The sequence below is a fragment of the Bombina bombina genome, chromosome 12, assembly GCF_027579735.1.
Source record: "Bombina bombina isolate aBomBom1 chromosome 12, aBomBom1.pri, whole genome shotgun sequence".
Classification (NCBI taxonomy): Eukaryota; Metazoa; Chordata; class Amphibia; order Anura; family Bombinatoridae; genus Bombina; species Bombina bombina.
The window spans coordinates 67,770,528-68,054,390 of record NC_069510.1 but is presented as its reverse complement, the minus strand read 5'-3'; the positions used below and the strand labels follow the sequence as shown (position 1 = coordinate 68,054,390).

At 41.3% G+C, this 283,863-nt stretch overlaps 1 protein-coding gene across 1 annotated transcript; it reads right to left on the bottom strand.

The window, feature by feature from the left end:
* Window positions 1-68,793: 68,793 nt before the first annotated feature.
* Window positions 68,794-238,667, bottom strand: LOC128642671 (amiloride-sensitive sodium channel subunit gamma-like). Its single transcript, XM_053695453.1, has 11 exons — window positions 238,332-238,667; window positions 231,710-231,924; window positions 228,203-228,333; window positions 216,514-216,677; window positions 202,024-202,128; window positions 199,870-199,990; window positions 196,569-196,641; window positions 133,127-133,184; window positions 88,561-88,634; window positions 78,298-78,373; window positions 68,794-69,416 (listed from the first exon to the last, which is right to left on the bottom strand). The coding sequence occupies exons 1-11, from the start codon at window positions 238,665-238,667 to the stop codon at window positions 69,207-69,209; spliced, it is 1,563 nt and encodes a 520-aa protein (XP_053551428.1). The 3' UTR covers window positions 68,794-69,206.
* Window positions 238,668-283,863: the final 45,196 nt, after the last annotated feature.

The following is a 283,863-nucleotide window of genomic DNA, read 5'->3' as shown; positions in this document are numbered from 1 at the left end:
TAATAAAATCTATTTAGGAAGAGCAAAGAAGAAAATAAAGACTAGATTTTGGGAACACACATATAATATTAGCAAAGGGCTGTCAAACATAGTGTAGTTGACCATTTTAAGGACTATCATAATAGTGCCCCCTTAGGACTTAAAATCAAAGTTATTGACTGGATCTCCCTTGTAGCAGGAGGTATCAATAGGTTGATGACATAATGGATAAAAGAATCATTCTGGATTACCAAACTCAATAGTTTGCAACCTAGGGGGCTTCATGCTGCTTTAGACTTGCTGACTTTCTCTTAGAACGTTCTCTTAGAATTTCATTTCAATTAAAATATTTGGAAGTCGGGGGACTTCCGGGCAGCGGCCATGATAGGTCGCAATATTGAGTGCTTCTCCAGTGATCCAGACTTATCTCTATAATATCACCTGTCACGGGCAACAGGCTGCAAGGGTTAAACCCCTACCCCCCTACTACCTCACCTCTGTTGTTTCTCAGCGGACATGGGCTCCTCAGAGCCACCACAATCTCTAGGAATCTTTGTGTGCTTGTTTTTGGGTTCCTACTTTGTCAGAGAAGAGCTGGGCCCCCATTTATCATTGTGCGGACGGACATGATCCGCTATAGCAAACCATGTCCGCTGCACATCGATAAATGCCAACAGCATACGCTGTCGGCATTTATCATTGCACCAGCAGTTCTGGTGAACTGCTGGTGCAATACCGCCCCCTGCAGATTAGCGGCCAATCGGCCGCTAACATGGGGTGTCAATCAACTTGATCGTATTTGATCGGGTTGATTTCTGTCCACCGCCTCAGAGCAGGCAGACAGGTTATGGAGCAGCGGTCCTTAGACCGCTGGTTCATAACTTGTGTTTCTGGCGAGCCTGAAGGCTCACCAGAAACACGGGTCATCTAGCTCCGTTCGGAGCTTGATAAATAAACCCCATTGTCTCTGACCAGAAAAACCCTCCTAGGCTGGCAGGCTCCTGGAACTCCCGGTTGACCGCCTCACAACGGACACCTGCCTAACCCCTCTCTGGCTGCCCGGGCTCCTGGAACTCCCGGTCGGCCACAGAACAGCAGGACACCCGCTAACTTTGCCCCTCGTCGCCCCAGTGGCCCTTTGCCCCAGAGCTCCACTCTTTTGGGGATGGGTAGCCCCTAGGGAGGACAAGGAGTGGTGAAATTGCCAGAGGGGATCTACTTGGGGAACTGGGGGTTTCGGACACCCCTACCCCCCAATCTCTTCCAGGCTGTAACTGCGGTCCCCAGTAACGGATCACACCGCTTTTTGGACTGTGGCATCTGGGGACAGAGAGATATAAAATGACACCTGGAAGTGCCACCACTTCACTGGGATCACCCCAAAACTGCCTCCCCTGGGTACTGGGACTCTGTGGTACTGTGGCTGCTATTGAGGCGCCAGCCTGTCTGGAGGGGTGGGAATGGTGGGAAAATTGTGGGATTGTTCTTTGTGTTATCAAGATGAGTTCCTGTATAAATGTTGTGTGTTTGTCCCAATAAAGTGTTCTTCTTTGTTCCAGCTAAATGCTAGTTGTCTAGTTATTTGGGTGGGAATTGCTGAAATCACTCACTCTCTCCGCTATGTAGCGGCTGGTTCCAGGTGTTGGAAGATCATTTTGGTGGAGCTACCCAGTCGGGGTAGCAGGGGATCCATCACAGTGGTGCCAGCGGTGGGATTCTTCCATATACCTGGAACGTTCAAACCACCACCTGAAGACTTCTGTGGATGGAGTGCTATGATCGGCTCCGGAAAGAAGCACTGAAATCCTTGCTGCGTACTAGAGGGATAGCTATCAGCAGCAAGACAAGAGAAGCCATCATAGCCGAGCTGATGGTAGATGACCAGGCTAGGGCCCCCGATATGGAAGCAGGTGGTAGCCAAGACAGCGACTCCATGGACACCTCCTCCCAGGGGACTATGACATCCAGTCAGGATGATTAAATCTGATGTAGAATATCCCTCCTGGGACCCAACCCATCCCCAGAAGCTACCGCTAGGACTATATCCGAGGCCAGCCAGATTTGCATGCTGGAGCTCCAGAAAGATCTGTGGGGAGTCATGTTAGCCCCCTGAGAACCCAAATCAAGACCCAGAAAGCTACCTTATGAGGCTTTCCGGGAATTTAAGGATGATGGGCCGAAGAGGTCAACTGCTACCTCCAGTACTTCGAGACCCAGTGCAGGTTGCATGTTATTGCCACCTCAGACCGAGTCCCAATCTTGGCTGAAAAACTGGACGGCAAGGTGGCAGAAGCTTTCCAGACTGTTCCTCCCAAGGAGGAGAAGGACTATGACCGGGTGAAGGAACGCATCCTTACCCGGTACAAGCTCACCCCAGAGGCCCATCGTGAAAAGTTCAGGGATCTACACAGACAAAACGGGCAACCGTATACCGAGTGGACCCAACGATTAGCACACTCCTTGAACTCCTGGATTACAGGTTGCCACGTAACCACACTGGAGAAGGCACTGCAGCTCATCCTCCTGGAGCAATTTTACTCCCACATCTCGGCTGAGATCCAGGACTGGATTAAGGATAGGAAACCAAGGACTGCTGATCAGTCCGACCAATATGTGGATGACTGGTGCCAGACCCGCGCCACCCTGACTCCAGGCCGGCTTCAGTACCTACCCGGCAACTGCAACCCCGTCCGATCACTGCTTCACAGGTCGAATGCACGGACACCCGCAAGTGTTTTGAATGCAGTCAGGTGGGACACCTCTGATACCACTGCCCGCACAAGACAACCGCAGCCTATCCACACCTGCAACCAAGGCACCCCCCAACCCTGCAGTGGGCTCGAGCTACAGCCCCAGAATACCAAGCGGCCACCCACTACACTTATGAGGACCACCCACCCCTCTGTCGAATGGGACAGTGAGGAGATTGGGGTCCTGCAGGAGGTGGAAACAACATCTGCAGACAATCGCCAGCATCATTGCCAGGAAGTTCTGGTCAACGGACAGGCTGTCCAGGGATTAAGGGACACTGGTGCTACTCTCACCTTGATCCAGCCTCACCTGGCTCCCAACTCCAGCCGCTCATGGAAAATCCATCAGTATCTAAGTGGCTGGTGGTGCTGTTGTCCAGGCTCCCGTAGCACAAGTCTATTGAACTGGAGTCCAGGTGCCGTGCTGTGCAGGTGGGCATTATGAGGACGTTGCCAGCTGAGGTGCTTTTAGGCAATGACCTTGGCCACGTTGTCTCCGCCTTTGTGGGAGATACTCTCCCGGACGTGGCTGCAGTTGTAACCCTCTAGCAGACCTGACAGCAAGGCATTTCTCCAGGAATGGGACCACAGGTAAGACCAGTTTCCCTGACTACCTCTCGACCCCGTTCCCCCATTCCGACCTCTTTCCCAGTCTCTACCCATCCCCAACGAACCGTCCCAACTGCCCCCTTGCCTCAGCCTCCAACCCCAGACCTACTGCCTGACCAGCCTATTATTCCCCCTGACCAACTTCCCTGGGTGTCCCCATCCGACTTCGGCCAAGCCACCCTGAGTGACCTGACCCTAGCCCCATACAGAGACCGAGTAGGGTCCGACCCCCAAGGACCCTGTGAGGAGAGCTTCCAGTGGGTGGGAGGGCAGGAGCTCCAGATCTCCAAGAGACAGAAGGGTCAGGTGCCTAAACGACAGCTAGTTATACCGGAAAAATTCCAGTCCGATCTGCTACGAATAGGACATGACATTCCCCTAGCCGGGCACTTAGGGAAGACCCGAACCCATCACCGCCTAGATCAGATCTATTACTGGCCCGGAATTGGAGCAGAAATTAAGGAATATTGTAGAATGTGCAAAGTATGCCAGAAGGTAGGGAAAACCGGCAACCACAAGAAAGCTCCCCTGCACCCCCTCCCCATTATTGACGAACCCTTCAGCAGAGTTGCTGTGGATATAGTAGGTCCATTAACCCGACCCAGTCCCTCCGAAAAGAAATATATTCTCACCGTGGTGAACTATGCCACCCGGTACCCGGAAGCAATCCCTCTGGCCAATATCCAGGCAGAAACTGTGGTAGATGCCCTGCTCCGGATATTCACCAGGGTAGGCTTCCTGCCGGGAAATGATCTCCAATCAGGGAACACAATTCATTGCGGACATTACTAGGCAGCTATGGAAGCTGTGCAGCATTAAACCCCTGCACAGCGTGCCATATCACCCCCAAACTAATGGGTTATGCAAAAGGTTTAATGGAACCTTAAAGCAGATGCTGAGGACCTTCTCCACCACCCACAAAGATTGAGAAAAATTCTTGCCGCACCTCCTCTTTGCCTACAGAGAGGTGCCCCAGGAATCCACAGGGTTTTCCCCTTTTGAGTTAGTTTACGGTAGGCAAGTACGGGGACCCTTGGACCTTGTTAGACGACACTGGGAAGGGGGCTTCGAGGAGGAAGGACACTCCATTGTGGAGTACATCCTCCGCCTCCGGGATAGACTGAAGGATCTCACCGACCAAGTTCGGGGGAACCTCCAGAGTGCTCAGAGTAAGCAGAAGCGGTTGTACAACAGAAATGCTCATACCTACACACTGATAGTGGGGCAGAAGGTGCTTGCCCTGAAGCCTATCAAAACAGACAAGTTACAGGCTGCCTGGCAAGGCCCTTACCAGGTAGTAGAGCAGATTAATCACACAACCTACCTAGTAGCCAAATGCTCAGATGGCAGGATACAGAGAACCTTCCATGTGAACATGCTGAAGGCATACTCCAGATGTGGCCACGATATGTGCCCCGGCTGTGGAGGACTCAGAGAGTCTCCCCATGCCGAAGCTTCCCCTTCCAAATGAAACCCCCAGTGAATAGCCGATATCGCCCTAGATGAGAGGTTAGTGGCTGCCCAGAGGCAGCTCCGGGGAATGTTGGACCTCAGTGTTGTTGAACCGTCCAACAGTCCCTAGGCCTCCCCAGTGGTACTGGTACCCAAGAAAGATGGCACTACCCAGTTCTGCATTGACTACCGAAAGCTCAATGACAGAACCACCACCGACGCCTACCCCATGCCCCGAGTTGATGACCTCCTGGACAGAATTGCTCAAGGTCATTTCCTGACCACTCTTCACCTCTGCAAGGGATACTGGCAGATTCCTCTAGACCCAGAGTCAGCCCCCAAGTCTGCCTTCATTACCCCTTTCGGCCTCAACCAGTTCACGGTAATGCCATTTATAATGAAGAATGCTCCAGCCACAACATCGCCATCATTTGCTCCACCTAGGCGTCGTCCTAGATTGCTTCAGAGCCACCGGGCTCACTCTGAAGCCCGAAAAAATGCACTATAGGGCGCATGGAGGTCCAGTACCTGGGCCACAGAGTGGGCTGTGGGAAGCAGCGGCCAGAGCCGGCCAAAGTTGAGGCAGTGGCAAACTGGTCCACCCCTCGAACCAAGATCCAAGTCTTAGCATTCCTAGGAACCGCCGTTTATTATCGACGGTTCGTCCCTAATTATAGTACCCTGGCAAAACCCCTGACCGACCTGACCTGTAAAAGACTGCCCCAACAGGTCCTGTGGTCCCCAGAATGCGAGACTGCCTTCCAGAGCCTCAAGGCTGCTTTGGTCTCTGCCCCTGTCTTGGCCGCTCCTAACCCCAACAAACATTTTTGTGTTCAAACAGGTGCCTCCATGTTCGGGTTGGGAGCAGTCCTAAGCCAAGTGGATGAAGGAGGACAAGAACACCCCATAGCCTACATCATTAGGAAGCTGTTACCCCGAGAGGTAGGCTACACTGCAGTAAAAAAGGAATGCCTGGCCCTGGTATGGGCCCTCAAGAAACTGCAACCGTGCCTATATGGAAGGCCTTTCACTGTCCTCACAGACCACAACCCTCTGGTGTGGCTGAACCGAGTATCGGGAGATAATGGACACTTGCTAAGGTGGAGATTAGCTCTGCAGCCCTTCAACCTTAACGTTCAGTACAGACCGGGAGAAAGCAATGGGAATGCTGATGGACTTTCCCAGCAGACTGAACTAGAGTGCTCCTCGGACAGCCCCAAGTAGACTTGTGTAGATCTAGCTGGGTCTGCCAAACTGGAAGGGGGGAGTTGTCACGGGCAACGGGCTGCAAGGGTTAAATCCCTAACCCCCTACTACCTCACCCTTGTTGTTTCTCAGAGGACTTGGGCTCCTCAGAGCCACCCTAATTTCTAGGAATCTTTGGGTACTTGTTTTTGGGTTCCTACTTTTTAGAGAAGACTGGTCTCTGACCGGAAAAACCCTCCTAGGCTGGCCGGGCTCCTAGAACTCCCAGTCGGCCGCCTCACAATGGACACCCGCCTAACCCCTCTCCTGCTGGCCGGGCTCCTGGAACTCCCGATCGGCCACAGAACAGCAGGACACCCGCTATCTGTGCCCCTGGTCGCCCCAGAGCTCCGCTCTTTTGGAGATGGGTAGCCCCTAGGGAGGACAAGGGTGGTGGAATTGCCGGAGGGGAGCTACTTGGAGAAGGGGGGGTTTGGACACCCCTGCCCCCCAATCTTTACCGGGCTGTAACTCCGGTCCCCAGTAGCGAATCATGACGCTTTTTGGATTGTGCCATCTGGGAGCTTTAAAATGACACCCTGGAAGTGCCACTGCTCCACCAGGATCACCCCAAAACTGCCTTCCCTGTGTACTGGGACTCTGTGGTATTGTGGCTGCTATGGAGGCACCAGCCTGTCTGGAGGGGTGGGAATGGCGGGAAAATTGTGGGATTGTCCTTTGTCTTATCAAGATGAGTTCCTGTATAAATGTTGTGTGTTTGTTCCAATAAAGTGTTCTTCTTTGTTCCACCTAAATGCTAGTTGTCTAGTTATTTGGGTGGGGATTGCTGAAATCACTCTCTCTCCGCTACATAGCAGCTGGTTCCAGGTGTTGGGAGATCGTTTTGGCGGAGCTACCCAGTTGGGGTAGCAGGGGATCTGTCACATCACCAACTTATGCTGACATCTAAACTACTCTTTTAAAATATACCAAGATTTCTGGGATTGCTGCTAGCCCAATATTCTGGAACTCATTTAGAGGTTGCGGCCTCTCCTAAACCCCCCCATCAGTGCGCCTACGGGCCTCAGTCGTTTCACAGTGCCATTCGTGCCCTGCTACTGTGCTATAAAGTGCTGTGAGAGCACCTTGTTTCTACTATATGTACCTGCCTTCAACATCCACTTACAGTGTACAGGAAGATGATGCACTTTATCTTACAAGAAAACATAATTTATGTAAGAATTTACCTGATAAATTCATTTCTTTCATATTAGCAAGAGTCCATGAGCTAGTGACGTATGGGATATACATTCCTACCAGGAGGGGCAAAGTTTCCCAAACCTCAAAATGCCTATAAATACACCCCTCACCACACCCACAAATCAGTTTAACGAATAGCCAAGAAGTGGGGTGATAAGAAAAAAGTGCGAAAGCATATAAAATAAGGAATTGGAATAATTGTGCTTTATACAAAAAAATCATAACCACCTCAAAAAAGGGTGGGCCTCATGGACTCTTGCTAATATGAAAGAAATGAATTTATCAGGTAAGTTCTTACATAAATTATGTTTTCTTTCATGTAATTAGCAAGAGTCCATGACCTAGTGACGTATGGGATAATGAATACCCAAAATGTGGATCTTCCACGCAAGAGTCACTAGAGAGGGAGGGATAAAATAAAGACAGCCAATTCCGCTGAAAAATAATCCACACCCCAAAATAAAGTTTAAATCTTATAATGAAAAAAACTGAAATTATAAGCAGAAGAATCAAACTGAAACAGCTGCCTGAAGTACTTTTCTACCAAAAACAGCTTCAGAAGAAGAAAACACATCAAAATGGTAGAATTTAGTAAAAGTATGCAAAGAAGACCAAGTTGCTGCTTTGCAAATTTGATCAACCGAAGCTTCATTCCTAAATGCCCAGGAAGTAGAGACTGACCTAGTCGAATGAGCTGTAATCCTTTGAGGCGGAGTTCTACCCGACTCGACATAAGCATGATGAATCAAGGAATTTAACCAAGATGCCAAAGAAATGGCAGAAGCCTTTTGACCTTTCCTAGAACCAGAAAAGATAACAAATAGACTAGAAGTCTTTCGGAAATCTTTAGTAGCTTCAACATAATATTTCAAAGCTCTAACTACATCCAAAGAATGCAACAATCTTTCCTTAGAGTTCTTAGGATTAGGACACAACGAAGGAACCACAATTTCTCTACTATTGTTGTTAGAATTCACAACCTTAGGTAAAAATTTAAATGAAGTTCGCAAAACCGCCTTATCCTGATGAAAAATCAGAAAAGGAGACTCACAAGAAAGAGCAGATAATTCAGAAACTCTTCTAGCAGAAGAGATGGCCAAAAGAAACAAAACTTTCCAAGAAAGTAATTTAATATCCAGCGAATGCATAGGTTCAAACGGAGGAGCTTGAAGAGCCCCCAGAACCAAATTCAAACTCCAAGGAGGAGAAATTGACTTAATGACAGGTTTTATACGAACCAAAGCCTGTATAAAACAATGAATATCAGGAAGATTAGCAATCTTTCTGTGAAAAAGAACAGAAAGAGCAGAGATTTGTCCTTTCAAGGAACTTGCAGACAAACCTTTATCCAAACCATCCTGAAGAAACTGTAAAATTCTAGGAATTCTAAAAGAATGCCAAGAAAAATGATGAGAAGAACACCAAGAAATGTAAGTCTTCCAGACTCGATAATATATCTTCCTAGACACAGATTTACGAGCCTGTAACATAGTATTAATGACGGAGTCAAAAGGAACAATACTTTTCCAAGAAAGTAATTTAATGTACAGAAAATGCATAGTTTCAAACGGAGGAGCCTGTAAAGCCCTCAGCACCAAATTGAGACTCCAAAGAGGAGAGATTGAATTAATGACAGGCTTGATATGGACCAAAGCCTGTACAACACAATGAATATCAGGATGATTAGCAATCTTTCTGTGAAAAAAGAACAGAAAGAGTAGAGATTTGTCCTAACAAAGAACTGAAGACAAAACCTTATCCAAACCAACCTGAAAAAATAATAAAATTCTATGAATTTTAAAAGAATGCCAAGAAAAGTTGGTCTTCCAGACTCAATATAAATCTTTCTAGAGACAGATTTATGAGCCGGAAACATAGTATTAATCAATGAGTCAGAAAAACCTCTATGACTAAAAACCAAGCGTTCAATCTCCATCCCTTCAAATTTAATGATTTGAGATCCTGATGGAAAAAATGGCCTTGAGAAAGAAAAGGTCTGGTTTAAACGGAGGTGTCCAACGTTGGCAACTGGCCATCCGAATGAGATTCATATACCAAAACCTGAGAGGCCATGCTGGAGCTACCAGCATAACAAACAAATACTCCATAAGAATTTTGGAAGAAGAACTAGAGGCGGAAAAAAATAGGCAAAAAGATAATTCCAAAGAAATGTCAATGCATACACTACTTCCGCCTGAAGATTCCCGGACCTTAATAGGCCCATGGGAAGTTCTCTATTCAGATGAGATGAAAAACATATCTGGGTAAGAGAGACCATTCTCCCGGAAGAAAAGCTTGATTAACAGAGATAATCCGCTTCCCAAATATCTATACCTGGGATAAAAACCACAGAATTTAGATAGGAGCTGGATTTAGCCCAAGCTAATATCCGAGACACTTCTGTCACAACCTAAGGACTGATAGTCCTACTCTGATGATTGACATAAACCATAGTAGTGATATTGTTTGAAAAACATTAAACGTCTCTTCTTCTAAAAGAAACAAACTGAAAAAACTCTGAGAAAGCACGGAGTTCTAAAATATCAAATGGTAATCTCGCCCTCCTGAGATTTCCAAACCCCTTGTGCTGACAGAGATCCTCAGACAGCCTCCCAACCAAAAAGACTCGCATCTGTAGAGATCATGGTCCAGGTTGAAAGAAACAAAGAGACCTGTAGAACTAAATGATGGTGATCTTAACCACCAAATCAAGAGAGATAAATATTAGGATTCGAAGATTTAAAATGCGAAATCCTAGAATCCCTGCACCATAATTCAGCATAAAAGACTGAAAAGGTTCTTTCTATTGAAAATGAGCAAAGGGAATTAAATCCAATGCTGTGGCCATAAGACCTAAAACTTCTATGCATATATAGCAACTGAAAGAAATAATAGAGACTAAAGGTACCGACAAACGGAACACAATAAAATTGTCCCTTGTCTGATAGAGACAAAGACAGAGACACAAATATCTGGAAACCTGAAAAAGGTGACCCTTGTGTGAGGAATCAAGAGCTTTTGAAAAAAAGATCCTCTAACTATGTCCTGAAGAGCAAAGTGAATCATATGAGATTCCGTATCCTCAGAAAATAATCTGAATGAAAACAGAAACATGAAAATATGCATTTATTGTATCTAATGAAAACAAATAATGCTATCACTGACCTAAAGGCAGAATAGTTTGAATAAAACTCCAAAACCTAGTTCCCAAAAAATGGAACTAGAAGAAATACCCCAGAAGATTCCATGTCTGAGCAGCGCTTGAACCCCATGGGTGCCTAGCCATGCTTCAACAGTACCCAAAATATATAGGACCAAAACACACTTAAAGAAAGTGTTAGTCTAACTGGAATAAAATCAAAGAAATTTGGACTTTCAAAAAAGTCTTAACCTGCCCCTTGCCAACCAAGCTGGAATACGGCACGTACATCGCAATATTAGGGAGCTGATTTCGAACTGAAAAATTTCCAATTAAAAACATGTTACTTGGGAAAGAATTCAGGAATTCGTTCCTTAATAAGAACAACCAAACTAGTATAAGCTTAAAGTTTTAGTCTTAGAACTCAATCTTGAAGCCCAGAGTAACAGTTAAGAATTGAATCCAAATATAAAACACATAATTGATTATCTTAGAACAAAAGAAATATGGATTTTATAAAAATCACAAAATTCTTCTAGCTAAAATAGCTAAAGACATAGATTAACCCTCATTTGCGAAAATATTCAATAAAATGAAGACACAAATGAAATTATTAGCATGATAGTACAGTTTAAAGGAACAGTCAATACAGTGGACTTGCATAATCAATAAATGCAAAATAACAAGACAAATGCAACAGCACCTAGTCTAGTAAATGTTGTCCCTTAAGAATGCTAAAATAAATCATAATCTGATACTTGATCTTAAAGTAAACAGAACAAAAATGAAGCAATTGCAAAATCCAAATAAATCACAGGACCAAGAAAAGTACCTGAAACTAAATAATTTTCCATAAATAAGATACAACCATCTAAAGGAAAATAAATACTATTTTGCTATAGAAACAATAGCATAATTAGTAGGAGTAGAGATAGCCCCAAAAAATTGGAGAACCCTCCAAATTGAATTTAACTGCTGGCAGAGAATATAGTTTAAAACCTTTGAAGAAGGAATAAAAGAAAATTCTCAGCCTATTCCATTCCCTAGTATGGGGAATTGGAAAGAAAACCTCTGAAAACACAGAAGAATAAATAGGCAGAAATAGTGTCAGCTAGTCTTAAAGAACTAGTTACGTTAATATCCAAAATAATCAACACCTTTTCAACAAAGAACAAATGTACTTTAATAAAAAAATAATAAAAAAGTAGATTTGTTAGTGTCAATATCTGATGAAGAAAATTCGGAAAGAGAAAAAACATCATCAGAGAAGGATAAATCAGTATGTTGTTGGTCATTTGAAACTTCAATAATTAAAAAAGAAGTGAAAAAGACCTAAAAAATTTTTATTAGAAGGCACGAAGTCAGACAAAGCCTTTAAAATAGAATCAGAAAAATATTTCTAAATATTTCTTGTACATAAGATGTAAGAATGGCAATATATAAAGCATAAATACTAATGGATTCTGCATGTAAAAGTATATCATAATAACTTATTACAAACCATAGCTAAAGATAAACATTTATAACATTTAAAATAAATGAACTTAGCTTTGGTAGAACTGAAACTCAGTTAAGCGTTTTTCCAGAAGTGGCTTCTGATTCAGGGTCAATCTGAGACATCTTGCAATATGTAATAGAAAAAACAACATATAAAGCAAAATTGATCAAATTCCTTAAATGACAGTTTCAGGAATGGGAAAAAATGCCAATGAACAAGCTTATAGCAACCAGAAGCAATAAACAATGAGACTTAAATATTGTGGAGACAACAATGACGCTCAAATTTTTTAGCGCCAAAAAAGCCGCCCACATTATTTGGCGCCTAAATGCTTTTGGCGCCAAAAATGACGCCACATCCGGTAACGCCGACATTTTTTGGCGCAAAAACGTCAAAAAAATGCCGCAACTTCCGGCGACACGTATGACGCCGGAAATGACAAGAAAATTTTTGCGCCAAGAAAGTCCGCGCCAAGAATGACGCAATAAAATGAAGCATTTTCAGCCCCCGCGAGCTTAACAGCCCACAGGAAAAAAGTCAAATTTTAGGGTAAAAAAAAAATGGATTTATTCATATGCATTATCCCAAATATGAAACTGACTGTCTGAAATAAAGAACGTTGAACATCCTGAATCAAGGCAAATAAATGTTTAAACACAAATATTTAGAACTTTATATAAAAGTGCCCAACCATAGCTTAGAGTGTCACAAAAATAAGACTTACTTACCCCAGGACACTCATCTACATGCAGTAGAAAGCCAAACCAGTACTGAAACGAGAATCAGTAGAGGAAATGGTATATATAAGAGTATATCGTCGATCTGAAAAGGGAGGTAAGAGATGAATCTCTACGACCGATAACAAAGAACCTATGAAATAGACCCCGTAGAAGGAGATCATTGAATTCAAATAGGCAATACTCTCTTCACATCCCTCTGACATTCACTGCACGCTGAGAGGAAAACCGGGCTCCAGCCTGCTGCGGAGCGCATATCAACGAAGAATCTAGCACAAACTTACTTCACCACCTCCATGGGAGGCAAAGTTTGTAAAACTGATTTGTGGGTGTGGTGAGGGGTGTATTTATAGGCATTTTTCAGGTTTGGGAAACTTTGCCCCTCCTGGTAGGAATGTATATCCCATACGTCACTAGCTCATGGACTCTTGCTAATTACATGAAAGAAATTAGCGACCTGCTGCTTTCCTATCAGAGGGCATTTGAAGATTATCTGCATGTGACCTTCCATCCCAAGCTACTCGGCGAAGAAATAACCCCTACAACGTTAGATTCCGAAGGTGGCGATGCTCAGGGGCCCCAGCATTTGCCGCATTCATTCGTACCTGATTCTGCAGGGTTAGAGGTTACATGCGAAACCCACCATGTGACTGAGGAGTCCTCTCCGTAAATTCTTGGAAGCAGTAAGGGAGTTAGTATGTATGTCACCGAAACATCCCAAACAAGAGATCCAGAGATGAACACAGAGAATTTTGAAGGGACAGTATCAATAACAAGTATCCCAGAATGTATGGTGAAATGCGCTCCACAACTGCCATCCACGCTACTTACCTATCTACCAGTGCTTGAAATAGAGAGGTCACTTACAGAAAGCATTTTGCAGAAGGATTGCTGTCACACTCGCTGTGTTTTGCCAGTGGAAAAAAAATATCAAAGCCCAGTATTCGTGGTACTACACGAGTCACTTCTGCTTGGAGATATCGGCTACTAAGAGTCTTGGCATTTTGCCACTGGTGGCTTACTATGCTACCTATGGGATTCCATATGACATTTTAAGAGGGATCGACATCACCGCAATCAACTGGATATACCCTTTATTATTCACTGTTAACATGATGATTATAACACCGGAGATCAGAGGAACACTTAAACTTTATTGTAAATGGGGGATAATACCTATTTCTGTTTGTTATAATCTTAATGCCAGTTTAAAAGTTTGAATATCTCTCCTTTTTTAGATATGTGTAATACTACTATCTGACTACTTGTGACATAACCAGGAAGGTCATTTTTGTTTTTTATTTTTGTAAACCACCATTCATGTGATGTCTAATAGCAACACATGCTGTCGGTCCTATTATTACATGAATAAGTTAAATGTTTGAAGATAATAATATATGAGATGACACTCATAGCAGATGCAGCGACAAAATAGCTCTACTCTTTCAAGCTCTTTCCATATATACCCTGGCAATGTAGCAATAGGTGATTTACCTTTAATGCACTGAAAACTGGGATGATGCAGATTTCCCTATATATGTTATAGTGTAGCCCTCTAGCTTGCATTCATGTCAATTATATTGGTAGGTGCTAGATAAACCCTGATTTTTCAATGTTGGTTACTGTCTACATATAACTGACGCCTGTAATACCTAATGCTCTATACTAAATGGCAGGAACTTAAAAAACAAAAAAAACAAGGTTTACTAAAATTAACACATGAGCGGTTACCTATTTATTATGATACCCTCCCTTAGACTAATTATCTTTCCTTTCATACGAGGTCCAAAAGTGGCCTCTTGTGTTTTTGAGGGTTTACAGTATATTCGGCCCAATAATTATAAATTAGCTACTTTAAAGGGACATGAAACCCAAAATTTTTCTTTCATGATTCAGATAGAGAATACAATTTCAAACAACTTTCCAATTTACTTCTATTATTTAATTTGCTTCTTTCTCTTGTTATCCTTTGCTGAAATGTTTATCTAGGAAAGTTCATGTGCAGCAGAGAACCTAGGTTCTAGCTGTTGATTAGTGGCTGCATATATAAACTGATTCTCATTGGCTCACCCATGTGTTCAGTTAGAAACCAGTAGTGCACGTCTGCTCCTTCGACAAATTATACCAAGAGAATAAAACAGATTAGATAATAGAAGTAAATTAGAAAGTTGTTTAAACTTGTATTCTCTATCTGAATCATGAAAGAAATGTTTTGGGTTTCATGTCCCTTTAAAGGGACAGTAAAGTCAAAACTAAACTTCCATGATTCAGATAGGGCATGCATTTTTAAACAACTTTCCAATTTACTTTTATCGTCAAATTTGCTTTGTTCCCTTGGTGGTATTTTTGAAAAGCTAAACCTAGCTAGGCTCAAACTGATTTCTAAACAGTTGAAAACCGCCTCCTAGCTCAGAGCATTTTGAAAGTTTTTCACAGTTAGACTGTGCTAGTTCACATGTGTCATATAGATAACATTGTGCTCACTCCCGTGAAGTTATTTAGGAGTCTTCACTGATTGACTACACTGCATGTCTGTCAAAGGCACTTAGATAAGGAGGCTGTCTGCAAAGACTTAGATACAAGGTAATCACAGAGGTAAAAAGTATATTAATATAACTGTGTTGGTTATGCAAAAACGGGGAATGGGTAATAAAGGGATTATCTATCTTTTTAAATAAGAAAAAATTTGGTGTAGACTGTCCCTTTAAGCTCTATTCTTTGCCTCACTTCTGTTTTGATGTAATTAATAAACCTGTATTATGCATATATCTACTTGAAATGGAAGATATTAAGTATACAAAACTGTCATGTAACTGCATTTTTTTGCTATATGTTGTATTTGTGCATTACTTAAACCTCAATAAAAATGATAAAATAAAAAATAAAATATATATATATATATATACAGAGCTAAAACTGATTAGGGACATACCTTTTGAGGTACTAACCCCTAAAGAAGTCTGCACGTCATTTGCAGACAAAACGCGTAGGGTTTCAAGTTGAAGCTTTGTGATATTCCATTTGGCATTTTCACAAACACTTTTGAATGGACAGCAGACTTTAGCCATTAAAGTGAATCAGCAGACACCAAAAACAATTGGATTTCTGTACCGAACTTACCTGATTGACTGGCAGTGAGAGTTGGAGCAGGATCCCAGGCCGTAAGCTGTTCGTATCATCTGTTGTTATCGTGATGTGCCTTCACTTGTTTTATCTTCTGTAAGTGTAGTTTTAGCAGGGCTATCCTTACCCACTACCTTGAATCGTGCTGCGTTGTATGTCTTTTTGTATTTTCAGTTCTTCTTCATTGATCCTGGACTAAGATACCAGGGTTTCTCACACAGCAGCAAATGAGGGGGTTCAAAAAGGGATAGGAAAATTGTACCTTTGGAGTTGCTTTTTGGAAAAAAACTTTTGGGACATACGCAAGTACCAATATTTTATTGACTCCTCGGGACTGATATGTATATGAATTGTAATTTGTCAATCTAATTTTAATGAATATTGTTATGCATTGATTTTTAATACACATTTTTAGCATTTTCTATTTATCTATATTAAGGAGCATATTTAAGAAGGTGCGAGCGAACATGATCCAATATTGCGGATCATGTCCGCTGCACATCGATAAATGCTGACAGCATACGCTCTCGGCATTTATCATTGCACCAGCAGTTCTTGTGAACTGCTGGTGCAATGCCGCCCCCTGCAGATTCGGGGCCAATCGGCTGCTAGCAGGGGGTGTCAATCAAACCAATTGTATTCGATCGGGTTGATTTCCGGTGATGTCTGTCCGCCTCCTCAGAGCAGGCGGACAGGTAATGGAGCAGCGGTCTTTAGACCACTGCTTCATAATTTGTGTTTCCGGCGAGTCTGAAGGCTCGGCAGAAACACAGGACATTAAGCTTCAATCGGAGCTTGATAATTCGGCCCCTAAGTGCACTGATATATTTTATATTGTTTGCTTGTTAACCTCATATTGACAAGGTGAAGAATATAAAAAAAAGAGATTTCGTCTCTATTAATGAAATCTGTCTTTCCACTCAGAACCCTGGCTTGGATTTTTGAATTACTATTATCTCTAATCCAAGGCATTTTCCATGCTCCTTTACAGGGCTTAAACATTCAACACATTCACAATGGCTTGTCCTACTCCTTCAACATTTCTTTATCTACAGAGACAAGGGAAGAATTCCATTGGCGGTTGTTCAACATAGAAGACAGCAAAGCAATTGTTGAGATTATCTCATTATCAAATCAGATGCCAGCATATCAGACAAGTCAAGAGAAATATTTACATATAAATTGTCTTAAACATCTGCAATATCTTTTGCTGTAAGATGTTGCTTCAAAAACAAGAGGCCTGATAAAACGGCATATAGATGCTGAGAAACGCGTAGTATTTGTGCACACTTTTTAGAGCCATATCTAAGATATTGTTTCTTTTTAACCATTTTATGTTTTATATTAAAAACATATTGGCTGGTAAATTAATTTTTGGAGTCGTGATTTTCAAGTATATGTCAGCACATCTGTGAGGTGACTACTGGAGTGCAGTGAGCTGGGAAAATGTGAGATCTCAGCACGCTATCAAAACACATGGTGTGCTAACATCTCTGTGAGTATAATTAACCCTTTTATACCACAGGAGTGATAATCTACTGTCGGCTGCACTAGGAGGCGCCCTTTTTTCTGCTCAATTCAAAAACAAGTCACTCTTAGCATAGTCATATGGTAAACATTCCGCGGGTCCATTATTTAAACTTATTTGTAGAGCAGAAATTCAAACTATTGTTCAACTTAAGAAAGAAATGTATTAATCACTGTTTAGAACAAAACTTTTCTATACATCCAGACATTCCAGCACAACTGCATATTGGGATCTCATTATCTGCAGGATTCAAGTGGTTTGGATATGAAAATAGACCTTATTCCTTTGGCTTCTTGAACTCAGAGGGCCACTAACAACAGACCTCTTGTTTAAACTTATAGATTCAGCCTTACTACAGTTGGTACCCATACTTGGAGGCTTTAGCAACAGATGTCTTTCTTCAGACATTTTGATCTTTTATAAAGATGATATATTCCCCCGATTCTTCTTCCTCAAATTCACAATATACTATCAGATCCAGAGGGCAACTCTCATATTCTGAGCCAAAGTTTCCAAAGTTGGAAATTTTCTGGGGGTTCCTAGTTGCTCAAGCTTCTTTCTAGAAGAGCTTAACACATTATACAGGATTCTTAGGCCCCGGGCACTTAAAAACATCCTGGATCAGATGGGATTGCTGATGCTCACAGAGGGATATGGATCCATTTTAATTTCCTTTAGCCCAGATCATTAATTTGCTTTATCAACATTTTAAATGAATGAATATCTTTCATGTTCAGCTATTTTGGCACAACATTATCCTTTGTTGATGCCTTATTGGTCATTTGACTAAAAGACCTCCACAACCTTGTCACTCACACTTCTGGGATGTTAATTTTATTTTCTCTCTTTTCAAAAACAAATTGTCTGATGATCATCTTCTTTCTGTAAAAAACGCTCCGTCAAGTTATTATTATTATTATTGTTATCATTTATTTGTAAAGCGCCACCAAATTCCGTAGCGCTGGGTACAATGATAGGGGTATACAATGACAAGGATTTGTGATAAAATACAAAACATAACAAAACTAAACAAATCTAGTACAGGAGGAAGAGGGCCCTGCTCCAGAGAGCTCAACGTCTATAGGTTAAGGGTGCAGAGACATAAGGTTGGGGTAGCTTGTTACATCGGTTGTAGTTGCAGCAGTGAGTCAGGCAGTTCATATATTAGTTTGGTTCGGATGAGGGATGGAGGAGAGATGGTAAGCCTCTCTGAATAGGTGAGTGTTCAAGGAGCATCTGAAGCTATAAGTTAGCCATCTTTGTTTGTTTATTTTCTTGTAGACATGTTTATGATTTTCATACTAGTGACTATCATGATAAAATGTTTTCTCCTCAAATTCTTATTTTTATGAGATATAGAGCAGGTGTATGTAATGTTTGGAAGCCTCTGTCCCTTTGAGGGTATCCCAATTGTGCCAGCTGTAAGTCAGTGAACACATCAATGGGAAGCTTGTGTAAGTGGGTCACATATGGAAGTAAGAACTATCTTCCTAGTCCGATCTCTGTGTCAATCAAAACCTCAGGGAAATGCTGTTGTAGTGTGAAACACTTAGGATAATATGCACTCATGTATGGACACCATTGATGCTTAGGGGCTGAATTATCAAAGTGCGGGCGGACAAGATCCGCTGTAGCAGATCATGTCTGCCGCACATCGATAAATGCCAACAGCATACGCTGTCTGTATTTATCATTGCACAAGCATTTCTAGTGAAATGCTTGTGCAATGCTGCCCCCTGCAGATTTACGGCCAATTTCCCGCTTGCAGGGGGTGTCAATCAACCCGATCGTATACGGTCGGGCTGATTGCTGTCCGCTGCCTCAGAGGTGGCGGTCGAGTTAAGGAGCAGCGGTCTTAAGACCGCTGCTTCTTAACTCCTGTTTCTGGCGAGCCTGAAAGTTAAAGTTTTGGGGTTTTTTTTAAATAAAGGAACAAATACTGATACAATATTTGCCTCCTCTTTTGCACTTCAGGAATTCTTTTGTTTCCAAAAGGACTATGACAAAAGCTGGTGTGGGTAATTTGCAGATCACTACAACAGAGATACAGTGACTTCCAAACCTTTGATACATTTGTGTCTCTTCAGGACATAGGTGGTATATAAAAAACAATTACAGGGATCAAATGGGTGAAGGGTCCTGCCGAGAGTTGCACTGTTGTAGTCGGCTCTTATGAAGGTGAACTACAAACAGCTGGGCTCATAGGCTTACATGCTATGGGGTTTTAGGGGATAGCAGTGGATATAGGAAAGTTAGTGTAGGTTGTAAGCGTACCCTGAATAGTAGAGTCTTTAGGGAGCACTTGAAGCTTTTAAAACTAGGGGAGATTCTTGTGGAGCGAGGCAGAGAGTTCCATAAGATGGGAGCCAGTCTGGAGAAGTCTTGTAGACGGGAATGTGAGGAGGTAACAAGAGAGGAGGAGAGTAGGAGTTCATGAGCGGAGCGAAGGGGACGGGAGGGAGAGTATCTGGAGACAAGGTCTGAGATGTAGGGGCGAGCTGTGCAATTGAGGGCTTTGTATGTCAGAGTGAGAATCGATCGGGTTGATTTCCGGCGATGTCTGTCCGCCTGCTCAGAGCAGGCGGATAGAGTTATGGAGCAGCCTGAAGACTCGCCAGAAACACGGCCGTCAAGCTCCTTTTGGAGCTTGATAGATAGGCCCCATTGGCTGCACACTTTAGTGACTTATTTATAACTGTCCCTAACTGGCCACAGCAAAGAAGGTAACCTAAGTTACAACATGGCAGCTCCCATTGTTTTATAGACACATTGGGGTATGCAGTCTGCATTTAGCGATGTCGGGCGGAAATGATTCGCTACAGCGAATCATGTCTGCTTGGCACTTGTTAAATCTACCCCTAAAACTATACACTTATTTTGTCAATATTTAAACAGATAATTAAACTTTAAAAAATACATCTACATGTTATTCTGAGACTAATCTTTTCTTTGAATGCATCATTCTATCTAGCATTTATTTAGTGTTTAATGTCCCTTTAATATCTTCCCATATTAACAATTTTTGGGAACCCAGATTTCCTGGCAGGTTTAAGTTCAGGGTTTTTTCAAGTATGGAGCAATAACTGATTAAAATTTGTTAATCAAATGTTTAACGTATCTTCTAAATTAGTTGAAATTTTTGAAACTCAAATTTAGGTTTTTATGTTCAGATAAGCATTTTGTTTGGCAAATTTGCAATTAAGAAGTTAGTTATTGTAATGAAATAACACATAACTTGGAAGAGATATCAAATTGGGAGGCAGTTGTAAAATTGTTGAAACAATACATGGTTAGCAAACATTGAATATCATTGTTGTATAATGATGTGACACTAAATTATGCCGCAATATTGTTAGAACTTATATACAGGTGGAATAGAAATTAGGAGTAGGACATAAATTCTTCTGAAAGGAGAACTGTTTTATCTGCCTATTGTAGAGCGTCACATATGCGATTAATCAATTTAGCATATTATAACCCCAAAAGTGATGTTAAAATGGAAGAATAATGAAGATTTTTCTGTAAAAGCTGTAGCTTAGTAGGAGATGATATTATCCAATGCATTTTGACTGCCCCAAAAATTAAAGGATTCTGGTGTCAAGTGATTTATTGGGTATCCAAAATATTGAGTGAAAAAATAGAATTGACAGCTTTTGACTGTATTTTTTTTATTTAAAAGAAAGGGATATAGTAATAAAACAACATTTTTTAATATATTTGCAATAGTAGGAAAGGATTAAATTATGAGAACATGGAAATATCCAAAATGTAAGCTGCATAACCAAATAATTATGGAGGAATTTGATATACAAATGGATTCAGAAAATCAGATAAAGAATATTTTTCAGAAATGGGGTTTGTACATTAAAAAACAGACTATAGATATTAAACAACATATTATTGCTCCCTTTGTCAAATTAGAACATATCATAAAGTTAGGAGCAAAGGTGAATGGATATTATAGGCTGGGAGGGAAGGATGTATGTATAATTATTATTATTTTATTTTTTGTCCTCCTCCATAAAATGCTTTGTAGGAGGATAATATTTGTTTAGTGTATAGACACCAGGTTAAACTAATGATAATGGTTAAATGAATGTGTTAGATAGAGGAACCAATGTTTTCCTTTTTTATTGCATGTTAAGTTCGATTTGTAAAAAACATTATGGATTGAAATTGTTAAAATAATATTCATTTGGTTGTCTATCTAATTTGTCTTTTGTATTATACATTTAAAATAAAGAAATTTAAAAAGAGATAAGGAGCCCATCTGCAGGGGCTTAAATACAAGTAATCATAGAAGTAAAAAGTGTATTAAAGGGATAGTAAACCCCAAAATTTTCTTTTATGATTCAGATAGAACATACAATTTTTAACAACTTTCCAAAGTAATTCTATTATCAAATTGTCTTCATTCTCTTGTTATCCATTGCTGAACGGACAGCATTGCACTACTGACAGGAAGCTGAAAATATCTATTCAGCCAATCACAAGAGACAAATGTGTGCAGGCACCAATTAGCAGCTGCTCCCACTAGTGTATGATATGTGCGTATTCATTTTTTAACAAGGGATACTAAGAGAACGAAGCACATTTGAAAATAGAAGTGAATTTAAAAGTGTCTTAAAATTACCTGCTCTATCTGAATCATGCAAGTTTAATTGTGACTTTCCTATCCCTTTAATAAAACAGTGTTGACAAAATAATGTAAACACCATTATTATAGGGGTTAATACTATTTGTGTAGGCTACAGTGAAAAACAAACAAACAAATATTGTGATTATCTTTTGTTTGTCTATATTCTCTAGGTTGTATGCCAGTGTAGTGCAAGTTATGTTTAACAGCGGCTAGAGTTGGTGAAATGGGTGACTCTATAGATGTCTATAAATATGTGCACTATATATATATATATATATATATATATATATATATATATATATATATATATATATATATAATCAATTCATGATTATCTGTAGTTTCTGTATTTCTTCAGCCATTCAAATATTTCCCTTTTTTGTGTAAAAGAGAAGTGAATTTTTTTATTTAAAGGGACATTAAACACTTTGAGATGGTAATATAACATGATAAATTGTATATATAAAACAACTCTGCAATATATTTTCATTATTTATTTTGTCCTCTTTGCCTGTAATTCCATTCTGAAATTGTGAGCTTTTCAGTTCCTGTTAGAAATGTAAGTGCAGAACACTGTTAAATCCAGCACAACCATTGGCTGCACACTCTAGTGACCTATTTATAACGGTCCCTAATTGGCCACAGCAGAGAAGGTAACACAAGTTACAACATGGCAGCTCCCAGTGTTTTATAGACACTAAAACTTTACACTTATTTTGTCACTTTTTAAACAACTAATGAAACTTTAAAAAATACATCTACATGTTAGTCATGGACTAATCTTTTCTTTGAATGCATCATTCTATCTAGCATGTATTTAGTGTTTAATGTCCCTTTAAAGGCTTAAAAAGTAAATATCTACCCTGCAGGATGCATTTTTTTGCTTGTAAGCATAACATTTTAATAGTATGTGATCTGTATACTGAATGTTCCGAAGATAGAGGGGCATATTTATCAAGCGCCGTATGGCCTGAAGACTCGCCGGAAACAGAAGTTATGAAGTAGCGGTCTAAAGGTGCTCCATGACCTGTCAACCTGCTCTGAGGCCACGGACAGAAATCAACCCGATCAAATACGATCGGGCTGATTGACACCCCCTGCTAGTTGCCGATTGGCCGTGAATCTGCAGGGGGCGGCATTGCACCAGCAGTCTACAAGAACTGCTGGTGCAATGATAAATGCTGTCGGCATTTATCGATGTGCGGCGGACATGATACGCTACTTCATATCATGTCCACTCGCACATTGATAAATATGCCTCAGAATATTAGTTTAAAAAATCCTGACAAAACCAACTTTTACCCAAACTAGGTCAATTATTATTGTACATAAAATAACTCAAAGCTGGATCCAAAAAGTACACAGGTATGCACATTTAAAGGGACATGAATCCCAACTTTTTTGTCTTTCATGATTGAGCATTCAATCTTAAACAACTTTCCAATTTATTTGTATTATCAAATTAGCTTCATTATCTGGTTATACGTTATTGAAAAAGCAGCTACTGAACACATCTGATAAGCCTATAAGAGGCACATATGTGTAGCCACCAATCAGCAGCCAGCTCCCAGTAGAGCATTGCTGCTCTTGTGCCTACCTAGGTATGCTTTTCAACAAATGATACCAAGCGAACAAAGCAAATGAGATAATAGAAGTAAATTGAAAAATTGACTAAAATTGCATGCTCTCTCTGAAACATGGAAATGTATTTACAGTCCCTTTAACCCTTTAAATGCTAACGACGGCTCTGAGTCAGGTGCTGACGACAACTCAGATCCGTCGCTAGCACTCACCCACCTTGAGGGCAATCTGGGGGCTCCCATCGATTCCTACTCCAGCGATCGGGCCTGTATAGTAACAGGCATCACCGGGGCTTCACGTTTTGCGCTGTGACGTCAAGCGCAATGATGTGATGAGGTCACTGCGCAACTTTATTTAAAAAATACAATAGACAGTATAGGGACATGGAACATGCTGCTTAGAGGCCTGTATCTCAGGCATCTAAGCAGCTACAGACCCCCAAGACCTACCATTGGAAAGGTAATCGCCTAACCTTTCTAACGGTATAAGACTTGGGGATCTGAAAAAAAGGTTAAACCGATATAAAAAAAACAAAACCCTCAAATCCAGCTTAGCACCCAGGTGGGAAAGTGCTTAGCACTCAAAGGGTTAAATAAAGAAATTAATGGACATGTTCAAATTTTAAAGCCCAACTGGTGTAGCTTTATTTAAAAAAAAAATAAAAAAAAAAATATATATATATATATATATATTTTTTTTAAAAAACAGCAAAACAATCAAAAAACATAAATTATGCTTACCTGATAATTCAATTTTCATCTGTGGGAGGAGTGTCCACGGCTTCATTCATTACTTGTGGGAATTAAGAACCTGGCCACCAGGAGGAGACAAAGACACCCCAGCCAAAGGCTTAAATACCTCCCCCACTCCCCTCATCCCCCAGTCATTCTGCCAAGGGAACAAGGAACAGTAGGAGAAATATCAGGGTATAAATGGTGCCAGAAGAAAAAAAAAAATTTTTAGGTCCGTCCACTGGAGAAACGGGCGGGGGCCGTGGACTCTCCTCTCCTCCCACAGATGGAAATGAAATTATCAGGTAAGCATAATTTATGTTTTCCATCTTAATGGGAGGAGAGTCCACGGCTTCATTCATTACTTGTGGGAAACAAATACCCAAGCTCTAGAGGACACTGAATGAAAAAAACGGGAGGGCAAAAGGAGGTGGACCCTAATCTGAGGGCACCACAGCCTGCAAAACCTTTCTCCCAAAAGCTGCATCCGCCAAAGCAAAGACATCAAATTTGTAAAATTTTGCAAAAGTATGTAAGGAGGACCAAATAGCCACCTTACAAATCTGCTCCACAAAGGCCTCATTCTTAAAGGCCCATGAAGAGGCCACAGCCCTAGTTGAGTGAGCTGTAATCCTCTGAGGAGGCTTATGTCCCGCTGTCTCATAGGCCAAGCGAATAATGATCCTCAACCAAAAAAGAAAGGATAGTGGAAGAGGCCCTCTGCCCCTTGCGCTTCCCACTATATGCCACAAATAACGATGAAGTCTGTCTGAATTCCTTTGTGGCCTAAAGATAGAACTTCAAGGCTCGAGTCACATCCAAATTATGAAGTAACCCCTCCTTTGAAGAAGAAGGGTTAGGACACAAGGAAGGAACTACTATCTCCTGAATGATGTTACGATTCGACATAACCTTGGGAATAAATCCCAACCAAGTGCGAAGAACAGCCTTATCGGCGTGAAAAACAGGTAAGGAGTCTCACATTGCAAGGCCACCAACTCAGGGACTCTGCGTGCCGATGCAATAGTCAATAGGAATAGAATCTTCCAGGAAAGAATTTTAATGTCAAGCGAATGCATAGGGGGGTAGTTATCAACGTGTCAACTTTCCTGCCTTCGATGGCCCTATACGCCCGCCTAAGCTTGCCTACCATCGCCGCCGCGGACCTGAAAAAATTCTAAGTTATCAATGAATCTGTCAAAAAGCCGCGCACCAAGTACGGGGCGATGAGCAGCGGACTGTGAGAGTTATCACTCATCCGATCTCGCTGCTCTTCGGCTTTTTTAAAACTTTATTGCTAGCCTATCACTAAGCACCCACACTAAACTACACTGTTCTACCCACTATACCGGCGCCCCCGGAGCCTCCCGCAACTAAATAAAGTTATTAACCCCTAAACCGCTGCTCCTAGACCCCGCCGCAACTCTTATAAATGTATTAACCCCTAAACCGCCGCTCCTAGATCCCGCCGCAACTCTTATAAATGTATTAACCCCTAAACCGCCGCTCCCGGACACCGCCGCAACCTATATTATACCTAGTAACCCCTATCCTGCCCCCCCTATACCGCCGCCCTCTATAATAAAGTTATTAACCCCTATCCTGCTGATCCCGTACCTCGCCGCAACTAAATAGTTTAACCCCTAAACCGCCGCTCCCGGATCCTGCCACAACCTATATTAAACTTATTAACCCCTAATCTGACCCCCCTACATCGTCGCCACCTATAATACATTTATTAACCCCTATCCTGCCCCCCCTACACCGCTGCCACTGTAATAAATTTATTAACCCCTAAACCTAAGTCTAACACTAACACTAACCCAAACACCCCCCCTAACTTAAATATTAATTAAATAAATCTAAATAATATTTCTATTATTAACTAAATTAATCCTATTTAAAACTAAATACTTACCTTTAAAATAAACCCTAATATAGCTACAATATAAATAATAATTATATTGTAGCTATCTTAGGATTTATTTTTATTTTATAGGTAACTTTCAATTTATTTTAACTAGGTACAATAGCTATTAAATAGTTATTAACTATTTAATAGCTACCTAGCTAAAATAAAGAGAAATTTACCTGTAAAATAAAAACTAACCTAAGTTACAATTACACCTAACACTACACTATAATTAAATAAATTATTCCTATTTAAAACTAAATACTTACCTGTAAAATAAACCCTAAGATAGCTACAATGTAATTAATAATTACATTGTAGCTATTTTAGGATTTATATTTATTTTACAGGTAACTTTGTATTTATTTTAGCTAGTTAGAATAGTTATTAAATAGTTATTAACTATTTAATAACTACCTAGCTAAAAGAAATACAAAATTACCTGTAAAATAAATCCTAACCTAAGTTACAATTAAACCTAACACTACACTATCATTACATTAATTAAATAAATTAACTACAAATAACTACAATTAAATACAATTACATAAACTAACTAAAGTACAAAAAATAAAAAAAGCTAAGTTACAAAAAATAAAAAAAATAAGTTACAAACATTTAATAAATATTACAACAATTTTAAGCTAATTACACCTAATCTAAGCCCCCTAATAAAATAACAAAGCCCCCCAAAATAAAAAAAATTCCCTACCCTATTCTACATTTAAAAAGTTCAAAGCTCTTTTACCTTACCAGCCCTTAAAAAGAGTTCAGCTCTTTTGCCTGTAAAAGAAAAATACAACCCCCCCCAACATTAAAACACACCACCCACATACCCCTAATCTAACCCAAACCCCCCTTAAAATAACCTAACACTAATCCCCTGAAGATCATCCTACCTTTAGTCGTCTTCACTCAGTCGAGCCACCGATGTAACTGAAGAGGACATCCGGACCGGCAGAAGTGATCATCCAAGGGGCGCTGAAGAAATCTTCCATCCGATGAAGTGATCCTCCAAGCGGCGCTGAAGAAATCTTCCATCCGGGCGAGGTCATCTTCCAAGAGGCGCTGAAGAAGTCTTCTATCCGGGCGAGGTCATCTTCGAAGCCGGGTCTTGAATCTTCATCCCGCCGACGCGGAACATCCTTCTTTCCCGACGGACTACCGACGAATGAAGGCTCCTTTAAGGGACATCATCCAAGATGGCGTCCCTTCAATTCCGATTGGCTGATAGGATTCTATCAGCCAATCGGAATTAAGGTAGGAAAAATCTGATTGGCTGATGGAATCAGCCAATCAGATTCAAGTTCAATCCAATTGGCTGATCCAATCAGCCAATCAGATTGAGCTCGCATTCTATTGGCTGATCGGAACAGCCAATAGAATGCGAACTCAATCTGATTGGATCAGACAATCGGATTGAACTTGAATCTGATTGGCTGATTCCATCAGCCAATCAGAATTTTCCTACCTTAATTCCGATTGGCTGATAGAATCCTATCAGCCAATCGGAATTGAACGGATGCCATCTTGGATGACGTCCCTTAAAGGAGCCTTCATTCGTCGGTAGTCCGTCGGGAAAGAAGGATGTTCCGCGTCGGCGGGATGAAGATTCAAGACCCGGCTTCGAAGATGACCTCGCCCGGATAGAAGACTTCTTCAGCGCCTCTTGGAAGATGACCTCGCCCGGATGGAAGATTTCTTCAGCGCCGCTTGGAGGATCACTTCATCGGATGGAAGATTTCTTCAGCGCCCCTTGGATGATCACTTCTGCCGGTCCGGATGACCTCTTCAGTTCTATCGCTGCTCGGCTGAGTGAAGTAAAGGTAGGATGATCTTCAGGGGATTAGTGTTAGGTTATTTTAAGGGGGGTTTGGGTTAGATTAGGGGTATGTGGGTGGTGTGTTTTAATGTTGGGGGGGGGGTTGTATTTTTCTTTTACAGGCAAAAGAGCTGAACTCTTTGGGGCATGCCCCCACAAAAGGCCCTTTTAAGGGCTGGTAAGGTAAAAGAGCTTTGAACTTTTTTAATGTAGAATAGGGCATTTTTTTATTTTGGGGGGGGGTTGTTATTTTATTAGGGGGCTTAGATTAGGTGTAAGTAGCTTAAAATTGTTGTAATATTTTTTTAAATGTTTGTAACTTATTTTTTTTATTTTTTGTACTTTAGTTAGTTTATGTAATTGTATTTAATTGTAGTTATTTGTAGGTAGTTTAATTTATTTAATGATAGTGTAGTGTTAGGTTTAATTGTAACTTAGGTTAGGATTTATTTTACAGGTAATTTTGTATTTCTTTTAGCTAGGTAGTTATTAAATAGTTAATAACTATTTAATAACTATTCTAACTAGCTAAAATAAATACAAAGTTACCTGTAAAATAAATATAAATCCTAAAATAGCTACAATGTAATTATTAATTACATTGTAGCTATCTTAGGGTTTATTTTACAGGTAAGTATTTAGTTTTAAATAGGAATAATTTATTAAAGTATAGTGTAGTGTTAGGTGTAATTGTAACTTAGGTTAGTTTCTAGTTTACAGGTAAATTTCTCTTTATTTTAGCTAGGTAAGCTATTAAATAGTTAATAACTATTTAATAGCTATTGTACCTAGTTAAAATAAATTGAAAGGTGCCTGTAAAATAAAAATAAATCCTAAGATAGCTACAATATAATTATTTATATTGTAGCTATATTAGGGTTTATTTTATAGGTAAGTATTTAGTTTTAAATAGGATTAACTTAGTTAATAATAGAAATATTATTTAGATTTATTTAATTAATATTTAAGTTAGGGGGGTGTTAGGGTTAGTGTTAGACTTAGGTTTAGGGGTTAATAATTTTATTACAGTGGCGGCGGTGTAGTGGGGGGCAGGATAGGGGTTAATAAATTTATTATAGGTGGCGACGGTGTAGGGGGGGCAGGATAGGGGTTAATACATTTATTATAGGTGGCGACGGTGTAGGGGGGGCAGGATAGGGGTTAATACATTTAATATAGGTTGCGGCGGGTTCAGGGAGCGGCGGTTTAGGGGTTAAACTATTTATTTGCTGCGAGGTGCGGGATCAGCAGGATAGGGGTTAATAACTTTATTATAGAGGGCGACGGTATAGGGGGGGCAGGATAGGGGTTACTAGGTATAATGTAGGTGGCAGCGGTGTCCGGGAGCGGCGGTTTAGGGGTTAATACATTTCTAAGACTTGCGGCGGGGTCTAGGAGCGGTGGTTTAGGGGTTAATACATTTATAAGACTTGCGGCAGGGTCTAGGAGCGCCGGTTTAGGGGTTAGTAACTTTATTTAGTTGCGGGGGGCTCCGGGGGCGCCGGTATAGGGGGTAGAACAGTGTAGTTTAGTGTGAGTGCTTAGTGACAGGCTAGCAAGAAAGCTGTCAAACAGCCGAAGAGCAGCGAGATCGGATGAGTGATAACTCTCACAGTCCGCTGCTCATCGCCCCGCGGCTTTTTGACAGCTTTATTTGATAACTTAGGCGTATTTTTTCAGGTCCGCAGCGGCGAAGGTAGGCGAGCTTAGGCAGGCGTATTGGGCCGGCGAAGGCAGGAAAGTTGACACGTTGATAACTACCCCCCATAGTCTGGTAATTCAGATAGAGCATGCAATTTTAAGCATTTTTCTAATTTACTCTAATTATCAATTTTTCTTCGTTCTCTTGGTATCTTTATTTAAAATAGCTAGAAAGTAAGGTTAGGAGACAGGCGGTTTTTCGGTTCAGCACCTGGGTAGCTCTTGCTGATTGGATGGCTACATTAACCCACCAATCAGCAAGCGCTACCCAGGTGCTGAACCAAAAATGGGCCACCTTCTAAGCTTACATTCCAGCTTTTTTAAATAAAAATACCAAGAGAACGAAAGAAAAATTGATAATAGGAGTAAATTAGAAAGTTGCTCAAAATTGCCTGCTCTATCTGAATCATAAAAGTTTAATTTTGACCAGACTATCCCTTTAATATGTTAATAAATTAGTGTTAAAGGGACACTGAACCCACATTTTTTCTTTTGTGATTCAGAAAGAGCATGCAATTTTAAGCAACTTTCTTATTTACTCCTATTATGATATAATAGTTAATAACTATTTAATAGTTACCTAGTTAAAATAATAACAAAATTACCTGTAAAATAAATCCTAACCTAAGTTACAATTAAACCTAACACTACACTATCATTACATTAATTAAATAAATTAACTACAAATAACTACAATTAAATACAATTACATAAACTAACTAAAGTACAAAAATAAAAAAAGCTAAGTTACAAAAAATAAAAAAAATAAGTTACAAACATTTAATAAATATTACAACAATTTTAAGCTAATTACACCTAATCTAAGCCCCCTAATAAAATAACAAAGCCCCCCAAAATAAAAAAAATTCCCTACCCTATTCTACATTTAAAAAGTTCAAAGCTCTTTTACCTTACCAGCCCTTAAAAGGGCCTTTTGTGGGGCATGCCCCACAGAAAACTGCTCTTTTGCCTGTAAAAGAAAAATACAACCCCCCCAACATTAAAACCCCCCACCCACATACCCCTAATCTAAACCAAACCCCCCTTAAAATAACCTAACACTAATCCCCTGAAGATCATCCTACCTTGAGTCGTCTTCACTCAGCCGAGCCACCGATGTAACTGAAGAGGAGATCCGGAGCGGCAGTGATCCTCCAAGGGGCGCTGAAGAAGTCTTCCATCCGATGAAGTGATCCTCCAGGCGGCGCTGAAGAAGTCTTCCATCCGGGCGATGTCATCTTCCAAGCGGCGCTGAAGAAGTCTTCCATCCGGGCGATGTCATCTTCCAAGCGGCGCTGAAGAAGTCTTCCATCCGGGGCGATGTCATCTTCCAGGCGGCGCTGAAGAGGTCTTCCATCCGGGTGATGTCATCTTCCAAGCGGGGTCTTCAATCTTCTTTCTTCAGGATCCATCTTCATCCCGCCGACGCGGAACATCCTTCTTTCCCGACGGACTACCAACGAATGAAGGCTCCTTTAAGGGACGTCATCCAAGATGGCGTCCCTTCAATTCTGATTGGCTGATAGGATTCTATCAGCCAATTGGAATTAAGGTAGGAAAAATCTGATTGGCTGATTGAATTTAAATAGAAATAATTTACTAAAGTATAGTGTAGTGTTAGGTGTAATTGTAACTTAGGGTAGGATTTATTTTACAGGTAAATTTCAGTTTATTTTAGCTAGGTAAGCTATTAAATAGTTAATAACTATTTAATAGCTATTGTACCTAGTTAAAATAAATTGAAAGTTACCTGTAAAATAAAAATAAATCCTAAGATAGCTACAATATAATTATTATTTATATTGTAGCTATATTAGGGTTTATTTTAAAGGTAAGTATTTAGTTTTAATTAGGATTAATTTAGTTAATAATAGAAATATTATTTAGATTTATTTAATTAATATTTAAGTTAGGGGGGTGTTAGGGTTAGTGTTAGACTTAGGTTTAGGGGTTAATAAATTTATTACAGTGGCGGCGGTGTAGGGGGGGCAGGATAGGGGTTAATAAATGTGTTATAGGTGGCGACGGTGTAGGGCGGGCAGATTAGGGGTTAATAAGTTTAATATAGGTTGAGGCGGAGTCCGGGAGCGGCGGTTTAGGGGTTAAACTATTTATTTAGTTGCGGCGAGGTGCGGGATCGGCAGGATAGGGTTAATAACTTTATTATAGAGGGCGGCGGTATAGGGGGGGCAGGATAGGGGTTACTAGGTATCATGTAGGTTGGTGCGGTGTCTGGGAGCGGAGGTTTAAGGGTTAATACATTTATTATAGTTGCAGTGGGGTCAGGGAGCGGCGGTTTAGGAGTTAATATGTATAGAGTAGCTTGCGGTGGGCTCCGGGAGCAGCGGTTTAGGGGTTAATCAGTTTATTATAGCTTGCGGTGGGCTCCGGGAGCGGCGGTTTAGGGGTTAATAACTTTATTTAGTTGCGGCGGTGTAGGGGGGACAGATTAGGGGTTTTTAGACTCGGGGTACATGTTAGGGTGTTAGGTGTAGACAGCTCCCATAGAAATCAATGGGATGTCTGGCAGCAGCGAACTTGTACTTTCGTTATGGTCAGACTCCCATTGATTCCTATGGGATCCGCCGCCTCCAGGGCGGCGGATTGAAAACCAGGTACGCTGGGCCGGAAAAGTGCCGAGCGTACCTGCTAGTTTTTTGATAACTAGCAAAAGTAGTCAGATTGTGCCGCACTTGTGTGCGGAACATCTGGAGTGACTTAAGAATCGATCTGTGTCGGACTGAGTCCGGCGCATCGAAGCTTACGTCACAAAATTCTACTTTTGCCGGTCTCTAGCCTTTGATAACTAAGGCGAATCAGCCTCGCCACAAATACGCTGCGGAATTCCAGCATATTTGAGGTTGACGGCTTGTTAACTACCCCCCATAGTCTCAAACGGAGCCCTCTGCAAAAAGTACCAAGTTTAAGCTTCAAGGGGGAGCGGAATTTCTTAAGACAGGACTCATCCTAGACAGAGCCTGAACAAAGGACTGAATATCAGGAAGCTACGCAAGCTTCTTGTATAACAGTACAGATAAAGCCGAAATCTGTCCCTTTAAGGAACTGGCAGCAAGTCCCTTCTCCAACCCATCCTGGTGGAAGGACAGGATCCTGGATACCTGAACCTTATGCCAGGGATATCCACATTCCTCACACCAGGACAAGTAGGTCCTCCACACCTTATGATAGATGTGCCGAGTGACCGGTTTCCTGGCTTGAATGAGAGTATCAATCACTCTCTCAGAAAAACCTCTCTTGGCTAGGACTAAGCGTTCAATCTCCACGCAGTCAGCCTCAGAGAATCAAGATTTTGATGTAGAAAGGGACCCTGAACTAGCAGATCTCTGCGACAAGGTAATCTCCACTGAGGAGACAATGACATCCCCAACAGATCCAATTAGAATAGCCGAAGCTTGTTCCTGCTTGATGCGGGCCACTACTCGAGGTAGAAGTGGCAACAGTGGAAATATGTAGACTAGTTTAAACTCCCAAGGCACGGCTAAGGCATCTACCACCTCTGCCTGGGGATCCCTGGACCGCGACCCATATCTAGGTAGCTTGAAGTTGAGCCTGGACACCATGAGATCTATCTCTGGTGTCCCCATCTGTTGCAGATCTCCGTAAACACCTCGGGATGGAGAGACCATTCCCCTGGATGAAACGATAGTCTGCTGAGAAAATCCCTTTCCCAGTTGTCCACACCTGGAATGTGGATCGCTGATAGCGAACAGTTGAACAGTTGTGAGTCTCTGCCCACTTCATGATGTCGTCCAGATAAGGTGCCACTGCAATACCTCTGGCTCTCGCCACCGCAAGCAACGCTCCCAGAACCTTCGTAAAGAATCTTGGGGCAGTCGCCAAACCGAACTGTAGGGCCTCAAACTGGAAGTTTTGGTCCAGAAATGGAAATCTTAGGAACCTAAAGTGATCCTTGTGGATTGGCATGTGAAGGTAAGCATCCTTCAAATCTATTGTATTCATAAACTGTCCCTCTTGAACAAGGGGCAGAATAGACCTGATCGTCTCCATCTTGAACGATGGGACCGACAGAAACTTGTTTAGGCATTTTAGGTCCAGAATCTGACTAAACGTGCCCTCCTTCTTTGGGACCACGAAAAGGTTTTAATAATACCCCAGACCTCTTTCTGTCAGAGGTACTGGTACGATTACCCCAAGAGAGGAGAGATCCCTCACGCACTCTAGAAAGGCGACTCTCATCTCTGGCCTTGATGATAGGTTTGACAGGAGGAATCTGCCCCTGGGCAGATGAGTCTTGAATCCTTTCCTGTAACCCTGGGCGATGACCTCCAAAACCCAAGGGTCCTGAACGTCTCTCATCCAAGCCTCCGCAAAAAGAGATAGTCTGCCCCTACGTGATCTGGAGACGGATCGGGGGCCGCCCCTTCATGACGATTTTGTCTCAGTGGGCTTCTTGCTTGTTCCAAGATTGAGCTGGTTTTCAAGATCCTTTGAACTGCTCGGATTTTGCGGCAGGCTGCTGGCATTGGGACTTGTCCGAATGAAGGGACAAAAAGTAGACCCCTTAGGCTTATTCTTCTTATCCTGCAGTAGGAAAGCACCCTTGCCTCCCGTGACCGTGGATATACTAGAGTCCAGGCCTGGACCAAAAACAACTTTCCCCTGAAACGGGAGGGATAGTAATCTAGACTAGACTTGGAAGTCATGTCAGCAGACCACGACTTTAACCACAGAGCCCTATGGGCTAGAACAGAAAAACCTGATGTCTTGGCATTCAGGCGAATAATCTGCATATTTGCATCGCAGATTAATGAATTAGCTACCCTTAAGGCCTTAATTCGTTCCTGTATCTCCTCGAGGGAGATACCGCGACCGCTGCTGCCAGTTGTAAAATGAACCCCCAGTGAACTGAAACATCTTTCTTAACATGGATTCCAAATTTTTATCCATGGGCTCCTTGAACGAAGAGCTATCTTCGAGGGGAATAGTTGTGCACTTAGCGAGCGTGGAGATAGCACCATCCACCTTAGGGATGGCCCCCCACAGCTCAAGCTGAGAGTCCGGAATGGGGAACAGTTTTTTAGGACTACCTGTGCAGCTGTTGCTGGCATTTTATTTCTCCTTGGATTGTTGACTGGCTGCTGAGTGCCCTCTGTGACTTCAAGTGGAAATCTCTGGACTCCCTTCACAGTGAGACGAGGATTATCCCTGGTTCAGTTGTGCCTGAGAGTCTGCCGGACGACTTTTTGGATCCGGCTTGCCTATATAGCACATATGTGGCTATCATCACGTGAGTAGGATTGACTCCTTTTTCTACACTACTGTTTGGTGAGACCAGCTGATTTGCACTATGTGGCGCCCTCTATCTTTTGTATTCTAGTTTTTTAAAAGAAGTAGAGGGAGAAAAGGAAGAACCAAGTTTCTCCCATTCATTCTTAATAATATTAGCCATCTTAACGGGGACCGGGAAAGTCTGAGGCACCACCCTGTCCTGGTAAACCCTATCTAGCTTAGGGTTCGAAGGTTCCTCCAGTAGTCTCGCTTCCGGAACCTCTAACATAGCAAGCACCTCTTTCAACAGAAAGCACAAATTCTCCATCTTAAAATTAAAGTCTGGCTCCTCCACAGCCGAAGGTCTAGATGTCGCCAATTCTGACCCAGAAAGAGCGTCCTCCGATGAGTCAGAGTCGTCTTCATCAGCGGATAATCTATCATAGACATCCAACGGAGTAGATGACCCCTAGGACGGATAGCTATGTTTCACCTTTCGCTTGCGCTTAGCAGAGCGTGGTAAGACATTGAAGGCAGCAGAGACCACCGTCTGTAACTGCTCAGCAAAATTTGGTGGCCAAAGGGCCCCTCCCGCGGGAGGATTAGTAGTGCCCTGGGGAGCTGCATGTGTAATCGGAGATGAATGTAGGGAACGCACCTTGGGGGACGGAGGATCCTCAAAGGTGGACGGCTCAGTTGTACTAAATATCTTATTCTTTTTAGATATTGCAATTTTATCAAAGCATGTGGAACATGGTTGAGCAGGTGGATACACCAGAACCTTGTCACAATAAACACAGGTATTAGATTTGGTTAAAGAGGGAGTACCCTCTAACATATCAGACTCCTTCATAGCTTACACTTTTATTACGGACTAGATATAAATTAAATGGCACCTTTATACCCCAATGGCCGGGGCACTCACCACCTATGACCCGGACCACAGAGAAAACACTTTGTCTCCTGCAACTGCCGGTCAAGAAAGAGGAAATGAAAGAGGACACACCCGGTCACATTGAGTGCCATGCAGGACTGCCCCTGCACTAAAGAGAAAACGCACCAAAAAAGGCCTTGTCGATTTCTCTCTAAGGGACTTGACTGTTCACACATTGACAGAGCCTCATCTCACACATGTCGCAGCATTAAACATAATAAAGAAAATTATTCATAAATCCCCCCCTGTTCAATAAGCCCCTTTCTGAGGATAATAACCCTTGATTCTATACAGATAAAAGGAGACACACTGTGACCCTGTCTTCTTGCGCTATAAAATGTGTATAAATGAAACGATCTTACAAGAATCTATGCAGTGGAACAGGAACACGGCCTTCCAAGTGTGACAGTGTAGTAGCATCGCTCCTGACATGGACTTGAGTGCAGAAAGCGGGCTGCGAAACTCGTCAATGCTGATTGCTTATGGAGCTGTTAATCTGAGTCGGGATGGTTCTGCAGAAAGACTCTCCCTGCATCTCCGGACTCTAACTTTCATCCATGCTCTCACTGAGAGGCTGACAGGATTACTTAAAACTCCAGTCCCATTCCGATGAGTACTACCCTCCATAAGAGACTATTCAGAATTTTCCGACACTTCTCTGCCAACCTCCTATGACGAAAGGTAAAGAATGACTGGGGGATGAGGGAAGTGGGGGAGGTATTTAAGCCTTTGGCTGGGGTGTCTTTGCCTCCTCTTGGTGGCCAGGTTCTTAATTCCCACAAGTAATGAATGAAGCCGTGGACTCTCCTCCCATTAAGATGGAAAACACTTTGTTATATGGGGTATATGTGGAACAGCATCAGCTGAAAAGCAGATGTACTGTATATGCTATGTCAAGGACATTGTTATAACACTGTACATTTATACACATGAATAGTACCTGAAAATCTGAATTTTCTGTTTTTTAAATTATTTAAAATTTTTACAAGTATATTTTTTTATTTACAACCAGGATGGGAAATCAGTTCTAGTGCCAGTTGCATTTCTTATGAAAAACATACAATAGTGTTAATATTTATAAAATAATGTGAAGCTACACTTGGAACTTAAAGTGAAGGTCAATTTTCACCAATGAGTGCCCGGTTTTTAAAAATACTTTTAAAAACAGGGGCACTTTCATTGATGAAAATTAACATAGCACTGTATTTGAAGAAATACTTACCTTTTACTTCTGCAAAGCCGGATCGACGATCCCCCTCCTTCTTCTTCCTGCTGTAGACCACAGCAATGACGAAACTGGCTTCCTCCAATCACAGCCAGGCATCACGAGCTGGACGCTCTGGGGTGCAAGCCATTATTGGAGGAAGCCGGTTTTCGTCATTTCTGACGTCACTACAGAGGAACTGAGGCTGAGATCGGTGATCCGGTTTTGCAGGAGTAAAAGGTACGTATTTCTTAAAATCCAGTGCAATGTTAATTTTCATCAATGAAAGTGCCCCTGTTTTTAAAAGTATTTTTAAAAACCGGGCACTCATTGATGAAAATTGACCTTCACTTTAAAGTGAAGGTCAATTTTCATCAATGAGTGCACGGTTTTTAAAAATACTTTTAAAAACAGGGGCACTTTCATTGATGAAAATTAACATTGCACCGGATTTGAAGAAATACTTACCTTTTACTTCTGCAAAACCGGATTGCCGATCTCAGCCTCAGTTCCTCTGTACTGACGTCAGAAATGACGAAAACCGGCTTCCTCCAATCATGGCTTGCACCCCAGAGCGTCCAGCTCGTGATGCCTGGCTGTGATTGGAGGAAGCCAGTTTCGTCATTGCTGTGGTCTACAGCAGGAAGAAGAAGGAGGGGGATCGTCGATCCGGCTTTGCAGAAGTAAAAGGTAAGTATTTCTTCAAATCCGGTGCAATGTTAATTTTCATCAATGAAAGTGCCCCTGTTTTTAAAAGTATTTTTAAAAACCGGGCACTCATTGATGAAAATTGACCTTCACTTTAAGAATCAAGTGTATTAACAAAACATCAAGTTTGCTTCTTTTGTATTATTGTAGATTGAGTCTGCTTGTACACACACAGAAACAGACACAAACACAACACATACACACACAAACACAACACACACACACACACAACACACCTACACCATTACCAAAACACACCAACACAATCATAACACATACACACACAACACACAAACACTACAAAACACACACACAAAACACCTACACCATTACCACAACACACACACAACACAATCACAACACATACACACAACACACAAACACTACAACACGCACAACACACACAAACACCACAACACACTCACACAACACACTGACACAATCACAACACACATCAAATACATGCAACACATATACACAACACACAGACACAAACACCACAACACACAAACAACAAACAGATGCAAACACTGCAACACATGCACAAACACACAAAAACATGCACACTCAAATACAATACACACACCACACACAAAAACACAAAAATAGCACACATACAGACAACACAAACAACACTCACGCATACTATATGTCTCCGGACCTGAACACTGGCCATCCAAAACATGTGACGAAGGATGTGCCAAAGTAAATACATTTTAGAACATAAGGCTATTTATTCTTCTAGGTAAACCAATGTGTGCTTAAGGGGAGGGAGATATATTAATTCAATACGTGTTACCTTTCAGAAAAACATTGCATATTTTGGTTTTAGACATTCTACAGAGCTTATAGTAGATGAGGGCACTCAGGGCACTCCGTAAAAAAACATGTTTATTTTACAAATACCATGCTCATTTCTTAACCCCTTAGTGACCAGGCCGTTTTTTTCCAATTTTCTTCCCGTTAAGGACCAGGGCTATTTTTACATTTCTGCGGTGTTTGTGTTTAGCTGTAATTTTCCTCTTACTCATTTACTGTACCTGCACATATTATATACAGTTTTTCTTGCCATTAAATGGACTTTCTAAAGATACCATTATTTTCATCATATCTTATAATTTACTTTAAATTTTTTTATAAAATATGATGAAAAAAATTAAAAAAACTATTTTTTTCTAATTTTGACCCCTAAAATCTGTGACACATCTACAACCACCAAAAAACACCCATGCTAAATGGTTTCCAATTTTTAGTGTTAAATCTTTTTATTGAGGTCAATATAAAACAGTACAACTTATGCATTTACTTAGTACAGTCCATGCAAACAGAGCAAATGATAGGTAGAGTACAGAGGTACCAAATAAAGTTTGTTTGCTACCTCGTTTTTACAGAGGTTTCATCAGAATCTAATTACAATCGTAAATTCAACAATCTTACATATAGTAACACACCTTTGGGAAGTCTCTTCTATTGAGAAAAAAACCCTAAAAACTAAAGGTAAAAAGAGAGAGAAATAAAGAAAACACATTACATTAGGCCCTATAGTCATCCTTTTCCTTGCGTCGACTGTTCCTTAACCACTTCAATGTAGGGGAGCGTATAGGAGAGAAGGTAAAAGTGGTGGAAAAGGAGACCTAGTGAACATGAGGGTCTCCCAAGGTTCCCATATGAGACAGTAGTCATTGGTCTGTCGCCTATCCCTGTAGACATAGTCTTCCATGCTCTTGATGTAGTTTATGTAGTCAGTTACTCCCTGCCACTTGGGAGGTTGGTCTTTTTTCCAATTTCATGCAATTAGTAATTTGGCTGACATGAGGATGTACAGCAGTAGGAATTGCTTGCTCTAGGGGAGTCTCTCTGTCCCTATATGAAGTAGTGCTAAAGCTGGTTGTAAGTCCTCCAGAATCTCCAGCTCCCTACAGACCGCCCCAACCTTTGCCCAGTATTTATTCAGCTTGGGGCAGGCCCACCAAATGTGGAGAGAGGTTCCTACCTCCCCACACCCCCTCCAACACTCAGGAGAGTACTCGGGATAGAGCTTTTGTAATTTAGCCGGTACCAGGTGCCACCTGGTTATCAATTTAAAATATAAGTCGTACAATGTGACACAATGAATTGCCCTTTTAGTTTGGGTGATAGCCCCAGACCACTCCTCGGAGTGGTAGGTGTACCGCAATTCTTTCTCCCACGCCTCCATATGTACTGTTTTAATTGGGATATGGTCTTCCAATAAGCATCTATAGTGCGCTGATAGCGGCCTGCGGAGCTGGAGATTGGTCATCCACCTAGACTCCAAAAGGGTAAGTTTTCTTAACTTGTCTGCTAGGAAGCCCCAAGAGCGCATTAACGATCTTAACCTCAATAAATCAAACCTAAGCTTGGGGGCTAACGTTTGGGAGGATATCATGTCTGTGAGCAGGCGTAGCTTATTGTCAATATAAAAGTCTTGCAGGCAATTAATTTCCGTCTGTGCCCAAGTAGCAGTGTGTATGTCCAGGAGCCCTCGCAGTAACCCAGTGACTGAGTGCATAGGGGAGGGATGGGGAGCAATCAGCCTATTATGGCATAACTTGAACCAGGTCAGTTGACATCCCTTTACTATATAATTGGCGATAGGTATCTTCCCCTGTTGGTGGGGGGGGGGGGGGGAAGCCAGAGGAAATCCGATAGGTCAGTGTAAGCTGGCAGAGAGGCCTGCTCCAGTTCCCTCAATCTCGTGGGTGAGAGGCCAGGGCCCCACGAAGATGCATGGGATATCATTGCAGCCTCATGGTATAATTTAACACTTGGGAGTCCAATACCCTCTCTCTCTACTGTGGATTGGAGTATGTGCGCTGCCACTTGGGGACTCTTGTTGTTCCAAACATATTTATTGAAAGCGGCTTGTGATTTGTGTATAAGAGACACCGGGACTGGAATCGGGATGCACCCAAAATTTACGTGAGCTTGGGAAGGATCATCATTTTAAGGGAAGCTACTCTTCCCATCCAGGACACCTCATTATATCTCTTGGAGACTAGCATAGATTTAATATCTCTCAGCAGAGTTTCGTAATTTTCCCTTAGGACTATGGACTTGATATGCGAGAGATAAATGCCCAAGTGCCGCACCCCTTTTGTGGACCACTTGAAGGAATAAAGTTTTTGGATATCAGATTGCTCTTCTACTGACAAGTTGATAGAGTATGCTTCCGTCTTTTCTATATTTAATTTATAATAGGAGATATCTCCAAAAAATCGCAGGAGGGAGCTTAATGCTGGGAGGGATGTCAAGGGATCAGTAAGGAATATTGTAAGGTCATCTGCAAACAGCGCCAGCTTCTGGACTGTGTCATGTATCTGTAGGCCGTGAATGTCTGTGGTGGCCCTAATTGCGGCACCCAGAGGTTCAATCTCCAAAGCAAACAGGAGTGGGAACAAGGGAAACCCCTGTCTCGTGCCGTTCGTTATTGGGATCCTGGGGGAGCAGAATCCCGCACCTCTTATCACAGCAAATGGGGTAGTAATGGTTTCTAATTTTTGTCATGAGTTTAGAAATACCCAATGTTTACCTCCTTAACGGACCGGGCATTTCAGACTAAAACTGCCCCAAAAGAGTATTTTTAGCATTTTTGCCATCACTACATTTAATTTAAACAGAAATAGAGCCTTTTTTTTATATTTACCTATCAAAACTATATATATTTTTTTTAGTAGACAACCCAAAGTAATGATCTAGGCATATTTTGGTATATTTCATGCCACCATCTCACCGCTCAAACAGCTCTCTTCTCTCCCCCACCCCCCAAAGGTCACCCCCATCTTAAGTACTGACAGAAAGTCTGCCAGTATGAAAATATAAGGCTTTTTTTAAAATATTGTTTTAATATATTTTCTGCAGTGTAGAATCCACCCTTACCTCCAACCTCCCTGACCCCCCCCCAAACAGCTCTATAACATTTTTTTTCTCTAGTTTAGCTGCCCCCTACCTCCCCCTTCCCTCATTTACCCCCTCTGAAATTATATCCCTACCCTCTAATCTCCCCTTTACATCTAGGATCCCCCTCTCCCTCCTCCCACCTCCCTTTTTCCCTTCCGCTCTTAGAGAATATATTTTCTGTAGTGTAGAGGTCCCATCCGGCCCCACCCCTCTCCCTTCTAACCCTCCAACACCACCAACGACCGGCATCATGACTGCCCGATGCAGAGAGGGACTCTGGCAGGTATTGCACAATGCCTCAATATCGAGGCATTGTGGCAATACACTAAGAGTGGCGGAATCGATCACTGATCGCTTCCAGCGCTCGTTAAACCGGATGACGTGCCAGGTACGTGCATGGTCACTAACTGACAGTTTTTGCATGATGTACCTGGTACGTCATCGGTCATTATGGGGTTAAACACTCAATGCAATTTAGAGACATGCAAGAAGGGCTAGCATTAGGCATTTACAGATTTTGAATGTGTTTATTTTATATATATATATATATATATATATACATACAATATACACACCGGTATATATATATATATATATATATATATATATATTGTTACGGTACCAACAGGATACCAAGGGTTAATACCAGATGAACAATGTCCTGCATAGGGAATCAGCAACTCACAACCCAGCCAGTTTTCAGGTTTAAAACAGAATGTACTTTATTAAGGGCCATATGCCCAGTATATATGCAGGTCTAACCCCAGATGGGGGGTTGAAAGAATGTTGTAAATTAGATGGAGGGAAAACGCCCTTTGACATGATACAATAGAATACCTTGCTCAAGCTGATAACAACTTAAACACAAGACACACACTTGGCTTTTCTTATCACTGAGGCGTCTGCTCTCTAGATGTGATTAAACAATGGAAGGTTTATTACTTAAACATAATTATAGCACACAATAGCTGAGGCCAGCAAACCTTTCTTTTAGAAAACAGCTTCTCAAAGCTACACAAGGTCAATTCTTTTAGTTCTGACCACAGGGTCTGTCACATAGCTCCCCCCTTGTGGAACACTCCGGCAGACCCGGCTTGACTCTTTGGCGGGTCAACTTGGGGATGACCGGACTAGGAGGTGGTAGGCATGTCAGTTTGCCGGGACAATCCATCTGTATTTCCGTTATGAGAGAGAATTCCTGTCCATACAAACAAGGGTTCAACTTCCTCAGTGCCCAGACTAGGGCTAAACAGTCCTTCAAAATCCCATCAGCTTCTTTACGAGTTTTCGGTACCTGCTCTTTATAGGTATCCACAATCCCTTCATACTGACATAGGGTGCCCTTGAGTTGCTGCACCTCACTATGAGCCAGCGTCAGCTTCTCCTCAAGTGTCGCTAAGTTTGTCTTTAATGTTTCATGTCCCACTCTCAAGCTGGTGTTTTCTGCAGTCTGTCGGTGCAGCTTGTCTAGCAGAGATTCACATTCTAAACGTGTTTTTTCCTCTGCGCTCCTCTTCCCCTTCATCAGCGCATTGTAACGGGACTTCCACGTATCAATAGCGGATAGAGATTTACTGAGCTCAGCGTCCTGGGGCTTAGCAGCAGGTGGGTCAGTCTCTGCTGCACGGATCTGGGCACGGGTAGTCACAGGGTTAACATCAGCGGGACCCATAGGAGCGTAGGCAGAAACAAGGGGGGCCAAGTTATTTCCAAGGAGAACATCAGCGGGTAAATCCTTCATGACCCCCACATTCACAGGTCTAGCGCCCACTCCCCAATCCAAATGTACCCTGGCAACAGGTAGGCGGAACACAGCGCCCCCTGCTACCCTCACAGTCACAGTGTCTCCAGTGTGCTGTTTCTCAGACACCAAGTTCTTTTGAAGCAAGGTCGTGGTAGCACCAGTATCCCGTAGACCACTGACCTCCTTCCCATTCACTTTAACCAGTTGCCGGTTATTCCGGCGGGCAGCTTGCACAAGGTCTGCTTCATGTAGGATGCCCCAGCATTCTTGCGCCTCTACGTAGCGGGCCGCAGGCTGAGGATTACGTGGGATTCCGCCGGCGGGTCTTCTCCAGGACTGTGCTTGGTTCGCTGCGTTTAGGGGACACTCTGGTCTTTTGTGCCCTAGTTGCTTACATCCAAAGCACCGAATAGGTTGTGAGTAGCCCCGCGAATTGAACCGGGCTCTCTGAGGGTAGTTTGTGGTGAAGGCCGTGTGGTATAGCGGTGCGCCGGGGGTTGGTAACTGGCAGCTGCTGGGGTGACTGGGGGTCTGTACTCCACTCTAGCAGGGGGCTTAGTGGTAGCAGTGTCCGGTTTACGGCATCCGTATACTCATCTGCCAGGCGAGCAGCTTCATGCAGGGTGGAGGGTTTGCGGTCCCGAACCCACTCTCTAACTCCTGCTGATAACTTGTCAAAGCAATGTTCCAACAGGAATAGCTGCAGCACCTCTTCCCCAGATACGGCTTGGCACCCCGCTATCCAGTGAGCTGCTGTGCGGTGCACCTTACATGCCCACTCAACTTAGGAATCACCAGCTAATTTAACAGTGTCTCTGAACCGCCTCCGGTATGCCTCCGGTGTAACTGCATACCTGGAGAGCAGAGCCTCTTTCACAGTATTATAATCCCCAACTTCCTCATCTGGAATGGCTCGAAAAACCTCACTGGCCCGGCCGGATAATTTTCCGGATAATATCGTGACCCAGTCCTCTGCGGGTACCTTGTGTAGTGCACATTGCCTCTCAAAATCCGCAAGGTACCCATCAATCTCTCCTTCTGTTTCCAGGAAGTTTTTAAAAGCTGCAACATTTACTTTTCTCTTTTCCACTGGGTTTGCTGCAGCGCCGCTTTGGCGAAGTAGGTTGGCTTCCACAGCTGCTATGACCCGGTCGATAATTTCCGCAGATGGGTTGGGGCCATAATGTGCCAGTCTTATTTTGACAGCCTGGTCAAAACTTGCTTCTTCGGGGGTTCTGTCTGATATGCTGAGCCCATTGGTTCCTACGGTCCCTGGTACTCTTTCCATCTTTGTCAGTATTGTAATAATCCCCCTCTTCCTGAGGTTACTGGCTTGTGTAGTTGCTCTTCTGGGCGATAAGGTTCATTCCGTCGCTTGCCACCAATTGTTACGGTACCAACAGGATACCAAGGGTTAATACCAGATGAACAATGTTCTGCATAGGGAATCAGCAACTCACAACCCAGCCAGTTTTCAGGTTTAAAACAGAATGTACTTTATTAAGGGCCATATGCCCAGTATATATGCAGGTCTAACCCCAGATGGGGGGTTGAAAGAATGTTGTACATTAGATGGAGGGAACACGCCGTTTGACATGATACAATAGAATACCTTGCTCAAGCTGATAACAACTTAAACACAAGACACACACTTGGCTTTTCTTATCACTGAGGCGTCTGCTCTCTAGATGTGATTAAACAATGGAATGTTTATTACTTAAACATAATTATAGCACACAATAGCTGAGGCCAGCAAACCTGTCTTTTAGAAAACAGCTTCTCAAAGCTACACAAGGTCAATTCTTTTAGTTCTGACCACAGGGTCTGTCACATATATATATATATATATATATATATATACACAGTATATATATATATACACACACCGGTATATATATATAATTATACTTTATTTATGAAGCGCCAACATATTCCGCAGCGCTGTCCATGGATACAATTCATTTAAATAATACAATGTTAGATAAGAAATATTATTGAGTTTGGTGGCTTCTCTGAACAGAAAAGTCTTCAGGGAACATTTAAAGGAAGAAATATTAGGGCAAAGCCTGACAGCACGAAGGGGAGTGTTCCAGAGGGTAGGTGCTGCACTACAGAAGTCCTGCAGTCTAGCATTAGAAGAGGTGATAGTCGCGGATGCAAGGAGAAGTTCATTGTTGGATCTTAGTGGGCGGGCTGGAGTATACTTGTTTATTAGAGAGGATAGGTAGAGGGGAGAGGCGTTGGTGAGAGCTTTGTATGTAAGGGTGAGAATTTTGAATTTAATTCTGCTGTGAATGGGGAGCCAATGAAGGGACTCGCAGAGAGGTGCAGCAGATACAGAGCGACTGGAAAGGTGGATCAGCCTGGCAGAGGCATTTAGGATGGATTGAAGGGGGGAGAGGCAGGAAAGAGGAAAGCCAGTAAGTAGGTTATTGCAGTAGTCAAGTCAGGAAATAACAAGGGAGTGGATTATTTGCTTTGTGGTGCTAGCGCTCAGAAAAGGGTGAATCTTGGAAATATTGCATAGATGGTTGCGGCAGGATGTAGAAAGCGATTGGATATGGGGGAAGAAAGATAGATTTGAGGCAAGTGTAACTCCGAGGCAGCGGACTTGGGGCGATAGGGAAACGGTGATGCCGTCAAAAGGGGTAGAGAAGTCACATGTCGGCGTAGAGCTTGAAGGGGAGATAAGAAGGAGCTCAGTCTTGGACATGTTAATCTTTAGGTGGTGAGAGGCCATCCAGGAAGAAATACCAGATAAGCAGTCGCTGACATGAAAAAGGACAGAGGGAGAGAGAGCAGGGGTGGAGAGGTAGATCTGGGTTGTTACGGTACCAACAGTGTACCAAGGGTTAATACCAGATGAACAATGTCCTGCATAGGGAATCAGCAATTCACAACCCAGCCAGTTTCAGGTTTAAAACAGAATGACATTTATTAAAGGCTAGATGCCTAGTATTTATACAGGTTTGACCCCAGATGGGGGGGTTGAAAGACTCTTGTACATTTAGATAAAAAGGGGAAGACGCCCTTTTATGAAACAGTAGAATTACATTACTTAAATACTTTACTTAGGCAGATAACAACTTAAACACATTTGGCTTGTCTTATCACCTAGCGTCTGCTCTCTGAGGGTGATTAAACAATGGCCTGTTTATTACTTAAATGTAATTATAGCACACAATAGCTGAGGCCAGAAAACCTGTCTTTAGAAATTAGATTCTTAGCTAAACACAATTAACTCCTTCAGTCCTGACAGAAATGTCTGTCACATATCTCCCCCCTTGTGGAACACTCCGGCAGACCCGGCTTGACCCTTTGGCGGGTCAACCTGGGGATGACCGGACTAGGAGGTGGTAGGCATGTCAGTTTGCCAGGACAATCCATCTGTATTCCCGTTATGAGAGAGAATTCCTGTCCATACAAAGAAGGGTTCAACTTCCTCAGTGCCCAGACTAGGGCTAAACAGTCCTTCAAAATCCCATCAGCTTCTTTACGAGTTTTCTGTACCTGCTCTTTATAGGTATCCACAATCCCTTCATACTGACATAGGGTGCCCTTGAGTTGCTGCACCTCACTATGAGCCAGCGTCAGCTTCTCCTCAAGTGTCGCTAAGTTTGTCTTTAATGTTTCATGTCCCACTCTCAAGCTGGTGTTTTCTGCAGTCTGTCGGTGCAGCTTGTCTAGCAGAGATTCACGTTCTAAACGTGCTTTTTCCTCTGTGCTCCTCTTCTCCTTCATCAGCGCATTGTAACGGGACTTCCACGTATCAATAGCGGATAGAGATTTACTGAGCTCAGCGTCCTGGGGCTTAGCAGCAGGGGGGTCAGTCTCTGCTGCACGGATCTGAGCACGGGTAGTCACAGGGTTAACATCAGCGGGACCCATGGGAGCATAGGCAGAAACAAGGGGAGCCAAGTCATTTTCAAGAAGAACATCAGCAGGTAAGTCCTTCTTGACCCCCACATTCACAGGTCTAGCGCCCACTCCCCAATCCAAATGTACCCTGGCAACAGGTAGGCTGAACACATCGCCCCCTGCTACCCTCACAGCCACAGTGTCTCCAGTGTACTGTTTCTCAGACACCAAGTTCTTTTGAAGCAAGGTCATGGTAGCACCAGTATCCCGTAGACCACTGACCTTCTTCCCATTCACTTTAACCAGTTGCCGGTTATTCCGGTGGGCAGCTTGCACAAGGTCTGCCTCATGTAGTATGCTCCAGCATTCTTGCGCCTCTACGTAGCGGGCCGCAGGCTGAGGGTTACGTGTGATTCCGCCGGCAGGTCTTCTCCAGGACTGTGCTTGGTTCGCTGCATTTAGGGGACACTCTGGTCTTTTGTGCCCTAGTTGCTTACATCCAAAGCATCGAATCGGTTGTGAGTAGCCCCGCAAATTGAACCGGGCTCTCTGAGGGTAGTTCGTGGCCAGATGCCGTGTGGTATAGCGGTGCGCCGGGGGTTGGTAACTGGCAGCTGCTGGGGTGACTGGGGGTCTGTACTCCACTCTAGCAGGGGGCTTAGTGGTAGCAGTGTCCAGTTTGCGGGCATCCGTATACTCATCTGCCAAGCGAGCCGCTTCATGCAGGGTGGAGGGTTTACGGTCCCGAACCCACTCTCGAACTCCTGCGGGTAACTTGTCGAAGCAATGTTCCAACAGGAATAGCTGCAGCACCTCTTCCCCAGATACGGCTTGGCACCCCGCTATCCAGTGAGCTGCTGTGCGGTGCACCTTACATGCCCACTCAAGGTAGGAATCTCCAGCTAATTTAACAGTGTCTCTGAACCGCCTCCGGTATGCCTCCGGTGTAACCACATACCTGGAGAGCAGAGCCTCTTTTACAGTATTATAATCCCCGACTTCCTCATCTGGAATGGCCCGAAAAGCCTCACTGGCCCGGCCGGATAATTTTCCGGATAATATCGTGACCCAGTCCTCTGCGGGTACCTTGTGTAGTGCACATTGCCTCTCAAAATCCGCAAGGTAACCATCAATCTCTCCTTCTGTTTCCAGGAAGTTTTTAAAAGCTGCAAAATTTACTTTTCTCTTTTCCACTGGGTTTGCTGCAGCGCCGCTTTGGCGAAGTAGGTTGGCCTCCACAGCTGCTATGACCCGGTCGATAATTTCCGCAGATGGGTTGGGGCCATAATATGCCAGTCTTATTTTAACCGCCCGATCAAAGCTTGCTTCTTCAGGGGTTCTGTCTGCTATGCTGGGCCCATTGGTTCCTTCTGTTCCTGGTACTCTTTCCATCTTAGTCAGTATTGTAATAATCCCCCTCTTCCTGAGGTTACTGGCTTGTGTAGTTGCTCTTCTGGGCGATAAGGTTCATCCCACCGCTGCCACCAATGTTACGGTACCAACAGTGTACCAAGGGTTAATACCAGATGAACAATGTCCTGCATAGGGAATCAGCAATTCACAACCCAGCCAGTTTCAGGTTTAAAACAGAATGACATTTATTAAAGGCTAGATGCCTAGTATTTATACAGGTTTGACCCCAGATGGGGGGGTTGAAAGACTCTTGTACATTTAGATAAAAAGGGGAAGACGCCCTTTTATGAAACAGTAGAATTACATTACTTAAATACTTTACTTAGGCAGATAACAACTTAAACACATTTGGCTTGTCTTATCACCTAGCGTCTGCTCTCTGAGGGTGATTAAACAATGGCCTGTTTATTACTTAAATGAAATTATAGCACACAATAGCTGAGGCCAGAAAACCTGTCTTTAGAAATTAGATTCTTAGCTAAACACAATTAACTCCTTCAGTCCTGACAGAAGGGTCTGTCACATGGGTGTCATCAGCATAGAGGTGATATATATATATGTAAGTTCCAAATAGGTGCACTCTCACAAACACAATAGTTCATATGCTAGGGTGCTGAATAAATAGCTTTCTATGGCCTAGATTTAGAGTTCGGCGGTAGCCGTGAAAACCAGCGTTAGAGGCTCCTAACGCTGGTTTTAGGCTACCGCCGGTATTTGTAGTCAGTGATTAAAGGGTCTAACGCTCACTTTTCAGCCGCGACTTTTCCATACCGCAGATCCCCTTACGTCAATTGCGTATCCTATCTTTTCAATGGGATCTTTCTAACGCTGGTATTTAGAGTCGTTTCTGAAGTGAGCGTTAGAGCTCTAACGACAAAACTCCAGCCGCAGGAAAATAGCAGGAGTTAAGAGCTTTCTGGGCTAACGCCGGTTCATAAAGCTCTTAACTACTGTGCTCTAAAGTACACTAACACCCATAAACTACCTATGTACCCCTAAACCGAGGTCCCCCCACATCGCCGCCACTCGATTAATTTTTTTTAACCCCTAATCTGCCGACCGCCAACTACGTTATACTTATGTACCCCTAATCTGCTGCCCCTAACCCCGCCGACCCCTGTATTATATTTATTAACCCCTAACCTGCCCCCCACAACGTCGCCGCCAGCTACTTACAATAATTAACCCCTAATCTGCCGACCGCAAAGCGCCGCCACCTACGTTATCCTTATGTACCCCTAATCTGCTGCCCCTAACACCGCCGACCCCTATATTATATTTATTAACCCCTAATCTGCCCCCCTCAACGTCGCCGACACCTGCCTACACTTATTAACCCCTAATCTGCCGAGCGGACCTGAGCGCTACTATAATAAAGTTATTAACCCCTAATCCGCCTCACTAACCCTATAATAAATAGTATTAACCCCTAATCTGCCCTCCCTAACATCGCCGACACCTACCTTCAATTATTAACCCCTAATCTGACGACCGGAGCTCATCGCTACTATAATAAATGGATTAACCCCTAAAGCTAAGTCTAACCCTAACACTAACACCCCCCTAACTTAAATATAATTTAAATCTAACGAAATTAATTAACTCTTATTAAATAAATTATTCCTATTTAAAGCTAAATACTTACCTGTAAAATACATCCTAATATAGCTACAATATAAATTATAATTACATTGTAGCTATTTTAGGATTAATATTTATTTTACAGGCAACTTTGTAATTATTTTAACCAGGTACAATAGCTATTAAATAGTTAAGAACTATTTAATAGTTACCTAGTTAAAATAATAACAAATTTACCTGTAAAATAAATCCTAACCTAAGTTATAATTAAACCTAACACTACCCTATCAATAAATTAATTAAATAAACTACCTACAATTACCTACAATTAACCTAACACTACACTATCAATAAATAAATTAAATACAATTGCTACAAATAACTACAATTACATAAACTAACTAAAGTACAAAAAATAAAAAAGAACTAAGTTACAAAAAATAAAAAAATATTTACCAACATTTGAAAAATATTACAACAATTTTAAACTAATTACACCTACTCTAAGCCCCCTAATAAAATAACAAAGACCCCCAAAATAAAAAATTCCCTACCCTATTCTAAATTAATAAATGTAAAAGCTCTTTTACCTTACCAGCCCTGAACAGGGCCCTTTGCGGGGCATGCCCCAAGAAAATCAGCTCTTTTGCCTGTAAAAAAAAACATACAATACCCCCCCCCCAACATTACAACCCACCACCCACATACCCCTAATCTAACCCAAACCCCCCTTAAATAAACCTAACACTAAGCCCCTGAAGATCTTCCTACCTTGTCTTCACCATCCAGGTATCACCGATCCGTCCTGGCATCCGGTGCTGAAGAGGTCCAGAAGAGGCTCCAAAGTCTTCCTCCTATCCGGCAAGAAGAGGACATCCGGACCGGCAAACATCTTCTCCAAGCGGCATCTTCGATCTTCTTCCATCCGGTGCGGAGCGGGTCCATCTTGAAGCAGCCGACGCGGATCCATCCTCTTCTTCCGTTGTCTCCCGACGAATGACGGTTCCTTTAAGGGACGTCATCCAAGATGGCGTCCCTCGAATTCCGATTGGCTGATAGGATTCTATCAGCCAATCGGAATTAAGGTAGGAATATTCTGATTGGCTGATGGAATCAGCCAATCAGAATCAAGTTCAATCCTATTGGCTGATCCAATCAGCCAATCAGATTGAGCTTGCATTCTATTGGCTGTTCCGATCAGCCAATAGAATGCGAGCTCAATCTGATTGGCTGATTGGTCAGCCAATCGGATTGAACTTGATTCTGATTGGCTGATTCCATCAGCCAATCAGAATATTCCTACCTTAATTCCGATTGGCTGATAGAATCCTATCAGCCAATCGGAATTCGAGGGACGCCATCTTGGATGACGTCCCTTAAAGGAACCGTCATTCGTCGGGAGACAACGGAAGAAGAGGATGGATCCGCGTCGGCTGCTTCAAGATGGACCCGCTCCGCACCGGATGGAAGAAGATCGAAGATGCCGCTTGGAGAAGATGTTTGCCGGTCCGGATGTCCTCTTCTTGCCGGATAGGAGGAAGACTTTGGAGCCTCTTCTGGACCTCTTCAGCACCGGATGCCAGGACGGATCGGTGATACCTGGATGGTGAAGACAAGGTAGGAAGATCTTCAGGGGCTTAGTGTTAGGTTTATTTAAGGGGGGTTTGGGTTAGATTAGGGGTATGTGGGTGGTGGGTTGTAATGTTGGGGGGGGGTATTGTATGTTTTTTTTTACAGGCAAAAGAGCTGATTTTCTTGGGGCATGCCCCGCAAAGGGCCCTGTTCAGGGCTGGTAAGGTAAAAGAGCTTTTACATTTATTAATTTAGAATAGGGTAGGGAATTTTTTATTTTGGGGGTCTTTGTTATTTTATTAGGGGGCTTAGAGTAGGTGTAATTAGTTTAAAATTGTTGTAATATTTTTCAAATGTTGGTAAATATTTTTTTATTTTTTGTAACTTAGTTCTTTTTTATTTTTTGTACTTTAGTTAGTTTATGTAATTGTAGTTATTTGTAGCAATTGTATTTAATTTATTTATTGATAGTGTAGTGTTAGGTTAATTGTAGGTAATTGTAGGTAGTTTATTTAATTAATTTATTGATAGTATAGTGTTAGGTTTAATTATAACTTAGGTTAGGATTTATTTTACAGGTAAATTTGTTATTATTTTAACTAGGTAACTATTAAATAGTTCTTAACTATTTAATAGCTATTGTACCTGGTTAAAATAATTACAAAGTTACCTGTAAAATAAATATTAATCCTAAAATAGCTATAATATAATTATAATTTATATTGTAGCTATATTAGGATGTATTTTACAGGTAAGTATTTAGCTTTAAATAGGAATAATTTATTTAATAAGAGTTAATTAATTTTGTTAGATTTAAATTATATTTAAGTTAGGGGGGTGTTAGTGTTAGGGTTAGATTTAGCTTTAGGGGTTAATCCATTTATTATAGTAGCGATGAGCTCCGGTCGTCAGATTAGGGGTTAATAATTGAAGTTAGGTGTCGGCGATGTTAGGGAGGGCAGATTAGGGGTTAATACTATTTATGATAGGGTTAGTGAGGCGGGTTAGGGGTTAATACATTTATTATAGTAGCGGTGCGGTCCGCTCGGCAGATTAGGGGTTAATAAGTGTAGGCAGGTGGAGGCGACGTTGAGGGGGGCAGATTAGGGGTTAATAAATATAATATAGGGGTCGGCGGTGTTAGGGGCAGCAGATTAGGGGTACATAGGGATAATGTAAATTGCGGCGGTTTACGGAGCGGCAGATTAGGGGTTAATAATATAATGCAAGTGTCAGCGATAGCGGGGGCGGCAGATTAGGGGTTAATAAGTGTAAGGTTAGGGGTGTTTAGACTTGGGGTACATGTTAGGGTGTTAGGTGCAGACGTAGGAAGTGTTTCCCCATAGGAAACAATGGGGCTGCGTTAGGAGCTGAACGCTGCTTTTTTGCAGGTGTTAGGTTTTTTTTCAGCTCAAACAGCCCCATTGTTTCCTATGTGAGAATCGTGCACGAGCACGTTTTTGAGGCTGGCCGCGTCCGTAAGCAACTCTGGTATCGAGAGTTGCATTTGCGGTAAAAATGCTCTACGCTCCTTTTTTGGAGCCTAACGCAGCATTTTTTTGAACTCTCGATACCAGAGTTAATTTTATGGTGCGGCCAGAAAAAAGCCCGCAGAGCGTTAACAGCCCATCTACCGCCAAACTCCAAATCTAGGCCTAAGGATTTTATATATATGTATGTGTGTGGCTTTTCCCTTAAAGGGACACTAGAGCCAAATTAAACTAATAATATATACAATAATGTTTGGATAAAGGGACACCAGTATCCCATTGTTAAAATTAGCAGTAATAAAAACTAGTGGAAAAAAAATCAAAACTTGCTTTAATGGATGTAGTAGTAAACATTAACAATAAGTAATCTACACTGATATTTGACCCCTTGATTTAGATAGATCATGTCATTAAAAAAACTTTCTAATTTACTTCCATTATCAAACTATGCAGTCTATTTATATGCACACTTTCTAAGGCACCAGTTACTACTGAGCATGTGCAAGAGTTCACAGTGTATATGTATATGAGTCTGTGATTGGCTGATGGATGTCACATGATAGAGAGGGAAGGTTTATGGAAGAAAGTTTTTTTTTTTTATATTATGCATTTATTGGTTATGCAGTTCTACTTTATTTATTTATTTTTTCAGTTCAGTTTATGAGAATGCTACTCACGTGTGGGATATTCACCCAGTTTATTCCGGTGTGTGCTGCCCAGGATATGTGATATGCTAATAGTATTTATTATCAGCTAGATTTAGAGTTTTGTCGGTAACGACCCGAAAAGCTAACGCCGGCTTTTTTCTGGCCGCACCATAAAAATAACTCTGGTATTGAGAGTCCACATAAAGGCTGCGTTAGGCTCCAAAAAAGGAGTGTAGAGCATATTTAACGCAGCTTCAACTCTTGATACCAGAGTTGCTTACGCAAGCGGCCAGCCTCAAAAACGTGCTCGTGCACGATTCCCCCATAGAAAACAATGGGGCTGTTTGAGCTGAAAAAAACCCAAACACCTGCAAAAAAGCCGCGTTCAGCTCCTAACGCAGCCCCATTGTTTGCTATGCGGAAACACTTCCTACGTCTGCACCTAACACCCTAACATGTACCCCGAGTCTAAACACCCCTAGCCTTACACTTATTAACCCCTAATCTGCCGCCCCCGCTATCGCTGACACCTGCATATTATTATTAACCCCTAATCTGCCGCTCCGTAAACCGCTGCTACTTACATTATCCCTATGTACCCCTAATCTGCTGCCCTAACATCGCCGACCCCTATATTATATTTATTAACCCCTAATCTGCCCCCCACAATGTCGCCTCCACCTGCCTACACTTATTAACCCCAAATCTGCCGAGCGGACCTGAGCGCTACTATAATAAAGTTATTAACCCCTAATCCGCCTCACTAACCCTATAATAAATAGTATTAACCCCTAATCTGCCCTCCCTAACATCGCCGACACCTAACTTCAATTATTAACCCCTAATCTGCTGACTGGAGCTCACCGCTATTCTAATAAATGTATTAACCCCTAAAGCTAAGTCTAACCCTTACACTAACACCCCCCTAAATTAAATATAATTTACATCTAACTAAATTAATTATCTCTTATTAAATAAATTATTCCTATTTAAAGCTAAATACTTACCTGTAAAATAAATCCTAATATAGCTACACTATAAATTATAATTATATTATAGCTATTTTAGGATTAATATTTATTTTACAGGTAACTTTGTAATTATTTTAACCAGGTACAATAGCTATTAAATAGTTAAGAACTATTTAATAGTTACCTAGTTAAAATAATAACAAAATTACCTGTCAAATAAATCCTAACCTAAGTTACAATTAAACCTAACACTACACTATCATTAAATTAATTAAATAAAATATCTACAATTACCTACAATTAAACCTAACACTACACTATCAATACATTAATTAAATACAATATCTACAAATAACTACAATGAAATAAACTAACTAAAGTACAAAAAATAAAAAAGAACTAAGTTACAAAAAATAAAAAAATATTTACAAACATAAGAAAAATATTACAACAATTTTAAACTAATTACACCTACTCTAAGCCCCCTAATAAAATAACAAAGCCCCCCAAAATAAAAAAAATACCCTACCCTATTCTAAATTACTAAAGTTCAAAGCTCTTTTACCTTACCAGCCCTGAACAGGGCCCTTTGCGGGGCATGCCCCAAGAAGTTCAGCTCTTTTGCCTGTAAAAAAAAGCATACAATACCCCCCCCCCCCAACATTACAACCCACCACCCACATACCCCTAATCTAACCCAAACCCCCCTTAAATAAACCTAACACTAAGCCCCTGAAGATCATCCTACCTTGTCTTCACCTCACCGGGTATCACACCGATCCGTCCTGGCTCCGATATCTTCATCCAACCCAAGCGGGGGCTAGACATCCACTGAAGAAGTCCAGAAGAGGGTCCAAAGTCTTCATCCTATCCGGGAAGAAGAGTAGATCCGGACCGGCAACCATCATCTTCCAAGCGGCATCTTCTATCTTCATCCAATGAGGACCGGCTCCATCCTGAAGACCTCTACCGCGGACCCATCTTCATCCGGCGACGTCCAACTGAAGAATGACGGCTCCTTTAAGGGACGTCATCCAAGATGGATCAGCCAATCGGATTGATCTTGATTCTGATTGGCTGATTCCATCAGCCAATCAGAATATTCCTACCTTAATTCCGATTGGCTGATAGAATCCTATCAGCCAATCGGAATTCGAGGGACGCCATCTTGGATGATGTCCCTTAAAGGAGCCGTCATTCTTCAGTTGGACGTCGCCGGATGAAGATGGGTCCGCGGTGGAGGTCTTCAGGATGGAGCCGGTCCTCATCGGATGAAGATAGAAGATGCCGCTTGGAAGATGATGGGTGCCGGTCCGGATCTACTCTTCTTCCCGGATAGGATGAAGACTTTGGACCCTCTTCTGGACTTCTTCAGTGGATGTCTAGCCCCCGCTTGGGTTGGATGAAGATATCGGAGCCAGGACGGATCGGTGTAATACCCGGTGAGGTGAAGACAAGGTAGGATGATCTTCAGGGGCTTAGTGTTAGGTTTATTTAAGGGGGGTTTGGGTTAGATTAGGGGTATGTGGGTGGTGGGTTGTAATGTTGGGGGGGGTATTGTATGTTTTTTTTTACAGGCAAAAGAGCTGAACTTCTTGGGGCATGCCCCGCAAAGGGCCCTGTTCAGGGCTGGTAAGGTAAAAGAGCTTTGAGTAATTTAGAATAGGGTAGGGCATTTTTTTTATTTTGGGGGGCTTTGTTATTTTATTAGGGGGCTTAGAGTAGGTGTAATTAGTTTAAAATTGTTGTAATATTTTTCTTATGTTTGTAAATATTTTTTTATTTTTTGTAACTTAGTTCTTTTTTATTTTTTGTACTTTAGTTAGTTTATTTCATTGTAGTTATTTGTAGGTATTGTATTTAATTTATTTATTGATAGTGTAGTGTTAGGTTTAATTGTAGGTAATTGTAGGTATTTTATTTCATTAATTTATTGATAGTGTAGTGTTAGGTTTTATTGTAACTTAGGTTAGGATTTATTTTACAGGTAAATTTGTAATTATTTTAACTATTTTAGCTATTAAATAGTTCTTAACTATTTAATAGCTATTGTACCTGGTTAAAATAAATACAAAGTTACCTGTAAAATAAATATTAATCCTAAAATAGCTATAATATAATTATAATTTATATTGTAGCTATATAAGGATTTATTTTACAGGTAAGTATTTAGCTTTAAATAGGAATAATTTATTTAATAAGAGATAATTAATTTCGTTAGATGTAAATTATATTTAACTTAGGGGGGTGTTAGTGTTAGGGTTAGACTTAGCTTTAGGGGCTAATACATTTATTAGAATAGCGGTGAGCTCCAGTCGGCAGATTAGGGGTTAATAATTGAAGTTAGGTGTCGGCGATGTTAGGGAGGGCAGATTAGGGGTTAATACTATTTATTATAGGGTTAGTGAGGCGGATTAGGGGTTAATAACTTTATAATAATAGCGGCGCGGTCCGCTCGGCAGATTAGGGGTTAATAAGTGTAGGCAGGTGGAGGCGACGTTGAGGGGGGCAGATTAGGGGTTAATAAATATAATATAGGGGTCGGCGGTGTTAGGGGCAGCAGATTAGGGGTACATAGCTATAATGTAGCTGGCGGCTCTTTGCGGTCGGCAGATTAGGGGTTAATTATTGTAGGTAGCTGGCGCCGACGTTGTGGGGGGCAGATTAGGGGTTAATAAATATAATATAGGGGTCGGCGGTGTTAGGGGCAGCAGATTAGGGGTACATAAGGATAACGTAGTTGGCGGTCGGCAGATTAGGGGTTAAAAAAATTTAATCGAGTGGCGATGTGGGGGGACCTCGGTTTAGGGGTACATAGGTAGTTTATGGGTGTTAGTGTACTTTAGGGCACAGTAGTTAAGAGCTTTATAAACCGGCGTTAGCCCAGAAAGCTCTTAACTACTGACTTTTTTCCTGCGGCTGGAGTTTTGTCGTTAGATTTCTAACGCTCACTTCAGACACGACTCTAAATACCGGAGTTAGAAAAATCCCATTGAAAAGATAGGATACGCAATTTACGTAAGGGGATCTGCGGTATGGAAAAGTCGCGGCTGAAAAGTGAGCGTTAGACCATTTTTTGAGTGACTCCAAATACCGGAGGTAGCCTAAAACCAGCGTTAGGAGCCTCTAATGCTGGTTTTCATGGCTAACGCCAAACTCTAAATCTAGGCCTATGTGAATACTATGTAGAAACCTATTTTTAAGGGAACAAGCATTTCATATGTGGAGACCACCATGGGTGATATATCATTTTTATATTATTTAATGTGTATAGTTGTGCTGCCAAAGGTTTCTATTTAAAGGGTTATATCAGTATTATATGTTAGATATTATTATATATGCTACCAAAAATGTCATCTGGTTCTACGTACCTCTAATAACTGTGGCTGGTTCTTATGCTTGAAGAAAAGCAGTAGTATTACCCATAAACATTTTCTATAATTACATAGCTATTTGAGAAAGTGAAGTGGTGTGCTGTAATTGGACAATTATACATTTGGATTCAGCTCATATGAAACTTATGGACAACCAGTGTAACATCGATGGACCACTAAGCAAATTCTTCAGACTTGTATCTCTGTCGCCATAACAACATATAGCACAAATACAAAAGAAGAACACAATTCCCTTCCATTGGTGGAGATTAGAAGAACACACAGAACTACTATCTTTATTTGTTTATTTCAGAAAGCATCTAAATAAGTTATTATATATCACAATACAGGCAAATAAATCATTCACATCAAGACAAATGTAACTCAACTTTTATCATGAAGAGAAAGTGGAGTGTTCCTGAGAAAGTTTATGAGTTAATTGCCAGCTGTGAGAAAGGGTGTACACTAGATTATAGCATTAGGTTTCTGTGGTTTCGTAGTTTTTTTATAGGAACATGAAACTCAAAACTTTTCTTTTGTGAGTCAGATAGAACATACAATTTTAAACAACTTTCAAATTAACTTAGATTTTATCTAATTTGCTTTGTTTTCTTGGTATTCTTTGTTGAAAAGCTAGCTGCTGATTGGTGGCTGCACATATATGCCTCTTGTGATTGGCTTACCAATGTGTTCAGCTAGTTCCTGGTAGTGCATTGCGGCTCCTTCAAGAAAGGATACCAAAAGAATAAAGCAAAATTGATAATAGAAGTAAATTGAAAAGTTGTTTACAAATGTATGCTCTATCCGAATCATGAAAGACATTTTTTGGGTTTCATGTCCCTTTAAGGGATAGAGAATACAATTTTAAACAATTTTCCAATTTACTTTTATTATAGAATTTGCTTAACTCTCTTGGTATCCTTTGTTGAAGGTGCAGCAATGCACTACTGGGAGCTAGCTGAACAGATTGGGGCCTATTCATCAAGCTCAGAATGGAGCTTGATGCAGCTGTTTCTGTGCGGGCCTTCAGGCTCCCTAGAAACAGGAGTTAAGAAGCAGCGGTCTTAAGAATCTGAGGTCTCTGAAGCGGCGGATATAAATCCGCCCGATCGTATACAATCGGGTTGATTGACACCCCTCCTGCTAGCGGCCGCAAATCTGCAGGGGGCGGTATTGCTCAAGCAGTTCACCAGAACTGCTTGTGCAAAGTTAAATGACGACAGCGTATGCTTCGGCATTTAGCAAAGCAGGGCGGACATTATTAGTTTCATGTCCCTTTAATGATTTATTATGTGCCAATTATTGTGATGTATCCCTATACAATGTATTTTAGAACAATTATACAATACAATGTTTGTAAAAACAAATGTTGTGTTTTCTATAATTTTAACAGCAGGTACCAAGTGTCATTTTCTGCCATTTTGAAACCAGAAGACTCATAAACTTCACAAAAAGTAAAAATAAATAAACAGTTTCATATGTGTCAAGGCAATAATGGTGCAATTGATATATAAAGCTAACATATACCATTAAGGGCTCGGTTACAAGTAGTGCGCTATTTAGTGCTTTCACTCAAGCGTTAACATCGCCAGAATCAATATTTTTGCTCGCGGATTATAGGTTGAAAGTAAAATGTTTGTGTGCCTTAGGATAATTAAATCTTCATGTACACTAACCCAACACTGCGTTAGATCTTCATTGCCAAACCCGCATATGCATATTTTACATTTCTATGTTCTTCACATAGAATTTATTTTTGTTTTTATTATTAAATATATATGATAATGTTAATGTAAAATATACATCTATACATATATAGCTATAGGGATAGATATACAGGTGTATATATATATATATATATATATATATATGTATTTGAAATAAAAAACAAAATTTATGCTAACCTGATAAATTATTTTCTTTCCTGGCATGGAGAGTTCACAAATCCATTCTAATTACTAATGGGAATTCAACTCCTGGCCACCAGGAGGAGGCAAAGAACACCCCAGCAGAGCTGTTAAGTATCACTCCTACTTCCTATAAGGCCCCAGTCATTCAGCCGAAGGAATATGGAAAGAGAAGATGACACAAGGGTATAGAGGTGCCTGAGGTCTATACAAAAAAAGCTCTCTTAACTCAAATTAAGGGTGGGTGAGGGACTCTCCATGCCAGGAAAGAAAATAATTTATCAGGTAAGCATACATTTTCCATTCTAATTACCAGTGGGAACCAATACCCAAGCTAGAGGACACAGAATGGAAGGGAGGGAGAATAAGACAGGCGGACCTAAACAGAAGGCACCACCGCTTGAAGAAGCTGCACATCGCTGCACATCGATAAATGCCGACAGCATATGCCGCCCCCTGCAGATTCATGGCCAATCGGCCGCTAGCAGGGGGTGTCAATCAACCCGATCATATTCGATCTAGTTGATTTCTGTCCGCCACCTCAGAGCAGGCGGACAAGTTATGCACCGCTGCTCCTTAACTCGTACGCCACCTCTGAGGCGGCGTTCAGCAATCAGCCCGATCACATATGATTGGGTTGATTGACACCCACTGCTAGCAGGCGATTGGCCGCAAATCTGCAGGGGGCGGCATTGCACAAGCAGTTCACTAGAACTGCTTGTGCAATGTAAAATACCGACAGCGTATGCTGTCGGCATTAAGTGATGTCGGGCGGACATGATCGCTTTTAATAAATCGGCCCCATAAACTGACCCTCCTGAACCAAGGGTAGAATGGAACGTATAGTCTGCATTTTGAAGGACAGAACCTTGAACAATTTGTTGAGACATTTGTGGTCCAATATTGGTCGGAAAGGTCCCCTTACTCCAAGGTTGACGGGACCTCCAAGGTTGACTGGACCTACAAGAAGTCCTGGACTGCTCCGGCTTGGAATAAGAGGAGGGAGACTTTTGTCCCTTGAAGTTGCGAAAGAAAAGAAAATTAGAATTCTGGTGACCCTTAGGTCTAGCCTTCTTGTCTTGAGGTAGGAAAGATCCCTTTCCACCAGAAACTTCGGAAATAATCTTGGCCAGACCAGGACCAAATAAAGTCAATGTAATGCTTGTGGGATACTCCTCTATCAGACCGAACTCGACCAGTAGTCTTGTTATCCCGGCATCGAGACGAAATGATAGGGAATATCCCAGAGCAGAGTAGGTTTGCAAGATGAGATAAATGGCACACCACAGGCATGACAGTCCTTGGCGGCAACAGGCAGGAAACCAGAGACAAACCACTAGGGTGGTTAGGCAGGCAGGGTTCGGCAACAGTAATGCAGTCTAGGGATAAACCACTAGGATGGTCAGGCAGACAGGGTTCGGCAACAGTGAGGCAATCCAGGGCAGATAGAGGTTAACAGGTAGAGTGGTCAGACTGGCAGAGTTCAGCAACAATATCAATCAAGCAGTTAAGGGTTAAAGAGGCAGAGTGGTCAGACAAGCAGAGTTCAGTAGCAGTATCAATCCAGCAGTTAAGGGTTAAAGAGGCAGAGTGGTCAGACAAGCTGGGGTCAGCAACAAAATAACAATCCAGCATATGAATCAATAACACCCAGGAGAACAGTAAGTAACACTTATACTTGGGCAGTGATAGGTAGAACTGAAGTTACTTACATAGGTGCAGGATTCGCGCCACAGGAGATCCATACCGGCTTCTGCAGGAGGAAGCGTGCGGTGATGACGTCACCGCAGCACGAGCAGACAGCAGGCACTGCGTCCCTAGCAACAGCTAGAGCAGCGCGGAACAACAGTCTTGCCCTTAAAAGGTAAAGACAGAAGTGTACTTGGATGTAACATCGGCAGACCAAGATTTTAGCCACAGAGTTCTGTGAGCTAGAACCGTTAAGCTAGAAATCTTGGTTTCCAGCCTAACAACTTGCATGCTGGCATTACAGATAAAAGTATTAGCCAGCTTTAGAGCTTTGATCCTATCCTGGATCTCATCTATGGTAGTCTCCTCTGAAATTAGATCAGACAAGGAGTCGCACAATTAAGAAGCTGCACCTGCAACCGTAGCAATACTTGCAACTGGTTGCCATTATAAACCCTGATGAATATAAATCTTTCTTAAGTAAGCTTCCAGTTTCTTATCCATAGGGTCCTTGAAAGAGGAACTATCCTCAAGGGGGATAGTTGTTCTCTTGGCTAGAGTGGATATAGCGCCCTCTTCCTTAGGTACGGTGCCCCATGAGTCATGCACAGAGTCAGCAACAGGAAATATTTTCTTAAAAACAGGGGACGGGGAAAAAGGGATCCCCAGCTTCTCTCATTCCTGAGCTATAATGTCCGACATACGGTCTGGGACCAGGAATACCTCTACAGATGTAAATGGAGGTGCTCCAGCTTAAATCTAAAATTAACCTCCTCTTGATCTGCTGTTCTAGCATCAGCAGTCTCAGAGTCTGAAATCTCGCCCTCAGAAGCCACTGAGGAATGATCCTCCTCAGATAACTGAGAGAGGCTAACGCAGACTTAGCGGTGTCAGAACTCTTTGTATGAGATATATTCTTAGATTCCTCTTTCTCTTACCAGCTATAGGAAAGGCTGATAAGGCTGCAGAAACTGCAGAAGTTAAATGCTAAAGCTTGGGACGTTTGAGGGGAAAGCTGCGGCATGGCACGGACAACATTATCCTGAGAGACAGATGGCTCTGAGAGGGAATTTTTTATTTTTAGACAAAAGCATATTGTTTAAACATGAGGAGCAAAACTGCACAGGAGGAATAATGTGAGCCTCCAAGCAATATAAACACTTGTCAAATGACACACTTAAGTTTGCATCAGAGTCCATAATGTTAGGAAGTTGGTCACCACAATAAAAACTAAGTTTCAACTAATTCAATATTCTCTTAACAAAAAAACCCAAATTTTTTTATATACACACAAACAAAATATCGTTAGGATCCCAGAGGAATATTACAAAAATAACTTGCACCTCTAACCTTCAGCTCTGCTGAGGACTCACCACTCCAGTGACCAGCAGAGAATGTCCCACTAGTTGAAATCTCCAAGACTCGATCACCAGCTAAGATACACAGACCTGGATCGGCTAAACAAGACAGCTGCTATATTATACAGCTCGCCAAACACTCAGCTCAACGGTCAGCTAATAGAGAACGCCAAGGAGCAGAAGCACAGAGGCCGGTCACGTGACTGCAACAGAATAAAGAAACTGTGCCACAGATAAAAACGGTGCGAACTAACTAGGCTATTGTAATGATGCGGATGTTCTTACTGCTATCACTACGCTGCAGAAGGATTTCTCAGGGAGAAGATCAAACAGAGAGCAGTGTGAATCCCTCAAAATGGCGGCCGCCATGCTTCCCAACTACTACAATGTTTGTGGGCGTGATCGTAAGGTCAGCACAATATAACGTGACCATGCCCCTTCAGTAAAACACTCCCTGTCAACTGTAAGTCTGCATATTTAATAAGGGAGAAGTATATGCACACACCTCCTGCCAGCTGTCAGTCATTATTATCCCCCTATAAAGCACTGCCTTACACACTACTCAGTACTCAGTTATTGAGTGAGTTTCCTTGTAAACAGTACTCTGCTTTTGGTTGCTCTGCATCCTGATTTTGACCCCTTGTCTGATTAACCACTTGTGAACCTTTACTGCATTCCTTGAACCTTTGCCTGATTAACCACTTGTGAACCTTTGCTGCCTGCCCTGACCTTTTGCCTGTGTAACCGATTAAGAACCTTGCTGCCTGCACCGACCTTGGCTTGTATACTGGTCTCTGATTGTGGATTACCCCTATTCTGCTGTGAATTGTGTATGCCTATCCTGTTATAGAATCAAGCTCACTTATCACTATTATTGTGTGAACTATTATCATTGCTGAAGCTGGACTTACCGTTACTACAATCATCCTGTAATTGGAGGCAAGTACCTTCTATGTTATTTTTGTGATACTTATACCACTTCCCAAGCTATTGGGGTCCTATCTGGTTTCTGATCCTGATAAAATAACTGAGTAATAAAATGGACCCCGCTTGGATATCTGCAGCACTCACGGCCATAACCCAGCCATTAGAAGCTCTCACCCAATCAGTTCAAGAGATACAGACCGCACAAGTTTCCCTACAAAGTAATCAATCTCAGCTTGACCAGATGCTACAGGCTTCTAAGTCACCTCTGTCTGCTTCAGCTCCTGTTGCGGTACCAAGTCCCCTTGGAGGCGCTGCAGCTGTATCTGAAATAACTTTCTTCATACTATGGACTCACTATATGATGACCAATATAAAGAATCCACTGCTACTGCCTCTTTCCTAACTCTTAAACAAGGGAAAAGATGTGTTTAGGAGTATGTAACAGACTTCCGTTGTCTGGCCTTGGATTCAAAGTGGAACAAGCCAGCACTTTTTTGTGGAAAGTCAGGACACCAGGTCCGAGAATGCAAGGTTAAACCTAAATCTTTGGGAGGTAAGGAACGTTCCCCTCTTCTCAGCAGTAAAACCATGTTTAATAGTTCTGCCTCTCATCTGTCTATCTCCCTCTCTATACAGCTGAATAATAAACCGATGATTCTTGCTGCCATGGTGGATTCTGGAGCCAGTGAATGCTATATGGACACCACTCTATCCAGAACTTTATCTATTCCTACAACACAAAAATCCATACCCACTTATATCCAACTCATCGATGGCTTCTCACCTAGTAATAGAAAGTAATAATATTAATATTATACCATATTAATTGGAGACAAACGTGAAGAAAATATGATTTGGTACACTCCCCTATATTTCCTCTAGTATTGGGGTTAAACTGGCTAAAGAGACATAATCCTACCATAGACTGGGAGACTGGCAAATAACGTTTTATTTCCTCCTTTTGTTTGTCAGACTGCTTCCCTGATTCATTTATCCATTCTGCCTTAAAAAAAAACCCCAGACAACAAATGCTCATTCCTCCATCATATAAAGATTTCTATGATGTATTCCAGAAAAAAGGAGCAGATGTATTGCCCCCTCATAGAGAATATGACTATTCTATTGATGTATTACCTGGATCTACAGTACCTTTTGGGCGCATATATCCCTTATCAGAACCAGTATCTAAAATATTAAAGGAATATATAGAAAAAACTCTAGCTAAAGGTTTTATCCGTCCATCAACCTCTCCTGCTGGAGCAGGAATCTTCTTTCTTGGAAAAAAAGGTGGGGTCTGCGTCCCTGTGTTGATTATAGAGCATTAAATGATATCACTATAAAAAACAGATACCCATTACATCTGATCCCTGAGTTATTGGTAAGGCTACGCGAAGAAACTGTATATAGCAAACTAGATCTACGTGGGGCATATAACCTAGTCAGAGTCTGGACAGGTGATTAGTGGAAGACAGCCTTTTGTTCTATGTATGGACATGTTGAATACCTTGTAAAGCCCTATGGGTTATGCAATGCCCCTGCCACCTTCCAAAGATTTGTTAATGACATCCTATGAGACATTCTGGACATTTTTGTTGTTGTTTATTTAGATGACATTTTAATTTATTCCACATCATCAGACAAACATGAAGAACATGTATGTACAGTATTGTCACTCCTCCGAAAACATCGCCTGTATGTAAAGCTAGAAAAATGCGCTTTTCATGTTACAACTGTCAAGTTCTTGGGTTATGTATGTGCTTTCTAGGCTTCTGTAATTTTTACCAGAAATTCATACGAGATTTTTCAAAATTAGCTCAGCCCATTACAGTATTAAACAAAAAAGACACCAAATTATTCTGGTCACCAGAGGCACAAAGTGCATTTGAAGAATTAAATAAGTTATTCACCTCTGCCCCTATACTAATATTACCCATGGTCAATCAACCCTATTTCCTGGAGGTTGATGCTTCAGAAACAGCTGTTGGAGCAATATTATCACAACGTGCTGTTCCAAAGAATTGAATACATCCTGTGGCATATTTCTCTCGCTCCTTATCTTCAGCAGAAAGAAATTATGATGTTGGAGATAGTTATTGGCAATAAAATTGGCGCTAGAAGAATGGAGACATTTATTGGAAGGTACCAGTCATCAAGTAACCATTTATACTGATCATAGGACTCTGGAATATTTACGGTCTGCACGAAGATTAAAACCCAGGCAAGCGAGGTGGGCTCTGTTCTTTAGTTTTTCTCTAATCATAACTTACAGACCTGGTTCACACAATGGTAAGGCCGATGCACTATCCCGTATGATTGATAATAGTCCCAAGAACACAGAAATCTCTTAACCTATCTTTCAGAAAGAATGGTTTTTAGCAACCTCTACTAATTTATGGGAAAAAATCAAGTGCTATAATGATAACCACGATATACCAAAAACTATTCCTCCTCTACGACTGCAACATGGTCTTTACTATTATAAGGATAAGATATACGTTCCTCCAAAAGCTATCCCAGAAGTTCTACAATACCATCACAACACCCCTTTAGGTGGTCACAGTGGGGTCAAGAAGACCAAAGACCTTTTTAGTCGAAAGTTCTGGTGGCCTACACTTCCTAAGGATATAATCTCCTATGTATCTGCCTGCCCTTTATGTGCCAGAGCTAAGAGTCCCTGCAAAAAACCTTCAGGACTTCTAAGACCATTGCCTGTTCCTAGTAAACCCTGGGACGATATATCCATGGATTTTATCGTAGAACTTCCAACGGCATAAGGATACAATACCATTGTCGTCATCGTAGATCGGTTTAGCAAAATGGCACATTTAATTCCAACTAAAGGACTTTCTTCAGCTAGTCAAACTGCTACTTTATTCATCAATGAAATCTTCCAACTGCATGGGATACCAGAATCCATTGTTGATAGAGGTACGCAATTTACCTCCAGGTTTTGGACCTCATTCTGCCAAGGATTACATATTCAAAGATCTTTATCTACAGTCTTCCACCGTCAATCGGACGGACAAACAGAACGTAGAAATCAAACTTTAGAGCAGTATTTACAATGTTTTGTTTCACATATTCAAGATGACTGGAATCAGTTTTTAGCCCTAGCTGAGTTTGCCTACAACAATCAGATACACTCTTCCATTGCTACTTCTCCATTCTTTGCTAATTATGGATATCATCCTGTGATGTTCCCTGGATCCCCCATAATCACTCCTGTTCCTGAAGCTGATAAACAAATTGATTCTTTGATCACAAATTTCAAGGTTATTAGAAAAACTTTACTTAAATCTTAAGAGAGTTTCAAACATTATGCAGATTATCACCATAATCCTGCTCCTATATATAAAATAGGTGACAGGGTATGGTTATCAACTGTAAATCTAAAGATACAATGCCCTTCTAAGAAACTCGGCCCTCGATTCATTGGACCTTTTGAAATAATCAGAATCATCTCACCTAATGCTGTTAAGCTACATCTTCCAAATAGTTACAAAATACATCCAGTATTTCATACTTATTTATTGAAAACAGCAATACCAGATTCTCATAAAACCTTGCACTAGGCCATATATAAAAAATATTGAGCCTCCAAGTCACAGATATAAATAAGCTCCATTAACCCTCTCATTTCTAGCCTCTTAAAATTTAACTTGAATACAAGTTAATACACCCCTATATAGCAGATGCAGTTCCCATTTACATGCCCCTTCTTAATATATCTCCACATTTAGAGATAAGTTATGTCCCAGGAAAATTACAGAGGATTTAACCCCTAGAGTGCTGGTTCCTTCTAACCTAGGGAAAGTGAAAGCACTTACCAGTGGATCCAGCTGCAGGACAGATTTATCAACTTCTGACAGGGACCTGTAGAAAAAGAAAAACAGAGTAACCAACCCTGGTTTTCTGTAAAAGGGGTAGCATTTATGTTAGAAGTTAAGCAAAGACCACCACGCTGTCTTCTAACTGCTAAAAGCCACCATTATTCTTACTAAAGAGAATAATAGTACCCATTAAAGGATTAAATATATTCAGATACCATCTTTGCACATCCTCCGGATGATAAAGGCAAAGAATGACTGGGGGTTTATGGGAAGTAGGAGTGATACTTAACAGCTCTACTGGGTGTTCTTTGCCTCCTTCTGGTGGCCAGGAGTTGAATTCCCACTAGTAATTAGAATGGATTTGTGGACTCTCCATGCCATTGGAAGGAAATAACATTTTCCTGTATGTGAAGAACATTGGAATGTGAAATATTTAAAGTAAATACACAGTAAAACACACTATTACATATTATTATATTATTATTATTTAGACACAAAGATATATTATAGCCCTTATAATATCAAAATTCATTAAATTATGGTGGAGATAAAAGCATGAGATTAAAATCCTCCATATTGCAAAAGTAAATCAATAGAAATTATTGTATAGACAATTAGCACATCTAGGTAGGCAAGTATCCCCACTTTTTATACAAATACATGGCCATATACCATATACCTTATAAAGTTTTTTTTATTGATAATTATATAATTTTTATCAGATAGTGTTTATGTGAGTGTAACAGTATATTTTAGTGTAGTTATGCTTTTACGCAATGTCTTCAGTTACGCTAACCCAATGCACGTTAAATTCAGTTGCGTTTAAGCTAATGCATTTTCTTCCAACTTGTAATAAGTGCGCAAGTTAACAAGCCTGCGGTATTCTGACATTGCTTGTGTGCAAACATTAGAGCACCACTTGTAATCTAGCCCAAAATCCGTAGAATGTTCCTTTCAATGTTACAGAGCCCAGTCCTGACCCACTTTGCATGTGTATTCCTATCTTCAAGCTTTCTATAGCATTTTGGATGGCTCCATTCTTTTGATACACTATTGATCAATATAGCCTCAAGACAAGGTTCAACAAAGAAGGAGTTAACAGACCCACTTAATTCTGGGATGTATCTTTTTCTACCTTTTCATGCCTTGCTGTACTAACAAGCTATATGTCACAGAAAATGTCGTTCAGATTTTGGTGGTTTTCTGAAGGTATATGGGGCTCTGTTTCTGAACATATGGGTTTTTGTAACCTTCATGGTTTGTCGTCCTCAGACATCGTCGGATGAACAAGAGCAGGATATCCAGGAACAGCTCAAAGAATTCAGCCAGTGTGCAGACCGAGAAGCCCACCCAGAGGCCCACTAAACCGCCCATATTAGAGATTAAAGTAATTTCCTGGAGGGGAAGGAAATGACAAGAGTTAATGGCCTAGAACACTAAACCACTATCTGCTGGCTAAATTGTTAATGGTGATATGACTGCCAATAGAAACAAACAAGGAGATGCCGTCTCAAAGGTCCTTACAGGAACTTCCAGAGTAAGGCTGGGACTATAAATCTCTTACTGCTGTGGCGGAGCATCTAAGCGGTGAATCAAACTGCAATATAGTTCAAACATAAGAAAAAATAGTTGCACTCAAAATAGAGGCAAAATTGACATTACAAAACTTGATTAATTATATATTAAAAAATAATTACATGGAGGCTTGCTAAATGATCTTACGCGTTTCACGCCGAACAGTCTTAATCCTGTCTAGCACGCAAAATGCATACGATCGTTCAGCAAGCCTCCATGTAATTATTTATTTATTTATTTATTATTTTTTTTTTTGATTTTCAAACAAGCTTTATTGAAGAAAAAATAAGATGACATACAGACAACATGGTAGCTTCACGTTTGAATAACAATTGAAATTGTACATTCATGGTAAACAATACAACAGTAACAGTGAGATCAAGACTTCGTAAGAAGAAGTAAAAATGAGCATAATAAAGCGTTGGGCTCCTTTTAACACATAGGGAGCACAAGTAGCAAAGGAGCCAGAGGAGGTAGTGGGGTTAGTAGAATAGAAGGGAGAAAAAAAAAAAATAGATCTATTCCAGATAGCCAGGATCATCTCGTGGGTAGCTAGATTATGTGTTTGAAGATAATGAAATTTCTCAAGGGCAATGAGGTCTGAAACTTGAGCTTTCCAATCCAAGAAGGTGGGGATGTTTTGCGTTTTCCAATGTCTGGGGATTAATTTTTTAGCTGCGTTTATCATTATTAGCCAAAGGGCCTTGTGTGCCGTAGTGCTGGTTTTGGGAATTGATCTAAAGAGAAGAGACTCGACGTCTATCTGGATATGTGTGTTTAGCAATGTGGAGGCTTCATGAGAGATCTCCTTCCAAAAATCTTTTAGTTTCGGGCAGGAACACCATATGTGGTGTAGAGTGCCTTCATCACCGCAACCTCTCCAACAGAAGTTTTTGAGTTTGGGGTAGATCCTATGAAGCCTTACTGGAGTTAAATACCATCGGCAAAGAAATTTTAAGTGCATTTCTTGGATTTGAGCGGAAACCGATGAGCTTTTGGTAACAGCGAAGGCCTTTAGCCATGACTGTGCGTCGGTGTCTACATCTATATCTCTATGCCATGCCGCAGTATAAGAGGGGAGGGTGTCTGTTTCTGGGACTCCTAGGATTTTATAAAGTAAGGAGATGAGCCGTCTGGGGGCGGTGGCGGTGGAACAGAGTTTCTCGAATTGTGTCAACTTCCTAATGAAATGTTTTTTGTGTTTGTGATGGGAGATGTAGTGAAGAAGTTGGGAGTAATGGAGCCAAGAAGAGAATATTTCACCGTGTGTATCCTGTAAACGTGATAGGGATTTAAGCTTATCTTTGTCTATGAGGGAGTGAATTGAGTTTGATAGGAGGCTGTGGGGATTTTTAATTTTGGAACCTGTCCTATGGTATGGGATATCAGGGTTTTCCACAAAAGAAGTAAGAGGGCTGTGCCTTGACGAGATATGGGTGCTAGTGGCTATTATTTTGTCCCATTCTGAGAGTGTGGCAGAGGCAATTGGAAAATTGTGTAGATTTTTGGGTCTGTGATTTGGGGGGAACCATGCCAAAGACCCCACATTGTTAAGTTTAAATATATGTCTGTCTAGGTCAATCCAGGCCTTGCCTCTAGAGTTGTGAGACCATTCAACAATATGTTGGAGCAATATAGCTCTTCTGTAATTAACCAAGTTGGGAACTCCCAGACCGCCCCTGTCTCTTGGGAGGTACATAGTTTTTCTAGGGATTCTCGGCCTAACCCTCGCCCAAATGAATTGCTCGATTAACCCTTGGAGTTGTTCTAGATAACCTCTCTGGAGGGGGATAGGGAGCGTTTGGAGGATATACAGAATCCTGGGTAGGACATTCATTTTGACCACCCCTATTCTACCTAGCCAAGTGAGTGGTTTATTTTTCCAGGTAGATAAATCATTAGCGATTGTTTGTTTTAGGGTGAGATAATTGAGTTTAAATAAGTCTTGTGGGGAGGCTGAGAGGAAGACACCTAGGTATTTGATTTTCTGATGTGCTATTGTGATATTAAAGTTGTTTTTGAGGAATTGAATGTGGTGATGTGGGGTGTTTATATTAAGGAGTTCGGATTTGTTGAGGTTGAGACTGAAATTGGATACAGAGCCGTAAGCTTTAAGTTCTTTAAGCAAAGCGGGCACAGAACTCTCTGCCTCAGTCAGAGTGAAGAGAATATCATCAGCAAAGAGGGCCTGTTTGTGATGATTATTGCCTATCTGAAGCCCTTTGATGGCATGGTTTTCTCTAACTTTTTGTGCCAGGATCTCTATCGAAATATTGAACAGGAGAGGGGAGAGCGGGCAGCCCTGTCTTGTGCCGTTTTTGATGTCAAACGAGTCTGATAGGGTGTTATTGACCCTTATTCTGGCGTTGGGATTCGAATAAAGGGAGAGCGTCATATTTATAAAGGCCTCGGGAATATTCATCTCCTGCATCGCTCTTTTAAGGAAGGACCATCTGACCCTATCAAAGGCCTTTTCCGCGTCTGTTGCGAACAAGACCATCGGGGACCCCTCAGTTCTGGCATAAGAGATCAGATTTAGTACTTTGGTGGTGTTGTCTCTTGCCTCCCTCCCTGGGACGAACCCGACCTGGTCGTTGGATATTAAGTATGGGAGTACCTTGTTGAGCCTGTTGGCTAGGACCTTAGCTAGAATTTTCATATCGGTATTGATTAAAGAAATGGGTCTAAAGTGTTCGGGGTTTGTGTGGGGTTTACCCGGTTTGGGAATAACGGTAACATGAGCTTCTAAGAGGGATCTAGTTAGATGGGGGAATTCTCTTAATGCATTAAAAATATGGAGCATATGGGGGATCAATATATCTTTAAGGGTTTTATAATATCTGAGGGTAAAGCATTCGGGACCTGGGCTTTTACCCGAAGGAGAGTCCTTAATGGCCTGGGTTAATTCTTCTATGGAAATGGGGGATTCTAAGCTATGGGCTTGTTCTGTGGATAGTGAGGGTAAATTTAGTCCCTCAAAATACCGGTTGGTTGCTTCCAGTAGAGAGGAATCTGGGTTGTCGGGTTGTGGCTCTTTGCTTTGGGGGGCGTCTATGTTGTATAGATTGGAATAGAATGAGTGGAAAGCTGCTGCAATCTGGTCGCTGCTCCTAAGGGCAACGTTATCTTTTGTTAAGATAGAGTGGATGTGTGAGTTGAGTTGCTTTCTACGTAGACAGCGGGCTAGAATTTTTCCCGGTTTATTACCTCCATCAAAATAGTATTGCTTTAGGTAGAGAGCTTTTCTTTGGTGGGCTTCTGTGAGGTGTTTTTTAAGGGAGGATCTAGCTTCGAGTAAGCGAGTTTTAAGGGATACGTTGGAAAGGTCTTTTTTGTGTTCAGCTTCCAAGGAGCTGATTTGGGTTAGTAAAGAGGAGTATTTTTCTCTGTTCAATCTGTTGATTTTGGCTTTATGTTTGATGAAGCTACCGCGAATAACAGATTTGTGGGCTTCCCATTCTACCAGGTTCGAGCTAGAAGAGTTAGAATTGAGACGAAAATATTCTATCAGCTCAGTCTGGATGTCTTTTAAGATTAAAGGATCGTCAAGAAGAAAATCGTCAAGTCTCCAGGTTTTAGAGGTGATTGGGAGGTCGGGCCAAAGCACTGTGCATGAGATCGGGGCATGGTCCGACCAAGTGATTGAGCCGATATCACTTTGAGTGGTTATCGAAAGGCCGTTGGTGTCAGTATAAATGTGGTCAATGCGGGTATAACAGTTGTGGGGAGCTGAGAAAAAGGTGAAGTTTTTTTGAGTGGGGTGTAGAGTTCTCCATATGTCATGGAGAGTGAGGCTAGCTAGAATGGATTTGATTGTTTTCAAAGTTTTAGGAGGGGTACAGGAAACACCTTTCGATGAATCAAGAAGGGGGTCGAAGGAGAGATTGAAGTCGCCTGCTAAATATGTCACCCCTTTTGCATGTTCTAGAAGTTTGGAGGTAACCTTTCTGAAGAAGGGAATTTGTGTATGATTGGGCGCATAAATATTGGCGATAGTGATTAGGTGGTTGTAAAGTGTCCCTGTAAGGATCAGGTACCTGCCGTCAGTGTCTCTTTCTAAGTGGGAGACCTGTAGGGGAAGGGATTTGTGGATGAGAATTCCGACGCCGTTTTTCTTGCGTGGGCCAGACGCAAAGAAGGCAGTGGGGTAGTGAGGGTTGTGCCACCTAGGCTCTTTTCCTCTTTGGAAGTGTGTCTCTTGGATTAGGAGAATTTGACTGTTTAATTTATGTAGGTCTTTCAGGGCAATAGATCTCTTGCCGGGGCTATTAAGTCCCTTGGCGTTGATGGATGTTAGTTTGAGAGTATGATCCTGGAATCTGCTGTGTTTAGCCATTTAAGGGAGGGGGTGGGAGAGAGAGAAAAAAAAAAAAAAAAAAAAAAAAAAGGAACCTAGAAGGGTGTTAGAGAGAAGGGAGCAGAAGGTAGATATTAACAGAAAGAAGGCAGGGAAGGGAGAGAAAAGGAATGTATAAAAGCTAGGGAGGTTAAGTAGAAAGAGATAGGGCAGTCAAGGTTGTTAACAAGTTGAGAAGAGGAAAATAGGTTTGGGGGAAGTAATCCCAAGATCAGTTATACATATCTTAATGATTAAAAGTGATAATGGTCTACCTGACAAATTGGAGGACAGGGGAGGATAAATATAGAAGGGAGGAGTTTATGCTGAGGACTAAGGGAGTGAATGAAGGGGGAGGGGTGAGGAATGGGGGGAGGGAGGAAGGGAGGAGGATAGGGGATAGGTGGAGAGGGAAAAGAGGGGAAGGGTTAACTCTATGTGATTAAAGCTTATGAAGGTGATAGGGAAGGGAAAAATAAAAAAGAATCAGAGCCGGGGTGAACAGGATGGTAGGGTATTTAATACGTCCAATATGTTAGGTGGCCTGTTATGCAACCCCGCATGACCAGAGTTGGCAGATTGTGATACATAAGGAGTTATGCACTTGTGGAGGATCATAGACAGGGGAGTGGATTTTCTTCCGTGCCTTTGGTATTAAGGGGGTATTAGGCGGGGGTATATGGAGGGTAAGGTTTGGGGAGAAGTGGGGGCATATGGGAGGAGGAAAGAGGTCGACTCTCAGGCATCACAATAAACAATAAATGCAACAAATATGTACTAAATGCAAAAATATAAACATTTGAAGAGGAAAAAGGCAATTGCAATAATTAACACATCAACAGCCTAGACTCAGTAGAGAGCTAAAGGGAGGCCAAGAACTAAGTAATAGAGCATAACCTATTCATTAAAGTGTAAACTAACAGTATTTGTCAAAATATAATAAATGATGAGAGCAGTAAGCGTGGGCTAGGCTTAAAAATCTGAAGTCTGCGCTGGTGTGATCTAGGTCTAGTATTCCAATATGGGGCCTAGGGTGTATAAAGAAAAGGGGTATAGATGATCTAGTAGTACATACAGACTTAATTAAACCAGGATTTAACATTGTGGCACTGTAAAGTTCAAACCTAGTATTAATGAAGTAATTAGCATAGCAAAAAGAAAAGTGAATGCAAAAAACAACACAACATTATTGATAACTTTATACTGCACCAATATCAGAATTGCAATCGTCCTCAGTTCCTATAAGGGAAGGTGTTGACAGTTCTCTGAAGAAAAAAGTTGGGTCAGATCCAGGTCTATACATGATAATTTTGTTGTTGTAGTTCACAATTATGGAGACCGGGAAACCCCATCTGTAAAGGATCTTATGTTCTCTGAGCTTTGAGGTAATGGGGGAAAGTTCTCTTCTCTTCTGTAGCGTAGATTGGGCTAGATCAGAGTAGATGTGGATCTCTTCTCCGGCATGAAAAATATTCTTCTTGTTTCTAGCAAAACGGAGGATGTCTTCTTTGTCTTTGAAACTTGAGAACCTGTCAATAATGTCCCGAGGGGGGGCTTTTGGTGGAGGTTTCGCCCTTAGGGCTCTGTGGGCTCTATCTAGAGGTATGTATGGGGCCGTGGGGTTGTCCTTAATAATTTTGAAGAGGGCTTGCAAGTACCCCTCCAAGGCTGTAGGTGAAACCGTCTCAGAGACCCCTCTGAATCTTAAGTTGTTTCTACGGCATCTATTTTCTAGATCCTCTAGTTTTTCATTTAAGATAGAGAGTTTGTCTTCGTGGTCGCTGATAATAGCAGCATTATTTTGTATCCTGAGGTTGGTGGGATTTTGCTTTTCTTCTAAGGCCTGTACTCTGCGGTCCAGAGCGCCCAGGTCTTTTCTTAGGTCACCAAAGAGTGATCTCATCTCTTGGAGCACCACATTGATGTCCTCCTTGGAGGAGAGGTGTTTGATGTCATGTTTGGTGACATAGGAGGAACAGTCCTCTGATAGATTAGTGTCCTGATCATCATTCTGTGTATTGGACATAGTAGCGTTGATTGGCCCAGGGGGGGGTATCTCTTGGGGTGAGGTACTGCTTCAGAGTTTTGCCTGTGCTTTGTACGTTAGGCTTGTTGTGCTTCTTGCACGGCATTACCCAGATGGTGGGGGTGATTGTGTGGCCAAGTGAGAGAGAGTTCAAGAAGCTTACAAAAGTTAACTAGCTTAATGGTTAGTTACTGGTAGGCACCGGCTTGAAACTGTTATCGCAGCAGGGGTCTCTGGCCTGGAGCTGCCCAGGTGGAGGCTGATTGTTGTGAGCCAAGGAAAGAGCCCCAAGCCAAGGGCAGGGATGAAAAGGTGCCGCAGATAAAATTATGTCCTACTGGTTATATGGGGCCCAATAGGTTGTAAGGCTTCGGGAGCACAGAGAATAAAGTGGAAAAGGGTACCAACATACCGTATCTGGCTGGCCGGTGTTTGATTTCAGTTCCCGGGTGCAAATCGCACTGATCGCCTCCCAGCTAGAGGCTTGCTGTATTAGAGAGAGTCTTGAAATAGAGCTGAGGCCTGGGGTAAGGTGGTGCAAGGGCCCAGCTAAAAGTTGTGTTCTCAAGGCAAGTCGGAGGTTGTCGCTGAAGTCTGGAGTCGAAGGGGCCTTGATCCGTTGTGGACATACCAGGGTGAGATGCAGTCGTTGCGTGATTAGCAGGCTGGCTCCTGGTGCTGATGTCTGGGAGCGCTTCGCGGCGGACCCACGTGGTCCGGTGATGGCCGCTAGAAAGTGAGGTTTATATGGCTTAAATGCCGGTCACCGGGGGCTCCGTCTGAATCGGGTAGGCAAGGCGCCCTTAAGGCGGTAAGTAGATGCCTGATTGCTTCTGTTTGAGCGGATACCGCTATCACGGTGCTGAGGCGTCAACGGCCTTAGTTGGGCCCGAGGTGTGTCTGAGGTGTTGTGCGGCAGTTAGTCAGGCTTTCCTCCCCTGCCCGAGCTGTCGGGTTACATCGGATGCATAAGAGTGAGATGTAGGAAGGGAATGAGGGTAAAAAGGTCAGGTAGAAGGGATAAAACTGACTTGGGATTTGGGAGCCCTCTTAGAATGCGGCCATCTGCAAGCGTGGCCAGACTCCGCCCCCCATGTAATTATTTTTTAATGTACAATAAATAACATTTTGAAATTTTACTTTTGCCTCTTTTTTGAGTGCAACCATTTTTCGTTATGAACAGCCATGATAGATCTTTCTTTGGATAACCTCTTGTTTGATAAGATTGTAGAAGGCATATATTTTATTTTACAGACAGATATAAATGACCTCCTGTTCTGATCAAGCAATCACCAGTGCAGGTTTTATAGTAAGGCAGAGTAAGCATGTGTATGCAGGTGCTCTCCATAGAGGAGTGCCCGTCTTTGCCTATTATAAATACCAGTCACCCCGCAACCTTAACAAAGGCATCTTTGTTAAGGTGACTGCGAGCATTATACATGCACAACACACTGTCCCTGGTAACTACCCCAGGTATAACCCCCAAAACAATAGGTGACCAGCAGCGTCTCCCAGTGACTGCATCTTCATAGCAGCTGAAATGCCTTTGACCTTCCACACTGCTGCTTCATGCTGATGTCACGCCCTGGCCTCTCCAGTCTGGAGTGCGGCCTGCTTGCAGCCTCTCTCTCTCCCTGTGATGATCTGTCTTCCGGTTTAGGCCTCTGTGAATCTGTGGGTAGTGAAGTGGGATCATGGTGCTCATCAAGGAGTTATAAGTGAGCCCCAGGGTACTGAGTGGGCGGAGGGAGATGTGTGAGTTCCCAGCAGCGGTGACCAGGAGTGGTGGATAGCAACTCGGGGAAGGCGGTATCCTAATAGCTGGAGAGAGGCCTTAACTAACATGGACGCCAGCAATGAAAAAAAATGGATCTTTATTGGTTTATTTATATTTCTGTATATTTGTTTCAGTTAGTACATTTGTATTATTGCACATACATTGTTGAATTAAAATTTAATATAATTGTTTTATATATATATATATATATATATATATATATATATACTGTATATTATTATTATTATTTTTTTGCACTAGACATTAGATAAATGTAATAATTTTAATAAGCCACTTATTTACTTTTGTTTGTGTGATCAGGTGATCTTACATGCTTTAGCTATGATTGTAATTATATGCAACCTATACTTTTTCTAAACTTGTATTACTTTCTTTGCATCTTTCTAAGAGAAAAAACAGTGTTACAGATTCCAGAAATAATATTAAAACAAAAACAAAAAATACAACTTATAGGAATATTTAGTCCTATTAAACTGTCAACTGCCAATACAATTTGACGACCTGGTACAAGTTAGCGTTAATACTTCCATATTGCTCTTACCGTCATGGAGGGCTCCTCTTCAATTAATTCAAAATTGAGTTGTTTAAAATATACCACCACCTTCACAAAGTTGTCTCTGTTGGAACAAAAAGCTGAACAATTAAATTTTACTCTTGAAGATTGTAAGGTATTATGAGCAGAAATTAGAATTGATCTATGAAATATTGCAATGCTGTGTGATGCTATTGTATTGCGCTTTTAACAGTACTATAAATAAACCATTAAAGGGATAGTCTAGTCAAAATTATACTTTCATAATTCAGATAGTGCATGCAATTTGAAGCACGTTTCTAATTTACTCCTATTATCATTTTTCTTCATTCTTTTTGTATCTTTATTTGTAAAAGCAAGAATGTAAGCATAGGAGCCGTCCCATTTTTGGTTCAGCACCTGGGATGCACTTTCTGATTGGTGTCTAAATGTAGCCACCAATCAGCAAGCGCTACCCAGGTTCTGAATCCAAAATGGGACGGCTCCTAAGCTTATATTCGAATAAAGATACCAAGAGAACGAAGAAAAAATGATGAGGAATACATTTGAACATTGCTTAAAATTGCATGCTCTACCTGAATCATGAAAGTTTAATTTTGACTAGACTATCCCTTTAAGTACTAATGCATTTTCATCTAATTAAAATAAAAGGAAATGCCTGGTTTTATAACTATGGGCATCACTTTCCAGTATTTTGGACAATCCTGTTTATTTACTTTCTACATGACTCTCACCATTTTTATACCTCCCACTATGCAGTCCCTCTTTTGCCCAGGCTGAGTCTGGGGGTCCAGGAAACTGAGTCTTGGCTGTTTGAAGCAGGCTTGGTCAGTTCTTGGGCTGAGTCTGGGTGGTTTAGGGTTTGGCTGAAAATACTGGTTAGGGTTTAATGTGGTTGTTTTTTTAATAGGAAGAATCATGGCATAAATAGAAAAAATAAAACTGTGCGACGGACAGTTCTCCCCCCATGAATGTCCCTAAATATGTAGGATTAATAGGGGCTCAATTTTTTGGCTTCTATTCTATTTCTTTACAACTCTTTGGGGTAGATTTATTAAGTGTCGAGTGGACATGATTCGCTATAGCAAATAATGTCCGCTCAACATCGCTAAATGCAGACAGCATACGCATTTATCATTTACAAGCATTTCGACTGAAATGCTTGTGCAATGCCACCCCCTGCTCGCTGACGGCCGCTAGCAGAGGCTGTCAATCATCCTGATCATATCGGATCGAGATGATTTCAATCCGCCATCACCTAAAAGTGGACAGGTTAAAGAGCAGCGGTCTTTTTTGATTCAATCATTTTTATTGGTATTTTAGTTTCAAAACATTACATCCAAAAATGTCAATTTCAGCATATGAAACATCTTTTAAATACAATAACAATTGTCAACAATCAAAACATAACTGTGGACATCTTCCATACAAAACAGGAAAAAAGAAAAAAAAAAAAGAAAAGACATCAAGCAAAACATCAAAGACATTAAGATACTATTTACCATCTATTGATAGGATGCTGTCCAATGTTTGTGTTCCTAGCCAAGGGGGGGGGGGAGAAGAGGGGAAGAAGGGGAAGGAAAAAAGGAAGAAAGGATGGAAGGGGGATTACATGTAGGTGAGATAGGCTCTGTAGGATCAATAATTCGGTTGCGTCTTAGATGTCCAGAGTGTGAAGGCCCTGCTCCCAGATAAAATACATGTCAGCAAAGAACTCTCGTTTTCCCACATAATAAAAGTGTTGTTTTTCTAATTCCAAAATGTGCCCTATTTCCACCACCCACTGTGTGTGGGTCAGAATGTTTTGGGTTTTCCATAATCTAGGAATCAGTCTCTTTGCGCACGCCAACATCAGTTGAAGTAGTCTTGTGCGGTACAAGCAATGTAAGTGCGGGAGAACATTGAGTAGGACTAGTTTCGGGTTTAGGGTAATATCCAAGCCCAAAATTTTATTAATACAGTGTTCTATCCTGCGCCAAAAGTCAGATAGAAGAGGACAGTCCCACCAAATATGGGTCATAGTACCTTGTCCTCCGCATCGTCTCCAACAGGCTGATGAGGCAGTTGGGAAGATATATCTAAGTCGATGGGGTGTCAGATACCATCGGGTGAGTATTTTGTAGTTCAACTCGGAGATAAATAACGAAGTAGAGGCGGAATGTGACATTTTAAAGCTATTTCTCCAGTCATCGTCTGTGAAATTATCTGACAATTCTGATTCCCATTTCCCAATGAATGAAGGGCGTTGGTCTGGGAAAGTGCTTCGTAACAGTTTGTATGCTATTGATAAGTACGCCCTTTTATTGTCAGAGTTTGCGCATATTTTCTCGAATGTGGTCAGTGGTCTAAATACGTTAGGTTTGTAAGTGTTGTCAGAAAGTGCGTGTCTTATCTATAAATACGAATACCAGTTATGTAAGGGTGAGCCTAGTTCATCTTGTAACTTTAGTCTATCTTTGATCCCACCTGACTCTACAATGAGGTAAATTGGTAGATTTTTTAAGTGTTCTTCCCTATGTGTGTGAGAAAAGGATGGATCTTTCAAAAAAATCTGGTTGTGCAATAGAGGGGTAAGAGGCGAAACTGGGGTGGAGATCCCTACTACGTGTGTTATCACGTGGTCCCACACGTCTAGGGTGGCTTTAATATAGTTATTTCGGTATGCTAGCAGTGGTCTGTGAGCTTTGGGCAACCATGCTATATCTCTCATGGGAGCCGCCCCCAAGAGAGAACTTTCAATTTGCACCCATAAGGCAGATTCGGCAGAATGGGACCAGGAGACCACTCTGGTCATGTGCACTGCTCTGTAGTAGTTTAGAAGATTGGGGGCGTTAAGTCCACCGTCCGTCTTGGACATGTATAATGTCTGTTGGGATACTCTGGGCTTTTTGTAGGACCAGATGAATGAATTTAACATATTCTGTTGGGTTCTTAGGTATGAGACCGGCAGGGCCATCGGCAAAGTCTGGAATAGGAATAGGTATTTTGGTATTATCATCATTTTTATAGTGTTAATTCTTCCCATCCACGACAGGTGACCCTGTCTGTGCCATCCTTCTAGTAGTGTTTTTACCGAGTTTTGGAGATTGATATAATTACTTTGGAATAAGTCTTGGTGATTGATTGGAATTATCAGTCCTAGGTATTTAAGTTTGTCTACAATCTGGAATGATGTCTGTTGCCTAACAAAATCTCTATCACTCTGGGGCGTATTCAGTAATATGATTCCCGACTTCTACATATTGATTGAGAAGTTAGATACCTGCCCGTATTCGTTCAGGGTTTGTAACAATGCTGGTAGAGAAGTAGATGGGGCACGGAGGGTATAGATCACATCATCAGCAAATAGTAAGCATTTCTGGTGTACCTGATTAAAATGTATGCCTAATATTTCTTCATTGTCTCTTATTTTAATAGCTAGAATTTCGATGGTTATAGCAAACAAGAGTGGAGACAAGGGGCACCCCTGGCGGGTTCCATTAGTGATTGGGAAAGGTTGAGATAGAGTTCCGTTAACTCGTACTCTAGCTTGAGGGTTAGAGTATAGCGCTTGGATTCTATCCACGAAAGCCTCAGAAAATCCAAACCTCGACAGGGCCCCCCACATAAATTGCCAGCTGACCCTGTCGAAGGCCTTCTCAGCATCCGTTTAGAGAAGCGCTAGAGGAGTTTTGTTATTGTGTGCAGTCAGCAGAGAATGTAGGACTCTAATTGTGTTATCCTTGGCTTCCCTACCCCTGACAAAACCCACTTGATCCGGGTGTATAAGCTTAGGTAGGATCATATTGAGGCGATTCGCCAATATCTTAGCATATATCTTTATATCAATGTTCAGGAGTGATATGGGTCTATAGTTCCCACCTTGCCTGCTTTCGGGATTACTGTGATTGTAGCCTCCAATAGAGATTTAGAAAAGGTCTCCCCTTTGTCTATTGACGTAAATAAAGCATATAAGGGCGGGCATATCTGTGGTTGAAATAATTGATAAAATTTAGCCGATAGGCCATCCGGCCCGGGGGACTTCCCATTAGGAAGAGCCTTAATAGTATTCATAATTTCTAGGTTTGTTATAGGGGCATCTAGCTTGTGATTGTCGTCCTCTGATATTTTAGGGGTCTCTATAGTATGAAGGTAACGTGTGATTATATTATTAGAGTCTTGAGTGATGTTGGGGTTGAGGTTGTATAGCTTAGAATAGTAGGATACAAATGTATCCGCTATTTCTTCATGTCTGCTGACCATTTTGCCAGAATGATGTGAAATAGTTCTAATAAACGATTTGTATTGTTGTTTTTTAAGTGACCTCGCCAGAAGGCGCCCAGCTTTGTTGCTGTCTGCATAAAACTTGGCCTTAGTAGTTAAGGCCCTCAAGTGTGCTTTTTGGTTCAGGAATTTATTGAGATTTTCTCTAGCTGAGGTAAGGTCTGCAAGCTTTTGAGTCGAGGTCGGGTCATTTTTATGTAATCTATCTGCTGTAGTCAGGGAATCAGTTAGGGATGTCATCTGGGCCTTCCTCAGTTTCCGTATCTTAGCCGTGTGCTTTATAAGGAACCCCCTAATATAACATTTATATGTTTCCCAATTGTTTCCCGCTGATGTATCTTCAGGTTTGTTGTTAAGAAAAAATTCATCAGTCATCTTAGTCAGTTCATCTATTGTATCTTGGTTCGTCAGAATGGTTTCATCTAGTCTCCAGTTCGACGTGTTTATTGGCTTAGTTAGCCACTGGAAGGTAGATAAGACCATGCTATGATCTCACCACGAGGTATGCGATATTTTAGATTGGGCTAAGTTAGTTAGGAGCATCTGGCTACATAATATGTAGTCTAGTCTGGAGTAAGAGTGTTGGGGATGGGAAAAGAATGTGTAGTCTTTCTGCATGGGGTGTGCTATTCTCCAGGTGTCGAACAAAGAGATGGAGTGAAGGACAGCGCAGTTAGTTTTCAGTGCTCTATGGCTGAGATAAGACTTCCCTGTGGAGTTATCCACGGAAGGGTGCATGGTAAAATTAAGGTCCCCACCTAGTATAATTGGGCCTTTTGAAACATCTAAAATGGAATTGATGATTGATTTATAAAACTTGGGGGTAGGTCTGTTTGGGGCATAGACATTGACCAAGGTAATTAAGGAGCCATAGAGCCGTCCCACCAAAATTAGCAGTCTTCCCTCTTTATCTGAGTGTTTCTGGAGTAGTTCGAAGGGGACATTACGTTTGATTGAAATACATACTCCATTTTTCTTACTTAATCCTGAACTAAAGAAGTGTTTATCAAAATAGCGTTCGGCTAAATGAGGTTCCTTTCGTCTCCTAAAATTGGTTTCCTGAAGCATAACAACATCAATACCCTTTTTATGGAAGTCAAAGTAAGCTATGGAGCGCTTCTCAGCGGATAAAAACCCTTTTACATTTTGGCTTGCTACAGTTATAGTGTTCATTTTTATAATGTAGAGTCTGCAGTACTTGGGACTAAGAAGTCTTTCTTGTTAGTTGGTCACTGAAAAAAGAAAAAGGGAGGAAGAAAGAGGAAGGGGGGAAGGAAAGGGAACCTGGAGGAATCAGAGCACTGAGTTTTGGACAGAACTTGATGTGTTGTATCGTCTGTTACAGTCACAAACAGAAGTATGGAAGTAAATATAAAATCACTAACGTATAAACTTGAAAAACTTTCAATATATGAGGCAGGTTGACAAGCCTAGTAGCTACATACATTGCGCGTCTTATATTCAGCACAACCTAAAAATAACATTCAAAAAGAGATACATTCATGTATTGGTGCAGGTTTAGTTCAAAAGTATACATTTCAATGTCAACTTTAACTGTTCTGCTCCGCCGCTACACCCTTTTGGATTCTTTAGTTAGTTTTAAAAAGTGCACTGAGTCAGATCTAGCGCACCCCAGGGCACCCACGGCGGACCTCCTCCATCCCAAGCCGTAGCTGGGTTAGATTGAGGTGTGATCGGGTAAAGAGAACCAGGTCCGCCCCTGAGCATACAAGGGCGCAAGAGAGACGACTACGGGCAAAGAGATTAACTAACTACATTACCAAGTCACTAACCGTAATCATTCTTAAAAAATCATTATATAATTAAATTGAACTTTGGGTAAACTGGGTTAAACATGTTGCTAAAAAGGTAGACATTACAATCTTGGATTTCTTTGTGATAAGGTAGTGAAAAACTAAACTCACAACAGTTTTAAACTACAAGAGCATCATATTAAACAGCTAAACGTATTTGCAACTGGTTTGTGTACAGTTCAACAGTGTTTCTGCAAATAAAATACTTGCCACTTTCTACGGAATGTCATTCTTCTTCTACTTACTGATAATTGCAAGCAAAGTCCAGACTCCAACAATTAAGAGTCAGCATTATCAGATATATGGGTCAAATCTTGCAGAATGGTAGAAAACAAAGATAACTGGCCCAGTCAACCAGTCTGCAGGGCTGGACTGCTTTCTTTTTAGGTGACTTGTCGACTTTGTCGGCCCAAGGTTTCTCTGTGGTTTGGGGGCCATTTTCCCTGTCAAGGAGTCATGAGGCGATAGTTCCGAATTTCCAACTGGGGCAGGAATTCCCAGCATGTGGCAGAATTTGTCGATGTCTGATAAGCTCCGACATTCAAATCTTTTCCCATTTTTTGTAGAGATCACTGAGGTGGGGAAACCCCATCTGTAAGGGATCTTGAGGTGCCTAAGATGAAGTGTCAAAACTACAAATTCTCTCCTTTTTTGTAGTGTCCTTATAGATAAATCTTGGAAAATCTGTATACGGTGCCCTTGATAAGATACTGTTTGCTGTTTTCTGGACAAGTTGTATATATCCTCACGGTGTTGGTAACTCTGGAATCTTACGATAATGTCTCTGGGTGGGGAGTTTTCATCGGGTTTGGGGCATAGGGCCCTATGTGCCCTGTCCAGAGTAACATTTGTCAGATCTATATCCTCTGCCCCAGCCATTTCTGAGAAGAGACCCTGCAGATAGTCTCTTATTTCCTTATTTTGCACCGTTTCGGGGATGCCCCGAAAACGCAGGTTTTGGCGCCTGGTGCGGTTTTCGAGGTCATCCAGTTTATCCTCTATTTCTGTGAAATTTTGATGTTGGTGCGAGACTTTAGTTGTCAGCTCCGCCATTTTCTGAGAGAATACGTATTCATGTTCCTCAAGTGAATCAACTCTGCGGTTCAGGTCTGAAATTTCTTTTTTCAGGTCAGCGCATTCTTCCTTTATGCAAATCTTGACTTGATCTATTAAAGCTTTAATAGCTGTATAGGTAATAGGAGGATCAATAGCTGTTTCCGGGGCTTCAGGTGTTGACCCTCTGGAGGTATCAGTGCTATCTTCTCTATCTTCTGAGACAGTAGGGTGTGGGGGGGTCATACCATTCTTTTGTTTGTTTTTATCCACCTGTTTAAAAAAGGTGCTGACAGCCTCCTGTGGTCGCTGGGGTGGTTTTTGAGGTTTGTCTGATTTCACCAACCTTCTTTGTGACATTTTCTCAGTTATTAGTATTGGCTGAACTGCAGAGGATAGAATGTACAGCGCTTAATTAAACCTCAATCCCCGGGAAATTTACTCTCACAGAGTGATCTCGGGAAAAGGAGAGTGGGTATGACCCGCTAGTTTTAGAGACAGCGAGAAAGGGAAGGGGATTGAGGTTAAGCACTACAGCACAGCTATAATATGTGGCCTCTTGTGTCTCTCTCCGTTTTTTGTTTGTACTTGGGATCAGACTGAGGTAGATCTCTGCTTGCTATATTGTAGGCAAATTAGGAGTGTCCAGATCTGTTTCTATTTCTAAGGAGGCATACAGGTCTGCTGAATCAGTGTAAATACTGCGTGATGGGATTTGAACTTAGGCCTCGGGAAGACAGTTCAGGGCCTAGGAGATCTGCCTATATTTCTAATAAGCACCTTCAGTGATGTAAAAGCAGTATGGAAATGGCCCCATTTGTAGAGTCAGTCTTCTATAATGACAGTCTTGTGCAGTGGGAAAACTGCCAAGTTTAACCAGGCTGTGTTAGCATGTGTAGAGCCTTGTGCCGTTTACCTGGCATATGTACCCCGGATTTTAAAAGGGTTAAGTAGTAGATTCTTTATTTACAAAATGTCATTATCAGTTGGCAGTCAGTGTCTTTACGAGGTTGCTTACTCAGAAGCTGCATATATCATATCTATTGACCGCTATGTTATAAGACCTCCCAGGTCTGTCATTAAGTGTACCGGCTTATAGAGATAAAGCAGCGATCAATTTGATATCTTGGCTGTGTACAACTTAGTTCTCCCAGCCCACTAACGGTAATACCAATAGGTGAAAGGGCTTCCTTGCTTTGCAGGGTAGTGCTGCTTTTGTGTCTTCTGCAATAAATCTTCCCCAAATGTTAGCCGTTTCCCTCTTGTCCTACTACTTATGAGATCGACTAGCATGCTAAGTTAGAATTTTACTGCGAACTTGTCGCTTTGCTTACCGATAGCAGAGATAGGCCTGCGTCTGTGTTCGTGTCAGAGTTCAGTTTTCACTATCGCACCGGAGCGGAGCCCCGACCCTCCGGCGCTGCGATCAACCGTGATGTTTATGAGAGGTGTTAACCCGCTGCAGATGTCATTGGCTGTGGTATCTCCCTTGGGTTAAAAGAAGTGTCGCTTCCACTTGGTCAGAGATAAGTTGAAGTCCTAGTTAAGTGTAGGTCCGGTGATCGTGAAATAACTGCGTCACATGTATGGATGCTCCGTGCTCCACTATATTGTACATCACTGTCCGGGTGAATCAGTTTATCTTTTGAAAGGTGTCCAAGGAGTCCTGATGTGCTCCCAAAGCTGAATGCACCTCTATTTCTCAAAAAGGGGCTGATTAGCGTGAGTTAATTTTAGTAGCTCTCGACTTGTTTTAAGAGCCTTAGTGTTCAGCGGCCATCTTTGTTGAAGAGCAGCGGTCTTATGACCACTGCTTCTTAACTTCCGTTTAAGGCAAGGCTGAAACGATGGTCTTCTGAAGCTACATCCGCTGCTTAATAAATGGAGCCCTTTGTCTATAAGTGTGAGCCACGCAGTGGAGGATTAGACTTTGGCCATTGGTACAAGGGATAATTGCAATCTGAATTGGCTCTATATTAGAGTAGTTTAGAATGGCTTAGATTCATAAAACTAATTTCTGAAATTGATATTTTGCTGAAAAAAATTCCCTCAGCTTTGCCACTTGAAAACCTTGGAATTAATAAACATTTGTACCTGCCCCTCATCAGAGTATCAAGTAGCATTGCTACTATCTTATAAACATTAACTTGTCGGCTCATAGAACTTGATCCACTGTTAAGGACATCAGCATTACAAAAACGTATTCAAAACCTTACAAAACAAAACAAATGAATATAAAGGCCCCTATTTATGAAAGGTCTTGTGGACCTGATCCGACATTGCAGATCAGGTCCGCAAGACCTCGCTGAATGCGGAGAGCAATACGCTCTCCGTATTCAGCATTGCACCATCAGCTCACAAGAGCTGCTGGTGCAACGCAGCCCCCTGCAGACTCCCGGCCAATAGGCCGCCAGCAGGGAGGTGTCAATCAACTCGATCGTACTCGATCTGGTTGATTTCTGGCGATTCCTGTCCGCCTGCGCAGAGCAGGCGGACAGCGTTATGGAGCAGCGGTCTTTGTGACCGCTGCTTCATAACTGCTGTTTCTGGCGAGTCTGAAGCCTTTCGGAGCATGATAGATAGGCCCCAAAGCCTTAAATAAATGAGCAAGACAGTTTCCAAAAAGTGAGAGGGATGGTGGGGTTCCCTGAATTGAACAAGGGGGTTTACAGGGTGTTTCTGAATCTCTCTAACAACACTCTAAGAATTTTACACCTGAAAGTCTCACAGATTTATCTCGACATCTATATGCAGGTGACGTTTGTTCAAAATTCACAATGCACTTATTTAGGTGTCAGAAAAGTAATGTTACTAAACTAGAAGCAAATGCAAATTAATTTGTAGTGAAAACAATTCAGTTTTATTTGTATTTGCTGTAAACTGAGACTTTATAACAGTGCTTCCCTGTTAACGTCACTCTCCCCAGTGAAATTCTTTATCCCAGAGAACTTCTTACTTTCTATGGGAGGCATCTCTCATCTCTCTAGATTCTAGAACATCCATGTTCCGCCCTTTTTCTTAGAGAATTCAGTGAGTTCAGCCCCTGCAAAATTTGCACTATAATTTCTCTCCAAACTGGAGAACTTTTGATCATTAGGCTCATAGTATGAGTTTCTATCCACACACTGTAGGTGCCACCTACCTTATGAGTGAAGGATTTTCTGCAATATCTTTCATCTGTCCTCCAATTTCCTTCAGCTCTTTAGCAAAGTTCTCCTAAAAAATACAAAAGTTTAGATGTTGTATGTTCATTTCATTCCATAATCTAAGCATTACAGTTTCTCTGTTTGTTTCCACTATCAAATAGAAAACTTAAACAAACTGATGTTGTAAGCATGTCCTTTCCCATAGAAGCAAGGTATGTCCTCTAAACAAACTCTTTTACTTTGTCTACAACTCCAACGATTGGATTCCAATACATCAGTTTTTTTAACCAATTTTGAACTTTCTCCAGTCAGTGAGTTTCAATATTTTTGGTTTTCCATTGTTTTTTTTTTTTTGCTTTCGAGTAGGGAAATGCATGTACATTTCATATATATTAAAAAGGACATTAAACACTTTAATATATTAATATAAAATGTTTAATGGTATGTAGTACAACAACTTTGCAATCTGATCTCTGGTTAATTTTATAAGCGCTAAGTGCTACCGCAAGCTTGTGGAAGCAAAAGCCAGCCACTTGTAAGGCTGGTTATTTATCGCAAATTCGCTTGCTTGCGGGTGCGCAAAAAAATACCTAAATATCGTTGAACTTGTAATCTTTTTTCCAACATTTATTTGATTAATTATTTTAATATTAATTTTTGATTGGGATGATTGTATCAAAAAAGATATTGTCAAAATAAAATTCAAACAATATTCTAATGAACAACACAGCATGTGCCATTGCGTTTAAACACAGTAAGCATATAATATATGACTTTAGGAAAAACACAATTTATACTTACCTGATAAATTTATTTCTCTTGTGGTGTATCCAGTCCACGGATCATCCATTACTTGTGGGATATTCTCCTTCCCAACAGGAAGTTGCAAGAGTTTACCCACAGCAGAGCTGCTATATAGCTCCTCCCCCAACTGCCATATCCAGTCATTCGACCGAAAACACGCAGAGAAAGGAGAAACCATAGGGTGCAGTGGTGACTGTAGTTTAAATGAAAAAATTACCAGCCTTAAAATGACAGGGCGGGCCGTGGACTGGATACACCACAAGAGAAATAAATTTATCAGGTAAGCATAAATTGTGTTTTTTCTTGTAAGGTGTATCCAGTCCACGGATCATCCATTGCTTGTGGGATACCAATACCAAAGCTAAAGTACACGGATGAAGGGAGGGACAAGGCAGGTACTTAAACGGAAGGTACCACTGCCTGTAAAAACCTTTCTCCCAAAAATAGCCTTTGAAAAAGCAAAGTATCAAATTTGTAAAATTTTGAAAAAGTATGAAGCGCAGACCAAGTCGCCGCCTTGTAAATCTGTTCAACAGAAGCCTCATTTTTAAAGGCCCAAGTGAAAGCCACAGCTCTAGTAGAATGAGCTGTAATCCTTTCAGGAGGCTGCTGTCCAGCAGTCTCATAAGCTAAGCGGATTATGCTTCTTAACCAAAAAGAAAGAGAGGTTGCCTAAGTCTTTTGACCTCTCCTCTGTCCAGAGTAGACAACAAACAAGGTAGATGTTTGATGAAAAACTGTAGTAGCTTGTAAGTAAAACTTTAAAGCATGAACCACGTCCAGATTGAGTAATAGACGTTCCTTCTTTGAAGAAGGATTATATTCTTGTTAGATACCACCTTAGGTAAAAACCCAGGTTTGGTACGCAGGACTACCTTATCCGTACGGAAGATCAGATAAGGAGAATCACATTGTAAAGCAGATAACTCGGAGACTCTACGAGCCGAGGAAATAGCTACCAAAAAAGAACTTTCCAAGATAAAAGTTTGATATCTATGAAATGAAGAGGTTCCAACGGAACTCCTTGAAGAACCTTAAGAACGAAATTTAAGCTCCATGGCGGAGCAACAGGTTTAAACACAGGCTTGGTTCTAACCAAAGCCTGACAAAATGCCTGAACGTCTGGAATATCTGCCAGACGCTTGTGCAAAAGAATAGACAGAGAAGAAATCTGTCCTTTTAAAGAACTAGTTGACAATCCTTTTCCCAAAACCATCTTGGAGAAAAGATAATATCCTGGGAATCCTGACTTTACTCCATGAGTAACCCTTGGATTCATACCAATAAAGATATTTACACCATATCTTAAGTTAAATTTTCCTAGTGACAGGCTTTCGTGCCTGTATAAAGGTATCAATGACTGACTCGGAGAAGCCATGCTTTGATAAAATCAAGCGTTCAATCTCCAGGCAGTCCGTCTCAGAGAAGTTAGATTTAGATGGTTGAAAGGACCCTGAGGTAGAGGGTCCTGTCTCAGAAGCAGAGTCCATGGTGGAAAGGATGACATGTCCACCAGATCTGTATACCAGGTCCTGCGTGGTCACGCAGGCGCTATCAAAAACACCGAAACACTCTCCTGCTTGATCTTGGCAATCAGTCGAGGGAGCAGAGGAAACGGTGGGAGCTTGGCATTCTGGCAAGACGCCATGAGATCCAGTTCTTGTTTGTCCCAATGATGATCAATTGTGCAAACGCCTCCGGAGGGAGTTCCCACTCCCCCGGATGAAAAGTCTGACGACTTAGAAAATCCGCCTCCCAGTTCTCTACACCTGGGATATGGATAGCTGATAGGAGACAAGGGTGAGTCTCTGTCCAGCGAATTATATTGAGACTTCTAACATTGCTAGGGAACTTCTGTTCCCCCTTGATGGTTGATGTAAGCCACAGTCGTGATGTTGTCCGACTGAAATTTGATGTACCTCAGAGTTGCTAACTGAGGCCAAGCTTGAAGAGCATTGAATATCGCTCTCAGTTCCAGAATATTTATTCGAAGGAGGGTCTCCTCCTGAGTCCACTATCCCTGATCCTTCAGGGAGTTCCAGACTGTACCCCAACCTAGAAGGCTGGCATCTGTTGTAACAATTGTCCAATCTGGCCTGCGAAAGGTCATACCCTTGGACAGATAGACCCGATAGCCACCAGAGAAGAGAATCTCTGGTCTCTTGATCCAGATTTAGCAGGGGGGACAAATGTAATCCCCGTTGCACTGACTGAGCATGCATAGTTGCAGCGGTCTGAAATGTAGGCGTGCAAACGGCACTATGTCCATTGCTGCTACCATTGAGCCGATTACATTCATGTACAGAGCCACTCGAAGGGCGCGGAATGGAATGAAGAACACGGCAGGAATTTAGAAGCTTTGACAACCTGGACTCCGTCAGGTAAATTTTCATTTCTACAGAATCTATCAGAGTCCCTAGGAAGGAAACTCTTGTGATTGGGGATAGAGAACTCTTTCCTTGTTCACTTTCCACCCATGCGATCTCAGAAATGCCAGTACTACGTCCGTATGAGACTTGGCAATTTGGAAGTTTGACGCCTGAATCAGGATGTCGTCTAAATAATGGGCCAAAGCGACCCCAGGACCTTCATAAAGATTCTTGGGGCTGTAGCTAATCCAAAGGGAAGAGCTACAAACTGGTAATTCCTGTCTAGAAAGGCAAACCTGAAAAACCAATAATGATCTCTAATGATGTGTATCGGAATGTGAGGATAAGCATCCTTCAAATCCACTGTAGTCCTATATTGACCCTCCTGGATCATAGGTAAGATGGGACGAATAGTTTCCATCTTGAATGATGGAATTCTGAGGAATTTGTTTAAGATCCTTAGATCCAAAATTGGTCTGATGATTCCCTCTTTTTTGGGAACCACGAACAGATTTGAGTAAAAACTCTGTCCCTGTTCCTCCTTTGGAACTGGATGGATCACTCGTATAACTAGGAGGTCTCGTACACAGTGTAAGAATGCCTCTCTCTTTATCTGGTTTGCAGATAATTGTGAAAGGTGAAATCTCCCCTTTCTTGGGGGGAAAGCTTTGAAGTCCAGAAGATATCTCTGGGATATAATTTCCAACGCCCAGGGATCCTGGGCATCTCTTGCCCACGCCTGGGCGAAGAATGAAAGTCTGCCCCCTACAAGATCCGTTACCGGATAGGGGGCCGTTCCTTCATGCTGTCTTAGAGGCAGCAGCAAGCTTTTTGGCCTGCTTATCTTTGTTCCAGGTCTGGTTGTCTCCAGACCGTCTTTGACTGAGCAAAAGTTCCCTCTTGTTTTGCATTAGAGGAAGTTGATGCCGCACCTGCCTTTAAGTTTTCGAAAGGCACGAAAATTAGACTGTTTGGCCCTTGATTTGGACCTGTCCTGAGGAAGGGCATGACCTTTTCCTCCAGTGATATTAGCAATAATCTCCCTCAAACCAGGCCCGAATAGGGTCTGCCCCTTGAAGGGAATGTTAAGTAGCTTATTTTTGAAGTCACGTCAGCTGACCATGATATAAGCCATAGCGCTCTGCGCGCCTGTATAGTAAAACCAGAATTCTTAGCCGTTAGTTTAGTCAAATGAACAATGGCATCAGAAACAAAGGAATTGGCTAGCTTAAGTGCTCTAAGCTTGTCAAGTATGTTCATCCAATGGAGTCGCTACCTGTATAGCCTCTTCCAGAGACTCAAACCAGAACGCCGCAGCAGCAATGACAGGAGCAATGCATGCAAGGGGCTGCAGGATAAAACCTTGTTGAATAAACATTTTCTTAACCATTGGATCTAAAAAAAGCACAACTGTCCTCGACAGGGATAGAAGTACGCTTTGCTAGAGTAGGAACTCTGCACTCCACCTTAGGAACTGTCTGCCATAAGTCCCGTGTAGTGGCGTCTATTGGAAACATTTTTCTAAAAATAGGAGGGGAAGAGAATGGCACACCTGGTCTATCCCATTCCTTATTAATAATTTCTGTAAACCTCTTTAGGTATTGGAAAAACATCATTACACTCCGGCACTGCATAGTATTTATCCAGTCTACACAATTTCTCTGGCACTGCAATTGTAACACAGTAATTCAGAGCAGCTAAAACCTCCCTGAGCCACACGCGGAGGTTCTCAAGCATAAATTTTAAATGTAGAAATATCAGAATCAGGTTAAATCATCATCCTTTCTGAGTCAAAAATATCACCCACAGACTGAAGCTCCCCTTCCTCAGCTTCTGCATATTGTGAGGCAGTATCAGACATGGTTCTTTTTAAAGCGTCTGTATGCTCTGTTTAATTTCAGGTAGTCTGGCTAATACCGCTGACAGTGTATTAGCCATAACTGCCGCCATGTCTTGTAAAGTAAACGCTATGGGCGCCCTTGATGTACTTGGCGCCATTTTGAGCGTGAGTCCCGGAAGCGGGAGTCAAAGGGTCTGACACGTGGGGAGAGTTAGTCGGCATAACTTCCCCCTTGTCAGAATCCTCTGGTGATAAAAAATTTTAAAGACAAAAAATTATCTTTATTGCTTAAAGTGAAATCAGTACATTTGGTACACATTCTAAGATGGGGTTCCACCATGGCTTATAAACATAATGAACAAGGAGTTTCCTCTATGTCAGACATGTTTATACAGACTAGCAAGCTTGGAAAACACTTTAAATCAAGTTAACAAGCAAATATAAAAAACATTACTGTGCCTTTAAGAGAAACAAATTTTGTCAAAATTTGAAAAACAGTGAAAAACAGTGAAAAAATGCAGTAAATCAAACGAAATTTTACAGTATATGTAATAAGTTAACAGAGCATTGCACCCACTTGCAAATGGATTATTAACCCCTTAATGCAAAAAACGGATAAAAAAAACACGAAATAGACGTTTTTTAAACAATCACAACAAACTGCCACAGCTGAGCTGTGGCCTTACCTTCCCCATAAAGATTTTGGAAGCCTTTTTAGCCCTTTAGAGATGTCCTATAGTATTCATGGGACTGCTGGGGGAAGTTGGATGTCTCATTTTGTAATTTTAACTGCGCAAAAAGCGCTAAAATAGGCCCCTCCCACTCATATTACAACAGTGGAAAGCCTCAGGAAACTGTTTCTAGGCAAAATTTAAGCCAGCCATGTGGAAAAAAACTAGGCCCCAATAAAGTTTTATCACCAAAGCATATATAAAAACGATTAAACATGCCAGCAAACGTTTTATATTGCAAATTTATAAGAGTATATATCTCTGATAGTAAACCTGATACTAGTCGCTACTAAATCACTGTATTTAGGCTTAACTAGCAATTCCATCCCTAGAAAAACTTATAACTGCACATACCTTATAGCAGGATAACCTGCACGCCATTCTCCCTCTGAAGTTATCTCACTCCTCAGACATATGTGAGAACAGCATTGGATCTTACAAGCTGCTAAGATCATAGAAAAATTCAGGCAGATTCTTCTTCTAAAAATACTGCCTGAGATAAAATAGTACAACTCCGGTACCATTTAAAAACAACAAACTTTTGATTGAAGATAAAAAACTAACTATATACACCACTCTCTCTTACTACCTCCATACGTGTTGAGAGTTGCAAGAGAATGACTGGATATGGCAGTTGGGGGAGGAGCTATATAGCAGCTCTGCTGTGGGTAAACTCTTGCAACTTCCTGTTGGGAAGGAGAATATCCCACAAGTAATGGATGATCCGTGGACTGGATACACCTTACAAGAGAAATAATACATATACATCAGGATGGGATTTAAGTATAACATTTTTCAACATAGGCATTTGTATGTGTAAACTTCTACTAACAATTTGGCTCATTTATCTTTCAAGAGATCTGGAATATGACAAATTTGCACTACAGAACCTTCTATTATCATACTTCCAGGTTGTTTTGACTATATAGTATATATAGTATTATAATCAGTGAGCTGCTTTATTCTTGGTGCATAATGGTTGTGTCTTTTCAGGTTGTTCTCCAGATGTCTTTGGTCATGTCTTTCATGTCAGATTTTGATGCATTTCCAGTCTCGTGCTATTTCACATAATTTTGATATGCTACCATTCACACCTCAACGATTATTTATGACATAGGTTCTCTTTGGTACCTATTAGTAATCCATTTGTATGTATTTCTATAGTTTCAATTTACTGGTTCCCAATCTTCTGTTCAGCGATTCTGTTCTTATCATATCTTCTTTATCACCTTTGGCTTCCCTGACTACTCTTCTGGGCATGTGATATGGCTCCTGTTCTACTGGATCAAGTGCTCCTGTTCTACTGGATCAAGTCCTGACTCTGCTACTTGACTTTACCTTTTAGGCCTCTAGTTATCAAGCCGTCAACCGCAAATACGCTGGAATTCCGCAGCGTATTTGTGGCAAGACTGATTCGCCTTAGTTATCAACCCCTACTGCCCGCCAAAAGTAGAATATAGTGACGTAAGCTTCGATCCGCCGGACTCAGTCCGACACAGATCGATGCTTACGTCACTACAGATGTTCCGAACGCAAGTTCGGCACAATCTGACTACTTTTGGTAGCTATTAAACTACTACCAGGTACGCTCGCCACTATTCCGGGCCAGTGTACCTGGATTTCAATCCCTGGAGGCGGCGGATCCCATAGGAATCAATGGGAGTCTGACAGCAGAGAAAGCTCATGTTCGCTGCTGCCCGATATCCCATTGATTCCTATGGGAAGTGTCTGCCCCAACACCCTAACATGTACCCCGAATCTAAACACCCCTAATCTGCCCCCCCCTACACCGCCGCAACTAAATAAACTTATTACCCCCTAAATCGCCACTCCTGGACCCCGCCTCTACCTACATTATACATATTAACCCCTAATCTGCCGCCCCCTATACCGCCGCCACCTACATAAACTTGTTAACCCCTATCCTGCGGATCCCGGACCCCACCGCAACTAAATAAATTGTTTAACCCCTAAACCGCCGTTCCCGGACCCCGCCGCCACCTATATTAAACTTATTAACCCCTATCCTGCCCCCCTATACCGCCACCACCTATATTAAACTTATTAACCCCTATCCTGCCCCCCTATACCGCCACCACCTATATTCAAATTATTAACCCCTAAACCTAAGTCTAACACTAACCCTAACCCCCCCTAACTTAAATATTATTTTAATAAATCTAAATAAAAATTACTATTATTAACTAAATTAATCCTATTTAAAACTAAATACTTACCTATAAAATAAACCCTAATATAGCTACAATATAACTAATAGTTACATTGTATCTAGCTTAGGGTTTATTTTTATTTTACAGGTAACTTTGTATTTATTTTAACTAGGTACAATAGTTATTAAATAGTTATTAACTATTTAATAACTACCTAGCTAAAAGAAATACAAAATTACCTGTAAAATAAATCCTAACCTAAGTTACAATCAAACCTAACACTACAATATCATTAAATTAATTAAATAAATTAGCTACAAATACCTACAATTAAATAATAAACTAAATTACAAAAAAACAAACACTAAATTACAGAAAATAAAAAAATATTACAATAATTTTAAACTAATTACACCTAATCTAAGCCCCCTAATAAAATAAAAATAAAAAAAATAATACAAGTCCCTACCTTATTCTACATTACAAAGTAATCAGCTCTTTTACCAGCCCTTAAAAGGGCTTTTTGCGGGGCATTGCCCCAAAGTAATCAGCTCTTTTACCTGTAAAAAAAAAATACAACCCCCCCAACATTAAAACCCACCACCCACATACCCCTACTCTAACCCACCCAAACCCCCCTTAAATAAACCTAACACTACCCCCCTGAAGATCTCCCTACCTTGAGTCGTCTTCACCCAGCCGGGCCGAAGTCTTCATCCGATGGCGCAGAAGAGGACATCCAGACCGGCAGAAGTCTTCATCCTATCCGGATTTATTTTATTAGGGGGTTTAGATTAGGTGTAATTAGTTTAAAATTCTTGTAATATTTTTTTATTTTCTGTAATTTAGTGTTTGTTTGTTTTTGTAATTTAGTTTAGTTTATTTAATTGTAGGTATTTGTAGCTAATTTATTTAATTAATTTAATGATAGTGTAGTGTTAGGTTTAATTGTTACTTAGGTTAGGATTTATTTTACATGTAATTTTGTATTTCTTTTAGCTAGGTAGTTATTAAATAGTTAATAACTATTTAATAACTATTGTACCTAGTTAAAATAAATACAAAGTTACCTGTAAAATAAAAATAAATCCTAAAATAGCTACAATATAATTATTCGTTATACTGTAGCTAGTTTAGGGTTTATTTTACAGGTAAGTATTTAGTTTTAAATTGGAATAATTTATTTAATTATAGTGTAGTGTTAGGTGTAATTGTAACTTAGGTTAGTTTTTATTTTACAGGTAAATTTGTCTTTATTTTAACTAGGTAGCTATTAAATAGTTAATAACTATTTAATAGCTATTGTACCTAGTTAAAATAAATACAAACTTGCCTGTAAAATAAAAATAAACCCTAAAATATTTACAATGTAGGGGTCCTATTTAGAAAGTTTGGATAGTGTACTTTTAACATCACTACCCAGCCTATGGGTACATACCTGAAGCGGCATCTTTATACAATGACATCTATTTTCATGTATATATGGAACAGAAAGACAAAACCTTACTTTATACATTTATATTTAAGATACTTCTGAGGTTCAGTGAAACAATGTAAAAAGAAAAGACTCATACCAATAACTAAATCTAAATGTTACTCCCATATCTTCCTAAGATACCTGTTGTCTGTACTTTGGTGAGCTGTGGAAATTGTGAGGTAAAATATCTTCCTTTTTTACATAGAGATGCTCAGGTGATATTTTCCTGTTAGCTTTTTTCAGTTATGCTGCATCACTTTCAAGTGATTTCGCATATGAGTATTATGTCCTTTTAAGTTAAGAAGCAGCGGTCTTAAGATCGCTGCTACTTAACTCATACGCCACCTCTGAGGCAGCGGACAGCAATCATCCCTTTCAGAATACGATCAGGATGATTGATACCCCCTGCTAGTGGTCGAATGGCTGTGAATGTGCAGGGGGCGGCCTTGCACAAGCATTTTACTAGAAATGCTTGTGCAATGATAAATGAAGTCAGCGTATGCTGTTGGCGTTTATTGATGTGAGGCGGACATAATCCGCTACAGTGGATCATGTCAGCCCACACATTGATAAATCGGCCCCATAGTCTGAACTTTAAATGATTAGTTGATTTTTTTTCTGACTAATTTCTAAGTTATGTATATTATCACTCCCTCTGTATCATGTGACAGCCATCACAAATGCTTACACGTATATATTCTTTCTTGCACATGCTCAGTTGGACCTGGTGATTCAAAAAGTGTAAATATAAAAAGACTGTGGATATTTTGTTTATGGAAGTAAATTGGAAAGTTGTTTAAAATTGCTCTGACTCATGAGAGTTTAATTTTGACTTGAGTGTCCCTTTAACAGATTTTTTATGTGTTTTTTGATACTTTTTTGACTTGCATCTCGACACGCCTTAAATTCAGTTGCGCTCAATTTCAAATGAGATTTTTTTCTGACTAATTTCAAGGTTAGTTCTATTTTCCTTCCCTATGCACCATGTGACAGCCATCAGCCAATCACAAAATGCATATACATATACTCTGTGAATTCTTGCACATGCTCAGTAGGAGTTGGTGCCTTAGAAAGTGTGCACATTTAGATAATGGAAGTGAATTGGAAAGTTGTTTAAAATTGCTTGCTCTATCTGAATCAGAGTTTAATTTTGACTTTAGTGTCCCTTTAATGACTCATAGGTATAACTATTAATATTGTTACTTTGATAAGCTGACCTTTGACTGTGATTGGTTTAGCAACTTAAAGGACATAGTTCTCAAGGTTAGCATATTAGCTGAATTAATGAGTAGGCAATTATTTTCACATTGCAGAAACACATTTAGATTATACATTTATCAAGCCGTCAACTTTGTTGAATTTGACGGCACCAATACGCTCACCTAACATCGCCTAACATCGCGGCCGCGGACCTGAATACGCTCTCCATATTTATAAAGAAAACCGTCAAAAAACTAAATTTATGCTTACCTGATAAATTGGTTTCTTCTATGGTAAGACGAGTCCACAGATTCATCCTTTACTTGTGGGATATTATCCTTCCCTACAGGAAGTGGCAAAGAGCACCACAGCAGAACTGTCTATATAGCTCCTCCCTTAGCTCCACCCCCAGTCATTCGACCGAAGGTACAGGAAGAAAAAGGAGAAACTACAAGGTGCAGAGGTGACTGAGTTTAAATAAAAAAAATATAATCTGTCTGAAAATGACAGGGCGGGCCGTGGACTTTTACCTTAGAAGAAACTAATTTATCAGGTAAGCATAAATTTACTTTTCTTCTATAAAGGTAAGACAAGTCCAATGATTCATCCTTTACTTGTGGGATACAATACCAAAGCTACAGGACACGGATGAACGGGAGGGACAAGACAGATGGTTAAACAGAAGGCACCACTGTTTGAAGAACTTTTCTCCCAAAAATAGCCTCCGAAGAAGCAAAGGTATCAAATTTGTAAAATTTGTAAAAGGTATGAAGCGAAGACCAAGTCGCAGCCTTACAAATCTGTTCAACAGAAGCATCATTTTTAAAAGCCCATGTGGAAGCCACCGCTCTAGTAGAGTGAGCTGTAATTCTTTCAGGAGGCTGCTGTACAGCAGTCTCGTATGCCAAACGGATGATGCTTTTCAGCCAAAAGGCAAGAGAGGTAGCCGTAGCTTTTTGACCTCTACGTTTTCCAGAATAGACAACAAACAAATAAGATGTTTGACGAAAATCTTTGGTCGCTTGCAAGTAAAACTTTAAAGCACGAACCACGTCCAAGTTGTGCAACAGACGCTCCTTCTTAGAGGAAGGATTAGGACACAGAGAAGGAACAACAATTTCCTGATTAATATTCTTATTAGAAACAACCTTAGGAAGGAATCCAGGTTTGGTACGCAAAACCACCTTATCAGCATGGAAAACAAGATAAGGCGAGTCGCATTGCAATGCAGATAGTTCAGAAACTCTTCGAGCCGAAGAGATAGCAACTAAAAACAGAACTTTCCAAGATAGAAGCTTAATATCTATGGAATGCATAGGTTCAAACGGAACCCCTTGAAGAACCTTAAGAACTAAATTCAAACTCCATGGCGGAGCAACAGGTTTAAACACAGGCTTGATTCTAACTAAAGCCTGACAGAACGACTGAACGTCTGGAACATCTGCCAGACGTTTGTGCAGTAGAATTGATAAAGCAGATATCTGTCCCTTTAAGGAGCTAGCTGATAGCCCCTTCTCCAATCCTTCTTGGAGAAAGGACAAAATCCTAGGAATCCTGATCTTACTCCATGAGTAGCCTTTGGATTTGCACCAATAAAGATATTTACTCCATATCTTATGATAAATTTTCCTGGAGACAGGCTTTCGAGCCTGAATCAAGGTATCTATGACCGACTCCGAAAAACCCCGCTTGGATAAGATCAAGCATTCAATCTCCAAGCAGTCAGCCACAGAGAAACTAGATTTGGGTGCTGGAAAGGACCTTGAATCAGAAGGTCCTGTCTCAATGGCAGAGTCCATGGTGGAAGAGATGACATGTCCACTAGGTCTGCATACCAAGTCCTGCGTGGCCACGCAGGTGCTATCAAAATCACTGAAGCTCTCTCCTGTTTGATTCTGGCAATCAAACGAGGAAGGAGAAGAAATGGTGGAAACACATAAGCCAGGTTGAACGACCATGGTACTGCTAGAGCATCTATCAGTACTGCCTGAGGATCTCTTGACCTGGACCCGTAACAAGGAAGTTTGGCATTCTGATGAGACGCCATCAGATCCAATTCTGTTGTGCCCCATTGCCGAATCAATTGTGCAAACACCTCCGGATGGAGTTCCACAGCCATAGAACCGCCAGAAGGGACCCTAGCACCTTTGTGAAAATTCTGGGAGCTGTGGCCAACTCGAAGGGAAGAGCCACAAACTGGTAATGCTTGTCCAGAAAGGCGAACCTGAGGAACTGGTGATGATCTTTGTGGATAGGAATGTGTAGATACGCATCCTTTAAGTCCACAGTGGTCATATATTGACCCTCCTGGATCATTGGCAAAATAGTCCGAATGGTCTCCATCTTGAAGGATGGGACTCTGAGCAATTTGTTTAGGATCTTGAGATCCAAAATTGGTCTGAAAGTTCCCTCTTTTTTGGGAACCACAAACAGATTGAAGTAGAACCCTTGCCCCTGTTCTGTTTCCGGAACTGGGCAGATCACTCCCATGGTATATAGGTCTTCTACACAGCGTAATAACCCCTCTCTTTTTGTCTGGTTTACAGACAATTTAGAAAGATGGAATCTCCCCCTTGGGGAAGAATCTTTGAAATCTAGAAGATACCCCTGGGTTACTATTTCTAAAGCCCAGGAGTCCTGAACGTCCCTTGCCCAAGCCTGAGCGAAGAGAGAAAGTCTGCCCCCTACTAGATCCGGTCCTGGATCAGGGGCTACCCCTTCATGCTGTCTTGGTGGCAGCAGCGGGCTTCTTTGCATGTTTACCCTTGTTCCAAGTCTGGTTAGGTCTCCAGACTGACTTGGATTGAGCAAAATTACCCTCTTGCTTTGCGGCAGGGGAAGAGGTAGAGGGACCACCTTTGAAGTTCCGAATAAAATGAAAATTATTTTGTTTGGTCCTCATCTTATTCGTCTTATCCTGAGGAAGGGCATGGCCTTTCCCTCCAGTGATGTCTGAAATGATCTCTTTCAGTTCAGGCCCGAATAGGGTCTTACCCTTGAAAGGGATCGCTAAAAGCTTAGATTTTGATGACACACCAGCAGACCAGGACTTAAGCCATAACGCTCTACGCGCTAAAATGGCAAAACCTGAATTCTTTGCCGCTAATTTAGCCAATTGAAAAGTGGCATCTGTAATGAAAGAATTAGCCATCTGTAATGAAAGAATTAGCTAGCTTGAGAGCCCTAATTCTATCCAGAATATCATCTAATGGGGTCTCATCCTGAAGAGCCTCTTCCAGAGCCTCGAACCAAAAGGACGCTGCAGTAGTTACAGGAACAATGCACGCTATAGGTTGGAGAAGAAAACCTTGGTGAACAAATATTTTCTTCAGAAGACCCTCTAATTTTTTTATCCATAGGATCTTTGAAAGCACAACTGTCCTCGATAGGTATAGTTGTACGCATAGCCAGGGTAGAAATAGCTCCCTCCACCTTAGGGACCATCTGCCATGAGTCCCGCATGGCGTCAGATATGGGAAACATTTTCTTAAAAGTAGGAGGGGGAGCGGGGGCGGAGCCTGGCCAGGCAGAGGAATGGCTGCTGGTGACTAAAGCTCCGGGCACAATTACCATTCCTGAGCAAAAAGATAAGGTGAAACAGAGCCTACCAATCTTGCTTTGTGCAGCCTAACATCCGTAAACAGGCTGGGCACGCCTGGGTGAAAACACTACCGCAGAATCATAGAGGCAGAGGCACCGGAGGTTTTTCTAACATGCAGACCTGGGCCTGTGAGCGCATGTAACTTACGGCGCGAGACCGGGCTTGGCTTGCGGTAATCACCAGACCGCCTCTACAGCTGTATGACCGCGGGCGGAGATACCAGACACACGGAGGTGACTATCGGATCAACTATCAGATCGGGAGGCGGCAAGCTCTCTAAATCACTTTTACCCGCTCCAGCCCAACGCCATTACAACCCACGTGGCATGCAGTGAAAAGAATCCCCGGACACGGAGCACAAACATGAGGTACAAGGGCATATTAAAGTAAACGGGGACTGTCAAATATGTTACCCAGAACAGGCACACCTGTATAATAAGAGACTAATCGCTGAGATAGTGCAAGTTTTTAAAGGGAGAAGTCAACGCAACATGCCCTGATACATGATACTAATAGTAATGGAGATTTGGGGCATATACTATTGATACAATCACTACGCCCTGCAACTAAGATCAGAGCCCTGGAAATAGATTTAACTTGTTGTGCTGGGCTGCTTAAATCTTCTTTTGGGCCTACACTCCCTTCCCTAACCTACAAGTGTCAAAGACACTATTACAGAATAAAAAAAAAAATGTCTGCTAAATCAAGGTCGAAAGGGGACAAAGTTACTAAAAGTCAGGCCTCATTGCCAACTTCGGTCAGCAGCTTCTTCCAGAGTTCAACTAACAACTGCACTGACACAGACACCTGCTCACAGCAATCTAACAACACTGCTTCATCACCCTCTATCTTAACTGATCTTCCCACAGATTATGCAGCTCAGATTAAAGCAGACATTGCTAATCTGCCCACAAAGGCAGATTTCGATGCCCTCAAGGACATTATTACCTCAGATTTGGCAAATATGAAGAGGGACATAAATGAAATAGGGCAGAGGATTGAATGTGTGGAGGAATCGCAAGATACAGTAAACTCCCTAATTGATAATATTACCACTCAAACCAATGTTCAGTACGCTCAAATAGAGACGCTACAGGACAAAGTTGAAGAGTTAGACAATAGGGGGCGTCGTAACAATTTACGGATCAGAGGGGTCCCAGAATCAGTGTTACAGTCTGATATTATTGACTATCTACAGGGCCTTTTCAAGTTTTTACTAAAGGATCCACAGGCTCCAGATATGGAACTAGACAGGGCACATAGGGCATTAAGACCACCCCCTCCACCCAACGCTCCCCCCAGGGACATAATATTAAGATACCTGCGCTACACTGATAAGGAGAAGGTGTGGCAGGCGGCCCGCTCGACACCCACTATCCAGTACCTGGATCATAGCTTACAGATTTATATGGACTTAAGTCCTGCTACAGTCCAGAGGAGAAAGGAGGTATGATACATTACTAAAGTCTTGCAAGACAAACACATCAGATACAGATGGGGATTCCCGTTCAGCTTGAATGTGACCCACGAAGGACGCTCCATTACCTACAGAAACGAACAGGACTTACCACTCCTCTCTGAGGCACTGGGCCTTTCTTTCCAACAACCCCACCCATCGGATGTCCGACTGGAGGGCTCAGAATCACATAAACAACACCAACTGGCCAAAGGTCCATCTCAGAGTTGGACAAAAGTTCCCCCGAAAAGAAAACAACAAAAAAAACCCAGCTGGTCCGAACTTAAATGGAGACAAAGTCAACATATGACATTTATTTCAAGCCTTTGGACAGGCTGGGGGATGTCACAGCAATGACACCGTAGGGGATATTTCCGGTGATATCCCATCCTCCCTAGTGGTAATACATTAGGGACAATATAAATATGAGGTCCTTTAGGTTGAGTCCCTTAAAACTTATTTCTTCGAGACTTGTTTAGTTTAAGTTGAAGCCTTTCTTGACGATAGGAGGAAGTTGGTGAGAGGGGAAGTTAAGTTAGTTTGAAATATTTAATTTAGTTTAAGTTTAGCCTTGTTCTTATGAGCTGCCACAACAGCTTTATTTTGCTATTTGTTATACTCTCTGTTTCAAAACAAAGAAAATGTTATTATGATAAGGGAATAGGTATTGAGCAAACTCCTCAGTACGATGCTTACCTCACTTGGTGGGTTTGACCAAGAGGTTATATGTATTGTTATGTTTTTGTATGTTTTTTGTTTTCTTTGTTCTTTGTTTTATTTTCTCACTAGCTTATGCGTAATGTCAGAATGCGAGCAAATCCATGCTTCCATACCAATGCAGGTGCGGTCTTCTCTACACATGCGTCACCATGGCCCGCAGAGTCCTCTCTACACAAAGGATGGTTGTAGGGTTTGTCACTCACTTCGCCTCTCAGGTAATAATGTTCCTTTTCACATATTATATATGTTTCACAACAATGTAGAATGCAGGCACAAAAGACAAGTAATTTGAATTTTATCACAGCCAACACAAAGGGACTCAATAACCAATATAAACGAAATTTAGCATTCAGGGACTTTAAACAAAAGAAGGGAGATGTGGTTTTTATACAGGAGACTCACTTCATGAGGGGGAGGGAACCCAAAACATTCGAATACAAATTTGGCCCTACATATTATGCATCCAATATTACTAAGACGAACGGGGTGGGCATCCTCATTAATAGAAGGTTACCATTCACTTTAATCAAGAAGATCACTGACAAAGACGGGCGATACCTCATCTTGATAGGCAAGCTCTACAACTCCATGGTTACACTAATAAATGTATATGCCCCAAACACAAAACAAGATAAATTTTTTAAACATTTATCCAACTTGGTCTTAGAGATGTCAAAAGGGGCAGTAATAATGGGAGGGGACTTTAATTTAACACTGAATCCTACACTGGACAATTCCACCCAAACTTCCTCTGTCCCACATAGGATTATCAACTCTGTCAAGACACACATGAGGGACATGACCTTACATGACGCTTGGAGAATACTCTATCCTGACAGTAGGGAGTTTACTTTTTATTCCAACCCACATAATAGACTCTCCCGCATTGATTATTTCATGGTGGATGTCACAAGCTTAGCTTGGGTCACACACATGAAGATCCTCCCTAATTCTTGGTCTGACCACTCTGTGGTTAGATGCGAATTTAACTGGCCATATATCCCTAACCGACAATATGTATGGAGATTAGAGGACAGTATTATGGAAGATCCCATACACTTCCAACGGATTGAAAAATCCATCAAAGAATACTTTTCTATCAATGCCTCCCCCCAACCCGCTATAGATAGTAGAACTTTATGGGACGCCCACAAAACAGTTATTAGAGGAGAATTCATCAGTATTCACTCCTATCAAACCAAGCAGGCTAACAAATTACTAAATGATACTCTTAACTCACTAGCACTACTAGAAGGCCAACTTAAGGAACACCCCACATCAGTAGATATCTTGCAAAAAATCACAGAGTGTAGAACATGGGTTAACCTGTTATTAGGCAAAGAATGTAAACAACGGGCTTTAAGGTTAAGTCAAAAATACTACGAGGGAGATAATAAGAGTGGCCCTATATTAGCTAGGAAATTGAAAAGGAGGATTAATAAAAATTATATCCTAACACTTTATAATAAACAAAACAAAGCAGTGCATACATCTGAACAAATAGCAGAATCCTTTAGGACATACTATGAACAGCTTTACAACTTACACAGAGAAGAAATACATCTATCAAACAAAGATAAAAGTATTCGAGATTACCTAAAAAATATAGTTCTCCCACAGCTATCCACAGAGCAAAACCAAACACTTCTTGAACCATTTACATTCAACGAAATTAAAAATGTTATAACCCAACTCCCATCCAACAAAGCCCCGGGACCTGACGGGTTCACTGCTCAATATTTTAAAAAATTCAAAGACCTCCTGATTCCCTATATGTTACCCCTCTTTAATAACATGACAGAAGATTCACCTTTTACACCATTGGGATTAGAGGCTCACATAACAGTTCTCCCAAAACAAGGAAAACCCCCTAATAAACCTGAAAATTTCCGCCCCATATCTCTACTGAATGTAGACATAAAGATCTATGCGAAAATGCTAGCAAACAGACTCAAATTAATACTACCCCATATAATATCCAATGACCAAGTTGGCTTCATATACTCGCGAGAAGCGAAAGATAACACGGTCCGGGCTTCCCACCTAATTAACTATATACAAACACACAATATACCAACAGTGGTGGTCTCAACCGACGCGGAGAAAGCTTTCGACCGCGTCGGTTGGGCTTTCCTACGCCAGACTCTCCAAAAATTCGGGATAGATGACGGCTTTATATCCAAGATTTTTGCTCTGTACTCGGCCCCTGCGGTAAGGGTAAGAGTGAATGGTGTCCTATCAAATATATTCCACATTTCCAATGGGACCAGACAGGGGTGCCCCCTGTCACCCCTGCTGTTTGCCTGCGTAGTGGAGGTCCTAGCTTCAAAAATAAGATCTAACACAGACATCTCAGGGATCCACATAAAAGATACAGTACATAAGACACTGCTATATGCAGATGACATCCTATTTTTCCTCTCAAACCCACTAGTGTCAATTCCCCATCTATTACAAGAATTAGATCACTATCACCTAGCCTCCAATTTCTTAGTGAACAAAAACAAATCTGAAATGTTAATCCTGCAAGGCAATGAAGACCTTAAGGCACATATACAGGAGATATGCTCCTTCAGGATACAGAAGTCTAGCCTAAAATACTTGGGAATTATGTTGGCCCCCTCCATACGGGAAATGTTTCTACTTAATTATAAATCCTTACAGAGGACCATTGTTAATGATTTGTCCTCATGGCGCTCCCAGCACATTACCTGGCTGGGTAGAGTTCACGCGATAAAGATGAACATTCTGCCGCGGTTGTTATACCTACTACAATCATTACCCATACCCTTACCAATAAACTACCTGACGACCCTTCAGAACAACATATTTGAATACATTTGGGACAAACGTAAAGCCAGAATTAACAAAAAACTTATGTTCTTACATATTAAAAATGGAGGGCTCGGGGTTCCTAATCTCAAAAAGTACAGGCAAGCAGTTTTTATGCAAAGGGTGGTAGACTGGTTCACAAACTATGATAACAAGGCCTGGGTAAAATTAGAACATGATATATCTGAGCAGAGACACTTGGGGACAATGTGCTGGCAACGGCGAGTTGGGTTGCCGGTGCACATTTCCCAAAATGCAATAATCTCAGAAACCATTAAAATATGGGACAAAATCATCATAGAATACCCACATGTGTCATCTAGATTTTCTCCACTGACACCACTTACTGACAACACAGATTTCACACCAGGGGCAAAAATTCTAAGAGACCCCCAAGCCATAAATAACCAGAGAGCTATAATGATGTTACACCTGGGAAATGAACAGAGATTGAAACCCCCAAGCGATCTGATAGAGGAGGGATACACGGTCTTTGGGGATTGGTTCTTACTGAGACAATGTCATTCTTACATATACAAACACAATGATAAAAGAAATCTGCTACGTACACTCACACCATTTGAGACATTGTGCGCAACATCTTCTCCACCTAGGAGAACTCTTTCACTCACATACTCCATCCTACAAGCGACCTCTAATACGCCACACTACATTGATAGCTGGGAGAGAGAGCTTAACATTGAACTCTCACACAAAGACAAGACATACATGTTCGCATCTATAAATAAAACCTCAGCGTCTAGCAGGCTGGTGGAATTAAATCTCAAAATCATTCAGAGATGGTATCTCACACCCTCAAAAATACACAAGATTTTTCCAGCCAGCAATGATAGATGTTGGAGATGTGGGGCCACCCCAGGAAACATGACACACATATGGTGGACATGTCCGCCTTTACAGGAAATGTGGGGGAGAATAGCTAATGAAACCTCAGCTTTGTTAGAAATGGAGGTATCAGCAGAACCAACTATATGGTTATTTAACATCGTATATGGGAGATTTCAGGGTTACAAGAGGAGCCTACTATATATTGCAAGTAACAGCTTCAAGTCTTTAGTGGCTAAGAATTGGAAGAGTAGGGAAATCCCCACATTAGCTCAATGGCACCATAAGATGCATCATGTATTAGAACTAGAAGAATATGCTTACATGAAATGCAAAAGAGCAGATAAATACATTCAGATGAAGATATTATGGGAGTCATACACTAACAACATAGCACAAATTCAAACTCCAGCCCTCTCAACTCAATAGGAATTTGCGAGTTCCATGGGTCCTATGACGCTTTTGATGTTTTCCCACCCTACATGTAACAATGTGGAGAGGCCGCAACCTGTAGAACTGTAAAATTGTAAAATTGTGTAAAATTCTGACTCAACGTTATATGATGTTATGCTTATAAATGTAAAATCCAACAGCATTAGGAGATACAGACACTTGGACTTTGCTATGTACGTGAAATTTTCTGTAATCTTCTTTTATTCATTTTTATTTTCTGTTCATGGTAATACTCAAGTTGTAAATTGATCTTTTTTGTTCAATAAAGCTGTTTTAAAAAAAAAAAAAAAAAAAAAACATTACTTCAAATTTTTGTCTTTGTCAGATTGAAAAAAAAAAAAAAAAAAGTAGGAGGGGGAGCAAACGGAATACCTGGTCTATCCCACTCCTTAGTAACAATTTCCGAAATCCTCTTAGGGACCGGAAAAACATCAGTGTAGGCAGGAACCTCTAGGAATCTGTCCATTTTACACAATTTCTCTGGAACTACAATAGGGTCACAATCATCTAGAGTCGCTAAAACCTCCCTGAGCAATAAGTGGAGGTGTTCTAGTTTAAATTTGAAAGCCGTCATATCTGAATCTGTCTCCCTCAGCCAGCAAATCCCTTACTTCAGAACATTGTGAGGGTACATCGGATATTGCTAATAAAGCGTCAGAGGGCTCAGCGTTTGTTCTCACACCAGACCTACTGCGCTTCCCCTGCAACCCAGGCAGCTTAGATAAAACCTCTGTGAGGGTAGTATTCATAACTGCGGCCATATCTTGCAGGGTGAAAGAATTAGACGCACTAGAAGTACTTGGCGTCGCTTGTGCGGGCGTTAACGGTTGTGACACTTGGGGAGAGTTAGATGGCAAAACCTGATTCTCTTCTGACTGAGAATCATCCTGCGACATACTTTTAGTAGCTAAAATATGTTCTTTACAATTTATTGACCTTTCAGTGCATGAGGGACACATTCTAAGTGGAGGTTCCACAATGGCTTCTAAACATATTGAACATTGACTTTCCTCAATGTCAGACATGTTGAACAGGCTAGTAATGACTACAAACAAGCATGAAAACACTTTATTTAGTGAAAAAAATAACAATCTTAAAAAACGGTACTGTGCCTTTAAGAGAAGAAAAGTATACACGTTCTGCAAAACAGCCTAAACATGCACCAATTTTTTCAAAATTTTGTATGTAGACACACTATAGGTAGTTAAGATTGCACCACAAATTTTTTTTAACAATTAAGCCCTTAATTTCCACACCGGATAGAAAATAGGTCCAGATCCGGAAAAAAACACTCTCAGCACCTTGCCACAGCCCTGCTGTGGCCCTACCTACCCTCAGGGATCGAAAGTGTGGGGTAAAAGCTTCGATTTGGCCCAAAACATCAACCAGGGCCCTCAAGAGTTAGAGCTTACTGCTTACTGACTAACTAACTGCGCATCTGAGGCGTGAAAATAGGCCCCGCCCATCTCACTCAATGTTTCCTCAGGCTTAAAGAACCACACCAGAGCGGTTATAACTAGCCATGTGGGTCTTAAGACCCAAAAATTAAGCCATGTGTGCCCTAATAAAATTGCCCAAAAACGTTTATTGCCCACAAAAACGTTAAAGCACTCCCAATCAACAAAAAAACGTTTGCTCACAAACATTTGATTCAGTGTCAACCATATTAGAAACTGGCCACATATGGAAGCTAAGTAATGCCATTCTTTTAGCTCTAGGATTACTGCTTACCCTTACCCTCCTGGGTATAATCTCAGCCTTTCTGAAATACACAGTCTCTCCAGAAAAATACGACTGAACATACCTCATTGCTGCATAGCATGAAACCGTTCCTCAAACTGAAGTTTCCTGTACTCCTCAGCCTCTGTAGGAACAGCAATGGATCTTAGTTACAAATGCTAAGATCATCATCCTCCAGGCAGCAGTCTTCATCCATCTGCTGCCTGAGAGTAAATAGTACACACCGGTACCATTTAAAATAACAAACTCTTGCTTGAAGAAATTAAAAACTAATATTTTATCGCCTCTTTCACTTTACCCTTCCTAGTACTTAGAGTAGGCAAAGAGAATGACTGGGGGTGGAGCTAAGGGAGGAGCTATATAGACAGCTCTGCTGTGGTGCTCTTTGCCACTTCCTGTAGGGCAGGATAATATCTCACAAGTAAAGGATGAATCCGTGGACTCGTCTTACCTTTATAGAAGAAAGACGTGCACCAAGTACAGGGCGATGAGCATCGTACTGTTGTTAACTAACAGTCATCGATCTTGCATCTATTCAGCTTTTTACCAACTTTATTTATACCCTGTCACTAAACGCCGCCACTATACTAAAATGTTTAACCCCTATCCCGCCGCTCCCCAACCCCGCTGCCACTAAATAAAAGTATTAACCCCCATCCCGCCGCTAGCAGACCCCGCCGCCACTAAATAAAGTTATTAACCCCTATCCCGCCGCTCCCGGACCTCGCCGCCACTAAATAAATGTATTAACCCCTATCCCGCTGCTCCCGGACCCCGCCGCCACCTAAATAAAGTTATTAACCCCTATCCTGCCGCTCCCGGACCCCGCCGCCACTAAATAAATTTATTAACCCCTATCCCGCTACTCCCGGACCCCACCGCCACCCAAATAAAGTTATTAACCCCATCCTGCCACTCCCAGACCCCGCCGCCACTAAATAAAGTTATTAACCCCTATCTTGTCGCTCCCGGACCCCGCCGCCACTAAATAAACGTATTAACCCCTAAACCTCTAGCCTCCCACATCACTACCACTAACTAAACCTATTAACCCCTAAACCTCCAGCCCCCCCATCGCCATAAACTAAATTAAGCTATTAAACGCTAAACCTAACAAGCCGCTAATTTTAAATTAAAATTACCCCATCCCTATCTTAAAATAAATTTAAACTTGTTAAAAATAAAATTAAACTTTAAACCTGTAGAATTAAAATAAACTATTTTTAAACTATTAAGTAACCTACCCTAACTATTATACTACACTTAAATAAAACTACCAATTAAATTAACTTTACATATTAAAAAAACCCTAACCCTACTCAAATTATTTAAATCTACTATTTAACCTTATTAAAAATTACTAAATTACAAAAAAAAATAAACGCTAAGTTACAAAAATAAAAAACACTAAATTACAAAAAAACAAACAAACCACATTATTAAAAATAAAAAAGAATTACACCTAATCTAATAGCCCTATCAAAATAAAAAGCCCCCCCCCAAATAAAAAAACCCCTAGCCTACAATAAACTACCAATGGCCCTTTAAAGGGCCTTTTGTGGGGCATTGCCCCAAAGAAAGCAGCTCTTTTACCTGTAAAAAAAATACAAACACCCCCAACAGTAAAACTCACCACCCAACCAACCAACCCCCCAAAATAAAAACCCTATCTAAAATAACCTAAGCTCCCCATTGCCCTGAAAAGGGCATTTTTATGGGCATTGCCCTTAAAAGGGCATTTAGCTCTTTTAATGTCCAGACCCTACTCTAAAAATAAAACCCACCCAAAATAACCCTTAAATAAACCTAACACTAACCCGACAATCCACTTACAGTTCTTGAAGTCCCGCTTGAAGGATTCATCCATCCGGCAAGAAGTCTTCATCCGGACGGCAAGAAGTCTTCATCCGGACGGCAAGAAGTCTTCATCCGGACGGCAAGAAGTCTTCATCCAGACGGCCTCTTCCATTTTCATCCAGAGGCGAAGTCTTCATCCAGACGGCATCTTCTATCTTCATCCATCCGGCGCGGAGCGGGTCCATCCTGAAGACTTCCGGCACGGCGCTCCTCTTTAATACGGTCGCCGCCGTAAACTGGAACTTGAATGCAAGTGACGTCATCCAAGATGGGGTCCCTTGCATTCCTATTGGCTGAAAGGTTCCAATCAGTCAATAGGATTAGAGCTGCTAAAATCCAATTGGCTGTTCCAATCAGCCAATAGGATTTGAGCAGCTCTCATCCTATTGGCTGTTTCAATCAGCCAATTTAGTTAATTTAATTGGTAGTTTTATTTAAGTGTAGTATAATAGTTAGGGTAGGTTAATTAATAGTTTAAAAATAGTTTATTTTAATTCTACAGGTAAGTTTAAATTTATTTTAAGATAGGGATGTGGTCATTTTAATTTAAAGTTAGCGGCTTGTTAGGTTTAGGGGTTAATAGCTTAATTTAGTTTATGGTGATGTGGGGGGCTGGCGGTTTAGGGTTTAATAGGTTTAGTTAGTGGTATTGATGTGGGAGGCCAGAGGTTTAGGGGTTAATACGTTTATTTAGTGGCGGTGGGGGTCGGGAGCGGCGGGATAGGGTTAATATTTTTATTTAGGTTGCGGCGGAGTCGGGGAGCGGCGGAATAGGGGTTAATACATTTTATTTAGGTTGCAGCGATTTCTGGGGCAGCAGATTAGGGGTGTTTAGACTCGGGCTTATGTTAGGTGTAAACGTAACTTGTTTTCAACATAGAAATCAATGGGATATCTGGCAGCATCGAACATAAGCTTTCGCTGCTTTCAAACTCCAATTGATTCCTATGGCATCTGCGGCCTCCAGGGTGGCAGATTGAAAACCAGGTACGCTGGGCTGGAATAGCCGCAAGTGTACCTGTTAACTATTTGATAACTTTGAAAAAGTGTCAAATAGAGCCGAATGTGTATTCAGAACATCTCTAATGACATAAGCATCGATCTGTGTTGGATTGAAACCGGCGGATCATATGTTACGTCACAGATTTCAACTTTTGCCGGTCTGTAGGCTTTGATAACTAGGTCAGATCAAGCTCGCAACAATCACGCTGCGGAATTCCAGCATATTTCTGGTTGACGGCTTGATAAATATCCCCCATAGTGTAGATGCACCACACACATTTTCCATATGTCAGCATCTGCACACACTTGTATATTTATCCTTTTTCCCACCCATAACCCTCACCATTTTATCCCCTACACGGATACTCTTAACTCCTTTCCACCCACATTCCTTGCCCTTAGATTGTACACTTTCTTAGTACCATGATTATTTAATCCTTCTGCCCAATATTTAATTATTGTGCTCCCTGTGTGATATCTGTTGGTTCAAATAAATATTATAATTAACCCACAAAACAATTGAACCCCTAGATGCCATAACGCCGTTTCATACTATCCTAACAGAGCTGGGTTTATTCGCAGCTAGGACAGCATGGAACGTCCTACCTTTTTTGGTGTTCTGCACCCTTCTCCTTTTAGTGAAAGGAAAATCCAACTGGGGGGGAGGGTGCCTAGCATTGTAGGCAGTCCCCCATGATCCAGTCCGGCCTTGAAATCACATGATCACGTGATTTCCTCTTTCAAGCAAGTGTTTACATCGGAACTTCGGTAATGAAGGTGTTAAACACTTTTTTATATAACTTTTTAATAATATTTTTGTTGTTATTGGTTTATTTTTCAAAGGATGAGAGAAAGAAAAAGGTGTTAAATTGACCTGGAAAGAACAAGAGGAGGGATAGAGGATTATGAATGGAAGAGAGTAGGAGAATTTGTTGGTGTTAGGAAAGAGACGGTAGAATGTGAAGAGGAGGAGGAGATATGAGGAAGATGAAGATTCAATTTGGTCTCTTGGTCTCTGAGGAAGTGAGGTACTGTAGTGGTACCATAAAAAAAGTATCCCATGTTAAAATGTCAGAAAAAAATGAATTTATGCTTACCTGATAAATTACTTTCTCTTGTGGTGTATCCAGTCCACGGATTCATCCTTTTCTTGTGGGATATTCTCCTTCCTAACAGGAAGTGGCAAAGAGAGCACACAGCAGAGCTGTCCATATAGCTCCCCCTCTAGCTCCACCCCCCAGTCATTCGACCGAAGGTTAGGAAGAAAAAGGAGAAACCATAGGGTGCAGTGGTGACTGCAGTTTAAACCAAAAATCTACCTGACTAATAGCCAGGGTGGGCCGTGGACTGGATACACCACAAGAGAAAGTAATTTATCAGGTAAGCATAAATTCTGTTTTCTCTTGTAAGGTGTATCCAGTCCACGGATTCATCCTTTACTTGTGGGATACCAATACCAAAGCTTTAGGACACGGATGAAGGGAGGGAACAAGACAGGTACCTTAAACGGAAGGCACCACTGCTTGTAAAACCTTTCTCCCAAAAATAGCCTCCGAAGAAGCAAAAGTATCGAATTTGTAAAATTTGGAAAAAGTATGCAGCGAAGACCAAGTCTCTGCCTTACAAATCTGTTCAACAGAAGCCTCATTTTTAAAAGCCCATGTGGAAGCCACTGCTCTGGTAGAATGAGCAGTAATTGTTTCAGGAGGCTGCTGGCCAGCAGTCTCATAGGCCAAACGGATGATGCTTTTCAGCCAAAAGGAAACAGAGGTAGCGGTCACCTTCTGACCTCTCCTCTTACCAGAATAGATAACAAACAATGAAGTTGTTTGTCTGAAATCCTTAGTTGCTTGTAAGTAGAACTTTAAAGCAAGAACCACATCAAGATTGTGTAACAGACGTTCCTTCTTCGAAGAAGGCTTAGGACACAGAGAAGGAACAACAATTTCCTGGTTAATATTCTTATTAGACACAACCTTAGGAAGAAAACCGGGTTTGGTACCCAAAACTACCTTATCTGCATGGAAAACCAAGTAAGGTGAGTCACACTGTAAAGCAGATAACTCTGAAACTCTTCGAGCAGAAGAGATAGCTACCAAAAACAAAACTTTCCAAGATAAAAGCTTAATATCTATGGAATGTAAAGGTTCAAACGGAACCCCTTGCAGAACTGAAAGAACTAAATTCAGACTCCATGGCGGAGCCACAGGTCTATAAACAGGCTTGATTCTGACTAAAGCCTGACTAAACGCTTGAACGTCTGGTACCTCCGCCAGACGTTTGTGTAAAAGAATAGACAAAGCAGATATCTGTCCTTTTAAGGAACTAGCTGACAAACCTTTCTCCAATCCATCTTGGAGAAAAGACAATATCCTGGGAATCCTAATCTTACTCCATGAGTAACCCTTGGATTCGCACCAACAAAGATATTTTCGCCAAATCTTATGGTAGATTTTCCTGGTGACAGGCTTTCTAGCTTGAATCAGGGTATGATAACCGACACAGAGAAACCACGCTTTGATAGAATTAGGCGTTCAATCTCCAAGCAGTCAGACGCAGAGAAATTAGATTTGGATGTTTGAAAGGGCCTTGTAGTAGAAGGTCCTGCCTCATTGGCAGAGTCCATGGTGGAACGGATGACATGTCCACTAGGTCTGCATACCAGGTCCTGCGTGGCCACGCAGGCGCTATTAGAATCACCGACGCCCTCTCCTGCTTGATTCTGGCAACCAGACGAGGAAGGAGAGGAAACGGTGGAAACACATAGGCCAGATTGAAGGACCAAGGCGCTGCTAGAGCATCTATCAGCACCGCCTGTGGATCCCGGGACCTGGACCCATAAAGAGGAAGTTTGGTGTTCTGACGGGACGCCATCAGATCCAATTCTGGAGTGCCCCATCGCTGAGTCAGTTGGGCAAATACCTCCGGGTGGAGTTCCCACTCCCCCGGGTGAAAAATCTGACGACTTAGAAAATCCGCCTCTCAGTTGTCTACTCCTGGGATGTGAATTGCTGAGAGATGGCAAGAGTGATCCTCCGCCCACCTGATTATTTTGGTTACTTCCATCATTGCTAGGGAACTCCTTGTTCCCCCTTGATGGTTGACGTAAGCTACAGTCGTGATGTTGTCCGACTGAAATCTGATGAATTTGTCCGCAGCAAGCTGAGGCCATGCCTGAAGTGCGTTGAATATCGCCCTCAGTTCCAGAATGTTTATCGGGAGAAGAGCTTCTTCCCGAGACCATAAGCCCTGAGCTTTCAGGGAGTCCCAGACTGCACCCCAGCCCAACAGACTGGCGTCGGTCGTTACGATGATCCACTCTGGTCTGCGGAAACACATTCCCTGAGACAGGTGATCCTGAGGCAACCACCAGAGAAGAGAATCTCTGGTCCCCTGGTCCAACTGTATTTGAGGAGACAAATCTGCATAATCCCCATTCCACTGTTTGAGCATGCATAGTTGCAGTGGTCTGAGGTGTATCCGAGCAAAAGGGACTATGTCCATTGCCGCTACCATTAGTCCGATTGTCTCCATGCACTGAGCTACAGATGGCCGAAGAATGGAATGAAGAGCTCGGCAAGTGGTTAAGAGTTTTAACTTTCTGACCTCCGTCAGAAATATTTTCATTTCTACCTAATCTAATAGAGTTCCTAGGAAAGAAACTCTTGTGAGGGGGGAGAGAGAACTCTTTTTTATGTTCACCTTCCACCCGTGAGACCTCAGAAAGGCCAATACAATTTCCGTGTGAGACTTGGCTCTTTGAAAAGTCGACGCCTGAATTAAGATGTCGTCTAGATAAGGCGCCACTGCTATGCCCCGCAGTCTTAGAACCGCCAGGAGGGACCTGTTACGGTTGCCTCCAGGCTGGCTGGAAGTTGGACCGTAGAAAAGGATGCTCCTAGCGCTCACCAAAGGAGCAGCAGCACCGTAGACTTTATAACTGCTGCGTAGCCACCATAAGTAATGCAGACTCTATGAACCACCGCTGCTGGGCTGGTATCTCGCCGTCTGCTCTGCGCCCTGGACCTATGAACAGGCTCCAGTAGGTGAACCTCTTCCTTCTGTAGCAATCCCTGTAGCTAAGGGAGTATGAAGAGCATAGCAATCCCTGTAATGATTATAAGCTGTATCCTACAAACATGAGTCAAAGCTTCAAGTTAGAGGGTCAACAATAGGTCTGATGTGCTGGAGCACACAGCCTGCTTTTATTCAGGTTACATGCAAACAGGACACTCTCAGGGGGAGGCATAAAATCCCCCATCACACATTTGATATTAGATAGAGAGACACTCCCTTTGACAGGCCACAACATTTACTTCAGCAGATAACATTTTACACACAATAAAACAATGCAGTCCACCTTATCAATACTAGTCTGATTAGACAATGGGAAAGTTGATCACTAAACCTAATTAGAGCTAATCCCAGCAGACTTGTATTTAGAATAGGTTTCTTGAAGCTGAACAAAATTTAACTCTTAATGGCACACAATGAAACTGAACCAAGTGGGAGAAAGCCAGGGACAAGTCATTTCACAGGTCTGGGGACATAGTTTTAAAGGGGCATTGTTCATCAAAGTCACAATATGTCCCCAGATGATTCTTAAAGGGCCACACACACCCAACAAAAGTCAATATGTCCTCAGGGGCACAATCTTCCAGGGGCCATAGTCATGTGGAAGGAGGCTGGCAAATAGGCTTCTCCAAAATCCAGGGAAGCAGGGCAATTTTTCATTTAAAGGGCCAGTTACAAACAGCAGTTTGTAACATATCTCCCCTTTTGGAGGGAGACTAACCAGGCACCTGACCTTCTGCCGGTCAGTGCCCAAGTTAGTCTCGCAACCCACCCACAAATAATCGCTAGCAGCAAAGTAGCCCCCCCACAATACGTAGTACTGGCCTGTAAGTTCCAGGTTGCAGGATGAAAGTGCAGCATCCTCGGCCTTCCTGGCGCAGCTGGGCAAATAGCTGATGGTACTTGGGGGGCAGAGGCCAGCGGCACTCTGCCCTGGTGCCAGCGCTTCTGCTGGGGTGAGGGGTTTGCAGGTCAGTTCTGTAACAAGGACAAGGTCTGTAGGGCAGAGGCCAGCAGCGCTCTGTCCTGATGCCAGCTCTTCTGCTGGGGGAATTGGGGCATAGTCCTGCCCGGTGGCAAAGGGAACGTGGGGGTCAGTGGGGGCCAACATCTCCACTGTTAACCCTGGGCCCAAGTTAGGAGTTAGCTGGGGAGGGGGAGATTGGCTTACCTCCTCCTCCTGATACTCCGGCGGCCGTTGGGAAGGGAGGTCGATGCTCTCCGCTTCCTGTGGAACATGCTGCGGCTGGGGAGAGAGACCGGTTGTCTCCTCTCCCTGGAAGGCACACTCCGGCTGGGGAGGGAGGTCGATGCTCTCCCCTCCCTGTAGCTGGGTCTGTCGCTGGGGATCTGGGCCGCCTGCCCAGCATCCCTGTAGGGCCGGTAGAGAGACTGCGGTCCCATCTCCACCTGCCTGCTGGGGGTCCTCCCAGGACCAGTCTATGAGGCCTGCTGCCTCTGGTATCTCTGGTTGGGGTTGGGGAAGGAGACCGGTTGTCTCTTCCCTCTGCACAGTATACTGCCGCTGGGGAGGGAGGTCGCTGCTCCCCTCTCCCTGTGGAACATGCTGCGGCTGGGGAGAGAGACCAGGTGTCCATACCCTCAAACTCCACAGTTGGCGCTCAAAGGCTCGTGCCGCTTTGTTCTCCGTATCCAATTCCCGGATGATGCGACTGACTACCTCCTGCGCAGGGTCTGGACCATATCGGACTAGCCGCTTCTTTACCTCTGGAACGAAATCCGCGCCCTCATAGCGACGGATCCGGTTGAGGTGCTCTTCACATGGTTCTGACCAGTATCTTGTCAGCTCCATGCTGCTGTAGGTAGGGACGCTGCGCAGTGGCTAGCGTTGCCCTCAATAACTTTCCTACGATACCAGTGCTGTTGTGGTGCTGCTCCTTGCGCTAGGACGCCAATCCCACCGCTGCCGCCAAATGTTACGGTTGCCTCCAGGCTGGCTGGAAGTTGGACCGTAGAAAAGGATGCTCCTAGCGCTCACCAAAGGAGCAGCAGCACCGTAGACTTTATAACTGCTGCGTAGCCACCATAAGTAATGCAGACTCTATGAACCACCGCTGCTGGGCTGGTATCTCGCCGTCTGCTCTGCGCCCTGGACCTATGAACAGGCTCCAGTAGGTGAACCTCTTCCTTCTGTAGCAATCCCTGTAGCTAAGGGAGTATGAAGAGCATAGCAATCCCTGTAATGATTATAAGCTGTATCCTACAAACATGAGTCAAAGCTTCAAGTTAGAGGGTCAACAATAGGTCTGATGTGCTGGAGCACACAGCCTGCTTTTATTCAGGTTACATGCAAACAGGACACTCTCAGGGGGAGGCATAAAATCCCCCATCACACATTTGATATTAGATAGAGAGACACTCCCTTTGACAGGCCACAACATTTACTTCAGCAGATAACATTTTACACACAATAAAACAATGCAGTCCACCTTATCAATACTAGTCTGATTAGACAATGGGAAAGTTGATCACTAAACCTAATTAGAGCTAATCCCAGCAGACTTGTATTTAGAATAGGTTTCTTGAAGCTGAACAAAATTTAACTCTTAATGGCACACAATGAAACTGAACCAAGTGGGAGAAAGCCAGGGACAAGTCATTTCACAGGTCTGGGGACATAGTTTTAAAGGGGCATTGTTCATCAAAGTCACAATATGTCCCCAGATGGTTCTTAAAGGGCCACACACACCCAACAAAAGTCAATATGTCCTCAGGGGCACAATCTTCCAGGGGCCATAGTCATGTGGAAGGAGGCTGGCAAATAGGCTTCTCCAAAATCCAGGGAAGCAGGGCAATTTTTCATTTAAAGGGCCAGTTACAAACAGCAGTTTGTAACAGGACCCTAGCACCTTTGTGAAAATTCTGGGAGCAATGGCCCACCCGAAAGGAAGAGCCACAAACTGATAATGCTTGTCCAAAAAGGCGAACCTGAGAAACTGGTGATGATCTTTGTGGATAGGAATGTGCAGATACGCATCCTTTAGATCCACGGTAGTCATATATTGACCCTCCTGGATCATTGGTAAGATTGTCCGAATGGTCTCCATCTTGAATGATGGGACTCTGAGGAATTTGTTTAGAATTTTGAGATCCAGGATTGGTCTGAAAGTTCCTTCTTTTTTGGGAACCACAAACAGGTTTGAGTAAAAACCCAGCCCTTGTTCCACAATTGGAACTGGGCGGATCACTCCCATTGTATGTAGGTCTTCTACACAGCGTAAGAACGCCTCTTTCTTTGTCTGGTCTGTAGACAGACGAGAAATGTGGAACCTTCCCCTTGGAGGGGAGTTCTTGAATTCTAGAAGATATCCCTGGAATACAATCTCTAAGGCCCAAGGATCGTGTACATCTCTTGTCCAGGCCTGAGCGAAGAGAGAGAGTCTGCCCCCTACTAGATCCGGTCCCGCATCGGGGGCTACCCCTTCATGCTGTCTTGGAGGCAGCTGCAGGCTTCTTGGCCTGTTTACCCTTGTTCCAGCCCTGGCAAGGTTTCCAGGCTGCCCTGGGTTGTGAAGTGTTACCCTCTTGCTTTGCAGCAGGGGAGGATGAAGCGAGACCGCTCCTGAAATTCCGAAAGGAACAAAAATTATTTTGTTTGTTCTTTGTCTTAAAGGACTTGTCCTGAGGGAGAGTATGGCCTTTTCCCCCAGTAATTTCTGAGATAATTTCTGAGATAATCTCTTTCAATTCAGGCCCAAAAAGGGTCTTTCCTTTGAAAGGGATGTTTAATCGTTAGGATTTTGACGACACATCGGCCGACCAGGACTTTAGCCATAGCGCCCTGCGTGCCAAAATGGCGAAACCTGAATTCTTTGCCGCTAACTTAGCTAGTTGGAAAGCGGCATCTGTGATAAAAGAATTAGCCAGCTTAAGAGCCTTAATTCTGTCCATAATGTCCTCATATGAGGTCTCCGTCTGGAGTGCATCTTCCAGCGCCTCGAACCAGAAAGCAGCTGCAGTAGTTACAGGAACAATGCACGCAATAGGTTGGAGAAGAAAACCTTGTTGAACAAAAATTTTCTTAAGTAAACCCTCTAATTTTTTATCCATAGGGTCTTTAAAAGCACAACTGTCCTCAATTGGTATGGTCGTGCGTTTAGCAAGAGAAGAAACAGCCCCCTCCACCTTAGGGACCGTCTGCCACAAGTCCCGCATGGGGTCAGATATGGGAAACATTTTCTTAAAAACAGGAGGGGGAACAAACGGAATACCTGGTCTATCCCACTCCCTATAAAGCAAAATGTTATCCTCCAGCACTGGTGAAAGGAGTGCCAGCTTGAAGAGCTCCTGCCAAAGCTCCAGATATGTAATTCAAATGAAAAAAGTTCAAGCAGCACCTCTATCCCACTCCCTAGTTACTATATCCGCAATCCTCTTAGGGACCGGGAACACGTCAGTGTAAACAGGAACTTCTAGGTACTTGTCCATTTTACACAATTTCTCTGGAACCACCAAAGGGTCGCAGTCATCCAGAGTAACTAATACCTCCCTGAGCAATAAGCGGAGGTGTTCTAGTTTAAACTTAAAGGCCAATGTATCTGAGTCTGTCTGAGGAGTAACCTTTCCCGAATCGGAAATTTCTCCCTCAGACAGCACCTCCCTCGCCCCCATTTCAGAGCGTTGTGAGTGTATATCGGATACGGCTACCAAAGCGCCAGTATGCTCAGAATCTGTTCTTAAAACAGAGCTATCACGCTTTACAGGTAACACTGGCAGTTTAGATAAAAACACTGAGAGGGTATTATCCATAACTGCCGTCAAGTCTTCCAAGGTAAAAGAGTTAGACGCAATAGAGGTGCTAGGCGTTGCTTGAGCGGGCGTAACTGGTTGTGACACTTGGGGAGAGGTTAACGGACTAACCTCATTACCTTCTGTCTGAGAATCATCTTGGGCCACATTTTTAAGTGCAACAATATGTTCTTTAAAGTTTATAGACATATCAGTACAAGTGGGACACATTCTGAGAGGGGGTTCCACTATGGCTTCTAAACACATTGAACAAGGACTTTCCTTGGTGTCAGACATGTTTAACAGACTAGTAGTAAGACAAACAGGCTTAGAAATCACTTTAATCAAATAAAAACACACTTTGCAAAAAACGTTACTGTGCCTTTAAGAGATAAAAAAGGCACACAATTTTACCAAAATAGTGAAAAATGCAGCAAACTTTTCGAAATTTTCACAGTATGTACCTAAAGCATTGGAAAGATTGCACAACTAGCAACCAAAACGATTAACCCCTTAATGCCCAAACCGGATCAATAGTAAGCTAACAACCGGTTAAAACAACTTAAGTACCTTGCCACAGCTCTGCTGTGGCCCTACCTGCCCTTAGGAACCAGATTTGTGGGGAAAAAGCTTCTTATAGGCCCTCAAACTGCAGCAGGACCCTCCATGTGGAACAGCCTGAAGATCTAGTCAATATAACTGTGCATCTGAGGCTCGAAATTAGGCCCCTCCCACCTTACTCTGGTGCTGTGAGGCCTAAAGAAACACTCCTAAGTGTTTAAATAATAGCCATGTGGGTAACAACCCCTGAAAGAAACCCAAATGAACCTTCAAAGTGTCTCAAAAAACGATATTTATCAGTAAAAACCGTTTGCCCTTAAATAGTGTCAACCAGCATAAATTAGCCCTGTTATGTAAGCTTGCAATTCCATACTTAGTCTCTGAATAAAGCTTACCCTTCCCTCATGGGCATCATATCAGTCTTTTCTAGCATTATCACAGTCTTGTCTAGAAATAAATGACTGAACATACCTTATTGCAGCCTAACCTGCAAACCGTTCCCCCCAACTGAAGTTTTCTTGTACTCCTCAGTCCTTTGTGGGAACAGCAGTGGATTTTAGTTACAACATGCTAAAATCATCTTCCTCCCTGCAGAAATCTTCATCTCTTTTCTGCTAGAGAGTAAATAGTACACACTGGTACCATTTAAAATAACAAACTTTTGCTTGTAGAACCAAAAACTACAATTCTAACACCACATTCACTTTACCCTTCCGAGAGGGACCCTATTGCTTAGAGCCGGCAAAGAGAATGACTGTGGGGTGGAGCTAGAGGGGGAGCTATATGGACAGCTCTGCTGTGTGCTCTCTTTGCCACTTCCTGTTAGGAAGGAGAATATCCCACAAGTAAAGGATGAATCCGTGGACTGGATACACCTTACAAGAGAAATCCAAATTAAACTTTCATGATTTAGATAAAATATGCAATTTTAAACAAGTTTCCAATGTACTTTGATCTATCAAGATATAACAATGTTATAAAAAATGTTGCAAACCACTGCTATCTAAAGACAAGTGTCCTGAGCTCCTATGAGCCTACTTAGATTTACTCTTCAACAAAGTGCTGTGCTAGTGAAGGATTGCTGTTGTAGCCCTGGATTCCTCTTCACCTGCAGAGATCTGGGGACTAGTGTTTTGCTTGCCCTCATTTACTATTAGTAATGGAACTCACCAAGAGAATAAAGCACATGTGATCATATAAATAAAGTTGCTTAAAAGTGTATTTTCTTTCTGAATCATGAAAGCTGTCCCTTTAAGAAGAATTAATAAATATGGTTTTAATCCTTAATGTTGTTTCTGAAGGTTCCATTTGCTAGGAACATCAAGGTATGGACAAAAGAAAAGTCTGGTTATGACTAAGCTAACGGGATGCTATGGCTATAACACTAGAAGAGGCAGAGATGGTTAGGACAATATCACTGATCGAAATGCAAGAGTGTGTTGGAGCTTTACAAAGGAAAGTCAGGCAAAGAGAGGTACAATACTCTATGGAGAAAAATGAGGTCCTGGTTCAAGCCTAGGTCATAAGAGCAGATAAGTCAAGCCTAGGTGGCAGGAGTAGATAAGTCAAGCCTAGGTGCTAAGAGCAGGTAAGTCAAGCCTCGGTGGTAAGAGCAGGCAAGTCAAGCCTAGGTGGTAAAAGCAGGCAAGTCAAGCCTAGGTGGTAAGAGCAGGTAAGTCAAGCCTAGGTGGTAAGAGCAGGTAAGTCAAGCCTAGGTGGTAAAAGCAGGCAAGTCAAGCCTAGGTGGTAAGAGCAGGCAAGTCAAGCCTAGGTGGTAAGAGCAGGCAAGTCAAGCCTAGGTGGTAAGAGCAGGCAAGTCAAGCCTCGGTGGTAAGAGCAGGCAAGTCAAGCCTTGGTGGTAAGAGCAGGCAAGTCAAGCCTAGGTGGTAAGAGCAGGCAAGTCAAGCCTAGGTGGTAAGAGCAGGCAAGTCAAGCTTAGGTGGTAAGAGCAGGCAAGTCAAGCCTAGGTGGTAAGAGCAGGCAAGTCAAGCCTAGGTGGTAAGAGCAGGAAAGTCAAGCCTATGTGGTAAGAGCAGGCAAGTCAAGCCTAGGTGGTAAGAGCAGGCAAGTCAAGCCTAGGTGGTAAGAGCAGGCAAGTCAAGCCTAGGTGGTAAGAGCAGGCAAGTCAAGCTTAGGTGGTAAGAGCAGGTAAGCTGGGCAATGACATGTTTGCCCTGTATATTTTTTACAGGTCTAGAAAATAATCAAATGTGTTTTTTGTGCGCTAGAAAATATTCCCTTGAGTATTGTTAGGTCAAAATAACACTTTTATCACAAATACAAAACAGTTTAGCTGGAAAATATATAAAAGGAAGCCAGAACAAGTAGAGCAACAAAAGTTGAATCAAGCTTTACTCTGCAATACTCAAGCTGGGATGAGCGACTGTCTAATAAATATAATGAGCTGGCTAAATAAGCAAAACTGACTGTGCCTCATGACAACATCATACTAAACAATTATAATAAGCATCAATAGAATAAAAATGAAAAATGAAAAATAAAAATAAAATATATGCTTTTGAAAATTAGTTCAATGGGGTGAGATGGAACTATCCTTAATATCCTTAACTATTATCCTTAATTGAGACAGATTAATGTCTCAATTAAGGATTGCTGTTGTAGCCCTGGATTCATCTTCACCTGCAGAGATCTGGGGACTAGTGTTTTGCTTGCCCTCATTTACTATTAGTAATGGAACTCACCAGGGATGTCCGCTATCCTCATTATTTGCCATGGTCATTAAATGGTCTAAAGAAGTCCTAACACACCTTGTAGTGTTCATATTGCATAACTCAAAGATGACTGTTACAGAAGCATTAGTTATTTTGTTGTGAAGAGCTTATTTCCCAGCAGCAATGCCTGAACCAGCAAGCCAGCGCCTAAGAAGGGCTCCAAGAAAACCGTAACAAGTATCATTTCATAAAGAGTTAACTCTTTTTTTTCAGCTTTTAGAAACTATTGCCTAAATACACGTTTGCTGGCCTCAGCTCTAAGTTTAGTGATAACAAATCCCATTGTCTAATCACCTCTGGAGCCAGACTGCTAATTGATAAGATGAACTTGTAAACTTGTTATCTTAAGTACTGTAATCCTATTGTGGCCTGTCAAAGGACAGTGCTCTCTATCTAAATGTGTGATGGGGGATTTTGTGCTTCCCCCCCTCTCCCCCTGGGAGTGCCCTGTGTGCATGTAACCTTAATAAAAAGCAGGCTGGGCATCCCAGTCCTGAGTTCTTGTTTGACCCTCAATCGCAGCGTTGACTCGTTTTTGTGGGCAGAAGGGTATCCTAGCTGTACTGCAGCTAAGGGAGATTATTCTATATTTGCGAGACTCATAGAATACTATGGAAAGCAGCTTCTCCCCTCTTTAGCAATAGGGATCCAGGCTACTAAGCGGTCCATCTCTCAGCGAGACTAAGGGTAACCGTAACATTTGGCGGCAGCGGCGGGATTTTCCTGGATTTCCTAGGAGAGGTACAGAACGGATGGAGAGCGCTTACGAAAAATTGAAGCGTACAACCCTAAAGGATTTACTTGAAAGCAGAGGGGGGTACGCCAGCAACCGGCCGAGGAGAGAGCTGATCGCAGAATTGACCGAACTGGATCAGAGCTTCACAATGGCGGAAACACCGACCACGATTAGTGACGAAAAAACCAGGATTGTTCGGGAAAGGCTCTCATTATACGGGCCGAACCCCTCCATGGAATTGGTACAGCAGTTGATGGCGGAGGCGGACGAGGATATACGAGAGACTCGAGCCCACGAACTCAACCTAGCGAACGCACACCGCAATGCTGAAGCCCCGCAGGTAATCATCCCTGTCGAAAATGCTGGGAGGCCCAAGATACCCTATGCGGCATTTCGACCCTTCCTAGAGAGCGAGACAGGGATTGATGAATATTTGGCGGACTTCGAAAGGCAATGTGCCCTGCACCAGATTCCCAACAGAGAGTGGCCCACGATATTGTCTGGGAAACTATCCGGGCGAGCCCTGGAAGCCTTTCGTACTCTGGGTGCTGAGGAAGTGACACAGTATGAGCTAGTTAAGGAGACACTGTTGCGACGGTACGCTGTGACTCCGGACACGTATCGCCGACAGTTTCGGGGCACGGAAAAGAAGCCTAACGATACCCATATGGAATGGGTGCACCGAATGCGGAAAGCGGCAAATCACTGGCTGAGCGGAAGTAAAGCGGTGACTGGGGAGGAAATTTTACAATTGTTTCTCTTAGAACATTTTTATAATGGCATGGAACAGCAAGGGAAGGAATGGCTGCGAGACAGGCGGCCTTCTACCTTAGAAGAAGCAGCCAAATTGGCCGATGAACATTATGACTCCCGTCTTCATGAACCCATGAACTACCGAGCTCCAGCACGGGTCGAACCCAGAGAGGTTTACCGTGCACCCCCTCGTGCTGAATTCCGAGCCCCGGTGCCCACAGGGCCCGTCCGACACTCAGGACCACCCAATAACAGCTCTGAGCGTCCCAGACCGACTTGCCACCGATGCAAGCAACCAGGGCATTTCATGGCTAGCTGCCCCCTTAATACGCACCAGACACCAAGGAATTACAATTACCCCTCTGGGTCCTATCGTCCGGCCCGGGCCCTCTGTGTTAACCAAGAGGCCCCTATGGAGGGATATGTGGGGCCGCTTCACGAGGCAGACCCTGTATATGCTGCCTCAGATAACCGCCAGCACCATCGGCAGAGGGTATGGCTCGAGGGGCGATCTACCGAGGGATTGCGAGACACAGGGGCTACTATCACACTGGTACAGAGTAATTTGGTGCCAGAGCACAAGCGATCCGGACAGACTGTGGCCGTTAGAGTGGCGGGGGGGGATGTGTACAAAATTCCAACAGCTAAAGTGCATCTTGATTGGGGAGCGGGAAAGGGGGCTGTGAACGTGGGCCTAATGGATAATTTACCTGCCGAAGTACTACTGGGCAACGATTTGGGCCCCATGACTTCTGCCTATGCTCCAGTATGCAACAACGAGGCGGACCCAGTGACTACACGGGCCCAAGCCCGGACGGAGCGAGAGCTCTCACCAGTGCGGGAGACACAGGTAAGACCTACCCCGACCTTGCCTGACAGGTTAGGCCCCATACCCTGGGACACCCCAGATGCTTTCGAGGCAGAGTCTAAGACTGACCCGACCTTACAAAAGTACCGGGAACGAGCAGAGACCGGAGGGGGCGGGGCAGATAACGAAACATTCTTATGGGAAAAAGGGAAACTATACCGCTGGACAGAGAAAAGGGGACAGTGTAGGCGACAGCTGGTAGTGCCCCACAAATACCGTCAAGAAATCCTCAAAATAGGCCACGACATCCCCTTAGCAGGCCACCTAGCCGTTACCCGTACCCTACACCGCATTACTCACACGTTCTTTTGGCCAGGGGTGCACGCTGACGTTAGAACTTACTGTAACACCTGCGATGTGTGTCAACGAGTAGGAAGGCGAGGCGATCACCCTAAAGCCCAGCTAGTAAATATGCCCATTGTAGAGGAACCCTTCAGCCGGGTTGCTATTGACCTAGTGGGACCACTGGCTACCCCTAGTCCCTCCGGTAAGCGATACATTCTTACCGTAGTGGACTACGCTACCAGGTACCCAGAGGCTGTCGCCCTATCCAACATACAAGCGGATACGGTAGCGAATGCACTAGTACAGGTGTTCTCCCGGGTAGGATTTCCAAAAGAAATCCTATCCGACCGAGGCACCCAATTTACGGCTGAATTGACCCAACAACTCTGGCAGGTTTGCAAAATTAAGTCCCTCCTGAGCTCCCCATACCACCCCCAGACGAACGGGCTGTGTGAGAGGTTCAATGCGACCCTCAAGCAAATGCTCAAGACGTTCACTCAGGAATACCAAGACTGGGAACGCTTCCTGCCGCACCTCCTATTTGCTTATCGGGAGGTGCCCCAGGAAACGACAGGGTTCTCTCCCTTCGAGTTGCTCTACGGAAGAAAGGTACGGGGACCCCTAAACCTGATCCGGGAGCACTGGGAGGGAGAGATGGAGGCTGACGGTGTCCCCATTGTGCCATACGTGCTAGAACTCAGGGACCGAATGGAGCAATTAGCCAAATCCGTGCGGGCTAATCTCCAGTTGGCCCAGAGAAGACAGAAAGTATGGTACGATCGGGGGGCCCGAAAGAGAATCTTCACCATAGGACAAAAGGTGTTAGTACTTAAGCCGGTGAAGACAGACAAATTGCAGGCGTCCTGGCAGGGTCCCTACCAGATCGTAGAGAAAAGGGGAGAGACCACTTTTGTGATAGCTAGCTGCCACGACAACAATCTTAGAAAGACGTTCCATGTAAACATGCTCAAGGAATATTTTGAGCGACCAGAGAACATGACGGCCGTATGTTGTTCCCCTCAGGAAGACCCCGACAGTTTACCCATTCCAGACCTATTAGAAAAGAGCCTCTCCCCAGGTATAGTGGCGCAGGTTCAGATAGGGGACCGACTTAGCCCCACTGAAAGGGAGCAGCTCAATCAACTCCTCCAGTCCAAACACCTCACCTTCTCCCCGAAGCCAGGGTACACTACTTTAACCACCCACCAGGTAGATACTCCGGGACAAGCTCCCTTGCGCCAGGCTCCGTACCGAATCCCCGAAGCAGTTAGGACAGGAATGAAGAAGGAGATCGATGAGATGCTCCAGCTCAGGGTAATTGAGCCCTCCGATAGTCCCTGGGCCTCCCCAGTTGTCTTGGTGCCCAAGAAAGATGGGAACACCCGGTTCTGCGTAGACTATCGGAGGCTCAATGAAAATACCGTGACGGACGCTTACCCTATGCCCAGGGTAGACGAGCTACTCGATCGTATAGCCAGGGGAAATTACCTGACCACTATTGACCTCTGCAAAGGTTACTGGCAGATTCCCCTGGCCCCGGAGGCTATCCCCAAGTCGGCATTCGTCACCCCATTCGGCTTATATCAGTTTAGGGTAATGCCGTTTGGGATGAAGAATTGCTCAGCTACATTCCAGCGCTTGGTGGATAGGCTCCTGGATGGCTTCCAGAGTTTTGCTTGCGCCTACCTGGACGACATAGCGATCCACAGTGAGTCCTGGGAGGACCACTTAGCTCATGTGGGAATGGTTCTGGATCAGATCCGGGCTGCTGGCCTGACTCTGAAGCCAGAAAAATGCCACTTTGGGATGGCCGAGGTACAGTACCTGGGTCACCGGGTGGGGTGTGGAAAGCAGCGACCAGAGCCGGCCAAAATAGAAGCTGTCGCCAATTGGCCCACCCCCATCACTAAGACTCAGGTCCTAGCCTTCCTGGGCACGGCAGGGTACTATAGACGGTTCGTACCAGACTACAGCACACTTGCCAAACCCCTGACTGACTTGACCAAGAAGAACTTACCTCGACAGGTCCTGTGGTCTCCCCACTGTGAAACGGCTTTCCAGGCTCTCCAAAATGCTCTAATTAACGCTCCTGTCTTGGCGGCCCCAGCCCTTAACAAACGTTTTATCGTCCATACAGATGCTTCCATGTTCGGGCTGGGAGCCGTCCTCAGCCAAGTAGGCGAAGATGGAGGGGAGCATCCAGTTGCCTACATCAGCCGGAAGCTCCTGCCCCGCGAAGTCAGCTATGCAGCGGTCGAAAAGGAGTGTTTGGCTTTGGTGTGGGCATTAAAGAAATTGACTCCCTATTTATATGGTCAGGAGTTCACTCTGGTCACCGACCATAACCCGTTGGTGTGGCTGAACCGGGTCTCTGGAGATAACGGCAGGCTATTACGTTGGAGCTTATCGTTGCAACCCTTCAATTTCACCATTACTTACAGACCTGGGAAACAGAATGGCAACGCCGACGGGTTGTCCAGACAAACCGACCTCAGCCCCGCATAACCAGCGGTCTGGACAGCCTTAGTCTGCCCCGAAAAGGGGTCAGACCGTGTCTGCCAGAGTGTTCCACAGAAAGGGAGCACTGTTACAGAAGCATTATTTATTTTGTTGTGAAGAGCTTATTTCCCAGCAGCAATGCCTGAACCAGCAAGCCAGCGCCTAAGAAGGGCTCCAAGAAAACTGTAACAAGTATCATTTCATAAAGAGTTAACTCTTTTTTTTCAGCTTTTAGAAACTATTGCCTAAATACACGTTTGCTGGCCTCAGCTCTAAGTTTAGTGATAACAAATCCCATTGTCTAATCACCTCTGGAGCCAGACTGCTAATTGATAAGATGAACTTGTAAACTTGTTATCTTAAGTACTGTAATCCTATTGTGGCCTGTCAAAGGACAGTGCTCTCTATCTAAATGTGTGATGGGGGATTTTGTGCTTCCCCCCCTCTCCCTCTGGGAGTGCCCTGTGTGCATGTAACCTTAATAAAAAGCAGGCTGGGCATCCCAGTCCTGAGTTCTTGTTTGACCCTCAATCGCAGCGTTGACTCGTTTTTGTGGGCAGAAGGGTATCCTAGCTGTACTGCAGCTAAGGGAGATTATTCTATATTTGCGAGACTCATATAGAATACTATGGAAAGCAGCTTCTCCCCTCTTTAGCAATAGGGATCCAGGCTACTAAGCGGTCCATCTCTCAGCGAGACTAAGGGTAACCGTAACAATGACTATAGATAAAAGCTGAGACCCTTTGTGAAAAAGCTGTTAGCCATTTTAGATAAATGTCCCTTTTATGAAACTTCCTGGCTGAGTAGTGTGGAAGCTATTAACCCCGTGGGCACTATTAGACTCTCCCTCCCTCCGGAAGGCTTTCTAAAATATGGCAGTCTCGCACTATCAAACGCAGCACCCCCATAGAAAGATCAGTGATGTACATGGTATGTCACTGGTCTTTCTATAGGGGTGCCGCTTTCAATAGTGTGAGACCGCCATATTTTAGAAAGCCTCCCGGAGGGAGGGTCTAATAGCATGGTCTTGTCACTCATTGCAAGACCCACTATATTATAGCCACACAATCCCTTAACGACCAGCGACGTACAGGGTACGTTTCAGTCGTTAAGGGGTTAAAATGACTAGACAGTCTAAACTAATGTACTTATTTAAATTTTACTGTCTCCCCCTCCTAGATACAACAGATACATAATAATTATAATTGAAGATCAGGATATCCTAGACGGGCCCTTAGATTATTGTAAACTCCTGTCAATATGGGGAAGTACCATTTACAAATAAGAGACTTTGCTATGAGGAACATTCTTAACTATGCCCGGCCCTTTCTATTCGATCACCCTGTGACCTACATATCTCCACTCCTATTATCTCCTCTCCCACCTCCAAGGCTTCTCACGTGCTGTTCCTGTCCCCTGGAACTCTCTATGCTGCTCCATCAGACAGTCTCCAAAATTATATAGCCCATTTTGGTATATTTCATGCTTCTGTGTAACCGCCAATTATATTAAAAAAAGTAATTTTCACAAATTTTGGGTTTCTCACTGAAATTATTTACACACAATTACTGCAGTCATGAAACAAAATGTTGTAAAAACTTCTCTGGGGTCCCCTTTGTTCAGAAATATCAGACATGCATGGCTTTGGAATTGGATTTTAGTAATAAGAATGCCGCTTATTGCAGCTGTGCACCACACTTCTAATATTTCCATTTAAGGGGGTCAATTTATCAAGCTCTCCACGGACTCCTTCGGGCTCGACAAAAACAAAAGTTATAAAGCAGCGGTCTAAAGACTGCTACTCCATAACCTGTCCGACCTGCTCTGAGGCGGCGGACAGAAATCAACCCGATCGGATACGATTGTGTAGATTGACACCCCTGCTAGCGGCCGATTGGCTGCGAATCTGCAGTGGGGCGGTATTGCACCAGCAGTTCACAAGAACTGCTGGTGCAATGATAAATCGTAACATGTCCGCTCGCACATTAGTAAATTGACCCCAAGGAGTCTTATATCAATGTAGAGGGCAATTGACTACAACATCCATTTAAGCAAGTTTTTATTTTTATATCTTTTACAATAGATTGTATTACAGGTTATTTTAACAATGGGATCCTGGGGTTCCTTTATCCATACATTATTGTATATAATATTATAAAGTTAATCTGATTTTAACAAGAAAGATAAATAAATCCATGGAACTTACAATGAAAGCAGTTGAAGGCCACTGGGATCCGGACACCGTCAGTTCATACATGTCTTCTCTGCAAGAGAGGGAAAAAACATATTTCATACATTGTAAGTGACAGTGAATACTTTACCCAGGAGCTGTATATGACCCTGTGAGGTTTCCCTGGTGACCCCTTTATCCTCATCTTAAACGTCTTAAAGGGATATAAAACCCCACAATTTTTCTTTCATGGCTCAGATAAAACATGCAATTTACAAACAACGTTTTAATTTACGTCTATTATCTAATTTTCTTTATTCTCTTGGTATCCTTTGTTGAAAAAGATATCTAGGTAGGCTAGTTAACAGCAATGCACTACTGGGAACTAGCTGGTGATTGGAGGCTGCACTTGCATGTGTCTTGTCATTGGCTCACACAGTGTGCTCCTATAGCTCTCAGTAGTGCAGTGATTCTCCTTCAACAAAGGATAACAAAAGAATGAAGCGCGTTTAATAATAGAAGTATTCATAAAATATTTTTTGGGGGGTTTATATCCCTATAAGCTGAAAGTCATGCCCCATTTTTTCTGCAGAAGTCAAATATTCTTTATTTTAACATACAAAATACTTCACTCTATTTTCTCTTTTTTATCCCATTCAGTCCATCGCCTATACACATGGTAGAATGAAACACTATGGCCCAGATAACCTTACTCACCTTACTCACATTCCTCTTGTATCTAAAGCCACTACCCCTTCACTTGTGCACTCTGGAACTCTTGCTCTGTTTGCAACAAGCTCACTTCTATCCATAACCTCTTTATCTCCCACTACCTGAACCTTCTGGCTCTCACAGAAACCTGGCTCTCTCCTTTATACACAGCATCCAATGCTGCACTGTCACATGGGGGTCTCCACTTCAGCCATACTCCTAAGTCTGGCAATAGACAAGGAGGTGGTGTCTGTATTTTACTTTCCTCTCGTTGCACCTTTCAACAAATACATCCCATCTCTTCCCTCACATTTTCTTCATTCCAAACCAACATGATTCGCTTATTCTCTCCCCTCTCTATAAGTGTTGCAGTCATATACCGTGTTACCGCCCCCTCAACTCTATTTCTAGATCACTTTGTTGTCTAGCTACCTTACTTCCTTTCCTCAGACACCCCTGCCCTCATTCTTGGTGACTTTAACATCCCTCTTGATAATCCCACTGCCTCCTCTGCAAAACAACTTCTGCAACTTACTTCCTCTTTCGGTCTGTCAGACTGGACTGACTCTCCCACTCACAAAGATGGTCACTCCCTTTATCTGATCTTTAGCTATCAATGCACTATTTAATGCTTCACAAACTCCCCTTTTCCTCTTTCTGACCACCATCTCCTCACTTGCAACATCACATCCCTCCCTACAACTCTCCCTCCTTTTACCCCTCACACTAAACTTCACAGAAGCATTATGTCATTAGATCAGCAACAGCTCGCAGGTTCTCTCAAACCTCTTCCATCTCCTCCTTTTCTTACCCTGACCAATCTATCCGCCACTATAATTCCACCCTTACATCGGTCCTTGACAATCTGGCCCCTCCTAACATAGATCGGAAATCACACATTTATCCTCAGCACACTCCTTTGACACGGTACCTACGCAGATGTTACCTTACTGATGAGTGGCACTGAAGACTTTCTTCAGCTGACTTTCTTCACCACAAGTTCATCTAGAACTCCTACTATTCTGCCCTTAAGCAACACTACTTCTCTACTCGAATCTCTACTTTTTCTTCAAAACCAAAACATCTGTTCTCCACTTTCAATACTCTTCTCCGCCCACCCCAACCTCCTAATACAACTTCTCTCTCAGCTCAAGATTTGCCAGCCACTTCAATAACAAAATCGACTCCATCAGAAACTAAATCAGCTCTCAACCTACTACCAGTCTCTCACCCCCTCAAAAGCTCGTAATCATTCAAAACCCACATAGTTTTAAATTTAGCTCTTTTGCCCCTGTTACTGAGGAAGAAGTTTCTGCACTTATACTGTGCTCTCACCTCACTACCTGTCCCCTCGACCCCATCCCCTCACATCTACTCCCCTCCATCTCTTTTACCCTTACCCCTATACACACACACATTTTCAACCTCTCCCTCAGCACCGGTATATTTCCCTCATCACTAAAACATGCACTGGTCACAACTATCCTCAAAAAACCTTCTCTCGATCTAACCTCCCCATCCAACTACCGCCCTATTTCCCTACTCCCTCGTGCCTCAAAGCTTCTTGAAAAGCTAGTATATGCACGCCTATTCCATTTCCTTGCATTAAACTCCCTCCTTGACCCACTGCAATCTGGATTTTGCTCCCATCACTCCACAGAGACAGCAATCCTTAAAGGGCCATAATACCCAAATGTTTAAACACTTGAAAGTGATGCAGCATAGCTGTAAAAAGCTGACTAGAAAATATCTCCTGAACATCTCTATGTAAAAAAGAAAGATATTTTACCTCAAAAGTTCCTCAGTAGCCACCTCCCATTGTAAAGGATTTCTAAGCAGCATTTTAGTGTGTCTGTCCTGGGACATCTGAAGGGATGAGCCTCGTGCACTCTCATCTTATTTCACCAATCAGGTAAAGGAAGTTTACAATGAAATCTCATGAGAGTCAAGTCAAATCTCATGAGATCACAGTAAAAGTTAATGACCTCAGCACTGCTTATGCTGATTGGCTGCTGTTCATTTCTTCATTTTTTTATTTTTTTTTACCTGCAGCTGGGAGCAGCTGAGTATAACTTTTTACACAGAACTTACTCTGCAGAGCTGAGGAGATTGTGAGGTAAAATATCTTCCTTTTTTACATAGAGATGCTCAGGTGATATTTTCCTGTCAGCTTTTTACAGTTATACTGCATCAGTTTCAAGTGATTTAGCATATGAGTATTATGTCCCTTTAAGGTCACTTATGGGCAAAATCCAAAGACCACTTCTCACTGCTTATCCTCCTTGATTTGTCTGCTGCCTTTGATACTGTTGACCACCCTCTTTTGCTCCAAACCTTCCAATTCTTCAGCATTTGTGACACAGCTCTCTTGTGGTTCTCTTCCTACCTGTCTAACCATACCTTTAGTGTAGCCTTCACTGGGGCTTCCTCTGCCCCATTACCACTTTCTGTTTGGGTACCGCAAGGCTCTGTTCTCGGTTCCCTTCAATTTTCAATCTACACATCATCATTAGATTCCTTAATAAAGTCCCTCGGGTTTTAATATCATTTGTATGCTGATGACACCCAAATCTACCTCTCTGCACCAGACCTATCTCCTTCCTTGCTAACCCGTGTCACTAACTGTCTTTCTCACATCTCATCCTGGATGTCCTCTCACTACCTTAAGTTAAATCTCTCTAAAACGGAGCTCCTTATTCCCCCCCTTCTTCCAAATTCTCCACCCCATATCTCTCTATAACTGTCGACAACTCCATCACTACCCCTAACCCGCATGCCTGATGTGTTGGGGTCACATTTGACTCAGATCTTTCTTTCACTCCTCACATTCAGGCCTTGGCTAAATCTTGCCGCTTCCACCTTAAAAACATCTCTAAAATTAGACATTTCCTCACACAAGACAACTAAAATTTGAATCCACTCTCTCATCTTTTCCTGCCTTGACTACTGCAACTACGTCCTCTCTGGTCTCTCTAACTTCCTTACTCTTCACTCTTCCTCTGCTGCACCTCTCTGCCAATCCCTGCACTGACTTCCTCTTGCCTCCAGAATAAAACACAAAATTTTTACTCTGACACACAAAGCCCTCAACTGCACTGCTCCCCCCTACATCTATCTCAGACCTTGTCTCCCGCCCCCTTCACTCTGCTCATGACCTCCTACTCTCCTTTCTTGTTACTTCCTCACAATCCCATTTACAGGACTTCTCCAGACTGGCTCCCATCTTGTAGAACTCTCTGCATCGCTCCATAAGACTCTCCCTTAGTTTTGAAAGCTTCAAGCGCTCCCTAAAGACTCTAATGTTCAGGGATGCATACAACCTACACTAACCTTTGTTAATCCCAGTTCCTCTCCTCCATTGCTATCCATTTGAACCCCCTTAGCATGTAAGCCTAAGAGCCCAACTGTTTGCAGGTCACCTTAATAAGAGCTGACTACAACAGTGCAACTCTAGGCAGGGCCCTCTACCCATTTGATCCCTATAAATGTTACCTTGTATACCTATGTTTGTAGCACTGTGGAATCTGTTGGCGCTCTTTACTGAATATTATTATACAGAGAAACATGTATATTATATTGCTTATTACTGAGTTACCTTGGGTGGAGCTCTGTTGAGTAGGTCCGCTACTGCCTAGATTGAATAAAATGATGGAAGAGATTTGTAACTGCTCCTTATCAGGGCATTGAGTTACGAGATCAGCTCCACTGAAATCATGCAGGCCAATTCTATCTCCCAGCTGTTAACTTCCAACTGTATAGAATGACTTCCACCATCGATACTGGGGTCACAAAAATATTTTATAAAACCAAATGCCTATGTAAAATAGTCCACTTTAAAATACGCACAAAAGACAATTTGAAAAAAAAACCTAAATTTATGCTTACCTGATAAATTTATTTCTCTTGTGGTGTATCCAGTCCACGGATTCATCCATTACTTGTGGGATATTCTCCTTCCCAACAGGAAGCTGCAAGAGGATCACCCACAGCAGAGCTGTCTATATAGCTCCTCCCCTAACTGCCACTCCCAGTCATTCGACCGAAGACAAGCAAGAGAAAGGAGAAACTATAGGGTGCAGTGGTGACTGTAGTTTAAAAAATAGAAAACACCTGCCTTAAAATGACAGGGCGGGCCGTGGACTGGATACACCACAAGAGAAATACATTTATCAGGTAAGCATAAATTTTGTTTTCTCTTGTAAGGTGTGTCCAGTCCAGGCGTTTAAACGGAAGGCACCACTGTCTGTAATACCTTTCTCCCAAAAATAGCCTCCGAAGAAGCAAAAGTATCAAATTTGTAGAATTTAGAAAAAGTATGAAGCGAAGACCAAGTCGCCGCCTTACAAATCTGTTCAACAGAAGCCTCATTCTTAAAAGCCCATGTGGAAGCAACTGCTCTAGTGGAATGAGCTGTAATTCTTTCAGGAGGCTGCTGGCCAGCAATCTCATAAGCTAAGCGGATTATACTTCTTAGCCAAAAAGAAAGAGAAGTTGCCAAAGCCTTTTGGCCGCTCTTCTGTCCAGAGTAGACTACAAACAAAGCAGATGTTTGACGAAAATCCTTCGTAGCTTGTAAATAAAATTTTAAAGCACGCACCACATCAAGATTGTGTAAAAGACGTTCCTTCTTTGATGAAGGATTAGGACATAGTGAAGGAACAACAATTTCCTGATTGATATTTTTATTAGATACCACCTTAGGAAGAAAACCAGGTTTGGTACGTAACACTACCTTATCTGCATGGAAAATGAGATAAGGGGAATCACATTGTAAAGCAGATAACTCTGAAACTCTTCGAGCCGAGGAGATAGCTACTAAAAACAGAACTTTCCAAGACAAAAGTTTAATATCTATGGAATGCAAAGGTTCAAACGGAACCCCGGAACCTTAAGAACTAAATATAAACTCCATGGCGGAGCAACAGGTTTAAACACAGGCTTGATTCTAACTAAAGCCTGACAAAACGCCTGAACATCTGGAGTATCAGCCAGACGCTTGTGCAAAAGGATAGACAGAGCAGAAATCTGTCCCTTTAAGGAACTAGCTGACAATCCCTTCTCCAATCCTTCTTGGAGAAAAGATAATATCCTAGGAATCCTGACCTTACTCCATGAGTAACCTTTGGATTCACACTAATGAAGATATCTACACCATATCTTATGATAGATTTTCCTAGTGACCGGCTTTTGAGCCTGAATTAAGATGTCAATGACCGACTCAGAGAAACCACGCTTTGATAAAATCAAGCGTTCAATCTCCAAGCAGTCAGACGCAGAGAAATTAGATTTGGATGGTTGAAAGGACCCTGAAGTAGAAGGTCCTGCCTCAGCGGCAGAGTCCATGGTGGAAGGGATGACATGTCCACCAGATCTGCATACCAAGTCCTGCGTGGCCACGCAGGTGCTATCAAAATCACCTAAGCTCTCCCTGCTTGATCTTGGCAATCAGACGAGGGAGCAGAGGAAACGGTGGAAACACATAAGCCAGGTTGAAGGACCAAGGTGCTGCTAGAGCATCTATCAGCGCTGCCTTGGGATCCCTGGACCTGGATCCATAACAAGGAAGCTTGGCGTTCTGACGAGACGCCATGAGATCCAGTTCTGGTTTGCCCCAAAGTTGAATTAACTGTGCAAATACCTCCGGATGGAGTTCCCACTCCCCCGGATGAAAAGTCTGCCAACTTAGAAAATCCGCCTCCCAGTTCTCTATTCCTGGGATATGGATAGCTGATAGATGGCAAGAGTGAATCTCTGCCCATAGAATTATTTTTGAAACCTCCAACATTGCTAGGGAACTCCTTGTTCCCCCTTGATGGTTGATGTAGGCTACAGTCGTGATATTGTTCTACTGAAATCTGATGAACCTGACCGCAGCAAGCTGAGGCCAAGCTTGAAGAGCATTGAATATCGCTCTTAGTTCCAGAATGTTTATCGGAAAGAGTGCCTCCTCCTGAGTCCACAAGCACTGAGCCTTCAGGGAGTTCCAGACTGCACCCCGGCCCAGAAGGCTGGCATCTGTCGTTACTATTGTCCAATCTGACCTGCGGAAGGTCATACCCTTGGACAGATGAACTCGAGATAGCCACCAGAGAAGAGAATCCCTGGTCTCTTGATCCAGATTTAGTAGAGGGGACAATTCTATGTAATCCCCATTTCACTGACTGAGCATGCAAAGTTGCAGCGGTCTGAGATGTAGGCGGGCAAACGGCACTATGTCCATTGCCGCTACCATTAAGCCGATTACTTCCATATACTGAGCCACTGAAGGCGAGAAGTAGAATAAAGAACACGACAGGAATTTAGAAGTTTTGACAACCTGGCCTCTGTCAGGTAAATCTTCATTTTTACAAAATTTATCAGAGTTCCTAGGAAGGTAACTCTTGTGAGAGGGGATAGAGAACTCTTTTCTTCGTTCACCTTCCACCCATGAGACCTCAGGAATGCCAGAACAATGTCCGTGTGGGACCTGGCGATTTGAAAATTCGACGCTTGTATCAGAATGTCGTCTAGGTAAGGGGCTACTGCTATACCCTGCGGCCTTAGGACCGCTAGGAGTGACCCTAGAACTTTTGTAAAAATTCTTGGTGCCGTAGCTAACCCAAAGGGAAGAGCCACAAACTGTCAATGCCTGTCTAGGAAGGCGAACCTGGGAAACCGATGATGATCTCTGTGTATCGGAATGTGAAGATAAGCATCCTTTAAATCCACGGTAGTCATATATTGACCCTCCTGGATCATAGGTAGGATTGTTCGAATAGTCTCCATCTTGAAGGATGGGACCCTGAGAAATTTGTTTAGGATCTTGAGATCTAAGATTGGTCTGAAAGTTCCCTCTTTCTTGGGAACTACAAACAGATTTGAATAGAAGCATTGCCCCTGTTCCTCCTTTGGAACTGGGTGGATCACTCCCATAACTAGGAGGTCTTGAACACAATGTAAGAATGCCTCTCTCTTTATCTGGTTTGCCGATAATTGTGAGAGATGAAATCTCCCTTTTGGGGAAGAAGCTTTGAAATCCAGAAGATATCCCTGGGACACAATTTCCAACGCCCAGGGATCCTAGACATCTCTTGCCCAAGCCTGGGCGAAGAGAGAAAGTCTGCCCCCTACTAGATCCGTTTCCGGATCGGGGGCTGATCCTTCATGCTGTTTTAGAGGCAGCAGCAGGTTTCTTGGCCTGCTTTCCTTTGTTCCAAGCCTGGTTAGGTCTCCAGACCGGCTTGGACTGGGCAAAATTTCCCTCTTGTTTTGTATTAGAGGAAGTTGAAGCTGCGCCACTCTTGAAGTTTCGAAGGGAACGAAAATTAGTCTGTTTGGTCCTTAATTTGTTGGACCTATCCTGAGGAAGGGCGTGACCTTTTCCTCCAGTAATATCAGAAATGATCTCCTTCAGTCCAGGCCCGAATACGGTCTGCCCCTTGAAGGGAATGTTGAGAAGCTTAGACTTTGAAGTAACGTCAGCTGACCAGGATTTGAGCCATATCGCCCTACGCACCTGAATAGCAAAACCTGAGTTTTTAGCCGTTAGCTTGGTTAAATGAACAACGGCGTCAGAAACAAACGAATTGGCTAGCTTAAGAGCTTTAAGCTTGTCAAGGATATCATCCAATGGGATTTCTACCTGTAGAGCCTCTTCTAGAGACTCAAACCAGAAGGCCGCAGCAGCAGTGACAGGGGCAATGCATGCAAGGGGCTGGAGAATAAAACCTTGTTGAATAAAAATTTTCTTAAGGTAACCCTCTAATCTTTTGTCCATTGGATCTAGAAAAGCACAACTGTCCTCGACAGGGATAGTTGTACGCTTCGCTAGGGTAGAGACTGCTCCCTCCACCTTAGGGACCGTTTGCCACAAGTCCTGTGTAGCAGCATCTATAGGAAACATCTTTTTAAAAACAGGAGGGGGAGAGAACGGTACACCTGGTCTATCCCATTCCTTAGTAATAATTTCTGAAAACCTCTTAGGGATTGGAAAAACATCAGTGTAAACAGGCACTGCATAGTATTTATCCAATTTACACAATTTCTCTGGGACTAAAATGGCGTCACAGTCATCCAGAGTTGCTAAAACCTCCCTGAGCAACACGCGGAGGTGTTCAAGTTTAAATTTAAATGTGGACATATCAGAATCAGGTTGAAGTGTCTTCCCTGACTCAGAAAAATCACCCACAGATAGAAGCTCTCCTGCTTCGGCTTCTGCACATTGTGAGGGTATATCAGACATAGCTACTAAAGCGTCAGAGAGCTCTGTATTTGTTCTAGCCCCAGAGCTGTCTCGCTTTCCTTGTAACCCTGGCAGTTTGGACAATACCTCTGTAAGGGTATGATTCATAACTGCCGCCATGTCTTGTAAAGTATACGCAATGGGCGCGCTAGATGTACTTGGCGTCCCTTGAGCGGGAGTTATAGGCTCTGACACGTGGGGAGAGTTAGTCGGCATAACTTCCCCCTTTTCAATTTCCTCTGGTGATAAATCTTTTAAAGCCAGAATATGGTCTTTAAAATTTATAGTAAGATCAGTGCATTTGGTACACATTCTAAGAGGGGGTTCCACGATGGCTTCTAAACATAATGAACAAGGAGTTTCCTCTATGTCAGAGATGTTTAACAGACTAGTAATGAGACCAGCAAGCTTGGAAAACACTTTAATTAATGTGAAAAAGCAGAATATAAAAAACGGTACTGTGCCTTTAAGGGAAAAAAACAAACACAAAAACTGCAAAACAGTGAAAAAAACAGAATTTATGCTTACCTGATAAATTACTTTCTCCAACGGTGTGTCCGGTCCACGGCGTCATCCTTACTTGTGGGATATTCTCTTCCCCAACAGGAAATGGCAAAGAGTCCCAGCAAAGCTGGCCATATAGTCCCTCCTAGGCTCCGCCCACCCCAGTCATTCGACCGACGGACAGGAGGAAATATATATAGGAGAAACCATATGGTACCGTGGTGACTGTAGTTAGAGAAAATAATTCATCAGACCTGATTAAAAAACCAGGGCGGGCCGTGGGCCGGACACACCGTTGGAGAAAGTAATTTATCAGGTAAGCATAAATTCTGTTTTCTCCAACATTGGTGTGTCCGGTCCACGGCGTCATCCTTACTTGTGGGAACCAATACCAAAGCTTTAGGACACGGATGAAGGAAGGGAGCAAATCAGGTTACCTAAACGGAAGGCATCACAGCTTGCAAAACCTTTCTCCCAAAAATAGCCTCCGAAGAAGCAAAAGTATCAAAATTGTAAAATTTGGCAAAAGTGTGCAGTGAAGACCAAGTCGCTGCCTTACATATCTGGTCAACAGAAGCCTCGTTCTTGAAGGCCCATGTGGAAGCCACAGCCCTAGTGGAGTGAGCTGTGATTCTTTCAGGAGGCTGCCGTCCGGCAGTCTCATAAGCCAATCGGATGATGCTTTTAAGCCAAAAGGAAAGAGAGGTAGAAGTCGCTTTTTGACCTCTCCTTTTACCAGAATAGACAACAAACAAAGAAGATGTTTGTCTGAAATCTTTTGTAGCCTCTAAATAGAATTTTAGAGCACGGACTACGTCCAAATTGTGTAACAAACGTTCCTTCTTTGAAACTGGATTCGGACATAAAGAAGGTACAACTATCTCCTGGTTAATATTCTTGTTAGAAACAACCTTCGGAAGAAAACCAGGCTTAGTACGCAAAACCACCTTATCTGCATGGAACACCAGATAGGGCGGAGAACACTGCAGAGCAGATAACTCTGAAACTCTTCTAGCTGAAGAAATAGCAACCAAAAACAAAACTTTCCAAGATAGTAACTTAATATCTATGGAATGTAAAGGTTCAAACGGAACCCCTTGAAGAACTGAAAGAACTAGATTTAGGTCTGTAAACAGGCTTGATCCTAACCAGAGCCTGAACAAATGCTTGAACATCTGGCACAGCTGCCAGTCTTTTGTGTAGTAAGACAGATAAAGCAGAGATCTGTCCCTTTAGAGAACTTGCAGATAATCCTTTCTCCAAACCTTCTTGTAGAAAGGAGAGAATCTTAGGAATTTTTATCTTATCCCATGGGAATCCTTTGGATTCACACCAACAGATATATTTTTTCCATATTTTATGGTAAATCTTTCTAGTTACCGGTTTTCTGGCCTGAACCAGAGTATCTATCACAGAATCTGAAAACCCACGCTTCGATAGAATCAAGCGTTCAATCTCCAAGCCGTCAGCTGGAGGGAGACCAGATTTGGATGTTCGAATGGACCCTGAACAAGAAGGTCCTGTCTCAAAGGTAGCTTCCATGGTTGAGCCGATGACATATTCACCAGGTCTGCATACCAAGTCCTGCGTGGCCACGCAGGAGCTATCAAGATCACCGAGGCCCTCTCCTGATTGATCCTGGCTACCAGCCTGGGAATGAGAGGAAACGGTGGAAATACATAAGCTAGGTTGAAGGTCCAAGGTGCTACTAGTGCATCTACTAGAGTCGCCTTGGGATCCCTGGATCTGGACCCGTAGCAAGGAACCTTGAAGTTCTGACGAGACGCCATCAGATCCATGTCTGGGATGCCCCATAATTGAGTTATTTGGGCAAAGATCTCCGGATGGAGTTCCCACTCCCCCGGATGGAATGTCTGACGACTCAGAAAATCCGCCTCCCAGTTTTCCACACCTGGGATGTGGATCGCAGACAGGTGGCAGGAGTGATCCTCCGCCCATTGAATTATCTTGGTCACTTCTTTCATCGCCAGGGAACTCCTTGTTCCCCCCTGATGATTGATATACGCAACGGTCGTCATGTTGTCTGATTGGAACCTTATGAATCTGGCCTTTGCTAGTTGAGGCCAAGCCCTGAGAGCATTGAATATCGCTCTGAGTTCCAGAATGTTTATCGGGAGAAGAGACTCTTCCCGAGACCATAGACCCTGAGCTTTTAGGGATTCCCAGACCGCGCCCCAGCCCACTAGACTGGCGTCGGTCGTGACAATGACCCACTCTGGTCTGCGGAAGCTCATTCCCTGGGACAGATGGTCCAGGGTCAGCCACCAACGGAGTGAATCTCTGGTCTTCTGATCTACTTGAATCATTGGAGACAAGTCTGTATAGTCCCCATTCCACTGTTTGAGCATGCACAGTTGTAATGGTCTTAGATGAATTCGTGCAAAAGGAACTATGTCCATTGTTGCAACCATCAACCCTACTACTTCCATGCACTGCGCTATGGAAGGACGAGGAACAGAATGAAGCACTTGACAAGAGCTTAGAAGTTTTGATTTTCTGACCTCTGTCAGAAAAATCCTCATTTCTAAGGAATCTATTATTGTTCCCAAGAAGGGAACTCTTGTCGAAGGAGACAGAGAACTTTTTTCTATGTTCACCTTCCATCCGTGTGATCTGAGAAAGGCTAGAACTATGTCTGTATGAGCCTTTGCTTTTGACAGGGACGACGCTTGTATTAGAATGTCGTCCAAGTAAGGTACTACTGCAATGCCCCTCGGTCTTAGAACCGCTAGAAGGGACCCTAGTACCTTTGTGAAAATCCTTGGAGCAGTGGCTAACCCGAATGGGAGGGCCACAAACTGGTAATGCTTGTCCAGAAAAGCGAACCTTAGGAACTGATGACGTTCTTTGTGGATAGAAATATGTAGGTACGCATCCTTTAGATCCACGGTAGTCATAAATTGACTTTCCTGGATAGTGGGTAGAATCGTTCGAATGGTTTCCATCTTGAACGATGGTACCCTGAGAAATTTGTTTAGGATCTTCAAATCCAAAATTGGTCTGAAAGTTCCCTCTTTTTTGGGAACTACGAACAGATTGGAATAAAATCCCATTCCTTGTTCCTTTATTGGAACTGGGTGTATCACTCCCATCTTTAACAGGTCTTCTACACAAAGTAAGAATGTCTGTCTCTTTATTTGGTTTGAGGATAAGTGAGACATGTGGAACCTTCCCCTTGGGGGTAGTTCCTTGAATTCCAGGAGATAACCCTGAGAAACTATTTCTAGCGCCCAGGGATCCTGAACATCTCTTGCCCAAGCCTGAGCAAAGAGAGAGAGTCTGCCCCCCACTAGATCCGGTCCCGGATCGGGGGCTACTCCTTCATGCTGTTTTGTTAGCAGCGGCAGGCTTCTTGGCCTGCTTACCCTTGTTCCAGCCTTGCATCGGTTTCCAGGCTGGTTTGGGTTGTGAGGCATTACCCTCTTGCTTAGAGGATGCAGAATTAGAGGCCGGTCCGTTCCTGAAATTGCGAAAGGGACGAAAATTAGACTTATTTTTAGCCTTGAAAGACCTATCTTGTGGAAGGGCGTGGCCCTTTCCCCCAGTGATGTCTGAAATAATCTCTTTCAATTCTGGTCCAAATAGAGTTTTACCTTTGAAAGGGATGTTAAGCAATTTTGTCTTGGATGACACATCCGCTGACCAAGACTTTAGCCAAAGCGCTCTGCGTGCCACGATAGCAAACCCTGAATTTTTTGCCGCTAATCTAGCTAATTGCAAAGCGGCATCTAAAATAAAAGAGTTAGCCAATTTAAGTGCGTGAACTCTGTCCATAACCTCCTCATATGGAGTCTCTCTACTGAGCGACTTTTCTAGTTCCTCGAACCAGAACCACGCTGCTGTAGTGACAGGAACAATGCACGAAATTGGTTGTAGAAGGTAACCTTGCTGTACAAAAATCTTTTTAAGCAAACCTTCCAATTTTTTATCCATAGGATCTTTGAAAGCACAACTATCTTCGATTATTTTAGAGTAGAAACTGCCCCCTCGACCTTAGGGACTGTCTGCCATAAGTCCTTTCTGGGGTCGACCATAGGAAATAATTTCTTAAATATAGGGGGGGGGGAACAAAAGGTATGCCGGGCTTTTCCCACTCCTTATTTACTATGTCCGCCACCCGCTTGGGTATAGGAAAAGTGTTGGGGTGCACCGGAACCTCTAGGAACTTGTCCATCTTGCATAATTTCTCTGGAATGACCAAGTTGTCACAATCATCCAGAGTAGATAACACCTCCTTAAGCAGTGCGCGGAGATGTTCTAATTTAAATTTAAATGTCACAACATCAGGTTCAGCTTGTTGAGAAATCTTTCCCGAATCTGAGATTTCTCCATCTGACAAAACCTCCCTCATGGCTCCTTCAGATTGGTGTGAGGGTATGACAGAACAATTATCATCAGCGCCCTCCTGCTCTTCAGTGTTTAAAACAGAGCAATCGCGCTTTCTCTGATAAGTAGGCATTTTGGATAAAATATTTGCTATGGAGTTATCCATTACAGCCGTTAATTGTTGCATGGTAATAAGTATTGGCGCACTAGATGTACTAGGGGCCTCCTGCATGGGCAAAACTGGTGTAGACACAGTAGGAGATGATGTAGTATCATGTTTACTCCCCTCATCTGAGGAATTATCTTGGGCAATTTCATTATCTGTGGCAGTACTGTCCTTACTTTGTTTGGACGCTATGGCACAATTATCACATAAATTTAAATGGGGAGACACATTGGCTTTCATACATATAGAACATAGCTTATCTGAAGGTACAGACATGTTAAACAGGCTTAAACTTGTCAACAAAGCACAAAAAACGTTTTAAAACAAAACCGTTACTGTCTCTTTAAATTTTAAACAGAAAACACTTTATTACTGAATATGTGAAAAAGTATGAAGGAATTGTTAAAAAATTACCAAAATTACCAAAAATTTCACCACAGTGTCTTAAAGCATTAATAGTATTGCACACCAAATTTCAGAGCTTTAACCCTTAACGGAACCGGAGCCATTTATAAATTTAACCCCTATACAGTCCCAGCTATAGTCTTTGCTGAGACCCAACCAAGCCCAGAGGGGAATACGATACCAATTGACGCCTTCTAGAAGCTTTTCCAGCAATTTTTAGATCCTCACACATGCATCTGCATGCCCTGCTCTCAAAAAACAACTGTGCAGTAATGGCGCGAAAATGAGGCTCAGTCTACAACTAGGAAGGCCCCCTGACTGGAAAAGGTGTCTAACACAGTGCCTGCCGTTTAATAAACGTTCCCCAAGTTTATAAATGCAAATTGTCAGCATAAATATGAATAAAATGCCCAAATAAAGCAATCGATTTAGCCCATAAAAATGTCTACCAGTTTTTTAGCCCATAATAAGCCCTTTATTCTGTTTGTTTGACTAAGAAAATGGCTTACCGGTCCCCATGAGGGGAAATGACAGCCTTCCAGCATTACATGGTCTTGTTAGAAATATGGCTAGTCATACCTTAAGCAGAAAAGTCTGCTAACTGCTTCCCCCAACTGAAGTTACTTCATCTCAACAGTCCTATGTGGAAACAGCAATCGATTTTAGTTACTGTCTGCTAAAATCATCTTCCTCTCACAAACAGAAATCTTCATCCTTTTCTGTTTCAGAGTAAATAGTACATACCAGCACTATTTTAAAATAACAAACACTTGATAGAAGAATAAAAACTACATTTAAACACCAAAAAACTCTTAACCATCTCCGTGGAGATGTTGCCTGTGCAACGGCAAAGAGAATGACTGGGGTGGGCGGAGCCTAGGAGGGACTATATGGCCAGCTTTGCTGGGACTCTTTGCCATTTCTTGTTGGGGAAGAGAATATCCCACAAGTAAGGATGACGCCGTGGACCGGACACACCAATGTTGGAGAAAAGCAGTTAACTCTACGAAATTTTTAGTGTGTATAATAGACTAAAATAGCATTGCACCCACTTGCAAATGGATGATTAACCCCTCAGGCTCAAAAACGAAGCAGAAAAACTGTAAAACCGTTATAACAGTCACAAGCAAACTGCCACAGCTCTACTGTGGCTCCTACCTGCCCATAAAACGACTTTTGTAGGCACAAAAACCCTTTACAGAGGTCCAATATGTCAGGGGACTCCTTCAGGGAAGCTAGATGTCTCAGAATGTAAAAACTACTGCGCAATTAGAGCGTGAAAATAGGCCCCTCCCACCATGCACTCAAAGTGAAAGGGCCATAAATAACTACTCCTAGGAGAAATCTAGTCAGCCATGTGGAAAACTAGGCCCCAAATAAAGATTTATCACCCTCAGTAAAAAACGTTTTTTATATATCATGCAAACGTTTTACATACTAAGTAATAAGAGCAAGTAACATGAATATTACCCTTTACTGCAAGCATGATGCCAGTCGTTTGTTAAATCACTGTAATCAGGCTTACCTTAAATATATCAGGCACTGTCAGCATTTTCTAGACCTTATCATCTCTCTAGAAAAAAATATACTGAACATACCTCAGAGCAGTTAATTCTGCAGGCCGTTCCCCCAGCTGAAGTTTTCCTATACTCTTCAGTTATGTGTGAGAACAGCAGTGGACCTTAGTTACAACCTGCTAAGATCATCAAAAACCTCAGGCAAAACTCTTCTAATTTCTGCCTGAGGTAAAAACAGTACACCGCCGGTACCGTTTAAAAATAACAAACTTTTGATTGAAGATAAACTACACTAATTCACCACATCTCTCTTGATACTTTCTTTCTTGTTGAGAGCTGCAAGAGAATGACTGGGAGTGGCAGTTAGGGGAGGAGCTATATAGACAGCTCTGCTGTGGGTGATCCTCTTGCAGCTTCCTGTTGGGAAGGAGAATATCCCACAAGTAATGGATGAATCCGTGGACTGGATACACCTTACAAGAGAAAGTTAAAAAAAAAAATTAAAAAAAGAGACAACACCGCTAGAGGTTAAAGGGATACTGAACCCAAATTTTTTCATTCATTATTCAGATAGCGCATGCAATTTTAAGCGGCTTTCTAATTACTCCTATTATCAATTTTTCTTCGTTCTCTTGATATCTTCATTTGAAAAAGCAGAAATGTAAGCTTACAAGATGGACCATCTTTGGTTCAGCACCTGGGTACAGCTTGCTGATTGGTGGCTAAATGCCTACCCCTGTGCGGTGCTATTCGCTTCACCATACACCGGAGGCAGGGGGGACACAGGCAGCACTATACATCTAAAAGGGAAAGCAGTACTGCATTTTATCCCCTGGAACCAGAGGTTATAACATTACAAATTAAAAGTAGGAGAGACAGAGCTTCTCCTGGTAACCCCTGACGCGCGTTTCACAAGAACACTTCCTCTGAGGAAGCGTTCTTGTGAAACGCCTGTCAGGGGTCACCAGGAGAAGCTCTGTCTCTCCTACTTTTAATTTGCTTACCGGAATGATTTAACTCATATCCAGTATTGGTATCATTTGACTCTCAGCAGTTCAGATTACTAGTGTAATATTAAAGTAGCTCATTTGAGATAATCGAATATTGGCCAATCTTTCTGGTTTAAAGGGACACTGAACCCAAATTTGTTCTTTCATGATTCAGATAGAGCATGCAATTGTAAGCAACTTTCTAATTTACTCCTATTATCAATTTCTCTTTGTTCTCTTGCTATCTTTATTTTAAAAGCAAGAATTTAAATCTTAACAGCCAGCCCATTTTAGGTTCAGCACCATGGATAGCAATTGCTTATTGAAGGCTTACATCTACCCACCAATAAGCAAACATAACCCAGGATCTCAACCAAAAACATAATTTATGCTTACCTGATAAATTTATTTCTCTTGTAGTGTGTTCAGTCCACGGGTCATCCATTACTTATGGGATATATTCTCCTTCCCAACAGGAAGTTGCAAGAGGATCACCCAAGCAGAGCTGCTATATAGCTCCTCCCCTCACATGTCATATCCAGTCATTCGACCGAAACAAGACGAGAAAGGAAAAACTATAGGGTGCAGTGGTGACTGGAGTTTTAATTAAAATTTAGAACTGCCTCAAAAAAAGGACAGGGCGGGCCGTGGACTGAACACACTACAAGAGAAATAAATTTATCAGGTAAGCATAAATTATGTTTTCTCTTGTTAAGTGTGTTCAGTCCACGGGTCATCCATTACTTATGGGATACCAATACCAAAGCTAAAGTACACGGATGATGGGAGGGACAAGGCAGGAACATTAAACAGAAGGAACCACTGCCTGTAGAACCTTTCTCCCAAAAACAGCCTCCGAAGAAGCAAAAGTGTCAAATTTGTAACATTTTGAAAAGGTATGAAGTGAAGACCAAGTTGCAGCCTTGCAAATCTGTTCAACAGAGGCCTCATTTTTAAAGGCCCAGGTGGAAGCCACAGCTCTAGTGGAATGAGCTGTAATTCTTTCAGGAGGCTGCTGTCCAGCAGTCTCATAGGCTAAACGTATTATGCTACGAAGCCAAAAAGAGAGAGAGGTGGCCGAAGCCCTTTGACCTCTCCTCTGAACAGAATAAACGACAAACAGAGAAGAAGTTTGCCGAAAATCTTTAGTTGCCTGTAAGTAGAACTTCAGGGCACGGACTACGTCCAGATTATGCAAAAGGCGTTCCTTCTTTGAGGAAGGATTAGGACATAATGATAGAACAACAATCTCTTGATTGATATTCCTGTTAGAAACAACCTTAGGTAAAAACCCAGGTTTAGTACGCAGAACTACCTTGTCTGAATGAAAAATCAGATAAGGAGAATCGCAATGTAAGGCAGATAACTCAGAGACTCTTCGAGCCGAGGAAATAGCCATCAAAAACAGAACTTTCCAAGATAAAAGCTTAATATCAATGGAATGAAGGGGTTCAAACGGAACACCCTGAAGAACTTTAAGAAACAAGTTTAAGCTCCACGGAGGAGCAACAGTCTTAAACACAGGCTTAATCCTAGCCAAAGCCTGACAAAAGGCCTGAACGTCTGGATTCTCTGCCAGACGTTTGTGTAAAAGAATAGACAGAGCAGAAATCTGTCCCTTTAACGAACTAGCGGATAAACCCTTTTCTAAACCTTCTTGTAGAAAAGCCAATATCCTAGGAATCCTAACCTTACTCCATGAGTAACTCTTGGATTCACACCAATATAAATATTTACGCCATATCTTATGGTAAATTTTTCTGGTAACAGGTTTCCGAGCCTGTATTAATGTATCAATTACCGACTCCGAAAAACCACGCTTTGATAGAATCAAGCGTTCAATCTCCATGCAGTCAGCCTCAGAGAAATTAGGCTTGGATGGTTGAAAGGACCCTGAATTAGAAGGTCCTGCCTCAGAGGCAGAGACCATGGTGGACAGGACCACATGTCCACTAGGTCTGCATACCAGGTTCTGCGTGGCCACGCAGGCGCTATCAGAATCACTGATGCTCTCTCCTGTTTGATCCTGGCAATCAGTCGGGGTAGCAACGGAAATGGAGGAAACACATAAGCCATGTTGAAAACCCAAGGGGCTGCTAGTACATCTACCAGCACCGCTCCTGGGTCCCTGGACCTGGATCCGTAACAAGGAAGCTTGGCGTTCTGGCGAGACGCCATGAGATCCAGTTCTGGTTTGCCCCAACGATGGATCAGTTGAGCAAACACCTCCGGATGGAGTTCCCACTCCCCCGGATGAAAAGTCTGATGACTTAGAAAATCCGCCTCCCAGTTCTCTACGCCTGGGATGTGGATCGCTGACAGGTGGCAAGAGTGAGACTCTGCCCAATGAATTATTACTGAGACTTCTAACATCGCTAGGGAGCTCCTGGTTCCCCCTTGATGGTTGATATTTAACTCCAGAATGTTTATTGGGAGGAGTTTCTCCTCCTGAGTCCACGATCCCTGAGCCTTCAGGGAGTTCCAGACTGCACCCCAGCCTAGTAGGCTGGCATCTGTTGTTACAATCGTCCAATCTGGTCTGCGAAAAGTCATTCCTTTGGACAGATGAACCCGCGACAACCACCAGAGAAGAGAATCTCTGGCCTCCTGGTTCAGATTTAGTAAAGGGGACAGATCTGAGTAATCCCCATTCCACTGACTTAGACAATCTCAGAGCGCTCTGGTAGTTAGTGGTAGCAGTTCAATGGTGCATCTACGCGTTTCAGCCGTGTACCAGCCTTTGTCAAGATCCACGGCTGAAACGCGTAGATGCACCATTGAACTGCTACCACTAACTACCAGAGCGCTCTGAGATTGTCTGGATTTCAAATTTCCCGCAGCAATACTGCCAGCGGGGAATCCCCTCACAGATTGGAGGACTTCAGCCACGTGACGTTCGAGTTGACGTCACACGCCAAACGTTTGCCGACGAAGGACCACAGCTGACAGGAAAACAGCTGCGAGAAGGGACTTGAATACCAGGTCACTACATACAAGAAAAGTGATCGAAGTACCGGTTGAGTCTCTGAACCCAAAGAGAGCCTGCCCGGAGGTACTTGTCCTGCAGCGAAAAAGGTACTTTCATTTACTTTTAGCACTTGTCAGATTGGATTGGGGATTCTTGTGACTGTCTGGACACATTGAAATAGTACAGTAAAACAACGGGTCCTTTTGGCTTATCTGACCTTCTAAATCACACACTTTTTTTACTGTTGGATTTCACATAGGACAGTTTTTGCAAAGTGGAACTTTCAGTGGAATCTACACTGAGATACGCCTAAGAAAAGTTTTTTCCTTTTATTATTAGAATGTATTAGTTTTATAGGATTTAATTAAACCACCGGTGGTTCATTTAATGTCATTATATATCAATTTATGTATGTGTATTTATATGTACTATTAACTTATGCTATTGAATGATTTATTTTAACACTCAGTTTAATTTTAATATCCAATATAAAGATTATGTGATTTTATTAATAACAGTTGAGTCCGTTTTTTGTATAACGTTTTATTAATATTAGGTATTATCCTTGTTCTATTGGGAATCTTGATTTTTAGATATACCGAGCTGTCTTTAGCGCCACATCTATTTTTGTTTTTATCTTTTGGGTATCTCCTTGATTGCTTCCAGAGTGCAATCTTAGTTTGATGTGTGCAGGTATTTTTAGTACTTAGAAGTTTTAATAAATTTTAATATTGTTACCTCTTTCTTTATTAGATTTGTTGATAACCTTGACAGATGAAATCTCCCTTGTGGAGGAGAAGTTTTGAAGTCCAGAAGATATCCCTGAGATATTATCTCCAATGCCCAGGGATCCTGGACATCTCTTGCCAAGGCCTGGGCGAAGAGAGAAAGTCTGCCCCCCACTAGATCCGTTTCCGGATAGGGGGCCCTTTCTTCATGCTGTCTTAGGGGCAGAAGTAGGTTTTCTGACCTGCTTGCCCTTGTTCCAGGACTGGTTGCCTTTCCAACCCTGTCTGTAACGAGTAGCAGTCCCTTCCTGTTTTGGAGCGGAGGAAGTTGATGCTGCTCCTGCCTTGAAATTATGAAAGGGACGAAAATTAGACTGTTTGGCCTTTGATTTGGCCCTGTCCTGAGGAAGGGTGTGACCCTTACCACCAGTAATGTCAGCAATAATTTCTTTCAAACCGGGCCCGAATAAGGTTTGCCCTTTGAAAGGAATATTAAGCAATTTAGATTTAGAAGTTACATCTGCTGACCAGGATTTAAGCCATAGCGCTCTGCGCGCCTGGATGGCGAATCCGGAGTTCTTAGCAGTGAGTTTGGTTAAATGCACAACGGCATCCGAAACAAATGCATTAGCTAGCTTAAGGGCTTTAAGCTTATTCATAATCTCATCCAATGGTGCTGTGCGAATAGCCTCTTCCAGGGACTCAAACCAGAATGCCGCTGCAGCAGTGACGGGCGCAATGCATGCAAGGGGCTGTAATATAAAACCTTGTTGAACAAACATTTTCTTAAGGTAACCTTCTAATTTTTTATCCATTGGATCTGAGAAAGCACAACTATCCTCCACCGGGATAGTGGTACGCTTGGCTAAAGTAGAAACTGCTCCCTCCACCCTAGGGACCGTCTGCCATAAGTCTCGTGTGGTGGCGTCTATTGGGAACATTTTTCTAAATATTGGAGGAGGGGAAAAGGGCACACCGGGTCTATCCCACTCCTTGCTAATAATCTCTGTAAGCCTTTTAGGTATAGGAAAAACGTCAGTACACACCGGTACCGCATAGTATTTATCCAGCCTACATAATTTCTCTGAGATTGCAACCGTGTCGCAATCATTCAGAGCCGCTAACACCTCCCCTAGCAATACACGGAGGTTCTCAAGCTTAAATTTTAAATTTGAAATTTCTGAATCCGGTCTCCCCGGATCAGATCCGTCACCCACAGAATGAAGCTCTCTGTCCTCATGTTCTGCAAATTGTGACGCAGTATCGGACATGGCTCCCGTGTCATCGGCGCGCTCTGTCCTTAACCCAGAGCTATCGCGCTTGCCTCTTAAAGGGACACTGTAGTCAAATATTCACTCGTGTTCTAACAATAGTATACCAATAAATAATTACTTTTTTAAATTACATCCTATTTCAAATCTTTGTCGTTTGCAATATATCAGTTTAATAATTTTCACCTTTTTCCAAACCCACGTATTTATACTCACTAACTGTATTCCAATCCTGGAGGACAACTCCAGTTGGAACATGGCGACTAACGGACACAATGCGCATGCGCGACTACACGCAACGTCATCGGCAACGTCACCGTCTTAGGGCTAAGAAGACACTCTCTGTTGATCCAGCTTCAGATGAGTATGCTGCGCAGTGTGCGCATGCGTTATTTTCTATTATAGGAGTAAATTAGAAAGTTGTTTAAAATTGCCTGCTCTATCTGAATCACAAAATAAACAATTTGGGTTTAGTGTCCCTTTAAGTGTTTTAATCTCAGCCAACATTGTTTGTATGAATGAATGTCTTTGTAAATAAATAAAGATTAAGTATGAATGCAATTATATAGCTGTAACATTCTATCATTGCTGGCACTGTGTTAAAGCAGTATCATATCCCTTATCACACAGCGAAGAGCTACCTCTTTTTAGTTGTATGCTTTCCTACAATTATTTGATAATTGTGTCCTTCTTGCTCTTACCCTGTGACATAAAACCTCATAATAATATAATTATATAAATTATACATTACAAATTAATTTATTAAGAGGTCTCTTATGCAGATTAGTTTACTGCTTTCCCCCACCTTCAATCTCTAATTAATTTGCTATTCAACAGTAGGCCCTGGTGCAAAATTGTTTTTGGGACCCAAAGGTAACTTAGAAGTAATCAATAATAATAATAAACCTGCTGCTCTGTATAATGTTTGGGGGATAGATTAGATAGATTGATAGATGGATTAGATAGATTGATACATTGAAAGATTAGATAGATTGATAGATAGACTAGATAGATTTATAGATTAGATAGATTGATTAGATAGATTAGATAGATCGATTAGATAGATTGACAGATTAGATTAATAAATTAGATAGATTGATAGATCGATTAGATTGATAGATAGATTAGATAGATTAGATAGATTGATACATTGATAGATTAGATAGATAGATTGATAGATAGAATAGATAGATTTATAGATTAGATAGATTGATAGATTTATAGATTAGATAGATAGATTGATAGATTAGATAGATTAGATAGATCGATTAGATAGATTGATAGATTAGATTAATACATTAGATAGATTGATAGATCGATTAGATTGATAGATAGATTAGATAGATTGATATATTAGATAGATTGATAGATAGATTAGATAAATTGAAATATTAGATAGATTGATAGATAGATTAAATAAATAGATTGATAGATTAGATAGATAAATTAGATAGATTGATAGATAGATTAGCTAGACAGACAGACCGACAGACAGATACATATAAAGATTAGATAGATAGATAGATAGACATTGTCTTAATTATTGTTTACGATCAATTGTAGATGATAAATGTTTACACTTGAGAGTTACTATAATAAGACTCTTAAGTCCTCAATTAGCAAGTAAATAACATATATAGATATATATAGATAGATACATAGAGAGAGAGAGATAATAGAGAGATAGATGTATAGATAGATAGATAGATAGATTTATAGATAGACTAGTCGATAAGCCTGCCCAGAGAGCAGTCTAATTATTTTTTAAACTACAGATGTAGAAACGTATTTTGTAACTCTTCTTTTATATAAATATTTAAGCTACAGGTGCAGCAATACTATAATTATAATGGACTTCTGTCTTAAATATATCAAAAATATTTTCTACCCCCACATCGCAATAAACCTAATTACCCTATTAACCCCTAAACCGCAAAACCCCCACATCGCAATAAACCTAATTACTCTATGAACCCCTAAACAGCAAAACCCCCACATCGCTATATACCTAATTACCCTATTAACCCCTTATCCGCAAAATTGCTACATCAGAATAAACCTAATTAACTTATTAACCCTTTAAACCGCCAAAACCCACAATGCAAATAACTATTTAAATAACTAAGTACCCTAACCTAACACCCCCTAACCTAACACCCCATTGAATAAACCCAAATTACCTAAACTAATACATTCTAAAGTTACAAAAAATAAAAAACTAAGTTTACAAAAAATAAAAAAGCTAACATTACAGAAAATAAAAAATCAAATTACCAAATTTAACAAAATTAAACCTAATCCCTATGAAAATAAAAAAGCCCCCCAAAATAAAAACACCCCCTACTCTAAGAATAAACTACCAGTAGCCCTTAAAAGGGATTTTTGTAGGGCATTGCCCCAAGATAATCAGCTTTTACAAAAAATAGTCCCACCTAACAGTAAACCCCCCACCCCCCAAAATAAAAGAACCTAACACTAAAAAACCTAAACTACCCATTGCCCTGAAAAGGGCATTTGTTTGGGCATTGCCCTTAAAAGGGCATTTAGCTCTTTTACTGCCCATCCCTAATCTAAATAAAACAACCCCCCCCCCAAAAAAAAACCTTTAAAAAATACTTAATCTAACCCCCAGGTTGCTACTCATGGTTTCTGAAGTGCGGCGGAGAAGGTCCTGTTCCAGGCGGTGAAGTCTTCTTCCAAGGGCAACCTCTTCTTCTTTCAGGAACATCCTGCGCATAGTGGTGCTGAAGACTGAAGACCGCGGAGCTGAAGACTGGCGACCCTGTAACTGCAGACCGGCAACCGCGGAGCCATGGAGCGTGGAGGATCCTCTTCATATGATCTCCGCCGTACACTGAATAGTGAATTCAAGGTACGCGATTAAAGATGACGTCCCTTGAATTCCTATTGGCTGATTTTATTCTTCCATATCAAATCATCCAATAGGATGAGAGCAAGTGACATTTTATTGGCTATTCAAATCAGCCAATAGAATTTCACTTGCTCTCATTCTATTGGTGTCATGGATTCATTCATATTCTTGCTGGCCCTTTAATTTACCTGCTCACTCACCTTGCAAGGTTATTTAAACCTTGGACACGCCCTTCCTGTTGCTTCAGTATTGTGGTTACCAGCTGTATTCATTGATCTACTCTAGCTCAAGGAGTACCCTCCTAAGTACAGGAATTCGTCCTAAGGCTTATACTAACTACGCCAAGGAACTAAACCTCCTGGGTTTCAGAGGATTACAACTTTATTGGATTGCTTATCCACTGAACTTCAGTTACTGTGTAGCCGTAGCCCCTCTGTGCCTGGACTTGCCGCATCCACAGAGAATTAAGAGTCACCCGTCTCACCTCATGCCTCACAGCATATATTAGGAGACAGCAGATATACCATTATTTCTGTGACATCTCTCAATTCTATTTAGCAAAATTCTCATTACTCCTCATTAGCTTTACAGCAGTGAACTGAACTTCAAGCTTGCAACTAAACCTAATTCAGATTTTACTGATTAGGTCACACGAATTCAATAGCTACATACTTGCCAATAATAAAGGATACATTGTACTCACACAGTGTGTCTTTGTTACACGGCATACAATCCAATACTTCCACAGCTGAGATCCATAAGTACCTGACCTTACAGAATACTGAAGCCTTAAAAAGGATGGATCCAGCGGAGTTACCCCAAATTGTCTACGCCCTCTCACAGAGGGTTGATCAACTCAGTCATGGTCTCAGGGATTTACAGGCTCAAAATGTAACTCTCAGCAACATTATCAAAGACTCCATTGGCAAGCCCCCTGCACCAGAGACCCCCCCCCCGAACCTCAAGTCTCTATGCCAGACAAATTCCACGGAGACAGGGCCTTGTTCACTCAGTTCAAAAATTCTTGCAATTTACTATTCAGTTTAAAACCTAAAACCTATGCAACTGAGCGAGTAAAGGTTTTAACTGTTATTTCTTTCCTCAGAGGAGAGCCTCGCAAGTGGGCTGACTCTTTCTTTGAACTGGACCACCCTATACTTTCATCATTAGAAGATTTCTTCAAAGAAATGGCAATCCTCTATCAAGACATCAACACCCAGCTCACAGCTGAAACCAAAATGAGATCACTAAGACAAGGGAAAAGGCATGTGGAAGAATACTTAAGTGAGTTCAAGCAATATAGCAAGGATATGGAATGGAGTGAAATAGCTCTTAGGAACCAGTATCGCCTTGGCTTAAACGAAGCTCTAAAAGACGAACTCGCTCGCACAGAGCTCCCTAGGTCTTTGGATGGTCTAATCACCCTCAGTATCCAGATAGATAGAAGGCTGAGGGAGCGCAAATCTGAAAGACAAGGGTTGGATACCGTCAGTAAACCTGCTCCCTCGTACCATAAACCCATAGTAACTCAAGCAGCTGAACCAATGGACCTTGGGTTTACAAAGGGACCGTTACAGCCCGAGGAAAGGAACCGCAGACGCATAAACAACCTCTGCATGTACTGCGCTTCCAATAACCACACTGTTAAGGACTGTCCCATCCTCCAAAGACAAAAAAGACGTAAGTCTAAGCTCAAAACAACCTGTTTGACTACTAATTTAAATCAAGTTGCTTATTGTTCCTTGTCTCTTACTTTGCAGTGGGATCAGCATCAGGTACTCACTGAAGCAATCATCGACTCTGGGGCGCAGTCATCCTATATCAATGCTGTTTTTGTCACTGTAAATAAAATTCCCACTGTTTTGAAAGCAAGACCCGTGTCGATTAGAATCATTGATGGTACTACCATCAGTTCTGGTCCTATCACACATGAGACAGTCCCCATTAGGGTATCTACCTCATCAGCACACACTGAATACATCACATTCGATGTTATTAACTCTCCCATGTTCCAGGTAGTACTCGGCTTGCAATGGTTGCAGATACACCAACCCACCATTCACTGGGACCGTCTCGAAGTAGAATTCCTCTCACCGTTCTGTAAGAATACTTGTTTTATTCATCCATTGATTTGTACTCTCTCCCAGAAGCAGAATACCCTTCCAGAAGATTATCATGACTACCTTGATGTGTTCAGTGAAAAGGAGGCAGAAACACTCCCCCCTCACCGTCCATATGACTGCCCCATTGATCTCTTACCCGGGGCGGCTATACCGTACGGTCACATCTATCCCCTTTCTGAACCGGAGCTAGAACATCTAAAAAATTACTTATCTGAAAACCTGAGGAAAGGCTTCATACAACCATCAACATCCCCTTCTGGTGCAGGCATCTTCTTCGTGAGGAATAAGGATCACTCACTTCACCCAATTATCGACTATCGAGAACTCAACAAGCGGAAAGTGAAGAACCGATACCCCCTACCTCTAATTCCTGAACTCATCGAACATCTCAGACAGGCTACCATATATACTAAATTAGACCTCCGTCGAGCCTACAATCTTGTCAGGATCCGGAAAGGGGACGAGTGGCTCACGGCCTTCAGAACAAGATATGGACTCTATGAGTATAAGGTCATACCATTTGGGCTATGCAACGCCCCAGCAACCTTTCAATATTTCATCAACGATATCTTCCGCGACCTCCTTGACATCTGCGTTGTTGTGTATTTAGATGATATCCTGATATACTCCAATAACATCACTGAACACAAGAACCACGTCCGTTGGGTACTCTCACGCCTCCGACAACACCGACTCTTTGCTAAATTGGAAAAGTGCATCTTCCACTCCTCAGAAATCACCTTCTTGGGTTACACCATTACTCCTGCAGGTGTCCAGATGGATGACTCCAAAGTTGAAACTATCAAAAATTGGCCTATACCCACATCCAGAAAAGACCTGCAGAAATTTCTCAGATTTTCCAACTATTACAGGAAATTCATCAGGAATTATTCCGCTCTTACTAAACCCTTGACCACTCTTACTAGTGTCAACACTCCCTATGTCTGGACCGAAAAAACTCATGCCATCTTCAACCATCTTAAAACGGCCTTCACCAAAGCACCAATTCTCGAATTTCCTGATCCAGAATCACATTACGTACTTGAAGTAGACGCTTCCGATTATGCCCTAGGTTCCATTTTATCACAACGGAAAACTCCAGAGCAACCACTCCACCCTATCGCCTACTTCTCCAGGGTTATGACGCCAGCTGAATACAATTACCCTGTAGGCGAGAAAGAACTCCTAGCCATCAAGGTTTCCCTGGAACACTGGAGACATCTTTTGGAGGGCTGCAAATATCCCATTCTTATATACACGGACCACAAAAACTTGGAGTACCTCCTCACAAACCGTACTCTATCCTCCAGACAGTTGAGATGGAGCTTGTTCCTATCACAGTTCGATTTCCATATAAGTTACAGACCCGGTAGCAAAAATGGGAAAGCGGATGCCCTCTCTCTGAAAGACACCAAACCACCATCTTTCGCTACTCCCAGTACCGTCATTCCAGTTGATCAAATAATTGCCTTGTCTCCCACTTATCCGGAGGTTCTTAAGATACTTCAGAATGAAGATACCTCCATCTCTAAGAACGATCCCAGGTTGGAACAGGACGGTCTCTACTATCACCATGGACGACTCTATGTTCCTCCATCCTTACGAGACAATTTGTTGAACGAACATCATGACTCACCTATGGCAGGACATCATGGAATCCATAAAACCTATGAGCTTCTCTCACGCACTTACTGGTGGCCCTCCATGAGATCCTCGGTTAAAAACTATGTTCAAAGCTGTCACGTATGCACCATCTCTAAGACTGATAGGAAACCTCCTTTCGGCCTGTTGTTACCGTTACAAATTCCTGACCGTTCCTGGCAAACCATAGGTATGGATTTCATCGTAGAGCTTCCCTTGTCAAATGGTTACAACACCATACTTGTTGTAGTAGACCATCTTACTAAGATGGCCCATTTCTTGCCGTACCACAAGTTACCCACCTCTTCAGAACTTGCAATGTTATTTCTAAATAACATCGTGAAACTACATGGCCTTCCAGACTCTATTGTGACGGACAGGGGAAGTCAGTTCACCTCACGGTTCTGGAGACATTTATGTGAGAACATGAAGGTAGAACTTAGGTTTTCCTCTTCATTCCACCCGCAGTCCAACGGACAAACTGAGCGAATAAATCAATGGCTCGAACAATACATCCGATCTTATTGTTCCAGCCACCAGGACCAATGGGCCTCCACCCTCGCTATGGCAGAATATGCCTACAACAATTCTACAAGTTCAACCACTCTCAAAACACCATTCTTTGCAAATTACGCCTTCCATCCTACCTTCCAACTTCATCCACGAACTGATTCGAATTGTCCAAAACTCGATGATCTCACTAAGTCCCTTCAAGATCTTTTCCTGGAGCTCAAAAACCATATAAGAGAGTCACAGACCCATCAATGTCATTACTACAACCTTCGACGACGCCAACGCCCATCCTATAGCATAGGAGATTTGGTATGGTTATCCACCAAAAACATCAAACTCAAAACCCCCAGCAAGAAATTTAGTCCAGCCTTCATAGGTCCGTATCCAATTCTTAGGATAATTAATCAGAATGCTGTCACCTTGCAATTACCGGCTACCACCAGACTGCATCCTACGTTTCATGTTTCCTTATTGAAGCCATACCATGCAACCAGGATGGCCAACATCCCATCCTCCCCGGAGACTTTACTAGGAACTGAGGAAGAATACGAGATTGACTGTATTCAGGACTCCCGTATCTACAATGGGGTTTTACAATATCTAATACACTGGAAGGGTTACTCAGATGAGGACGATTCATGGGAGCCTTCTTCTCATGTACATGCGCCCAGATTGGTCTCCTTGTTCCACAGGAGGAATCCGGATCGACCTAGGTTTGTAGCGGCTGGGCAGCTACCTTGAGGAGGGGGATATGTCATGGATTCATTCATATTCTTGCTGGCCCTTTAATTTACCTGCTCACTCATCTTGCAAGGTTATTTAAACCTTGGACACGCCCTGCCTGTTGCTTCAGTATTGTGGTTACCAGCTGTATTCATTGATCTACTCTAGCTCAAGGAGTACCCTCCTAAGTACAGGAATTCGTCCTAAGGCTTATACTAACTACGCCAAGGAACTAAACCTCCTGGGTTTCAGAGGATTACAACTTTATTGGATTGCTTATCCACTTTGATATAACTACTTGAAGCCTTCTGGCCGTGACACACGGTAACTCCTTGCTGACTTTAACTCTCCTGTACTTGGTTGCTCTGGTAGCTAGCACCGGAACCAGCAAGGGAAAAGCATTAATTCAAGGAAGAACTCTCTGCAGAGTCATATGCACCAAATCACTGTAAATAGCCTGCACAAACTTACACAACAGCATTCCTGCTGTGCCGCTCACACACGGCCGCTTGCTGTGCGTGTCTCCTCTCCCTCAGCTGTCAGCTCGGAACGCTGTGCGGCCTCTCCCTCAGCCTGTCAGCTCTGAACACTGCGCGGCACACAGACGCACTGATTAACAGGCGCCCGCTACTCCCTCTCCACTGAACTTCAGTTACTGTGTAGCCGTAGCCCCTCTGTGCCTGGACTTGCCGCATCCACAGAGAATTAAGAGTCACCCGTCTCACCTCATGCCTCACAGCATATATTAGGAGACAGCAGATATACCATTATTTCTGTGACATCTCTCAATTCTATTTAGCAAGATTCTCATTACTCCTCATTAGCTTTACAGCAGTGAACTGAACTTCAAGCTTGCAACTAAACCTAATTCAGATTTACTGATTAGGTCACACGAATTCAATAGCAGCATACTTGCCAATAATAAAGGATACATTGTACTCACACAGTGTGTCTTTGTTACACGGCATACAATCCAATACTTCCGCAGTTGAGATCCATAAGTACCTGACCTTACAATTGGCTAATTTAAACAGCCAATAGGATTTGAGTAGCTTTCATCCTATTGGCTGATTTGAATTGGAAGAATCAAATCAGCCAATAGGAATGTTCCTGGAAGAAAAAGAGGTTGCGCTTGGATAAAGACTACACCAACTGGATTTTTTATGGGTTTTTTTTTTTTTGGGGGGGGGGGTTGTTTTATTTAGATTAGGGATGGGCAGTAAAAGAGCTAAATTTAGGTTTTTTTAGTGTTAGGTTCCTTTATTTTGGGGGATGGGGGGTTTAATGTTAGGTGGGAATTTGTATATTTTTTGTAAAATAGCTGATTATCTTGGGGCAATGCAAAAAGCCCTTTTAAGGGCAACTGGTAGTTTATTCTTATAGTAGGGGGTGTTTTAATTTGTGGGGGTCTTTTTTATTTTCATAGGGATTAGGTTTAATTTTGTTAAATTTGGTAATTTGATTTTTTTTATTTTCTGTAATGTTAGTTTTTTTTATTTTTTGTAAACTTAGTTTCTTTTATTTTTTGTAACTTTAAAATGTAATAGTTTAGGTAATTTGGGTTTATTTAATGGGGTGTTAGGTTAGAGTACTTACACCTAGATTTAGAGCTTTGTCGGTAAAAAGCCGCGTAGCTAACGCACCTTTTTTTCCTACCGCTGCTTCCAAACAACGCTGGTATTTAGAGTTGTCTGAATGGCTGCGTTAGGCTCCAAAAAGGGAGCGTTAAGCATAATTTAACGCCACTTCAACCCTCAATACCAGCGTTGCTTACGGTAGCGGTAAGCAGGCAAAACGTTAAGCTCCTAACACAGCCCCATTGTTTCCTATGGGGAAACACTTTCTAAGTCTGCACCTAACACCCTAACATGAACCCGGAGTCTAAACACCCCTAACCATACACTTATTAACCCCTAATCTGCCGACCCCTCTATCGCTGACACCTGCATTACACTATTAACCCCTAATCTGCCGCTCCGGACACCGCCGCCACCTACATTATCCCTATGAACCCCTAATCTGCTGCCCCCAACATTGCCGACACCTACATAATATTTATTAACCCCTAATCTGCCCCCCCAACGTCACCGCCACCTAACTTCAAGTATTAACCCCTAATCTGTCGACCGGACCTCGCCGCTACTATAATAAATGTATTAAACCCTAAAGCTAAGTCTAACCCTAACACCCCCCTAAGTTAAATATAATTTAAACTAAATAAATTAACTCTTATTAACTAAAGTATTCCTATTTAAAGCTAAATACTTACCTGTAAAATAAACCCTAATATAGCTACACTATAACGAATAATTATATTGTAGCTATTTTAGGATTTATATTTATTTTACAGGCAACTTTGTATTTATTTTAACTAGGTACAATAGCTATTAAATAGTTATTAACTATTTAATAGCTACCTAGTTAAAATAAATACAAAATTACCTGTAAAATAAATCCTAACCTAAGTAACAATTAAACCTAACACTACACTATCATTAAATTAATTAAATAAATTATCTACAATTACCTAAAATAAAATACAATAAAATAAACTATTCTATTATACAAAAAACCCAAACACTAAATTACAAAAAATAAAAAAGAATTACAAGCAGTTTAAACTAATTACACCTAATCTAAGCCCCCTAATAAAATAAAAAAGCCCCCCAAAATAAAAATGGCCTACCCTATTCTAAAATACAAACGTAATCAGCTCTTTTACCAGCCCTTAAAAGGGCTTTTTGCGGGGCCTTGCCCCAAAGTAATCAGCTCTTTTGCCTGAAAATAAAATACAATACCCCCCCAACATTACAACCCACCACCCACATACCTCTACTCTAACCCACCCAAACCCCCCTTAAAAAACCTATCGCTAACCCCCTGAAGATCATTCTACCTTGAGTCGTCTTCACTCAGCCGAGCCGAATTCTTCATCCAAGGTGCGCAGAGGAGATCCATCATCCAGTAGAAGTCTTCATCCAAGCGGGCAAGAAAAGGTCCTTCATCCGGTAGAAGTGTTCATCCAGGCGGCGTCTTCAATCTTCATCCATCCGGAGCGGAGCCATCTTCAAAGGAGCCGACGCGGAGCCATCCTCTTCTACCGAATCGGAACAGCCAATAGAATGCGAGTTCAATACGATTGGCTGATTGGATCAGCCAATCGGATTGAACTTCAATCTGATTGGCTGATTGCATCAGCCAATCAGATTTTTTCTACCTTAATTCCGATTGGCTGATAGAATTCTATCAGCCAATTGGAATTGAAGGGACGCCATCTTGGATGACGTCCCTTAAAGGAACCTTCATTCGTCGTTAGTCCGTCGGTAGAAGAGGAGGGCTCCGCGTCGGCTCCTTTGAAGATGGCTCCGCTCCGGATGGATGAAGATTGAAGACGCCGCCTGGATGAACACTTCTACCGGATGAAGGACCTCTTCTTGCCTCGCTTGGATGAAGACTTCTACCGGATGATGGACCTCCTCTGAGCACCTGATCTTCAGGGGGTTAGCGATAGGTTTTTTTAAGGGGGGTTTGGGTGCGTTAGAGTAGGGGTATGTGGGTGGTGGGTTGTAATGTTGGGGGGGTATTGTATTTTATTTTTAGGCAAAAGAGCTGATTACTTTGGGGCAAGGCCCCACAAAAAGCCCTTTTAAGGGCTGGTAAAAGAGCTGATTACTTTTGTATTTTAGAATAGGGTAGGGCATTTTTTATTTTGGGGGCATTTTTTATTTTATTAGGGGGCTTAGATTAGGTGTAATTAGTTTAAACTGCTTATAATTCTTTTTTATTTTTTTTAATTTAGTGTTTGTTTTTTGTATTATAGAATAGTTTATTTTATTGTATTTTATTTTAGGTAATTGTAGGTAATTTATTTAATTAATTTAATGATAGTGTAGTGTTAGGTTTAATTGTAACTTAGGTTAGGATTTATTTTACAGGTAATTTTGTATTTATTTTAACTAGGTAGCTATTAAATAGTTAATAACCATTTAATAGCTATTGTACCTAGTTAAATAAATACAAAGTTGCCTGTAAAATAAATATAAATCCTAAAATAGCTACAATGTAATTATTAATTATATTGTAGCTATATTAGGGTTTATTTTATAGGTAAGTATTTAGTTTTAAATAGGAATAATTTAGTTAATTTTAGCAATATTATTTCGTTTAATATAAATTATATTTATGTTAGGGGGTGTTAGGGTTAGAGTTAGGTTTAAGGGTTAATAACTTTATTATAGTTGCGGTCCGGTCGGCAGATTAGGGGTTAATAAGTGTAGTTAGGTAGCTGCGACGTTGGGGGGGGGGGCAGATTAGGGGTTAATAAATATAATATAGGGGTCGGCGATGTTAGGGGCAGCAGATTAGGGGTTTATAGGTATAATGTAGGTGGCGGCGGTGTCCGGTCGGCAGATTAGGGGTTACAAAATGTTATTAGAGTGGCGGCGATGTGGGGTGCCTCGGTTTAGGGGTACATTGGTAGTTTATGGGTGTTAGTGTACTTTAGAGCACAGTAGTTAAGAGCTTTATATTCACGCGTTCGCCCATAAAGCTCTTAACTACTGACTTTTTTTGGCGTTAGGAGTCTTGTCGGTAGAGGGTCTACCGCTCACTTCTCCCAAGACTCCAAATACCAGCGTTAGGCAGATCCCATTGAAAAGATAGGATACGCAATTGGCGTAAGGGGATCTGCGGTAGCCTGGAATCGCGGTAGGGAAGTGAGCGGTAGACCCTTTTCCTGGCTGACTCTAAATAACAGTGGGCGGCCAAAAGCAGCGTTAGGACCCCTTAACGCTGCTTTTGACGGCTAACGCAGAACTCTAAATCTAGGTGTTAGTTATTTAAATAGTTATTTGCGTTGTGGGTTTTGGCGGTTTAAAGTGTTAATAAGTTAATTAGATTTATTGCGATGTAGGGGTTTTGCGGTTTAGGGGTTAATAGGGTAAATAGGTTTATTGCGATGTAGGGGTTTAATACTTCGTGTAGGATTTTGTTTTGTTATATTTTGTGCGGGCAGTATTTTTTTTTTTAATACTTGATGCGGGCGGTTAGTTTTTTTTTTAATACTTGATGCGGGTGTTTTTTTTTTTTTAATACTTTAATATGGGCGATTAGTTGCTGCTTTTGTAATGCTCCGTTTGCCTTCGCTGCATCCACCAGGAATTCTTTTGTCCTCGCGCTGACAACATTCCATTGAGGATGCGTGCGCAACTGCCGACGGCGACGGACAATTACAAACGCAATTATAGTATAGATGATATATAGATAGATAAAATAGATAGATATACAGACAGACAGACCTGCAAAATGTTCCTGTGCATTATGATTGCACACATTCTGCACACGCCTGTTTATAGACTGGCTGCTATGCCCCCCCCCCCAGCACCTGGGCCCTGGTGACATTACTTGCTGCACCAATAGTAGTTCCGTCCCTGTCCAGCTGTTATTTCCTATCTATAAATCTCTCTGTGTCACCAGCTCAGGCAATTTCTTGTTTCCTTTTCTCTCACTCCATTACTTTGCTCTTTTGCTTAAATGTCCAGCTATTTAAAGTCCCTCAGTTATAGCTAAATATAAAAGGCCTAAAAGCATTAAAAAAATTAAGCAGAAAGAAGCAAAGGGCAGTCAAAGGGGTCAAATAATTTCTGTTTACATAGTTTACTGGCAGCCAAAGAGGTAAAGTATTTGATTTCTATGTTACTTGCAGCCAAGGGGTAAAATTACTGCTTAGTTGCCTTCTGCCCCCAGCTGCAGTCTCGGTTGTCTAAGCTGACAGCGAGGACCGCAGCATGTGCCTCCGTGTTGGACGTAGATACTACGTAAACACAGTACACTGGGCAAAGTATTGTGTGACATAGTACCTACATCCAAGTAGAGCAAGGGGTTAATGGTACTTTAAAGACACAGATATTAAAATAACTGATTTACTTCCCTTGGCCTTGATAACAGCTGCCTGACAACTCTCCTTTTCTACAGGAATCCCCCATGCCCCCCGTACCATCCTGCAAGAGAGTGGCAATGCTGTCTTTTGGAGTTACACAACCCAAAAAACAAAAAAGGGGCAACCAGACATGGACTCCTTGCTCAGTGTGCTTAGAGGAATATGGCTACACCTCACTGAGGAGGCCCAATGAAGGCCGAAACGGTCATCTGGGGTTGCTGTATTCCTTGTTCAGAGAGGAAATGCCTGGTATTTGGGCGCTGGACTGATCATAAAAGGACATTGTACACTATTTTTCTTTGCATAAATGGTTTATAAATGATCCATTTAAATAGCACATCTGGGAGTGTTTTTTGTAACAATGTATAGTTTTGCTTATCTTTTAATAACATTGTGCTGATTTTCAGACTCCTAACCAAGCCCCAAAGTATCAGATATAGACCCATGTCTACAGACTCCTGCTTGCTCCTGTTTGTGTAATGGGTCTTCTCATATACAGGGGTAGGGGGAGGGTCTGCTTTCTCAGCCCCTTTCACTGGGTGTCCCAGCATAACCTCATCAACAGTGCTAAACTGGGAGATTCTAAGTAAGTTTTTAAAAGGTTTTATACTTGATTTTTAGATCAGTTTCTGTGCATATTCTTCTTTATAGTAGTGTCTATTACATGCAGTTATATGAAAATTGGTGTACACTGTCCCTTTAATAGGTGGGGTCTGACTGATATACTACAGGAAAGTTCAGCCATTTAGCTGGTTGTTCGTTCCTGAGAGTGAGCTTCTCTCTCTCACCAAGATTACAAGTTGTGCGTTTAACCAGGTGCGTAAATAACGCAAAAAAATTTAACGGCATCGCACTCTCCATAGCGCTGCCATTACAAGTTACTGAAAAACCTTCTTTTGTTGTGCGGTATGGTGCGATAAGCTCCATACCGCAAAAAACCCAAGGCCTGACTTGACGTGCTTGTGAATGTTTTCCCCCATAGACATCAATGGAGAGAAAGTGAAAAAAAAAACACCTGCGGTTGCGGAATGGTGATTGCTATAACACAATCCCCATTGATGTCTATGGGGAAAAGAAAGTTACGTTAAAACCTAATGCCCTAACATAAATCACTAAATAAACCTATTAAGCCCTAAACCGCTAGCCCCCCACATCGCTACTACTATAATAAACCTATTAACCCCTAAACCGCCGCCCCCCCACATCACAACACACTAAATTAAATTATTAACCCCTAAACCTAACTACCCCCTATACTTTACATTAAAATTACAATATAACTATCTTAAAATAAATCAAAACTTACCTGTGAAATAAAAAAAAAGCTTGGGGACCTCTTCTATATTCATCCAGAACAAAGGTGGCGTGGAGCAGAGGTGACCGCAGAACAGGACCGGCGACCGCGGAGCCATCCAGCGTGGAGGATCCTTTTCATGCAATTGTCGCTACACACTGAGGATTAAATACAAGGTACCCCTTTTATATTTGGGTACCGTTGCATTCCTATTGGCTGAAAAATTTAAATCAGCGAATAGGCTGCTTAAATCCTTTTGGCAGTTTAAATACCCATACAAATGCCCCTTTAGGGGCAATGGGTAGCTTAAGTTTTTTTTTAGACTTAGGTTTTTTTATTTTTTGGGGTTGGTTGGGGGGGTTTATTTTTAGGGGGGAATTTGTAATTTTTGTAAGTAAAAGAGCTGTTTAACTTAGGGCAATGCCCTACAAAAGGCATTTTTAAGGGCTATTGGTAGTTTATTGATAGATTAGGGCGTGTTTTTTTTGGGGGGGGGCTTTTTATTTTTATAAGGCTATTAGATTAGGTTTAATTTTTATTATTTTGGATAATTTTGTTTATTATTTATTGTAATCTTATTTTTTTTTTATTTTGCGTAATTATAGTGTATGTTATTTTTGGTAATGTTAGTTTTTTTTTATTTTTCGTAATTTTAGTGTATTTTTTTGTAATGTTAGTTTTTGTTTAATTTTTTTGTAGTGTTAGGATTTTTTAATTTTGTAACTTAGGTTGTTTTTTTTTTAATATAGTGATGTTAGGTTTATTTATAGTTTAATCTTAGTTTTTTTTTAAATTTCACAGGTAAGTTTTTACTTATTTTAAGATAGCTATTTTGTAATTTTAATTTAAAGTTAGGGGGTTTTAGGTTTAGGGGTTAATAGTTTAATTTAGTGTTTTGCAATGTGGGGGGCCAGCGGTTTAGGGGTGAATAGATTTAGGTTAGTAGTTGCGATGTGGTGGGCCGGAGGTTTAGGGGTTAATATGTTTATTTAGTGTTGGCGATGTGGGTGGGCGGCGGATTTGGGATTAATAGATTTAATATAGTATTTGCAATGCAGCGGGATGGCGGTTTAGGGGTTAACAGGTAGTTTATGGGTTTTAGTGTACTTTGTAACATTTTAGTTATCAGTTTTTTGAAACATTTTTGTTTCGCAAAATCCATAACTACTGGTCTCAGATAGCGGAATGGATTGCGGCGGTATAGACTATAACGCTAGTGTTATATTGCCGGACCGCACAACCTGTAATACAGGCGCAATGAAAATCAAGCACTGAAAAGTCATTTTTTGAGTGCGGAATGGAGAGTTGCGTAAAGGCTAAAATGCTAGCGGTATAGCCGTACCGCCGTGACTTGTAATCTGGGAGACCTGCATATTCCGCACACAATGGCTAATTTTTCAGCGGTATAGCCGTACCGCAAAACTTATAATTTAGGTGTTTGTGTTTGTGCAAGGCTCCCTGCTTATCCCCCCCCCCCCCCCCTTTGCTCTTATTCATATATTATTATACACAGGCTGATTTAACATAGAGAAAGCTGTTTAAATTGAATACCGAGAATGAGATGATAGAATAGATTCAGTCGAGGGTGTTGTTGCATGGAGAGGTGGTACATAATGTGCCAAGGGGCATGTGCTAATGATTTATAATAATTTAACAAAACTGAACAAGTCAATACAATTTGTCGTGTCTTTCTCTTTTAGTTTTATTTATATATCGCTAGGGGAATTAAAGGGACATAAAACACCCAAATGTTCTTTCATTAATCAGATACAGCATACCATTTTAAACAACTTTCCAATTTACTTCTATTATTTAATTTGCTTCCTTCTCTTGTTATTCTTTGCTGAAAGGTTTATCTAGGAAAGATCAGAAGCAGCAGAGAACCTCGGTTCTCACTGCTGATTGGTCACTGCATATATATATATATATAGCGACAGTCATTGGCTCACCCATGTGTTCAGTTAGAAACCAGTAGTGCATTGCTGCTCCTTTAATCAATGATTCCAAGAGAATGAAACAAATTAGATAATAGATGTAAATTAGAAAGTTGTTTAAAATTGTATTCTCTATCTGAGTCATAAAAGAAATTTTTTGGGTTTCATGTCCCTTTAATCACACAAGGCTTAGTATATGGTAGATTTACGAGTTAACATTTAAAGAACCATAAATCCCCCCCAAAATTATTTATTTTGCGATTCAGATAGAGAATGCAATTTTAAACAACTTCCTAATTTACTTCTATTATCAAGTTTTCTTCGTTCTCTTGGTATCTTTTTTTTAAAAAGCAGGTATGTAAGATCAGGAGTGCGCACATGTGAGTAGCACTATACGGCAGCAGTTTGGCAAGAATGTTATCCATTTGCAAGAGCACTAGACGGCAGCGCTATTTCCTACCATTTAGTGCTGACTACCTAGGTATTTTTTCAACACAGAATATCATGGGAACAAAGCAAATTTGATGACATAAGTTAAAGGGCCATAATACCCAAATGTTTAAACACTTGAAAGTGATGCAGCATAGCTGTAAAAAGCTGATTAGAAAATATCACCTGAACATCTCTATGTAAAAAAGAAAGATATTTTACCTCAAAAGTTCCTCAGTAGCCACCTCCCATTGTAATGGATTTCTAAGCAGCATTTTAGTGTGTCTGTCCTGGGACAGCTGAAGGGATGAGCATCGTGCACTCTCATCTTATTTCACCAATCAGGTAAAGGAAGCTTACTATGAAATCTCATGAGAGTTAAGTCAAATCTCATGAGATCACAGTAAGAGTTCATGACCTCAGCACTGCTGATGCTGATTGGCTGCTGTTTATTTCTTCATTTTTTATTTTTTTTTACCTGCAGCTGGGAGCAGCTGAGTATAACTTTTTACACAGAACTTACTCTGCTGAGCTGAGGAGATTGTGAGGTAAAATATCTTCCTTTTTTACATAGAGATGCTCAGGTGATATTTTCCTGTCATCTTTTTACAGTTATACTGCATCAGTTTCAAGTGATATAGCATTTGAGTATTATGTCCCTTTAATTGGAAACTTTTTTTTAAATTCTATGCTCTGTTTAAATCACTAAAAGAAAAGGTGTGGGTTTCATATCCCTTTAAACAAACGTTTAAATCTAAGCATAGCTTCCTCTCAGTCAGAGCCATCATGTGACGTGAAACCAGATTTGACTCAACGTTTCTGTTTGCCAAGCTCAGCTAAAAACATCTTGCACTGGCTGCGAGGGAGGGGTAGTGGTCACTCTGTGCCCGCAGGGAAAACAAAAAATGTTACATCTGCTCTGAGGAATCTAGTTAAACAAGGTGATATTTTTAACACCTAAAAACCCAGCTTCCTCCCTCCACATGACATGCGCACTGCACGAAATAAACAACTTCCAAGACTGCACACAGCACTGCAAAACATCACTATATAAAGGGAGTGCTGGACAAACAAACTTCTAGGGTTGCCAGCTGCCCTCCACAAAAATACTGAACTGGGCTCACAATGCTCCCCCCAAAAAGCTCTACCTTAGCTGCCACTCTTGAACCCACCATTTATATATTTCACAGCTGAGCAGTCATTTTACCCCTTCGCTGCCAGTAACTTGCAAATAAATAATTTGGCTACACATAATAATTGTAAACAGAAGTGATTTGACCCCCTTGACTGCCCCTCACTTCATTTAGGTCTTTTACATTTACCTAGCACATATAAGACAAAAGGGAGGGGGTTCATTCTTTAAGGACCACTCAATGAATATAAAAAACAAAAGTGATAAAAAAAAAGTACCATTGCATAGTCAAGAGAATCACTCTCAAGCATAATTTATATATGAATTAAAGGGACAGTCTACACCAGAATTGTTATTGTTTTAAAAGATAGAAAAGATAGATAATCCCTTTATTACCCATTTCCCAGTTTTGCATAACCAACACAGTTATAATAATATACTTTTAACCTCTGTGATTATCTTGTATCTAAGCCTCTGCAAACTGCCCCTTTTTTCAGTTCTTTTGACAGACTTGCAGTCTAGCCAATCGGTGCCTGCTCCCAGATTACTTCACTTGCGCGAGCACAGTGTTATCTATATGAAATACGTGAACTAACACCCTCTAGTGGTGAAAAACTGTTAAAATGCAATCTGAAAGAGGTGGGCTTCAAGGTCTAAGAAATTAGCATATGAACCTCCTAGGTTAAGCTTTCAACTAAGAATACCAAAAGAACAAAGCAAAATTGGTGATAAAAGTAAATTGGAAAATTGTTTAAAATTAAATGCTCTATCTGAATCATGAAAGTTTATTTTGGCCTAGACTGTCCCTTTAATTACAAATTTTGAAGAAAAAATACTTTGTTTCATTTTGCCGCCACAGCATTACCGCCCCTGGCCAGAGGGGGATTTCTGTAATAGTATGTGAAAATGCTATCAGTGTACTTCTATCCAGCGGTTTAATGAAGAGGGTATAAGCTTTTTATTAAAGAGTGCGAGCTAAAATAAACAATTATTTTGCTATGGTAATGGCTGCCGCATTACTTTTATAAGATGCAGGTTCACCGTTATAATAACATTCTCTCACTTTTCTAGCTTTTCTGCCTATGTGGACAGTGCACACAGCTTTTACTTGCACTGCTCCACCAAAGAAGCGCAATTCCCATTTGCCGGTGACGTCATGTGTGTCGTCACTGATTCGGAATGGGCATGCGCAGAGGAGGAAAACTGCATATACGTATATGCAGTTTCCATTAGGCAACATCACCCACGTAACCCAGGAGGACGGGGAAAGAAAAAAACTATACAAAACGGCTGTTCTCAATTAATTTGGATGCAGATTTTAAACAGGTACAGCTCTACATGATTTTTACATTATGCACGTGTTTATGCTGAAATCCTAAAGTGTTGACTGGTCCTTTAAAGGGACAGTCAACTCAAATTGTTTTACTGTTTAAAAAGATAGATAATCCCTTTATTACCGATTCCCTAGTTTTGCACAGAAAACACAGTTATATTAATACACTTTTTACCTCTGTGATTACCTTGTATCAAAGAATCTTCTGACAGCCCCCTGATCCATGACTTTTTATTTATTATCTATTGACTTGCAATTAGCCAATTAGTGCTGTGTTGTCGGAACCCACGGGCGTGAGCACAATGTTATTTATATGGCTCACATGAACTAGCACTCCTCTGTTGTGAAAAGCTAATAAAATAGCATATGATAAGAGGCTGTCTAGAGGGGCTTAGAAACAGACAGAAATTTAGAGGTTTAAATGTTATAAAGTATATTAATATAACAATGTTGGTTGTACAAAGCTGGGGAATGGGTAGTAAAGGCGTTATCTATCTTTGTAAACAATAACAATTTTTGTGTTTACTGTCTCTTTAACACAGGACAAAATTAATCAGGTAGAATACCAAATATTAAAAATATCCCTTGAGGTAAAGACCTATGAAGACCTAACAGGGACAGTGCCATATGCAAAAAAACATAATTTATGCTTACCTGATAAATTCCTTTCTTCTGTAGTGTGATCAGTCCACGGGTCATCATTACTTCTGGGATATTACTCCTCCCCAACAGGAAGTGCAAGAGGATTCACCCAGCAGAGCTGCATATAGCTCCTCCCCTCTACGTCACTCCCAGTCATTCGACCAAGGACCAACGAGAAAGGAAAGGCCAAGGGTGAAGTGGTGACTGGAGTATAAATTAAAAAATATTTACCTGCCTTAAAAACAGGGCGGGCCGTGGACTGATCACACTACAGAAGAAAGGAATTTATCAGGTAAGCATAAATTATGTTTTCTTCTGTTAAGTGTGATCAGTCCACGGGTCATCATTACTTCTGGGATACCAATACCAAAGCAAAAGTACACGGATGACGGGAGGGATAGGCAGGCTCTTTATACAGAAGGAACCACTGCCTGAAGAACCTTTCTCCCAAAAATAGCCTCCGAAGAAGCAAAAGTGTCAAATTTGTAAAATTTGGAAAAAGTATGAAGCGAAGACCAAGTTGCAGCCTTGCAAATCTGTTCAACAGAGGCCTCATTCTTGAAGGCCCAAGTGGAAGCCACAGCTCTAGTAGAATGAGCTGTAATTCTTTCAGGAGGCTGCTGTCCAGCAGTCTCATAAGCTAAACGAATTATGCTACGAAGCCAAAAAGAAAGAGAGGTAGCGGAAGCTTTTTGACCTCTCCTCTGCCCAGAGTAAATGACAAACAGAGAAGACGTTTGTCGAAATTCCTTAGTTGCCTGTAAGTAAAATTTTAGAGCACGGACTACATCCAGGTTGTGCAGTAGACGTTCCTTCTTTGAAGAAGGATTTGGGCATAAAGAAGGAACAACAATCTCTTGATTGATATTCCTGTTAGTAACTACCTTAGGTAAGAACCCAGGTTTAGTACGCAGGACTACCTTATCCGAATGAAAAATCAAATAAGGAGAATCACAATGTAAGGCTGATAATTCAGAGACTCTTCGAGCCGAGGAAATAGCCATTAAAAATAGAACTTTCCAAGATAACAACTTTATATCAATGGAATGAAGGGGTTCAAACGGAACGCCCTGTAAAACATTAAGAACAAGGTTTAAACTCCATGGTGGAGCAACAGTTTTAAACACAGGCTTAATTCTGGCCAAAGCCTGACAAAAAGCCTGGACGTCAGGAACTTCTGACAGACGTTTGTGTAACAGAATGGACAGAGCTGAGATCTGTCCCTTTAATGAACTAGCAGATAACCCCTTTTCTAAACCTTCTTGTAGAAAAGACAATATCCTAGGAATCCTAACCTTACTCCAAGAGTAACCTTTGGATTCACACCAATATAGGTATTTACGCCATATCTTGTGGTAAATCTTTCTGGTAACAGGTTTCCTAGCCTGTATTAAGGTATCAATAACTGACTCAGAAAATCCACGTCTTGATAAAATCAAGCGTTCAATTTCCAAGCAGTCAGCTTCAGAGAAGTTAGATTTTGATGTTTGAAGGGACCCTGTATCAGAAGGTCCTGTTTCAGAGGTAGAGACCAAGGTGGACAGGATGACATGTCCACCAGGTCTGCATACCAAGTCCTGCGTGGCCACGCAGGTGCTATTAGAATCACTGATGCTCTCTCTTGTTTGATTCTGGCAATCAATCGAGGAAGCAACGGGAAGGGTGGAAACACGTAAGCCATCCTGAAGTCCCAAGGTGCTGTCAGAGCATCTATCAGGACTGCTCCTGGATCCCTGGATCTGGACCCGTAACGAGGAAGCTTGGCGTTCTGTCGAGACGCCATGAGATCTATCTCTGGTTTGCCCCAACGTCGAAGTATTTGGGCAAAGACCTCCGGATGAAGTTCCCACTCCCCCGGATGAAAAGTCTGACGACTTAAGAAATCCGCCTCCCAGTTCTCCACTCCCGGGATGTGGATTGCTGACAGGTGGCAAGAGTGAGACTCTGCCCAGCAAATTATCTTTGATACTTCCATCATAGCTAGGGAGCTTCTTGTCCCTCCCTGATGGTTGATGTAAGCTACAGTTGTGATGTTGTCCGACTGAAACCTGATGAACCCCCGAGTTGTCAACTGGGGCCAAGCCAGGAGGGCATTGAGAACTGCTCTCAATTCCAGAATGTTTATTGGCAGGAGACTCTCCTCCTGACTCCATTGTCCCTGAGCCTTCAGAGAATTCCAGACGGCACCCCAACCTAGAAGGCTGGCGTCTGTTGTTACAATTGTCCAGTCTGGTCTGCTGAATGGCATCCCCCTGGACAGATGTGGCCGAGAAAGCCACCATAGAAGAGAATTTCTGGCCTCTTGATCCAGATTCAGAGAAGGGGATAAGTCTGAGTAATCCCCATTCCACTGACTTAGCATGCACAGTTGCAGTGGTCTGAGGTGTAAGCGTGCAAAGGGTACTATGTCCATTGCCGCTACCATTAAGCCGATTACCTCCATGCATTGAGCCACTGACGGGTGTTGAATGGAATGAAGGGTGCGGCAAGCACTTTGAAGTCTTGTTAGCCTGTCCTCTGTCAGGTAAATCTTCATTTCTACAGAATCTATAAGAGTCCCCAGGAAGGGAACTCTTGTGAGTGGAACGAGTGAACTTTTCTTTTCGTTCACCTTCCATCCATGTGACCTTAGAAATGCCAGCACTAACTCTGTATGAGACTTGGCAGTTTGAAAGCTTGAAGCTTGTATCAGAATGTCGTCTAGGTATGGAGCTACCGAGATTCCCCGCGGTCTTAGTACCGCCAGAAGAGCACCCAGAACCTTTGTGAAGATTCTTGGAGCTGTAGCCAATCCGAATGGAAGAGCCACAAACTGGTAATGCCTGTCTAGGAAGGCAAACCTTAGGTACCGATAATGATCTTTGTGAATCGGTATGTGAAGGTAAGCATCTTTTAAATCTACAGTGGTCATGTATTGACCCTCTTGGATCATAGGTAAAATTGTCCGAATAGTCTCCATCTTGAACGATGGAACTCTTAGGAATTTGTTTAGGATCTTTAAGTCCAGGATTGGTCTGAAAGTTCCCTCTTTTTTGGGAACCACAAACAGATTTGAGTAAAACCCCTGTCCCTGTTCCGATCGTGGAACTGGATGGATTACTCCCATTAACAAGAGCTCTTGTACGCAGCGTAGAAACGCCTCTTTCTTTGTCTGGATTGTTGACAATCTTGACAGATGAAATCTCTCTCTTGGAGGAGAGTATTTGAAGTCCAGAAGGTATCCCTGAGATATTATCTCTAGCGCCCAGGGATCCTGAACATCTCTTGCCCAAGCCTGGGCGAAGAGAGAAAGTCTGCCCCCCACTAGATCCGATCCCGGATCGGGGGCCCTCAATTCATGCTGTTTTAGGGGCAGCAGCAGGTTTCCTAGTCTGCTTGCCCTTGTTCCAGGACTGGTTAGGTTTCCAGCCTTGTCTGTAGCGAGCAACAGCTCCTTCCTGTTTTGGTGCAGAGGAAGTTGATGCTGCTCCTGCTTTGAAATTACGAAAGGAACGAAAATTAGACTGTCTAGTCTTGGCTTTGGCTTTGTCCTGAGGCAGGGCATGGCCTTTACCTCCTGTAATGTCAGCGATAATCTCTTTCAACCCGGGCCCGAATAAGGTCTGCCCTTTGAAAGGTATATTAAGCAATTTAGACTTAGAAGTAACATCAGCTGACCAGGATTTTAGCCACAGCGCCCTGCGTGCCTGAATGGCGAATCCTGAATTCTTCGCCGTAAGTTTAGTAAGATGTACTACGGCCTCCGAAATGAATGAATTAGCTAGTTTAAGGACTCTAAGCCTGTCCGTAATGTCGTCCAGAGTAGCTGAACCAATGTTCTCTTCCAGAGACTCAATCCAGAATGCCGCTGCAGCCGTGATCGGCGCAATGCATGCAAGGGGTTGCAATATAAAACCTTGTTGAACAAACATTTTCTTAAGGTAACCCTCTAACTTTTTATCCATTGGATCTGAAAAGGCACAGCTATCCTCCACCGGGATAGTGGTACGCTTAGCTAAGGTAGAAACTGCTCCCTCCACCTTAGGGACCGTTTGTCATAAGTCCCTTGTGGTGGCGTCTATTGGAAACATTTTTCTAAATATCGGAGGGGGTGAGAACGGCACACCGGGTCTATCCCACTCCTTAGTAACAATTTCAGTAAGTCTCTTAGGTATAGGAAAAACCTCAGTACTCGTCGGTACCGCAAAATATTTATCCAACCTACACATTTTCTCTGGTATTGCAACTGTGTTACAATCATTCAGAGCCGCTAACACCTCCCCTAGTAATACACGGAGGTTTTCCAGTTTAAATTTAAAATGTGAAATATCTGAATCCAGTCTGTTTGGATCAGAACCGTCACCCACAGAATGAAGTTCTCCGTCGTCATGTTCTGCCACCTGTGACGCAGTGTCTGACATGGCCCTAATATTATCAGCGCACTCTGTTCTCACCCCAGAGTGATCACGCTTACCTCTTAGTTCTGGTAATTTAGCCAAAACCTCAGTCATAACAGTAGCCATATCCTGTAATGTGATTTGTAATGGCCGCCCAGATGTACTCGGCGCTACAATATCACGCACCTCCCTCTGAGCGGGAGATGTAGGTACTGACACGTGAGGCGAGTTAGTCGGCATAACTCTCCCCTCGTTGTTTGGTGAAATTTGTTCAATTTGTACAGATTGACTTTTATTTAAAGTAGCATCAATACAGTTAGTACATAAATTTCTATTGGGCTCCACTTTGGCATTGCAACAAATGACACAGGTATCATCCTCTGAATCAGACATGTTTAACACACTAGCAAATAAACTTGCAACTTGGAAATACAATTCAATTAGAATAATATTAAAATGTACTGTGCCTTTAAGAAGCACAGAAGATCTATGACAGTTGAAAATTAATAAATTGAAACAGTTATAGCCTCAATCCTTGTAAACAACACAACTTTAGCAAAGGTTTAATCCCATTAGCAAAGATAACAAATTCTGAAAGCAGGAAACAAATTACAGAATAAACGTTTTTTATCTCAGTCAAACTATAATTCTCACAGCTCTGAAGAGAAATTACCTCCCTCAAAATAAGTTTGAAGACCCCTGAGCTCTGTAGAGATGAACCGGATCATGCAGGGAATACAATGAGTTGCTGACTGAAATATTTGATGCATAGAAAAAGCGCCAAAAAACGGCCCCTCCCCCTCACACACAGCAGTGAGGGAGAACAGAAACTGTCAGAAAAACAGATTAAGCAACTGCCAAGTGGAAAAATAGTGCCCAAACATTTATTCACACAGTACCTCAGCAAATGAAAACGATTTTACATTCCAGCAAAAACGTTAAACATAATCTCTAGTTATTAAACAGCTTTATGTATTTCTTACAGTGTAATTCTAGTGATGTACCATTCCCCAGAATACTGAAGTGTAAAGTATACATACATGACATTATATCGGTATGGCAGGATTTTCTCATCAATTCCATTGTCAGAAAATAAAAACTGCTACATACCTCTATGCAGATTCATCTGCCCGCTGTCGCCTGATCTGAAGTTTACCTCACTCCTCAGATGGCCGAGAACAGCAATATGATCTTAACTACTCCGGCTAAAATCATAGCAAAACTCTGGTAGATTCTTCTTCAAACTCTGCCAGAGAGGTAATAACACACTCCGGTGCTATTTTAAAATAACAAACTTTTGATTGAAGATATAAAACTAAGTATAATCACCATAGTCCTCTCACACATCCTATCTAGTCGTTGGGTGCAAGAGAATGACTGGGAGTGACGTAGAGGGGAGGAGCTATATGCAGCTCTGCTGGGTGAATCCTCTTGCACTTCCTGTTGGGGAGGAGTAATATCCCAGAAGTAATGATGACCCGTGGACTGATCACACTTAACAGAAGAAAGATAAGTTAAACAAAAGAGGAAAGAAAAGAGAGCATTTGCCTGGCACACTCACTCTTGGCTATATAGTTTAAGGTCAGACAATTATATTAAAGGGACATGAAACCCAAATTTTTTCTTTCATGATTCAGATAGAGCAGTAATTTTAAACAACTTTCTAATGTACTCCTATTATCAATTTTTCATCGTTCTCTTGGTATCTTTATCTAAATGTAGCCACCAATCAGCAAGTTCTACCCTGAGTGTTGAACCAAAAATGGGACAGCTCCTAAGCTTACATTCCTGCTTTTTTCAAATAAAGATACCAAGAGAATAAAGAAAAAATGATAATAGGACAAAATTAGAAAGTTGCTAAACATTGGGTTTCATATCCCTTTAACTATACATCTTGTGCATATAATAAATTAAAACACCGTTATTTTACATTTATAGCAGAGGAACAGAGTTAGCAACTTCTGATCTCAAATTTCCTCCCCATTTTCGGATGTAAAAAAATTATCTTTTTGGAACACTAAGGGGCAGATTTATTAAGCAGCGTATGCTGCTCATAAAAGGCTTGCTGAAATCAGGATTTAAGAAACAGCGGTCGTAAGACCGCTGCTCCGTAACCCGTCCGTCACTTCTGAGGTGGTGGACTGCAATCATCCCGATCAGAAACGATCGGGATGATTGACACCCCCTTCTAGTGGCCGAATGGCCGCGAATGTGCAGGGGGCAGCATTGCACAAGCATTTCACAAGAAATGCTTGTGCAATGATAAATGCTGTCTGCATTTATCGATGTCGGGCAGCGAATCATGTCCGCCTGCCATTTGTTAAATCTACCCCATAGAGTTAAAATTATTAATCTACAGTACAAAACCTGGATACATTATATTTGTTTGCATGCAAGATTAAGGGCCGTGTGCCGGACCTTGCAGTTTTGCTTCTTGTCCTTGTCAAATAAATATAGACTAATCTCTTCTTGTTCCCTTTACATGATTTAAGAGTGGCTAGCCCAGTGGCTATAGAGTTGCACATCCTTTCCCACATTGGTGCTGGACTGCTATTGAGCTAGATGAACACATCAGGAGAGCCAATCACAAGAGGGATATGAGTGCAGTCACCAATCAGCAGCTAGCTCCCAGTACTGCATCACTGCTCCTAAACCTACCTAGATATGCTTTTCAGTAAAAAATACCAACAGAACAAAGCAAATTAGATAATAGGTTTAAGTTGGAAGGTTGTTTAAAATTGCATGCTCTAAATGAATCCTGAAAGAAAATGTTGGGGTTTATGTCCCTTTAATTATTGCTTTAATATTGTTTGTGGTTAAGCATTTAACCCTGTGCCAGATAGAGGTACTATTGCTACCTGGTTTTGCACTGGTTTTCCAGTGTCACCCTGAACCTTCCTAGCAGGGCGTTGACAATTCTTGGTCGGTGGACGGTGTCATTTCCTCGAGTTGAGGGGCTGGAGAGTCCCTTCTTCACAGTTACCGTTGTGTCCAGAGCATAGAGTGGTGGTCGCCCGTTTGGATACACATCTGGATTTAGTGCATTTCCACTGAAAAAGATTGACGAATTTGAAATGATTGAATTTACTTTTTTGGAAATGTTGATTGATGGGCTTGGATAAGGATTTGATTCGGCTTATTGATTAGGTTTAGTTATTGATTGTACATTTTTTAGCTATGTATATTGATTTGATTTTGTATTTATGTGTAGCCATTAAAATGTACCCTGTGCCATTTACAGGAAGTGAAAGGTATCTGCCTTGTGAGTGGGTTGTCACATGGCTTCCCATGAACCCCTGAACCTTCCTAGCAGGGCATTGACAATTCTTGGTCGGTTCCATTAAAGGCTGGGGGTTGGTGGTGTTTCCTCAAGTTGAGGGGCTTGAAAGCCCCTTCTTCACAGGAACCGTTCTGTGAAAGGTATCTGCCTGGTCAGTGGGTTGTGTCAGGATTCCTGACTTACCTGGCCGCCGTTGCTTTGAAGACAGGCCCCCAGTAATCCGTCTCGGCGTCCTACGTGGAGTGCCGCCGACACCAGTCTGGTAGTCCCTAGGCGTGCTCAGCTGCGTGCTGCCCAGATTTTAAGGGACAGTAGTGTCAGGGTGCCAGGAATCCGACTGAGATGAGAAGTGCAAAAATAATCACACCTTTATTAATAGCAAAAAATAATAAAAAGTCCACAAGTCAAATAACAAGCCAGGAGTCAAAACCAGAGCTGGTAGTCAGACGAGCCGAGTCAGGTGCCAAAGCGAATAGTCAGACGAGCCGGAATCAGGAACAAGGAAAACAGCAGAGTCAGGAACAAGCCAGGGATCAGGAACCAGGAAGGATGTCAGGCAGTCAGGTAATACACAGGAGCTCTCACAAACAGGTCTGAGACAAAGCAAAGGCAAAGCATACTGAACAGAAGCCCTTTAAATAATAAATGATGACATCACAATTATGAGACTGCATCCTGTCTCACATGGATGTGCACACCAGTCTGGCCATAAAAGGAAGTGCAGTAAATGAGCAGCATCCCCCACAATGCACCATAGTCAGGAAGAGAGGTGAGTAAAATGGCTGCCAGCAGCACATGGCAAACAAAACAGGGGAAAACCCTGACAGTACCCTCCCCTCAGCGACCCCTCCCCCGCGGGAGGACAAAAGGCTTATTGGAGAAACGGGCATGGAAGGCATGGAGGAGGGCGGGAGCATGAACATCAGAGGAGGGAACCCAAGAACACTCCTCCGGACGGTAGCCCCTCCAGTGAACCAAATACTGTACACGGCCCCTGGACATATGAGAGTCAATAATGCTGCTGACCTCATACTCCTCATGGTTGTCAACAAAGATAGGACGTGGACAAGGCAACACAGTGGTAAACTGATTACAAACCAATGGTTTCAAGAGAGAGACATGAAAAACATTGGAGATGCGCATAGCAGAAGGAAGGTCAAGAGCGTAGGCCACAGGATTAACCCGTCGGAGTATTCGAAAAGGCCCAATATAACGGGGAGCCAATTTATTGGAAGGCACAAAAAGGTTCAAGTTGTGGGAGGACAGCCAAACTCTCTCACCAACCTGGTAGGAAGGTGCGGGCAGACGCCTATGATCAGCCTGGAACTTTTGGCGCTGCATAGAACGATGAAGGCAATCCTGAATCTGCACCCACGTGGAACGGAGTTGCCGGAGATGCTCCTCCAAAGCCGGAATACCCTGAGACATGAATATATCAGGCAACAAGGAAACCCATAATTCGCCATGAACGGGGATAACTTGGAGGAAGCATTAATAGCACTATTGCAAGTAAACTCTGCCCAAGGTAACAGTTCAGACCAATTATTGTGGTGATCTGAGACATAGCAATGGAGGAACTGTTCCAGAGCTTGATTAGACCGTTCCGCAGCCCCATTGGATTGAGGATGATATGTCGAGAAGGAAAGCTGGATCCCCAGTTGAGCACAAAAGGAAAGCCAAAATCTGGAGACAAACTGGCTACCCCGATCCGACACTATCTCCTTGGGTAACCCATGTAAACGGAAGACGTCCTGGGCAAAAATTGAAGCAAGCTCCTGAGCGGTGGGCAGCTTAATCAAGGGCATGCAATGTGACATTTTAGAAAAACGGTCAACCACCATAAGGATAACGGTATTGCCATTGGAAACAGGGAGCTTGACAATGAAGTCCATGGAAAGATGTGTCCAAGGACGCTCACCATTAGCAATAGGTTGAAGAAGACCCACAGGAAGACGTTGAGGAGTCTTATTCTGTGCACAAACTGAGCAGCAGGCAACATACGCTGCAACATCAGAACGAAGACCTGGACACCAGAATTGTCGAGTGACAGACCAAATCATTTGGTTCTTGCCTGGGTGACCTGCGGCTTTAGGATAGTGGTAAGTGTGCAAATGTTTAGTTCAAAGATTCTCAGGAACAAAACACTTACCACTAGGTTTCTCAGGAGGTGCATTGGTTTGTGCAGCTAGAATCTCCTCCCCCAAGGGAGAAGTCAAATTAGTATGTATGGCAGCCAAAATATGGTCAGGAGGTATAACATAAGTAGGTACAGACTTCTCCTTGGACAGAGCCGAAAATTGTCGAGAGAGGGCATGAGCCCTAACATTCTTACTACCAGGCAGGTAGGAGACCACATAATTAAACCGAGACAAAAATAGCGCCCATCTGGCCTGTCGGGGCGACAAATGTTTTGCATTAGATAGATAAGTTAAATTCTTGTGGTCAGTAAGAATGAGCACTGGCACGCTAGTACCCTCGAGAAGATGCCTCCATTCCTTGAGTGCCAAAATTATGGCCAGTAATTCCCTGTTGCCAATTTCATAATTGCACTCCACTGGAGACAATTTCTTAGAGAAGAAACCACACGGATGCAAGGAACCGTCAGGCGTAGGACGTTGAGACAAGAGGGCACCTACTCCAGTCTCAGATGCATCGACCTCAAGAACAAAAGGCAGGACAGGGTTAGGAGGACAAAACTTGAGCGGCAGCAAAGGCAGTCTTAAGACTATCAAAGGCCTTCAGGGTAATTTGAAATCACAGGTTTATTAGTCTCCCACAAGGGACACTTTGGTCCAAATGTGCAGTGCGAGTCAGCAGGGTTTGCAGGGATAGTGCAAATTGATCCAAGCGGTGATCTTGTACATCCATCCTGGAAATGATGGCAGGTAAAGGTGGATAATTAGCACCATCAGGATTCATGGCCTTTGCGTAATGTCAGGGTGCCAGGAATCTGACTGAGACGAGAAGTGCAAAAATAATCACACCTTTATTAATAGCAAAAAATAATAAAAAGTCCACAAGTCAAATAACAAGCCAGGAGTCAAAACCAGAGCTGGTAGTCAGACGAGCCGGAATCAGGAACAAGGAAAACAGCAGAGTCAGGAACAAGCCAGGGATCAGGAACCAGGAAGGACGTCAGGCAGCCAGGTAATACACAGGAGCTCTCACAAACAGGTCTGAGACAACGCAAAGGCAAAGCATACTGAACAGAAGCCCTTTAAATAATAAATGATGACATCACAATTCTGAGACTGCATCCTGTCTCACATTGATGATGCACACCAGTCTGGACATAAAAGGAAGTGCAGTAAATGAGCAGCATCCCCCACAATGCACCATAGTCAGGAAGAGAGGTGAGTAAAATGGCTGCCAGCAGCACATGGCAAACAAAACAGGGAAAAACCCTGACAAGTAGTTGATTACCGAAACTCGCTCCTGAAAGGTACAGGAGTGGGAGTTCCTACAAAAGGCTACTCAATGCTTCATTCTGCAAGTTATTGACTTGGAAGGTGCTCTCCCAGTTCCTGCTCCACCGTTGAGATCAAAGACCTTTGCTTATCATACTGATGTATGCTTCTGTTACTGCTGTGACCAAAGACCCCTGCTGAAATACTTGGGTATGCATATACTACTGCTGAGACCAAAGACCTCTGCTGAAATACTTGGGTATGCGTATACTACTGCTGAGACCAAAGACCTCTGCCTGTAATACTGATGTATGTTTATACCACTGCTGAGACCAAAGACCTCTGCTTGTAAAACCGACATAGGCTTCTGCTTTTGCTGAGACCAAAGACTTCTGCTGAAATACTTAGTTATGCATATACTGTTGCTGAGATCAAAGAACCCTGCTTGTAATACTGATGTATACTTCTACTACTGCTAAAATCAAAGACTTCTGTTGTGATACTTATGTATGCTGTTCTGAGTTCATTGAGAGTCTTGTGCCTACTTGCATATGCTTACTTGTTTCTTGACATTTCTCAATATACCTCACCAACAGTACTCGCTGAGTTCTGTGCTTGTTGAGAGACTTATACCTACTTGCATATGCTATTTTGTTGCTGGACATTTCATAAAATTCCTTTCCAACAGTTCTCACTGAGTTCTGTGCTTGTAAAGAGACTTTATCTGTTTCTGCTTATCTTTTCTTCAGTAAATATTACTTTAGGGAAGACTTTTCTTGTTTTGAGTTGTTATTCCAGCATATTGAGTTGAGTTCCAGACACCTCAAAAAAGAGGGGGGGGGGGGGAGAAAAGAAGGACTTGAAGTGTGAGCACTCAAAGAAAAAATTGAGGAAAAAACACAATTATCATACCTAAAAGGCAAGAAGAGGAGGGTAATCTACTCAGGGAAATTAAAATATAACTTTTATTTCATAAATAATTCATAAAGAAATGTTGTGTGTGTGTATTAAAACTCAGATTAATAACTGAAAGGTGAGTTGACAACCCATAAGAAACAATAACTTATATCAGGTAATAGTCAAAATAACCCACCAGGGAGTCGCACAAAAATACTATAAAAGAGACTAGAGTCTCACAATTACAATTAAAGTGGTGCAAACTCCAAGGAGAGTGGCTAAATGAAAAAACAGATGATCAATACTAGGAAAAATACTACGAAAAAACGGGAGAGCTGAAAATTAGCAAGCGGTTAGAGATAGCACTGTTACCAATAAATACCATTACCAATGACCTGTATAAAGAGGCGAAGCCTCGCAACAGTAAAAGTCAAAGATTAGTGCAACTCTAAACACGGCCAAAATCTATTATAGCTCAGTAGAGTTTAAACAAATAACAGGTTTGTCAACTCAGGATACCGCCTGATGCGCATTTCACCAACAAACGGCTTTATCAAAAGCTAACCTGAATTGGGTATGCCCTCCTCCTTATGTATAGTCAGATATCCAATCAGAGAAGGGGTTGTGAACACACACCCCTATGTCAACCTATCACAAGATCGACCACAGGATTGGTCACAACACGTCCGCAGGTTCTCAAATCGCATTGCAGCGATATTCACATGTAAAAACATAATTTATGCTTACCTGATAAATTTATTTCTCTTGTAGTGTATCCAGTCCACGGATCATCCATTACTTATGGGATATTAACTCCTCCCCAACAGGAAGTGCAAGAGGATTCACCCAGCAGAGCTGCTATATAGCTCCTCCCCTAACTGCCATTACCAGTCATTCGACCGAAAACATGCAGAGAAAGGAAAACTATAGGGTGCAGTGGTGACTGTAGTTTAATGGAAAAATTACCTGCCTTAAAGTGACAGGGCGGGCCGTGGACTGGATACACTACAAGAGAAATAAATTTATCAGGTAAGCATAAATTATGTTTTCTCTTGTTAAGTGTATCCAGTCCACGGATCATCCATTACTTATGGGATACCAATACCAAAGCTAAAGTACACGGATGACGGGAGGGACAGGCAGGCTCTTTATACGGAAGGAACCACTGCCTGAAGAACCTTTCTCCCAAAAACAGCCTCCGAAGAAGCAAAAGTGTCAAATTTGTAAAATTTGGAAAAAGTATGAAGAGAAGACCAAGTTGCAGCCTTGCAAATCTGTTCAACAGAAGCCTCATTCTTAAAGGCCCAAGTGGAAGCCACAGCTCTAGTAGAATGTGCTGTAATTCTTTCAGGAGGCTGCTGTCCAGCAGTCTCATAAGCTAACCGTATTATGCTACGAAGCCAAAAGGAGAGAGAGGTAGCCGAAGCTTTTTGACCTCTCCTCTGACCAGAATAAACGACAAACAGGGAAGACATTTGTCGAAAATCCTTAGTTGCCTGTAGATAAAATTTCAGGGCACGGACTACATCTAGATTGTGTAGCAGACGTTCCTTTTTCGAAGAAGGATTAGGACACAAAGATGGAACCACAATCTCTTGATTGATATTCCTGTTAGTGACCACCTTAGGTAGGAACCCAGGTTTAGTACGCAAAACTACCTTGTCTGAATGAAAAATCAGATAAGGAGAATCACAATGTAAGGCAGATAACTCAGAGACTCTTCGAGCCGAGGAAATCGCCATTAAAAACAGAACTTTCCAAGATAACAACTTGATATCAATGGAATGAAGGGGTTCAAACGGAACCCCCTGTAAAACATTAAGAACTAAGTTCAAACTCCATGGTGGAGCAACAGTTTTAAACACAGGCTTGATCCTAGCTAACGCCTGACAAAAAGCTTGAACGTCCGGAACTTCTGACAGACGTTTGTGTAAAAGAATGGACAGAGCTGAAATCTGTCCCTTTAAGGAACTAGCGGATAAACCCTTTTCTAAACCTTCTTGTAGAAAAGACAATATCCTCGGAATCCTAACCTTACTCCATGAGTAACTCTTGGATTCGCACCAATATAAGTATTTGCGCCATATCTTATGGTAAATCTTTCTGGTAACAGGCTTCCTAGCCTGTATTAAGGTATCAATAACTGACTCAGAAAAACCACGTTTTGATAAAATCAAGCGTTCAATTTCCAAGCAGTCAGCTTCAGAGAAATTAGATTTTGATGTTTGAAGGGACCCTGGATCAGAAGGTCCTGTTTCAGAGGTAGCGACCAAGGTGGACAGGATGACATGTCCACTAGATCTGCATACCAAGTCCTGCGTGGCCATACAGGCGCTATTAGAATCACTGATGCTCTCTCCTGTTTGATTCTGGCAATCAATCGAGGAAGCATCGGGAAGGGTGGAAACACATAAGCCATCCCGAAGGTCCAAGGTGCTGTCAAAGCATCTATCAGAACCGCTCCCGGATCCCTGGATCTGGACCCGTAACGAGGAAGCTTGGCGTTCTGTCGAGACGCCATGAGATCTATCTCTGGTTTGCCCCAACGTCGAAGTATTTGGGCAAAGACCTCCGTATGAAGTTCCCACTCCCCCGGATGAAAAGTCTGACGACTTAAGAAATCCGCCTCCCAGTTCTCCACTCCCGGGATGTGGATTGCTGACAGGTGGCAAGAGTGAGACTCTGCCCAGCGAATTATCTTTGATACTTCCATCATTGCTAGGGAGCTTCTTGTCCCTCCCTGATGGTTGATGTAAGCTACAGTCGTGATGTTGTCCGACTTGAGAACTGCTCTCAATTCCAGAATGTTTATTGGTAGGAGACTCTCCTCCTGATTCCATTGTCCCTGAGCCTTCAGAGAATTCCAGACAGCGCCCCAACCTAGTAGGCTGGCGCCTGTTGTTACAATTGTCCAGTCCGGCCTGCTGAATGGCATCCCCCTGGACAGATGTGGCCGAGAAAGCCACCATAGAAGAGAATTTCTGGTCTCTTGATCCAGATTCAGAGTAGGGGACAAGTCTGAGTAATCCCCATTCCACTGACTTAGCATGCACAATTGCAGCGGTCTGAGATGTAGGCGTGCAAAGGGTACTATGTCCATTGCTGCTACCATTAAGCCGATCACCTCCATGCATTGAGCTACTGACGGGTGTTGAATGGAATGAAGGACACGGCATGCATTTTGAAGCTTTGTTAACCTGTCTTCTGTCAGGTAAATCTTCATTTCTACAGAATCTATAAGAGTCCCCAAGAAGGGAACTCTTGTGAGTGGACAGAGAGAACTCTTCTTTTCGTTCACCTTCCATCCATGCGACCTTAGAAATGCCAGTACTAACTCTGTATGAGACTTGGCAGTTTGAAAGCTTGAAGCTTGTATCAGAATGTCGACTAGGTACGGAGCTACCGCAATTCCTCGCGGTCTTAGTACCGCCAGAAGAGCACCCAGAACCTTTGTGAAGATTCTCAGAGCCGTAGCCAATCCGAATGGAAGAGCTACAAACTGGTAATGCCTGTCTAGAAAGGCAAACCTTAGATACCGGTAATGATCTTTGTGAATCGGTATGTGAAGGTAAGCATCCTTTAAATCCACTGTGGTCATGTACTGACCCTTTTGGATCATGGGTAAAATTGTCCGAATAGTCTCCATTTTGAACGATGGAACTCTTAGGAATTTGTTTAGGATCTTTAAATCCAGGATTGGCCTGAAAGTTCCCTCTTTTTTGGGAACCACAAACAGATTTGAGTAAAACCCTTGTCCCTGTTCCGACCGTGGAACTGGATGGATTACTCCCATTAATAAAAGCTCTTGTACGCAGCGTAGAAACGCCTCTTTCTTTATTTGGTTTGTTGACAACCTTGACAGATGAAATCTCTCTCTTGGGGGAGAGTATTTGAAGTCCAGAAGGTATCCCTGAGATATTATCTCTAGCGCCCAGGGATCCTGGACATCTCTTGCCCACGCCTGGGCGAAGAGAGAAAGTCTGCCCCCCACTAGATCTGTTCCCGGATTGGGGGCCCTCAATTCATGCTGTTTTAGGGGCACCAGCAGGTTTCCTGGCCTGCTTGCCCTTGTTCCAGGACTGGTTAGGTCTCCAGCCTTGTCTGTAGCAAGCAACAGATCCTTCTTGTTTTGGAGCAGAGGAAGTTGATGCTGCTCCTGCATTGAAATTCCGAAAGGAACGAAAATTAGATTGTCTAGCCTTAGGTTTGGCTCTGTCTTGAGGCAGGGCATGGCCTTTACCTCCTGTAATGTCAGCGATAATTTCTTTCAATCCGGGCCCGAATAAGGTCTGCCCTTTGAAAGGTATATTAAGTAATTTAGACTTAGAAGTAACGTCAGCTGACCAGGATTTTAGCCACAGTGCTCTGCGCGCCTGAATGGCGAATCCGGAATTCTTAGCCGTAAGCTTAGTTAAATGTACTACGGCATCTGAAATAAATGAGTTAGCTAACTTAAGAGCTTTAAGCCTGTGTGTAATCTCATCTAATGGAGCTGATTCAAGTGTCCCTTCCAGAGACTCAAACCAAAATGCTGCTGCAGCCGTGACAGGCGCAATGCATGCAAGGGGTTGCAATATAAAACCTTGTTGAACAAACATTTTCTTAAGGTAACCCTCTAACTTTTTATCCATTGGATCTGAAAAGGCACAGCTATCCTCCACCGGGATAGTGGTACGCTTAGCTAAAGTAGAAACTGCTCCCTCCACCTTAGGGATCGTTTGCCATAAGTCCCGTGTGGTGGTGTCTATTGGAAACATCTTTCTAAATATCGGAGGGGGTGAGAACGGCACACCGGGTCTATCCCACTCCTTAGTAACAATTTCAGTAAGTCTCTTAGGTATAGGAAAAACGTCAGTACTCGACGGTACCGCAAAATATTTATCCAACCTACACATTTTTTCTGGTATTGCAACTGTGTTACAATCATTCAGAGCCGCTAACACCTCCCCTAGTAATACACGGAGGTTTTCCAGCTTAAATTTAAAATTTGAAATATCTGAATCCAATCTGTTTGGATCAGAACCGTCAGCCGCAGAATGAAGCTCTCCGTCCTCATGTTCTGCAAGTTGTGACGCAGTATCTGACATGGCCCTAACATTATCAGCGCACTCTGTTCTCACCCCAGAGTGATCACGCTTACCTCTTAGTTCTGGTAATTTAGCCAAAACTTCAGACATAACAGTAGCCATATCCTGTAATGTGATTTGTAATGGCCGCCCAGATGTACTCGGCGCCACAATATCACGCACCCCCCGAGCGGGAGATGCAGGTACTGACACGTGAGGCGAGTTAGTCGGCATAACTCTCCCCTCGTTGTTTGGTGAAATGTGTTCAATTTGTACAGATTTACTTTTATTTAAAGTAGCATCAATACAGTTAGTACATAAATTTCTATTGGGCTCCACTTTGGCATTAGCACATATAGCACAGATGTCTTCCTCTGAATCAGACATGTTTAACACACTAGCAAATAAACTAGCAACTTGGAAATACTTTTCAAGTAATTTACTATAATATGAAAACGTACTGTGCCTATAAGAAGCACAGAAAGAGTTATGACAGTTGAAAGTTAATAAACTGAAAGGTTATAGCATCAAATCTTTGTAAAAAACACAATTTTAGCAAAGGCTTGTTCCCATTAGCGAAGGATAACTAACCCTGATAGCAGAAAAAAAAAAAAAAAAAAAAAAAAAAAAAAGTTACAGAAATAAACGTTTTTTATCACAGTCAACTACAATCTCACAGCTCTGCTGTGAATGATTACCTCCCTCAAAACAAGTTTTGAAGACCCCTGAGTTCTGTAGAGATGAACCGGATCATGCAGGAAATACAATGAGCTTCTGACTGAATTTTTTTACCTCCCCCTCACACACAACAGTGAGAGAGATCAGTAAACTGTCATAAATTAAATAAAACAACTGCCAAGTGGAAAAAATAATGCCCAAAACATTTTATTCACCCAGTACCTCAGAAAATGAAACGATTTTACATGCCAGCAAAAAACGTTTAACATAAATTAAGTGTTATTAAAGAGCCTGTTGCCAGTCCCTGCAAATTAGGCTAAAGTCTTATGCACACAGTATAATTCCAGTGAAGTGCCATTCCCCAGAATACTGAAGTGTAAAATATACATACATGACAGCCTGATACCAGATGCTGCTACTGCATTTAAGGCTGAGTTTACATTATATCGGTATGGCAGAATTTTCTCATCAATTCCATTGTCAGAAAATAATAAGCTGCTACATACCTCTTTGCAGATTAATCTGCCCGCTGTCCCCTGATCTGAAGTTTACCTCTCCTCAGATGGCCGAGAAACAGCAATATGATCTTAACTACGCCGGCTAAAATCATAGTAAAAACTCAGGTAGATTCTTCTTCAAATTCTACCAGAGAAGGAATAACACACTCCGGTGCTATTATAAAATAACAAACTTTTGATTGAAGGTATAAAACTAAATATAATCACCATAGTCCTCTCACACATCCTATCTAGTCGTTGGGTGCAAGAGAATGACTGGTAATGGCAGTTAGGGGAGGAGCTATATAGCAGCTCTGCTGGGTGAATCCTCTTGCACTTCCTGTTGGGGAGGAGTTAATATCCCATAAGTAATGGATGATCCGTGGACTGGATACACTTAACAAGAGAAAAGTATATTGTAATACTGATGTCGCTTATATAATAAGTAATGATAAATGTGAGTTGCTGGGAGACAAAATGTTATCAAAATAACAGACACCTCCCCTACCTTACAGGTTGTCACATGGCTTCCCATAAGCCCCTTTTGCCAGGAATGTGCTGCCTGGGAAAATCCTCAGTTGGATGATGGAAGTCAATAAAATCACCCACATAGTTAACTATAATTCTGTGTAATCCCCTGCAGAGACATCACGCTCCAGTCAGTTTGTTAATGGAGGGGGCCATAATCCACCAGAGATAATAAATAACGAAAAATAAATCATATGTTCAAGTATGACCAAAGCCAGGCAATATGATATGCATAAACTCAGACCGGTGTGAACTTTTTGGTGACTAATCTTTGCATTAAGCTTTAGTTTGGTTACAAATGTGAATTCATGATGAAAACACTGATATGTGTTTCGTTTTCACGAAACCAATATCCAAACGAATGCACTAATTTAAAGAAAACTAACAAATACTGATGACATTTGTCAGTATTCATTTGTTTCCTTTAAATTAGCTTTAAAGGGTTAAATACTTCTAGCTTACTGGGAAGCTGTGCTCATCCCGACCCTTCTTTACAGAGCCCCCCAGGCCACGCTGATAGGAATGTAAATGCCCCTCAAATATTCAGTATTCGTTCTGTTTTAAATTAAACAAAATGAATACTGAATAGTACAGCAAATTTTCGGAAAACTTATTTTTTCCGAATATTTATTCCTAAAGATTAGTCTGAAATTAAGTTTTCGCTCCTGCGCATGTTTAGCGTGCACACTGTGGCGATAATCTTCCCAAAAAAAATCTCTTAGTATGATTTTTAATTTATACAGGCACGTTAAAATAGGTTACCTTCAATGGAAGCCAATAGTAAAAACTATTGATAAGACAAAACCGTTGTGATCCTTACTGTATAAATCCTACAGCAACTCAGTGTTTTTTGGACCCAATGTTTTGAACAATAAAGGTCTTTTTTAACTGCTGCAGAATTTGCATTTTTATGATTTGGTTATAGGCTCCTGTGTTTTTACAATACAAGTGCTGTTTTACATTGTTACAGTTACATTTATACACAACAGCGACCCCTGCTGGATTAGAGAAGTAACTGCAGCTGATTTTGTGTAAAGTGAAGTAGATTCTTGTCATACATGGACAAGAAACAGGAATCCCATTTAGGCAAAGTCGGGACAATCCAGGAAACTTTAGCTTAGCCCTTTAAAATATGTGAGACAGACAGACTGACCAAATTCAGGACTGTCCTTAAAGTAAAGCCTTTACTACCCATTCTCTAGCTTTGCACAACTAACATTGTTATATTAATATTGTATAACCTCTAAACTTCTAAATATCTGCCTATTTCTAAGCCCCTACAGGCCGCCTCTTATCTCAGTGCATTTTATTAGCTTTTCACAGCTAATCATGTGTGCCATATAGATAACATAGTGCTCACTTTTGCGGGGGTTATTTATGAGTCAGCACTAATTGGCTAAAATGCAAGTTTGTAAAAAGCACTGAGATAAGGGGGCAGTCTGAAGAGGCTTAATACAAGGTACACCGCCTTAGGGTTGAAAAGCAGGAAGGTAAGTTTAGGAGTATGCATTTGTCTGCGGCACTATGGGCTAGATTTATCAAAGCTGAGTTGGACAGGGGCGCGTATACGTGCCCCTGTACGCCTCAGCTCGCCTGTGGTGGGGAGAAATTACCCACAGGTAATCACCATTGCACACGAGCGCAATTTTGCGCTTGCGTGCAATCCCGCCCGCTTCCCGCACACAGCCAATCACACGCGGGCAGGAGCTGTCAATCTCCTCGACCGCGGAGATTGAATTTCGCCACCTTAGAGGTGGCGAAGAGGTTAGGGAAGCGGCGGTCTGGTGACCACTGCTTGTTAAATTACGGCGAGCAAGTTCTTGTGAGAACTTGCAGCCGTAGGGCTTTAATAAATTGAGCCCTATATGGCAGGAGGAAGGAGTTATATTGTTTGGTTAATAAGCTTCTTTGTTTGTAATGATGTACAGGGGGTCTTACCATTAATTTTTCCATTGTCCCCTGTCCAATCCTGCCATAGTATTATTATTATTATTATTATTATCAGTCATTTGTGGAGCGCCAACAGATTGTGCATCGCTATAAACATTGGTTTACTATACAAGGTAGCATTTATAGGGGGCTAAGGGGTAGAGGGATCTGCCAAGAGTTGTGCTGCTGTAAATCCGCTGTCATGAACGTGATCTACAAAACAGCGGGTCTTGTAGACTTACGTGCTAAGGGGGTTCATGGGGATGACAAAGGGAGGAGAGGAACTGAGGTAAGAAAAAAGGTTAGTGTGTGTTATATTCATCCCTATTATAATGACTGATGTTAGGGACAGACGGTCAAGCACTTAAAGGGACAGTAAAGTAAATAAGAAAGAAATAAATCGAATCCAGAACACTTACTTGCACTGGAGGGGGCAGTGACAGATCAAATCATCGTGTGCAAACTTAAATTCGTACAGCTTCACACAGTCTCCTGTAAGCAGAACAGAGGGTGGCATCAGACAAAAATAATTCTTTACAGGAAGATAAGTATATCATTTAAAGGGACAGTGTACTGGAATATTTTCTCTCCTATAATTGGTTCCCAAATATCCATTTTACCTGCTGAAGCTATAGAGAGCTAGGGGGGGTAGGGATCTTGGAACAAGGGGGAAATAAGGAGATCCATTTTAGAGAGACTTAGCTTGATGTAGTGAAAGTACATGGATGTACTATTTGAAAGACAATTAGGGCTAGATTTATCAACGCTGAGGCGTACAGGGCGCCTATACGCGCCCCTGTATGCCTCAGCTCGCCTATGGTGGGGCGAAATTACCCGCAGGTAATTAACATTGCACACGAGCGCAATTTTGCGCTCGCGTGCAATCCCGCCCTCTGCCCGCGCACAGCCAATCACGCGCGGGCAGGAGCTGTCAATCTCCTCGGTCGGACTCGACCGAGGAGATTGAATTTCACCACAATAGAGGTGGCGTAGATGTTAGGGAAGCAGCGTTCTGGTGACCGCTGCTTGATAAATCCAGGCGAGCAAGTTCTTGAGAGATCTTGCTGCCGTAGGGGCTTAATAAATCTAGCCCTTAGTGGTGTGAGTTAGCAAGGAGGGGGGGGGGGGTAGTCTGGTGCAAAGAGATAGATTTAGGTGTCATCAGTATACAAATGATACTGAAACCCAACCCATGGGATGTTAATTAAGGAACCTAAGGATGTGTAGATTGAAAAGAGAAGAGGACCCAGGACAAAGTCTTGTGGCATCCCAACAGTAAGTGGTAAAGGGGCAGAGGATATGCTACTAAATATATAATTAGAGAGATAGGAGGAGAACCACAAGAGGGCTGTTCCACAAAAGCCAAAGGATTGGAGGGTTTGCAACAAGAGAGTGTGGTCAACAGTTTCAAAGGCTTCTGTTAGATCAAGAAGGATTAACAGAGAGAAATTGTCTGATTGTGTGGTAAGTAGGTCATTAGTGTCCTTAAAGGGACACTGAACCTACATTTTTTTCTTTCATGATTAAGATAGTGAATGCAATTTTAAGAAACTTTATAATTTACTCCTATTTTCTTTAGTATCTTTATTTGAAAAAGCAGGAATGTATGCTTACGAGACGGCCCATTTTTAGTTCAGTACCCTGAATAGCACTTGCTGATTGGTAGCTGCATTTAGCCACAAATCAGCAAGCTCTACCCAGGGGCTGAACCAAAGATGGACCCTCTCTTAAGCTTACATTCCTGCTTTTTCAAACAAAGATGCCAAGAGAACAAAGAAAAATTAATAATAGGAGTAAATTAGAAAGTTGCTTAAAAATGCATGCTCTATCTGAATCACAAAAGAAAAAAAATAGGTTCAGTGTCCCTTTATTGATTGCTGTCTCTTTTGAGTGTTAGGGTCAAAATCCAGATTGCAAAGGATAAAGGAGTCATGTGAGGAAATATGATAGACGTGTATATACTAGCCTTTCCAGTTGGAAGGGAAGGCTGGATCAAGAGATTTTTTTGAGGATAGGTGCGAGTCGACTAGTGCATGTGTAATGGGTGAGGGACATATAGCAGTGTTAAGGGAGAGACTGAATATATGTATGAAGACAGGAGTAAGAGCAGATGAGAGGAAGGTCATTAGTTGTGAGGGGATGGAATCGAAGGGAACAGTTAGAGGGTGGGAAGGACAATATAAGGGCAGATATTTCATCTTCTCTAACAGGGGCAAATAAACTGAGTATTTAAGGATATATGAGTTTTGGATGTTTATAAATGGTTGAGAGGGGTAGTGAATGCTAATGTGGTGATTATTTAATTTCTGATTAAGTCTATTTTGTTGTTGGTGGTTAGTAAAATCTTAAACTGAAAGAAGTGGTAATAGGAGGTAAGAGTAGGCTGAGATGTGAATTGAACTTGAAGTGAAGAACAGATGTTTTGGTTTAAAGGAAAGAGCAGAGTAGTGCAAGATGAACGCATAGTGAAAATAGTCAGCTGAACAGCAAGACTTTCGAATGCGACGCTCAGTAGTGTAGGAACATATGTACAATTATCTCATCAGAGAAGTATGCCAGGGTTGAGGATGAATGTGTGATTTGTAAGCTGTAATAGGTGCAGCCAAATTGTCAAGGACAATGTATATGTGGAGTTTTAGTGACAGACTGATTGGTTTGGACAGGAAAGAGAGGAGATAGAGGAGAGCATGGGTTTGAAAGAATTTTAGACGGTTGCCGAGCTAATAATTGTATGCTTTTATGGAATTTGGTTGGTGGAGAGTAGGTTTGTTGTTATTCTGCATGTGAGTATATCAGAAAGAGGCATGTAAGCTTGTGTAACTAATATATGTTAATATTTTGTTTAGTTAGATTTTAACCTTAGAATGCTGATAATCAGAGATATTTTGTTAACAAAAAATTAATATCTAGAAAGTGGCATATGATGTTACAACAAAGTAAAACCATGGTGAGCAGGGCCGGATTTATAATAAGGCAGAGTAAGCATGTGACTACAGGTGCCCTCCATAGAGGGACGCCTGTCTCTGCTTATTATAAATACAGGTCAGCTGGTGACCTTAACTAAGATGATTCAGAGACAGCATGCATTTGTAAAAAACTTAACAATTTACTCCTGTTATAAATTTTGCTTCATTGTCGTGATATCCTTTCTTGAAGAAACAGCAATGCACTACTGGAAGCTAGCTGAACACATTGGTAGGCCAATCACAAAAGCCATATTTGTGCAGCACCCAATCAGCTAGTACCTAGCTCCTGAGCCTACCTATGTATGCCTTTCAACAAAGGATACCAAGATAACAAAGCAAATTAGATAAAAGAAGTAAATTGGAAAATTGTTTAAAACTGCATGTCCCTTTAAGTTCGCCACAAGTATTATGCATGCACGGCATCCGGCTTCCCCCGTGCATGTGCAATGCATGCGGTGGCAACACATGCACAGTGCTGATATTTCACTTCTTAGTTAAGGTCACCGGCACAGCTGTGAACAGTGAGTGAGGAGCACTGGGACACTTCAGATTTTGGTGCCTACATCTACCTAGGCTGTAAATTCTGCCTTGATGGTGAGATTGTATTTAGTAAATCTTACTTGAACTCACAACTTCACACAATCTTGACCAAAACCCAGGAAGTTATTATATCTTAGGTATAACATCGGTAATAAAATACAGGCAAAAGACAGCAATGTAAGACATGCAAAGTTTCAGTATCTAGTTTACTTACGGACAACAATGTTGCTGAGATTACACTTCGGGAATCCTACATCCTTGGGATAAGCGAATTCCCAGTGGCTGCAGCCACAGTTTTCCATAATGTTCTGCTGGGCACAAGTCCTTTTACATGCCTAGAAAAATAATGTGATATGGAAACTCAGACATGGCAAGGACCAGTATTTACTAAAGATCGATAAATGCCTATGAAACTAATATTCTGATGTGCTAAAGCTTATTTTCTAGATTTAAAAATTGTGCAAACAAACATTGTCAAATTCTCTTACTGAAAAAATTCCCATTCATTTTGATATCTATATTTAAAACTTTGATAAAATGACTATAATCTAAACACATCCATTGGCTTGGATATGCTATCAACTGAATCGCTTTAGATGAGCCCACGACTCAAAGGCATATTTAAAGGTTTGTGTCAAACAGCACAATAATAAGAAATATTAAGGGTAATAGTGTGAAAATCAACTTTTTTATAAAATAATTTGGGATTTATTTACCCTCTTCATATCGAGGGTTAATTAAAGGGATATAAACAGTCTGTTTCATTGTTGTATTAAAAACACTAAGCAGTGGGTTATACTTAATAGAAGTAATTGCAATGTATAATATTCATAATTTTAAATGGATTTTACCTTTTATTTATTTTCTTAACTTATTTTTTGCAGTGTCCATTACTTCTCCTGCCACAGCCCTACAAGGGGGGTATGGTCTCTACAGGAAAGCATATTTAGCTTAATGTCAAATATTCTAGAGTAATATCAGCTGGCTTACTATTCTTTGAACGCTAGAGAGATAGGAAGTCAGCTTCTGCCCATGCTCAGTCTGTCTGCTCCTTTATTTAGCTGTAGGCAGGGGCTATACTAATTTATAAGTGCTCATTTCGCAATAAAGCAAGTAAGTTATTTGCTGTTTTTTTTTTTTACACAATCTGTTTCTTTTTATGTTTACTTTTATTTAACATGTTTGTTTTTACTATAGGAGTAGTGTATCATATCCTTTTATAGTGTTAATACACCTCTCCCTGTTTTCTCTTTTTTAATTCTTTCTTCTCTCTAATTTAAAAAAAAAAAATGTACTAAGTGATCCAATCAATGTAGAGAAGTGTTTCCAGTTAAAGGGACATTGCAGCCAAAATTAGAATCTACATGGATACATTTCAGTTTTGAATAGAAGCATTTTTATGATATATATGTATTAGCAAAAATGCTGCTAGTAAAAGCTATAGCTGTTACAAAAGTATATTTAAGTATGCACGTGCACCAGCATTTTAAACACAGCACTTGCTCTAAGAGACTACGGTGCTTGTACCATCTGGTAATGACTCAATTTGTTAATTGCTGACATGACACAAGCGCCACTGGTGCTCTGAGCAGCTGCAGTATTTAAAATGCTGGTGCACTGAGAATATCTAGCTATGCTTCACATGCACGTGCAGAGAAAAATGTTAACACTAAAACAGTGATAACTTTTACTAGAAGCATTTAAGCCAATACGTTTATATTACAAATATGTTTCTATTCAAAGATGGAATTCATCTATGTGCATTTCCATTTTGACCAGTGTCCTTTAAGTTAGGTTAGAGTCAAATGATTCAGTTTCAGGCTTTTTATGAACTTTTAAGGACACGGTTTTAATGTTCTTATTTTTGACACATAGATTGTCCCCGTTTGACCCTATAGTACCCATAGGGGCATATCTATCAAGCTCCGTAGTGAGCTTGATGCCCCGTGTTTCTGGCGAGCCTGCAGACTCACCAGAAACAGCAGTTATGAAGCAGCGGTCACAAAGACTGCTGCTCCATAACCTGTCCGCCTGCTCTGGGCAGGCGGACAGACATCGCCGGAAATCAACCCGATCTAGTACGATCGGGTTGATTGACACCCCCCTGCTGGCGGCCCACTGGCCGCGAGTCTGCAGGGGGTGGCGTTGCTGCTGGTGCAATGCTGAATACGGCGAGCGTATTTCTCTCCATATTCAGCGAGGTCTGGCGGACTTGATCCGCACTGTCGGATCAGGTCCGCCAGACTTTCTTAAATAGGGCCCATAGTCTTGTGGTCCCTTACAGTTTTTTTTATTTAGAAGTACATAAATACAAAATGTGTCAGTTTATTAACTCTTCACAAATTCTATGCTAAACACATACACTTACCTCTCTTGTATACCCAGACCCATAGTTATCCTTGTAAAAATTCTTAATATTTTCTCCATCAGTACACTGGCTCCCATATGGTGTTTTTAATCTATCTATGTGGACCTTGAAAAACAAAGTTATAAAAAAAACAAAGCAAAATCATTTCTACAATTAGATTTTATTTAGAGTTGAGATGCAGGTGGTTTATAAGGTTGCATAAAGAACAATAAAGGTGATTGCTTAGCACTCTTTAACCCTTTAGCAGGGTACAAAGCTGGTCTTTCTATGGGGGTTACTTTTTGAATAGCGCTGTCTCGCGCAAGACCCACGCTATTATTATCACTAAACAATCCCTTAACGACCAGTGATGTACAGGGTACATAACGACCAGCGATGTACAGGGTATATCGTGGTCGTTAAGGGGTTAAAAGGAGCACTGATGTTCATGATTCAGATAGAGCATGCAGTTTTAAGAAATGTACTTCTATCATCAAATTGTACACACTCTTTTTATATGCACACTTTCTGAGGCACCAGCCCCTACTGAGCACGTGCAAAAGTTCACAGTGTATACATATATGAGTCTGTGATTGGCTGATGGCTGTCACATGGCAAATTAAAGTAACTATTCAAATTTGTCAGAAAAACAAATTGCTGTTTTATTATACACTTGTTTATGCAATTCTACTGTATTTAAATGTATACGAAACCCACATATTTTCTTTCACAATTCATATAGAGCATGCAATTATAAAACAACTTTGTAATTTCATTATATTATCAATTGTCTTTGTTCTCTTGGTATCTTTTGTTCAAAAGCAGGAATGTAAGCTTAGGAGCCGGCCCATTTTTGGAGCACTATATGGCAGCAGTTTTATGCATTTGCAAGAGCACTAGAGGGCAGCGCTATTTCCTGCCATATAGTGCTCAAGATGCTCTACCTAGGTATCTCTTCAACAAAGAATTTCATGGGAATAAAGCAAATTTGATAATAGAATTAAATTGGAAACTTTTTAAAAAAATGATATGCTCTGTCTGAATCACAAACAAAATTGGGTTTCATGTCCCTGGTCCTTTATCTGCAGACGGGGATACAAATACATTTATTTGTAAAATATGCTCATTTTCTAATTTTGCAGTGTTATGTTTAGCTTCAAGACTGCGAATTCTCCAGACAGCAGAGACGAAGGGGCACATCTTTTTTGTATTTTATCTGTGTTCTCCTATGAATTGCTTCCAGAGTGCAATTCGTGTTTGATGTGTGCTGGTATTATAGTATTAAGGAGTTTTTAATTCTATTTTGTTGATTGTGTTTTACTCTGATTTTTAACTCCTTTGATACTCTATTTATTTGTTGACCTATTAGTGTTTCACCCATAGAATGGATATATTTAGTTTGAGAGATTCCCTACTCTCTGGAATTGAAGGGGCAAATGTGACTAATAATAGTTATATAGAAGAGGATTTGGAATCAATCCTGAATGATTTTGAAAAAATACTAACTAAAGAATTAAAACATAAGATTGAACTAACCTTTATGAAAAAATATGTTGAATCAAAAATTGTACCACAAGGTTTACGTTTGAAAAAAGAATGCAATTTTGAGCTGCAGGATTTTTTATTAGTAGAATGGTATGAAACATTAGAAAATGCATCTATCAATCTAATGAATATCATTATAAAATCAAGAAATATAACCTTAGAAGAAAGTAAACTAAAAGTAGAAGAATTTAAAAAGCGTTTAGACCCCTCCAAAAAATCTAAACTATATGAAGAAAAACAGAGAGATATTATACAAAATTTACAAAAACTAAATAGAGATATTCTAGAGAGAAAATTGAGAAAAAAGAACAGAGATGAACAAGATTACTCACAAACTAATAGAGAAACAGTGCTTAATGATGATATAAATGAAAAAGAGACACTAGAAATGAGTAACCCTGAGGTAGCTAGAGACAAAGCCCAAACACTAATAAAAGTAAAAATCATCTTAAAGTCTTTCAGAAAAAACAAAAAGAGAGCTATAATGAAGGGAATCCGAGATAAATAAGAAATTACAATCAAAATAGGTACTATGGACAAAACCACCAATCTCACTATGATAATAGAAGAGTAGGTATGAATTCTTATAATCAGGTTAGAAACGAATACCAATACAATAGAGGGCATTATTACAACAGAGATAGAGAACAAAGAGGGAATAGAAATTATTATACCTCTTCAGATAATTATTATCCCCAGAGAAATGAAAACCAAACTAATCATAGAAGAAATTATCAACATAATAATTGGAGAATACACACATCCAATAGATTCAGTCCTTTAAGAGGTAGACTGGACTCAGAGATTGAATATAGAAATAAGGAATTGATAAATAAACCAGGGACTTCTAGGGATTTTTTAGAAGTGGAACAAAAAACAAACACAAAATTCAGAAGGGAAAAAAGGGACAGAGAGGAAGAAGAGGAGGAGGTCCTAGACGACAGGGAGAAACAAATGAGGTTAAGATAAATACTGAAGGGATTTTTAATTTAAGCAGTATTAAATTAAACACCATACAAGAAAAAGTATTGAGTAGAGGTTTGTCTTTCGCACCGACTGCGAAATTAAATAAGTTTGAAACATTGATTAATATTAATCAATATATCAGAAAGCTAACACTTAAAAGGTATTTTTTGAAAAACCCCTTGGAAAATCAGCCACAAAACAATATAAGAAATGATGTTAAATCACATTATCAACATACAAATTTGAAAAATAAATCAAACTTCTATCCGACTAAAGAAAAAGGGGATAACCTTACCCTATTTGAACAGAAGGTAAAAAAGATCTTGAGAAGTGGGATGGGAAGAGTAAATATTTAAATTTTAATCTCTATAAGGAAGAATATAAAATACTCCAAGATCTAAGAAATAATAAGGAAATCGTTATTAAACAAGCGGATAAAGGTGGGGGGGGGGTAGTTTTAATGAATACCATTGATTATCTTAAAGAAGCCGCAAGAATCTTAGGTGATAAAGATACATATAAAAAACTTTTAAGTGACCCAATAATCAAACAAAAACAGAATTTAGATAAATTATTGAGTGACGCACATTCTAAAGGACTACTCAATTTTAATGAATTTAACTTTCTGACAATAAAATTCCCTAGAACCCCAACCTTTTACTTCTTGCCTAAAATCCACAAGTCCCTCATAAATCCACCAGGGCGCCCGATCATTTCGGGAATAAATTCATTGACTTCTAACTTATCACAATATATTGACCAATTCCTTCAAAAATATGTTGTGAAGTTACCAGCCTACCTTAAAGATTCAACACAATTGTTAAATTTATTAAACCAAATGAGTTGGAATGAAAAATATTTAATGGTTTCTTGTGATGTGACTAGCCTATACACAAACATCGATCATAAACTAGGGCTGAAGGCGGTTAAACACTTTCTAGAGAAAGATGAGAATTTAATGATGGATCAATGTCAATTTATCCTGGAATGTATTGAATTTATTTTAAATAATAATTATTTTATATTTGATGGGAAATATTATTTGCATCAAAAAGGAACGGCGATGGGTACCAAGTTCGCACCCAGTTATGCTAATGTCTTTATGGGATATTTAGAAGAATTTTTTATCTTTAATGGAGCATGGGGTGCGAACTTGGTATCTTATAAAAGGTTTATAGATGATATCTTTATAATTTGGAATGGAGATTATGAACTCCTTAGTTTATTCTTGGAAGATCTAAATCAAAATAATCTCGGCCTAAAATTCACAAGTGAGATTAGTAGTAAAAGCTTGCATTTTTTGGATCTAGAAATAAGTATCATTGACAGTAAAATCCACACAAAAACATAATTTATGCTTACCTGATAAATTCCTTTCTTCTGTAGTGTGATCAGTCCACGGGTCATCATTACTTCTGGGATATTAACTGCTCCCCTACAGGAAGTGCAAGAGGATTCACCCAGCAGAGCTGCATATAGCTCCTCCCCTCTACGTCACTCCCAGTCATTCGACCAAGGACCAACGAGAAAGGAAAAGCCAAGGGTGAAGTGGTGACTGGAGTATAAATTAAAAAATATTTACCTGCCTTAAAAACAGGGCGGGCCGTGGACTGATCACACTACAGAAGAAAGGAATTTATCAGGTAAGCATAAATTATGTTTTCTTCTGTTAAGTGTGATCAGTCCACGGGTCATCATTACTTCTGGGATATCAATACCAAAGCAAAAGTACACGGATGACGGGAGGGATAGGCAGACTCTTTATACAGAAGGAACCACTGCCTGAAGAACCTTTCTCCCAAAAATAGCCTCCGATGAAGCAAAGGTGTCAAATTTGTAAAATTTGGAAAAAGTATGAAGCGAAGACCAAGTTGCAGCCTTGCAAATCTGTTCAACAGAGGCCTCATTCTTGAAGGCCCAAGTGGAAGCCACAGCTCTAGTAGAATGAGCTGTAATTCTTTCAGGAGGCTGCTGTCCAGCAGTCTCATAAGCTAAACGAATTATGCTACGAAGCCAAAAAGAAAGAGAGGTAGCGGAAGCTTTTTGACCTCTCCTCTGCCCAGAGTAAATGACAAACAGAGAAGACGTTTGTCGGAATTCCTTAGTTGCCTGCAAGTAAAATTTTAGAGCCCGGACTACATCCAGGTTGTGCAGTAGACGTTCCTTCTTTGAAGAAGGATTTGGGCATAAAGAAGGAACAACAATCTCTTGATTGATATTCCTGTTAGTAACTACCTTAGGTAAGAACCCAGGTTTAGTACGCAGGACTACCTTATCCGAATGAAAAATCAAATAAGGAGAATCACAATGTAAGGCTGATAATTCAGAGACTCTTTGAGCCGAGGAAATAGCCATTAAAAATAGAACTTTCCAAGATAACAACTTTATATCAATGGAATGAAGGGGTTCAAACGGAACGCCCTGTAAAACATTAAGAACAAGGTTTAAACTCCATGGTGGAGCAACAGTTTTAAACACAGGCTTAATCCTGGCCAAAGCCTGACAAAAAGCCTGGACGTCAGGAACTTCTGACAGACGTTTGTGTAACAGAATGGACAGAGCTGAGATCTGTCCCTTTAATGAACTAGCAGAAAAACCCTTTTCTAAACCTTCTTGTAGAAAAGACAATATCCTAGGAATCCTAACCTTACTCCAAGAGTAACCTTTGGATTCACACCAATGTAGGTATTTACGCCATATCTTATGGTAAATCTTTCTGGTAACAGGTTTCCTAGTCTGTATTAAGGTACTAATAACTGACTCAGAAAACCCACGTCTTGATAAAATTAAGCGTTCAATTTCCAAGCAGTCAGCTTCAGAGAAGTTAGATTTTGATGTTTGAAGGGACCCTGTATCAGAAGGTCCTGTTTCAGAGGTAGAGACCAAGGCGGACAGGATGACATGTCCACCAGGTCTGCATACCAAGTCCTGCGTGGCCACGCAGGTGCTATTAGAATCACTGATGCTCTCTCTTGTTTGATTCTGGCTATCAATCGAGGAAGCAACGGGAAGGGTGGAAACACGTAAGCCATCCTGAAGTCCCAAGGTGCTGTCAGAGCATCTATCAGGACTGCTCCTGGATCCCTGGATCTGGACCCGTAACGAGGAAGCTTGGCGTTCTGTCGAGACGCCATGAGATCTATCTCTGGTTTGCCCCAACGTCGAAGTATTTGGGCAAAGACCTCCGGATGAAGTTCCCACTCCCCCGGATGAAAAGTCTGACGACTTAAGAAATCCGCCTCCCAGTTCTCCACTCCCGGGATGTGGATTGCTGACAGGTGGCAAGAGTGAGACTCTGCCCAGCGAATTATCTTTGATACTTCCATCATAGCTAGGGAGCTTCTTGTCCCTCCCTGATGGTTGATGTAAGCTACAGTCGTGATGTTGTCCGACTGAAACCTGATGAACCCCCGAGTTGTCAACTGGGGCCAAGCCAGGAGGGCATTGAGAACTGCTCTCAATTCCAGAATGTTTATTGGCAGGAGACTCTCCTCCTGACTCCATAGTCCCTGAGCCTTCAGGGAATTCCAGACGGCACCCCAACCTAGAAGGCTGGCGTCTGTTGTTACAATTGTCCAGTCTGGTCTGCTGAATGGAATCCCCCTGGACAGGTGTGGCCGAGAAAGCCACCATAGAAGAGAATTTCTGGTCTCTTGATCCAGATTCAGAGAAGGGGATAAGTCTGAGTAATCCCCATTCCACTGACCTAGCATGCACAGTTGCAGTGGTCTGAGGTGTAAGCGTGCAAAGGGTACCATGTCCATTGCCGCTACCATTAAGCCGATTACCTCCATACATTGAGCCACTGACGGGTGTTGAATGGAATGAAGAGTGCGGCAAGCACTTTGAAGTCTTGATAGCCTGTCCTCTGTCAGGTAAATCTTCATTTCTACAGAATCTATAAGAGTCCCCAGGAAGGGAACTCTTGTGAGTGGAACGAGTGAACTTTTCTTTTCGTTCACCTTCCATCCATGTGACCTTAGAAATGCCAGCACTAACTCTGTATGAGATTTGGCAGTTTGAAAGCTTGAAGCTTGTATCAGAATGTCGTCTAGGTATGGAGCTACCGAGATTCCCCGCGGTCTTAGTACCGCCAGAAGAGCACCCAGAACCTTTGTGAAGATTCTTGGCGCTGTAGCCAATCCGAATGGAAGAGCCACAAACTGGTAATGCCTGTCTAGGAAGGCAAACCTTAGGTACCGGTAATGATCTTTGTGAATCGGTATGTGCAGGTAAGCATCTTTTAAATCTACAGTGGTCATGTACTGACCCTCTTGGATCATAGGTAAAATTGTCCGAATAGTCTCCATCTTGAACGATGGAACTCTTAGGAATTTGTTTAGGATCTTTAAGTCCAGGATTGGTCTGAAAGTTCCCTCTTTTTTGGGAACCACAAACAGATTTGAGTAAAACCCCTGTCCCTGTTCCGATCGTGGAACTGGATGGATTACTCCCATTAACAAGAGCTCTTGTACGCAGCGTAGAAAAGCCTCTTTCTTTGTCTGGATTGTTGACAATCTTGACAGATGAAATCTCTCTCTTGGAGGAGAGTATTTGAAGTCCAGAAGGTATCCCTGAGATATTATCTCTAGCGCCCAGGGATCCTGAACATCTCTTGCCCAAGCCTGGGCGAAGAGAGAAAGTCTGCCCCCCACTAGATCCGATCCCGGATCGGGGGCCCTCAATTCATGCTGTTTTGGGGGCAGCAGCAGGTTTCCTAGTCTGCTTGCCCTTGTTCCAGGACTGGTTAGGTTTCCAGCCTTGTCTGTAGCGAGCAACAGCTCCTTCCTGTTTTGGTGCAGAGGAAGTTGATGCTGCTCCTGCTTTGAAATTACGAAAGGAACGAAAACTAGACTGTCTAGTCTTGGCTTTGGCTTTGTCCTGAGGCAGGGCATGGCCTTTACCTCCTGTAATGTCAGCGATAATCTCTTTCAACCCGGGCCCGAATAAGGTCTGCCCTTTGAAAGGTATATTAAGCAATTTAGACTTAGAAGTAACATCAGCTGACCAGGATTTTAGCCACAGCGCCCTGCGTGCCTGAATGGCGAATCCTGAATTCTTCGCCGTAAGTTTAGTAAGATGTACTACGGCCTCCGAAATGAATGAATTAGCTAGTTTAAGGACTCTAAGCCTGTCCGTAATGTCGTCCAGAGTAGCTGAACCAATGTTCTCTTCCAGAGACTCAATCCAGAATGCCGCTGCAGCCGTGATCGGCGCAATGCATGCAAGGGGTTGCAATATAAAACCTTGTTGAACAAACATTTTCTTAAGGTAACCCTCTAACTTTTTATCCATTGGATCTGAAAAAGCACAGCTATCCTCCACCGGGATAGTGGTACGCTTAGCTAAAGTAGAAACTGCTCCCTCCACCTTAGGGACCGTTTGCCATAAGTCCCTTGTGGTGGCGTCTATTGGAAACATTTTTCTAAATATCGGAGGGGGTGAGAACGGCACACCGGGTCTATCCCACTCCTTAGTAACAATTTCAGTAAGTCTCTTAGGTATAGGAAAAACCTCAGTACTCGTCGGTACCGCAAAATATTTATCCAACCTACACATTTTCTCTGGTATTGCAACTGTGTTACAATCATTCAGAGCCGCTAACACCTCCCCTAGTAATACACGGAGGTTTTCCAGTTTAAATTTAAAATTTGAAATATCTGAATCCAGTCTGTTTGGATCAGAACCGTCACCCACAGAATGAAGTTCTCCGTCCTCATGTTCTGCCACCTGTGACGCAGTGTCTGACATGGCCCTAATATTATCAGCGCACTCTGTTCTCACCCCAGAGTGATCACGCTTACCTTTTAGTTCTGGTAATTTAGCCAAAACTTCAGTCATAACAGTAGCCATATCCTGTAATGTGATTTGTAATGGCCGCCCAGCTGTACTCGGCGCTACAATATCACGCACCTCCCTCTGAGCGGGAGATGTAGGTACTGACACGTGAGGCGAGTTAGTCGGCATAACTCTCCCCTCGTTGTTTGGTGAAATTTGTTCAATTTGTACAGATTGATTTTTATTTAAAGTAGCATCAATACAGTTAGTACATAAATTTCTATTGGGCTCCACTTTGGCATTGCAACAAATGACACAGGTATCATCTTCTGAATCAGACATGTTTAACACACTAGCAAATAAAATTGCAACTTGGAAATACAATTCAAATAGAATAATATTAAAACGTACTGTGCCTTTAAGAAGCACAGAAGATCTATGACAGTTAAAAATTAATAAATTGAAACAGTTATAGCCTCAATCCTTGTAAACAACACAACTTTAGCAAAGGTTTAATCCCATTAGCAAAGATAACAATTTCTGAAAGCAGGAAACAAATTACAGAATAAAAGTTTTTATTTCAGTCAAACTATAATTCTCACAGCTCTGCTGAGAGAAATTACCTCCCTCAAAATAAGTTTTGAAGACCCCTGAGCTCTGTAGAGATGAACCAGATCATGCAGGGAATACAATGAGTTGCTGACTGAAATATTTGATGCATAGTAAAAGCGCCCCTCCCCCACACACACAGCAGTGAGGGAGAACAGAAACTGACAGAAAAAAACAGATTTAAGCAACTGCCAAGTGGAAAAATGGTGCCCAAACATTTATTCACTCAGTACCTCAGCAAATGAAAACGATTTTACATTCCAGCAAAAACATTAAACATAATCTCTAGTTATTAAACAGCTTTATGTCTTTCTTACAGTGTAATTCTAGTGAAGTACCATTCTCCCAGAATACTGAAGTGTAAAGTATACATACATGACATTATATCGGTATGGCAGGATTTTCTCATCAATTCCATTGTCAGAAAATAAAAACTGCTACATACCTCTATGCAGATTCATCTGCCCGCTGTCCCCTGATCTGAAGTTTACCTCACTCCTCAGATGGCCGAGAACAGCAATATGATCTTAACTACTCCGGCTAAAATCATAGCAAAACTCTGGTAGATTCTTCCTCAAACTCTGCCAGAGAGGTAATAACACACTCCGGTGCTATTTTAAAATAACAAACTTTTGATTGAAGATATAAAACTAAGTATAATCACCATAGTCCTCTCACACGACCTATCTAGTTGCTGGGTGCAAGAGAATGACTGGGAGTGACGTAGAGGGGAGGAGCTATATGCAGCTCTGCTGGGTGAATCCTCTTGCACTTCCTGTAGGGGAGCAGTTAATATCCCAGAAGTAATGATGACCCGTGGACTGATCACACTTAACAGAAGAAAACATTTTTTAAAAAAGTGGACGCGAATAATTACGTCCACATGGAAAGCTGCCATTTAATTAAATGGATTGAGAATATACCTACCAGTCAGTTCACAAGAATCAAGAAAAACTGTAATAATCCCGAAGATTTTGAAACCCAGTCACAAATTTTAAAAGATAGATTTTTAGATAAAGGCTATGATGAAAAAAATGTAAATACAGCAATTGAAAAAGTGAGGTTAAAAGACAGGGAAGAACTCCTTAGAGGTAAAGAAAAAAGTTCTGTAGGTACTAATCAGGTAGAAAAACTAAATATTCCCTTTATAACTAAATTTAACGCTCAACATGGCCATATAAAAGGTATTTTAAACAAACACTGGCATCTTATAAGAAAGGACCATATATTAGGAGACCACGTAAAAACTCATCCAGAAATTATTTACACTAAGGCAAAGAATTTAAAAAACAATTTAGCCCCAAGTATGTATAGGAGTAAAAATAATTGGTCTGATGTGGATTTAAATGGATCTAAATTAATGGGTTTCTTTCCTTGCTGTAGTTGTGTAGCATGTACATACAGTTCAAAATTAAAGAAAATAACCTCCACCACTAGAGACTACACTTTTATTATTAGGGACCTAATTAGATGTAGCGACAAAGGGGTAATTTATCTCCTACAGTGTTCTTGTAGGAAACAATATTTAGGACAAACCCAGAGAAAATTGAGGGACAGAATAAGAGATCACGTGAATAACATCAAAAATGGCTTTGAGGGCCACTTGGTCTCTAAACATTTCAAGGAATGCCATAATAGTAATCCAAAGGATCTATGCTGGTGGGGCATTAAAAAGGTTAAACAAGATGGTAGAGGGGGCGATTTTGAAAGAATGATTTTATATAAAGAGGCAGAACTGATTTATAGTTTTGGTTCGTTAACACCTGAGGGGTTAAATGCAGAATTAGACTTGAATCCATTTTTACATTAAGGCAGTTTAGTTTGTTAATTTTAGTCACATTCGAATAAGCTTTGTTTATCCCAGTGATTTGGGACCTTTCATAATCGATCTCAATATTCTATAATATATGTCTTCACATTAATTTAAGAATATATTGGGCACATATTATAAATGGTCCTGGCCCTATTATTAACAATAAGCATATAGAAAATATATAAAACACTGACACTGATAGTAATTTACCTTTCTGTTAGATTAATGCATATTTTAGTATATTTTATATATCTATGATTTTATATAGATGGATTTTAGTATATTATATATTTATTTTACATTGCAATTCTATTTATATATTTCCATCTTCATTGCATATATAATTGTTATGGATTCCCTTTCATAATGATAAGGTCATACATTGAATTGCTGCAATTTTGGATTTATTTGTGCTCTTGGTTATTATTATTAACTTAGTGTATAATATATATAATTATCACAATTATTATGAATTTTGGATTTGTATATTTCGTTCTATTTTCATATTTATAACTTTTTAAATATTGTATGAATTTCCGTTTTTAGTTAAAGTTTTAATTAAGTTTATTAAGTGATTTATATATATTTTTTAAATTGACTTTAAGATGCTAAAAAGAAAGATTGGACTTTAACAATCAGAAATTAATTGATTGTATACAGGAAGTGGTTAAGGCTATATAAAGGCAGTACTTGGATCAGTTTATACATCTTGATAAAGGCCATCACACGGCTGAAACGCGTAGATGCAACACTGATCTTGACTTGGGGAGAACTATCACCATTACAGAGCGCTCTGTGTGAACTGATTTTAAACTTCCCGCATTTGGATTTGGAAGCGGAGAAACTCCCTCAGTGATTGGAGGATTACACCCATGTGACAAGGGTTACGACGTCACACGCCAAAAGTGTTCGACGGAGGAAATCCCTAGCTACGAGGAGGACGTGGACACCCAAGAATTACGGTGATCTCTATACTCCTATCGTGACTCTGAACCTAAGAGAGTCTGCCCTGGATACACAGTCCCGTAGCCTAAGGTATTTGTCAACTACTTTTTGGAAACATTTTTGCTTCAGTGGATAAATTATCCTTAAACCGGCTAACTGTTACCTTACAAAGTGCTGAACAACAGACTGCCTTATTGAACGCTTATTTCATACGATCGTTTTTGTGGGTCTAACTGTATTCACAGTATTTTAGCATCTGACATAATTTATTAGTTTAATTTTATTAGAGCATATTAATTAACTATTTATTGTAAATCATATTAACCACCGGTGGTATACATATTGTTATTTTCTGATTAGTATAATAAGGTGTGCTTTATTATATGTTGTGTGTATATATATTTATTATCCCACTGTGTCTGATTAAATATTAGTGTATATATTGAATATATCTGTATTTTATGACTCTTATTGCAGTATTTAAGTGTTTTTAAGAGATATATATACTCTCTTTTTTAGCATTGTTTGATTTCAAAATACCACAGCTTTCTAGCGCCACATCTTTTTTGTATTTTATCTGTGTTCTCCTATGAATTGCTTCCAGAGTGCAATTCGTGTTTGATGTGTGCTGGTATTATAGTATTAAGGAGTTTTTAATTCTATTTTGTTGAGAGACTAAGGGGCCGATTTATCGTGTGTCTGGCGGACACATACGCTGTCGGCATTTATCATTGCACAAGCAGTTCTGGTGAACTGCTTGTGCAATGCCGCCCCCTGCAGATTTGATGCCAATCAGCTGCTAGCAGGGGGGTGTCAATCAGACCGATCGTATAGGATCAGGCGGATTGAAGACTGCAGCCTCAGAGGCAGCAGACAAGTTATGGAGCATCGGTCTTCAGACCGCTGCTTCATAACTACTGTTTCCGGCGAGCCTGAAGGCTCACGCCGAAACAGGGGCATCAATTCGGAGCTTGATAATTCGCCCCCTCTATCTGAATCATTAAAGAAAGAAAAAAAAAATGGGTTTAGTATCCCTTTAAACTAAGAGGCTTATTACATGTATATGTTAACATGTAGTATTTAAAGGGACATTTCAGCCAAACGTTGAAATCCACATTGATGCATTTCAGTTTAGAATAGAAGCATTTTTGTAATATACATGAATTAGCAAAAATGCTTCTAAAAAAAAAAAAGCTATAGCTGTTTCAAAAGTGTATTTAAGTATGCACCGTGCACCAGCATTTTATACACAACACATGCTCAGAGAGCCTAAAGTGCTTGTATCATCTGGTAATGAGGCCTATCTATCAAGCCGTCAACTTTCTTGCATTCGACTGCACCAATACCCTCGCCTAACATCACGGCCGTGGAACTGAATACGATCTCCATCTTTATCAAAAAAGCCGGCAAAAAGCCGTGCACCCAGTACGGGGCGATGAGCAGCGGACTGTTGTTAACTAAACAGTCATCGATCTTGCTGCTATTCGGCTTTTTACCAACTTTATTTATACCCGGTCAGTAAACACCGCCACTATACTAAAATGTTTACCCCTATCTCGCTGCTCCTGGACCCCACCGCAACTAAATAAAAGTATTAACCCCTATTCCGCCGCTCCCGGACCCCACCGCAACTAAATAAATGTATTAACCCCTAAACCCCTGGCCTCCCACATCACTACCACTTACTAAACCTAATAACCCCTAAACCACCAGCCCCCCACATCGCCATAAACTAAATAGCTGATTGGAACAGCCAATAGGATGAGAGCTGCTCAAATCATATTGGCTGATTGGAACAGCCAATAGGATTTTAGCGGCTCTAATCCTATTGGCTGATTGGAACCTTTCAGCCATTAGGAATGCAAGGGAAGCCATCTTGGATGACGTCACTTGCATTCATGATCCAGTTTACGGCGGAAACCGTATTAAAGAGGAGCTCCTCATCGGATGTCTTCAGGATGGACCCGCTCCGTGCCGGATGAAGATAGAAGAGGCCGCATGGATGAAGACTTCTTGCCGGCTGGATGGATCCTTCAAGCGGAACTTCAAAAACTGTAAGTGGATCGTCGGGGGTTAGTGTTAGGTTTATAGTGTTTAGGGGTTAATACATTTATTTAGTTGCGGTGGGGTCCGGGAGCGGTGGGATAGGGGTTAATACTTTTATTTAGTTGCGGTGGGGTCCGGGAGCGGCGGGATAGGGGTTAATAACATTATGTAGGTGGCAGCGATGTCGGGGCGGCAGATTAGGGGTGTTTAGACTCAGGGGTTATGTTAGGGTGTTTTTCTACCATAGAAATCAATGGGATATCTGGCAGCATTGAACATAAGCTTTTGGTGCTTTCAGACTTCCATTAATTCCTATGGCATCCGCGGCCTCCAGGGTGGCGGATTGAAAACCAGGTACGCTGGGCCGGAACTTTTAAAAATTGTCAAATAGTGCCGAATGTGTATTCGGAACATCTGTAATGACGTAAGCATTGATCTGTGTCGGATTGAGACTGGTGGATCGTATGTTACGTCACAGATTTCAACTTTTGCCCGGTCTGTAGGCTTTGATAACTAGGTCGCTTGATAAATATCCCCCCATGACTTAGTTTGTTAATTGCTGACATTATACAAGCCCACTGGCGCTCTGAGCAGCTGCAGTATTTAAAATGCTGGTGCACTGAGAATATCTAGCTACGCATCACATGCACGTGCAGATACGTTAGCACTAAAACAGGGGAAACTTTTACTGGACACATTTTTTCTAATACAAGTATATTGCTAAGTAGTTCATCTATGTGCATTTAAATTTTGCCCAGAATATTCCTTTAAAGATAAAATAATAAAGATGTTGGTTTAGGTGACTGTACCTTCATCATGCCAATGTCAGTCTCAGCTCCTGGCGGCACGTTCACACCCTCGTCCTCTGGAAATGGCATCTGTAGTTGATCATGAATGAGTAATCTGATTCCGGCTGAGTGTGTCATATCTCGGACATACTCAATCTGTTGAATGAAAAGTTCCAGGTGCAAACCTGCCAGAGATGTAAACTAGTAACCCATAGTTCTATAGGATTATGACATAATTGTATGATTAATAGAATCATTTTCAAGACAATTATACATGAACTGTACTATAAACATAGCAGCTCTTTGATTATAGGGGATCATTACCGTGATGTTTAGCGTAATCATTAAATAATTATAAGTTGTATTTACTATACAATTACATGAAGCTCTTAAAATTAAATTGAAAGGCGAACACTAATAAAGCTTAACCCTTTGAGTGCTAAGCTGGATTTAATTTTTTTTTGTCTTTTACTATTTAAAAAAAAAAAAAAAAAAAAATTTTACCCCCCCCCCACAGACTTATACCACTGGAAAGGTTATGCAATTACCTTTCCAACGGTGGGTCTTGCGGTCTGTAGTTGCTTAGATGCCTGAGATACAGGCTTCTAAGCAGCATGCCCCCTTTCCCTATACAGGGAGTGCAGAATTATTAGGCAAGTTGTATTTTTGAGGATTAATTTTATTATTGAACAACAACCATGTTCTCAATGAACCCAAAAAACTCATTAATATCAAAGCTGAATAGTTTTGGAAGTAGTTTTTAGTTTGTTTTTAGTTTTAGCTATTTTAGGGGGATATCTGTGTGTGCAGGTGACTATTACTGTGCATAATTATTAGGCAACTTAACAAAAAACAAATATATACCCATTTCAATTATTTATTTTTACCAGTGAAACCAATATAACATCTCAACATTCACAAATATACATTTCTGACATTCAAAAACAAAACAAAAACAAATCAGTGACCAATATAGCCACCTTTCTTTGCAAGGACACTCAAAAGCCTGCCATCCATGGATTCTGTAAGTGTTTTGATCTGTTCACCATCAACATTGCGTGCAGCAGCAACCACAGCCAGACACTGTTCAGAGAGGTGTACTGTTTTCCCTCCTTGTAAATCTCACATTTGATGATGGACCACAGGTTCTCAATGGGGTTCAGATCAGGTGAACAAGGAGGCCATGTCATTAGATTTTCTTCTTTTATACCCTTTCTTGCCAGCCACGCTGTGGAGTACTTGGACACGTGTGATGGAGCATTGTCCTACATGAAAATCATGTTTTTCTTGAAGGATGCAGACTTCTTCCTGTACCACTGCTTGAAGAAGGTGTCTTCCAGAAACTGGCAGTAGGACTGGGAGTTGAGCTTGACTCCATCCTCAACCCGAAAAGGCCCCACAAGCTCATCTTTGATGATACCAGCCCAAACCAGTACTCCACCTCCACCTTGCTGGCATCTGAGTCAGACTGGAGCTCTCTGCCCTTTACCAATCCAGCCACGGGGCCATCCATCTGGCCCATCAAGACTCACTCTCATTTCATCAGTCCATAAAACCTTAGAAAAATCAGTCTTGAGATATTTCTTGGCCCAGTCTTGACGTTTCAGCTTGTGTGTCTTGTTCAGTGGTGGTCGTCTTTCAGCCTTTCTTACCTTGGCCATGTCTCTGAGTATTGCACACCTTGTGCTTTTGGGCACTCCAGTGATGTTGCAGCTCTGAAATATGGCCAAACTGGTGGCAAGTGGCATCTTGGCAGCTGCACGCTTGACTTTTCTCAGTTCATGGGCAGTTATTTTGCGCCTTGGTTTTTCCACGCGCTTCTTGCGACCCTGTTGACTATTTTGAATGAAACGCTTGATTGTTCGATGATCACGCTTCAGAAGCTTTGCAATTTTAAGAGTGCTGCATCCCGCTGCAAGATATCTCACTATTTTTGACTTTTCTGAGCCTGTCAAGTCCTTCTTTTGACCCATTTTGCCAAAGGAAAGGAAGTTGCCTAATAATTATGCACACCTGATATAGGGTGTTGATGTCATTAGACCAAACCCCTTCTCATTACAGAGATGCACATCACCTAATATGCTTAATTGGTAGTAGGCTTTCGAGCCTATACAGCTTGGAGTAAGACAACATGCATAAAGAGGATGATGTGGTCAAAATACTCATTTGCCTAATAATTCTGCACTCCCTGTATTTTGCATTGTAAATTTTAAATAAAGTTGTGCAGTGACATCATCACATCATTGCGTAATGGGAGGCCCTGGCGATGCCTGTAACTATACAGGCCTGATCGCTGAGGCGGGAGTCGTTGGAAGCCCCCAGATTGCTCTCAAGGTGGGTGAGTGCTAGCGACGGCTCTGGAGTTAAAGGGACATAAAACCTGAATATTATAAACAACTTTCCAATGTACTTCTATTATCAAATGTTCTTCGTTTTCTTGTTATCCTTTGTTGAAAAACAGGAAGGTAAGATCAGGAGCGTGCACGTCTCTGCAGCACTATATGGCAGCAGTATTGCTACAATGTTATACATTAGTAAGAGCACTAGATGGCAGCACAAGTGCTCCAGACATGTGCACGCTACCTATCTAGATATCTCTTCAGCAAAGAATAACAAGAGAATGAAGCAAATCTGATAATAGAAGTAAATTGGAAACTTTAAAAAAAAAAACATTCTCTATCTGAATCATGTAAGAGAAATTTTAGGTTTCATGTCCCTTTAACAGTTACAAAAAATATTTATTTCCAAGGTGTGATTTTACCTTTTAATAAAAAGCAGAAGAGTTGAACTTGGGTCATACAGAACTCCGGAGGATTCAGTCTCTATTAGCCCTCTTAGACCTTTCAGAGAAAACAACTTTGGGTAGGGCGATAGGGGCTCCAGACCAGTGCCCTGCGCTGTCATCAGGGGTGAGGGGATGAGAAGGTGCAATGTACAGCCGTTATTTAGTGTATGAAGACGTGTTTATGGTATAAATAGGGCACACTGTATGCTGAGATGGGGGGAGCTGTACAGGGGGCAGGGCATTCAGAAGAAGGGGAAATAGGGGTCTGGGTAAGAGGCCCCCACAAATGTGTCTTGCCCAGGGCCCCACAAATGCCAAGGGTGGCCCTGTGACTGGTAGCTCATCTGTCTAACCCCTTAAAGAACAGCTTTATTTGTTTTTTGCTCAGAAGGGTATTGCCTGGTAATTTGGTGGTAACTCCTTATGTAAATGTTAGCCTGTATGAGCCTCATTACTAGAAGTGCAGCAATACTCTTGTACAGCACAAAGGGTTAAAAGTCAATGTGCGGTTGCTCCTATCACCTACAGGGCCTGATATTAAAAACCTCGCTGCCATGGAGAGAAATCACACAAAATCTTTGGCATTTTTTACCTTGTATTGTAAGGTAGGAATCTCTTTATGTTTCTGATTATTTTTTTTTAGGGTCTCACCGTACTGACGAGATTTCTTAGATCATCTCACCTGAGCGGCAAAGTTTTGAATATCAGACCCTCAGGAAGGCAAAGTTCCTAAGGATTATTTGCATACAGAAAAGTAGAAAAACAAAAAATTTAACTGGAGATGGGCAGACCTTAAAGGGACAGTCTATTTGATTTTTTTTATTGTTTAAAAAGATAGATAACGTCCATTCCCCAGCTTTGTATAACCAATATTGTTATATTAATATAACCTCTAAATCCTATGTCCTTAAAGGCTACCGCTTATCTCAGTACATTTTATTAGCTTTTTGCAGCCAGACAGTGCTACTTCATGTGTGCCATATAGATAACATTGTGCTCACTCCCGTGGAGTTATGCAGGAACCAGCATTAATTGACTAAAATGCAAGTTTGTAAAAAAAACACTGAGACAAGGGGGCAGTCTGCAGAGACTTAGATACAAGGTAATCACAGAGGTAAAAATTATATTAATATAACAGTGTTGGTTGTGCAAAGCTGGGGAATGGGTAATAAAGGGATTATCTGTTCTTTTTAAACAATAAAACATTTCAAGTAGACTGTCCCTTTAATAGTTTGCACTATATAAAGGTGCCCTCCCTTGGCCAGGCCTCACACTTTCTAGAATTTTAGAGAACTGACTGAATCCCACCACTGTCACTTTTCAGGTCCATTCGATTGTCTCCCACCTTGAGTAGCATCAAGTGCTGATTGAAATCTCACCTATTTACAGAGGCTTTACCCTCTTTCCTGTGAAAGTTCCTCTTTATCCTAACCAACAAAGAACTAGATTACAACTGACTCACTATTTTTTTTTTGTCACACGCACGCAAACACATCTCAAACGAAACTTTTAACGCAGTCAAGTTAGTGTGCGTATTACAGGTTCAAAGTAAATTGTTTGTGAACAAGCGAAACCCGATGCGTGCTCACTTCAGGACTTTGGATATCGCAACAGTGCTAACTTCTCCATATAGATTTCAATGGAGCTGAAGAAATAAAAAACACGTATCGCTCACCGCGTTATACCTACATCGCTAAACCCAACTAGTTATGAGTATTTTACATTCCAATGTTCTTCACATAAAAGAAAAATATTATTTTTATTTTTTAATATATATTTCTGTATATCTGATTAATTTTTGGTAAAATATATATCTTAATATATCTGTATATCTATACCTATATATCTATATAAACATATATAGGTATACTATAGATATATACAGTTAAACATAGGAATATATATTTAAAAATACAAAGAAAATTTTCTACTATGCAAAGAACATAGAAATTAAAAATAGTTACATGAAATACATAGTAAGAACATTATAAAATATTAAAATTGATTTAAAATGCTTTTTCAAGTTTTAGATATTTGAATAGAAAGGGCTCCAAATTGTGTGTATATATAAATATATATATATATATATATATATATATATATATATATATATATATATATATATACAGTATACAGTACAGTATATATACAGCCCTTTCCATTCAAATACCTTGCCATATACCATATGCATTTTAACCCTTTTATATATTTTTTAAAATATTTATATGCATAATCCTTACCCTTAACTCTAGGGGGCCAATTTATCAAATGTCAGGAGGACATGATTTGCTGTAGCGAATTATGTCCTCCCGACATTGCTAAATACGCATACGCTGCCGGCATTTATCATTGCAGAAGCATTTTACAAGAAATGCTTGTGCAATGCTGCCCACTGCACATTTGTGGCCAATCGGCCGCTAGCAGAGGTTGTCAATCATTCCTATCATATCTGATCGGGATGATTGCAGTCCGCCACCTAAAAGGTGGCGGACGAGTTAAGGAGCAGCGGTCTTAAGACTGCTGCTTCTTAGCTCCTGTTTCTGGTGAGCCAGGAGGCTCACACGGAATAAGCAGCATCCACTTGCTTGGAAAATGTACCCCTAGGTCTTCACTCGTACAAACGCGATGCGTGCTAATTTAGTTTGCCCTTCAGCAAACGCGTTTACTTTAAACTTGTAATACGTGCGCAATTTAGCCCGGGTCGCATTAACCAATATCATGATTGAGCTAACTTGTAACCAAGCCCAAAATAATTTGTGAACTGCCAGTTCTCTCGACTGCAGCTACAAGCCACACAACCAGCTATATCTCCTTTCTCCTCAACCTACAACCTGTAGATTGTAAGTTCTTCAGAGCAAAGCTCTACTCCTCTTCCACTAACTTGTTTTATTTAGTCCGTTTTATGTATCGGCAGTGCTCTTTTTTACTATGTATTAGTGTACGGAATTTGGCATCACTACAAATAAACAATAACAATAACACAGATTTAAGAAGTGTCATATATTTTGAAATGCCTTTATTTAGATGACCCGTATCTCACAGCATAATAGAAATAATATCCCATATATGGCAGCATTCTAAGGGACATGAAACCCAATTATTTCCTTTCATGATTCAGACTAAGGCCCCAAGTTATCAAAGTCTGGTGGACCTGATCCGACAGTGCGGATCAGGTTCGGTAGACTTCGCTGAATACGGCGAGCAATACGCTCGCCGTATTCAGCATTGCACCAGCAGCTCACAAGAGCTGCTGGTGCAACGCCGCCCCCTGCAGACTCGCGGCCAATGGGCCGCCAGCAGGGGGGTGTCAATCAACCCGATCGTACTCGATCGGGTTGATTTCCGGCGATGTCTGTCCGCCTGCTCAGAGCAGGCGGACAGGTTATGGAGCAGCGGTCTTTGTGACCGCTCCTTCATAACTGCTGTTTCTGGCGAGCCTGCAGGCTCGCCAGAAACACGGGGCATCAAGCTCCATTCGGAGCTTGATAAATATGCCCCAGAGCATGCAATTTTATAATTGCAAACAACTTTCTAATTGACTTCTGTTATCAAATTTTCTTTGTTCTCATGGGGCTCCATTCGTTAAAGTGAATCTCAACTTTCAAGAATGAGTGTCCGGTTTATAAAACTCCTATTAAAAACAGGGGCACTTTTATTCATGAACGTTTACATTTCACCGGTTTTGTTAACTTTCCTTCTTGAAGCCGGAAAAAGAAATTCCCCCCTCCTGCCGCTCGGCTCTTCTTACGTCAGCAATGAGGAATACGGCATCCTCCAATCACAGCTCCCCCCCCCCTGGGGAATCATTGCCTGAGGCAACGCCATGATTGGAGGAAGCTGGATTCGTTATTGCTGACATATGAAGTGACGAGCGGCAAGAGAGGAAATTGCTTTTCTAGCTTCAAGAAGAAAAGTTAAATATTTTAACAAAACCGGTGAAATGTAAACTTTCATGAATGAAAGTGCCCCTGTTTTTAATAGTATTTTTAAAAACCGGGCACTTATTCTTGAAAGTTGACATTCACTTTAGGCAGTGGATGCTGCTTCGGAGCCCCATTGTTAAGGCTCGCCTGAAAGGGAAGTTAAGAAGCAGAGGTCATAAGACCGCTGCTCCTTAACCTGCCCGCCACCTTTTAGGTGGCGGATTGAAATCATCCCAATACGATCAGGATGATTGACAGCCCCTGCTAACGGCCGATTGGCTGCCAGTGAGTAAGGGGCAGCATCGCACAAGCATTTAACTCAAAATGCTCATGCAATGATAAATGTCGGCATTTAGCGAGGTTGAGCGGACATGATTCGCAATAGCCGAGTAGAAATCTGTCCCTCTAAGGAACTAGCTGACAATCCCTTCTCCAATCCTTCTTGGAGAAAGGATAATATCCTAGGAATCCTGACTTTACTCCATGAGTAACCCTTGGATTCACACCAATGAAGATATTTACACCATATCTTATGATAGATTTTCCTGGTGACAGGCTTTCGAGCCTGATTTAAGATATCAATGACCGACTCGGAGAAACCGCGTTTTGATAAAATCAAGCGTTCAATCTCCAAGCAGTCAGTCGCAGAGAAATTAGATTTGGATGTTTGAAAGGACCTTGGAGTAGAAGGTCCTGCCTCAGTGGCAGAGACCATGGTGGAAGGGATGACATGTCCACCAGATCTGCATACCAAGTCCTGCATGGCCACGCAGGTGCTATCAAAATCACTGAAGCTCTCTCCTGCTTGATCTTGGCAATCTAGAAAATCCGCCTCCCAGTTCTCTACTCCTGAGATATGGATAGCTGAGAGATGGCAAGAGTGAACCTCTGCCCATAGAATTATCTTTGAAACCTCCAACATTGCCAGGGGGCTTCTTGTTCCCCCCTGATGGTTGATATAGGCTACAGTCGTGATATTGTCCGACTGAAAACTGATGAACCTGACCGCAGCTAGTTGAGGCCAAGCCTGAAGAGCATTGAATATCGCTCTTAGTTCCAGAATGTTTATTGGAAGGAGGGCTTCCTCCTGAGTCCACGAACCCTGAGCCTTCAGGGAGTTATAGACCGCGCCCCAGCCCAGAAGGCTGGCATCTGTCATCACTATAGTCCACTCTGGCCTGCGGAAACTCATTCCCCTGGACAGATGGACCCGAGATAACCACCAGAGAAGAGAATCCCTGGTCTCTTGATCCAGATTTAGCAGAGGGGACAAATCTGTGTAATCCCCATTCTACTGATTGAGCATACAAAGTTGCAGTGGTCTGAGATGTAGGCGGGCAAATGGAACTATGTCCATTGCTGCTACCATTAGGCCGATTACTTCCATACACTGAGCCACTGACGGCCGAGAAGTGGAATGAAGGCAGGAAGTTAGAAGCTTTGATAACCTGACCTCTGTCAGAAAAATTTTCATTTCTACTGAATCTATCAGTGTTCCTAGGAAGGAAACTCTTGTGAGAGGGGAGAGAGAACTCTTTTCTTCGTTCACCTTTCACCCGTGAGATCTCAGAAAGGCCAGAACAATGTCTGTATGGGACTTGGCGATTTGAAAAGTCGACACCTGTATCAGAATGTCGTCTAGGTAAGGAGCCACTGCTATGCCCCGTGGCCTTAGAACCGCCAGTAGGGACCCTAGAACTTTCGTAAAGATTCTTGGTGCCGTGGCTAACCCGAAGGGAAGAGCCACAAACTGGTAATGCCTGTCTAAGAAGGCGAACCCGAGGAACTGATGATGATCTCTGTGAATCGGGATGTGGAGATAAGCATCCTTTACGTCCACGGTAGTCATATATTGACCCTCCTGGATCATAGGGAGGATGGTTCGGATAGTCTCCATCCTGAAGGATGGGACCCTGAGAAATTTGTTTAGGATCTTGAGATCCAAGATTGGTCTGAAAGTTCCCTCTTTTTTGGGAACTATAAACAGATTTGAATAGAAGCCCTGCCCTTGTTCCTCCCTTGGAACTGGGTGGATCACTCCCATAACCAGTAGGTCTTGAACACAACGTAAGAATGCCTCTCTCTTTATCTGGTTTACAGATAATTGTGAGAGATGAAATCTCCCCTTTGGAGATGAAGCTTTGAAGTTCAGAAGATATCCCTGGGAAACAATCTCTAATGCCCAGGGATCCTGGACGTCTCTTGTCCAAGCCTGGGCGAAGAAAGAAAGTCTGCCCCCTACTAGATCCGGTCCCGGATCGGGGGCTACTCCTTCATGCTGTCTTAGAGGCAGCCGCAGGTTTCTTGGCCTGCTTCCCCTTGTTCCAAGCCTGGTTAGGTCTCCAGACTGGTTTGGACTGGGCGAAATTTCCCTCTTGTTTTGCATTAGAGGAAATTGAAGCTGCGCCACTCTTGAAGTTTCGAAAGGAACGAAAATTATTCTGTTTGGTCCTTAACTTATTGGACCTATCCTGAGGAAGGGCGTGACCTTTTCCTCCAGTAATATCAGAAATGATCTCCTTCAGACCAGGCCCGAATAGGGTCTGTCCCTTGAAGGGGATGTTAAGAAGCTTAGACTTTGAAGTAACGTCTGCTGACCAGGACTTAAGCCATAGAGCCCTACGCGCCAAAATGGCAAAACCTGAATTCTTAGCCGTTAGCTTGGCTAAATGAAAAATGGCGTCAGAAATAAAGGAGTTAGCTAACTTAAGAGCTTTAATCCTGTCTAGAATATCGTCTAGCGGGGTCTCTACCTGTAGAGCCTCCTCAAGAGACTCAAACCAAAAAGCCGCTGCAGCAGAAACTGGGGCAATGCATGCAAGAGGCTGGAGAATAAAACCTTGATGTATAAAAATTTTCTTAAGGAGACCCTCCAATTTTTTATCCATAGGATCTAGGAAAGCACAACTGTCCTCGACGGGGATAGTTGTACGCTTAGCTAGGGTAGAGACTGCTCCCTCCACCTTAGGAACCGTCTGCCACGAGTCCCGTATGGCGGCATCTTTGGGAAACATCTTTTTGAAAGCAGGAGGGGGAGAGAACGGCACACCTGGTCTATCCCATTCCTTAGTAATAATTTCCGAAAACCTCTTAGGGACTGGAAAAACATCAGTGTAAACAGGCACTGCAAAGTATTTGTCCATTTTACACAATTTCTCTGGAACCACAATGGGGTCACAGTCATCCAGAGTCGCTAAAACCTCCCTAAGCAATAAGCGGAGGTGTTCAAGCTTAAATTTAAACGCTGTCATTTCAGAATCAGACTGAAGTAACGCCTTCCCTGATTCTGAAATGTCACCCACAGATAGCTCACCTGCCTCGGCTTCTGAGTATTGTGAAGGTATATCGGACACAGGCATTAAAGCGTCAGAAAGCTCTGTATTAGTTCTAGCCCCAGAGCTGTCTCGCTTTCCTTGTAGCCCTGGCAGTTTGGAGAATACCTCTGAGAGGGTAGCATTCATAACTGCCGCCATGTCCTGTAAGGTAAAAGAATTAGACGCGCTAGATGTACTTGGCGTCACTTGAGCGGGAGTTATAGGTTCTGACACATGGGGAGAGCTGGATGGCATAATCTCCCTCTTTTCAGTCAGAGAATCCCCTGGAGATAAATCTTTAAGCGCCATAATATGGTCTTTATAGTTTATAGAAATATCAGTACATTTGGTACACATTCTAAGAGGGGGTTCCACCATGGCTTCAAAACATATTGAACAAGGAGTTTCCTCTATGTCAGACATGTTTAACAGACTAGTAATGAGACAAGCAAGCTTGGAAAACACTTTAATAAAGGTGAAACAGCAATTAAACAAAAAAGTTACTGTGCCTTTAAGAGAAAAAAACTAGCACTTAAACTGCAAAACAGTGTAAAAATACAGTAAAGTCTTTGAAATTTTTACAGTGTGTGTAAGGGACTAAAGCAACATTGCACCCACTTGCAAATGGATGATTAACCCCTTAGGCCCCAAACCAGATTGAAAAACGTTAAAAAACGTTAAAAGTCAATTGAGCACCTTGCCACAGCTCTGCTGAGGCTCCTACCTGCCCTCAAAAACGATTTTGTGCAGAAATAACCCCTTTGAAATGGTCCTCAGATGCCAGAGGAAACCTCTAGGGAAGCTGGATGTCTCAGTCTGAATTAAAACTGCGTAGTTAGAGCGCTAACATAGGCCCCTCCCACCATGTTACTGGATGTTAGAAGGGCCTTAAGAAAATACTCCCAGGAGTATCTGACTAGCCATGTGGAAACTAGGCCCTGAATAAAGACTTATCTCCCTCTGAGAAAAAACGTCCTATATATGAATTCATGTAAACGTTTTGTCACTAAGTAATATGAATATTAACATGAGTATTGCCCTGTTTTGTAAGCATGATCCCAGTCGCTGTTAAATCACTGCATCAGGCTTACCTCAAATACACAAGGCTCTGTCAGCATTTTCTAGAACTTATTCATCTCTCTAGAAATAAAAATCTGAACATACCTCAAAGCAGGTAATCTGCAGACCGTTCCCCCAACTGAAGTTTTCCCATATTCTTCAGTTATGTGTGAGAACAGCAATAGACCTTGGTTACAAACCGCTAAGATCATCAAACCTCCAGGCAGAATTCTTCTTCTAATTTCTGCCTGAGAGTAAAACAGTACAACGCCGGTACCGTTTAAAAATAACAAACTTTTGATTGAAGGTAAAACTACACTAAGTCACCACATATCTCTTGATACTTCCTTTCTTGTCGAGAGTTGCAAGAGAATGACTGGGAGTGGCAGTTAGGGGAGGAGCTATATAGACAGCTCTGCTGTGGGTGTCCTCTTGCAACTTCCTGTTGGGAAGGAGAATATCCCACAAGTAATGGATGAACCCGTGGACTGGATACACCTTACAAGAGAAATACAGTACTATACTCAGTCTGAATCACTAAAGAAAATATTTAGGGTTCACATCCCTTTAATTTTCAGTGCAGGGATTTGAGCAAAATGTAGACATTTCATTTAGGATTTAATGCTCACCGTACATAAACCCAGCCTTGGTGGTATTAAGCGGATCAGTACTGACAGGGTTCCCTTTGAAATCTGAGCCTTTCTGAGAGTTAAAGGTATAACAGTTGCCAAATTTATAATTGATGAACGCAGAAAAGAAACTGAAAGACAAAAAAAGAATTGCAAACTCAGCAGAAAAATAAGCGCAGAGAATATTTTGCATATTTGTTAAAGAGACACTGAACCCAAAAAAATATTTTGTGATTCAGATAGAGCATTCAATTTTAAGCAAATTTCTAATTTACTCCTATTATCAAATTTTCTTCATTCTCTTGGTATCTTTATTTGAAAAGCAAGAATGTAAGTTTAGAAGCCGGCCCATTTTTGGTGAACAACCTGGGTTGTTCTTGCTGATTAGTTGACAAATTCACCTACCAATAAACAAGTGCTGCCCAGTGTTCTGAACCAAAATTTGGCTGGCTCCTTAGCTTAGATGCCTTCTTTTTCAAATAAAGATAGCAAGAGAATGAAGAAAAATTGATAATAGGAGTAAATTAGAAAGTTGCTTAAAATTGCCTGCTCTGTCTGAATCACAAAAGAAAAAAATTGGGTTCAGTGTCCCTTTAAATATGAGGACTCCTGAAGACAATTGTACAGAACCTTTTATCCAAACTGCTTGGGACAAGAAAACATTTGTGTTTTAGAATATTTACATATTTGCATCTGTAAAATAGGACATTTTGGAGAGAGGATGGGACAAAGTTTAAAGGGACAGTCTAGTCAAAATTAAACTTTCAGATAGGGCATGCAATTTTAAACAACTTTTCAATTTACTTTTATCATCAAATTTACTTTGTTCTTTTGGTGGTATTTGTTGACAGCTAAACCTAGGTAGGCTCCTATGCTCATTTCTTTGTCCGCCTCTTATTTCAGTGCATTTTGACAGTTTTTCGCAGCTAGACCGTGCTAGTTTGTGTGTGCCATGTAGATAGCATTGTGCCCACTCCCATGGAGTTATTTATGAGTCAGCACTGTTTGGCTAAAATGCAAGTCAGTCAAATTAACTGAAATAAGAGGCAGTCTGCAGAAGCTTACATACACGGTAATCAAAGAGGTAAACAGTATGGTAATATAACCGTTGGCTGTGTAAAACTGGGGAATAGTTAATAAAAGGATTATCTATCTTTTTAAACAATAAGTTTAGTAGACTGTAAACTGTCCCTTTAAACAATATCTGGTCATTTAGGCAATATAAACATCGTAATAATAAAGTTTATAAATGCAACCTAATTAATATTTTCAATATATTTGTATACACGCTACCATAAGAAAAGTAGTACAGTGTTGTTTTAAATAAATATAGACTATTATTTGCATTTTAGAATACAAAAACCATATCAAAGATACAGACAGAGAAGATTTTGACTTACTGGTGAGTAAAAGTGATCATTTGTAATTATTTTATTTTTAAATGTGAATGAAAAATTCTGTATTTTGGAATTCCAGATTTGTGGATTTCCTGTATTTCATCAGAAATGTTACATTTAATCCCATTATTGTTTCCTCATTAAATCATTAGTTGGGTGTGCAGCAATTGATAGAAGTCACCGTTTGTCACCTAAGACTTGTTTTGAAGCTGTAGCAATTTTAACGTCTAACACAAACTGGATGTATAAAATGATTTCTGTATAAGCTTTAAACCTTATTAGCTGCATAGATGAAGCAAGGGAGAGGTCTGGCTTTGTCTAGTTACACCTAGGTGTGTGGGATGGCTGATTAATCAGCGTGTACAAGCAAACTCTCTTTGCCCTCTTAGTGCACTGTATAGGTGTAAGTTGAAAAGAGCAGACATTTATAGGTGAAGACAAATAAACTATGGGGAATATCTATCAAGCTCCGAAAGGAGCTTGACGGCCCGTGTTTCTGGCGAGTCTTCAGACTCGCCAGAAAAAGCAGTTATGAAGCAGCGGTCACAAAGACCACTGCTCCATAACCCTGTCCGCCTGCTATGAGCAGGCGGACAGGAATCGCAACAATTCAATCCGATCGAGTACGATCGGGTTGATTGACACCCCCTGCTGGCGGCCTCTTGTGAGCTGCTGGTGCAATGTTAAATGCGGAGAGCGTATTGCTCTCCGCATTCAGCGATATCGGATTAGGTCCGCAAGACATTTCTTAAATATGCCTCATTATGAAAGTTTTAACAACATTCGTAATTTTATGGGAACTGCAATGTTTGTACAGAGCGTAAATATCTGTATGAGTAAATGGCATTTTATAAACCAAGAATAATCTTGAATCAGCCCATTGGTAACTTCGGACTGGCCTGTTTGTATGCTATATAGACAGACAGAGAGACTGATTTAAAAAATAAATGAAAAATATTTCATTTCTATCAAGTCACAAAAAAGGACATGAAATACGAATTTCCCTGTACTAAAGAAAGTGACTAAACCTGAATTCCTCACAAAAGCTACAGTATATTCTTTTTTACAGCCTTTAAAGGGATAGTAAACACAGGTAGCGCATGCAATTTTCCACAACTGTCCAATTTACTTCTATTAACTAATCTGCTTCATTCTCTTGGTATCCTTTGTTGAAAAGCATATCTAGGTAGGATCAAGAGCAGCAATGCACTACTAGGAGCTAACTGCTGATATGCCTCTTGTTTTTGTGTTCAGACAGCTTCCAGTAGCGCATTGCTGCACCTTCAACAAAGGATACCAAGAGAATGAAGCACATTTGATAATATAAGTAAATTGGAAAGTTGTTTAAAATTGTATGTTCTGTCTCAGTTACGAAGGAAAAATATTTGGGCTTCCTGTCCCTTTAAGCACTGGAATATCTCAGTTTTAGTTAAACCCTTTACTGGGGAATTATCAAGACATTCATTGAAAGCTTTAGATTATTATATATTTGATTTCCCACATTTGGGGAAGATTCTAGACCTTTTGAAAAGATTCTGAATAATTATCCTCCAAAATGTTTTACCTCATGTTGTGAAAGATAAACCAATACAATGATAGGAATGCAGCTTTACATTCATCCACTAATATGCTTCTTTGCTTTTAGCTGTACCTACCTGGAGTTGCGCTCCTGAACATGGAAGTTGCAGAAGATAAGCATTTCATCCAGCTGATGACCTACCTGGAGTTGCACTCCTGACCACAGAAGTTGCAGAAGATAAGCATTTCCTCCAGCTGATGACCTACCTGGAGATGTACTCCTGACCATGGAAGTTGCATAAGATGAGCATTTCATCCAGCTGTTGACCTACCTGGAGTTGCACTCCTGACCATGGAAGTTGCAGAAGATAAGCATTTCCTCCAGCTGATGACCTACCTGGAGTTGCACTCCTGACCATGGAAGTTGCAGAAGATAAGCATTTCCTCCAGCTGATGACCTACCTGGAGTTGCACTCCTGACCATGGAAGTTACAGAAGATAAGCATTTGCTCTAGCTCATGACCTACCTGGAGTTGCACTTCTGACCATGGAAGTTACAGAAGATAAGCATTTCCTCTAGCTCATGACCTACCTGGAGTTGCACTCCTGACCATGGAAGTTGCAGAAGATAAGCATTTCCTCCAGCTGATGACCCATCCTGATCTTTTGCTCATCAGGCAACTGGTTGAACTCAGATGCAAACCTGTTGAAGGCTCCAGCATACTGGACATTTTCATCTGGGTAATCTGAGGACATGTTCATAGAATGGGATCTGTTTCTCCTATGGGTTAATTCTAGACCAGAGTCCTAAAGAAATAAAAATAGTAACAAACACATCAGGGATCCTTCAGTCGCCTTGAGCATAAAGTCAGAATCTCCACACTCCATTACATATAATAGGTTATTGAAAATAAGGTATCCTGACAAACACAGTTATCTTTGAAACAGTTCTATGCGAAACGCGTCAGCTAATGGTAATGTACCAGCTCTTTGTGGAAAAGTGTTAATGGACTTTAAAGGTATACGAAACCCCAAAAAATTATTTTGGGATTCAGACAGATATACCATTTAAAAAAAAGTTTCTAATTTACTTCTATTATCAAATTTGGTTAGTTCCCATGATATTCTGTGTTGAAGAGATACCTCGGTAGGCATCTTGAGTACTAGGTGGCAGGAAATAGTGCTGCCATCTAGTGCTCTTGCAAATGGATAACATTCTTGAAAAACTGCTGCCATATAGTGGTCCAGAAATGGGCTTGCTCCTAAGCATACGTCCCTGCTTTTCAATAAAAGATACCAAGAGAACAAAGAAAAAATGATAATAGAAGTAACTTAGAAAGTTGTTTAAAATCACATGCACTATCTGTATCACGAAACAAAAATGTTGGGTTTCATATCATTTAATAAATAGTAGATTTACGGAATTACTTTGCAAATTACTTAAAGGGACACTGAGCCTAATTTTTTTTCTTTCCTGATTCAGATAGAGCATGACATTTTAAGAAACTTTCTAATTTACTCCTATTATTAAATTTTCTTCATTCTCTTAGTATCTTTATTTGAAATGCAAGAATGTAAGTTTAGATGCCGGCCCATTTTTGGTGAACAACCTGGGTTGTCCTTGCTGATTGGTGGATAAATTCATCCACCAATAAAAAAGTGCTGTCCAGAGTGTTGAACCAAAAAAAAAAAACCTTAGATGCATTATTTTTCAAATAAAGATAGCAAGAGAACAAAGAAAAATTGATAATAGGAGTAAATTAGAAAGTTGCTTAAAATTGCATGCTCTATCTGAATCACGAAAGAAAAAAATTGGGTTCAGTGTCCCTTTAACTTTACTAACACTGCCACCTATATTTATTGAAACAGAGGGCATTGATTACAGTATCTTACGGTCTCCAGATTTATTTGGCATTATCCGTTTGCAGCTACAGACAAACGCAGTTATATAAAGAGCCAGCTAAAGCAGGGAATTGCTATCACTATTAAAATATATACACAATAATTACATTACCATTATCAAAGTTTACTGTACATAAGGCTTTGGGTTACAATCAAACACTTTAATAACCTGCAGTTGTCTTCATCAGTATATGTTATTTAAACAACTCAGGTTTGCTGTAACTGTGTATGCATTTTGTATCAATGCTACAATGTGAAACAACTGTAGCTTCAGATATAGTGAGTGTGCTTCCTCTGGCTTATTTTATAACATAACACAGATAATTACTGAGTAGCACAGTATGTATACTGTTAATGTAAATACTTCTTCCACATGACCTAAAATAATACGTTATAAGTTTGTATTGTGGTAACATTATCTACATTATATATAGAATAGAGTCATCCCTTTTTAGCAAGCGGTTGATTGCTTGGCAACAGTAATGAACCTGCTCATTAGTAACAAGATGTATAGGTAATCATTAAACAACTGAGGAACATGCAATAACGATTTTTACAAGGCATAAGGAAGACTAACACAAGAAACAAAGAGAGAGAAATGTTTTGTCACTTGGCTTTGACAATAAATATTGTACTAAAATGTTGGACTAATAAATTGTAACTATGTATACTTAAATTACAAGTTAGTTTTACTAGGCAATACTTTTGAAGGTATCTAGTTATTAATATATATAGATAGATAGATATATACTTTATATATATATATATATATATATATATATATATATATATATATATATATATATATACATACATACATAGTAGTAAAGAATGGGGATGCACTCGGCAGGATTTCCAAAGTTGCCTTTAATGTAACGTTTTGGGGTGTTACCCCCTTCGTCAGACAATACAAAATAACATTGTTATTTTGTATTGTCTGACGAAGGGGGTAACACCCCAAAACGTTACATTAAAGGTAACTTTGGAAATCCTGGCGAGTGCATCCCCATTCTTTACTACTTTCAATACCATGGAAGCACCCTGGGTGGATGAAATGTTAACCGTGAGTGCTGGCCTGCCTGCTGTCTATAATTATATATATATATAAAAATACATACATGCACACACATTGTATGTATATATATATATATATATATATATATATATATATATATATACATATACACACATACTATATATATATATATATTTATACATATACACACATACTATATATATATATATTTATACATATACACACACACTATATATATATATATTTATACATATACACACACACTATATATATATATATATTTATACATATACACACACACTATATATATATATATTTATACATATACACACACACTATATATATATATATATTTATACATATACACACACACTATATATATATATATATATTTATACATATACACACACACTATATATATATATATTTATACATATACACACACACTATATATATATATATTTATACATATACACACACACTATATATATATATATTTATACATATACACACACACTATATATATATATATATTTATACATATACACACACACTATATATATATATATATTTATACATATACACACACACTATATATATATTTATACATATACACACACACTATATATATATATATTTATACATATACACACACACTATATATATATATATTTATACATATACACACACACTATATATATATATATTTATACATATACACACACACTATATATATATATATTTATACATATACACACATACTATATATATATATATTTATACATATACACACACACTATATATATATATATTTATACATATACACACACACTATATATATATATATTTATACATATACACACATACTATATATATATATATATTTATACATATACACACATACTATATATATATATTTATACATATACACACACACTATATATATATATATTTATACATATACACACACACTATATATATATATATTTATACATATACACACACACTATATATATATATATTTATACATATACACACATACTATATATATATATATTTATACATATACACACACACTATATATATATTTATACATATACACACACACTATATATATATATATATATTTATACATATACACACACACTATATATATATATATATATATATATATATATATATATATACATATACACACACACTATATATATATATATTTATACATATACACACACACTATATATATATATATATATATATATATTTATACATATACACACACACTATATATATATATATATATATATATATATATATATTTATACATATACACACACACTATATATATATATATTTATACATATACACACACACTATATATATATATATATTTATACATATACACACACACTATATATATATATATTTATACATATACACACATACTATATATATATATATTTATACATATACACACACACTATATATATATATATATATTTATACATATACACACACACTATATATATATATATATATTTATACATATACACACACACTATATATATATATATATATATATATATATATATATATATATATTTATACATATACACACACACTATATATATATATATTTATACATATACACACACACTATATATATATATTTATACATATACACACATACTATATATATATATATTTATACATATACACACACACTATATATATATATTTATACATATACACACACACTATATATATATATTTATACATATACACACACACTATATATATATATATATATATATATATTTATACATATACACACACACACTATATATATATATATTTATACATATACACACACACACTATATATATATATATATTTATACATATACACACACACACTATATATATATATATTTATACATATACACACACACACTATATATATATATTTATACATATACACACACACTATATATATATATTTATACATATACACACACACTATATATATATATATATATATATTTATACATATACACACACACTATATATATATATATATATTTATACATATACACACACTATATATATATATATTTATACATATACACACACACACTATATATATATATATTTATACATATACACACACACACTATATATATATATATTTATACATATACACACACACTATATATATATATATTTATACATATACACACACACACTATATATATATATATTTATACATATACACACACACACTATATATATATATTTATACATATACACACACACTATATATATATATATTTATACATATACACACACACACTATATATATATATATTTATACATATACACACACACACTATATATATATATATATTTATACATATACACACACACACTATATATATATATTTATACATATACACACACACTATATATATATATATTTATACATATACACACACACACTATATATATATATATTTATACATATACACACACACACTATATATATATATATTTATACATATACACACACACACTATATATATATATATTTATACATATACACACACACACTATATATATATTTATACATATACACACACACTATATATATATATATTTATACATATACACACACACACTATATATATATATATTTATACATATACACACACACACTATATATATATATATTTATACATATACACACACACACTATATATATATATTTATACATATACACACACACTATATATATATATATTTATACATATACACACACACACTATATATATATATATTTATACATATACACACACACACTATATATATATATATATATATATTTATACATATACACACACACACTATATATATATATATTTATACATATACACACACACTATATATATATATATTTATACATATACACACACACTATATATATATATATTTATACATATACACACACACACTATATATATATATATTTATACATATACACACACACACTATATATATATATATTTATACATATACACACACACTATATATATATATATTTATACATATACACACACACACTATATATATATATATTTATACATATACACACACACACTATATATATATATATATTTATACATATACACACACACTATATATATATATATATATTTATACATATACACACACACACTATATATATATATATTTATACATACACACACACACACTATATATATATATATTTATACATATACACACACACACTATATATATATATTTATACATATACACACACACTATATATATATATATTTATACATATACACACACACACTATATATATATATATTTATACATATACACACACACACTATATATATATATATTTATACATATACACACACACACTATATATATATATATTTATACATATACACACACACACTATATATATATATATTTATACATATACACACACACACTATATATATATATATATTTATACATATACACACACACACTATATATATATATATTTATACATATACACACACACACTATATATATATATTTATACATATACACACACACTATATATATATATATTTATACATATACACACACACACTATATATATATATTTATACATATACACACACACACTATATATATATATATATATTTATACATATACACACACACACTATATATATATATATATATTTATACATATACACACACACACTATATATATATATATTTATACATATACACACACACTATATATATATATATTTATACATATACACACACACTATATATATATATATTTATACATATACACACACACTATATATATATATATTTATACATATACACACACACACTATATATATATATATTTATACATATACACACACACACTATATATATATATATTTATACATATACACACACACACTATATATATATATATTTATACATATACACACACACTATATATATATATATATTTATACATATACACACACACTATATATATATATATACACACACACACACACATTATATATATAAATATAGATACATAAGCAAATACATACACAGTACACAGGTACATATATATATTAAACCCCCAGCTGTCCGTAAAACCAAGAGAGGACATTAGCATGAACAACTTTGACCTAAGAGGGATCATTTAAAAAGAAGGATCTGATAAAAGACGTCCACACCTGCAGTGAGGTAGCCATGGCAAAGCTACGTTTAATAGCAGATAGTTTGACACTGTTCAGGTTGCAGATGGTGACGGCTGGAAACTTGAGCTTGGCACTGGAGATGAGCATAATCTTCTCATGAGAGGGATATGTGTAGTATGTCATGACCATTTCAGTGCACTGCCATAGTGCACAAAACAGAGCAAGGCTGACGAAAGAAAGCCAAACGAGGCGACGAAGCCAGTGCCTTGAGCGGAAGATATTGGGAATCCCATGAGCAGAAGTATTCTGGATGATGGCTCTGCAGAGTTTCCTCAGAGTTTTGGCATCGTAGGAAGAATCCAGGACAGTCATGTTTTTCTATAAGACATTAAACACGTCCAGAAAAGGGAAGAAAAAAGACAAACACTGTGCAGAACAACTGAGGAACTAATCCATGCACTGCTTTTTATATATCTAATGACCAGTCTAGGAGGCTATGTAATAGCCACAAATCTGAAAGCCCAGAGGCAAAGGGGGCTTAAAAACCATTACTCTCTAGCACTGACCTGTTACCTTAGAGACAACTATAATGATGAACTAATTATCCTTCCTTGTCACACAGATCCGCTAACGATCCATTCCTTGTCCTGCATCTGTGAATCAATTAAAGAAAATCTGTGCACTGGGCCATTTTTTATTTATTATTGTTACCATACTTTACCTTTAAGGGAAGATACAATAAATCTATACTGTGCTTTTCACAAGGAGAAATAAGGTCACCTAATCCAATATATTCACATCAGCTTATTTTCCTGTAATTGGCTAAAAAAACATTGGCCACATTGATGATTAAAGGGACATGAAACCCAACATTTTTCTTTCATGATTCAGATAAAGAATACAATTGAACCAACTTTCCAATTTATTAATAATTTCCTTTACTCTCTTGGTATCCTTTTGTTGAAGAAGAAGCAGCAATGGACTACTGGGAGCTAACTGAAGGCATTAGGTAAGCCAATAACATGAGGCTTATATGTGAAGCCACCCATTAGCAGCCTACTTAGGTATCCTTCTCAACAAAGGATACCAAGAGATCAAAACAAATTAGATAATAGAAGTAAATTGGAAAGTTGTTTAAAATCACATGTTCTATCTGAATGGAAATGAATGAATAGAAATGTTTGAGTTTTACATCTATTTACGGTATTCAAGTAAACCATTTGTTTCTAGTTATTATTATAACTTACCTGATCATTTTCTTTTCTTCTGACAGGAAGAGTCCACAGCTGCATTCATTACTTTTGGGAATTCAGAACCTGGCCACCAGGAGGAGGCAAAGACACCCCAGCCAAAGGCTTCAAATACCTCCCCCACTTCCCTCATCCACCAGTCATTCTGCCAAGGGAACAAGGAACAGTAGGAGAAATATCAGGGTAAAAAAGGTGGCAGAAGAACAAAAATTTATAGCCAAAGCGCGGGCGGGAGCTGTGGACTCTTCCCGTTGGAAGAAAAGAAAATTATCAGGTAAGCATAATTTATGTTTTTCTTCTTAAACGAGGAGAGTCCACAGCTGCATTCATTACTTTTGGGAAAACAATACCCAAGCTATAGAGGACACTGAATGCAAACAAAGGGCAGGTACAAAAAGGCGGCCCCTTCGAAAGGCACCACAGCCTGAAAATACCGACACCCTACAAAAACTAAAATCGACAAGGGGAAAAAAAACGGAAGCCCAGGTAACTGCTCGTCAGTTACACAACCTGCAAAGCCGTGCTAGAGACCACTCAGACCCAAAGTCTGCTCAGCACAAAAGCCTCAGAGGAGCCAGCCCTGCGGCTCTCGACTCCCACGAAAGTACCCCGACCTAAAGGACAAGAACTTCTATCAACCCCCGAGAGGGAGAATAGAGAACCCTCTAAGAGATCCAAAGGACCAACCAACAAGGGCTCAAAATCAAAACTTTGAACAAACCCAAGTTTGCCACAAGACCACTGCCCAGGTAGACGAACTCCCAAGAGGACAAGAACCAGAAGATAAGGCCATACTCAGAAAAAACATCACTATGATGACCAGAGGGACACCGTCATATTCCTGACACAGCACCATACCACATATGGTGCTCCAAAAAAACGTGAGATTTCCATTGCCTCATAGACAAGTCGAACCGTCGGGCTAGACAAGCTAGACAAACATAGACAGGATAATTTTACTAGCAGCCAAAAAAGAGCTCTTCCGTGAGAACACAGAGTCACCTAAAAACAAGAACTCGCGATGACCAAAGTCCAGGTAGCAAAGCTGAGCCTAAGCCATCATGGGACCTCATCTCACCGAGAAGCGCCGAAAACACTCAGCAGCAGCTCCCATCCAGAAAAAATCGGACTTCAAGGAGCGTCCCATCCCAGCAGCAGATGCCACCAGTAGAGAGATGAACATCAAGAGCCCCCCCACCAAAGGGGAGAACAGACTCCATAAAAGTACACGGTCAACACTGCATAGAGCAAACCGATCCCTGACCTTCACTCCAAGGTAACGGTCCCAGCCCAAAGGCTAGTTAAAGACCTAAGACAGGAAGTATCAAAACTCTGCCCCGACCTATGTGAGAAAAAAAGATAGATCTACGAGGAATCAAAACCCCAGAGTAGAGCTCTGACCGCTACTTAGAAACTGGCATGCTACCATGAGCCATGACAGGAACTACGTGCTCAGGGCCCAGAACCCCTACACTGTTGCCTTCCATAAAGAAAGAACACTCCCAAGGGGAAGGAAGTATTCTGACCCAAAGCATCTTAATACCAGAATCCAGCCCCATGACCCTGAGTACGCAAGAAAGGGAAAAAACCCTCTGATGCGAGAAACACAAGGACCCACAGGCCTTCACGGATACTGAGGTACCTCCGAATCGAGGAGAGCAATGCAAGCACCCATCCTCCACCCTAGGTGAGGAGAAGAGGAAGAAAATAAATGGTAACCACCCTACCAATAGAGGCGAGACCCTTCGGCCCAAATCGCCAGGCCAGTTGATACAACAACTGGAAGTCTACCAGGAAGCATTAGATGCTCCCGAAGACAAGTAGGGACCCATGAAAGAGACCTCAAACTTAAGCCTCAAGCAGCTATTAATCTCCCATGAGAGTCAAAGCACCACGTCCCCTTAAGGGACACGCGGGAGATCCAAACCCTAAGGTTAAACTGAACCGCCCATGCCCGTTCCAGGCAAGAGACATGGTCCTAAGCCAGAGTCCTCGAGAACGGGACCGAATGCAAGATCTAACTGCCTGAGGAAGCCATAAGCACCCAAGACCGAGCCTTCCACCATCTTAAAACGCCAGACGTAGAGTACCAGCAACAGCTTTAAACCTAAGAGTCTAAAAAAACTCCTGACCGGTCTAAGAAAACAGCAACCACATCGGATCATAAGGTAATCCTTTGTAGACAGGCATAACCACCTGATCTACACGCTGGTGTATAAAAATGGTCATTTTCTTGACCCCAGAAAGGCGAAGCTCTGACCCCTGACCTCCTACTCACAAGCCCAAAGGCTAGATCTCCATAAGGTCGAAGCACCCAAGAGTCTAAAGACCACAGTAGGACAAGGGGCATAAAAATGGTCATTTTCTTGACCCCAGAAAGGCGAAGGTCTGACCCCTGACCTCCTACTCGCAAGCCCAAAGGCTAGATCTCCATAAGGTCGAAGCACCCGAGAGTCTAAAGACCACGGTAGGACAAGGGGCAGTTCCTAGATTAAGAAGAGGATCGGACTCCCAAAAAACCTGTAACAGGAATAACCATGGGAGCCTCGCCGCTCCTGGCAGAAAGGACGGGGGGGTCCACCCCCTGCACTCCAAGCACTAGAGCAAATGAGATGCTGAGAAAAGGAAGAAGAAAATGCCCGCACTTCCAGACACAGATGACCCAACCCAAGATGGAGAAAAAGGAGACTCCGCCACCACCAAAAGGAATGTGACTGGGCTACCAGAGTCAACAACCGGAAGATACAGAAAGTGAAAACGTAAATCGTCCACCACCCGGAATACTAGACCTCCCAAGGTCATACACATCTCCAAACCCTAAAGGAATGTGAAACTACAGTTCCGAGTCCACAGGGACCTTTAGAAACCACGATGATATCTTAAAAAGTCGGTTACGTATCCCAAGCAAATTGAGAGAAAAAGACCAACTAAAATCGGAGCTCACAACCTTCCTTCCAGAAGCATTAGATCTACGCACTATGCCTCCATACTTCGTAGTAGGATCCGAGCCCGGAGTCCATATCAATAGGCCAAAGTGACATACAGAATCTGACAGGATAATCAGCACCACGAGGGTGACATGAACCCAAGGAACAGCAGATAGCATCCGACCAGTACCTGCCTGGTACAAGAACACTCCAGAACTGTCTAAGGTCCAAGAAAAATCGACTGAAGGTTCGATAATATGAACTAGAAACATAACTTCGTTCTTAATCAAAAGTACGCAACTTCCAAGGAAGTGCCCACACCACCACAAAATCTCAATTATCAGTTCCAGAGAAAGAACATTCCCAAAATGGAAATTATATCAGACATGAGCTTATAAAAACAAATCAAATACATCCTATCCAAATCAAAATAAAAGTAAGGCAGCACCCGCGGGTGAACGCCCAAGGAGAAAGGGTACACCAACAGGACCAGCCAATTAGAGGCCCCATTCACCTAAGCTCAAAACTGGAACCGATACATAAAAGAAAGAAAAAAACGGAGACGTCAAGGAGATTAGCATCATCCCCAAACGTCTAACCCAGTTTGCCATCTGGCATCTAAGACCGAGGATTCCTCGGCCCACTAGTACTGGAATCCTCCAGCACTGCTAAAACATGTCTTAGTAGGACACGAAGACGTGCCACCCTATGACGGAAGGTGAAATTATCCCTCGCCGGATCGATAGGTGACCCCGGCCCTGAGGTTGGGGACCCTAAAGCCTCAGAGGCTAACGCTTCCCCAGAAGGCCGAACTGAATCAGGCGATCCCACGCCCGACGGGTCCTGGTTGACAGAACACGGACAGTACCTTAAAAATATTTCACTTGGTAGATATAAATGAGCCAGCGCCATAAACATGGCCATGCGGAACCATGCCGTAACCTCTGGAGGAAATAAGCCACCTTCCGGAGAAGAAGTAAAGGTCATAGGGACACCTGCTTGCATAGGAAAGGAAGGTTTTGGGGCACTCGCCTCACAGGACATGGAATCCTCGGGGCGGATGGCTCAACGCACTCTAAGTTCCCTGATTCGGGAGAAGAGAGTAGTCTAGAACGGCAATCGGAACATAAAAGATGGGCAAGGATAACCCGGGTCATTTCATAGGCATCACAAGACGCATTCTCTGAATCAGAGATATCCGTGTCTAAAAAATCAGAATCCTCCATACCTTTGGGATTACAAAAATGACAAACACTAACCTGCACCCTTTTTACACCCCCAATGGCTGAGGCACTCACCACCTCCTGTGACCAGACAACTAACGAGCAGACTCTCTCTGTCGCCACACAGTCAGAATACAGAAGTGGAAAACAACGTAACCGCACCCGGTTACGAGGTGCACCATGCAAGTCACAAAGATATTGCACCAACTGATAAGGCTGTTATGTTCCAAAAAGCCATGAGCCTAAGTATTACTACACATTAACAGATAGAACCACATAATAAACATGATTAAAGTCCCCCCTGTTCAATAACCCCCCTCAGGAGATATTAACCCATGATTCAATTTTTAAGATAAAAGGAGTCCCACTAGGACCCTACCTTCTTTCGTTAACATTACATTCAAATATCGAAATAAAATGAAACAATCTTACCGGAATCTGCACCATGGAAAAGGAACACGGCCCTTCAAGTCTGACAGATAGTAGCCTCGCTTCTGACATAGACTTGAGTGAATAAAGGCAGGCAGCGAAACTCGTCAACGCTGATTGCCAAGGAGCTGTTAATATGAGTCGGGATGGTTTCGCAGAAAGACTCTCCCTGCATCTCTGGACTCTAACCTTCATCCATGCTCTCACTGAGAGGCTGACAGGATTACTTAAAACTCATTTCGAACTAACTACCCTCCATAAGAGACTTCTGACACTTCTGCCAACCTCCTGTGATGAAAGGCAAAGAATGACTGGAGGATGAGGGAAGTGGGGGAGGTATTTGAAGCTTTTGGCTGGGATGTCTTTGCCTCCTCATGGTGGCCAGGTTCTGAATTCCCAAAAGTAATGAATGCAGCTGTGGACTCCCCCCGTTTAAGAAGAAAATGGAATTATGCATAGTTAACAAAATGCAGTGTAATTTCGATATTTATTTTTCTGATTTTCCTGTAATTTAATCCTGGAAATTGAGAGCGATTCCACTCCCACCAGAGAGGCTGAAGGCTTGGAGCAATAAGTCTGAACAAAGAGTGCATAAATCCAGGATAACCTCCTAGAAGGTATTTTACTCACTGTAGGGACTTTAATCCCCTGAGGTAAGTATGAAGAATTTGTGAAGGGTGACACTTCACCCATTGCGTGTACCTCTTCTCCCTTTGCAGGCGTTAAAACCAGAGTTGCAGCCATGGACACCCTTAGCATTTGCAGGGCCGTGGGCAAGACAAACTTGTGGGACCCCTCAGCCCACTACCCTTATTCCTCTCCCCCCATATGCTCTGCTCCCTTTAAGGTCCATCTCTGTCATAACATTCACAGTGTCCTATATAAAGAATACTACTATATATTACCCCTCCCCTTAAACAATCCCTTATAAACTAAATACTGGATGTACATTGCACACCCACCCCTGATAACTAGGGTTGCCATCCGTCCCTTAAAATACTGAACACTTATAAGTTACACATGTTGCAGGGTGTGCAGGGAGGAATATGGAAAATGGAAAACCCACACATTTAGGAAAAGGGGACAAAATAAATAATCAAATACTATTCTTAAGTTTTCTATTTTACTACATATAATTCAAAATAATATTAGTAATTCTAATCATAATAATAAAAATAATAATAATAAAATAATACAAATAAAATAATTAAACATGTTATATTACAGTCTCAAAGTGACTTTTTTTAATGCAAAGATGCAAACTATACTGAGGTTATAGACCTCGCTGCACTTTACATCAGAATGAAATGTAATGTCATTTTAAGGCATCACAAAAGTGCAGTTTCAGTTGTATACAGCATTATTAGTCGGCAGGTGTTCATTAGTGTTGACATGGCAACTGAAAAATGTCTGGAAGGATAAGAAAGTAAGGAAAAGGGTGAATCTGGTGGAGGGTGGAGGGTAGGAAAAGGCAGGAGAGAGAGATAACCTCTCCCTAAGGCAGGAGTGAGCAACGTTGACCCTCCAGAGGTTTGGAACTACATTTCCCAGGATGCCCAGATACTTTAAGCTGGCTCAGCATCATTGGAAATGTAGTTCCAAAACCCCTGGAGGACTAAGGTTGATCACCAGTGCCCTAAGGTGTCCATGCACAGAAGTGTTATCAGCACTGGTTCTTACAGCTTAGTAACTGTGAGACAGAGAGAAGAATTAAAGGGACATTCCAGTCAAAACTGAAATGTACATAGATGAATTACATCTTTGACTAGAAACATATTTGCAATACACATGAATTAGCAATAATGCTTCTATTAAGAGTTATCACTGTTTTAGTGTTAGTATTTATCTCTGCACGTGCATGTGAAGCATAGCTAGATATTCTCAGTGCACCGACATTTTAAATACTGCTGCTGAGTGCCAGTAGGGCTTGTATCATGTTAGCAAGTAACAAATTGAGTCATTACCAGATCATACAAGCACCTTAGGCTCTCTGAGCAAGTGCTGTGTTTAAAATGCTGGTGCACGGTGCATACTTAAATACACTTTTAAAGCGGCTATAGCTTTTATTAGAAGCATTTTTGCTAATACAAGTATATTACAAAAATACTTCTATTCAAAACTGAAATGCATCCATGTAGATTCCAATTTTGGCTAGAATGTCCCTTTAAAGGGCCACTAAAGTCAAAATTAAAGGGACAGTCTAATCCAAAACAAACTTTCATTATTCAGATAGGGCATGTCATTTTAAACATTTTTCCAAATTTACTTCTAGCACCAATTTTTCTTTGTTCTCTTGGAATTCTTAGTTGAAAGCTAAACCTAGGAGATTCATATGCTAAAGGAAGCCTCAGGGTATTTTATCAGTTTTTCACCACTAGAGGGTGTTAGTTCATGTGTTTCATATAGATAACACTGTGCTCACGCATGTGGAGTTCCTAGGAGCCAGCACTGATTGGCTAAAATGCAAGTCTGTCAAAAAAACTGAAATAAGGGGCAATTTTCAGAGGCTTAGATACAAGGTAATCACAGAGGTAAAAAGTGTATTAATATAACTGTGTTGGTTATGCAAAACTAGAGAATGGGTAATAAAGGGATTATCTATCTTTTAAAACAATAAATATTCTGGCGTAGACTGTCCCTTTAATACATATCTGCATTTTGTAATTGGCTAATGGCTCACACATGATACAGGGGGAGGGTAAATTGGATTAACTTTGTCAGAAAAAATTCTACTGCTCAGTTCAAAGCAAGTAATATTGCATTGTCTATTTATTGTGTATCTGTAAGATATTAAATTCTACTGTATAAAGTGGTCCTTTAAAATGGGTTAAATAGACTAAAAGTATCAGTAAAACTGACATATACATTATATAAAATAGTGTAATTACTAATGTAATGCTTGAGCTCCCTTTTTGCACAGGGTTTCCCAAATTCCAGTACGCAAGGACCCCCTAACAGGGCAGATTTTAAAAAGACATTCAACAGATTTTAATGGGATATAAAACAGTCTGTTTCATTGTTGTAATAAAAAAAATCACTAAGCAGTGCTTTATACATATTAGAATTATTGCAATGTTTTGTTCATCCTTTAAAAATGATTTTAACTTGTCTTTCTTTTTTTTTTAAACTTAATTTCTGAGTGCTCCATTAATCCCTGCCACAGCCCCACAAGAGGGCTGTCGTCTTTACAGGAAGGCAAAGGAGCAGCTTTTCCTTTGAAGTGTTGCTAGGAGACACTTATAATAGCTCCAGTACTCTTCGCTATGGGACTGGAGTTTTAAGTAGTCTTGTCAGCCTCTCAGTGAGAGCATTGACGAATGTTAGGGTCTGGAGATGCAGGGAGAGTCTTTCTGTGAAACCATCTAGACTCGTATTAACAACTCCTAAGCAATCAGTGTTGACGAGGTTCAGTGCATGCTTCTATCACTCAAGTCCATGTCAGGTGCGATGCTACAAGACTGTCAAACTTGAGAGGCTGTGTGTCTGTTCCACGGCGATGATTCCGGTAAGATCGTTTCATTTTATATCTTATGATAACGTAAGAAGACAGGGTCTGTGACTCCTTTATCTGTATGGAATCAAAAGTTAATATCTCCGGAAGGGGATTATTGAACGGCGGGGATTTATACATGATTTACTTTATTATGTTTTATGCTGCGACATGTGTGGGATGAGGCTCTGGCAGATGTTGGAACATTCAGGTTTTACTTTCCATCTTAATGTGAGGAGTCCACAGCTTCATTCCTTACTTGTGGGAATACAGAACCTGGCCACCAGGAGGAGGCAAAGACACCCCAGCCAAAGGCTTAAATACCTCCCCCACTCTCAGTGTCAGCCTCTCAGTGAGAGCATTGACGAATGTTAGGGTCTGGAGATGCAGGGAGAGTCTTTTTGCAAAACCATCCCGACTCGTAGGTAGCGCGCACATGCCTGAAGCACTACATGACAGGAAATAGTGCTCCTGCTAATTTATAACATTGTACCAGACAGGGTTGTCCCCTTTCACCCTTACTCTTCATACTATCCCTAGAATCCCTTGCTTCCGCGATACGCCAAAATTCACAAATCCAAGATATAAATATCTAAAAGAAAACGTATAAATTAGCTATGTTTCCTGATGATATTCTTATAACTCTAACAGTCCCGCTATCCTCCCTTCCTGAGACACTGATATAACTAACCAGATACAGAGCAATATCAAATTTTCTAGTAAATATAAACAAATCTAAAGTACTACCGATTAAATTAAGCCCCATAGAACTATCAAATCTTAAAACAATGAGTACTTTCAAGATACAACATAACTCGTTTCAATATTTAGGAGTCTTCTTATCCCCGTGTAGTGACAAATTGTTATCATTAAATTACGACAAGGTACTATCTGAATTCACTTCTTCCTGGTCTTCCAAGAATATCTCTTGGCTGGGTCGAATAAATACAGTCAAGATGATGTTATTACCTAAGATACTTTATTTACTTTAAACCCTTCCAATCCCACTCACAACTAAGTACCTGACCAAAATGCAAAAAATAATAGATGAATACATTTGGAAACGCAAACCACCTAGGATAGCTAGGAATACCATGTACTCTCCAAAAGGTCTAGGTGTTCCCCACCTCCTACTTTATAAAAGAGTCATCTCCCTTCAAAGGATATGGGCCTGGTGCCAACACTCCAATACAAATTATAGAACATGGGTCCAACTAGAACATGATATGACAAACTAAATACAATTAGGCAGCTCCTGCTGGAACCCTAGACTATCACAGAAACCCTCACAGATTGGCACCACATGATCAAACACCATAAAAGAATCTCATCTTATTGGTCCCCTCTCACACCAATTCTGAATAACCCTGATTTTCTTGCAGGTCACAAATGGCGAATCACCACAAACCCCACAATAACAGATGTTATTCCAATCACCATGTTACTTGATAAAAAACTACTAAAACCGATTCATGAATTAAGGGACATGGGCCAAGATTTTTTTGCATCATGGTTCAGATACCACCAAGTCAATAATTTTCTGGCCTCCCTTAAACAAAGAGATGAGATAACAAGAGCACTCATGAGCTTTGAAAAACTATGTCTAAAACCTACCATACATATTAAAACCATTTCTATATGCTATAAGTTCTGTATATAACTATATATATCTGTATATACCTATACATCATCTATTTATTCATATAGATATATAGGTATTTATTTCACAGCAAAGCATGAAATAAATATAGAAATATCTATTTAATAGTAAATAGATTTTTTTCTCTATGTGAAGAGGATTAGAATGTTAAATAAAAGAAAATTAAACACTAAATACAGCCTAGTATTGAGGTTATTCCCCTGCCTCAATCTAGTCATGGGTGCTGCCATATTGAGTTTTCCCTACATTTCAGTGCTGACGTGTTTTCACGTGTGCAGGAACTCTCCTTCAGATTCCTGCAGTGCAACCTAAGTTCCGAAATGGCAGCACCGAAGAATAAAGGCCAAGAATACGAGTTTTGTGCTATACCGGGTGCGTAAATAACGCAATAAAATGAGCGGTATCACACTTTCCATAGCACTGCCATTACGAGTTACTGAAAAACCTCCTTGTGCTGTGCGTTAAAAGCCAAGGGCTGAGTTTACGTGCTCATGCACGCTTTACCCCATAGACATCAATGGGGAGAGAGTGTTAGAAAAAAAACTAACACCTACGATTGCGGAATGGCAAGTCTCGTATGCCAAAAGGATGATGCTTTTCAGCCAAAAAGAAAGAGAGGTAGCCGTAGCTTTTTGACCTCTACGTTTTCCAGAATAGACAACAAACAAAGAAGATGTTTGACGGAAATCTTTGGTTGCTTGCAAGTAAAACTTCAAAGCACGAACCACGTCCAAGTTGTGCAACAGACGCTCCTTCTTAGAGGAAGGATTAGGACACAGAGAAGGAACAACAATTTCCTGATTGATATTCCTATTAGTAACAACCTTAGGAAGGAATCCAGGTTTGGTACGCAAAACCACCTTATCAGCATGGAAAACAAGATAAGGCGAGTCGCATTGTCTCCTGACATGTTTCGCCGGTTTTAAAAAAGCCGGTTCAACCGGCGAAACATGTCAGGAGAAGGGGGAATTGGGTCCCCTTTATTTTAAAATCTAGCAGAACTTTTAGCTATATTAACATTGATATCTGAGCTGACGATTTACCGTATACTCAGATTAGTCAGATAGCTTATATCTCTCTCAGGAGCATGACTCCATTACTCTGAGACCTGTCGTCTCACTGAGCAGCTATTCACATTACCGCTGCTCTCCTAGGTTGGCTAACTCTGCTATAGAGCAGCATAGCTCAAGATACAAACAGCAACTATGTTACATTACTAGCTTGTAACAACTTGCATAACTCTGTACTAGAAATTATATCTGTATCAAATAAATCTCAGTATATGCAGTTGGAGCAAACCCACTTGTTCTCATATACGCAAGCTAAAAGTGACGGCTTATACTCAGCAAATCACTGAGCAACTAACCTATTTACAATTCAAATACTAGCATTTCTTACAAACTAACAGGATAGCATTTGCTTAAGTAACCTAAGTTGACTATCAGACCGCTACAGCGGTATACAATCAATTGCAAGGTCTAACCACACTATTATAAGCACTGCATTACCTAACAGACACAGCGCACACAGCGTGTCTATATACCTAGATTTTATACAAAAATATATAATATCATTCAGGTAAACTACAAACCGTAGCACCTACTGCCTAGTTATATAATTCTCCTAGGGGTCTTCACTGAATGACTATACAAGCTGTGTAGTTACAACAGTAATTAGCCATTAACTTAATAAAATCTATGTTATAATAGTGAAATATATTCTCTGGCACATAGTTCGATCTACAACCCTTTGTGGAATCACGGAGGAAAATATACAGTCTATTATTTACTTTGCTATTCAAACTAATGCTAGTATATACGATTCTCTATGTCCTCAGAGTTACCTTTAATGCATTAGTGTCATAATTATTACGCTGTATATAAGCCAAATCCAATATTACTGGCATTAAACGTTGCATTATTCCTGTCAACCTTCTAAACTATTTGACTGAAGGGTGAACAACTCTACAGCATTAATATTGTTATATCCACCTCACCGGTTCTCCTCACAAGGAATATTTAGTATAATATGTACAACTCCTATACTCAGTTTGCTTAGGAAGGCGTTAAAACTTTGGTATATTGATGACCGGTACGCTCAGGTTATTTCAATTAACTTCACCACCAGTGCAACAGACATAATACACTAATTTTGTCTAAGGACTGTATACACTTATATTCCTGAACAATAACTATTGGTACACAATTTGATAAGAACTATTTTTATTATCAGTCTTGCATGTATTAACTAGTGTTTGTACCTATATCCTTATAATCTATATATATTCTCTTACCTAGGTTATTTACAGAATGTATTTGAGACCTCAGTTATATTCAATACCTGACTAGTCACTAGTGTTACTACATGTGGTCAGATACCTCAGATCTATTACCCAATACTGTCTAATAGTTCTCTAGTGTTTTTAAATGTGCCCAATTTTTAAATTTATTCTATTAAAGTGTTAATGTTTTTAATATGTCCTTTTTTTCGCGTACACCACGCCACATTTCTATACACTCACGAGGGAGTGAGTGCTTTCATGTGTACTCTTTTTGTGTATTCACTTGGTTACTCATATAGTATTGTTAATAAGTACACAGCACCCAAGGGCAACAGTTATTATAATTAAGGCCACTCCTTTAACTATTACTAGCCCATCCCTCAATATCTCTAGTAGTGCCATCACACATCCTTTTCCGTTGAAGAGTGAGTCTCTGCCCATCAAATTATTTTGGTAACCTCTATCATCGCTAGAGAACTCTTTGTTCCCCCCTGATGATTGATATATGCTACAGTTGTGATATTGTCCAACTGGAATCTTATGAATCTGGCCGAAGCCAGCTGAGGCCACACCTGAAGCGCGTTGAATATCGCTCTCAGTTCTAGAATATTTATCGGGAGGAGAGCCTCCTCCTGAGTCCACAAACCCTGTGCTTTCAGGGAATTCCAGACTGCACCCCAGCACAATAGGCTGGCGTTCGTCGTCACTATGACCCACGCTGGCCTGGGGAAACACATTCCCTGGGACAGATGATCCTGTGACAACCACCAAAGAAGAGAGTCTCTGGTCTCTTGATCCAGATTTATCTGAGGAGATAAATCTGCATAATCCCCATTCCACTGTTTGAGCATGCATAGTTGCAGTGGTCTGAGATGAAAGCGAGCAAACGGAACTATGTCCATTGCCGCTACCATTAGTCCGATTACCTCCATACACTGAGCCACTGACGGCCGAGGAATGGAATGAAGAGCTCGGCAGGTGGTTAAAATCTTTGATTTCCAGACCTCGTCAGAAAAATTTTCATGTCCACCGAATCTATCAGAGTTCCCAGGAATGGAACTCTTTTGAGAGGGATAAGTGAACTCTTTTTTATGTTCACCTTCCACCCGTGAGATCTTAGGGAAGCCAACACGATGTCCGTGTGAGACTTGGCTAGTTGGTAAGTCGACGCCTGAATTAAGATATCGTCCAGATAAGGCGCCAGAAGGGACCCTAGCACCTTTGTGAAAATTCTGGGAGCTCTGGCCAACCCGAAGGGAAGAGCCACAAACTGGTAATGCTTGTCCATAAAGGCGAACCTGAGGAACTGGTGATGATCTTTGTGAATAGGGATGTGTAGATACGCATCCTTTAAGTCCACGGTGGTCATATATTGACCCTCCTGAAGCATTGGTAAAATAGTCTGAATGGTCTCCATCTTGAAAGATGGGACTCGGAAGAATTTGTTTAGGATCTTGAGATCTAAAATTGGTCTGTCTCACCAGTTTTTATTGCAGCTTTTGAATCTACCGCAATGTATGTATATCTTTTACCATACTACTTATGCACTTGAAAATAATTTCTCCACTATAGTATTTAAAACCCTGCAGGGTCCATGAGTGGCCCACTTGTTGTTGGAGGAAATCACATTTGTTATAAAAAGAGGTTCTACCTTTATATTGTACTGTAATATTTTTGCTGTTATATACCTTTCAATGTTAAGTATTGTTATTGTCTTTGTATGAGTATAATCGGCAAACTGTCATCCCTACTTTGATGTACATGAGCATATTAGTGTACCTGTTGAAAAACCTCAATAAAAAACTTATTAAAAAAAAAAAAAAATTGGTCTGAAGGTTCCCTCTTTTTTGGGAACCACAAACAGATTGGAGTAAAACCCCTGCCCCTGTTCTGCTTTCGGAACTGGGCGGATCACTCCCATGGTATATAGATCTTCTACACAGCTTAAGAACGCCTCTCTTTTTGTCTGGTTTGCAGACAATTGAGAAAGATGGAATTTCCCCCTTGGAGGAGAATCTTTGAAATCTAGAAGATACCCCTGGGTTACGATTTCTAAAGCCCAGGAGTCCTGAACGTCTCTTGCCCAAGCCTGAGCAAAGAGAGAAAGTCTGTCCCCTACTAAATCCGGTCCCGGATCGGGGGCCACCCCTTCATGCTGTCTTGGTGGCAGCAGCAGGCTTCTTGGCCTGTTTACCTTTGTTCCAAGTCTGGTAAGACTGACTTGGATTGAGCAAAATGCCCCTCTGGTTTTGCAGCAGGGGAAGAGGTAGAGGGACCACCTTTGAAGTTTCGAAAGGAACGAAAATTATTTTGTTTGGTCCTCATCTTAGTTGTCTTATCCTGAGGAAGGGCATGGCCTTTCCCTCCAGTGAAGTCTGAAATGATCTCTTTCAGTTCAGGCCCGAATAGGGTCTTACCTTTGAAAGGGATGGCTAAAAGCTTAGATTTTGATGACACATCAGCTGACCAGGACTTTAGCCATAACGCTCTACGCGCTAAAATGGCAAAACCTGAATTCTTTGCCGCTAATTTAGCCAGTTGAAAAGCGGGATCTGTAATGAAAGAATTAGCTAGCTTGAGAGCCCTAATTCTATCCAGAATATCATCTAATGGGGTCTCAACCTGAAGAGCCTCCTCCAGAGCCTCGAACCAAAAAGCAGCTGCAGTAGTTACAGGAACAATGCACGCAATAGGTTGGAGAAGAAAACCCTGATGAACAAATATTTTCTTTAGGAGACCCTCTAATTTTTTATCCATAGGATCTTTGAAAGCACAACTGTCCTCAATAGGGATAGTTGTACGCTTAGCCAGGGTAGAAATAGCTCCCTCCACCTTAGGGACCGTCTGCCACGAGTCCCGCAAGGTGTCTGATATGGGAAACATTTTCTTAAAAGTAGGAGGGGGAGCGAACGGAATGCCTGGTCTATCCCACTCCTTAGTAACAATGTCCAAAATCCTCTTAGGGACTGGAAAAACATCAGTGTAGGCAGGAACCTCTAGAAATCTGTCCATTTTACACAATTTCTCTGGAACTACAATAGGGTCACAATCAGTCGCTAACACCTCCCTGAGTAATAAGCGGAGGTGTTCTAGCTTAAATTTAAAAGCCGTCATATCTGAGTCTGTCTGAGGGAACATCTTTCCTGAATCAGAAATCTCTCCCTCAGACAGCAAATCCCTCACCCCCAACTCAGAACATTGTGAGAGTACATCGGATATGGCTAATAAAGCGTCAGAGGGCTCAGCATTTGTTCTCACACCAGACCTACTGCGCTTCCCCTGCAACCCAGGCAGCTTAGATAAAACCTCTGTGAGGGTAGTATTCATAACTGCGGCCATATCTTGCAGGGTGAAAGAATTAGACGCACTAGAAGTACTTTGCGTCGCTTGTGCGGGCGTTAATGGTTGTGACACTTGGGGAGAATTAGATGGCATAACCTGATTCCCTTCTTACTGAGAATCATCCTGCGACATACTTTTAGTAGCTAAAATATGTTCTTTGCAATTTATTGACCTTTAAGTGCATGAGGGACACATGGCTTCTAAACATATTGAACAATGACTTTCCTCAATGTCAGACATGTTGAACAGGCTAGTAATGACTACAAACAAGCATGAAAACACTTTATTTAGTGAAAAAAATAACAATCTTAAAAAACGGTACTGCGCCTTTAAGAGAAAAAAAGCATACACGTTCTGCAAAACTGCTTTAAAATGCACCAAATGTTTCAAATTTTTGATAGCAGACTCAAAATGTGTAGTTAAGTTTGCCCCACCAGAAAATTAAATATTTAACCCTTTATTGTGCAAACCGGAGTGAAATAAGGCCTAAATCCGGAAAAAAACACCCCCAGCACCTTGCCACAGCCCTGCTGTGGCACCTACCTGCCCTCAGGGATTGTAAATATGGGGTTAAAGCTTCGATTTGGCCCAAAACATCCACAAGGGCCCTCAGGAGTTGGAGCTTGCTGCTTGCTGAGTGAAAACAACTGCGCATCTGAGGCACGAAAATAGGCCACGCCCATCTCACTTGATGTCTTTATAGCCTCAAAGAACCGCACCAGAGCGGTTTTAAAACTAGCCATGTGGGTTCTGAGACCCAGAAAATAAGCCAAGTGTACCCTCAATAAAGTTGCCAAAAAACGTTATTGCCCAAAAAAACGTTAACAGCACTCCCAGTTCACAAAACGTTTGCCCACAAACATTCAAAAACTCAGTGTCAACCATTTTTTAATTAGCCCCTTATGCAAGCTTAGTAATGCCCTTCTATAGCTCTTAGGATTACTGCTTACCCTTATCCTCATGGGGATACTGTCAGCCTTTTTGAAATACACAGTCTCTCCAGAAAAAATGACTGAACATACCTCACTGCTATATAGCATGAAAACGTTCCTCACACTGAAGTTTCCTGTACTCCTCAGCCTCTGTGGGAACTGCACTGGATCTTAGTGACAAATGCTAAGATCATCATCCTCGAGGCAGAAGTCTTCATCCATCTGCTGCCTGAGAGTAAATAGTACACACCGGTACTAAAACAAAAAACTCTTGCTTGAAGAAATTAAAAACTAATATTTACCACCTCTTTCACTTTAACCTTCCTAGTACTTAGAGTAGGCAAAGAGAATGACTGGGGGGTGGAGCTAAGGGAGGAGCTATATAGACAGCTCTGCTGTGGTGCTATTTGCCACTTCCTGTTAGCAGGAGGATAATATCCCACAAGTAAAGGATGAATCCGTGGACTGGTCGTACCTTATAGAAGAAATAATAAACGAAATTATCAAAAATAAAAACAATTACACCTAATCTAATAGCCCTAAAAAAATACCCCCCCCCCAAAAATAAAAACACCCCTAACCAAACAATAAACTACCAACAGCCCTTAAAAGGGCCTTAATTAATAGGTTTATTTTAGTGTCGGCGATGTGGGTGGCCGACAGATTAGGGGTTAATAGGTTTAATATAGTATTTGCGATGCGGGAGGGTAGCGATTTAGGGGTCAATAGGTAGTTTATGGGTGTTAGTGTACTCTGTAACATTTTACTTATGAGATGTGTGAAACATTTTTGTTTTGCAAAATCCATAACCACTGGTCCATAACCACTGAAGGCTTGCCGGAAACAAGTGGCATTAAGCTCCATTTTGAGCTTGATAATTCGGCCCCTAGGTAGAGAAAAGTTGGTTACAGTATTCAAAGTTCAGCAGCTAGTGCACATCAAGTTTTTTACTTCCGCGCAAAAAAAATACTTTCAACTTGTAATACGTATGCTATCCTGTGCATGTTATGTTTTTTTTTAATGGTATTAGAGCTGAAACGCTCCATTTGTAATCTATCTTAAATTCGGTAACCTATGTTATCACTATGCTGCAAATTGCCTAAACCAGCTGTCTGATTTACAGCAATTGCTAGTTACAGAATTTGCTTTTTTGTCTCAATTTTACACAAAAGCAAGAACTATTTAAAGGGATATTTAACTGTCTGTTTCATTGTGGTAATGAAACAGCACCAAGCAGTGGCTTATACTTAATATAAATCATTGCAATATGTATTATACATCAAAATAAATGGATTTTACCTTTTATTTATTTTTTAATCTTCATTTGTCTAGTGTCCATTACTTAAGATGGCTAAACCAATGTTTAGAACTCTACAAGGAGTCTGTGGTCTTATCTAGCATGATGTCATAAAACTTCCAGAGTTGGTTTAGTATTAAGTGAATAGACTAAACAAGGGATTCAGATTTGCTCATGCTCAGAACTGGCAGAATGAAACTTAAATTTCTAAAAAGCCTGCTCTTATCACACTGAGGGTAGGGCAGGGGCTACAGTGAGAAAAATCTAAGTGCTAAAAAACAATGTGTTTGCTGTTTTCTCTTTTACACACAATCTGTTTATTTTTATATTTACTTTTATTGAACATATTTGTTTTTATCAAAAGGAACACTATTTAATATCCCTTGTATGCCCTTTTAAAATGAATTAATCATTTACTATCTGTGCTGAGTGGGTGAACTGGTACATATTTCTTAAATAGATAATATTATAAGATTAGTGTCTCATTACCCCTCAGAAATACATAATGTATTTGTAAATATATTCACCCCTTTTTAACATACCAACAAGTACTATGCAAGTAATATGTTGTTTAAGAAATGAAAAGCAACACTCACAGCTGATTTTAAAGTCATGCTCTATTTATTTATATATTAATTTTCATTCAGTTAGTTGGTCCAAAGAAAGCAAATACATCCTGGACAGTGTTGTCCTATTAACTTCATCTGTATCCTCAGGTATGACAAGACTCATTATAATACTTAACATAGAAGATAATGTTGAAAGAAGACAGCAGTCTATTAAGTTCAACCTTTAAAATGAGTATATAAATATTGCCATACTGTGTGAGGGTTACGATGGTCCAGAATGTATAAATCTTCCTTCTACCTCTTCCTGTGGGACAAAGTCATTGTTCAGAGGCATTAATTTACAGCAAAGCGGACAAATCTGATTCGCTTACACCCATCTTGAACTGCAGGTAGTAACAAATACATGGTGACAGGGAGTGATGTGTCCTCAGGTATGACAAGACTCATTATAATTCCTAACATAGTAGATGAGGTTGAAAGAAGACAGAAGTCCATTGAGTTCAACCTATAACATGAGTATATAAATATTGCCATACCATGTGAGGGTGCACAATGGTCCAAAATATATTCTCCCTTCACTGCCTATCTGTAAGACAAATTCATTGGTAACAGGGAGTGCCCATCTTCAGGTCTCCAATTTCTTATTCCATTAAACAATTGGAACATATGTCTTCCTGGAACTATTCTCCTGCAGAGGCTCAGATTAATTTTCTTGAGGGTCACCACTGGAAAGAAGCTGGGTTCCTTTTCCACAAGAAAGATTTTTTAACTGATTCCTCCTTTGCCTGGAACTTAAGCGTCTCTGTTGCTCTCTTTGGGTGGCCTGGAGATGCTGGGAGAGACCCCTATAATTGATGCATGGTCTTAGCTCGCCACCCTTTTTCTTCACAAAGAAGAAACCAGCCCCTGCAGGAGAGCAGGATTTGCGGATGATCCCCCGCGACAGAGCATCGGCAACATACTCTTCCATAGCACAATTCTCTGCAAAAGACAGAGGGTACACCCGGCCCCGAGGAGGAATGGCTCCGGGTTGCAGGTCTATGGCACAATCGTAAGACCGGTGAGGAGGCAGCATACCGGCACGCACCTTGTCAAAAACGTCTAGGAACTCTCGGTACTCCTCTGGCAATTGAGATACCGAAGAAGTGCACAAGAGACTTAACTGGTTTCCGAAGACAAGTGGAAATACATTGCAGGAACCACGACAAAATTTCGGACCTGCGCCAGTCGAGACTGGGATTGTGCTTTTGGAGCCAGGGATAACCAAGAACAACTGGAAAATGTGGAGAGTTTATCAGCTGGAACTGGAGGGTTTCAAAATGCAGAGCCCCAACAGCCATGGACAACGGACCAGTTTCGTGAGTAACGGGTGCGGGCTGAAGGGATCTGCCATCAATGGCCTCAATAGCAAGCGGAACGTACCGAGGCAAAACAGGAATGGAGTGCTTTGATACAAAAGCACTGTCAATGAAATAGCCCGCAGCACCGGAGTCAACAAGAGCCTGAGTGACTATGGAGGAGTCCACCCAGGAAAGGACAACCATGACCAAAGGTTTCTCCTTAAGTGGTTCCGGGGACGAGGACAAACCGCCCAAGGTCTGCCCCCGACAGGACCTTAGGTGTGAGCGTTTCCCGGCCGTGTAGGACAAGACTTCAAAAGGTGGCCCTGTAATCCACAATAGAGGCAGAGCCTCTCCCTCCTCCTTAAGGCCCTCTCCGCCATGGAGAGACGCATGAATCCCAACTGCATCGGCTCAGCAGTACCTGGTGACTCGGGACCAGGAGGCATGGGAAGAGATGGAGGTATGGGTGGGAGCGAACACGTAGGAGACAACAGAACAGGAGGCTTCCGCAAGCGCTCCTTGAAAGAGGGCCTCTCTCTGAGTCTGATGTCAATTAGGATAAAAAAAGACACCAATGACTCGAGATCCTCTGGTAAATCTCTGGCAGCAACTTCGTCTTTAATCGCATCAGAGAGCCCATGAAAGAAGGCAGCAACAAGGGTTTCATTGTTCCAACCTACCTCTGCGGCAAGCGTACGGATCTCAATAGCATACTGAGCAACAGATCTTGTACCTTGCTGAATGGACATGAGTCATTTAGCAGCAGAGGAGGAGTGAGCCGGAACATCAAATACCCTTCGAAAGGAGGCCACAAATTCAGGGTAATTTGAAATCACAGGTTTATTAGTCTCCCACAAGGGATTAGCCCAGGCAAGAGCTGTGTCAGAGAGTAACGAGATGAGAAATCCCACCTTAGCTCTGTCAGAGGGAAACGCCTGAGATAACATCTCAAAGTAAATGCCCACCTGGTTCAAAAACCTTCTGCACTGAATAGGATCGCCTCCATATCACTGAGGTAGAGGTGCAGAACTGCACATGCTCCTGGTAGGAATAGGTGCAGCAGCGGAAACAGGAGCAGCCATAACTTGCGGGACACTTTGGTCCAAATGTGCAGTGCGAGTCAGCAGGGTTTGCAGGGCTAGTGCAAATTGATCCAAGCGGTGATCCTGTACATCCATCCTGGAAATGATGGCAGGTAAAGGTGGATAATTAGCACCATCAGGATTCATGGCCTTTGCGTGATGTCAGGGTGCCAGGAATCAGACTGAGACAAGAAGTGCAAAAATAATCACACCTTTATTAATAGCAAAAAATAATAAAAAGTCCACAAGTCAAATAACAAGCCAGGAGTCAAAACCAGAGCTGGTAGTCAGACGAGCCAAGTCACGAGCCAAAGCGAATAGTCAGACGAGCAGGAATCAGGAACAAGGAAAACAGCAGAGTCAGGAACAAGCCAGGGATCAGGAACCAGGAAGGACGACAGGCAGCCAGGTAATACACAGAAACTCTCACAAACAGGTCTGAGACAACACAAAGGCAAAGCATCCTGAACAGAGGCCCTTTAAATAATAAGTGATGAATGTGTGAGACAGTAGTAAATAAGGCACTGGTATAATGATACTTGCTGAAGACTAAGACAGTTCAATGTAACATTGTAACTATACTTGCAGTTGTGACTCCGAGTCCGGCGTTGTTCAGTCAGAGCGAGGAAGTTATGATCTGGTGCCGGAACTATATTCGGCGAAGTGACTTACGGAGCTTGTCCTGGGATCCGGAACTGCTGAGAGGAGAGCTGCTGCTGCGGGAGAAAGCCCCGATAGAACTACAGCTGATCGGAAAGGTACAATATGCGGTCAGCTGATAGTTAGAATGCGAGATGTAATCCGATTGGTTAGACCACTGTGAACCTCGTAAGAGCAATGTACTCCAGAGTAACAGAATGACTTGATATAGCTGGTGTGTTCGAGTTGAGCCATTAGCAAATAACAGCACAAAATAATCAAGCAAAGGTGTGCTGGAAAGGGGAGGTTTTATAGGCAGGTAGGAAGGAAGTGGAATGTCTTAAAGGGACATTACATATCCCCCCTCTTAAGGCATCCTCTACGAGGATGAAGAAGATGGCTTTGAAGGATAACGTAGATGGAAAGCACTTATCATCTTTGGAGCATGAACATGGGACTTGGGAACCCACAAATCTTCCTCGGGACCATAGCCCTTCCAATGGAGGAGGTACTCCAAGCGACCTCGGGAGACTCTGGAGTCCAGGATGGAATCAAGATCAAATTCATTATAGGCGGCGGTGGTTCCTTCGGACGAGTCCGAGATGTGCTTGAAACATAAGGTTTCAGAAGCGAAATATGAAAAGTGGAGTGAATTCTGTACCGCTTTGGTAACTCCAGAACAACAGATGTGGGGCCCAGAATACGTTTAATGGGGAAAGGTCCGATGAACTGGCTGGCCAACTTCTTAGAGGGTACTGCAAGTTTTAGATATTTAGTGGAGAGCCAGACCAAGTCTCCTAATTTGTAATCCGGGCAAGGTCTGCGTCTCAAATCGTAGTAATGTTTTTTTTTTGTTTTTTTGTTTTTTTTTCAGAGAAAAAAGCTTTATTAAACCATAAAGTCATACATGATATGCTATATAACAAGATAACATAATAAATCTCAATGCAAACAGGGTTATAAGATAACCTGCAATAATGAAAGCTGTAATGTTTGCTAGCGCTGGTAGCGCTCATTTTCTGTTAAGACAAGTAGACATTGTTCTTCACAAAGTCAAATTAGACACTTATTGAGATCGGGTAGTATGAGTCCATACACAGTAATGTTATATCATAACAACAGCCATGCTCAACATCAGTAGAGTCCAGTTTTGTTCCATGAACAAAGTATCTTACCCTTCTGTAGGGTATATAGGTAGCTATCAGAGTCCAGCAAGAGGGTTGTAACCATTTACATTTGCATTACCCCCCATTGCAAGGAAGAATGAGCTGGATCCCTTGCTACATGTTCCTCTGTTAGTATTTGTGGTGTGCCTCTAGGTGTTACTCGGGGGTGAAGTGTTGTTTCCACATGAGGGACATTAATTCGTGTGTTTCCGTGGTGCCTGCTTGTAGATGATGATATCTTTCAAGGTTAAGGAAATTCACCACTTGTGATATCCAATCCTCTACTGTGGGTGTTATGTTCGTTTTCCAGTGTTTGGGGATTAGTGATTTGGCGCTATTTATCATTAAAATAAGGAGGTGTTTGGCTACTCTATTATCAATTTTGGGGAGAGACAAATATAGAAGTATTAGTGGGTCATTAGGTATTTGCTTTCCCACAGCTGACATATGTCCAAGGACCCCCGTCCAGAATGTGTCTAGGCTGTTACAATTCCACCAAATGTGTGCTAGAGTTCCTTCTGCCCCACAACCCCTCGTAGTAATGTTTTTGTCCAGAATTAGCAGTATACAGATGTTCCTTTAGGAGTTCTAGGGTGTTTTGTAGATTGGCAAGATATGTTGATGCCGCGGGAGAGGTGTTTCTGTTTTGGGAGAGTGAAATGGATTGCGGTTGATACCCGTAAGTAGCAAAGAAAGGCATTACTTTGGTAGAACTTGAAACAGAGTTGTTATAGGAATATTCTGCCAGTGGAAGTAGAGTAACTCAGTCATCCTGCAAGTGAGTGATATAACAACGCAAATATTGTTCTAGTATCCCGTTTACTCTTTCCGTAAGGCCATTTGCCTGAGGGTGGTAAAATGAGGTTAATCTCGGTTGTATGCGCAAGCCAGTACAAAGAGCCTTCCAAAAGTGGGAAGTGAACTGAGTTCCGCGATAATGGATTTTGGAATACCATGTAAGCGTACAATATTTTTAATAAATGCATCTGCAGTTTCAATAGCTCTAGGAAGGGTTTTCAGAGGTATAAAATGTGCTAACTTGGTCAGGTGATCGATCACCACCATTATAGTGTTATGGTTTTGAGATGATGGAAGTTCAACTATGAAATCCATAGAGATTATTGTCCAGGGAACGTCTGGTATCGGTAGTGGATTTAGATACCCGATGGGTTTCTTCTTTTCAGTCTTGTTCCTAGCACATACTTCACAGGAATTAATATAATCTTGTATAGAATCTGCCATTTTTGGCCACCAGAATTCCCTGCAAAGTAATTCTTTGGTTTTATGTATGCCTGGATGGCCTGATAGAGGGGCATCATGGTAGTGGTTTAGGATGAAATTTCAAAATTGTGATGGAACATATAGCTTCTTATGATATGTGTAGAGGCTAGTGTCTTCTTTTATGAGAAGGGGTAATTTGGGTATGGTATCTTTTCGAAGTGATTTGATAATATCTTGTTCAAATGTTGACAATTGTCCTATTATTTTATGTGGAGGTATTAAACACATGTTTTGATCAGGTCTTGTGCTTTGTTCATGAATGTGTGATAGAGCGTCAGCTTTAGTGTTTAGGTTGCCGGGTCTATATGTTATTAGAAAGTTAAATCTATCTAGGAATAATATCCAACGTACTTGTCGGGAGGAGAGTGTTTTACTTTGGCGTAAATATTGGAGGTTTTTGTGGTCAGTGTAAATTATGAAAGGTGTCTTTGTGCCTTCAAGTATATGTCTCCACACTTCCAATGCTGACTTCACTGCTAGCAACTCTTTGTCTCATATGGAATAGTTAACTTCTGCAGGTTGTAGAGTTCTAGAATAATAAGCTATTGGGGTGTTGTGTGTTATCTACTTCTGTCTTTTGGGAGAGAACCGCCCCAATGCCAGTATCTGAAGCATCTGCTTCTACTATGAATTGACACGTGTGATTGGGTATACTTAATATGGGTGCTGTCATGAATCTTTCTTTTAATGAGTTGAAAGTCTCTTCAGCATCAGATGACCAGGTAAATTTAGTATTTTTCTTAGTCAAAACGGATAGATTTGCGATAAAAATTAGTGAAACCCAAAAATCTCTGTAAGGATTTCAGGTTGTTGGGTCTTGGCCAATCACTTATGGCAGATAGCTTATCTGGATCCATTTGGATTTTGTCTGGAGTTACAACATATCCAAGAAACTTTATCTCATGTACATGAAAAAGGCATTTCTCGATTTTGGCGAATAATCTATGTTTGCGCAAGCGAGTCAGTACCCACCTAACATGTTTTATGTGGTCTGATGCTGTCCTTGAATATATCAGAATATCGTCAAGGTAAATAATGACACAAACATCAATGAGGTCCTTAAAAATCTCATTTATAAAGTGCTGAAAAGTGGCAGGGGCATTACAAAGGCCAAAAGGCATGACCTTGTATTCAAAAAGGCCGTACCGAGTTCTAAATGCAGTCTTCCACTCATCCCCATCCTTAATTCTAATCAAATTTTACGCCCCCTTTAGGTCCAATTTGGTGAATATAGTAGCACCATTGAGACGTTCTAAAAGTTCAGGGATGAGTGGGAGTGGATATCGTTTTTTTATAGTTACTGCATTCAGAGCACTGTAGTCTATAATGGCCCTTAGTGACAGATCTTTATTTTTCACAAAAAATATCCCTGCTGCTGCGGGTGATACAGATGGTACTATAAAGCCCTTCCTAATATTCTCATCTAGATATTCTCTTAGATGGTGTCGTTCATTTTGGGAGAGTGGATAAATGTTACCATATGGGACGGCCGATCCAGGAACCAAATCTATAGGACAGTCATAGATTCTATGGGGCGGCAGTGTCTCTGCTTCCTTAATATCAAAAACATCACTTAAATCCTGATACTGGATCGGTATGGTAGGGTTTAACACTCCTATAGTCTGATGAGGAAAACAAGTGGTTTTACAAAAATGAGAGGGAAAATAAATCTTGGAGAGTTTCCAGTCTATAGAGGGGTTATGTTTGACCAAACAGGGAAAACCTAAAATGATGGTGTGTAAAGCTGAGGGTAAAATATCAAAACTTTGGTATTCAGTGTGGCCGTCTGCTGTGGTTATTAACAGAGGAATGGTGTGTTGTTTTATAGGGCCACTATGTATCAAAGAGCCGTCTATAACTTTAATAAAAAGAGGTTTTTGCTTGGTAGCACAAGGTATTTTATTAACACTAACAAATGAGGCATCCATGAAACACCCATACGCCCCAGAATCAACAATGGCCTCAGTCTTGACTTGAAGACGATCCCACTGTAAAGACAAAATCAGTGTGAGTGCATTGTTGTGGTTATAAAGTGAAGTATTGAAAATGTGGACTGGCTTACCCTTCTTTGTTCTTTGTAAGATGGGACATGTTGCTATGGGGTGATCTTTACTAGCTTAATAAAGACAGAGGTTGGAGATGCGTCTCCTGGTTTTTTCCTCTGGAGTGAATGGTGCTTTTACAATACCTATCTCCATAGGTGTGGGGATATGACTAGCTCTTTCTGTGTATGAGGCTAATGGTCTCCTTAATGTGGAATCTGTTGTCAGTTTTTCTGTGCGGCGTTCCCTTAGTCTGCGGTCCAGTGTAGTTGCTAATTTTATGAGACCAGTCACGGTAACAGGCATCTCTAGTCTAGATATTTCATCCTTTAATGTATCATTAAGGCCTAGCCTAAACTGATTTCTCAAGGTAATGTCATTCCATAATGTGTCTGTCGCCCACATTTGGAATTCTGTTATAAAGTCCTCCACAGGACGCTTTCCTTGTTTTAAAGCTCTTAATTTTGACTCTGCGTTTATTTGAGTATTGCTGACTTCATATAGGGACGCCATTGCAGCAAAGAATTGGTCGAGTGAATTTGATATCTCCCTATGAGACTCAAAGAAACGGTTAGCCCAAGCCCTGGGTTCACCTGTAAGATAGGAGATAGTTGTGCATACTTTTATTTTCTCTGAGTAATAAGTTCTAGGCTTCATTGAGAACAAAAAGGAAACAAGCGTTTTTAAAGTCTCTGAAGTCTGACCTCTTACCGGAAAGCAGAGCAGGAGGGTTAATTTGTGGTTCAGGTGGATCTGGTATTTTTAGTGCAACAATATCTTTAATGACACTCTTTAGTGCAGTATTCTCTGCTTGAAGTTCTGTGAGACCTCTTGCTAGAAAATCAACTTTCTGGCTAAACGTGTCAAACTCTGTTTTAATAGCCTGGGGATCCATTATACAATATTTCTTTATTTTAGGATTGATTATTATGTAACGTATGAAACGTGAGTTTTGTAGCTGGGTCAGTAAAACCAGAGTGTTATGCTGAAACACCTGGTGACTATTTGCCAGCAAGTTAATAAAGTGTGAGAGATTCACAATTAATGGTTTTAGATAGGCTTATCAGTATATGATATACAATTTCAGTACTCACATACAACTTACTGGTGCAGCTAAGTACGATATTAGCAGAGGCAGAGTTAAACAGGATTACACTTGATCAAGGAAGTGAGTTCATAAGTGTATATCAGTTTATCCAGATAATATTACGGCTTGCGTATGAATGTGTGAGACAGTAGCAAATAAGGCACTGGTATAATGATACTTGCTGAAGACTAAGACAGTTCAATGTAACATTGTAACTATACTTGCGGTTGTGACTCCGAGTCCGGCGTTGTTCAGTCAGAGCGAGGAAGTTATGATCTGGTGCCGGAACTATATTCGGCGTAGTGACTCACAGAGCTTGTCCTGGGATCCGGAACTGCTGAGAGGAGAGCTGCTGCTGCTGGAGAAAGCCCCGATAGAACTACAGCTGATCGGAAAGGTAAAATATGCGGTCAGCTGATAGTAGAATGCAAGATGTAATCCGATTGGTTAGACCACTGTGAAGCTCGTACTCTAGAGTATCAGAGTGACTTGATAGAGCTGGTGTGTTCGAGTTGAACCATTAGCAAATAACAGCACAAAATAATCAAGCAAAGGTGTGCTGGAAAGGGGAGGTTTTATAGGCAGGTAGGAAGGAAGTGGAATGTCTTAAAGGGACATTACAAAAGCTGAGCTTTTTTGGCAAACAGCTAAAGCAGGTCTAACAGGAGACACTATGGGGCATATTTATCAAGGTCTGGCGGACCTGATCTGACAGTGCGGATCAGGTCCGCCAGACCTCGCTGAATACGCTTGCCGTATTCAGCATTGCACCAACAGCTCACAAGAGCTGCTGGTGCAACACCGCCCCCTGCAGACTCGCGGCCAATGGGCCGCCAGCAGGGGGTGTCAATCAACCCGATAGTACTCAATCGGGTTGTATTGTGGCAATGCGTGTCCACTTGCTCAGAGCAGGCGGACAGGTTATGGAGCAGCGGTCTTTATGACCGCTGCTTCATAACTGCTGTTTCTGGCGAGCCTGCAGGCTCGCCAGAAACACGAGGCATCAAGCTCCATATAGAGCTTGATAAATATGCCCCTGTGGCTTATATGAATGTTCTAAAAAAATAAAATGTATGTTTACCTGATAAATGTATTTATTTCCGGATATGGTGAGTCCACGGCTTGAGTAATTACTGTTGGGAATATCACTCCTGGCCAGCATTAGGAGGCAAAGAGCACCACAGTTAAACTGTTAAGTATCACTATCTTACCCACAACACCCAGTCATTCGACCGAAGGGAAATGGAGAAAAAGGAGTAACACAAGGTGTAGAGGTGCCTGAGGTTATAGTCAAAAGAACAACTGTCTTAAAATAAAGGGTGTGGCCGTGGACTTACCATATCCAGAAATAAATAAATTTATCAGGTAAGCATAAATGTTGTTTTTCTTTCCTAAGATATGGTGAGTCCACGGCTTGAGTAATTACTGTTGGGAACCAATACCCAAGCTAGAGGACACAGATAAATAAGGAGGGACAAGACAGGCAGTCCTAAAAAGAAGGCACCACCGCTTGAATAACCTTTCTCCCAAAAGAAGCCTCAGCCGAGGCAAAAGTATCAAATTTGTAAAATGTTTAAAAAGTATGTAGAGAAGACCAAGTTGCAGCCTTGCAAAGTTGTTCCACATAAGCTTTATTTTTGAAAGACCAAGAAGAGGAAACAGCTCTTGTGGAATGAGACGTAATTCTCTCAGGAGGCTCCAGCAGTCTCATAAGCCAAACAAATTATACTGTACTTCATAACCAAAAAGAAAGAGTAGTAGCAGTAGATTTCTGACCTTTACGTTTCTCAGAGAAACAGACAAAGAGGCCAGAGGACTGGCGAAAATCCTTAGTTGCCTGTAAGTAGAATTTAAGAGCACGTACAACATCCAAATTGTGTAACAAACATCCTTTGGAAGAAGAAGAATTAGGACACAGAGAGGGAACAACAATTTCCTGATTGATATTTCTATTAGAAACAACCTTAGGAAGGAAACCTAACTTAGTACGAAGAACTGCCTTATCGGCATGAAAAATAAGATAAGGGGAATCAGACTGCAGAGCTGAGAGTTCCGAGACTCTTCGAGCAAAAGATATAGCAACAAGAAACAAAACCTTCCAAGATAACAACTTAATGTCTATGGAATACAACGGCCCAAATGGAGCCAGCTGTAAAACTTTAAGAACAAGGTTAAGGCTCCAAGGAGGAGCAACAGACTTAAAGACAGGCCTAATTTTGACCAAGACCTGACAAAAAGATTGCACATCTGGCACATTCGCCAAACGTTTATGTAGTAAAACTGATAAAGCAGAAATCTGACCCTTCAGGATACTGACTGACAATCCCTTCTCCAGGCCTTCCTGAAGAAAAGATAAAATTCTAAGAATTCTAATTCTACTCCAAGAGTAGCCCTTGGATTCACACCAATAAAGATATTTACGCCATATCTTATGGTAAATATTTCTAGTAACATGTTTGCGAGCCTGAATCATGGTCTCAATGACTGACTCAGAAAAACCACGCTTAGACAGAATTAAGCGTTCAATCTCCTAGCAGTCAGCTTCAGAGAAACAAGATTTGGATGAAGGAAGGGACCCTGAATCAGGAGGTCCTTCCTCGGAGGTAGTCTCCAAGGTGGGAGAGATGACATCTCCACTAGGTCTGCAAACCAGATCACTGACGCCCTCTCCAGTTTGATAGGAGCAATGACTCATGGAAGAAGAGCAAATGGGGGAAACAGGTATGCCAACCTGAAAACCCAAGGAACCGCCAGGGCATCTATCAGAACGGCCTGCGGATCTCTTGACCTTGAACCAGACCTTGGAAGCTTGGTGTTCTGATGGGATGCAATCAGATCTAACTCCGGCACCCCCCATTTGAGGACTAAGCTGGAAAACACCTCCGGATGGAGTTCCCACTCCCCAGGATGAAAAGTCTGTCTGCTCAGAAAATCCACTTCCCAGTTGTCTACTCCTGGAATGTGGATGGCAGATAGACAGCAGTTGTGGGTCCCAGCCCACTGAATAATCTGAGTAACCTCCTTTATGGCTAAGGAACTCCCTGGTGATTGATGTAAGCCACAGAGGTTATGTTGTCTGACTGGAACCTGGTAAACTGGGCTGAGGACAACTCAGGCCAAGCCAATAGAGCATTGTAAATCACCCTCAACTCCAAGATGTTGATGGGAAGAGCCGACTCCTCCTGAGTCCAAAGGCCCTCAGCTTTTAATGAGTTCCAGACTGCACCCCAGACCAGCAGGCTGGCATCTGTGGTCACAATCACCCAGGAAGGTCTCCAAAAGCATGTGCCCTGAGACAGATGTTCCTGAGAAATCCACCACGGGAGAGAATCCCTTGACGACTGATCTAACTCTATTCTGTGAGATAGATCCACATGGTCACCATTCCATTGTCTGAGCATGCACAACTGGAGAGCTGTCAAATGGAATCGAGCAAAAGGAACGATGTCCATGGAAGCCACCATCAGACAGATTACCTCCATACATTGAGCCACTGAAAAATGAGCAGAAGCCTGAAGAGAGAGGCAAGAGGAAATGATTTTGTTTTTCCTGACCTCTGTCAGAAAAATCTTCATCAATAGAGAATCTATTATGGTCCTTAAGAACACTACTCTTGTAGCAGGAGAAAGGGAGCTTTTTTCCAGATTCACATTCCATCCGTGGGAACGAAGAAAAGACAACAATATCTCTGTGTGAGATTTTCCTAGTTGAAAAGATGGCGCCTGAACCAATATGTCATCCAGGTAGGGTGCCACAGCAATTCCACGAGAACGGATCACTGCCAAAAGAGTCCCCAGAAACTTTGAAAAAATTCTCGTAGCCGTGGCTAGACCAAATAGAAGGGCCACAAACTGGAAATGTTTGTCCAGAAAGGCAAATCTCAGGAATCTTTGATGGTCCCTGTGAATAGGAACATGAAGATACGCATCCTTTAGGTCTACGGTTGTCATGAACTGACCCTCTTTTACTAAAGGAATAATAGAGCGTATAGTCTCCATCTTGAAGGATGGAACTTTGAGAAACTTGTTTAGACACTTCAAGTCTAGAATGGCGACAGAACGTTCCCTCTTTTTTGGGAACCACAAATAGGTTGGAGTAGAACCCTGAGACCCTGTTCCTTCACTGTAACTATCACTCCCAGGGAGGAAAGATGTTGTATACATTTCAAGAACTCCTCTCTCTTTATCTGGTCTGCAGATAATCTTGAGAGAAGGAATCTGCCTCTGGGAGGAAAAGTCTTGAATTCCAATTTGTAACCCTGGGATACTATGTCCCCAATCCAGGGATCTGGGACATCTCGTATCCAGGCTTGAGAGAACTGAGAAAGTCTGCCCCCCACCTGAACCGATCCCGGATCGGGGGCAAACCCTTCATGCTGATTTGGAATCATCTGCGGGTTTCTTTGATTGTTTCCCCTTGTTCCAGGACTGATTGGGGTTCCAAGAAGACTTGGATTGTTCCTGCTTGGAAGAAGAAGGGGAAGGCTTTCCTCTGAAGTTACAAAAGGAACAAAAATTACTCTGGCGTCTTTTAGGCCTATTCTTGTTATCTTGAGGTAGAAAAAAACCTTTTCCACCAGTAATATCAGAGATAATTTCTGCCAAACTGGGTCCAAACAAGGTTTTGCCCTTGTAAGGAATCGCCAGAAGCTTGACTTTAAAGGAAACATCAGCAGACCAGGATTTTAACCATAACGCCCTGCGGACTAGGACAGCTAAACTAGAAGTTTTAGCTCCTAGTCTAACAACTTGTAAAATGGCATCCGCAATAAAGGAATTGGCTAATTTAAGAGTTTTAATCCTATCTTGAATTTCATCCAAGGAGGACTCTACTTGAAGAGAATTAGACAAGGTGTTGAACCAATAAGATCCCGCACTAGTCACGGTGGCAATACACACCGCAGGTTGCCATTGAAGACCTGGATGAACATAAATCTTTTTCAAATAAGCCTCCAGCTTCTTGTCAATTAGATCCTTAAAAGAGCAGCTATCCTCAATAGAAATAGTGGTTCTCTTAGCAAGAGTGGAAATGGCCCCTTCAACTTTGGGTACAGTATACCAAGGGTCTTTAATGGAGTATTCGACAGGAAACATTTTCTTAAAAATGGGAGACTGTCATGTTCTGTCTCAGGATATCATGTGAGAGCCTCATTGTCTGGAACAGTTGCTTTAAAGGAAGATTAGTAGAAGCCATACTGATTGAAAATGAAAACAAATTTATTTAAACAACAGAATACTTTGTTTAAGCAAATACTTGCAGGATATTTAAATATGCTACTCAGGTATGTTAAGACCACATACAGCAGGAGTGAAAATAAACAAACAAAGTAAGCAGAGATGCAGATTCAAAAAGGAAAGTCTTTCTCCTACTAATTGCTGAGTGCAGGATTTGCACAAGGCAGGATACAAACTTGCAAACTGGTAACAGGTTTAAAGGTAAAGTCTCTCTCCTTGTAATTGCTGAGTGCAGGAATTGCACAATGCAGGAAACAACTTGCAAACTGGTAACAGGTTTAAAGGTAAAGTCTCTCTCCTTGTAATTGCTGAGTGCAGGAATTGCACAATGCAGGAAACAACTTGCAAACTGGTAACAGGTTTAAAGGTAAAGTCTCTCCTTGTAATTGCTGAGTGCAGGAATTGCACAATGCAGGAAACAACTTGCAAACTGGTAACAGGTTTAAAGGTAAAGTCTCTCTCCTTGTAATTGCTGAAGGCAGGAAACAAACTTGCAAACTGGTAACAGGTTTAAAGGTAAAGGCTTTGCCCTGGTAATACCTTGTAAACAGGTGCAAAGGAAATCTTTCTCCTGGCAATGGCCAAGTGCAGGAATTGCATAAAGCAGGAAACAAACTTGTAGATTGGTAACAGGTTTAAAGGTAAAGGCTTTCTCCTGGTAATACCTTGTAAACAGGTGCAAAGGTGAAGTCTTTCTCCTGGCAATAGCTGAGTGCAGGAATTTGCATAAAGCAGGAAACAAACTTGAAGATTGGTAACAGGTTTAAAGGTAAAGGCTTTCTCCTGGTAATACCTTGTAAACAGGTGCAAAGGAAATCTTTCTCCAAAGAAGTACAGGAAACAGGTTCTGACTTGACAAAACAGATCCAATGTGAAGACAAAAATGCAGACTAAAAGCCATCCTTAAATAGGGAGGTTTTGCACAGGGTTGGTTCTGATTAATTCCAGAATTGAGAACACCTGTGTGTTGCACAGGTGTAATAACAAGTAAGGCAAATAGTTATTTATCAGATCTTTTAAGATCCATGCTATTGCTAGAACTGGCTGTGGCTCAACATGTAAGCAAACAGAAATAGCAACCACAGAGTCACAGGTTCAAATCCCCACACAGCCCTTCTTAGCAGAATGCCTCCCAGACCTTTTCTTTTTCTTTTTCGTCTGGAGGCTTGGTTCATGACAGAGACATTCCTGTGAGATAATCTCCCTACCATGGTCCGGCACTAAAAAAAACCTTTGAAGTGGAAGGTTCATCAAAGAAACTATTAAGTTTACTAGATTTCTTAGGAATGACAACAACAGGGGTATCAGAGTCATCTAAAGTAATTAAACCTCCTTTAACAATACACAAAGGTGTTCAAGGTTAAATCTGAATGATACCACCTCAGTCTCAGAAGAAGGAATTATACTGTCCGAATCTGAGATTTCACCCTTAGAAAGTCCCGATGTATCTTCCTCATCAGACTTATAAGAAAGGGCAACTTGGGAAGCAGAACTGAGAACAGGCACCTTACTTTCTGAATTTCTAGATTTCCTCTTGTGTTTTCCCTGTAATCTGGGAATGGCAGCAATTTCTGCTTTTAAATAAACTCCAGTAGGAATTATAGAGGAACTGCAGGGCACTGCCATTGAGGCTTGGGACATAGCAGGAGAAAGCTGAGGTATTAATTTTAACAGCATCATCCTGAGAGACATTAGGCTCAAAAATTCTACCTTTATTTTGCAAGGTTTTCTTGACACATAAAGAACAAAATTGCATAGGAGCTGCAATTTGTGCATCTAAACATAATAAGCATGAATTCATAAGCGCAGGCTCTTGCTCCACATCAGACATGTTGTGAAACAGTAAATAAACTTGTACAGATAAGTTTAAAAGATTTTAATATTCAATTAAAATAAGCCAAGGAAAAAATTCACTTTAAAGCTAAAAGAGCTGATTTCTTTGGGGCAATGCCCCGCAAAAGGCCCTTTTAAGGGCTATTGGCAGTTTAGTGTAGGCTAGGGGTTTTATTATTTTGGGGGGGCTTTTTTATTTTGATAGGGCTATTAGATTAGGAGTAATTTGTTTTTATTTTTGATAATTTCTTTTTTTATTTTGTGTAATTTAGTGTTTATTATTTTTTGTAATTTAGATAATTGTATTTTTTTAATTTAATTTATTTAATTTTATTGTAATGTTAGGTGTTAGTGTAACTCAGGTTAGGTTTTATTTTACAGGTAACTTTGTATTTATTTTAACTAGGTAGCTAGTAAATAGTTAATAACTATTTACTAACTAGTCTACCTAGTTAAAATAAATACAAACTTTAGCTGTTAAATAAAAATAAAATCCTTAGTTGCCTGTAAGTAGAATTTAAGAGCACGTACAACATCCAAATTGTGTAACAAACATCCTTTGGAAGAAGAAGAATTAGGACACAGAGAGGGAACAACAATTTCCTGATTGATATTTCTATTAGAAACAACCTTAGGAAGGAAACCTAACTTAGTACGAAGAACCGCCTTATCGGCATGAAAAATAAGATAAGGGGAATCAGACTGCAGAGCTGAGAGTTCCGAGACTCTTCAAGCAAAAGATATAGCAACAAGAAACAAAACCTTCCAAGATAACAACTTAATGTCTATGGAATACAACGGCCCAAATGGAGCCAGCTGTAAAACTTTAAGAACAAGGTTAAGGCTCCAAGGAGGAGCAACAGACTTAAAGACAGGCCTAATTTTGACCAAGACCTGACAAAAAGATTGCACATCTGGCACATTCGCCAAACGTTTATGTAGTAAAACTGATAAAGCAGAAATCTGACCCTTCAGGATACTGACTGACAATCCCTTCTCCAGGCCTTCCTGAAGAAAAGATAAAATTCTAAGAATTCTAATTCTACTCCAAGAGTAGCCCTTAGATTCACACCAATAAAGATATTTACGCCATATCTTATGGTAAATATTTCTAGTAACATGTTTGCGAGCCTGAATCATGGTCTCAATGACTGACTCAGAAAAACCACGCTTAGACAGAATTAAGCGTTCAATCTCCTAGCAGTCAGCTTCAGAGAAACAAGATTTGGATGAAGGAAGGGACCCTGAATCAGGAGGTCCTTCCTCGGAGGTAGTCTCCAAGGTGGGAGAGATGACATCTCCACTAGGTCTGCAAACCAGATCACTGACGCCCTCTCCAGTTTGATAGGAGCAATGACTCATGGAAGAAGAGCAAATGGGGGAAACAGGTATGCCAACCTGAAAACCCAAGGAACCGCCAGGGCATCTATCAGAACGGCCTGCGGATCTCTTGACCTTGAACCAGACCTTGGAAGCTTGGTGTTCTGATGGGATGCAATCAGATCTAACTCCGGCACCCCCCATTTGAGGACTAAGCTGGAAAACACCTCCGGATGGAGTTCCCACTCCCCAGGATGAAAAGTCTGTCTGCTCAGAAAATCCACTTCCCAGTTGTCTACTCCTGGAATGTGGATGGCAGATAGACAGCAGTTGTGGGTCCCAGCCCACTGAATAATCTGAGTAACCTCCTTTATGGCTAAGGAACTCCCTGGTGATTGATGTAAGCCACAGAGGTTATGTTGTCTGACTGGAACCTGGTAAACTGGGCTGAGGACAACTCAGGCCAAGCCAATAGAGCATTGTAAATCACCCTCAACTCCAAGATGTTGATGGGAAGAGCCGACTCCTCCTGAGTCCAAAGGCCCTCAGCTTTTAATGAGTTCCAGACTGCACCCCAGACCAGCAGGCTGGCATCTGTGGTCACAATCACCCAGGAAGGTCTCCAAAAGCATGTGCCCTGAGACAGATGTTCCTGAGAAATCCACCACGGGAGAGAATCCCTTGACGACTGATCTAACTCTATTCTGTGAGATAGATCCACATGGTCACCATTCCATTGTCTGAGCATGCACAACTGGAGAGCTGTCAAATGGAATCGAGCAAAAGGAACGATGTCCATGGAAGCCACCATCAGACAGATTACCTCCATACATTGAGCCACTGAAAAATGAGCAGAAGCCTGAAGAGAGAGGCAAGAGGAAATGATTTTGTTTTTCCTGACCTCTGTCAGAAAAATCTTCATCAATAGAGAATCTATTATGGTCCTTAAGAACACTACTCTTGTAGCAGGAGAAAGGGAGCTTTTTTTCCAGATTCACATTCCATCCGTGGGAACGAAGAAAAGACAACAATATCTCTGTGTGAGATTTTCCTAGTTGAAAAGATGGCGCCTGAACCAATATGTCATCCAGGTAGGGTGCCACAGCAATTCCACGAGAACGGATCACTGCCAAAAGAGTCCCCAGAAACTTTGAAAAAATTCTGGTAGCCGTGGCTAGACCAAATAGAAGGGCCACAAACTGGAAATGTTTGTCCAGAAAGGCAAATCTCAGGAATCTTTGATGGTCCCTGTGAATAGGAACATGAAGATACGCATCCTTTAGGTCTACGGTTGTCATGAACTGACCCTCTTTTACTAAAGGAATAATAGAGCGTATAGTCTCCATCTTGAAGGATGGAACTTTGAGAAACTTGTTTAGACACTTCAAGTCTAGAATGGCGACAGAACGTTCCCTCTTTTTTGGGAACCACAAATAGGTTGGAGTAGAACCCTGAGACCCTGTTCCTTCACTGTAACTATCACTCCCAGGGAGGAAAGATGTTGTATACATTTCAAGAACTCCTCTCTCTTTATCTGGTCTGCAGATAATCTTGAGAGAAGGAATCTGCCTCTGGGAGGAAAAGTCTTGAATTCCAATTTGTAACCCTGGGATACTATGTCCCCAATCCAGGGATCTGGGACATCTCGTATCCAGGCTTGAGAGAACTGAGAAAGTCTGCCCCCCACCTGAACCGATCCCGGATCGGGGGCAAACCCTTCATGCTGATTTGGAATCATCTGCGGGTTTCTTTGATTGTTTCCCCTTGTTCCAGGACTGATTGGGGTTCCAAGAAGACTTGGATTGTTCCTGCTTGGAAGAAGAAGGGGAAGGCTTTCCTCTGAAGTTACGAAAGGAACAAAAATTACTCTGGCGTCTTTTAGGCCTATTCTTGTTATCTTGAGGTAGAAAAAAACCTTTTCCACCAGTAATATCAGAGATAATTTCTGCCAAACTGGGTCCAAACAAGGTTTTGCCCTTGTAAGGAATCGCCAGAAGCTTGACTTTAAAGGAAACATCAGCAGACCAGGATTTTAACCATAACGCCCTGCGGACTAGGACAGCTAAACTAGAAGTTTTAGCTCCTAGTCTAACAACTTGTAAAATGGCATCCGCAATAAAGGAATTGGCTAATTTAAGAGTTTTAATCCTATCTTGAATTTCATCCAAGGAGGACTCTACTTGAAGAGAATTAGACAAGGTGTTGAACCAATAAGATCCCGCACTAGTCACGGTGGCAATACACACCGCAGGTTGCCATTGAAGACCTGGATGAACATAAATCTTTTTCAAATAAGCCTCCAGCTTCTTGTCAATTAGATCCTTAAAAGAGCAGCTATCCTCAATAGAAATAGTGGTTCTCTTAGCAAGAGTGGAAATGGCCCCTTCAACTTTGGGTACAGTATACCAAGGGTCTTTAATGGAGTATTCGACAGGAAACATTTTCTTAAAAATGGGAGACATTCCTGTGAGATAATCTCCCTACCACGGTCCGGCACTAAAAAAAACCTTTGAAGTGGAAGATTCATCAAAGAAACTATTAAGTTTACTAGATTTCTTAGGAATGACAACAACAGGGGTATCAGAGTCATCTAAAGTAGTTAAACCTCCTTTAACAATACACAAAGGTGTTCAAGGTTAAATCTGAATGATACCACCTCAGTCTCAGAAGAAGGAATTATACTGTCCGAATCTGAGATTTCACCCTTAGAAAGTCCCGATGTATCTTCCTCATCAGACTTATAAGAAAGGGCAACTTGGGAAGCAGAACTGAGAACAGGCACCTTACTTTCTGAATTTCTAGATTTCCTCTTGTGTTTTCCCTGTAATCTGGGAATGGCAGCAATTTCTGCTTTTAAATAAAGTCCAGTAGGAATTATAGAGGAACTGCAGGGCACTGCCATTGAGGCTTGGGACATAGCAGGAGAAAGCTGAGGTATTAATTTTAACAGCATCATCCTGAGAGACATTAGGCTCAAAAATTCTACCTTTATTTTGCAAGGTTTTCTTGACACATAAAGAACAAAATTGCATAGGAGCTGCAATTTGTGCATCTAAACATAATAAGCATGAATTCATAAGCGCAGGCTCTTGCTCCACATCAGACATGTTGTGAAACAGTAAATAAACTTGTACAGATAAGTTTAAAAGATTTTAATATTCAATTAAAATAAGCCAAGGAAAAAATTCACTTTAAAGCTAAAAGAGCTGATTTCTTTGGGGCAATGCCCCGCAAAAGGCCCTTTTAAGGGCTATTGGCAGTTTAGTGTAGGCTAGGGGTTTTATTATTTTGGGGGGGCTTTTTTATTTTGATAGGGCTATTAGATTAGGAGTAATTTGTTTTTATTTTTGATAATTTCTTTTTTTATTTTGTGTAATTTAGTGTTTATTATTTTTTGTAATTTAGATAATTGTATTTTTTTAATTTAATTTATTTAATTTTATTGTAATGTTAGGTGTTAGTGTAACTCATGTTAGGTTTTATTTTACAGGTAACTTTGTATTTATTTTAACTAGGTAGCTAGTAAATAGTTAATAACTATTTACTAACTAGTCTACCTAGTTAAAATAAATACAAACTTTAGCTGTTAAATAAAAATAAAACCTAAGATAGATACAATATAACTATTAGTTATATTGTAGCTATCTTAGGGTTTATTTTACAGTTAAGTGTTTAGTCTTAAATAGGTATTATTTAGGTAATAATAGTAAGTTTTATTTAGATTTATTTTAATTATATTACAGTTAGGGGTGTTAGGGTTAGACTTAGGGTTAGGTTTAGGGGTTAATATATTTATTTAGTGTTATGTGGGAGGCCAGAGGTTTAGGGGTTAGTAACTTTATTATAGTTGCGGCGGCGACGTTGGGGGCGGCAGATTAGGGGTTAATACATTTATGTAGGTGGCGGCGACATTGGGGGCGGCAGATTAGGGGTTAATAAATTTATGTAGGTGGCAGCGACATTGGGGGCGGCAGATTAAGGGTTAATAAGTGTAATATAGGTGGCGGCAATGTCGGGGCAGGTAGACATTGGGTTTATGTTAGGGTGTTAGGTGTAAACATACATTTTCTTTCCCCATAGACATCAATGGGGCTGCGTTACGGAGCTTTACGCTCCGTCATTGCAGGTGTTAGGCTTTTTTTTAGCCGGCTCTCCCCATTGATGTCTATGGGCAAATCTTGCACGAGCACATAACAGCAGCTCAAAGCAGAGCTGGTATTTGTGTGCGGTATGGAGCTCAACGCTGCCATATGGCCTGCAAATGCTGGCTTTTTTTAAACTCGTAATACCAGTGCCATAGGGAGAGAAATACTGCCGAAAATGCTGCGGTCGTTAATTTCCCTATAGCGCTCAAAACTCGTAATCTGGCTGTATGAAAATAGATCTAAATTTTGGGAAAGAGTTAGGAACACATCAATCTCGGAGCAACTGCTAACTAAAATTAACACTCCAATTACAGAAAAGGAGATATCTGATACTATAGATCAAATCTCTTTTAATAAATCACCTGTGCCTGATCTGCTTCCCAAACAATTTTACAAAATCTTAAAAAAACCTAATATCGTTTACTTAAAAAATCTTTATAATAGTTATTATGTAGATGGTGAGCCATGCTCGAGCGCTTTCTCTGCATCCTGGACAACGTTGATATTGAAACAGGGGAAAAACCATGTGACCATATAGGCCAATTGCTTCGCTAAACTCTGATTATAAAATTTTAACATGAATTTTAGCCAAAAGAATGCAAAGGGGCCGAATTCTCAAGCTCTGAATGGAGCTTGATGCCCCTGTTTCCGCGTGAGCCTTCGGGCTCACCAGAAACAGCAGTTATGAAGCAGCGGTCTAAAGACCGCTGCTCCATAACTTGTCCGCCTGCTCTGAGGCTGCGCACATCAATCCGCCCGATCCTATACGATCGGGCTAAGTGACACCCCCTGCTAGCGGCGATTGGCCGCAAATTTGCAGGTGCGGCATTGCACAAGCAGTTCACCAGAACTGCTTGTGCAATGATAAATGCAGACAGCGTATAATGTCGGCATTTATCAGTGTGTGGCAGACATGATACGCTACATTGTATCATGTCCGCTCGTACATTAATAAATCAGCCCCATAGTTCACTGAATCAGATTATCCACCCAGATCAGGTAGGCTTTTTGAAAGGTAGGGATGCCTCTGTAAAGAGGTAGTTGGTTGGATGGGGAACTCTAATTATTTCTCACTTTTTAAAATAGAAAAAAATGTAATCTATCCTTATTCGCCTATTTTGATTGCCCACTGTAATCCCAAACGCCTCCCCAAAACAATTAAAAAGCTAAAATCTATATATAATTTATTGACAGCCTGGCGCAAGATCTGTTCACTACTAGCCATTAACTATAACATTTCTAATCACCAATTGATCAGGGGTAATCCAGAATTTCCAGCAGGAATTCACTCTTCAATATTTAATAGATGGGCATTGATGGGACTTACAAAATTAACTAAATTTATAGGGGTCAATTTATTATTGGCCGAATTGGGCCAATTCACCCTGTTTCCGTGCGAGCCTTTTTCGCCGGAAACAGGAGTTAAGAAGCAGCGGTCTATAGACTCTTAACTCATACACCACCTCTGAGGCGGCGCACAGCAGTCCGCCCGATCCTATATGATCGGGCTGATTGACACCCCCTGCTAACAGCCGATTGGTCGCGAATCTGCAGGGAGCGGTACTGCACAAGCAGATTACTAGAACTGCTTGTGCATGCGGAATACGGACAGCGTATGCTGTTCGCATGCAGCAATGTCTGGCGTACATGATACGCTACAGCGTATCATGTCCGCCAGACTTTAATAAATTTACCCCATAGACTTATCGACTAAAGTTGTTAAAACATTTTTTGTTTTGAAAGAGGAATTTTTCCTGGTAAACAAATATTTTTTTCGTCTACCTACAGATTAGACATTATATTTCTGAAATGTTATCTTTATATGGGTGGTACTGGAGTTGGGACTTATTAGATTCATGGATTTCAATGGTAAAAAAAGATCTTTTTTCTATATCCCCAATGCTCTCTTCAGTAAAAGGAGATAGCAATCTAGGTAGCATTGCCTCTAAATGGCAAAATATATTTGAAGATGTAGATGCTAATTTTATTGGAAGCTCTATCATGAAAGTTTATGATGTCATGCTATCATCATCCTGGAGAGAGTTACATTTGAAGGTATTACTTATGACATACAATATGCCTAAAATGGGCTATAGATGGCATAATGTAAATTTTAATAAATGCCCAAAATGTCAGTTACAGGGGGCAGATTTATTACATATGCTTTTGGAATGCCCTAAGATAAAAAAAAAACTTGAATATTGGGCTAAAAATGCAATGAACAAACCAGACTTTAAATTCTCCCTACATCAGATTATTTTCTTATCTTCCTATAGTAAAAATCCAAGAGAGAATAAATGTATTCACGCTATAATATTATCTGCAAGAAGTTTAATTTTTTTATAGATGGAAAGAAAAACAGGAAATAATAGAATTTACTAAAAAAAACACAATGCATTATTGAACTGAAGGATACAGATATAAATACAGTATTGCAAATTCACTTGTTTTTTTTTAAATATGCAAATGTAAATAGAAACTTAAGTCTATAGCCATTTATTATCTAAAACATTTATGGGTAGATTACGAGTCTTGCGTTATGAGGGGTGCGGTGCTAACGTGCAGTTTATTCTCACCGCTCACTTCTTTGCAGCACTGGTATTACGGGTTTTTACAAACCCGGCGTTATCAGGCAAGAAGTGAGCATAGAGCAAAATTGAGCTCCATACTGCACTCCAATACCAGCGCTGCTTAAGTGAGCGGTGAGCTGGTTGTACGTGCTCGTGCACAATTTCCCCATAGACATCAATGGGGAGAGCCGGCTGAGAAAAAGTCTAACACCTGCAAAAAAGCAGCGTAAAACTCAGTAACTCAGCCCCATTGATTCTTATGGGGAAACAAAATTTATGTTTACACCTAACACCCTAACATGAACCCCGAGTCTAAACACCCCTTAACTTACACTTATTATCCCCTAATCTGCGGCCCCCGACATCTCCGACACCTACATTATACTTATTAACCCCTAGTTTTTTTTAAATTCTGGATTTGGGAATTTGTACTTTGTATCTGATATTATTTATATATTTCTATGCCCTAGAAACCCACAAAAAGGATTCTTCACGCTATGTACAACTGCAAGGAATAATTATAATCATATTTGTGAAGATCATCATTAGACGAGTAGCTGGATGTTAAGTACAATTTAATGAACTGATTTATATGAATAAATAAGGTTAATCCTTGTGTCTATTGTCTGTTCTTGTTTTTATCCATTAGAATCTGCAAGGAGACACTATAAGAGATACACAGTGGGCTGGATTGCTTACTGTGACATGGTGCGTTTTAGGTAGCAGACTGAGATAAAAAAATCAAACTGTCTTAGATTCACTAAGAAACTCTAATTTCTTGGGTTTTCCTCTGTCGCTTGTTCGCTAAGGTCTCACACTTTTGTTAGGTCAATAAGTCTACATAGCAATTGGAAAGCTTTGTCTCACTAGCTTGCTTATTATGGATCACATATTTCAGGAGAGCGCGCCTCTATAGGGAGCCTCGTTCTCATACCGCAAGACACGCTAAACCATCTAGCGCAGAACAGGGGGCAATTTGCACAGCAAAAGTAAATAAATATATGTTTTATAATAAATACATATATATTTATGTGTTTATGTGTATATACATATATAAACACATAAATATATATGTATATAAGCATATACATATATATATTTAGAGTAAAAACACAGTCCCCATTCACCTCTATGTAAAAGTACTTTAGTGCCGTTTTTTTCCCCTAACAACCCACATCCCCTCACTTTTAACCCTCTGCTTTGCACAGTTGTTGTTTTTTTTTTTTTTAAATAAAGATGCATATTTTTTATTTTATTTTAAATAACTGTCCCCTTTATTTTGGGGGACAATGAATGCAATTTATTTTTATTTAACCAGATGTCTGATCTCTGGTTAAGTGTGCTTAGCCCAAAGTGAAACCGCAAGCTTGCGGGAGCATTAACCAGACGTTGTAATGGCTGGTTATTTAATGTGCCCCTTTTACGGGACGCACGTTAAACTAGTGCTCCACTTATAATCTAGTCCTAAATGTTTATGACAGCGGATTTTTTCTAAGGAGGAAACTATCAGTGTCACATCTGCCCAAACAATGGGCTATTTGTAAGGAATGCATGCAGTAAGCTAATAAAATGTTATTAGAAAGTATTAAATTACAAATTCAAAATGAATATCTATTTCTATCCTACTACAAATATCAGGTTGTTTCCAACCAGTATATGTCACGGCATGTAGTATATAGGCAGCCGTGTGCAAGAACTGTCAGTTAGGGGCTATGAGACTGTATCCACATCAGATGCTGTTTCTTTTCTTAAACACACATTAAAGGGACAGTCTACACAAGAATTTTTATTGTTTAAAAATATAGATAATCGCTTTTTACCCATTTACCAGTTTTACGTAACCAACAAGGTTACAATAATACACTTTTTACCTCTGTGACTACCTTGTATCTAAGACTCTGTAGACTGCCCCTTTGTATCAGTTCTTTTGATAGACTTGCATTTAACCAATCAGTGCTCTCTCATAAGTAACTCCACGGGCGTGAGCACAATGCTATATATATGGCACACATGAACTAACGCTGTCTAGATGTGAAAAACTGTCAAATGCATTCAAATACGAGGTGGCCTTCAAGGGTTTCAAAATTTGTATATGAGCCTACCTAGGTTTAGCTTTCAACTAAGAATACCAAGAGAAAAGCAAATTCGATGATAAAAGTAAATTGGAAAATTGTTTAAAAATTACATGTCCTATCTAAATCATAAAAAGTTTAACTTTGACTAGACTGTCCTTTTAAAATAATTTTATTAATTTGGTACAACTTAAATATATTAATTTGTTCTTGTTTAAATTTAGGTTTTTGAAAATGGATATTTCTGCCAAGAGAACAAAAAAATACATTCAGCTGTCTGCTTGTGGGTAAAAGCCAAAAGCTATTTAAAAAACATAATTTATGCTTACCTGATAAATTCCTTTCTTCTGTAGT

Bases quoted from the DNA above. Each gene is read 5' to 3' on its own strand.
- LOC128642671 (XM_053695453.1), bottom strand. From the start codon at position 238,667: ATGACTGTCCTGGATTCTTCCTACGATGCCAAAACTCTGAGGAAACTC. The intron at 199,991-202,023 runs GTAAGTGTATGT...TTATTTTTCTAG, and splicing joins GGTCTGGGTATACAAGAGAG to GCATGTAAAAGGACTTGTGC. The intron at 69,417-78,297 runs GTAAGAGCAATA...CTTCCCCTCCAG, and splicing joins AAGAGGAGCCCTCCATGACG to GAAATTACTTTAATCTCTAA.